Raw genomic sequence first — 288,358 nt, 5'->3', positions numbered from 1 at the left:
AATACTCTTAGAGGTTTTTTACCTGCTGTGTGCCTTAAAGAAACAGTTGTCTTAAATAATACAAATGGATAAACCTTAGAACTAAGTAGGATATAGGACAGTCATATGATTTCTTCCAAACTTTCTCCTAATCGTTTTTTAACAACTACCTTTAATATTGATATATTCATGTTCTTATTTTATCTCTCTTCTTCAGAGCTGCCCTAAAATCGACGATAGAATATAGGCACTTCAGTCCCAAATGACGTCAGAAGACAGATGAGCAAAAATAGATTAACCTTAGTAATTAGAGGCAAGGTAATTTAGTTACTAGAGTTTACGTATAATAAGTGTCCACATCCTATGGGAATTTAACAGATAGCCCTCCATGCAGACTCCACGGGACTGACCAACAGTGCTAAACAGAATCCGCTGTCAATGTTGAGAATGCTGTCTTTCGGGACAAGCTCTGCAACACTGCCAGCACTCAGCAATGCAGACCAAGGCTCAGCAAGCTAATATGTCCCACCTCTTCTGGCAAGCATGTATCACGTTATCAACTCTTGCTAAAAGAAAATGAGTCCCGTTTATTTTCTTAAATTTCTTAAATTTCTAAAAACATAGTCCAATTTCTACACACTACATTTTACTTTATTGAATATTAGACTAAAATAACTGAGAACTGAGGTTACTATTGTATTGCTACTGTATTCAGTGTTAGTATAGTCATATCATAGGTTAGCTGAAGAGAATATATTGACTGCTTTTATTTATTTATTTATTTATTTTAAATTCTTTATTTTTGTTGTGCAAGTAGGTAAACGACATTTCAAACGCCACAGCAGCGTACATATGTAGTCACATAGATTGAGCAGTGGCAAGAGTAAGTGCACTTTTTTTTTTTTTTTGAGAGACAAACAGTATAACAAACTTAACATTGATGAATATTGATGAACATTTACTGCCATGTAGTGAAGTATGTAGATGAGTCAAGTTTACTTAGCTGAACACTATTGCAGTGTAATGAATGCTGGCACATACAAGTCTGCATGGAAAACAAGGCAGGTAATTAAAGCGTAGGATATTGCAGACACGAGAATTTCTTGCTAACTGTGTTAGGTAGGCAGAGAAATACATGCTCATCGTTTTGATCGAGCTTATCTATGCAATGAATAGTGTGATCAGGGTAGATATGCATATTGTAATACAATTTTGGGTTGCAAGCTATTGCCGAGCTGTGAGCAAGTATAGTAAGTATTAAAGGCGGTAGGCCTCTCACTAGTGTCGGCTGTCGCCTAGTGTATGGATGTGGCCTCAGGCATTAGGCTGCTAGGTATAAAAGTGGTAGCACGTCTAAATAAACACAATATAACAAATTATAAACAATGTGAGTTTTTTCTTGGGACTGGAGTGTCCGCCAATGTTACCCTTACGGTAATACCTGTTCCAGTCCTGGATCAGCCAACCCCGCACATGGGCCATTTTGGGTAGACAGTCCCTAAAAGTGTGGTTAGTAGGGCAGTCAGTCTACGCTGCGTGTCCCATGCTTGCCTAAACGGTTAAGATTAATAGGTCATATAAAAACAATAAAGGGAGGTACGGAAAGAAATTGGCTGAAACCAAAAATGCAGTGCTCAACTTTGCGTAAATCGGCTTGTGTGGCCGATATGCTGAAAAGCTCTGAAAGCGTAGTCTACGCATTAGTCAGGTTACGTCTGGGAGAATCTCCCGTGAATATATCAAGAGCTATGCCTAGTAGTCGTTTCTGTTAGTCATCGTGTCGGTTAGGTCGAGTTTAATACAGAAAGTGACTAAGGTTTGAGCTTACATCCTAAGTTGCATTCGGTAGGCATTGTGAGAACATTATAAAATAACAGATAATAAAATAATAAACTACACTTGCACGATGGTAGAGCTAGGGGTTCAAGTGTCTATGTCACATTATATCCTATGTCTTCTTTCCCCTCTCTCTCCGTCTCCCCTGCACCTGTCGTATTATATCATTTCCTTTCCCTTAAGTTTTGCACTTCAGTTGTGCAGTGTATGGTGCATCCATGTCGTGAACCTTATCAGGACAGAGTTGGGCTGTGTGCATCATAGCAAGTTGGAAGGATGCTGCCGTTTGTGTCAGGGGGTGAGTGAGTTCGTCTAGCGCCAAAGGGAGGCGCAAGCCGGTCCCAGTGACAAGCTCAGTAGAAGTGCTCGGTTATGACGAGGTGACACCATCACCACCTAAAACTCTGGTGACATAAACATATCGGTGAGGTGCAAACAATTAGGTTAGTCGGCTGGGTAAAGCGGGGTAATGTGTGGCAGTCTTTTTAAATGCAGTCCTTTATGGTGGGGCAATGTCCCAGGAACTCACATAGTCCCGAATTGTCCTTCAGGTTGTGGCAGTGGCGGTGGTTCCGGCCTGTCTTCTGGGCACAAAGTCAACGGTGCTGGCAGTTTCCCAACTTGGGGGGTTCGGACGTCTTTCCCTGGGTGCTGGCTGGGTTGGTATGTTCGAAAGGGGGGCCGAGCAGCCCCAGGATCGCCGGTGCCTCCTGCAGGCTGTGTAGTTTGTGCGTATCATCGCCCTTAGTTACCATCAGGGTGTGAGCTGGGCCCCAGCGATATTTGATATGTTGCTCCCGTAGGAGTGATGTGAGCTGGTGCAGGGATCTCCTCCAGGCCAACGTTGCCCCCGGGAGGTCCGCATAAAATGTTAATGTCATGCCCTCGAAAGGGTAGGCCCTGGCCGCTGTCAGGACTGCGGATCTGTCTTTTTGAGCCTGAAACTGCAGGATTACATCCCGGGTGGCTGATTCTGGGGCCTTAGCAGGTTTTGGGATGCGGAACATTTCATCCAGCGCCACCGCTTTGGCTTGCTTTGGGTTGAGTAGTACCATGAGGAGCCGTCGTACAAAATGGGGCAGTTCAGAGTCCGTTATAGTGTCTGCTACGCCTCTGATCTTGAGGTGCTTCAGCCGACGCTTATCCTCCATCTCAGCATATCGTAGGTCATTCTGCGTAGACAGGTTCCGCAGCGCTCCAACCTCCTGCTGTAGTTCCGTGATTTGTGCGTCTTGGGTTTGCGTGGTGTGCTCCACAGCCCCGAGTAGTCCGCTGAGGCCCGTCAGAGTGTCTCGAATGGAGGCCACTTCTGCTGATATTTTTTTATGGTGGTCTGCCATTAAGTCTCTGATGGCCTCCATGCTCACCGGTGTAGGGGTAGCGGCAGGTGGAGGGGGCTGTTGTCGGGTCGGAGGCGATTTGAGGGCGGCCTGTGTGAGCTCCTCTTCTGCCTCATCTGAGGAATCACTGTAGAAGTCTGAGCATCCCCCATGGAGGGACGCCATGTTAGGGGTAGAGGCTTCTTGGGCCTTCCGCCACAGCTCACCAATATGTGTGCCCGGTTTGATTTTTTCAGGCTTCAATTTTTTCGTTTTCCGCCCCATCTCATTAGGTGAAGCAGCTGGGGCTGTCCGGGTCGTGTTTGGCTCGATTATAAGGGTTTTTAGTGGGTTTTTCTCTTTGTCAGGCCCGGAGCTCAGCAGACCTGCGATCCTCCACTTCTGTAGTTAGGCCACGCCCCTCTTATTGACTGCTTTTAAACGTAAAAGCATATTAGAAGTTGAAGAAAAATACATTTTTCTTCAGTTCAATGAATCACTAGTATCCTACTGTTAAATTACACAAAAATCAGGAGGCCCAAATCGGGGGCTCCGAGGGAGGCAAGGAGGAGGCCAGTGCAGCATTGTCTTATTGTTATGGGGTGTTAGGCCAGGTAATAGAAGAGTGATACATAACCGTTTGTGTTGACATTCTGTGATGTTGCCTGGTTTGGTACAAATATGGTATATCTAGAGGGTAAATTTGATAGGGGTAATTCAGCTCAGCTCATCTCCCTCTCCCCTCTTGTCTTTTATGCTTATCCATTTTTTTCTCCCTTTCCATTCCCTCTTTGGTTTGCTTGTTATGAGAGGTACACGATGCAGTGCATTCACAGAGGAGAGGAGAGCAACTTGGTACGACACTGAACAGTTCTACTTGTCTAAGCTGCAATATTCTACTGCACTGTATCTGACTAAGATGTTGAATAATGCCACTGTATGAACGACTACACTTTAGTGATGTATAACACACCAGAGCAAAGCAGTGGGAAAAAAAATTATAATAATAATGGATGCTAGTGTCAATACCTGTGGGCTCATGGGAAGGTATTGCAGTATCTTCATGTCACATGTTATGTTATTGTAACGGATCGCCTGGTACCCCGACTGGGTACCTCCGTTAATGGATGCTCCTAGCGCTTCCTGAGGACTCCAAGCACTCTGGCAGACACCACAATCACCGAATCAGAGAAGCATATAAATCCTCTCAAGCCTCTGAATGCTGTAGACCGTTGAATAGGAACCATACGAATAGGCTTACACTCCTAGCAGTCAACTGGAACAGCATGCAATAAATCCTTCCCCCAATAATGAGACGACACTTCACTTTGAGGGTAAAACAGGAACTCTGGACTGGCTCATCCAGCCTGGCTTTTATTTCCATCTCACACATACAGGCCACACCCAGGGGGAGGCATAAAATGACCAATAGTGTCACGGGTGCAACCCACACATCCCCTCCCCTTAGTGTGACACATAATCCCATTATGCATACAGTTTAAAATATACTTTTTACACAACTTTCATAAATCTAAAACCATACATAGCATTCACATAAAAATACATATCCACAATCAATCCATTCAGGGGAACAACATATTAAAAATTGGCATGGATCAGACCAGGGGTTCAAAAGTTAGTAAAGTATCTGTTAAAACCCCTAGCTTTCCAGCTCAGACCGTTTTTTACAGAGCCTTCTCTGTGCTGGAGAAGTAATCCAATTATCTCCAGCACAGAGACAGACTCCATTAACCACATAACCACATGGTTACAGAAAGACATAAAACACTTTAAAATACAGAAAGTTACTTTTTATCCATAACACACAGACATTTCACATATCCCCAGATAGCTGGGATCTGAGCGCACAAAACTACCGAATAGCGCGCAGATCCTATTCACACAGTACAATTGCCATGGAGCTAAAGTCTTTCCCATAGTCTTTCATTATATGAATAGGCTCCATGGTATAGCTATCTGGGTTAACACATTCACGTAAAGTCTGGTCCATAGTCCAAAGGCAAGAAGCGGGCAAGCAGCCCCCTCCAAGGACACGTGGCGAGGTCGGTTTCGCCACACTTCTCCCCTTTTCCAAATAGACTAACAGGGTATCTGACCTCCTGCCGGTCAGTGCCCTGATTAGTCCAGCAACCCACCAACAAAACAGAAACAGCAGTACAGCACACCCACAATAACTGGTTACTACACCTGGGTAGAGGAGAAATTGGTCCATGTCCAGGTGCCTCACCAAGGCTGTGTGGGGGACTGGTAGGCTGCCTTGGTGGGTTGCTGAGTGGGCAGAGACCAGCGGTACTCTGCCCGGATGCCAGCACTACCACGGGAGTAGTCGGTTTGAAGCCTGGTTGCTGGAGACCGACTGTCTCCCCTTTAGATACACCGCTCTGCTGCTGGAGACCGACTGTCTCCCCTTTGGCTAAACAGCCCTGTCGTGGGGGGGCAGGACCGACCGTCCCTACCCCCTGTGCTGGAAGTGCAGAGACCACGGTCCCATCTGCACAGGTGTGGGGCTTACAGTCTCCCCCTTGTACATTAAGCTGCTGCTGGGGAGAGGTGGTAACCAGCTCCTCTCCCATTAGAACACTCTGCCGCTGGGGAATGGAGACTGGGCTCTCTATTCCCTGTTCATTAATAATCTGCCGCTGGGGAGAGGTGGTAACAATCTCCTCTCCCATACATACTTCCAGTTTCTGCGGAGGGAGACCGACTGTCTCTCCTCCCAACACAGAGTCCTGCTGTTGGGGAAAGGAGGCTTGGCTCTCCATTCCCTGCTGGATACTCTGCCGCTGGGGAATGGAGACCGGGCTCCCAATTCCCAACAAATCACACTGCCGCTGGGGAGGGAGGACGGCTCCTTCAGCTCCCTGTAACTTGGGCGCAGAGACCACGGTCCCATCTGCGCTGGTGTGGGGCTTACTGTCTCCCCTTGGTGTGCTAAGCTGCCGCTGGGGAGAGGGGATAACAGGCTCCTCTCCCTGAACCGTAGACTGCCGCTGGGGAGCAAGGACGGCCCCTTCAGCTCCCTGTAGCTTGGCCGCAGAGACCACGGTCCCATCTGCGCTGGTGAGGGGCTTACTATCTCCCCTTGGTGTGCTAAGCTGCCGCTGGGGAGAGGGGTTAACAAACTCCTCTCCCTTACACACTTTCAGCCGCTGGGGAGAGGGGATAACTGGCTCCTCTCCCTGAACCGTAGACTGCCGCTGTGGAGGAAGGACGGCACCTTCAGCTGCCTTTTTGTCTGCTCGACCCTGCAGATATGCTGCCGCTGTTTTCCTTGTGCTCTGTATGTATTTCTCCTCCGGGGGTTCTGGTCCAAAGAAAGCCAGCAGCATTTTCATCATAGCGTCAAACTCCTGTTGACTGTAACTGGGCGCCATGCTTGCCCTGCCGACGTTGGTTCTTTTGTAGATAGGGGCGCTGTACGGGTACTAGCGTTGCCCTCCCTTTGTAATCCAAACTAACTGTGTCTCCGAGCTGCTTTACCTCACACTAGGACGCCATCCCACCGCTGCCACCAATGTAACGGATCGCCTGGCACCCCGACTGGGTACCTCCGTTAATGGATGCTCCTAGCGCTTCCTGAGGACTCCAAGCACTCTGGCAGACACCACAATCACCGAATCAGAGAAGCATATAAATCCTCTCAAGCCTCTGAATGCTGTAGACCGTTGAATAGGAACCATACGAATAGGCTTACACTCCTAGCAGTCAACTGGAACAGCATGCAATAAATCCTTCCCCCAATAATGAGACGACACTTCACTTTGAGGGTAAAACAGGAACTCTGGACTGGCTCATCCAGCCTGGCTTTTATTTCCATCTCACACATACAGGCCACACCCAGGGGGAGGCATAAAATGACCAATAGTGTCACGGGTGCAACCCACACATCCCCTCCCCTTAGTGTGACACATAATCCCATTATGCATACAGTTTAAAATATACTTTTTACACAACTTTCATAAATCTAAAACCATACATCACATTCACATAAAAATACATATCCACAATCAATCCATTCAGGGGAACAACATATTAAAAATTGGCATGGATCAGACCAGGGGTTCAAAAGTTAGTAAAGTATCTTTTAAAACCCCTAGCTTTCCAGCTCAGACCGTTTTTTACAGAGCCTTCTCTGTGCTGGAGAAGTAATCCAATTATCTCCAGCACAGAGACAGACTCCATTAACCACATAACCACATGGTTACAGAAAGACATAAAACACTTTAAAATACAGAAAGTTACTTTTTATCCATAACACACAGACATTTCACATATCCCCAGATAGCTGGGATCTGAGCGCACAAAACTACCGAATAGCGCGCAGATCCTATTCACACAGTACAATTGCCATGGAGCTTAAGTCTTTCCCATAGTCTTTCATTATATGAATAGGCTCCATGGTAAAGCTATCTGGGTTAACACATTCACATAAAGTCTGGTCCATAGTCCAAAGGCAAGAGGCGGGCAAGCAGCCCCCTCCAAGGACACGTGGCGAGGTCGGTTTCGCCACAGTTATGTTTTCCATGAAAATCTTCAATAAAAATGATACATGGGGAAGAAAAATTACACAAAAATCATAATATTTATCATTACTATTTTAATGTTGCATCTACATAACATGCATTATAGCATTACATTCTATAATTTTATTGTTATTGACATGTTAATGGTTGCCAATGAGCCTTTTTACAATGAGAGCTCAATCACAATCTCATCATACCAATGCTTTTTGTCTTCACCTTTACAATTATGTTTTTTGTTTTTTTTAATATGGCCCCATAACTTATGTTAAACAGTCAAACTTAAATGCTCACAACCCTTTGAAAGACAGTTATTTAATGCAACACCAAAAAGTCAATTTCTTAAGCAATTTTCAAAATGTTTGCGCATGCGTAGTGCTAACTCCATAAACACATCCCTGAGTTGAACCTTTAAAGTAACATCAACTAGATTATATACAAAATTCCATGTTAATCAATTAAAGCAAATAAAGGACAAAAATGCCCAGTAACCACACATTAACACAGCAAAATAAATAATACAACAAAGGCACATGTACACTACATGATAATAAGTCATCTTTGACAAATGTCCAAATAATAATGTGATGTAATGTGATATGATAAGATATCGATATAATCTGACGTGTTATACCAATAAACATTGGTGTTGTATCTGAGCTGACTCTCCAGGCCTGTAGGTATGGTGTGTTGATCGGAATTCCTGAAGTATGGACTACATCCGAAGTATATGCCCTGGGAAAGAAAATTGCCCTAACTGTTTTGGGGGCTCGTCCGGGATGCTTTGCGATATCTGGCACTTGTATTATGTGCACTGCAAAAAATATAATTAGGGCTGCGATAATTTATCTTTGGATGGGTTCCTGGAACCTTAGTGTTCTGTGAGCCCATACTAAAAATACAAACTCCTTATTAATATGGAAAGAAACAGTAGATGTCTGTGGCAAAGCCAACACGATTAGAAGATGCTAAAATAGTAGGTTAAACACCAACTAGCTGAGAGAAAAATAAGTAAGCAACAAATAATTTTAATATGTGGGTGACTGGAATACAAAACCTGTCTTCCTTGCATATCTGGTGTGACCTACCACCTGAAGACTATCCCCAGGGAAAGAAAATTGCTCTAACAGTAGGGTTTATTTATTTTAAAGAGGTTGGCGAGGGAGTGGGAGTGTCAGACAATGGCATAGGGAGGGTGGATAATGGTATGCCGACACCTCTAGTATATAATCATTGTGAGCATCCCATCCACTGCACATGTGTAGGGGTGTGCGGGGCGGGGGGGCACTTGTTCCCTCAAGTATATTATTATTATTATTTGAGCCCCCTCCCACCTCTAATGGGTTGGAGCTGGGGTGGGCACTTTATGTCCCTGTAATAATATTAAAATACCCTCCCTTTTATAAAGTAGCTCAAACTCATCAGCCACAGGTGGGGACATGGGGGTGGACAATTACTTATTTTAAGCTCCTTTTCCCAATGTGGTGGGCATTTGTCCTGTTTGACAGTTTTGCCCTGTTTGATAGGGCCTTTAAGACTTAAGTGGATAAACCTGAAAGTTTTGGCCGACTGGCAAGTAACCTATATACACCTGTGAACCAAATGTATTTATTTATTATATATATAACATTTCATGCTCTGGCTGCATTCTTCAAGTGAACCACTGTGATGGGGTATTCACTGTGCCCTGTTTTATCCTAATTTATTAGTGTAACATATGTCCATTATAAATTTGCTGTGCCAAACATACTCTGACAATATAAGATTATTGCAGACATCTCTTATGGATGATAGCTCACATTGCTGCTCAAATTCAGATGGAACAAACCTGATTTGGCTATAAATAACAGCACAGCAAAAATTATTATTATCAGCAAGCACCTGACTCCAGATTCCTTATTCCTTATTCATTGGCTAGTCTTTCAAAAAAATCCTAAAAAAAAACACACTTCTCACACTTCTTTAGAAAAGCCTACCAGCTTTCCCCTTAACTTTCCTCTGCTGTGTTCTATCCACTGTGCTCCCTCCTCCCAAATGCCCCTCACATCCTTTCAGGTATATCCAGGTCATTTTATTCCCTTGTCTCCCTCTGTGTATTTGTCCCTCATCCTTTTAGGTTATAAGCCTTTGTCACCTACTGTTCCGGTATATCAAATGTGTTTTGTTAGAATTCATTGCTTGCTTTGTTTTAGCTGTTGTACAGTACAGTAGCATATCTGGGGGATATATAAATAAGTGTAATTGTAATTTCCCAGGTTAGTATATTAGCAGAGTGTTAAATAGGGGTGTCTTCTGTGATGTAAACCTTTGTTGCATACCCCAGTTTAGCGGTTGCTATTCTAAATTTCACTAATGCTACCTTGGGTAATACAGATTAACTTTTATTGTTATGTACCAATCCCCAGCCCTCCCCTTAACATTGATCACCAAAATGATGTCTGAACAAAAGTGAGAATTGAGTCTGGTAACCGGCATATGAAGGGGAAACTACATTAATTCAATGAATAAAATACAATAGTGAAAATTCTCAAACACAAATAATAGTGCTACAATCACCAAGGTGGGCCACAATCACCACCCAAAAATACAGCAACAAACAAATAAACAAGTAAGGATGAGAGCACACAAGTAAATAAAATTAATACTACCCACAATTGGTATTCAAATTATTCCCTGAAACAAAACAAGGGAAAAAAACATAGGGTAATAAAGTTTAAAACTGTGTATCAAATATACATACTGGTCCCACTCACATATAGAGAGCCACTTAAAAAGCTGGCTCAGACTGCATGCCTTGAACAATTAGGAATTCCAATGGACCCTTCTCCGTAGCTTTTTAAGTATATGAATATTTCATACACAGTTTTAAACTTTATTACCCTATGTTTTTTTCCCTTGTTTTGTTTACAGGAATAATGACAGGAATCTAACCCTAACCCTAGATTGCCGAAGTCCCAAATTGCCGAATTCCCGATTTGCCGGAGTCCCGAATTTCGGAAGTGCCAAACCAATTTTTTTGCCCATGCACATCCCTTATTCTTTAAACAAACAAGAAAAAATAGCACACACTCAGAAATATACAGCTGTAGCAAACAGATGCACGGAACTGAGTATGACTGGAAAGATTAAAGTAGTCTCACATGAGATGAAAAATACTGAATAATGCTGGATATTATGATAAAAAATAGATAGAGAATATCTAGAGCCCCTATTTAAAAATAACAACCAAATCTATACATATAGTACAAAGACAGTCCAAACAAAGCTTTAATAAATCAGGCTAGATACTGTCATAGATATATACAGTAGGTATACCCAGTATAGAAAGGTAAAAGGGGCAAGTGACAGATATGTATATATACACAATCTAACTCTACCACAAAAACAAAAAAATATATATCAAAGAGTCAAACACATATATATCACCAGCAATATTCCTAGTGAATATATGGACAAATATAGTAATCTCAAAATGTCCATATAAACAAAAAATATTAAATAGAGGAATGTGGTGAAATATGTATAAAGAATACTCATATACAGAGGTAAAAAATATGAAAAACGAATAATAGATATCGTGGAGCTTAGAATGCCCACGGCATATCTATGAAGAGGATAGTATACAGAGCAGATAGAAGGAAACAATACATAAATGTGGGCACAGCTGTTAGAATAAATGCTGCCTAAAGATCACAATGTATCCAGTAAGTAAGTATATTCAGTATCATATCCAGTTACGTATATTAGCCTCTGAGTGGTAGAGAGAAGAAATCTATCTATTAGACATAAAACACATAGTAAGTGAAATAATTATAGTGACATAATGTGAGCAAAAAAGTGAGTCTAAGAGAGACAAATAAACGCCTGACGCGCGTTTCAGTGCTTCTTAGTGCACCTTCGTGGACAGGGTGACCGGCAAGAGGGGATGCGCTCCCCTCCTGCCAGTCACAGAATCTTCTGTTCTCACAGGTCTTCTGTTCCCCTACCCGGTCTGACAGGACAGGCAACGAGCAGGCAGGTTGGGGCATTGCTGTGTGTTACCATGGCAACCATGACCTGACCTGCCTGCTGTTCAGTCGGGAGGAACTGCACGTGCCAACACTGGCCAAAGGTAAAGGGTTGAAGGATAATATAAAGATTTCTTTTTTTTAAATATATAAATCCTATAAACCCCCAAAACACACTATACCCCCACTCCCCCCCACACACACAGGACCTCCACCACACATAGAAACCACCACACACAAACAGCACCCCCCTACACAGCACACACACTAAACAGCTACAAACACTGCACCCCCTCCACACACACACAGCACCCCACACACACAGAACCCCTACACACAATGCACTCCCCACACACTGAACCCCTCCACACACACACACTGAACCCCGCCCCAACTGCAGTCTGTGTGTGTATATTCAGCCGTCTGTGTGAGTGTTCAGCCGTCTGTGTGCGTGTTCAGCAGTCTCTGTGTATGTATTTAGCTGTCTGTGTGTGTATATTCAGCAGCCTGTGTGTATTCCGCAGGCTGTGTGTGTGTGTATTCAGCAGTCTGTGTGCGTGTATTCAACAGTCTGTCTGACTGTGTAAGTATTGTATTTGTTGGAGGTACCAATAAATATAAGCCTCATTTTATTGACAATTTATATTTTTATTCCTGTGAGTGGTTGCGTAGTCACGGCCCCAGTGCATTGGTTTGCCTGATGGGCTATTATGCTGTTACGATGGCCCTGGTATAGGGTATGTGTGTGCTCTGATCATGCTCCCACAAAATGTAAATGAAAAGGCACTCATTTGAGTACCAGAAAGGGGATGAGCTGTAACCTCCACTTCTGGCCAGGAATAGGTCAAAGACTTCTAGTGTGTATGTATTTCTCTGTTTTGTTTTGTTTTTTGTTTTTAGCGATTTTTGTTTCGCTAATGGGTGTCCCGTTTTTTTTTTTTTTCATAATCTGGTCACCTTGGACACATGGAGGGCTGGGAAGGGGGTATAAGGACATTGGGAGGGGGTATAGGGACACATGGAGGGCTGGGAGGGGGTATAATGACACATGGAGGGCTGGAAGGGGGGTATAGGGACACATGGTGGGCTGGAAGGGGGTTATAGGGACACATGGAGGGCTGGGGGGGTATAAGGACACATGGAGGGCTGGGAGGGAGCTACAGGGACACATGGGGGGCTGGGAGGAAGCTATAGGGACACATGGGGGGCTCATGCGACACATGTGGGTGCTACTGAGACACATAGGAGGGCTAATGAAACATACATAGCTGGTAGGGGGTATAGGAACACATGGAGGGCTGGGAGGGGGCTATAGGAACACAGAGGGCTGGGACGGAGGGCTAGTGGATCACATGGAGGGCTGGGGGGCTATAGGGACACATGGAGGACTGGGAGAGAGGGATAGTCTGGGGGGCTAATGGGACACATATGGGGGCTACTGAGACACATGAAGGGCTGTGGGGTAATGCGACACACAGAGGTGTGTGGGGAGAACGAGACAGAGAGGTTGGGAAAGGGGAACAGGGGACACACACAGAGGAGCTGAGGAAGATGAAGAAGTGACACACAGAGGGGCTATTGGGAAAGATACACATAGAGGGGCTGGGGCCTGGGAAAGAGACTCACAGAAGGGCTGGGGAAGGGGAGAAAGAGATAAAGGGGCTGGGGCTGAGAGACACATGAAAGGGTCTTGGGGGAAAAGACACAAACAAAATGCATCTTCACTTGTGTCTCCTGCTCTCCCTGTAACTCAGAGTCAACTGGTGAGAGAAAAATGTGATTTATTGTAGTGGTTCTGGTGTCTATAGCCTGTCCCTGTAGGCCAAGCACTGTAAAAGCTACCTTTTTAGAGAAAAGGCAGTGTTTACATTGCTGCCTAGGCACATCTCTAGTGACAGTCACTCAGATGGCCACTAGAGATGCTTCCTAGACCAGAGCTGCACAGTGTGCAGCACCTATGTTGAGCATCTCCACGCACTGCATGGAGGCGCTGAACGCTCCCCACAGAGATGCATTGATGCAATGCATCTCTATGAGGAGGTGCTGATTGGTGCGGTGAAGCGCAGCATTTTGCCAACATACACAATAGCCCCCCAATGCTTTCCTGTGGGAATTGAATTGGCGTTAACTGAAATCATCCAGTTGTCAGCCAAAGTGAAGAGTATACACTTAAAAAAACAAATATATATATATATATATATATATATAATTTTTTTTACTGCTGTGAAATAGCATACATTCACAATTTCAGTCCAAACGACCAAACTTTTCTTGATATATCAAGGTAGTTGGACTGAAACATTGATTATATGCAAATACACGTCTGCTTACAATAAATCCGCTCTTTTGTTTATTTTGAAGACCTATGAGTGCTTTCTTTCACGTTTGAGTGATAGTTTTCAGTTTTTTTTCCCGCTTCCATATCTGCATACTATGCTGGCGTGAGTCATTGTGGGGCTGGTATGGAATTTTTTTCCAGGGCTTCTTTTCATTCCCAGTCTGGCCCTGCTTATGGATCAGTCACTGATTGTGCATTTAACGTAATATACTATTAAAACCACAATTTTCATCTCACTAAAACATTTTATTAATATTCAAGAAAACCTGAAGTTTTTTTTACTATATGCACATTTTAAAATATAAAGACCTTGAAGACCTGTAAAATCACCAAACATAGAAACCAACATAGATGGAATCTCGAACACCTTATGAGCACAGCACTTCTTCTGTACTTACCCAGAAGATGACACAGCAGGACAAAGCGACACTGTCAGCTTTCCTCCATAGAGGATACAATGCAAAAATTCCCCTCCCTCGCCGAGTGAACCCACATGAGGGTTCATGTCATGGTCCCCGGAAGCTGCAAATCATAGAGCCACATGACAGCTGCAGACACTTCAACAATGGCGAGTAAATAAACTGCAGGACCAGCGATTTGGCAAGTTGTTGGCTCTTGTGCCAGCAGAGGCCACTGTATACCATCAGTGTGCCATTGCCATCCTAGACTTTGCACTTTCCAATTTATGCTCTCTATACTTCACAGGTAAAATTGTATACATTGCAAACTTAATTTTATTAATTCATCTCAAACTGCTGGCAACTGTTACTCAGGGATAGTATCCAAATTTCCATTACCATTTAACCATCAGGGTTTCCATGTAATTGTTACAGCCATAGGTTATCCATTTAAAAACTCAATCATTTATTTATTTATATATATATATATATCATAGAAAGAATCACTGTCCGACATAAAGGCTTAGTTTTGTATCTGGAAAGCCACTTGTTTACAGGAAGAAAACTCCAACTTAAAATGGCTGCCTCGCTTCTCTAGAATCAGTATAAACTACAAGCTATTGGGGATCAGGTGTACACAGAGACTTACATTTATAGTACCAACAGTGGTGATAAGTGATTATAAAAATATAGACTTTTAAATAAAAATAAATGAAAGCACATTAACTTGCAATCAAGCCAAGATAGCAGGCAGCAGGCTCTGACAATCAATATAAACAGGCTCTGGGAATAAAATGTTTTTTTTTTGCTAACACCTGCAAAAGTAACAACCTTTATAGAAATTAAGATTAATTAGACATAAACATTTTAAAGTAGAGGCAAAAAAAACAAAAAACAGTAAGGATTTAAGCTGGGAACAGCACATCAACTAAAAAGTGAAATATGTAAAAAACTAAATTATAACAACTATGCCAATCAACACAAAGTAACTAAACTTCTAAGAAACTAGTAACTAAAGAATAAATAGATGCATGTTTACAGTACAATAGTAAAAAAAAAAAAAGTCAGAAAACAAAATGAAAATGAAATAGTAACTGCAAAATATTAATACAAATAAATGCCAGTAGTTTAATATGACGTAAAATACGCTGTCTAGCACTGAGACCTACCCGTGAGAAGGAATGTTCCACATTTATGGTTTACATAGACTATGCTGTTCTCTGACTGGTTATGTAGGAGTTAAATCACTTTGTTTATTTAACCCTAGGCACGCCTCCCTACACGTGACTTACACAGCCTTCCTAAACACTTCCTGTAAATAGTCAAATAATATTTACTCTTTCATTATTGCAAATTCTGTTTAACTCCTTCCCGACCAATGACGCACCAGGTACATCCACCAGAATACCTGGTACGTAATTTACTAAATCGCCACTTACCTGATCGCTGGCTATCCCCACCGGCAATCGCGATCCGGCCCACCCGGGCCATGTGATCGCGGGGTCCTCGCGATCACATGGCCGGAATACCTGGCTTGTGCAGTGCCTGCAGTTACTCTTGTGGCGATATAAATCTAGCTCCTCCCTGCGTTGGGGGGAAACTGAACAAATAACATCCCTGTACAGGCTTAACGCTATCACAAAGTCGGGAATGGATAATTTCTTATTGAGCCTGGGGTCTCTGGCCTTGAGTACTACAGACACATCCCCATAGCAATAAGCCTTATTCTCCACCAAATCCTGGGATTCTATCAGAAGGGAGACTCGGTTTACATCTTTCACTTCTAGTATGTCTTTCTTATTGGACTGGGGTACTAAGTGGGCAGGCGATGATGTGTGAGGTCGTTGGTGTCGGGTTAGAATTAGTGCTGTTACCCGGGGTTGGGGTTGTCTGTGGAAGTGTGGCGGGAATGGCTGCCGGAGTAATAATGGCAACTTGGGTCTCTAGTTTCTCCAGTCTCTCAGTAATGAGGTTAACAGTTGACAGTAGTACTATGGTACTATGGTATGGATTCCTGACGTTTCCGTCATTTCCCTGTGTGCTAGTTCCCGGTCTGTCAGGGTTAGCATTCAACAGGCGGTATAATTCCGTCTTGCAAGCCGTGGCCCGGTATGGGACGCCTCTTCTCCTAAGTTCGGGTATGGTCCAACGTAGAGATCCTGGGCTTGAAATTCTCAGCTGGGGTCTGTAGTCTGGCTGGGCAGGAGTTTCTGGCCGGGGTGCTAGGTAGGGAGATATCCTCAGCTATGTCAGAAGCATGAGATATTCTGGAACGTGAATACGTGCATGGAGTTAGGAATTATGATTCTTTAAAGGAGAAGAGTGTCATCTGACGTGTATTTAGCTCATCCATAGAGGGAGTAACCACTAAGTTAAGTTAAGATGGGTGGAGGTGACTGTTTGGGTGTTGGTTGGTGACGTATGATTGTCTTGGGATTCGCACATGACGGAGGTGGGCGGAACGATATCCGCCTGTGAGGACAGGATAAGCGCAGTGGCTTTAAACGTGGTTTCGGTTTTGACTATGATACGAAGTGAGGAGGCCGTTGCCTCAGGGAGGTGTCCTGGATGGACCTATGCGAGGGGCAGCGTCGTGACAGTGACCTAGGTATTACATGGACCCACCGTGGTGGCCCTTATGCCTGTAGGTCTGTCAGGCACGTAATCTGATTGGGGGTGCGTACTAGAGGGAAATAATGAAGAATTACTTACTTTGTAGTTAGCAAGGTTGCGAGTGTTCTATGGTCTAAAGGTAGGTTATAACAGTCCTGGCCGGAATGGTACGGAAACAAAAGTACCAGGGATGGGGCTTTGAAGACCTAGAATTTGGTAAAGTAAATAGGTGCTAGTACAGGTACCTGTGAAAATTACGACATGGGAATGTATTATCTGTGTTTTAGATGACTAGTTGTATTGAAGCCAATGTTCATGGACTATGGAGTAAGACCAGAGGCCTAGATAGTGATATAGTGAGTATTGAAAAATGAAATTAATAATTAATTTTTTTTGGTCCCAAACGGTAAAAAAAGCGGTCTTGTCACTAAGGAGTTAATGTATAATTTATTAGCTTCTGCACTGTTAATAGCTTGCTGGAACCATGGGCGTAGGAACCCAAAAAAATCTGGGGGGGATAGCATTTTTACTCGCCGGGTATATTCTTATTCCGTAAACTAGGAGTTGTTTATCCCATTGTACAGCGCTACGGAATTTGCAGTCGCTATATAAATGATTAAATAATAACATTAAAGGGTCACTACAAGGAAGGGGTTTTACTTACCTGGATACAGCGCCGGGATCCTCCTGATTAGAACCACCCCTACCCTTCCCATGAATATTAGAACCACCCCTACCCCTTCCATGCACAAAAGAACCCCACCTATCCCTTCCGCGCATATTAACCCCCTACCCCTTCCATGCATATTAGTACCCCCTAACCACTTCCATGCATATTAGTACCCCCTTACCCCTTCCATGCATATTAGAACCCACCCTACCTCTTCCATTCATATTAGTACTCCCCTAACCCCTTCCAATAATTTTTCTACCTCCCCCCTCCTCCCATCCATATTAGTAGCCCCCCTAAACCCTTCCAATTATTTTTCTACCTACCCCTCTCCCCCTATCCTTATTAGTAGCCCCCCTAACCCTTTCCAATTATTTTTCTGCCATGTTAACTAACGCCAGTGCTGGAGTGCCGCCGTGTTTACATTAAAAGGCCTGCAGGGACAGGCTATAGACACCAGAACCACTACATTAAGCTGCAGTGCTTCTGGGGACTATATTGTTTCTTTAATGTGAGGTAAATTAGAGATTAGTGCCACAAATAATATGCTAGATTGCCTACTTACAACCAGATGAGGATGATGATGGACTCTAGCTGCAGTCTGGCTCCACTGGTCTGGTGTAGAACAGGCTCTCTGGAGGCTGTTTGTAACTGTGGTCCCAAAAATCAATGTTCTGTGAGAACGGGAAGCAGCTCCATTTTTTGGGGGCCCTTTACACAGCTCAAGGTCTGGGTCCCAGGGTCCACCTTCACGTTCCACCAATGAGTTTGTTCACAGGGGGTGGAGTGTGTAGGGGATGTCCTGATATGTGTGTAAGGAATGCATTGTGTGAATCTGTGTTTGTATGTGTAAGGGCTGCAAGATGTGATTCTGTGTATGTACGGGATGCAGTGTGTGCGTCTGTAAGGGGTGCATTGAGTGTGTGTACGGGGTGCATTGAGTGTGTGTAAGGAAGGCATTGTGTGTTTCTGTGTGTGTAAGGATTGCATGATTGTGTGATTGTGTGTGTGTGCACGGGGTGCATGATTGTGTGTGTGTGCACAGGGTGCATTGAGTGTGTGTAAGGATGAATTGTGTGTTTCTGTGTGTGTGAGGGTGGCATGATTGTGTGTGTGTGATGGATGTCAATCTCTCTCCCTCGTCACTCTCTTTCTCCCCCTCCCTCCCTTGTCACTCACTCTCCCCCTCCCTTGTCACTCTTTCCCCCCCTCCCCCCTCCCTGTTTCTTTCCCCCTCCCTCCCTGTTTCTTTCCCCCCTCCCTCCCTGTTTCTTTCTCCCTCCCCTCCCTGTTTCTTCCCCCCTCCCTGTTTCTTTATCCCCCCTCCCTCCCTGTTTCTTTATCCCCCCTCCCTCCCCGTTTCTTTATCCCCCCTCCCTCCCCGTTTCTTTATCCCCCTCCCTATCTGTTTCTTTATCCCCCCTCCCTCCCTGTTTCTTTATCCCATCCCCCTCCCTGTTTATTTATCCCCCCTCCCTCCCTGTTTCTTTATCCCCCCTCCCTGTTTCTTTATCCCCCCTCCCTCCCTGTTTCTTTATCACCCCCCTCCCTGTTTCTTTTGTCACCCCCCCTCCCTCCCTGTTTCTTTATCACCCCCCTCCCTCCCTGTTTCTTTATCACCCTCCCTCCCTGTTTCTTTATCACCCCCCCTGTTTCTTTATCCCCCCCCTGTTTCTTTCTGACCCCCTTCCTCCCTGTTTCTTTCTCCCCCCGTTTCTCCCCCCCTCCCTCTTTCTTTCTCCCCCCCACCCCCTCCCTCCCTCTCTGTTTCTTTCTTCCCCCCTCCCCTACCTGTGTTGTAGCGTGGCCGAGCTCTGTACTGTCCGCGGGTACAGGGAGCTTTTGTTTCCTGTACCCGGCGGACTAACAGGAAGTGCACACTCAGTGTTCACTTCCTTTTAGTCCGGCCGGGTACAGGAGACAGATGCTCCCTGTACCGGCGGACTATACAGGGCTCGGCCGCGCTACATAGAGGGAGTGACAGCCCCTCTCCTCTGGCTTCGCCCGGGCGCACCAGCCTCAGGCAGAGCTGCAGCCGCCTGAGGCTCTCGGGCGGCTGCAGCAAAAGGGGGGCCGGCGGAGCTGGGGGGGATTTCCCCATTACCTGTCCCCCCCGCATGATTTGCTGGGGGGGATGCGTCCCCTCCATCCCCCCAGGTTCCTACGCCCATGGCTGGAACATACAGGAGCATCCAGTATGTGATTAAAGGTCAATGTACAGAGCAGGAGATAAAAACTTTTAAAGTAAGTTACATCTGATTGAAAATGAAACCATTTTGTTTTTTCATGCAGGCTGTGTCAGTCACAGCCAGAGGAGGTGTGGCTACTGCTACATAAATAGTAACAAAAGTGATTTAACTCCTAAATGGCAGTGAATTGAGCAGTGAATCTTCAGAGGCATGATCTATACACAAAAACTGCTTAATTAAAATAAAGTTGTTTTGGTGACTATGGTGTCCCTTTAACCCCTTAAGTACACATGACATGTGTGACATTTCATGATTCCCTTTTATTCCAGAAGTTTGGTCCTTAAGGGGTTAAAGAAAGATTGTGCATAATAGCTTCCTTTCTGAAAAAAAATCTATTATAATGAATTGTCTTACTATCTCAGTTCTCTGTGTACACTAGGTTGCTATGTTTCTGTTACTCTGACTAATCCAAGCTGTTTGTGTAACAGTAGTAAATTAGAGATTAAAGTTTAATCTTATGTGTTCAATTTCAAGTATGCAAAGCTATTCCAGTAAGCATAATATAACAGGTTGTGAGCAGACTACATGTTGAAAGAAACCTATATCTACAATAAATTAACTGTTTGAGCTTTTTAAGTTCATTAAATTGTTTTGATGCCTATATTATCCCTTTAACCCCTTAAGGACACATGACATGTGTGACATGTCATGATTCCCTTTTATTCCAGAAGTTTGGTGCGTAAGAGGTTAAGGGGAAAAAAAGGGGGAGATTCTAGCAATACAAAATGTACAAGAGCCTTCACAGTCACCAAAGCAATAATGTTTAATGAGAGAGTTTTACAATTATTTACATAACTCCAACATATTCTACAGTACTGTACATTAGGTAAACAAGACAAGCCCTGTCATTTTTCAGTGTTTCATAAAGATATAATCTTTACGAAATACTAATCAAGATAGTGTTGGAATTTCTGTGAAATTCCAACACAACCCAAAGGACCCAATGTAAGGACATCTTTGCCATATTATAAATTTGAGGTTGACAAATTCCAGCAGCAGCCACATTTGACATCAATAAGACATCAACATTGAGGGTCTCATGGAATCTTCAGTGGAGTGTACAGTATTGACATGGCTCCTAGCAAATATAGTGCCAGGAGCCAAAAAGGACAGTAAGATGAAGATAGTGGCGGCCAAGAGCGACAGTTTGAGAAAAGTTAAACTCTCCTGCACTGGGAACCCACAGACCCACACCGGATCTGTCACTTTTGGGGATCTTTGTGAAATATGCAAAGACCCATGAAAGTGATAAATCCACTTTAATTCTAACAAAACATGATTAGAAGAGAACCTTGTGCAAAGAAGCTTACAATCTAAATGGATACGGGAGAAATACACAGAGAGAATCAAGTCATCTGTATGTACCTGAAGAATGGGGAGCTGTTTGGGAGAAGGAAGCATAGTAGATGGGAGATGGGAGATGGTAGAGGAAGGTTATACGTAATGGGGAGTTAAGGGGCAAGTTGGTAGGCTTTTCTAAAAAAAAGTGTGTTTTTAGGTATTTGTGGCAGACTGCAGAAACTGGGAGTTGAATGTGATGTCAGAGGACGTTCAATAAAGGGCATTCCAAAAAGTTGATCTCAAGACTTAGTGTATGGAGGCTTCCATGGATCCTCCATAGATATCAACGTTGTATTCTGGTACATGTGAGAATACAGCACTTACACAGCTCCTAGCAGATGAAAGGTCGGAAGCTGCAATCGAAAGATGGTGGTGCCTGCACGGGAAATCAAAGATGAAAGTTAGTGTTTAATACAATCTTCTAATGCGCCACCGCGTATTTTCCATTCAACAATATGAAGAAAGTGAACTAATTTATTGTTTTTCTCAATAGCCAAGGCAGCAGTTGGTCTAGTTTTGTCTCAGACTTTTACCAAGCTGAAAAAGTAGGGAAATTTGTGCAGCTCATCTGTTTTGATATACATTTTGCAATTCAGTTATCAACTCAGTACCATTTCCTGTTTAGTAAAAATACACCCAGGAGCTATATATATTCTAAAATTCTAATATGTCAGCTGTCTAGTTGGGATAAACATTTAGCAGATATTCCTTGACGGTGCCTAACTGATTACTGCCGCAAGTGCTGCTTTATTACTGCGAAAGTCATAATCATAACATGATATAATTATTATTTATAGTCTTCAAATAAGTGTTATTTCATTTCTGGAAAAGCCTGCCTATCATGCAGAGCTAAGAATGTTCTACAATGATGGCTTCTGCCATTGTGGCAGAGATTTAATATCCTGGTGATCTAATTAAAATTAATGTTATAGGCATTTCAAGGAAACTTAATGATTGAATTAATTGCATAGGTAGTTTTTTTAAAAATTTTAAATAACAAATGTCTGACTGTAAAACTCTGTAAATGTATTTTAAAGAGCAATTAAAGAACAATAATCAAATAATCAAGGGGAAGAGCCCTGTGGTGTGGCGAAACGTACGTTGGGACTTCAGACATTATGTGTATATAACGGTCTAAAGATATCATACAGGGTAAACATTGGACTGGAGTGGAGGCACTTTCAATAGATTTTTGTCCTTGAAAGAGATTTAACTTATTTAACCGTTATATACAGTGTTTGTATGCCTTAGGAAACAGGCAGTCTAGGGGACTATGGGATTAGGTGCCCTTGAAGGCACAGGTTAGGTGGAAGTGAGGGCCCACAGTATGATGTATGATAGAGAGTAGAGTCGAATAAAAAAGAATCACAGTATGATGTATGATAGAGAGTATGGTAGTATATAGATTCAAAGTAGGATGTATGATAGAGAGTATAGTAGGATATAGAATTACAGTAGGATGTATGATAGAGAGTATAGTAGGATATAGAATTAAAGTATGATGCATGATAGAGAGTATAGTAGTACATAGAATCACAGTATGATGTATGATAGAGAGTATGGCAGTATATAGATTCAAAGTATGATGTATGATAGAGAGTATAGCAGTATACAGAATAACAGTATGATGTATGATAGAGAGTATGGTAGTATATAGATTCAAAGTATGATGTATGATAGAGAGTATAGTAGTATATAGAATTACAGTATGATGTATGATAGAGAGTAGAGTAGTATATAGAATTACAGTATGATGTATGATGGAGAATATGGTAGTATACAACATAATAGTGTGCAGTATGTTGCAGAGTATAGTAGTATAGAGTATCGCTGCATGTTTCTGAGAACATTAGTATAGAGTAATGCAGTAATGCAGAGAGCCTCAGATGGAATTTTTTCCCCAAGTAAGTAAGTTATTCCCATAAGAGTAGACATTAGACTGTGAGAGTAGGACCTGCCAAAGATGGGGTACATTGACGTTGTGGCAGGCTTCCGCAATGTATGATCATATAATGTAACTAAATCCCCATTATTTTTTGCCTAGATCAAGTGTTTTTTAAAAAAAAACCTTTAGAAAAAACTTAAAAAAAATAAAAATCTGTCAACATTGAAGTTGCTGTTTAGTAGATAGGAGAGTGCGCTGGATCTTGTGTATTGTTTATTGTATAATATGGCCCCCAGCAGCACCCCATTTAAGCATGTTCAGGTGAGTGCAACCACCCCCCATGTTTCATAGATTTTTAGGCTTTGCCTGTAGTTGTGGGAGGGGCTTGATTTTCCCTTAAAAGGGGTGACAATCCACTCCCAACTTATCGTGGATTGTCTGGCGAGTCACTTCCGGTCCGACCGCCATCTTAGTTTTCTTACCTGTCTTCCCTCGTGGTCCTGGCTCCTCTTCTACCTGTGGGTCTTCACTTCCACGTCGATCCTGTGAAAGGTCCTTGTCGCAATTCCAGAGGTCCTGCTGCCAGGAGCTGGTGGGGTCCACGAGGTTGATCGGTACAGTGTGTTTCCCCGTCGGGTGCCTCTAAGTACGCCGTCGGGTCAGTAGCTCGGAGCCCCCCCTCCTTCTCACAAGGTTCTCCTGGAGCCGTGCATCAGTTAGCACAGTCCACTCGCACTTAAGCCCCCGCCCCCCCATACACGCCAGACTCACCATGTGTACGTTTGTTTACCTTGTGGGTGCGTTCAGCAAGCCTAGTCACTTGAATGCAGTTCGCATGATTCCCATTCGGCAATTCTGTTTGGCTCTACTAGAGCATTATTAATAGCTGCACCTTCATTCCCCTTAGTTCGGCTAAAATCCAGCCATTCGTTTTAAAATGTATCGGGTTGATTAAAGTCGCCACCTGGTGGCCTGATTATGTAATATCATGTAATAACTGTGATTATGTTTAGATTAGTATTGCTGTCTGTAGTAAGGTTCTTCAGTCAGTTAAATATAACCCAAGGGGTCTGTAATAGCTCCTACATCCTTATCAACAATTTATCAAAGGGGTCATGTATTTTTCACTTCTCTGTTGCTTCTGACTGATGTTCATCATTTTCCTGAACTGGTTAGCATGCTCACTCACTACATAACCTCACGAATGCAGCCATTGTCGGTTCACCAAACAGTACGTTCAATTGTTTCATGTTGGCTAAACATACGAATGATTAAGTGAAACAGTTATTCCATACAGGGGTTCCCTCTTCCTTGGGCAGAATATTGCTGGTTATGAGATTGTTCATCTTAGGGAACAGGCGAGCGATAATATAATTATAGCATTATTCTGTACACATGATTCCCCCCACCCCCCTTTTCAGCAGTTATTTGCTGGATTTTATGTTGGTTCACAAATACAGTCGATTGGCCTGGTCTAAGTCATATGCCCCCATTGGTTAGAATGGTTATTACAGCTTACATTTAAAGGGATTTATTTGTGGCTATTTGAATATACTGTATTCGGCTGTTTATTTAAATTAATTTTTAGCTGACATTTGTCATGATGTTCCCACAAGTTTTCATTGCAGGAATTAAGCTTATGCTTTTGTGACAACTTTTCTCATATACCGTATATACTCGAGTATAAGCCGACCCGAATATAAGCCGAGGCCCTAATTTTACCCCAAAAACTGGGAAAACTTATTGACTCGAGTATAAGACTAGGGTGGGAAATGCAGCAGCTACTGGTAAATTTCGAAATAAAATTAGATCCTAAAAAAATTATGTTAATTGAATATTTATTTACAGTGTGTGTATATAATGAATGCAGTGTGTGTGTATAAGTGCAGTGTCTATGTATGAGTGCAGTGTGTGTGTATGAGTGCAGTGTGTGTGTATGAATGCAGTGTGTGTATGAGTGCAGTGTGTGTGTGTGTATGAGTGCAGTGTGTGTGTATGAGTGCAGTGTGTGTGTGTGTATGAGTGCAGTGTGTGTGTATGAGTGCAGTGTGTGTGTGAATGCAGTGTGTGTGTATGAGTGCAGTGTGTGTGTGTGAATGCAGTGTGTGTGTATGAATGCAGTGTGTGTATGAGTGCAGTGTGTGTGTGTGATGCAGAGTGTGATGCAGAGCCTTGGTGGGGGGTGGGCATTTTTATTATTATTTTTTTAATTATTATAATTGTAATATTTTTTTGTTATATTATTTTTTTATTATTATTATTTTTTTTTTAAATATTATTATTTTATTATTATTTTTAATATTTTATTTTATTATTATTATTTTTTTTTCGGCCCCCCTCCCTGCTTGATACATGGCAGGGAGGGGGGCTCTCACTCCCTGGTGGTCCAGTGGCATTGGCAGTTCAGTGGGGGGGGGCTGGCAGAGAGCACTTACCTCTCTTGCAGCTCCTGTCAGCTCCCTTCTCCTCCGCGCCGGTCCAGTCAGCTCCTCTGTCAGCTCACAGTGTAAGTCTCGCGAGAGCCGCACTATGACCCCGCGGCTCTTGCGAGACTTACACTGGGAGCTGACAGAGGTGCTGAACGGACCGGCGTGGAGGAGAAGGGAGCTGACAGGAGCTGCAAGAGAGGTAAGCGCTCGCTGCCAGCCCCCACAGCCCCCCGTCTGTATTATGGCAATGTAAATTGCCATAATACAGACAATTGACTCGAGTATAAGCAGAGTTGGGGGTTTTCAGCACAAATGTGCTGAAAAACTCGGCTTATACTCGAGTATATACGGTACTTGGCCTTATTAGGTTGATTATGTGGTTTTGGGTTGTACTCATTGAAAGTTGTATTTTAATGGGCATTAACATCTCACATATCTTTAGGGCCTTGGTCATTCAGGACGGTGGCTTTACTAGCACTACAATTCCGTCATCTGCCTCTGTCATATTTTCATTGCTCATCTATAGGTTCTGGTAGGTTTCCTGTTATTGTTCGGGCCCACTAACAGGCCCACTCACATAACTCTATATGCACACATACTCATCACATCTTATCTATGGGTGACAGCACGTATCTACTACCACCCTCTCGTTACTATATTTCTGCATAGAATCTTGTCCTGACTCAAACCTTATCAGGTGCGATTTCACAGGCAATTGTGGTTTTAGTTCAGGTAGATTGTTACATGTTTGTTGTCATGGTTTCCGGGCTCATGCAAAAATTCATGTGCCCGAATAAAGTTTCCTAAAAATAACCACCTGCATCACGTCATGTTTGGCTACACTTTTACAACACCATCCCTTATAGCATAACGGTCTGGGTCCGATTTTGCCAAATGGGACACTAGAAGGCAATAATTTGCAAACCACTTTAACAGTCACAAAGTTAGTGTGTACACTTATAAGGACTGAAGTAGATCAAGGGTTTTGTGGGGATTTTTGGTTCCCCACCTTTCACACATTGGGAAACCTTCCCAAAGGGGTTGTCACCTGGAACACTTCACTTAAACCAGACTATTCATAGACTTATCTGCATCGCATTCCTCCACTATTCCCAGCCTTAATTCCCTCACACCCTCCGATGGATTTTCCTTACATATATCACTATCGACAATGCCATTTGGGCCTATTTGGTGACTGGTACAGGTGCATGGCTCAGTAGAACAGACATGGGCAAGGCTTTTAAGCTGCTTCCCATTCACCTTTCGCTGTGGCATCTGCATGACAGTTAAATGGCAGGGGCTTTATTATATTTTTCTCACAAATCACTTCTGGCTCCATAAGGCAGCCCAATACATTTTGACACGGTTTTCGGAACTTTGTGTTGGTTATTGCTTAATATGTGCAGATGTCCATCTGTTATTCAATACCTGGTAGATTTTATCACCATTGAAACCAATACCCTCCTCCCTAGTGGCCCTTACACACATACTGGCTCTTTTTAAGTCCCTGGCTATCCTGGTCTCCCCTCACAAAACCTTAGATCCTGACACCAGCATGAATTTTGGGACTCTATCCACATGCAAGCTAGCCTTCCCCAGGATAAGATTGAGCGCACCTTATCAAGCATTGAACATTACTTCCAACTGGGTTCTTCCAACTGGGTTCCTTATATGTGTTGTGGCTTTTGTATATAATTTAGACTGGTTTATATATATATATCAATAAATAGCTGACTATTGTCTTGATGTTGTTTCCACAGGTTTCATTACGGGAATTTAGCTTATGATTTTCAAATAACTTGATTTTGACAACTTTGTCAGAATATTTGCCTCCTTAGGATAATGATGTGGTTAAATTACTATGCTAGGTTTTACTACTATAACTTAGTATTTCGTGGGCATTGACATTTCACTTTCCTTAGGTGCACCTTGTCATACTGACGGTTGCTTTACAAACACAACCCGTCATCTGCCTCTGTCATATTCTCCCTGCTCACCAATAGTATCTGGTAGGTTCCTTTATTTAATTCGGGCCCATGATCTGGCCCACTACAATATACCCATACACACAGATACTCATGCACGTCCTATCCATGGGTCGCAGCACGTCATCTACTGCCACCCTCTCGTTCATATCTTTCCGCTTAGCATCAGCCTGACTCAAACTTTATTAGGTACGATGTCATAACCCTGTACATTTTCTAGGTTTTGAGTGGTACTGGCTTCCTGAGATTTAGGTTGTCCAACTAGGTTTCTGTTTCTGGTCCTTAAGTCTGGTTTCTTAATCCATAAGCTAGTGGTCCCACTAGGCCAACACCCATACTCATACTCGGAGGTATACGTCCCTCGAGCCAAATCATAGTTAGCAGCCTTGCATGGTTGCATAGAGAGGGCCTCCCATGTCACTCCCCTTCTATCTTATGCTTTAGTTATCATCGAGAGGCTGACACCCCGCCACAACGTTTCGGTGGCCTCATATTTCCCCTCGGGCCAATGCATAGGTAGCACCTCTCATGCTGCTCGGCAATTAGTAGGGACTCCTCTGTCACATTCTCAATAGCATAATTCTTTGCCGCTTGGCATCTAGCTAGCCTACCAGTACCCGGCCACTTTGTCTCAGAATAGTAATGTTTGCTGTGGTATCTATTTTGGAGTTCACTTCTTTTTGCCACCTTAACCTAAAATTACTCTGTTCCCTACTCAGAACAATTGTGTCCTGGGTAATATTTCATTACCTTCCCGTAACAACCAAACCAACCAACCATTATTAGAACTTCACGGCTCCATCCCTACAACATCTATATTCTTGATTTAAGTTCGCTTACTATTAACTAGGCTGTGCCTAAATGCAAACCTTTTTCCAGGACACTCCTTCCGTATAGGTGCAGCATCTGCAGCTTCCTCCAACCACATTCCAACTCATATCATCAAGGCTATAGGACGCTGGAAAACCTCCGCCTATACTCTTTACATTCCAAACCCAGTTAAAGAGTTAACACAAGCTTTTAGTGACTTGACCAAAAAAACAATGTTTTGTTATGTGAATACATTTTGTATGGTACTTTTTTTTTGCCCACTTTTATTACAGGCCTACTGCTTTCTCGGTTCAGGCACACCACAACCGACTGGTGTCCATTTGTATATGTTTATTGGTTATAATATGTTATGTTACCTTTTTCATTACGGCCAGATTGCCCCGACTACAAATTTTAAGGCTTTGCCTGTAGTTGTGGGAGGGGCTTGATTTCCCAACTTATCGTGGATTGTCTGGCGAGTCACCCCTCCCACAACCCCCCTTATTCATATCACCCTCTAAGGTGGGCCCACTTTTATTACAGGCCTACTGCTTTCTCGGTTTCCTGCACACCACAACCGACTGGTGTCTATTTGTATATGTTTATTGGTTAAAATATGGTATGTTACCTTTTTCATTATGGCCAGATTGCCGAGACTACAAATATATATATTTGGGAGTCTAGCCAACTGCTTGGTTTTGCACCCCTCCCTGTTACAGGTGTCTCATCTCAGGTCCCTATTTAGCCTTGTACTGCAGAGAGCCTCAGATGGAATTTTTTTCCCCAAGTAAGTGAGTTATTCACATAAGAGTAGACATTAGACTTTGAGAGTAGGACCTGGCAAAGATGGGGTACATTGAGGTTGTGGCAGGCTTATGCAATGTATGATCATATAATGTAACTAAATCCCCATTATTTTTTGCCTAGATTAGGTGTTTAAAAAAAAAAAAAACTTTAGAAAAAACTTTTAAAAAAACGAATAAAATCTGTCAACATTGCAGTTGCTGTTTAGTAGATAGGAGAGTGCGCTGGATCTTGTGTATTGTTTATAGAGTAATGCAGTAGGCAGTATTATGAGGAGCACAGTAGTAAAGAGTACCACAGTATGTTGTGGTATGTTGCAGCACAAGCAGTACAGAGTAACACAGAACGCAGTATGTAGCAGAGAATAGTAGTATAGAGTATCATAGTAAATTGTGTGTTTGCTGATTATAATAGTATAGAGTATTGCTGTACACAGTGTGACACGGAGTAAAGTAGTATAGAGTATCTTTGTATGCAGCATGTTGCAGAGCATAGTAGTTTAGGGTGTCGCAGCGTGTTGCAGAGTATAGTAGTATCGAGCATCGCAGTATGTTGCTGAGTATAGTAGTATAGAGTGTCGCAGCATATTGTGGAGTATAGTAGTATAGAGTTTGACAGTATGTTTCAGAGTATAGAAGGACAAAGAATTGCAGTGTGCAGTGTGTTACAGAGTAAAGTAGTACATATATACATACCAACTCACATATATACATGTATACAAATATACACATACACATTCAAATATATATATATATATATATATATATATTAGCACCTTCTACAAGTTCGTAATGAACTGACAGGCCTGTCAGTAATAAAACTAAGTGCTGCGTTCGAGCGGCCCAATATAAGCCGAAATGGGATGATGTGGACATGCATTACATGCCTTGCAGACTTGAAAACTCACAAATTACAGGCCCTGCAGACTTGAAAACTCACAGCCCAAAAGTTGCTGTTCAGAACTGGAGAAAGGCGAACCAGAGAGGCCAGTACCCATGGTAGTCAACAGGGGGAGGACGGTAGTGGAGCAGCTTAGCTGCCGGAGAGCCGGTGGCAAGAAGGCTCGGTCGGGCATAGTCTACCTGAGGGAGCCAGAGCTTGACGTCGGTGGAGCAGAAGCCAGCAGTTAACAGCAGCCTGGCGAACCAGCACGTCTGTTAGCCCTACAGGTAGCGTGGTCATCGTAAAGCCGGCCTCAAGCAAGAATGAGGGCCGTGGCATGACTGTGGTCCCCGGGGGGGATGCTCAAAACTGGGCAAGCAGTGGGGGCCTGAACAGCAAACAGGGAGCAGGGGGCCAGAGGTAGCCTAACTACGTAGAAATGTTTCTGGCCTCCCAGAGTCACATACCTGTCTCTTGCTCTCTCCTAAAGAGTCACACTCCACTCTCATCTCGAGTCCTGCTACTTTCCCACCTTGTTTGGTTGCTCTCCCTCTTGCTGCCTATTGAGTTTTTATACCCCACCTCCTCTAGACTGTAATCTCATTTGGGCAGGGTTCTCATCTATCTATTGTTTCTGGAAAAACAATGATAGAGGTATTTTAATTTTTTGGTCTATAATCTGTTTGTATTGTCCTAAAATAGTCTAAAATGTTTTGGCTTTTCTCTACCTAAATTCCATTTTTTTGTAGAAATATATTTTAGAAATTTCTGGCTATTTAGAATGACAGAAAAAAAAGGAATTCAACAGGAAATTTTTTAGATGGAAATTTTTAATGAAAGATTGCAACTAATGAATAAAACTAACAAATTAATATGATTGAATATGATTGAGTTAGTAAGCTATCAACGAACACCCACGATGATACTCCTCTTCGACAATACAGGGCGCTGGTTTGCCAGAATTTAATAAGGAGGAGAGGGTGTGCTTGGTATGTCAGAGATTTCCCATTGGCTAATTATCTCTAAGAGGAGGGCTAAACCTCCCTATATAACAGATCTCGGTCTGGACACACACTTGCTCTTGACAAAGGCGGGTTTTACCAACGAAACACGCGTCAAGCTACTTTTCAGTGCCGATGCACCTATTTTAAATTTATTTGTGTCAGGAGGGAGAATCTTGTCTGTTATTATTGGTATTAGGTTAGCTGCAGCTCTTGAAAGATTACATGTAGGGCTAGCAAGGCAGAATCTTTAGCTGCCTTGAAGCAGCAGATAGCGTGATGAGATTAGAGGAGCAGCGTTAGTCAGTTTTCTGGATTCCTATCCAATAGTGTAGGGTGATTAATACGGCTTACTGAAGAGTGGAGGTTTGCTGATTGCTGTAGTTCACTATTCCTGCTGAGGGGTGACGACTCCACCATACTTTGTGAATACTCACTCCCATTACCTATTTGAAGGGGTTTCTCTATTTTTCCACATAGACTCCTACCTACCTCTGTTACTTCTATTATCTCTTCACCTGCTATAGTCTATACTCTATGTGACTCTTGTTTAGTCCATTGTGTTAATTGATACCCTGGGTATATTGACTTTTTGCCCTTCCCAGGCTACGTTATACATATTCTTACATATATGCAGCTTACCTAGGGATCTTTGTAGGTATGCTCTAATACTCTCTTTACTATATTATATTAAAGAGACATTTTCTCCGCTCTTCTTCATGTTCACTTTTTCTTATTCCTTTATTTTAATCTCAGGTTCTTGTTTAAATAAAGTTTGGTACTATGATTTATACATAAAAAAAAAAAAAACTAACAAATTAAGCTAATTGCTACCAAACAAATTCAACAACGACAAGGAACACAAAAAAGGAGCAAAACTATCTGAGATTCTTTGAGAAATCTCCCCCATTGTTTTTGTACGCTGATTGCAGGTGCAAAGACCAGAGTTTATAACAGAGATTAACAGTAACACAAGATCACTCTTAGTTCCAGATACAGGTAAATACTAATACTTATTTTTACTTTTCACACTTCACACATGTTTGTACTGCATAGAGATATAAATATGATGTAAATATGAAATTGAAAATGTTGATAAATATTAATTTTATATTATGCCACCGATGTTGAATCTTGTATAACTAGAAAAGCTACAATTTCTGGGGAAATTGTGTGAAGTGTTCTTGCCTCCACCAGTAGTCTACAACTGGAGTGGGCGGAGTAACTGGGTGGAGTGGCTTGAGTAACTGTTGTGTGGTTGGAGTGGCTGGAGTAACTGTGGAAAGGTTGGAGTGTGGTTCACAGCAAGGGCAGAGAAGAGCTTTCAAATCTTTCAAATCCCTCGAACATTCCACCAACTGCCAACAGGAACTAATAGATTTCAAATAGGGCAGAGAAGAGCGGTTAAAATTGCTCCAAATTGCTCTTCAAACGGCTGTATTATAAAAACTATAAATCCTACAGCGAAGAGCTTTATATTGTGAGAATCACAAGACACAGACCTACATTTTGATGCATAGTATGTCTCTGAAAAATTTAAAATTAAGGCACAGTCGCAATTTAGATATGGCCCTGCTAATTTGAGGTGGCTAGAGTGGAGTTTCAATGAATGTCAATGGATGGCGTGAGTTGCAAACAAATGGTCGTATTGTGAAAACTATCAGGACTATGGCTTAGCCGTGGACATGTTTAGTGGCAGCAGGTATAGCTGAACATTTTGATATAAGATTTGTGTAGGTGGGCTTGAAAATGAGGGAGTGGTGGCAGTTTAGAAATCATGTCCTGATTTTTCAGCTTTTGCCAGCTCCCACTCTAGTTTTGAACATTTTGCCATTCATTCCTATGGGACCAATTTCACCACAAAAATGACGATATTTCATGAACCATTCGGCGAAACGTTCCACAAAGTAATAGCAATCCGATCGGGAACAATCCGCACGTTTCGGTATATTACTGTCTATGTAAAAACTGTGGGAGGAGTTAGGGTGGTAACTTTGGCTATAATAAGAATAAGAATAATATATATGTGAGATAATATTAAGTGGTCTTGCCATGCAAGAACACTTAATGATGCAGATATATGAGAAAGACATTGGATGTTAGTATTGTTATAGAATTATTGTGAAATGATTTCCAGTTTTGCTTTTCTGCATTTATACTAACATTTGGGTGAAAGCCTATTTTGCAAAGGTATATCACATTGTTCCATCTATTAATTATAATGTAAAAGTAAATACCATATGCAGGCCTGAAATAAATTAAACATACTTTTAGATTGGGAAACTCATGGAGCATAGCAGCAACCTTATTGGATTTGGTTTTAGCCGTATGCTTGTGAGACATAAATTGTGATTTGTAACTCAGAGACATAACTCATGATCCATTAAAAGCCATATATATGTGATATCAAGGTATGAATCTGATTGTAACAAAGCACAAGCCAAGGAAGATGCATATAACGTTTCTTTTTAGTTCTATGGGAGATGAAATTCGTTTGAAGCAACAGTGACATTCATAAATCATCTTTTAACCTGTTAATCAGAAATTATATCTATACTGCTTAATGAATGTGTAGATTAGCAGATTTAGTGAAAGTAGATATATTGGCCCCATTTCTATTTCCAACAATGGCTACATGGCAACTGCAAGGCAACGTGACGTGACCTCTTCCTCAATAAACATCTTCTGAAATTTAATTTGTGGCTGTCTGGACACTTTGGAACCTTATATTGTATAGGGAGAGGTATTAGCAGTAGAAAGAGAGAAGTGCTCATGCCATTGTACAGAACACTGGTGAGACCTCACTTGGAGTATTTTACGCAGTACTGGAGACCGTATCTTCAGAAGAATATTGATACCTTAGAGAGAGTTCAAAGAAGGGCTACTAAACTGGTTCATGGATTGCAGGATAAAACGTACCAGGAAAGGTTAAAGGATCTTAACATGTATAGCTTGGAGGAAAGACGAGACAGGGGGGATATGATAGAAACATTTAAATACATAAAGGGAATCATCACAGTAAAGGAGGAGACTATGTTTAAAAGAAGAAACACCACAACAAGAGGACATTGTCTTAAATTAGAGGGACAAAGGTTTAACAATAATACCAGGAAGTATTACTTTACTGAGAGGTTAGTGGATGCATGGAATAGCCTTCCAGCTGAAGTGGTAGAGGTTAACACAGTAAAGGAGTTTAAGCATGGGTGGGATAGGCATAAGGCTATCCTAATTATAAGATAAGGCCAGAGACTAATGAAAGTATTTAGAAAACTGGGCAGACTAGATGGGCCGAATGGTTCGTATCTGCCGTCACATTCTATGTTTCTATGAAGTAGTACTTGAACTTTTTTTTTATTGTAACACTGACATATGAGTATTTTTTTTTTCAGATTTTAGGACTTGTGAGTTCATACAGGGTTAGACAACCAATTAAGAGAAGTGTTACTCATTACACTGACAGGTAAGATCTCAGTGATTTGTTTTGTAATGTTTTTGCTGGAAGGATATTCCACCTATTCATAGTTCTGGATTTAGCAGAAGGCCACCAAGGCCATGGGCCTCAGGTTGCAAAATAATGATAAATCACATAAGGGCAACAAACTGTTTCAAAAATAAAATTATCTTACATCATTACAAGATAAAAACATTAGGAAATATTGATGTGTACAAAAGAAGCAAGTATATAGTCAAGTGACAAAAAAGACTGCAGCAATCACCGTTCATTAAGCAGTAGGTAATCTCTTGAAACGTTATTGCTAGACCTAGGGGTGAAGGTATAACAAAGCAGACAGAGTTAATAAAAAAAAGTTAGTTAATTGAATTAAATATTGTGAAAGAAAGTGAATTAAAAATCAGTTGTGAAAAAGTAAATAAACAATAACATAATTTCCCATTTTTACAAAACAAAATGTATTTTATAAAAAGTTAATAGCCAACAGGCAAAATATATACAAAACACAGAGCCAGGTAAAATGCAAAGATACCTATGCAATCACAAAGAAGTCATTGCTATACAGAGATACCAATACAATAGACAGAGCTGAGTATAATACAGAGTTACACATACAATGCACAAAAAAAGACACAAAGATACCCATTAAACATACAGAGCTGAGTACTACAGATATATCCATACAACAAAGAGAGCTGAGCAAGATACAGAGATAACACACAGAGCTGGTCACAATAAGGAGATAACACAAGTATCCCACACAGCCAGGGTCTCTGTGATGGATCACACAGAGCTGCAATACCGAGATTCTTACACAGTACTGTGTCTCTGTATAATGCTCCAGTGTTTCTTGTTTAACTCCCGCTCTCTAGCCTTCCCTTCTCCCATCTTTAGTAGTGCTCCTTACCTATAGGAGAGATTAGAAATATAGCACAATAGTTGCTGGTGGGGGGGGGGGGGGGGGGGGGGGGGGGGAGTAGTGCTTATTTGTTATATTTATATTTGCTTTTTAAAATGACACTGGTATATATATGTATATAAACATATTGATATTATAAAATATAACCCAGGACATACATATAGATTATGTTACAATTAGTACCATTATTTGCTTCTCTTCAGCTTTAGCAAAGTATCTGTCTTATTAAGGAAAGTAATCCTGTTAAAGCTATTGGAAATGTAAGGTATGTACAATATTTCCCTTTTTACAGAAAGTGTAAAGTGTAGTGGAGAAAATCTGATTAAAACTTCAGTGGAATATAATCCCCTTCATCATCTCCCTCTCTGTGTGCTGAATGTCACCGACTACCTATAGTGCCATTAATTCCTTTATATATTCCCTGGGCAGCCACATTTTCTGGTGAAGCTAAGCCATCTACTTATACATCATAATAAGATGAAGTGATGTAATATAGGCCAGACCAATAAATCACAAGATGATTGGACAATTCATAACTTCCTACTGCATCTTGATATATAGTGTCCATAAAAGGACTCTCTGTGAGGGAAATGAAATTCCTGGCTTCTAGCTAATACATGATTATGATCTTAATGCTTTGTCTAGTGCCTCTCCATCAAGCCTTTCTATTTCTGTACTATGTTGGCTGGAAATATTGATTAAATATTATAATCAATGAATGGAAGAGAGAATCCATTATAGAATGTTGATTATATCTGTGAATTATTTTCTAAACTATCGGAAAATGTACCATGTCATTCTAATATTTTTTTAAGTAATATTATGTATTTATTTTATATGATTCCCTCTCCCCCCCTCCCATTCCGCCCCCCCCTCCCCCCCTTTCATATGGCTAGGTTTACCCTCTCTGCTGCCCGAGGAGAGTTTCTTCTCTACTTTCTCAAGCACTTCCTGAACTGCCACAACTCCCCGTGTGACCCTGTTCGGTGGAGCAAAATGGTCTTGGTCAGCGCAATCAAACGAATAGCAATGGGATAAATACATGCAGTGTGAGCATTTGTGAATTACAGTTCCAACTATGCTAAGTCAGACCTTAGCAATGACCAAGGATCATGGGAATTGTAGTACACAAATATCCGCTGTGTCTAATATTGAGATGTGGTCAAAAACTATATGTACCTCAATACATAGGCATGGGTTTAAGACTGGCTGTGCATCAAGGGAATTGTAGTCCATGAAGCTGTACAAACATGATGAAAGCTAGTAAATTAGTCAGTAATTCACAGGGTGTAAATTGTACAATTTATGTGAATTGCATCTGCAGTGCTTGATGTATGCAGCTGGTTGACCTGTATATATATTTAATGGCAGGCTTGCAGTTTTGGGTACAGAGAGGAAGTCTCTGTATTCATCTTTAGAGGCTTGCATTGTCGCGACTCCCTATGCCACTGCGTTGTGAGCTCTTTGACTGTAGTTATGGAATAATATGCAATAAACAAATTTTGTATACATAAGTGCCAGTGTGAAGGGGTTATTGGAAACAAAAATTAACATTTTGGTAAGTTTTTTTTTTTTAAATCTTTTACCAAATACAGTTACTGATAAGAAAACAATGTCAAAAGTATGCATATAATATATATGTTGCTTCCAACATGCACACATATAAACACTAATACACAAATAAACACTAATCCCCCCCAGTGTCCCTTACTGGCCTCTCCTCCTAATCAGTGCATTGCTAACATGTATGCCATCACTTTGGGTAACCCCACATGGACTGGGGAAGTTACCTAAGATGTGATCATCACGTCGCTGCAGCTGGTTGTGTTGCTAAAGCGTCTGTGTAAGATTGGAAGCGTGTCTGACTTTTCTATGCATGTGGTAACGTTTTCCTTTCTTATCACCTTCATATTTATTCAGCATCTTTAGATGTTTTTGTATTACTGACTTGTAATGCATACTTTTAATGATTGGATATATCTATGGATAAATAAAATGATGTTTTCACAGGAATTTCTCTTATTGCTTTTTTCGATGGAGTGCTGCATTTTGAAACCATTCTCTACTAGCTGGTTGACTGCTTATGATCCAGTAATTGAAGACAAGTAATGACACTCCAGCACACAACATTCAATGGTGTAATGGTGATTTATTCAGTCATCCAAAAAAGTTGTCAACGTTTCGATACAAAACTGTGTCATATATAAGCCGCATAGAGGTATAAAGTGCAAATATATAGTAAGTTATAGGTGTATTCATAAAAAACAGACCAAACAATTAAGTACAAGCCGTCTAGTGAATCGACTAAGTCCCCAGGGTTAACCCTTTCATGTCCATCATGAAGAAAAAAAGAAAAGAAAAAGGTGTTTATTATTTAAAGAGACAGTATTATTTATGTATCAAAATAAAACGTGACTTTCAATATCTTTCAATATCATTTCTTAAAAAGACAGTATTTATTAAATGTGCCCTATATGAAAATCAAAATAGCTTGGCACTCCCCCAACAAAGTGAAAAAAATTGAAAAATAAGTGCCTAGGTGCTGTAACCCACGTTAAATATAAACACAATGTAAATCAAGGGTGCACTCACGGGACTTCCAGATTGTCAACAATGTTTTAGTGTTAATCAAAATTAAATATCAACTGTGCATGCAAATCAACTTTTTGGCACGTTTGGGCCCTTTTTATGTTCAAGATCATCTAAATGTAGATAGTGCACTGAAAACTATTCAGTGAAATAAGTCCATAAGATATCGCAATGGTATTATGCTCAATGTACAGACACAAAACAAAATGTGCCTAACTAGAGACCCTCTAAATTGTACTTATACAGGAAACGTCCCACGATTGCTGGGTTACTAGCAAGAGGGACACGCTGTTCTGCTCCCCTCCTGCCGCTGTGTGTAGCGTGACAGAGTGGACCGAGTCTGACAGTAAGTGCTCACTGAGAAAACACTTCCTGTCAGTCCTGATACCGTGGTCCGGGTGAACAGGTACAGAAGGGGAGGGAGTGGAAACACAAGGAGGGGCTAGGGAAAGGAGAATGAGACACTCTGAGGGGCTGGGGGAGGAGGACATGAGACATATGGAGGGACTTGGGGGGAGAGAATGAGACTCATGGAGGGGTTGGGGGAAAGGGAATAAGACACATAGAGGGGCTTGAGAGAAAGGAATTAGACACATGGAGGGACAGGGGGAGGGATTGAGGCCCATAGAGGGACTTGGGAGGAATGAGACACATGGTGGGCTGGGGGTTAGACTGAGACACATAGAGGGGTGGGGGGATGAGACACATGGAGGGGTGGTGGGATGAATGAGACAGTGACTGGAGTGAATGAGACACATGGAGTGGCGGGGGATAAAACACATGGAGGGGTGGAGGGAATGATACACATAAAGTAGCTGGGGGGAGGGAATGAGACGCATGGAGGGGCTGCAGGGGAGGGAAAGATGTATGAAAAGGCTGGGGAAGGGGGGGAACCAAAGGCAATTTTTACACCGGGGCCCAGTAATTTCTAGTAATTTCTAGTTACATGTCTGAAGACACATTTTTGTGTCGCCCACTTTTTTAGATGACTGAACAAATCACAATTGCACCATTGAATGCTGTGTGCTGGGGTATCATTATTTTTCTTCTATTGTTTTGGATTCTGTAGAACAAGGATCTGTATTCTTGGCACAGGCACCAAATATATTGGTTTCTTCAATTGCATTTATTACATTTTATGATCCAGTAATGTCTAGTTAAGGACATCTTCCATGTGCTCTGTGGGCTACGACTATTCTCATTTGTCATATAAATTAACAAAAGCACAGGAAAAAAAATGTAAAAAAACAAATAGATGAAAAACATAAAATGCCATGAAATTCATATTAATTTTGTGCAAATTAGTTTTAACTATTATCTAGTTAAGCAATATATAACACTTTAAACTGAATAACCTTATTAAACTGTTTACAATTAATATACATATTAATTCTTTATAATGGGTAAGATAGAGTAATAACAAAAAGATTAATACAATACAAACTTGCTGAAGTGAATATAATCACGATGAGATCATACACTGCAAATAACATTTTCTTATCTTAGTAGCAATTAATATTCTGTAATTAAACAGTGACAATAAAATGTATCTGTGTTAAACTAGGCTGATTAAACATATATCTAACAGAGTGTAACACATAAAGTACATCAGCATTGAAGCTACAACATCTGCCTGCTAAAATATTAATATATCATGTTTAACATTATATCCAGATACAATAAACTTTACTCTGCTCACCATTTGTTTTTGGATAGAAAATAGTTTATAAAAAGTAGAGAAGATTGTGATATTAATCCAATTATTCATTAAACCAGTTATTCTTTTTCAAGGTCCTAATCAAAATGTAATATGTATTTGGTGATCCAGAATGTTCTTACTATCAATCTGTATGTCATTGAGGTAACCTAACCATAACAACATGTCAAGAAAAACAGCATTCTCTAAATATAGCAATGCTGCAGGGCTATTGCAAAGACCAAATGTCGTCAATCAATATTTGCAATGTCTGTTGTCTGTGTTTAATGTGATCTTTCACTCCTCTATGCATTTTACTTAATTTATCCACCTCTGGATAGGGCAATGTGGGATATCTCTATCTGTAGAGGGGATGAACCATGAGATGGAAAAAAAAATCACACTAATGGCCAGTGACAGTCTTATGGTTTTTTTTTTCACATATTGTAGTTATAGTGTGTGGGTGTATATAAAATTCTTATTAGCCTTTAAGTGTCTTGTAGTATCTTTCCTTGTAACTGAATGCCTTATTTGTCTAAAATTGGAATGAAGCAATAGCATAGAGTGCAACCGATGACAGAAAGATCCCTCTCTTGCAACATGGCCTAGAACATCTGTTGTAGCACATTCCCGAACAGGAACGAGGTTCTTGGAGGAATTTTTGGAATCCATCAGACCTCCTTGAGCTCCTAAACTAGGTTATCCCATGGAAGAAGAGTGGGACATGAGGAGAAGTCCAACACTTTTCTCTTATATGTTTCCTGTGTCTAATGTTTTCTGTTCTATCAAGGTTTTACATTTAGATTACATACCTATGTCTATTCTATTTTATATCCTATGATTGACATGAAGTGTCTGTGCTTTATTTTTGCCTAACATATAGAAAATTAAACCTTTCAATGCTGCACTCAAGCAACTATTGATGTTGTAAACTGGGGCTCTTGTTTACCATTTCACATAGCTCATGAGATTATCCAGCATTGTACCCTCCCCCATTCCCTGGTTTTAAGGCAAACCATTTTGTAATGGTTTGCTCTCTTACAGTGGTGTACACACAATACATGGGGCCCCAGTGCGAAACTGATCCATGGGCCCCCCCGACACATACATACAGACACAGATATACATAGAGGCACACACACATACACACAGACACATACACACAGACAGACACACACATACATACACACAGGCAGATACATATATACAGACACACACACACACACACACTCGACAGACACACACAGACACATGCATCCACACACACACACACATGCACATACATAGACACACACACACACACATACAGACACACACACACACACATACAATCTGTATGTATGTGTCTGTATGCGTGTGTGTGTGTGTGTCTCTGTATGCATGTCTGTCTGAGTGTATGTCTGTATGTGTGTGTGTGTGTGTGTCTGTATGTATGTGTCTGTATGATACAGACACATACATACAGAGACACACACACAGACACATACATACAGAGGCACATACAGACACATACATACAGACACATACATACAGATACACACAGACAGACACACAGACACATACAAAATGTTTAAGTCACCCTCCTGTTTCCTACCTTTTGCAGGAGGGCGACTTTCAGGAGGGTGACTTTCCCTGGGGTCCAGTGTGGGCTCAGCCTAACGGGAGTCAAAGTTGCCACTCTGACTCACTCCTCCTTCCTCCCGCGCGGTCTTTGTGTTAGCTGGGAGGAGTGACCTCGTTTCCTCCCAGCTATGTCTGACATCATCACAGGGGGCCAGGTCGCGCTGTTAAAGCTGTGATCCCTGTGACCGCGGTATGTACGCCAGTGCTCTCTTACCTGGATCGCTAGCAGACGCAGAGGGTCCTTGCAGGTCTGGTGATGCACAGTCAAGCTTAATCTACTATCTTGTACCTATTCAATTGCCGAAAGCATCAACTTACCACTCTCAGCCAATGAGTGACATTCTGTGCAAGGAAATAGCCAAGTATTGACATTAGCCAGGTCATAACTCGTGTTCCAGGCTGCCTAATGATGCCCCAACGCCGCTGCCAGAGTTATACCTCCGGCAGCAAAGGGATTGAACTCAGTATGTGTACAGACAAAAAAAACACTAAAGTAGCTATGGTGCTTGAAGTAGCCCTTTAAACTTAGGTCCATCAAATGTTTAGACTTTGTATAGATGGATACATAAATCAGTTCCAAGCCCAGAAACAATTAAGTATGCTCTTAAGTGAAAATGTGTTTACCTTTACAAGTGAAACGGCAATGCTTGAAGAAAATACAAAATATACATCACCCTAGGCTTATCCAGAAACATGAGTCAAAAGATGAATAAAAAGGAATTCTTTTCAAGGTCATATTATGCTACAAATATCATCCTCCATTCTTTTCAAAATTAAGCATTTCATTCAATTACATTCCAACCATTTTAGATATGAGCCCCTCTTGAACTCCACTCCCATCAAATTAAAATTCTTGCCTTGCATACACAATTTATGCGGCTAGCCATATCTCAAGAGTTCAGAGCTAATTGGGTTAGATTGATTCACTACCAAAGATGATGACTGCACATGCTTCAAAGACAGGGGACAAAAAGCTTTTAAGAAATTAAAATATCAGATAGATGGCTGAGCAGGCTTTAACTAATAAAACATTATACATTTTCTCTAAACCACTTGTGTCACTTTGCCATAATTGTATTGCTTTTGCAATGCCCACATTTTAGTGTCAGTGTGCAGGTCAAGACAATGACGCCATACAGAATACATTCTGTTGCAGGTTACAAAAAGGCAGGATAATAAATTTTTTTACAGCTGTAGCAACAGGAAAGCAACAAGATCTATTTTAGGCAATGATGGGAAATTGAGGAATATAATTTATTTACCACTCCAGGGTTTTATTATATTTGTGTTCAGGGAATAGAAAGCCATAATGACAGTATATAACTTATAAAACATATACCATATAACAAAATAGAAAATATGAATAGTCGGTTGTGGTGTGCCAAAACCGACGATGCGGTAGGCCTGTAATAAAAGAGGGCCCACCCTGAGTAATATTGTTAGTAAAGGTAGCGGTGGGAAGGGTAAATCGCCAGACCAACAACGGTAATGAGGAGGGGTCTTGCGATCCTTAAGTAGGGAAATCATGCCCCTCCCACAACTACAGGCCCAGTCTTCCATTTGTGTTCAGGGCATAGAAAGTCGTAATAACAGTATATAGCTTATAAAACTAATACCATATAGCAAAATAGAAAATATGAAAAGTCGGTTGTGGTGTGCCGATACCGACGATGCGGTAGGCCTGTAATAAAAGAGGGCAAAAAGAGTATACCATACAAGATTTATTTCAGTCTACAATTTGACAATCATGTAGCATATATCACATGTTCATGTTACAAAAAGCTTCATGTATTTCCAGTATGGGTTGGGGTATGTAACTGGTATATGCCGATGAATTTCACCGTCCCAATGTCTTGATTACCAGTAGGGTAATAGGGGATCTTTACCAGTGAATTACTTGGTATGGTTTTAGTGTGGTTGAGCGATAGTATGTAATGTTCTTGTATTTTTACAATCTGGGATCTCTTAATGGCATCTTGAGATGTGATGTTTGTAGTAGTAAACTCTCCGGGTCTGAAGGGTAAGTAGATAGTGGTTTTAATGACATGATGAGTGTGTGATTCGAAAGGGGTTGTATCCATAAGGTCGGATATTGATTGGAAGAGTTGACTATTAATAGGTGAACTAGAAGGTGGTGGTGTGGGGTTTGAATTCTTAATGCCTTTTAGTATGGTTTTGATTTGATAATATGATAGGAAACTGTGGTTGTTTGGCCAATGTGTAAGTATATGGTGTTGTATTCCTGTCAGATATAATTTGATGGTGTTGTAAGATAATTTTAATTTAAGGTGGCAAAAAAAAGTGAAAGCTACAATAGTTTCCACTGAATATTTATTTACAACCTGAAAGTCAAACAAGAATCTGTTATAAACACTGAATGCCCTGTCGTATGATTTTCTAGTATTGTCAGACAAAGCCAATTGCAAAAGGAGTCTGCCATGAGTTAACAGATCTCCGAATCCAATGTCATGTCCTGCCATGACGGAGCCAGGGTAACCACCAAGGCTGCCGTCGGTAAAGCTTTGTGGAATTCCTGAAATTGAGGAATATGGACACATACCAAGAAGAAATTATAGTTAGCCGCCAGCCAAGTCAATTTCCTCATAAAGCTCATGATGATCAGAGATTTTGAACGACCTTTGTTAATTATATGGCAGGTGGCTAAGTTGTCCGAAAAACATCTCATCGCCTGACCTGACCCTGCTGCTCCCCATGTTACTGCAGCAGCTACAATAGGATAGAGCTCGAACAGGGCAGAAGTGGTAGAAAAACTTGGTACATTTTACACTTCAATAGGCCAAATCCCCCATAGCCAATTATCACCAAAAATAGCCACAAAGCCTGAGGTGGCAGCTGCGTCTGTAAAAATAGTAAGGGAGTCAGAGGTAAGTAAAGGGATAAACATACTTTTCCCATTCCATCTCATGAGAAATTGCCACATGCGTAAATCCGGGGTAGCCGGAACATCCAATGAAATGCGGGAAATATCGGACTGAAAGCGGGGAAACAGATTTAGCAGTCTAGATATAAAAGCCCTGCCCTGCGGGATAATTTTCATGGCAAAGTTGAGAGAGCCTAGTAGAGATTGTAATTCTGTACGATTACAAGATCCCTCAGAGAGATATAGAGCGATGCTCAATCTTATCTCTAGGCAAACTGGCTTGCATATTAACTGAATCTAGCGTGATACCCAGGAAATGAATCAACGTGATGGATGCTTCTGTGTTTTTAGGGGAGACGGGGTCCACTCGGTATTGGAAAAGCTGGATCCTGGCTCTTAGGCTACTGGGTGAAAATATGTCACTCTCAATAGTCAAGAAGTCATCTAAATAGTGAATAGCTGTGGGGCATCTACAGACATTGAGCAGTAGTCAGCATAAAGTCTCAGGGAAGGTATCGAAAATCCTGGGGCTACTTTTTGCACCAAAAGTGAGAGGAGTGACATAATAGTAAGAACCCTGCCACTTAACACCGTGTAGATGCCACAAAGAAGGATGGATTGGGAGTAGCTTGAAGGCGTTAATGATGTCAGTCTTACTGAGCCATGCCCCCTTCCCTGCAGTCAGAATTGCGTCAATGGCGTTATCAATGGTGGCATACTGAAGGGAGAATTCCTCTGAAGGAACGAGAGAGTTCAGACTAGGGGTCATGGAAGAGTGGGGAGCAGAGAGGTCAACAATCAACCTTTGCTTGGCTGAACTTTTACCAGAGACCACCCCTATAGGGTTAGTTCTCCATACTGAAAAAGGTGGGTAACTGAACGGCCCAAGTAGGAAACTTTGATCCAATTCAATCTGTAACAGAGTGTTAACCACTTTTGGCAAGGGCAGACAGCAGGTTCTTACATTCTACAATGCCGAATGTCATGTAAATGATTCCCGTGTGGAACCCTTCCGTGAATCCAGTCACCAAAAACTCCACCAAGTGAAGTGAGGGATGGTTATGTAATAAGTCGGTGGGAGAAGTCACATTGATTGAGGCCATGTAGGGTTTGGGAAACAATTTATTTGGACACATTGTCTTGGCATGTGCCCTAAAACAAAGAGAACACACATGCAATAACCGGGAAGCACTAAATCCACAGGAACCTGCAATAAGGTTATTGCAAATCTGGCATTTACCCAGAAAAACAATATTACGACCAAGATGGTCCTTAATCACCTTCTCAGGTTTAGCTGAGAAGGTCGGAAAAGGAAAGGTAGCCCCCAGCTCCGTGGTATGTGAGGATGAAGAGCAAATACCACAAGCTGGGGACCTGAAGCCCGTGAAGTGCCTGCAAAACAGCTCTGTGTCCAACTGGCTCCATTCCGTCTGAAAATTTAACTGAGCCAGAGCTGCAGATGCCTTCGCGGAGAATGATCTGTGGTAATCATAAAAAGAAGTACCTCCATACTTATGTCCCAGGTCCACCAGCTTGAATAAATACAGATCTAATTTCTCTCTGCACGTGGGATAAATCGAGCACACCACGTCCCTATTAGGCATGTGCATGGGGAAAAATGTTGGTTCGGCATTCCGAAATTCTGGATTTTCGCAATTCGGGACTTCGGCAATTCGGCACTTCAAGACTTCGGAACTTCGGCCACTTCGGAACTTCGGAATTTCGGAACTTCTGCACTATTGCAGCCGCTTAGTAGATAATTCCCACGGTATTAGGGAGCTATCTACCAAAAGGCTGAAAGACCTAAATTGGTCTTTCAGACAAATTTACTAATACTAAGTAAAGATGACTTAGTATTAGTACATTTTGCCTCAACTCGCTATACCGCGAGTAGGGGCATGTCTAGTAAACAGTGAGCAGCCTGTGGCTGCTCACTGTTTAAAAAAAAAAATACCCATTGCCCCCCCCAGCCCCCACCCTTGAGTGGCGGGTGGGGGCCCTAAAGTAAAATGATGGGGGGGACCTATTGTCCTCCCCCCAGCCCCCACCCGTGAGCAGCGGATGGGGGCCCTAAATTGGTATAAGGGGGGGACCTAATGTCCTCCCCCCTGGCCCCCACCCCTAAGCGGCGGGTGGGGGCCCTAAATACTAATAAGGGGGGTCTAATGTCCTCCCCCCTGGCCCCCACCCCTGAGCGTCGGGTGGGGGCCCTAAATTGGAATAAGAGGGGGGGACCTAATGTCCTCCCCCCTGGCCCCCACCCCTGAGTGGCGGGTGGGGGCCCTAAATACTAAAAAGGGGAGGGTAACCTAAGGTCCTCCCCCTGGCCCCCACCACCCGCTCAGGGGGGGACCTAATGTCCTCCCCACTGGTCCCCACCCCTGAGCGGCAGGTGGGGGCCCAAAATTGGAATAAGGGGGGGACCTAATGTCCTCCCCCTGGCACCCACCCCTGAGTGGTGGGTGACCTAAATACTAATAAGGGGGGGGACCTAATATCCTCCCCCCTGGCCCCAACCCCTGAGCGGTGGGTGGGGGCCCTTAAAAAAAATGTCCCCCCAGGAGACTAGGGGTCCCCAAACCCCTAGTCACCCCCTCCCCCCCACAAAAAAAATGTATCCCCCTACCCACCCCCCTCACCCTAAAAAATAATGAGGGGGGGACCTTTAACTAAGAACCTGTAAAGAATAAAAAAGAAAAAAACTTACCATTCGATGTTCTCTTTCTTCTAAACTCTTCTTTTTTCAGCCCCAAAAAAGGCCAAATAAAAAACCATACTAACCGCCGCAATTTAAAAAAAAAAACGAGCGCAAAAAAAATAAAATCCATCTTCACCCATGGAGGGCTCCGCGCAGATTGAGCTCTGCAGGGCGGGGGAAGGCTTATAAAGCCTTGCCCCGCCCTGCAATTAGGCTCAGAGCACTCTGATCGGTGGGTTTAAGCCATCCAATCAGAGTTCTCTGACAGGTAAATGAAGAGACTGACAGGTAAGTCTTTACATTTACCTGTCACAGCACTCTGATTGGTTGGATTGAAATCCACCAATCAGAGTGCTCTGTGTCATTTTACACAGTGTGGGAAAGTTCTTTGGAATTTTCCCACGCTGTGTAATTTTACTCATAAAACTCTTATTGGTTACTTAATCCACCAATCAGAGTGTTATGAGTCAAATTACACAGCGTGGGAAAATTCCAAAGAACTTTCCCACGCTGTGTAAAATGACACAGAGCACTCTGATTGGTGGATTTCAAAGTGTGTCGGTTATTATGGTTTTTTATTTGCCCTTTTTTGGGGCTGAAAAAAGAAGATTTTAGAAGAAAGAAAACATCGAATGGTAAGTTTTATTTTTTTTACAGGTACTTAGTTAAAGGTCCCCCCTCATTATTTTTAGGGTGAGGGGGGTAGGTAAGGGATTCATTTTTTTGGGGGGGAAGGGGGTGACTAGGGGTTTGGGGACCCCTAGTCACCTGGGAGGGGAAGTTAACATTTTTTTAGGGCCCCCACCCGCCGCTCAGGGGTGGGGGCGGGGGGGAGGACAATAGGTCCCCCCCTATTGGTATTAAGGGCCCCCACCCGCCGCTCAGGGGTGGGGGCCAGGGGAAGCACATTAAATTCCCCCCCTTTTTAGTATTTAGGGCCCCCACCCACCGCTCAGAGGTGGGGGCCAGGGGGGAGGACATTAGGTCCCCGCCTATTAGTATTTAGGGCCCCCACCCACCGCTCAGGGGTGGGGGCCAGGGGGGAGGACATTAGGTCCCCCCTATTAGTATTTAGGGCCCCCACCCACCGTTTAGGGGTGGGGGCCAGGGGGAGGACATTAGGTCCCCCCTTATTAGTATTTAGGGGCCCCACCCACCTCTCAGGGGTGGGGGCCAGGGGGAAGGACATTAGGTCCCCCCTTATTAGTATTTAGGGCCCCCACCCACCTCTCAGGGGTGGGGGCCAGGGGCATGGCATTAGGTCCCCCACCCTTATTATAATTTAGGGCCCCCACCCACCGTTCAGGGGTGGGGGCCAGGGGGGAGGACATTAGGTCCCCCCCTATTAGTATTTAGGGCCCCCACCCACCGCTCAGGGGTGGGGGCCAGGGGGAGGACATTAGGTCCCCCCTTATTAGTATTTAGGGCCCCCACCCACCTCTCAGGGGTGGGGGCCAGGGGGAAGGACATTAGGTCCCCCCTTATTAGTATTTAGGGCCCCCACCCACCTCTCAGGGGTGGGGGCCAGGGGCATGGCATTAGGTCCCCCACCCTTATTATAATTTAGGGCCCCCACCCACCGTTCAGGGGTGGGGGCCAGGGGGAGGACATTAGGTCCCCCCCTATTCTGATTTAGGGCCCCCACCCGCCGCTCAGGGGTGGCGGTCCGGGGGGAGGACAATAGGTCCCCCCCCATTATTTTACAATAGAGCCCCCCACCCTCAGGGGTGGGGGCCGGGGGGGGGCAATTGGTTCCCCCTTTAGTTTAAAAGCAGGGGTGGGGGCTCGGGAAGGGGGACCTTTTTATTTTATTTATTTATTTAACAGTGAGCAGCCACAGGCTTTTAGTAGATAGCTCCCTAATACCGTGGGAATTAGGGAGTTATCTACTTATTCATTCCTGTCATTACATGACTGGCCAAGTAACTTACATTTTATATAAATGTATGTTACTTGATTGTTGTAAGTGCTGCAAATGCTTACAGGTGAATCCTGGCTACGTTTGTATACTTTTTATTTAAAATTGTATACAATGTAACATTCTTCTTCTTTCACTGGGTAAGTATATTAGTACTTAGGCAATACTGTGCTTCGGCACTTCGGCACTTTGACACTTTGGAATTTCGGCAACTTCGGAACTTCGGAACTTCAGCACTTCGGAACTTCGGAAATTCGGTAATTTCGGAACTTCGGGACCTCGGCAAGTACCCGAATGTCCGAATTGCCCGAAGACATCGCCATAGGCATACGTCTTGTTCACCAGAATATCTTGGTAGGCAATCAGCTGCGAAACTTGATTGACATCTATCCCTTTCAAGATATCTTTCTTAATATTAGCGGGCACCATGTGAGCTGGGTTGATAATATTAGGATTCTGTAGTGGATCAATGAATTTACCAGTCAGGGTGCCTGAAAGACCAGTAGGTTCTGGAGTAACCAATCCAGATGGTGCCACTGACCTATCACTAGCATCCAAACAGTCCAACCTATCAGTAATACATCCCAACGAGGACAAGACTGATGACAGGACAGCCTGGAGGTTGGATGACTGGGCACCACTGGGGCCCTCGCCAGCCCCGGTGTTATCCGTGTTGGTGTTGAGCAGTCTCAAAAGTTCAGCCTTCCTGGCAGTGGCAGGGTAGAAAATATTACTATGCTTTAATTCGGCCATAATCCTAGGTATGGTCCAAGACCTTAGGGAAGACAGGCTGGCATTGTCCCCTCCGTGAGATAGAGAGATGGACCTTGCAGAAGTGCTGGGAAATGACAAATCCTCAAAAGCTTCTGGTAGTACAGACATGCAAGGATAGGACAAAAAATTAATGAGTAACCAAAGTGATAATATCGTACTGGCTAGCTTACCTAATGCCAATTGGCAAAGAAATTCTCTAGCATTGGAGAGGGGAGCCTTACTAATTTCCAAGTGGGATGAGAGGCTCTAGCTATGTGCTAGCCTGAGGGGATTTTGTAGCCACCGAAAATGTGGCGGGGTGTCGGCCTCTCGGTGACCAGTAAAGCAAAATATAGCATGGGAGTGACAGGGGGAGACCCTCTCTATACCACCATGCGAGGTGAATAACTATGAGGTGACCATTGGCGTGAGTACCTCCGAGTATGAGGATGGGTGTTGGCCTCGTGGGACCTCTAAGACAAGACAAGAAGGCCAGAAAACTAAATTAGCGGACTCTGAAACCTATCAGCCAGTAGACAGTCTTACCCTAGTTTCAGTTGCAGGATGGGTAGGGGGGAAGGTGTAACGACCTCTGGGTTCACATACCTGTCGTATCAGATAGATATAAAGTAGGACAGAGTAGATGAAACCCGAGCAATACCTATGAGAGTAATAGCAATGTTTTAGTACCCATATTGTGTCTGTTAACTAGCAGAAGAACAAAATAATATGGGATACCTACCAGCCAATAGACTAGACCTAAAATGAACCAGTAAAGCATAAGTGGTAGTATAGCCAGTAGGGCCTAGTACCTAGTAACATAAAAAAATAAAACATAAGATTATCTGGGTAGTGAGGGTCAGATCGTGGATCCCCAAGACAAATCTAAACCACTAACCGATGTGAATTGTAGAAATCGAAAGAGAGGAGATGATAGTGAAATGGCAGAGTGACTTCAATCTGTAATATATAATACCACCAATATCAGAACCTTCAAGAGAGATTAACTGACTACTAATTGACAAACAATAGAAAGTGAGTTGGACAATTGAAATTGAGCCAACCAGAACCTATGAAACTTGAAAAACCCTCAGAGGCACAGCCAAAAGGAAGGTTTAAGCCCGGCACCCTATAAAACATCTTGTTATAACATATCTAATAGACAGAACAAAATCTAGCAACAATGCACTGCTCAATTAAATTAACAGAAAAGTATTTGATCAGAAATGTAGGTGCAGTGCTCTCCTATTGCCTCTAGAGGCCAGCAGTCTATCAAGCCTATACATACAATTATGCGAATGTCTGCATGGACCCAAGGAAGTAAAATAATGGACAACAAGTAGTAAAATAATTAAACAAACTACCGAACCGTACGTTCGGATGGAAGTTAACGAAAGACTACACGAAAGGCATACGAAATGGAGGTAAGTATGAGAATAGAGTTTGCCCGTGATGACGCTGTGCGCCCGCGACAGGGTCGCGAAGGACAACCAACTCACTGTTACTGTAGCTTCGAGACAGTTAGCGGTAGCGACCGGAGGAGAGGAGAAATATCCCGGAGGCCTTGGATGGCTGAAAACTTGAACCAGGAACGGGCAGACACTCTAAGAGCAGGTAAGGTATCCACGAGGAAAGGTAAGCAAAGTGGCGACCTGCTGCAGCCGGAAGTCCAGGTATGCAAATCGCCAGACCAACAACGGTAATGAGGAGGGGTCTGGCGATCCTTAAGTAGGGAAATCATGCCCCTCCCACAACTACAGGCCCAGTCTTCCATATGTTGATTTAGATAACATGGGTCAACACTATTGTGTTTGGTATGGCTTAGGATGATAGAAGTCTGGTGCAAATGTAGTTTGATGTCTGACATAGTGCTTGACACATCCTATGTGTTACAGGATCCTCTGTCTCTGACCAGGCACAGTACACAGTATAGCCCAATATTTGTCAATCTATTGGGTAAAAGTTGTTTGTAGGCTGGTTGTGGAATTTAGTGTGTGTAGAGGGCCCTGTATGTTGAGTGGTGTGTAAACAGGTGTGTTTCTTCTGTGCAGTGTTTGTGGTGTGTGGCTAAGGGATTTGAGCATGTGTGTATAGTATGAGTAGAAATGTACTGTGTGTACAGGGGATGCAATGGGTGTGTGGTGTGTGCCTACAGTGGCTGTACTGTATTTTTGTGTGTGTCTTCCTCTCAGTGTGCTACAAAATATATAGATATTATTTATATTTTAAAAACCAAAGAAAACGATACCTACGCGCTCTCCTAAATCCCTATGAATATTTAAACAAATGGAGGTCATTTAGTTACTCCAATGGCCATTAGAGGGAATGCCTGCCTGCCAACGTCAAGGCAGACCCCCTTAGGTGGGTGCTACACTGACCTTTCACCTTGCTTCCTTGAGCTTCTGGCCTGCGCTCACTTCCATCACTCCGGGCGGCAGCAACGACCACAGTGCACATCATTCCCAATACATACAGTAAAAACCAAAGAAAAAGTTACCTGAGCTCTCTCCTAAATCCTTATGTATATTTAAACAAATGGATTTGTAATTGAAACAATAATTGATGTATTATGTTTTTCAATACTGGAACTTTTCCAGTTTCTGGCTATTAGAATTTTAAAAACTACAAAACAATGTATAATTAATTTTTTTTCCCATCTTTTTACAAAAAAGGCCATCTCAGATGTAATAAAGCCACCTCTGGCTTTATCTTTCTTTCTTTAGACATTTTGTATAAAATGTAAAGATTAGTGATATTGGCATTGCAAGGGTTAAACCATGTTTTTTTTTTTTTTAAAGCCCAGTTCTAATGCAGTAGTATGGTTAGTGGATAAATCAATGAAGTTATTCTACAGACGAGCAGAGATGATAGTTTGAGTCTCCCAATGCTTAGCTGAGTGACTGTTACTATGGGAACAGAACGCACAACAAGACAGAGGTGAGGGAATGCCAAGCTAAGAAAACCACAGAACTAAAGTGTGAAAGCAACTATCCCCAAAACACGAAGGGCTTGGAATCCAGGATCATTCAGGACCTGCAGGCATTCAAGCAGGTGAGAGAGAGCTGTAAGTCCCCTGTGCTCTAAATTATTGAATTCTGTGATACACAGAGCAGCGTTGGAGTCAATCTGTTTACATCTCAGAAGCTGAGAATATATGGCATTCACTGGGTACAAGTGGGAGAGGCTCAAGGCTAAACCATGTGTCGGGGCCACAGTTAACCCTTTATGACAGCATGTCTTATAGGTATATGCTGTGGTTGAGGGGTGAAGTAACGCACCTTTAAAACATATTTCAGGAGCTAAATAAAACAAGAGGTATCTTTTTCTCCTATTCTACATCTTTTTTCTTGAAAGAAATTAGAAATATTTGTATAACTATATTTATTGTAGGTGTTGGAAAAAACGTCAACAGTACCATTATGGGATTGGCCTGCAATAACATTATTGCAAGATCAGAAAATACATGTCAGGCTTTCACTGGCAGAGTTTGTGAATTCTGGATTGTGATAGCGTTGATAACTGTGGCATGACACTGACTGAAGGTCAAAAATTGTTATTGGTGGGTTGGCTTGGGTGGCTTGTAATGTAGGCCACAGAGTTCTCTGTAGAAAGTGTAATTCTCGGTCGGCTTACAAAAACTGGGTAATCACTAGGAAAAGCAGTGAAAACGTTCTGCGTACCACTTGCTGTTTTTAGTAGGACCTCATTATCTGGAACAGGAAACTCACACTTGGCGGGTGCTAGTCAGCTATCCACAATAAGTTCTTCATTTATGTTTGAATCAGCGACATTGAAAAGTTCCACATAATTTATTGTATAGTAGTGTTATTATACCATTACGTATGCAGGAGACAGTGAAATATCTGCATACCTTTGCTGTCAGTGAATACTCAGTAACCAAAATCTTAGCTCTGTGAACACTGGACTTCTTGTGGACTACAATTCACATCCATCTCAGCTAGATTTTATTGTATTCATTTTTTTTTCTCTCTCTCCACATGCAACATAGGTGGAGCACATTTTTAGCCCATTGATTTCCTAGATGCTTATTTTAAATATTTAGCATATATGCCGCAGGTGAGGCCAGCGGGAGGTATTAATGTAATAAGGGGGTCTTGTTGTCCCTTGTATGTTTTTTTTTTTGTTTTTTTTACTTTTGTAATGTGGCAGCTGACTACAAAGCTCTGGCCAGCCGCTACATAATTAACCCTTGCGCCACCACAAAAGCAAGTGAACAATAATTTGCAAATGTGCATCTTGCCAAATGCATTCAGTTTTGAAGACTGAATCCTATTAAAACTGGTGCTTTCTGAATTTTCTGAATGTTACACTTTGTATAGGCAGTGGTGTATTTTGGACAGACACATGCCCTCATTAATACATGCACTGATATACACTCACTGACAGATACACAGTCATTGGCATACACATATAGTCATTGGCACACACTGTTTAACCAACACACACTTTCACTGATAGACACACACTGTGTCACCCACTCACTGACAGGCACACACTCTCAGATACACATACAATTACATACACACACTGACACACACTCACAGGCCCACCGATTCTCACTGAAAGACACACACACTTTCACTCACTCACTCACAGACACACACTGACAGCTACACTCACTCACTGTAAGGTGGACAGCCCCAGAACACGAGGCAAACAAGGCATTTGCCTGGGAGCTTGGGTGGCGTTTTTTGGCGCCCCCCCTGAAAGTGCCGCCCTAGGCAAATGCCTTGTTTGCCTTGTGGTAAATACATCCCTGTGTATCGGGTACAGAAACACTGATTTTAATCTGGGTACCAAATGCATCTGGGTGATTCCTGCAGATTCACTCGGACTACCTAAATTCTGACCTTATTTGACTTTAGTAAATATGAAAATTACCACTAGGAATTCATTCATTTTCACCAGATTATCTCTATCCGTGTGTAATAAGTTACTCAGTGGGAGATCCTGAGGAAGGATCCACATTTTTCCCTTTGTTTCTCTATCCTCTAAACCCTCACTGGGGCAAGGCCCAGATAGGCCATCTGGCAAACCAGGCAAATGCCCGGTGGGCCGCGACTGGCAGAGAAGATCAGAGGATCTCCCCTGCCGGCCCATGCAGGGCTGGCGCAATCAAAGTGCCGCCCTGCTGTGTGCCATTACTGGCTGGGGGAGAGATCAAAGATCTTCCTCATTGGCCCAAAGGGAGGAAGGAGGGAGAGGATGACCTGGGAGCTCCAGCATACAGCTCCGCCGGGTTCATCTCGCGAGGTCGGAGCATTCCTGCGGTTACCATGGCAACTCTTCAATCGCGCGAGAGTGAACTCTAGCCCACACTAGCTACAAGCTAGAGTTCACTTACCACTAGTACCACCAGGGATTGCAGCAAGGTCCCCCCTCCCTGGGCAAAGTTAAGAACGGAGGGGGGGGCATAAAGTATATTTTTTTCAAATGAAAAAAAAACACATATATTGCTTTAATCTGCCCCCTCCCATACCCAATACCTCCCAACACAAACACTAAACCCTACATACACAGACTGCACCCCACATACAAACACTATACCCCTCACACATACACACACACTACACCCCAAATAGATACAATATATGCAGCCCTTACACACACACACACACACACAGCACCCTTCACACACACATACTGCACCCCTCACACACACATACTGCACCCATCACACACACATACACTAACTGAATCCCTCACACACATACTGCACCCCTCACACACACTGCACCCCTTACACACACACATACTATGCTCCTCTCACACATGCACACACACTGCACTCTTCACAGACACTCACTGCACCCCTCAGGCACACACACAATACACAACTCACACACACAATTCACCCCTTATACACACACACACTGCACCCCCCCCCCCCCCCCCCCCCACACACACACACACACTAGATCACCTACACAACTCTGGATCCTTCTCAGTGGGTCGCTGTGATGCAAAAATGCCCAGGTCAAAGGTTTTTTTCCCAGTCCGGCCCTGAATGGGACCATTACAGAATCATATTCTCCACTTATTTTACATTGGTTCTTTATTTTCTTCTGTATGTAATCTAAAAATTACAGACTTGGCATCTCTTGAAAGTTGGGCAATATCTGCTCTTTATAAATAGACCTCTGTGTGTTTTTAGGAAAATGAAATGAAAATGAAGTCAAGTATAAAATAAAGCCCAGATTGCATACAGTTATTGTAAAGGTGAAGAGGGAGTTTTAAATATTGCAAACAGAAATTAACAAATAATACAAAGAGGAAACACAGTTGGTTGGCTTGTTTGCCTATTTGTTTGTTTGTTTTTCACGATTAGATAGTTTAAACTGTAAATGCTACAATATATAAGGAGATTTACTGGTGAAATAAAACTAACCTTGGGATCTGTTTCTGCATGATAACGCTATTCACTGACATCACAATAGCTGTTGCAGATGTGACTGAACCTTGGAGATCCTAGGACCTCTAGACTGTAAGCTCATTTGAGCTTACAGTCTACATATTGTTCCTGCGTCATTGTGTAATTGTCTAATTTATTGTAAATTTCCCCCCCTTTCATAATATTATAAAGCGTTGCGGAGTTAGTTGGTGCTATATAAATACCAATAATAATAACTAGAAAAGCTACAATTTTCTTGTGTGAAGTGTTCTTGCCTCCACCAGTAGTCTACAACTGGAGTGGGCGGAGTAACTGGGTGGAGTGGCTTGAGTAACTGTTGTTTGGTTGGAGTGGCTGGAGTAACTGTGGAAAGGTTGGAGTGTGGAGAAGAATCTTTCAAATCTTTCAAATCCCTCGAACATTCCACCAACTGCCAACAGGAACTAATAGATTTCAGATAGAGCAGAGAAGAGCGGTTATAAATCCTGCAGTGAAGAGCTTTACATTGTGAGAATCACAAGACCCAGACCTACATTTTGATGCATAGTATGTCTCTGAAGTAATAAAATTGAAGGCACAGTCTCAGTTTAGATGTTGCCCTGCAAATTTTAGGTGGCTAGAGTGGAGTTTCAACATAGGCGTGCGCACGGGGTGTGCCGGGTGTGCCTGGGCACACCCTAATCCCCGCGGCACGCCTATGGATTGAGTCCTGCAGGAACGGAGTTCCTGCACTTTTTTTGTGCAGGAACACTGTTCCTGCAGGCACTCAGCCCTTCCTCCCCCCATGCCCCCCCTGTCATGGATGGGAGAGGGGGGGGCAAGAGGTTATGGACCCCCCCCCCCGGTCGGCTCTCTCCATATCAGCCGCGGCGAGGGAGCTGTGTGCTCTCTGCTCCCTCTCGCCGCGCGCTGCTTGCTGATGCTGGGAGCCGGAATATGACGTCATATTCCGGCTCCCAGCTACAGCAGACAGCCCGCGCGGCGAGAGGAAGCAGAGAGCACACAGCTCCCTCGCCGCGGCTGATATGGAGAGAGCCGACCGACCCACTGGACCCCAGGGACAAGTCCACGCCAGCACTCCAGGTAGGGAGGCTGGGTGGACATTTTTTTAATTAAAAAAATAATAATTTGGGTGTGGGAATGTGTGTGTGTGTCTGTGAATGTGTGTGTGTGTCTGTGAATGTGTGTGTGTGTCTGTGACTCTGTTTGTGTGTGTGTGTGTGTGTCTGTTTGTGTGTGTGTCTGTTTGTGTGTGTGTGTCTGTTTGTGTGTGAATATGTGTGTGTGTGTGTGTGTCTGTGAATGTGTGTGTGTGAGTGTATGTGTGTGTGTGTATGTGTATCTGTGAATGTGTGTCAGTGTATGTGTGTCAGTGTATGTGAATATGTGTGTCTGTGAATGTGTGTGTCTATGAATGTATGAGTGTGTGTGTGTCTGTGAGTGTATGTGTGTGTGTTTGAGTATGCGTGTCAGTGTGTGTATATATATATATATATATATATATATATATATATATACACACACACACACACACACATATACATACACACACTGGAGTGTATATTATTTTTTGGGGGGGGTGGGAATCTTGGTTCCCACACTTTATTCCCCAGGACTTTATTCTCCCCTGTCGGCTCACGCAGAACCGGCGCTGAGTGTCGGCTCTGCTCTAAGCCTCCATGGGCCGGCGGGGAGATCAATGATCTACCTCACCGGCCCACAGCAGCATGAAGGGAGGCAGGAGAGGACCCGGGGAGCTCTAGACAGCAGCTCCGCCAGGTTCCTCTGGCGAGATCTGAGCGTTGCCGCGGCAACGCTCAGATCTCACGAGAGTTAACTCTAGCCCCGCAGGCTAGAGTTCACTCTCCACTGGACCACCAGGGATGGCACATGGCAGCAAGGATCCCCCCTCCCTACATAAGGTAAGAAGGGAGGGGGGATATTTACTAATCTGCCCCCACCTCCACAATCTGTCCAAACATACAGCACACACACACACATATGGCACCCACACACAAAAAGCACCTACAGACATACAGCACTCTCACACAAACAGCACACACAGCACCCTCACACACACAGCACCCAAACAGCACCCACACACATACAGTACACATACAGCACCCTCACACACACAGTACACTAACCGCACCCTCACAAACACACACAGCACCTTTACAAACACCCTCACACACAGCACACTAACAACACCCTCGCAAACACACACACACAAACAGCACCCTCAGAAATACAAGACACCCACACACATCACACAAACAGCACCCTCACACACACAGCACCCTCACACAGCACACTAACAGGACCCTAACACACACACACAAACACCCTCACACACAAACAGCACCCACACACACACACACACAAACACCCTCACCCACATAGCACACTACCAGCACCCTCACACATACACACACACAGCAGCACCCTTACACACACCACCCTCACACAGCACACTAACAGCACACACACACACACACAGCAGTGTATGTATATATGTGTGTGTGTGTATATATATATATATATATATATATATATATATATATATATACATATACATGCGGCGTGTGTTTGTGCTTTAGGGTGCACACCCTAATGCAATAGGCTGCGCACGCCTATGAGTTTCAATGAATGTCAATGGACGGCGTGAGTTGCAAACAAATGGTCATATTGTGAAAAATCAGGACTACGGCTTAGCCGTGGACTGTTTAGTGGCAGCAGGGATAGCTGAACGTTTTGATATAAGATTTGCGTACGTGGGCTTGAAAATGAGGGAGTGGTGGCAGTTTAGAAATCACGTCCTGATTTTTCAGCTTTTGCCAGCTCCCACTCTAGTTTTGAACATTCGCCACTTAATGTAATATCTGCCACTAAAGATACCGATATTGCCAATATTGATAGAGTGAGAAATGCATTTCAACTTTTATTTATTTATATAGCACATTTAATTGCAACGTTGTTGCCCAAAGTGCTTCACAGTTACATTAAAACATACATTTATAAAAACATTAGCAGGTGGACAAAAGGCCCTGTCTATGACATAACTTGCTGCTCCAGCCTGGCACAGGTCAGAGTATTTTGGCGGTTGCCATCTTCAAACGGTCGTATTTTTTTAAAACTATACATCCTACAGCAAAGAGCTTTATATTGTGAGAATCACAAGACCCAGGCCTACATTTTGATGCCATTCATTCCTATGGGACCAATTTTGCCACAAGAACGATGATATTCCGTCAACCATTTGGCAAAACGTTCCACAAAGTAATCGCAGTCCAATCGGAAACAATCCGCACGTTTCGGTATATTACTGTCTATGTAGTGTAAAAACTGTGGGAGGAGTTAGGGTGGTAAATTTGGCTATAATAATAATAATAATAATATATATGTGAGATAACAGTAAGTGGTCTTGCTATGCAAGAACACTTAATAATATATATGTGAGATAACATTATGTGGTCTTGCTATGCAAGAACACTTAATTAGTTAGTCACCACTGACATAAGCTCCGGTAGCTAACAATGGTTTGCTTACATGCAATTTTTACAGTTCCTGACATAATCGTGTCTCACCTAACTGTATCTTGGAGGTTTGTTCCTTCTCTTCTGGTCTTCCAAATCTGGATTTGTCAAATCCAAATTTGATAACTTAGAACTTATGTGCTTTGCCTCAGAGGCTGTAGTTTTGGCAGTAGATTGCCAGGTCTCAAGGGCATAGTGCAAAGTAATTTGCCAAACCTGTAACCAGACATAGCTGAAACCCAGAGAAATACAACCCTATCCGGTTGCTGGAAGTTAAATGTGAGCTTGTCCACCACCGCTAACAATTGTATACCAATCTAGAATAAATAAGTGCTATATAAATAAAAAAACATATGAGAGTAAAATAATGGTAACGTAAGAGATCTTGCCCACCTCTTTGTTATGAGACCTTTTTATATAAAATGATCTCACTTTTTTCTTTTTATTTATGTTATTTATGTTACTTTTTTTTTATGTTATGTGTTCAAGAAAAATATATGTTTTAAAATTACCAAACTATATAATATACCAGTGATGGCGAACCTTTTTGAGCCCGAGTGCCCAAACCGCAATACATGCCAACTTTTTTTTCCTTAAAGTGCCAACACGGCAATTGCGTGTGTGTGGGGGGGGGGGGGGTGCGTGTGCGTGTGTGTGTGTGTACGGCTGGCTTCTGTACTCATGCCTGGAAGGTCCTGATGATGGGTGCCAGCTCCTAAAAAAGGTTCAGTTCTGGACTGCTGTCTGATGTCTTTGGACTCTGCGTCAGAAGCCGATTCCCCTGAACTAATATCGATTGTCTGTAAGGAAGGTCTAGAGATACGAGGTCTAAATCTGGGAGGAACATTCCTAATGTTTGTGTCCATACCACTCAGCCATCTATACACCTGATGGTGTGTATAGTCGTGGTTAACTTTATTGTGTGGGTGTGGGGGGGGGGGGGTGTGTGTGTGGGGGGGGTGTGTGTGTGTGTGTGGGTGGGGGGTGCGTGTGTGTGGGGTGGGGGGGTGCGTGTGTGTGTGTGTGGGGGGGTGCGTGTGTGTGGGTGTTGTATGTGTGTATGAGGGGTGCTGTGTGTGGGTACTGCTGTGGGGGGTAGGGATACTGTGTGTGGGGGTAGAGGTGCTGTGGGGGGGTAGGGGTACTGTGTGTGGGGGGGTAGGGGTGCTGTGTGTGGGGGGGTAGGGGTGCTGTGTGTGGGGGGGTAGGGGTGCTGTGTGTGGGGGGTAGGGGTACGGTGTGTGGGGGTGGTAGGGGTACTGCTGTGGGGGGGTAGGGGTACTGCTGGGGGGATAGGGGTACTGTGTGGGGGGTAGGGATACTGCTGGCGGGGTATGGGTACTGCTGTGGGGGGTAGGGATACTGGTGTGGGGTGTAGGGGTGCTGTGGGGGGGTAGGGGTACTGTGTGTGGGGGGGTAGGGGTGCTGTGTGTGGGGGGGTAGGGGAGCTGTGTGTGGGGGGTAGGGGTACTGCTGGGGGGTGGTAAGGGTACTGCTGGGGGGAGGTAAGGGTACTGCTGGGGGGGGTAAGGGTACTGCTGGGGGGGGGTAAGGGTACTGCTGGGGTGGTAGGGGTACTGCTGGGGGGGGTAGGGGTACTGCTGGGGGGGTAGGGTGCTGCTGGGGGGGTAGGGGTACTTCTGGGGGGGTAGGGTGCTGCTGGGGGGGGTAGGGTGGTGCTGTGGGGGTAGGGGTGAAGCTGGGGGGGGTGGGTAGGGGTGAAGCTGGGGAGATAGGGGTGGTGCGTGTCAGTATCCCTCCCCCCTCCCTCTTACCTTTAATGAAGTGGGGGGGGGGGGACACAGCCATCCCTGGTGGTCCGGTGGTGGTACCGTCATCCCTGGTGGTCCGGTGGTGGCATGCAGTGCTTCCGTGTCGGGAGGCAGGGGGAGGGATCTGTGAAGCAGCTCCCCTGTCCTCCCGCGCGATGCTGTGTGGAGCGTTGCCATGGTAACGCCCGGCAACGCTCCACACAGCATCGCGCGGGAGGACAGGGGATCAGCATCACAGATCCCTCCCCCTGCCTCCCGACACGGAAGCAGAGTAGGCGCCTGCCGTTTCGGGCAGGCAGGTGCCTACTCTGCAGTGATGGCGGACCTGTGGCCGCGTGCCCACAGAGAGGGCCCGGCGTGCCACCTGTGGCACGCGTGCCATAGGTTCGCCATCACTGTAATATACCATGAAAAATATGAAAGAACTTTTCATTAAAAGTGAAGGGCATTATTAGAGCTGACTTATGTATGAGCACGTTGTAATTTTCTTACGTCAATGCACTATTATTTGCATTCTTTCATTATATATTTATTTGGTTGCTCCATATGTCATATTTAATGCAAAAACCATCATTGTTTTTTCTTCCTGTTTTCCTTCCTCTATGCCCCCTGTATTTTAATAATGATACTCTCTCCCTTTACGCGTGCTTTTATTTATAGTTATTGTATTTTTTTTTAAACATAGAAACATAGAATGTGACGGCAGATAAGAACCATTCGGCCCATCTAGTCTGCCCAATTTTCTAAATACTTTTATTAGTCTCTGGCCTTATCTTATAGTAAGGATAGCCTTATGCCTATCCCACGCATGCTTAAACTCCTTTACTGTGTTAACCTCTACCACTTCAGCTGGAAGCCTATTACATGCATCCACTACCCTCTCAGTAAAGTAATACTTCATGAAATTATTTTTAAACCTTTGTCCCTCTAATTTAAGACTATGTCCTCTTGTTGTGGTAGTTTTTCTTCTTTTAAATATAGTCTCCTCTTTTACTGTGTTGATTCCCTTTATGTATTTAAATGTTTCTATCATATCCCCCCTTTCTCGTCTTTCCTCCAAGGTATACATGTTAAGATCCTTTAACCTTTCCTGGTAAGTTTTATCCTGCAATCCATGAACCAGTTTAGTAGCCCTTCTCTGAACTCTCTCTAAGGTATCCATATCCTTCTGAAGATAGGGTCTCCAGTACTGTGTACAGTACTCCAAGTGAGGTCTCACCAGTGTTCTGTACAATGGCATGAGCACTTCCCTCTTTCTACTGCTAATACCTCTCCCTATACAACCAAGCATTCTGCTAGCATTTCCTGCTGCTCTATTACATTGTCTGCCTACCTTTAAGTCATCAGAAATAATCACCCCTAAATCCCTTTCCTCAGATGTTGAGGTTAGGACTCTATCAAATATTCTGTACTCTGCCCTTGGGTTTTTACGTCCAAGATGCATTATCTTGCACTTATCCACATTAAATGTCAGTTGCCACAACTCTGACCATTTTTCAAGTTTACCTAAATCATTAGCCATTTGGCTTATCCCTCCTGGAACATCAACCCTGTTACATATCTTAGTATCATCAGCAAAAAGACATACCTTACCATCAAGACCTTCTGCAATATCACTAATAAAAATATTAAAGAGAATGGGTCCAAGTACAGATCCCTGAGGTACCCCACTGGTGACAAGCCCAAGCTTCGAATATACTCCATTAACTACAACCCTCTGTTGCCTGTCACTCAGCCACTGCCTCACCCATTCAGCAATATTGGAATCCAAACTTAAAGATTGCAATTTATTGATAAGCCTTCTAAGTGCAACAGTGTCAAAAGCCTTACTGAAATCTAGGTAAGCAATGTCTACTGCACCACCCTGATCTATAATTTTAGTTACTTAATCAAAAAAATCAATAAGATTAGTTTGGCACGATCTCCCTGAACTAAACCCATGTTGTCTCTGATCTTGAAATCCATGTGTTTTTAGATGTTCAACAATCCTATCCTTTAACATGGTTTCCATCACTTTCCCCACTACTGAAGTAAGGCTTACTGGCCTATAGTTGCCCGACTCCTCCCTATTACCTTTCTTGTGAATGGGCACAATATTCGCCAACTTCCAATCTTCTGGGACTACTCCTGTTATCAATGATTGGTTAAATAAATCTGTTAATGATTTTGCTAGTACACCACTAAGCTCTTTTAATAACTTTGGGTGTATTCCATCAGGTCCCATTGACTTATTTGTCTTTACTTTTGACAGTTGAAATAGAACATCTTCCTCTGTAAACTCACGTGTAATAAATAACTCATTTATCCTTTTTCTTAACTGAGGTCCCTCTCCTTCTTTTTCATCTGTAAATACCGAACAAAAATATTCATTGAGGCAGTCAGCTAGATCTTTCTCCTCTTCTACATACCTTCCTTCTTTTGTTTTTAATCTAACTAATCATTGTTTTACTTTTCTTTTCTCATTTATGTATCTAGAAAAAGTTTTGTACCCCTTTTTTATTGACTGTGCTATTTTCTCTTCTGTGTGTGATTTGGAAGCTCTTATAACCTGCTTAGCCTCTTTCTGCCTAATCTTATAGATCATTCTGTCTTCCTCACTCTGTTTTTTTTTATAAGTACTAAATGCTAACTTTTTGTTTTTTACTATTTTGGCCACATCTGCGGAGTACCACAGTGGTTTCTTGAATTTTTTGCTTTTACTGACAAGCCTAATGCAATTTTCTGTTGCCTTCAGTAGTGCAACTTTTAAATAATCCAATTTCTCTTGGACACCATTTAAATTGCTACAGTCTGATAATGACTCCTTTACACATATTCTAATTTTAGAAAAGTCTGTTTTTCTAAAGTCTAAAACTTTTGTTTTTGTGTGGTGTGACTCAGTCACTGTTCTTATAATAAACCACACTGATTGATGATCACTGGATCCTAAAACTTTCACCTACATTAACCCCTTAAGGACGGACGACGGTTCAGGACCGTCATCGGCATTTTTCCATTGCCGACCGATGACGGTCCTGAACCGTCCTAACTTTAAGATTTACTTACCCGATCGCCGTCGTTCCCCCGGCGGCGATCGGCGGTGCTCCCGTTGTGGGGAGACTGCCTGCAGCCCAAACAGTCTCCCCATGGCGAATTAGGACCCCTGTGGCCATGTGATCGCTCAAAAGGGCGACCACATGGTCACAATAGGTGTCCTAGTGTCTGCCTGCAGGGGGACTGTATGTGCTGACAGGCAGTCTCCCTGCATGTGTAAAATCATAAAAATAAAAGTTAAAGTTAATAAAAAAATTATTATTATATATGTGTATATATATATATATGATATATAGACATATATTATACCTATATAATATATGTCTACATATCATATATATAATGTCATGCTAAGTGTATTTTTATATTAATATGTACATATATTAATATAAAAATGCACTTATAATTAAATTACACACGTATATATATAATATATATAATAACTATATATATTGTGTATATATATTATTATAAAATACAAATAATAAGTAATTTAAATTAAATTAAACATGTAAAAATAATAATAAAAATGTAAAAAAAAATTATATATCTATACGAAATGTTATTCTAACTGTATTTTGATATTAATATATATATATTTATATCAAAATACACTTAGAATGAAATTGTATATATATCTATGTATATATAAATAAATAAAAAGTATACGAACTATTCATATGTCCATATACAAAATTACATAAATAATTATATAAATATACACGTAGACTTCAAATATATAAATATGCATATATATTTAAATTCTACGTGCGTATTTATGTAATATTTTTACATAATTAAGTTATTTTATTGATTGCAATTTAAGGGACCCGCCTGCCAACCCAGGCCGAAAGTCCAGAGAATTTAATTTGCTATCACTGTATTTTACCCTGTAACGTTCTACGACACCCTAAAACCTGTACATGGGGGGTACTGTTTTACTCGGGAGACTTCGCTGAACACAAATATTAGTGATTCAAAACAGTAAAACATATCACAGCGATGATATTGTCAGTGAAAGTTACTTTTTTTGCATTTTTCACACACAAACAGCACTTTTATTGATGATATAATTGTTGTGATACATTTTCCAGTTTTGAAACACTAATATTTGTGTTCAGCAAAGTCTCCTGAGTATAACAGTACCCCCCATGTACAGGTTTTATAGCGTTTTTGAAAGTTACAGGGTCAAATATATGGGTCAAATATTTTTACATTGAAAATGGCCAGGTTGGTTACGTTGCCTTTGAGAGCGTATGGTAGCCCAGGAATGAGAATTAACCCCATGATGGCATACCATTTGCAAAAGAAGACAACCCAAGGTATTGCAAATGGGGTATGTCCAGTCTTTTTTAGTAACCACTTAGTCACAAACACTGGCCAAAATTAGCGTTCAATTTAGTTTTTTACTTTTTTCACACACAAATATGAACGCTAACTTTGGCCAGTGTTTACTAAAAAAGTCTGGACATACCCCATATTGAATACCCTGGGTTGTCTACTTAAAAGAAAAATATGTACATGTGGGGTGTTATTCAGCGATTTATGACAGATAATAGTGTTACAATGTCACTATTGATACATTTTAAAAATGTATGTTTTGAAACCGCAATATCCTACTTGTACTTATAGCCCTATAACATGCAAAAAAATAGCAAAAAGCATGTAAACACTGGGTATTTTTAAACTCAGGACAAAATTTTGAATCTATTTAGCAGTTTTTTTCATTCGCTTTTGTAGATGAGTAAAATATTTTTCACATAAAAGTCAAAAAACATGTATTTTTTTCAATTTTTCATCATATTTTTTCATTTTTTAAAAATTACATTACATGAGATTATATAAATAATGGTATGTAAAATAAGCCCCTTTTGTCCTGAAAAAAACAATATATAATTTGTATGGGAACAGTAAATGAGAGAACGGAAAATTACAGCTAAACACAAACACCACAAAAGTGTAAAAAGATGCCTGGTCGCAAATGTACAACATCGCAAAAACAGTCCGGTCCTTAAGGGGTTAATATCGGATACCAAATCTCCATTTGTTAACACTAAATCTAGTATGGCCTCTTTACGAGTTGGCTCCTCAACGACTTGTTTTAGAGACAATCCCAGTAGGGAGTTTAGAATATGTGTGCTCCTGGCACAAGCAGCTATTTTTGTTTTCCAATTCACATCAGGAAGATAAAAGTCACCCATGATGATAACTTCCCCCTTCATTGTCATTTTAGCTATTTCCTCAACTAGTAGATTATCTAACTCTTCAATTTGTCCTGGGGGCCTATAAATCACACCTACACAAATTACTGTGTGATTATCAAATTCTAACGTAACCCAAACGGACTCTATGTTCACCTCACTAACTTTTACTAGGTTAGATTTTATGCTATCTCTCCACAACACCACTACCCTTAGTGCCTGTCTCCATAACACCATTACACTCTAAAAGTGCAGAAAATGAATTATATAGAGCAACAGAGTGTGCAATATGCCTTTTATCCTCAACTCTAAGTCGACCAGATCCTACAGTGATCCATCTGCCATTCCTATTATGTCTCTGCGGCAGTGGCTTTGCAGCAGTTACTGCCTGAGTTTGTTTACCAGATAATTTACAAATCTCAGACTTCAAAAATACAATCTCCTGCCGCAAGATAGAGAACTGTCTACAGATTAGACAACAACCAAACCTCCAAAAAGTGGAACGTGGAACAAATGCATGGCAACTATTACACTGAACTAAATCTGCCATTCCAATGAGGTGAATAATTTAAATCAAACAAATTTGTACTTTTTATTTATCCTCCTGAATAACTCAGATTACCTCCAGTTTATCTCCAGAATATCTCCAACCACACACACTTAGAAGCAACACTCTCCAGAATATCTCCAACCACACACACTTAGAAGCAACACTCTCCAGAATATCTCCAACCACACACACTTAGAAGCAACACTTAGATGAAGCAACCAAGCTATATTAGCCAAGCTAATGACAACAGCCCTTATTTACTCCTAAAATCACCACCCACTAGGAATGTTTAACACCTGGGTAGGCCTCTGCTTATTTGCAAACAATAGCTAATTTAAACAGCAATCAATAGCAAGTAGCTAACTAATCAAATCAAATGCCTTATAATTACCAACAGGAAATCAAACCTTGTGCAATCAGTAACCTTTTCCTACAGTTGAATCTTACCTGTAACCGTAAAAAAGAAAACTCTTAGCGCAAATCTTAGACAGTTGAAGCTTCTGTAAAACTCTCCAGAATATCTCCAACCACAGACACTTAGAAGCAACACTTAGATGAAGCAACCAAGCTATATTGTCTTTTCGTCCTTGAGCCAGATCTCAATACCTAGGCACCCCCATTCTGTTCTCCTCCGTCTATGATACCTGCAGCTTTTCCTTCTGTGGGATTCTTTTAGCAAATAAAAACAAGGGGAAATACAAAGGTAAATGGAAAAACAAAACCGGAAAAGTGACAGTGCCGCTTTAAAGGAAAAAATATGTAATTTTAACTTTGGAAAATAAATATCTGAATATTGTTAACTGTGCTCAGGTTTCTATTGAAGAAATATCATCCGAGGCTAATTCTGCCTTTAGTAAATAGACCATTGAGTGTACTTAAGAGGATAGAATGTTTGTTCTGTAGAATTTTGTTATTTTTCTGATTAATACCAAGCAAATCACATACTGCAAACATTTATTGTGAAGGTGAAGTGGGATTTGTAAATATTGCAACTACGAAGATGTAATAATAGGAAGATACAAGAAAATATATATTTTATGGTTGCAAAGTAAGCATCATGGTAAATGTTAAATCACATTTTGTACATGATGAGTTTCCAGGTGTAATGAAACTGTATGGGAATGGTTGTCTGAAATAGTAACAGCTTTGTCCATATACACCTGCAAAACAACAGGGACTACGAAAATAGCACAAATGGGACCTTAACTCCTACAAGTCCCAGGGACTCCGTATCCTTTATGATTTCAACACACTCTGATATCTAATTAGGCTTAGGTGTAGGTCGAGCGTACAAATGTTTCCATACACCAGTACAACCACCCATTTTTTAAATCCCTTAACATACTCTTAATCATATTTTCTTATTATTTGCTGTGTTAGGTGATTAATGATGTAATCTCCAAAAATATTTAGCCTGTGTATTGAGCACACCAGAAATAGTATATTCTAGCACAACTGCTGAGAATGATCATGATAGAACTATTCTAAACCACCCAACCAGCAATGACTTGCACAGCATGTGACATGTATGTTGCATATGTTTTATGAATATCAACATGTATGAGGAAGAGAGAGGAACTTACTTGTGACCTCTCTCCTCTATAACTCTAAGACATTCAGGCTTTGTACTAACTATACAATACCTGTATCGAGTGGAAGCTGATGGCTGACTGGCAGATTTCTACACTATTTAAATGCCAGTTAAAAAGTACATCCCCTGGTTTAACCCTACATCCTACAGACACAAATATCAGCTGTACAGCCACTGATACAATAACCTGTTCCCTGCAGACAACATTGAGTGCAGTGAGGAGTATGTGACACACATCAAAGTGTTCAATTTATATTTTGCTATGTAATTATATATATATATATATATATATATATATATATATATTTATTTATTTATTTATTTATATATTGCCCCACTCTTCTTTTACAACATTGTTTCAGTTCACTGAGGTTTGCTAGCAATTGTTTATGCATTCTTAAGGTTCCGCCATATCATTTCAATAGGGTTGAGGTCAGGACTTGACTGGGCCATTGCAACACCATGATCCTGCACTTTTTCAGTCATTCTGTTTTAGATTTGCTAGTGTGCTTATGATTCCTATTACACCGTGTTATGATTTCTTTAACAAAAATAAAGCCAAAATGGAGAAGTAATGTGTTAAAAACTAAGTACACCCTTACTGCTTCCATAGCAAAGTAACAGACAGGTGCTGTGTGTGTGTATATATATATATATATATATATACCCCTCATGGGAAGAAAAGTACCTCTTTGAAATTATACTCAGTGATTATATAATTAAAGATGTACCCTGCTATATAAATCATGGTGTTCACTATTTCAATTCCAATGTATCCATTATGTTGGTGGGCCTGTCCATATGGAACCAGCCGTAATATACTTCACTTTCTTTTTACTTTTTTTTCATGTTCCACTCATTCTCTAAAAATTCTCAAACCTAGCTCATAAACTCTCCAACGGAGCTATTTTTCCATACGCTGATGTTTTGGGCTAAATTTTACAGTTAGCAGTTAAAACCTCCAGTCCTTAAAACACTCTTGTAAAAAAATAACGATCTTTTGTAGACTTTAACAAGGAAACTAAACAACTCTTGTCATAAAAAGGCCTTCTTGCAGTGGCGCTTCATTCAACTAAGAAAATCATAAAGTGTGTCCCCCAAGTATGCAAGGAATACAAATAGGTGTTACAACCATGAATCAAACCAAGGGGACAAAGAAAACGAACAAAAGGAAAGCATGTTATTGAGACAAACAGATTTAGAGCCCTGCAAATATAAATTGACCTTTTCAAAGAGTGTGGGTTAACTCTATGTGTGCCTATGCCCTATGACTATGGCTTCTGCATTGTGCTGCTTAGTAATTTGGTCTTCAAGGTGTTAATGGTTACATAACATAGCAAGCTGAAGATTATTGTTATTTTTACCTTTCATGGGAGATGCCCTAAGTCTAACCCGCACTTTGATAAATTAAGGTACTTCTGCTGAGTCTAACAAACATGTCAAATGTGATTGCCATGGTGAGTTGGTCGATGCAAAGAGGAAGTCATCCATGGAGAAAATACTAAGCTAGCTGTACAGAAATCCAGTGTGATTCAGTGTGCATTTAGGGGATTTTTCATATTTTTTATTCACCATACCATGGATTTTATTTCACATGTAACTGTTCTTATCCATACAGTATTTAAATGAGACGCCTCCTACTGTTCCTAAACCCCATTTGAACTACATTACAATGTCTTTAGGGGATCTGCTACATATTCTGTATACTTTCAATTAAAACGAATGCCTAGGAACTATCTGCATTTGGCATTTTTTCATCAATCAGTTTAATTTATAGCATTTGAAACTAAAATAAAAGGTCTCTTGAGAACATCTTCAATTATATTCCCCACCACAAGCTCTTAATTCATTCTAATGTATAGGGCAACAATGATATACTGTGCATACCACTTTATTAATATTCAAACACACATTAAATGTATTTATGAGCAGTGGATATTCATCTACTGTCTCACACACAGATAATCTGTCTGTATGAGACCATCTTGCTATTTATACATACATTTTATGTTTCCTTTTCTTTCAAGGAAAGAAAACAAAGACCTCACGGGGTAGTGACATAGAAAAGTAATTATTATTATTTATTGAGATTTATTGAATATAAAGAACTGTGGAGTATTTTTCAGGAAAAGCTAGAAAAAAAAAAATCACACCATTGAGTAAAAGTGATTAACATTACTATACAGACGTTTATTGGTATATTTCAGGTAATTGAGGAATTATGTAAGGATATTTATATTATAACTGGTTTGTTCGGCCAGTAGTGCATACTAGTTATCACGTGGTCTTATATATTTTTATTTCTTTACATATTTTCAAAGTTTTGGATTTGAGACCAGCTATATGGGATATATTTGGGATATAGGACCAGAGTCCCGCTGTGTTACATTCTCTATTTTATGTGCTGTTTCTCTAGGATAACTGAGAAAACACTGCAAAATGGCCATGTGCTATTGAGAATATATTATGTGCTTTTTACTGCCACATTACCACATCCAGTATTGGGACTTCCAGTTAGTGGGAGTTATAGTATGTTCAAGGTGAGTGTAGATGCTGATTTGTATGTCTATTTCCACCCTCAAGCTTTTTCCGAATGTTTATATGATGAATTTCTCAGCCTCTCCTGTCATCAATAATGAGTGAAGGAAAACGCTAAACTAACACAACATTATTTTTATTAACACACACACCCCGTCTGCCATTTTGGACCAGCCTCCACTGCTGTTTGGTACCAGATTTGGATTCCAACCCATTTATATGAGATAACGCTTTTAATTTGTTTTCTGTAACTGTTGTTGAATGATTTGTGTCAAATTTGGGTATAATTGCTACAACACATATCCATAGTTATGGACATGTATTAGTCACTTGTTGTGACATAATATGACCATAGAGATACTGTTGCCTGACATGCAATCCGCAATATGTGATCAGTTAAAAACGGATGCATTGTGTCTCGGATTATTGCAAATCACTATAAGTACAAATAGTAGAATAATTGCTATTATTATTAGAATTATTATTATTTTTGCATCTACGTTAGTTCTACAGTTAAATGACCCTGGAAGAAAAATAATTAAAAAAAAATGTAAAGGAATTATTGTCTCGGATGATTCTCTCAAAGAGTAAATAAATAAAACAGGCGAGATTTATCAAGGCAAAACTGGGGCTATTTTGGGTGCAAAGTGGTAAATAGTGAGAGAACTCCTGGTTTCCATGGTGATTGTACTATGTTTTTGCCTTGATAAATTCCCCCGTATATGAGGAGAAATCAAGCCATTATGGATTTCCTCACAGTCTGAGTATGTGCAATACGTGTTCCTGAAGAAGATATTTCAGAGGATGCTTCTAATCTATCACCCTGTGAGTTAAGAGCTCAAGAAAGCTTGCCTTTAATTAGCGAACAAAACCCACGTAGCTTTCCTATGAGAAGAATGAATAGGTCATTCCTTTCAATTTGTAATATTTCCACCTTGATAAACAACCAACCTTAACTGAGATATTTTGTGTCAGCAAAATGTAAGTGGAAACAGGCTGAATGGTGATATTAGCCACAGCAAGTTATAGGCTTTGTTTGAAGCAACCTGTCTCACGGAAGACAGATGTAATCAAGTAAAAAACAAAAATGCTTTCTTTCACATTGCAGTGATATGTTGTAGCTGTATATAAACCAGTAAAGTGGATTAAATAAAGGAACATAAACAGTTTAATAAAAAAAAAAAAAAACGTTTTAAAGAGTCCAAAAAACAAGCCACAAATAAATCTGAGAATGAGTAGAAAAAGTGTAATCCTATATTTTTCTTACTCAATGCTTTCCTATGGACGTTCTGCGTACTCAATGCGATTTTTTTGACACTAGGGACACTAGCTGGGAGACATGGAGACACTGTGTCCCTAGTGTCTCCGTGTCCCAATGTGTCTCAGTGTCCCCCCCATCTCCCAGTGTCCCCACGTCTCCCAGTGTCGCCTTGTGTCTCAGTGTCCCCATGTCTCCCTGCTGCCTTTCCCCCCATCCTTCACATACCTGAGCTGTAGTCTGTCTCTGCAGGCTGGGAGCTGCTGTCTGGACTCTCTGTGCTGTGTAGCTGCTCCCCCGCGGGTCAGTGAGTAGAGAGAGGCAGGGAGATTCTGTAACTTGCTATCCCTGCCTCTCTCCATACACAGTGACCCCTACTGGCCGGTGCTGGTATTGCAGAGTAATCTCAGTTTATACGGAGACAAATATTTGCATTTGTATTGCCGGTATTACTGCAATACCGTCACGGCCAGTAAGCCTCCAATACCAGCTGTGCCTTAAAATACCAGTCAGGTGTCAAACCTAATAGCAGTCTGTAAAAAAAAAATAAAAAAATATTTTTTACAATGTGCCTATTCCATGGGCCTGGGCCTAAAGCTGCAGCTCCATCAGCCCCTATTTTAATCCGGCCCTGTGTGTGTATATAATGCAGTGTGTGTGTATATAATGCAGTGTGTTTGTATGAATGCAGTGTGTGTATAAATACAATGTGTGTGTGTGTATGAATGCAGTGTGTGTGTGTATGAGTGCAGTGTGTGTGTGAGTGCAGTGTGTGTGTGTATGAATACACTGTGTGTGTATAAATACAGTGTGTGTGTGTGTATGAATGCAGTGTGTGTGTGTGTGTGTGTGTGTATGAATGCAGTGTGTTTATGTGATGCAGATCCTTGGTGGGGGGTGGGCATTTTTATAATTTTTTTAATTATTATTATTTTTTTAATTTTTTTATATTATTAATATTTTTATTTTATTTTGATATTATTTAAATTTTTATTTTTTTATTTTCGTCACCCCTCCCTGCTTGTTAGCTGGCCAGGGAGGGGGGCTCTCATTCCCTGGTGGTCCAGTGGATGGGCTGTGTAGGAGGGGGGCTGGCAGCAAGCTGTAACTTACCTTTCCTGCAGATCCTGTCAGATCCCTTCTCTCTCCTGCGTTCCGGTCAGCTCCCTTCTCCTCCACTGTAAGTCTCGCGGTGTGACCCGTGGCAACGCTCTGACCCCGCGGCTCTCGCAAGACTTACAGTTGCGGAGAAGGGAGCTGACCAGAACGGAGGAGAGAGAAGGGAGCTGACAGGAGCTGCAGGAAAGGTAAGTTACAGCTCGCTGCCAGCCCCCAACAGGACTTATACTCGAGTCAATGTCTGTATTTTGGCAATGTAAGTTGCCATAATACAGACATTGACTTGAGTATAAGTCGAGTGGGCGTTTTTCAGCACAAAAAATGTGCTAAAAAAACTCGACTTATACTCGAGTATATACGGTATGTTCTTTTAAAGGAACACTCCAAACCTCTAAAACACTGCAGTTGCATTATAGAAAAATAACTTTGTTTGTGTGGTGAAAGTAACTTCACCACTGGTTCTTGGAGGGGCCTTTTTGCAAGCCTCCTGCCTTCGGACTATGGGCCCTGCAAAAAGGCCCATAAAAGACTTTGTTCCTGCCTTTTTGCTATGCTGTTCGGAAACCGAACAGACACTTGAACCAGGGACCACCCGGGAGCTTGTTAACACCTATTAGGAAAGGGATTTAGGGGTGATTATTTCTGATGACTTAAAGGTAGGCAGACAATGTAATAGAGCAGCAGGAAATGCTAGCAGAATGCTTGGTTGTATAGGGAGAGGTATTAGCAGTAGAAAGAGGGAAGTGCTCATGCCATTGTACAGAACACTGGTGAGACCTCACTTGGAGTACTGTACACAGTACTGGAGACCATATCTTAAACATAGAAACATAGAAACATAGAATGTGACGGCAGATAAGAACCATTCGGCCCATCTAGTCTGCCCAGTTTTCTAAATACTTTCATTAGTCCCTGGCATTATCTTATAGTTAGGATAGCCTTATGCCTATCCCACGCATGCTTAAATTCCTTTACTGTGTTAACCTCTACCACTTCAGCTGGAAGGCTATTCCATGCATCCACTACCCTCTCAGTAAAGTAATACTTCCTGATATTATTTTTAAACCTTTGTCCTTCTAATTTTAGACTATGTCCTCTGGTTGTGGTAGTTTTTCTTCTTTTAAATATAGTCTCCTCCTTCACTGTGTTGATTCCCTTTATGTATTTAAATGTTTCTATCATATCCCCCCTGTCTCGTCTTTCCACCAAGCTATACATGTTAAGATCCTTTAACCTTTCCTGGTAAGTTTTATCCTGCAATCCATGAACCAGTTTAGTAGCCCTTCTTTGAACTCTCTCTAAGGTATCAATATCCTTCTGAAGATATGGTTTCCAGTACTGTGTACAGTACTCCAAGTGAGGTCTCACCAGTGTTCTGTACAATGGCATGAGCACTTCCCTCTTTCTACTGCTAATACCTCTCCCTATACAACCAAGCATTCTGCTAGCATTTCCTGCTGCTCTATTACATTGTCTGCCTACCTTTAAGTCATCAGAAATAATCACCCCTATCTTCAGAAGGATATTGATACCTTAGAGAGAGTTCAAAGAAGGGCTACTAAACTGGTTCATGGATCGCAGGATAAAACTTACCAGGAAAGGTTAAAGGATCTTAACATGTATAGCTTGGAGGAAAGACGAGACAGGGGGGATATGATAGAAACATTTAAATACATAAAGGGAATCAACACAGTAAAGGAGGAGACTATATTTAAAAGAAGAAAAACTACCACAACAAGAGGACATAGTCTTAAATTAAAGGGACAAAGGTTTAAAAATAATATCAGGAAGTATTACTTTACTGAGAGGGTAGTGGATGCATGGAATAGCCTTCCAGCTGAAGTGGTAGAGGTTAACACAGTAAAGGAGTTTAAGCATGCGTGGGATAGGCATAAGGCTATCCTAATTAAAGAGATAAGGCCAGAGACTAATGAAAGTATTTAGAAAACTGGGCAGACTAGATGGGCCGAATGGTTCTTATCTGCCGTCATTCTATGTTTCCATGTTTCTATTAACACCTTGGAACAGTTCTCCCCACAGTGTTCTAATTTTTTGTCTGGGTGGCCGCAATTGTTATGGACATCCACGAGGTGGCGCCCATCTTGTTCGCATGAACGCAGGCAGCAGTGTTTGGGCATGAATATCATAGAACTAAAATCGGACACAGAAACTCCCGAACACTGCTGGACTTCCATTATCGCCTGCGTTCGGTTCTATACAATTTAGAAGGGCACTGTTCGGTGAAATTGTTCGTCTGGATGAGGGGAACAAGCTCCAGGGTAAGAACATTGACTATGTTCGGTAGTTTGTTCGTTTTCCAAACTACCGAACTAGACCGAACTATTTTGGGCATAGGACCATGCGTGCGGTCGGTCATAAATAAGACTTCTAGGAAATTCCTGAACCCCTGAACTTATCTGGGAGTTTTTTTGGATATGTTGGTCACCCATATCACGGGATGTAACGTTTGTGGGGTTTTTGTATGTTTTAAAGGTATTTTGGGGGTTTTATAAAAATGTGTGGTTTTTGTGTCTGGAGATAATTGAGTTTAGTTCAGTTCATGACTCAATTATCTCCCAGGTACAGAGGAGGGATTAAGCTAATATGTGTGGGAGTGTCCTGGATCTGAGAGCCAATGTAATTTTGTATTTGTTTCTACAGTGGTTAACTCTCAGGTCCAGGGGGGAGTGCCCATTGCATGGGGACTTGCATATAAGGCCAGTTGTGGCTACCAATAAACAAGTTCCTGCCCTCAGCATAGAGTCTAATCCCCTGGGATTATAATCACATGCTCTTGTAAGAGCGGCCTGCTTTGCTCTCTGGACTAGGAGAGGTTGGCCCACTGGAAGCTGGATCCTAGTCTTGGTTCCAGGGTGGGTGGAGGACAGCGAGACCCTAACCAAGCTGGAAGCAGGGACTACAGTGCTGATGGTGTCTGGTGGAGTACTCGGTGAGCACTAGGAGCATCGATTGCCAGGCGGTCCGCCACAATTTGTTTGTTTTTTTTAAATAGTGGGTGGCCCTCAATGTAAACTAACAAAGGAACAGTTCAATGCCAGAAATAAATGTAATAATTTCTAATGTGTAAGTTTTCCATTAATTAAAGCAGAAAAAAAATCATTGTTTTAGTAATTTGGGGAGGTAGTGAAATTGTGACATTATCAACTACAAAAGTGATTTTACTTTGAAATATTTGTTGCAACTGGAGATAAAGGAAGATCATTAACAGCTCTGTTTTTAAGATATCAAAACTTTAAGAAGTAGCATGTCATTCGGGAAGAGATGTAAAAAGGTGTCATCTGATTCTCTATGATATTGGATTACAAAGGAATCAAATCATTGGCCCCAAATAAAATTTAGAATGGGCTAAAATCCAAATCTTAGTCTTTCCCAGTAGAGTATAGAGCATCTACAGCATCTACCTGAGACACAAGTGCTGAGAGAGCAATCTGAGAGATACAATTTGAACCTGAGAAGCCAAATGCCACTGATGCCCAGGATCATTTGTCACTTTGTTTAGCATCATTTCAGTTGAAAGCTGAAAGGGCAAGTAGGGAGTTAGGCAAGACAACATGAAATAGGGATCTGTACATTATGGTATTTCTGAACTAGTTTAATACTTGAATATGAATATCCATCTATTTCATTGTACCAGAATGCTAGAGTTTCAAGCTGCCTACGTCAATGGAACCACAAAAGACTGATATATACAAAGAATAAGAACATTGTCAGAATTCTGGGGGGAATCATGCCGAACCACACATTCAGTCGTAAAGATCCAGCTCAAGACAACCCCAATCATGAGACATCACAACTAACCGTGGAAAATGTGACAAAGTTAGAACACGCATATGAATCTGTTGAAGGGGTATTTCATGAAACTCGGATGGTGGAAGAATACATCAGGAGGACACAACAGTCTTCAGTGAATATAGGTCAAAATAACACAGACAGTTTGGTGGAAAATTCTACATGTCCTGCAGCACCATCGGACGAAGAGAATGGTAGGTTTTTATTAATAACTTTCTCTTTTTCTATTAGGCATCTGCACTGTAGCAATGACACGAGCCTGACTTGTAGCCCATGCTCAATACAATCCTTATCATCCTAACAAGGCAATGGCTTGTTTTTTTTCCGTTGCATAACATTGTTATCCACCAGTTCTGGTGTCATATTTTACCAAAAATTTTAAAATGAGATGAATTTGACACTAGATATAAATCATATTATACCTTTATGTCTGTTTTTATTTCTAGATATATCTTTCACTTATGTGGGTGTCCTGGGTTTTCATTAGAAGTTTTCAAGATCTATATTTTCTTGATGTCCATTTTCAGTACTATTGTCTTGTTAGGTCACTTTGCACCTTATTCATAAAATAACAGTCTGAGTAATAGCTATTGATTATTATAAAGCTATGTTTAGTAATAGTTTAGTTTGTGCAAATTATGGGTTTGTGTCCTTGGGTTCTAGCAGCATGAGGGACTTTCCTCAGTTCAGATCTCCTTTTAAAGAGCTGCAATTCTCTTCTGTCCTGGTGCTGCAAAGAAGATCTAAACCAAGATACTCTCCCCACCATTATTCAAGTCTGAGTTGAGTTCCACTTTTGTGTCATCTGTTCCACTTATGCTTATTACTCCAATTGCTGTCTATTTCTTCTGGGAGTTGTTTGGCAAACTTGAGAACGGAAGCAATGTTTTTGAATAGGAAAGAGAAGTGGTTTCCTCCTTTCAATGTTGACATCTATTGTTCAGTGTTTTCTTTATGATATACTCGGGAATCCCCTCAAATGGCTGAGATGCAGCAAGAAGTCTTAACGTTTAAATAGTGCCAACATATGCTGCAATGCTTTACAATTTTATAATGGGGATATTTGACAAGTAATTGACTTTCAGGATTACAATACTCAACTACACAGAACTGAGGTCAGAATAGAGAAAGGTAGGGCAGAGTATATTACCAGTCTACAGAATTGATCAGACTAAATACTAATAGAGAGATAAATTGTAAATGGAAGAACAAGCCAGGGTCAGGATAATAAAAGTACATGAATTCATGTAAACTAGCAGAGGTCAGGATTACAGCAGTACAGAGAGTCGAAAAACAAGCCAACGTCAAATGCCAGAGGCTTACAGTAGTGTAATAACACCCTAATCAGAGACCAAACGGAAACCACAACAGGGTAAAGTTCAGGTCAAGAGGAGGGTCAATATAGATCAAGACATCATCCTATTGGTCTGTGTAAGTTCTGTGATGCCAAAACGTGTTACATCTTCATTGCAGAAATGAAGCAGGAAGGATTGCGTAATAATTTTTATGCATCTACATCGACACAAGGAGATGTAAAATGATGCGCCAAGACAGAGGCCTGTAGCGGAAAATAACATAGAGTCAGTATCAAAGTAGCTGGTATCATCACATCCACATACAAAATATTAACAGAGATATTGATACGGGAGAAACTGACGGAAGCCAAGCACAGAGAGATGGACACAGGTTTCTTCAGGAAGGAAGAGATTCTTTATTGGATCACCGATCGGGACTCAGAGGGACTAGCGTCACCAAAATACAGCAAAGTCTGAGTACTGAATACATAGAGTACATTCCTTATATAGCACTGTAGCTCCTCCCACAATTAACTACACCCACACATACCCTTAACCTATTTAATGAATAGAGTCTAAACTCATCCATCCGGTCTAACCACGTGGCTCATCTGATACAAAGGAGAGGGACGCGTAATTCCAGTTCTTACATTCCTGCACCTGGTCAGTACAGTGATGACAGTATCTTAGCTACGTGTTATTAACTAACTGATACTACAAACACATATACATACATATGCCTTGTGGCAATCTTAGCCTGCTAAACTTGTATTTTACTGGAATTACATCACATTCCCCCCTTTGATGCCTCTGATATTTCACAATTACTTGAGGCATCACTTAACCTTGGTTTGCATATACCTCAGGTTACCATGAACCAGACCAGACTTATCTTATGATGTGAATCTTTTAACACTCATCTTCCTGCATTGGTTCTCCTTGATCTAGAGCCTTATACTTATATATCGCCATTATCTGTGCAGCAGCCTTCCTCTCTGCTATACTTCCTATCAGGCTTTGCACAGACCTAACTACTAAGGGTATAAGACACGGTAGGAGTAGACACAACAGTAAAATCAGTAGGACTCCACCTACCACTGCCTTAAGCCCTCCAAACCACTCATACCAGCTACCAAACCAACTACTTGGATTGTACCCTTTCCATACCTGAGTAGGCACATGCACTAGTTTAACCATATGGCTAGTAAGCTCAGCTATTGCTTGCCCTTCGTCATCTATTTGAAGACAGCAATTGCTCAGGTTAAACTTCCCACATACACCTCCCTCTACTGCCAAAAGGTAATCCAAGGCTAATCTATTTTGGTACACTGCTGTCCTCATCCTGGTATTATGCTTCGCTAGAAGATTGAGTGCTTGTGAGGTCTCATTAGTAATAATCTCAACCACCGCCTGTAATCTTATAATACGGTTGAGCATATAAATTGGGGTTCTATAACCAAAGGTACCATCTTCTGCCCACGTGGCTGGCCCATAATAATCTATGATACGCTGGGGAGGCCATTCATTATCTTCCCAGGTGCCTATCTCTAAGGGTCCCCTTTTCTTCCTATGATTCACATCATACACTTTAACACCTAAAGTCTCACCTGTTTCAATCGGTAACAAGAAGAAGGATGGTTTGAGCATACCCAACACACATGCCCCTTCCCAGTCCTGTGGCAACTCCGAATAGGCTTTCTTACCACAGATCCAGTACAAATTTGCTGGGGCTCTCCAGGTAGATGTGATGGATAAATCAAACCACACATCCTTTAAACTGGCATATCTAGCAAACGGGTTAGATGGTTCTGAGACATTTGAAGCCGACCACCAAGTTGTATTTTTAGTATCATCATCATAAGCTTTTTGCCCTAGACAAGTTAATTCTCCTACAGAAGTATTATACATTATTCCTTTCCTTGCTATGCAAACATAACCTATGATGGAGGTCTTTAATCTCCACTCAGATTTACCTCTAACACTCAAATGATAATCGGCTTGTGTAGATATTAGTTGGTCAACTGCCTCAGAACCGGACATTACCTCCTTTGCTTCCCAAGGCCATTGGTCTCCCATGTTAGTACCTCCACACACATAGCAGTTGGTAACATTAAGACTACCGGCAATACTTTCAGCTAGGTCAATGAACAGGTTTTTAGCGTTATGGGGGATCTTATTATCTATACTCATCTCTTCATAAAAGGAATGGTATACTTGATGAGTCTGGGAGGATACCGTATCAGTCTCTATTCCTATAAACAATAATGTCCCAGGATCTAAACCCGTCCCGTATATCTGAAACCCAAATAAATTTCCATACTTATCTAGGAACTTGTCGGGGTTATTAATAAGTATATGGACTGGGTTGCATTCCATAGACTTACAATAAGGGCTAGTCGGCAACTTAGTCACTATCATGTCTTTATCTACTGTCTGTCCCCAAGTCGCCCACCCCACACAAGACCAATATGGACAAAAGTTATAGTCTTTATTTGGGCATCTAGGACTCACATATTTATTTTTACTACTGGGACAAATATATTTATCATTAGACCCATACGTCCTCTCCCATCTAAGATCCCCACATACATTCCACGGTTTTCTACCACTTGATATCGCCTTACATGCATCAAATAGCAGAACACCCGAAGAATGTACGGATTCTAACACCGTTTTATTAATTAGGGTCCCCTGAGGATCTCCATTCCTGAGAGTCAACCAGATTGTACGAGGTTGATACTCTGGACTGAAGCACTTAGGTTCTCCTACTCCTAAATGGCACACACTATAGTCTATATTTAGGTATCTACATCTTGATACCTCTCCTTTACATTCGTATTGTGAATGCCAAATTAGGGTTTGGGAAATATGGTTACCTGTTCTCGTAGTCTTAATGCATACCTCACAGCTAGGAGTGTCGGTACCTCTACCTTCCTGAATATAAAAACACATATAAATAAACACAATCAAAAGCACATCTTTCGCCGTCATCCTCAGTCTTCGTCCGTGCGATGGAACCTCAGCTTCCAGGATGTGAGGGCTGCAGGGAATGGAGTTCTGCTCGTCTTCACAGGTGTCCCTTCGAGACTTTCCTGGCTTATACACTATGTGTTGGTAAGCGGACAGGCTTTATTATGGCCTTCTCACTCACACCTGTAACAATAAAATTTGTAATCCACAATAATTCCTCGTTACTCCGACTGAGTAGTGCGTTTCAACCGGATCTTGCAGGGATTCTCTGGATCTGCTGTAATTTGCCAAGAATCGACTGCTGCTGGTTTAACCCTGGAGTGATGTATCCACGGAGTTACTTCGGCTACTTTTATCGCTGTAGGGGTAGACAAAAGAACAACATAAGGACCTCTCCACTTGGGCCCTAACGGTACATTATTCCACTCTTTAATCCACACTTGGTCTCCTGGATGATAACTATGAACAGGGGGATAAATATTCACAGGTAATCTATCTTGTACCCATTTCTGTACCTCCTCCATAGTCTTACCCAACTCTACAACCTGCTGCCGGGTAATTCCTTCTCCCAACTGACTCAAGTCCCCCCTTAAGTTACCAAGTACGGGAGGTGGTCGCCCATACATGATTTCAAAAGGAGAGAGGCCCATCCTTCTGGTAGGGGTACTGCGGATTCGCAATAAAGCTATGGGTAAGAGAACGTTCCACTTAAGTTGGGTTTCCTGACACATTTTAGCCAACTGGTTCTTTATAGTTCTATTCATTCTCTCTACCTTACCAGAACTCTGGGGTCTATATGCAGTATGAAGCCTCCACTTTATACCAAGCATATGAGTCAGTTGTTGTAGGCACTGATGAACAAAAGCTGGACCATTGTCCGATCCTATAGAACAGGGTAGTCCATATCGGGGTATTATTTCTCGTAGCAGGAATCTTACAACTTCTCCTGCTTTCTCTGTACGAGTAGGACATGCTTCTACCCAGCCTGAATAGGTGCACACAATTACCAACAGGTAACGATGTCCACCCGATTTAGGCATTACTGTAAAGTCTATTTGTAGATCGGACATGGGGAGTCCCCCCATAAACTGGACTCCTGGTGGCTTTACTGGTCCTTGTCTTGCATTATTCTTAGCACACGTTACACATCTGCGTACAATGGCCTGAGTCAAGTTGGACAATCTTGGTATGTAGAAATGTTTCCTGAGAGATTCTTCAGTACTGTCTCTCCCAGAATGTGTCCCGTTGTGATAATTTTGGACAATTTCTACCGCTAGTGATGCTGGTATGACTATTCTTCCATCTTCTAGCTGATACCACTTGTTCTCCAAATACTTTCCCGGTTCAGTCTTTAACCACTCCTCTTCTTGAGCTGTATAAACTGGAGTCCATTGGGACAGTGGAGTTGGTATAAGAGCAGCTATATGCCCCACATACTCCTGTCTTCCTGATTCAGCAGCACGCTTAGCTGCACTATCTGCCATCCGATTTCCCTTGGTTACATCACCATCTCCTCTCAGATGCGCTCGACAATGTATGATACCGACTTCTTTCGGCTCCCACACTGCTTCCAATAGTTGTAGGATTTCAGCTGCGTACTTGATTTCTTTGCCCTCTGAATTCAGTAGTCCTCTTTCTTTATACAAAGCTCCGTGGGCATGAGTGATTAAAAACGCATACTTAGAGTCCGTATAGATATTTACTCTTAAACCTTCAGCCAATTGTAACGCTCGTGTTAGTGCTATTAATTCTGCCTTTTGTGCTGATGTTCCTTTCGCCAGTGGCCGAGCTTCTATCACCTTGTCTATTGTTGTCACTGCATATCCTGCATAGCGGATCCCTTCTTTCACATAACTACTGCCGTCGGTGTAATATTGAACATCGGGGTTCTGGATGGGAAAATCACGAAGATCTGGTCTACTTGAAAATACTTCATCCATTACTTCCAAACAATCATGTTGACTTTCAGTAGGTTGCGGCAAAAGGGTAGCTGGATTTAAGGTGTTTACAGTCTCTAAATGCACTCTTGGGTTTTCACACAACATTGCTTGATACTTGGTCATACGGCTATTACTAAACCAATGATTTCCTTTGTAATCCAACAACGTCTGTACTGCATGTGGGACTCGTACATAAAGTTCTTGACCCAGAGTGAGTTTATCGGCTTCAGCTACTAGCAGGGCGGCTGCAGCTACGGCTCTTAGACAAGGTGGAAGTCCGCTGGCCACTGCATCCAGTTGCTTAGACATGTAGGCAACAGGTCTTTGCCATGATCCCAAGTACTGTGTCAATACTCCCACAGCCATTCTTCTTTGCTCGTGTACATATAAGTAGAATGGTCGTGTGTGATCAGGTAGACCTAATGCTGGGGCACTCATCAAAGCCTTCTTCCTGGACACCTTGTATCCTGCCTTCCAGAGAATATGTAGTAGATCGTGCGTTGCTTGCTGACATTTTTCTTTTGTAACTGCTGCTATCAACAAGTCATCTACATATTGTAACAATACACATTCTCCTGGGATAGACTCGAAATCCAGTAGATCTTGACTTAGAGCTGAACCAAATAGGGTAGGTGAATTTTTAAACCCTTGGGGCAGTCTTGTCCAAGTCATTTGGCGTTTTGAGCCCGTTACAGCGTTCTCCCATTGGAAAGCGAAAATACATTGGCTTTCTGCGGCAATTCGGAGGCAAAAGAAGGCATCTTTGAGATCTAAGACTGTGAAGTAAGTAGCCCCGCCCGGAATTAAAGCAAGCAGGTTATATGGATTGGGTACAACTGGATGTATGCTAACAACCGCATCATTGACTGCTCTTAAGTCCTGTACAGGTCGATACTCATCTGTACCGGGCTTTTGAACAGGCAGCAATGGGGTGTTCCAGGGGGAAGTACAGAATTTTAGGATACCATACCGTATGAACTTATCCAGATAGGATTGGATGTTCTTCTTAGCCTTCTGCGGAATGTGATATTGTCTTAGGCTCACTGGATAAACCCCATGTTTCAGTTCAATTTTTATTGGTGGAATATTGCGGGCCAGTCCTGGTGGGTTGTTCTCTGCCCAAACTCCTGGTATGTTAAACAATGTCTCATCACTCCTAGGGTTTTGGCTAGTCAACACTGTATAAAGTCGCCACTCTTCTTCCTTTGGTACGGATAAAGTCATAATACCTGAAGGTCCATTAAACTTTAAAGATGTTGTTCCATCTGGTAGGAACGTAATCTGCGCTTGTAATTTGGATAGCATATCACGTCCCAGCAATTGGACTGGACATTCAGGCATATAAAGGAATTGGTGTTTTACTACGTGGCCTCCCAATGTACAGAGTCGACTTTTAAGAACCGGTCTTTCAGCACTTCTTCCAGTTGCTCCTATCACAGTAATAGTCCTTCCAGATGGAGGAGCAACTAGATTAGTCACCACTGAATGTTCAGCACCAGTGTCGATCATGAACGCACTCCTTTTCCCCCCTATTGATACATCGACCATAGGCTCCGCTCGACCAAGGGGGATGGAGCCCGGTCGGTATCAATAGTCCTCCATGACAGTGTCAGCCAATCCTACAAAGTCCCTACCTTCTCTATCGCGGGACCTTTGCGCTGCTGGAATATACCTGTCTTCCCTAACACTTCCTCTGTTCCCATTACTCCCTCTATAACCATTACTCCCTCCGGGGCCTCCTCTACCTCTCGCTCTGCCTCTAAAGTTTCCGTAGCCTGCCCTGGGTAGGACCCTCTCGTACTGCTCTCTTTGCGGACATTCGTTCCTCCAATGCCCTTCTTCCTTGCAATACGCACACTGATCCCTACTCAAAGGCTCCCTACTCCATCTATTATTGCCTCTATCTGGGCCCCGTTTATCTACGCCTGCGATCGCTACCGCTAGCATATCAGCCTTTTTACGCATCTTGCGCTCTTCCTCTTTCTTACTTTCTGTATCCCTGTTCATATAGACCTTATTTGCTACCTCCATTAGTTGGGTGATGGACATACCTGCAAACCCTTCTAACTTTTGTAGCTTGCGCTTAATATCTCCGTATGCTTGGCTGACAAAGGCGGAGTTAACCATTCGGGAATTGTCTGCGTCTTCCGGATTAAAGGGGGTATACAAGCGGTATGCCTCCAATAATCGGTCATAAAAGACACTGGGCGCTTCATCGCTTTTCTGGATCACCTCAACTGTCTTCGACATGTTAATGGCTTTCTTTCCTCCGGCTTTCATGCCAGCAATTATAGCGTCTCTATAGGCTCTGAGTTGAACCATATCAGCACCATTTACGTTCCAATCGGGATCGGTGTTGGGATAGTGTGTCGCGGCCCATGCTGCTGGATTGGCTTGGTTCAAAGCACGGGCTCTATCCTCTAATGCTTTAATGGCTGCTTGATTTATTCTTGTCCTTTCCTCATTGTTAAATAAAGTCATTAGTAACTGCTGGCAATCAGCCCATGTCGGATTATGCGTCTGTACTATTGAGGTGAACAGATCAGTCATAGCTTGTGGTTTCTCAGTATACGAGGAATTATGGGTCTTCCAGTTTAAAAGATCGGTTGTGGTAAATGGGACATATACGAAGACTGGGTCAGCGTGTGCCATTTGACCTGCGGCATCGATATAAGCTGACCCGGGATTCAGACGAAGAGGCATCTGATAGTGCTTTAATTGTTGGGCACCAGTCAACTGTCGGGTTTGGATGGGGCTACGTAGAGAGGCGTCAGTCATGGGTTCCGGTCGGGGAGAGATAGGGTATGGGGATGTGGGAGGTCGGTTTTGGGAAAAGGTCGTAAATAAAACACTTCGAGCCGAGCTAGATGAAGCTTGACCGGAAGTCTAAAGTGGCGCCAAATCAGGATATTCGTTTCTAATGGGGGTGGATTCTGGTTCCGGAAGGGGAGATTTAGTACGAGGGGGGGTGGATCCTGTACTGGAGGAGGAAGCGGAAGTGGATGAGGGTAATGAGGGGAGGGGTGCAGGACTTCCTGCGTTTGCGTCACTTCTTCTTAACGGAAAGTAAGGGGGCGGCAAAGGGATCTCGGACTCAGGGGGCGTGTCCAAAATGGGCCTAACACCAGTCCTAGTGGACGAGCAAGTCCTAGCTACCATGAGGCGACACTGCTCCTCGTGGCATGTCTGGAGCCATTTTGGCGAGTCATTTACGGCCTGTCTCCAACAGTCAATATAAGGAAACTGGCCGTAAAGTTCAGGCCTACCCGATACAGCCACGTGTAAGCGCTGTACCAGAGTTGGATCCAAACTGCCACGTGGCGGCCATGCCGCAACCAAAGTAGGCCACTCCCTAGTACACAAAGTGACCAAACGTACAGGAGACATCTTTACCCCAAAATCACAAACTTTGAATCCCTTTTTAAAATTCTTAACCATACATCCTAAGGGATCCGGAATCGTTGACTGCGACGCACCCATACTTAACAATGGAACGTCGTCGACAACGAATACTATACACGCGTACTATTCAACAGTCACACCCGTTTCCTCTGGCAACAGCACCACGTGGTACGGTTACCAAGTGAAACGTACACAATAACAATAAACACTCAGGGAATTCCCGTACACACACAGCTGTTACACCAGTCACTATATAATCAATATTATGCCCTTTGGCGTAACTATACAGTCACCCACGCTATAATTCTCTATATACGAATTACCCGTCTATAACACACCCCAGTAACATCGTCTTTTACAAATAGCGGTTACAGTACGGTTAGCATAGGTCAAAGCACAAGTTAAGGTCACAATACAATTATTAGTGGTTATGGTGTTAAACATGCAATGGACGACAATGATTAGTACTTATTATATAATGTCAGTAAATATACAGGGTTATGGTACCGTGCACTATAATACAGCAACACACTATTAACACTCTCGCTAGACGGCTGAGCTCGCGCTATCTAACAAGATATACACTTTACTAAAACAATCGTTAACACATTTACAATTCCCAACTAAACTATTGGCCAGTACCTTGAATGGACTACCTAAAACTATATACACCCGTTTTGGTTAGCCACACTGCCCAATCACCACATATATAGCGAGCTAGAGAACCGAATTTACACAGGCGCCTCTTAGTCGCACTATCAAAAGTCTAGTGGGTTCCAAATTTACACGCCTTCCCACTTAGCCCAGATAGGATGAGAACTAGCGAACCGAATTTACACAGGCGCCGCTTAGTCTCCCGGTCCCTCCGACCTAGCGAACGTAATATACACCCTAGAACGCTAGTCTAGACAAGACACCGGTGTCCGGCTAGGGCTATCTTACACCAGGACCCCGCCTGACTAACCAAATCAAACGGTCTGACTAAAGAGCGTTCGATCGAGCGGTGCGCCTTCGCTCCTTCCCTCCGACAGAGGGGGCAGATACAGATTCAAAAACCCCTTTGGGCCTACCGCACAATCGGTATACCCCTAGCGGGTCCTGCCGTCTAAAACAGCAGTTATCTTACCTCCTCGTTCCTGAACCTGAGTTCACACTCATCGACGGGGACACCCCAGCACTTCTCACGTAGAGGCCGATGATCTCCTGGACAACAGACCAGTGGCGCCGAGACGAAGGGAGGTCCACGCAGAAGTTCAGGGGTGCAGCCGTAGAGAACGTGGGCAAAGATAGACCGTCTCACGCCTCTGCCTCTCAGCTACCGTTGAACGATGAGCTTCCCGGCCAATGCACCAAATGATACCGGAGAAACTGACGGAAGCCAAGTACAGAGAGATGGACACAGGTTTCTTCAGGAAGGAAGAGATTCTTTATTGGATCACCGATCGGGACTCAGAGGGACTAGCGTCACCAAAATACAGCAAAGTCTGAGTACTGAATACATAGAGTACATTCCTTATATAGCACTGTAGCTCCTCCCACAATTAACTACACCCACACATACCCTTAACCTATTTAATGAATAGAGTCTAAACTCATCCATCCGGTCTAACCACGTGGCTCATCTGATACAAAGGAGAGGGACGCGTAATTCCAGTTCTTACATTCCTGCACCTGGTCAGTACAGTGATGACAGTATCTTAGCTACGTGTTATTAACTAACTGATACTACAAACACATATACATACATATGCCTTGTGGCAATCTTAGCCTGCTAAACTTGTATTTTACTGGAATTACATCACAATATGAGCTGAAGAAGGTCTTTCTCAAACGATCTTACAATCTATAAGACTGTTCAAGATCTTATGTGCTGGTCACACTTTTGGTGACACCATTGAAAAATTACAAAAAAATTAGCAGCAAAATCATGTTTTTAAATGGGAGGAATTTGCCGGGTATTTCTGCTCATGCAATGTGATTCTGTAGCAGTCTTTGCAAATGGAGCCCCTCCTACACTCGCTGAAAGGGCTAATCCTTATGTGCATATGACAAACACACATTTTTTGGCTTTGCCTAGGTGACATGAAATGCATCAGAGGTACTGTGCCCCTCTCCCCACTTCCTTACCTATGGTTGGTTGGTATACATTAGCCAGTACGAGACCTGCTATTGATGCTTCAAACTATTGCTATAACCCTACTGCTCCTGGTTACCCATTTGAGCACTGCAATCATTACTCTTGGTTTGAGTTTAGATACTGGTGACAGTTTTGGTGAATATGTTTACCAACAGACATGTCTTTGGCAATCATTTTATAAAACTTTACAACTACACGAATATCAACAGTTTTTTATTTGAGTCGCATAGAAGCATCTTTAGATCAGAGCATAACAGACACAGGTACCAAGGTGTGTATTAGTTTTATAGGGATGGGGCTCTTACACTCACACCTGATTCCCATCTCACTTAGCATCATTTTATTACCTCCCCCTTCATATATCTCAATATCCTAGAGACTCTCTAATATTTCTAGCAGGTAATCATTATGTTCTGTGAAAACATGAAAATATACAATTTTACTTTGCAGACTTTTTATAACCATATTTTATTGATCCATTATTAAGACTTAGATGAAGGTCAACTTATATTCAGGTTCACATAATACAGTAACACTGATATTGGAACTCTAAAGTGTTTATAGACTTTCTCTCATCAGAAATGTTTATCTCTGAGTGTGTTAAGCACAAATCATTACTTAAAAAAAAAAACATTGCACTCCCTCTTGCAAATTTTAGTGTTTTAGTTGCATAAAATGTTGCTCCAGACAGATAGTTTACATTTTCATTACTTCGATCGATTTACAAATTCTTTCAGCTTTCTGTTTTAGTGTCAACTGTCTGTAGAATGTGCCATAATGCTAAGTTTAAAAACTACACTATTCTTAAATGTTTTACTGGAAGTACATTTTTAATAAACTGCTAATACAACATAAATAAAGGCAACTGAAATTATTTTAATCTTGTCTTACAGAATGTATAATTCACATGTATCTTTCTCCCCAACAGGAATTAAAGAAGATGTATTAACAGACTCCTTAACCAAATCAACTGATACTAGAACCAGATTCAGGTATACTCCTATTTAGATAAATTCTGATTGTAATAGAGATTCAGGTATATTCCTATTTAGATAAATTCTTATTGTAATACAGATTCAGGTATATTCATATTTAGATAAATTCTGATTGTAATAGAGATTCAGGTATACTCCTATTTAGATAAATTCTGATTGTAATACAGATTCAGGTATATTCCTATTTAGATACATTGTTATTGCAATACAGATTCAGGTATATTCCTATTTAGATAAAAATTTTATTGTAATACAACATTTACTATACTAATCAGGAAGCCAACTCACCAAGTAACTTTATTTTTTTGAAAGGTGCTGAACTTTAGCTGCTTTATTGCTTTTTACCTTAAATAACACAAATGCACTCTACTATCGATAGGGTAGACATAACCCTGTTAACGGGACGCTGTAGGCACCCAGACCACTTCAGCTCATTAAAGTGGCCTGGGTGCCAACTCCCATCACCCTTAACCCTGCAAGTGTAATTATTGCAGTTTTTATAAACTGCAATATTTACCTTGCAGGGTTAAGTCCTCCTCTAGTGCCTGTCTACCTGACAGTGACTAGAAGGACTTCAGTCTTCTTAGACGACTTTTGAACGCTGAACGTCCTTATGCTATGCACGAGCACCTCCAGCGTCGCCGGAATCCCCATAGGAAAGCATTGAATAATTCTTTCCTTTAGACCTATGTGAAGGAAAGCATTATTCAGTGGTAGTGATGTCCTGGACGGTTCGCCGGTGAATAGTTCCCGGCCAACATAGCGTGTTCGTGTTCGCCACGGATGGCGAACATATGCGATGTTTGGTACGCCCCCTATTCGTCATCATTGAGTAAACTTTGACCCTGTACCTCACAGTCAGCAGACACATTGCAACCAATCAGCAGCAGACCCTCCCTCCCAGACCCTCCCACCTCCTAGACAGCATACAATTTAGATTAATTCTGAAGCTGCATTCATTTTTTTTTTGTATTATTTTTTTGTTTATTATACATAATCCCCCATAGCCAGTAACCTGTGTTTATTATACATTATCCCCCCATAGCCAGTAACCTGTGTTTATTATTCCTTATCCCCCCCATAGCCCTAAATACTAAAAAGGGGGGGGACCTAAGGTCCTCCCCCCTGGCCCCCACCCCTGAGCGGCGGGTTAGGGCCCTATATACCAATGGGGGGGATCTATTGTCCTCCCCCCGGCCCCCAACCCTGAGCGGCGGGTGGGGGCCCTAATTACCAATAGGGGGGGACCTATTGTCCTCCCCCTGGCCCCCTCCCCTGAGCGGCGGGTGGGGGCCCTAAAAAAAATGTGTGTCCCCAGGTGACTAGAGGTCCCCAAACCCCTAGTCACCCCCTCCCCCCCAAAAAAAAGTATCCCCCTACCTACCCCCCTCACCCTAAAAATAATAAGGGGGGAACCTTTAACTAAGAACCTGTAAAGAAAAAGAAAAAAACTTGCCATTGGATGTTTGCTTTCTTCTAAAATCTTCTTTTTTCAGCCCCAAAAAAGGCCAAATAAAAAACCATAATAACCGACGCAATAAAAAAAAAAAAAAAACGAGCGCAAAAAAAAATAATCCATCTTCACCCATGGAGGGCTCCGCGCAGACTGAGCTCTGCAGGGCGGGGGAAGGCTTATAAAGCCTTGCCCCGCCCTGCAATTAGGCTCAGAGCACTCTGATTGGTGGGTTTAAGCCATTTACCTGTCACCGCACTCTGATTGGTTGGTTTGAAATACACCAATCAGAGTGCTCTGTGTCATTTTACACAGCGTGGGAAAGTTCTTTGGAATTTTCCCACGCTGTGTAATTTGACTCATACCACTCTGATTGGTGGATTAAGTAACCAATCAGACTGTTATGAGTCAAATTACACAGCATCCCTGTATTACACTCATTTGTTCATATCTGGTGGTCTTGTAGACTAGTTAATAATACATGGTCTAAGCTATTTAAAATAATCTTAGATATCTTAAAGCTGAAATGTAAGGTATCGCCAGAAAAGGCCATTTTACATCTAAACTTAGATAACATTAATAAAAATTGAACATTTTTGATTATTAATTTCTTCATGGCTTATGTCAAGAATGTGGAAGAAAAAACGAGAAATCCCTCTGATCCCAAATTATAAATCAAATTATTTTCATTGTCTGATGGAAAAATTTTATTTTTTGGCTTTTTTTAAAATTATTATTCTTTATTTTTGTATGCAGGGGTTAACATTTGTGTAATAATGCCACGAAGGCGTATGCAGTCAAGAAATAAACACAATTTTAGTACATATATGGCATGGAAAGAGCTGCACATTTTTATGTTATATATACAAGCTTAGGTATACGCTTGTATCTGTAGCTCTCAGGGACGTGAAATTGCTTGGAACACACACTGCAGGTGTCTCATATGCTCATCTATGCTTGTCAAATATGCCTAGCTGTATGTAGACTACAATATGCTAAAAACTACACTTCAAAGGGTACTATACTGGTAGTATGCAAGTTGCGTTCTGCTTCACTAAATAACAATATATTTTAAGCTGCACATTTTTATATTTAAGATTAGACATGACAAGCAGATACAGATTTAGCTCTGCAACCAAACGGGTTATTTTAAGTAAACTGTAGACTATGCTTATACATGAAACCATATCACAAGGCTGGAGGCAAAAATATACAGTGCGAAAACAAGCCAAAACAAATGGCATATAATTAGTGGACGAGCATAACACTGCTTTGTCCTTTAAATGAAATTATAGCAGGAGTAACATAAAAGAAAGAGACATTTATGTGAGAAACATTAAGGGTGGTCGACAGATATATTTGTGCTGGTGTCTGTTTGGGGTCGGCTGTTAGGCAGGGTCAGGGTCTCGGCCAATGCCTCTGGTAGGCCACGCCGAGCAGTCCTTTTCCAGTCCAGCTTTAAGGCATACATGATGGGAGGGATCTCCGTGAGCTCCATATCCCTTCATCGCTCTCCCTCTCCAACCCAGACCGGCTTTTCTTGCAGCATGAAGGCTGGTACCTGGTGGTGTCAGGAAGCTCTGTTTGGTGTTGGAGCCTGGGCTATACGTCTCCCAGTGGGGCTGTTGGATTCCTCTTTTGAAAGGGGGTCTCTGCGGGGGAGCTCTGTGAGCTGATTTACCCCCTGGAGTCGACCGCCCGGCTCTCACTCTCTTCTGACACCTGAGTATAAGACCGTTCTGCCGCTGTGGAGTCGGCTTGGTCCGCTGGGCTGCAGGAGGTGAGCGGCGCTGTGAGTTTGCAGATTGTTGCCTCTCCTCTAGCTTCCACCAGAATGCCTCCAATATCTTGTCCAGCTTTGTTACGGTAGATTCAGTCGGTATGGTGAGAGGCCTGGCGTCCGCCATCTTAGGTTGCCTGAGACGGTAAGATTCAGGCTGCAGCGTGTGCTTGTTCGGGGCTACAGGTACTCCAGTGACTGGAGTGCTAAGGCCGGGATGACCCCCACGGGCAGAGGGGGGGGGAACGGGTGCCCGTACTGCGTCTGCTTGTTCCCGCAGGAGTTCAGGTGGGGAGAGCGTCCGCCTACCCCGCACTCTCACTCCCGGGTAGGCCGCAATAACGTTTTGAGCTGAAATTGCTTGGGATGCGCCTGTAAAGCTCTGAAATAGATCAGGGCTGATTGTAGGCTATTTCTAGCTCTCGGGTTGCAATGGTTGTGTTTGAGAAGGTCAGTATTAAGACGATTTCTTAGAGTTTCGGTCGGAGCTGACTCTGCATGCGTCCATTCCATTTGGCAGCCAGGCCCCGCCCCCATTTTTTTTGGCTTTTTAAAGATTTGGTTCATATAAAAAAATATGGCATCCTTGGCTGAGTTCTAATACTGACAGGATTAATGTTTAATTCTTTATCTTTTACTTAGTCGCGCAGGTTTTGTCTTTGTTTTTGTCTTTTGTAAGAATATTGCTTCATATGTAAGACATAATATAAGATTATATCTTGATAAAAAAAAAATAGTTTTTAGTCCTTACTGATGAACCATGTATTTGTGTTGTGTGGTTGGATGACTTTGATATACAACTTTGTATGTGAAAATTTAATAAAGAACAATTTTAAAAAAAGAATAATGCTTTCCTATGGGGAGGTCTAATGGGCGCGCCCAGCTATTTCCGCGCATACGCATTATGTCTCCCCCATCGGCGGACATCGCCGGGGAAAAAAAACGTGGACGGAGTCTGACCCAGAGTTGAGGGACATTGGCGCTGGATTCAGGTAAGTTTTAACCCCTTCAGCGACATGGGATGGGGGGCGGGAGGGAGGGGGACACTCCAGGATTCTCTAGTGCTGGGAAAATGGGTTTGTTTTCCTGGCACTAGAGAATCCCTTTAACAGGGATCATGCTAACGGCAGGGATCTCAAGATGTTGTGGACTACATCCCCCATAATGCTCTTACACACATAATGCTGGCAAAGCATCATGGGAGGTGTAGTCCAAAACATCTGCAGAGCCGAAGGTTGCCTATCCCACATGATACAATCAACCAAGCATTAGGAAGAACAGTGTCAACCTCAATGGCATGCACAAGGGGGGACTAGTCTGTTGAGACACTGACCCCACATCCAATTAGCCAAACTCTCTCATATCCTCTTACATGCTCCTAAACACGCACCTTTTCACTAAAGCTTTCCAATATACTCCTTAACACTGCCCTCCCAATATCATTGTAACCATCATCTTGATTACTACCTTCCATAACTGTAACTTACTCAGTTTTGATGAGTGTTTATACAGTCAAGGGAATATAAATTGTTTGGAAAAGGCCTTATAACCTTTCCCAGATTGAGGGGCAACAACAATTACTTCTCTAGGATTGCTGCTGTTGTCTTTCATCCTTGGAATTGTGTTAACACACACCTGAATGCTCCAGACCAGCAAACTGCTAAAACTTTGACTTTATAGAGGTAGTCACTGTGGCAAAACCAACCTCGCCACTGTGAACTGGAGAAGCCTGGTTGCTCGCCTGCTCCCTTTGGACTATGGCCCTGCAGGTTAAACCGTTTATTTTCCCTGCAGAAAGGCTTATTCGTGCCTTTCTGCCGGGGTGTTCGGTAGATTACAACAATCGAACGGGGGACCACAGGGGAGCTGGAGTGTGCCGCCAATTGACCGCCCAGAAGCTGCGGTTAACCGCAACTTAATTGATGAACACTGGGTGGCCTTTGTTCGTTTGCCAAACACGTGGCAGCGGCCATTTTAAGTCCCGAAAGGCCAGCGGTGTTCAGCACTAACACAGTGGAACTGAAAACGGACACTTACTTGTGCGAACACAGCTGAGCCGTCCGCCCCCTGGTTCCTATTCGTGCCCTTGGTGTCGAACACCAGTTCAGTCGGTACTTTGGGATATGTGGATATGTTTTAACCCAGATAGCTATGCCTATCCGTGTAATTAAAGACTTTGGCTCCATGGCAATTAAACTGTATTTGTGTGATCTGAGTGCCATTCACGTAATAATGTGCGCTCAGTTCTAAGCTATCTGGGGATATGTAGAAATGTGTGTTTTATGTGTTAAATGTATCAGTATGTAATTTTATGTATTTTACTGTCTTTTTGTCTGCCATGTGGGTAATGGAGTTTTGCCTCTGTCCTTGGAGATAATTAGATTCCTTCCCCAATTATCTCCAGGCCAGAGGGGAGGGATTGTGAGGCATTGTGGGAGGTAACTCATGTGTGATTGGTGTATTGTGTAATTGTTGTAAATCCCTCCCTTGCATGGGAGAATCCTTTATAAGACAGTTGTGTGAATAAATCAGGGAGTTCCTGCTTAACCCTCAAAGTGAAGTGTCGTCTCATTCTTGGGGGGAATTTGACTGTATGCCGATTGCCAGGAGTGTAAGCTGTTCGTAGGACTTTTCCTGTTCGGCTGCTTCCAGGGTTCGTGTGTTTCCTGTTCGGGAGTTGGGGGATTCGTGCAGTTTGGAGTTCGGGAGGTTGGTGATTGCAGTAGCTGCTGGTCTATCTGAAAGGGGATTATCGCCTAAACGTTTTTTTATCCTCTTGTGAGCGAAACGGTCCGCAACAGTCACACTTGCTGATGATCAATTAATCAAGGGCATTTGATTAGCAGCATCTGTCTGCTACTTAACATCTTAATTCCTATGGAACCAGCAAATGTGTACTTAGTTTTTCACACATGGCTTCTCCATTTTGGCTTTATTTTTGTCAAATAACACGGTATAATATGCCATGTGTTGTGTTGTTGTTAATCTGAGGTTGTATTTACCTAATTTAAAGACCTGCTAAGGAACAGATAATTGTTATTATGTCCTGATATGTAAAACCATAGAATTTAAAAAGGGTGTATGTTTAAAAAAAAATAATCATTTGTACAAGGCTGTTTATATTATTGTCATTGAATGTAACGTTGATGTTCTGTCATTTGTTATATGCAACCGTTGTGAGTATCTGTATGCTTACTGTGACTCTTTAATGTATAATTTGTTTAATAATCTCAATATCCTATAGCTAAATAGCGCAGTATATTCTACCCATAACTCTTTGGTTATCAATCTTGCAATGATGTAACGTTAATGTAACATGCTCTGTCAAAGTGCATTATACAATAAATGGTAAACATATAAAGAAAAATGTTTCTAGGAGAAATAGTCCTGGAAACAGTGCTACAAAGGTTAGACTTCAAGTCTTATGACTTTTAATGTAAAATGACAGAGATATATTATATCAGTGACTTTTTTCCCATTGGATATTATTGTTGTAATGTTTTTGTTGTTATTTGAACCTTGGTCATTTCGATTCTTCTCACATGTCCGAGAAAGTTATTCAAGCAATAAACACATCTGGTGAGTCTTGTAACCAAAGGGAAAAATCATATATTTGTTGAAGGGCATTGACATTGGACTTGGGTATTGTTAAATAAACAGCAAAAAATAGAAAACTTTGTTTGCCAGTGACTTGTTAATACCTGCCTTTAATTAAAAAAAAAATTAAATAAACATAGTTACATGGTTTTCTAATTACTTTTTTCAGATCATCTGCTGTGCTGAAAGGCAGGGAACGTAAAACCGAAAACGCCCAGACGCAGACAGAATGGAGCTGGCATGACTTATCATCAGCAAATGTAATCGCTAATGGTAATTACAATGTTAAATATCTTTACAGAAGACGCAAGCATTTGTTAACCAAAACCAGTAAGCAAGTTGCTGTATTGAATTTGTGTTTTTTGTGTGCCTTATGGTATTTAGAGTTAGTTGGGTTTTTTTCTGCGATGAGTACTCATTTCTCATAGAATTGTGCCCAGTAAGTGTGGTAAGGCGTACAAATCATAACTAAATATTATTTTTTACTGTCCTGCCGGGCAAGCCAATCTGCCAAGCAAGTGTGCCATAGCATAAAATTAACAGCCACATGATAATTCTCACTGCCTTTCGGTGTTTGACTTTCCTTTTGGGGCCTACATAACCCACCATTTTCATCCATTAGCCCATTGTGCCAGCAAGTGTGCCTAGCAACCTCGTCTCATAACGCATAGTAACAGTGCTACTTTGAGGCAATGAGCACAATTTATGCAGTTTTGACGTAATTGTTTCAGACAAACACCTCAGTGGATTTTGTATGGAAATGTTGCGATTTTCTATCAGGAATGCATGGCTTGAGAACATAACCCCTAGATCACATGTAAAGTCTATATGGACTTATCTAACAACTCTAGATTGCATGTGAAAGCTGCGCAACATCTGCATCGAATTAAAAAAGCAGAGAATGCACAAATACTTTGTAGTGCAGACTCTTAACTAGGTTGTACATGCTTTCTACTAATACTCATATCACAATAGAAAACAAAGCTTTGCATGTAGGGACGAAAGGGGGTCAGGGACTGGTCCACCCCATGCGACAGGGAGTGTACAGCACCCCACACCTCTTCAGACAGAGCAGACACCTCTCTTTCAGCATGTCGCTTGTGGGGGTGTGGCATGTCAGGTGCATGCTCCGTGGCTGTGTTGTGGGTACTTGCGGTGCTGAGATCACTCTGCACTGATCTCCCAGTGGCTTTGTGCACAGCGTATTGTTGCTGGAGCTGGAATATGAAGTTATCCCAGAGCAACAGTACAGAGCAGCAGTGAGCTGGACTATCAGTGGAGAATGATACCAGCACCGTACTGGACCTCAGGGATGAGGTTCCACTCCAGTTCTTTCTGTCAAGGGGAAACAGCTCTTTTATTATTTATTAAAATAAAAGTTAAATGTTGGTATGTATGTATGGATGTAATTATGAGTGTGTGTATAATTGGCTGAATGTCTGTGTCTGTATATGAGTCTGTGTGTGTGTTAAACATGTGCAATTCGTTTCGGTCCGAATATGAATTCGGACGAATATCGGACAATTCGGACATTCGGGTACTTCCGAATGTCCGAATTACCGATGTGCCGAATTGCCGAGGTCCCAAAGTTCCGAAATTACCGAATTTCCGAAGTGGCGAAGTGCTGAAGTGCTGAAGTTCCGAAGTTGCCGAAGTTCCGAAGTGTCAAAGTTCCGAAGTGTCAAAGTTCCGATGTGTCAAAGTTCCGAAGTGTCAAAGTTCCGAAGTGTCAAAGTTCCGAAGTGTCAAAGTTCCGAAGTGTCAAAGTGCCGAAGTGCCGAAGTTCCAAAGCACAGTATTGCCTAAGTACTAATATACTTACCCAGTGAAAGAAGAAGAATGTTACATTGTAAACAATTTTAAATACAAAGTATACAAACATAGCCAGGATTCAGCTGTAAGCATTTGCAACACTTACAACAATCAAGTAACATACATTCATATAAAATGTAAGTTACTTGGCCAGTCAATGTAATGACAGGAATGAATAAGTATACAAACACTGAGATAAAGCACCGCGCTTACAGCAGCAGTAGCTTAGTATCCAACAGCTTAAAATACATAGTAAAAAAAAAGAACGTTACCTGCACTCTGGCCTAAATCCCCATGTGCATTTAAACAAAATGGAGGCTCTTTAGTTTTTTAGATGAGTTCCTACACTAGCCATTAGATATGCTGATATCAGCGAAGAATCTCCAGTAAGACAGGAAGGGGTATTTTATAAACCCTTTAACATGTAACCCTTTATAGGGCTTCTACACACACAACTTATTAAGACTTTATAAGTATATAGGGGTAGCACCCCTTCCTGTCTCATCAGAGAAATTTGCCTTTTAGCTGATACCAGCAAGGTGATTTGTATGTGTTATAGCCCTATTCAGGGTAAAGTATGTAGGGGTTTATAAAACACCCCTTCATGTCTCATTAGAGACGTTTAAACTTTGTCTGATCCCAGCAAAGTTTATTGAATGTGTAGAAGCCCTATAAAGGGTTAAATGTGAAAGGGTTTATAAAATACCCCTTTCTGTCTTACTGGAGATTCTTGGCTGATATCAGCATATCTAATGGCTAGTGTAGGAACTCACCTATTGAGGCTTGCCTTGACTTGGCTGGTGAGCTTATATATTCAAATGGCCATTAGAATAAAACTAAAGAGCCTCCATTTTGTTTAACCCCTTAAGGACACATGACATGTGTGACATGTCATGATTCCCTTTTATTCCAGAAGTTTGGTCCTTAAGGGGTTAAATGCACATGGGGATTTAGGCCAGAGCGCAGGTAACGTTCTTTGTTTTTACTAGGAATGAATAAGTAGATAACTCCCTAATTCCCACGGTATTAGGGAGCTATCTACTAAAAGGCTGAAAGACCTGAATTGGTCTTTCAGACAAATTTACTAATACTAAGTAAAGATTACTTAGTATTAGTAAATTATGCCCCTACTCGCTATACCGTGAGTAGGGGAATGTCTATTAAACAGTGAGCAGCCTGTGGCTGCTCACTGTAAAAAAAAAAAAAAAAAAAAAAATATTGCTCCCGGCTCCCACCCCTGAGCGGCAGGTGGGGGCCCTAATGTAAAATAATGGGGGGGAACCTATTGTCCTCCCCCCCGGGCCTCCACCCCTGAGCGGCGGGTGGGGGCCCTAAATCAGAGTAGGGGGGGGGACCTAATGTCCTCCCCCTGGCCCCCACCCCTGAGCGGTGGGTGGGGGCCCTAAATACTAATAAGGGGGAAAACAAACTCCCACGCTGTGTAATTTGACTCATAACTCTCTGGTGGATTAAGTAACCAATCAGAGAGTTATGAGTCAAATTACACAGCGTGGGAAAATTCCAAATAATTTTCTCACGCTGTGTAAAATGACACAGAGCACTCTGATTGGTGGATTTCAAACCAACCAATCAGAGTGCTGTGACAGGTAAATGTAGAGACTTACCTGTCAGTCTCTTCATTTACCTGTCAGAGCACTCTGATTGGATGGCTTAAACCCACAAATCAGAGTGCTCTGAGCCTAATTGCAGAGCGGGGCAAGGCTTTATACGCCTTCCCCCGCCCTGCAGAGCACAGTCCCATGGGTGAAGATGGATTTTTTTTTGCGCTCGTTTTTTTTTTTTTTTTTTAATAATTGCGTCAGTTATTATGGTTTTTTATTTGCCCTTTTTGGGGGCTGAAAAAACAAGATTTTAGAAGAAAGAAAAAACATTTAATGGTATTTATTTATTTTTTACAGGTACTTAGTTAAAGGCCCCCCCACATTAGTTTTTAGGGTGAGGGGGGTAGGTAGGGGGGATAATTTTTATTGGGGGGGAGGGGGTGACTAGGGGTTTGGGGACCCCTAGTCACCTGGGGGGGCATTTTTTTTAGGGCCCCCACCCGCTGCTCAGGTGTGGGGGCCAGGGGGGAGGACACTAGGTCCCCCCCTTATTCCAATTTAGGGCCCCCACCCGCCGCTCAGGAGTGGGGGCCAGGGGGGAGGACATTAGGTCCCCCCCTTATTCCAATTTAGGGCACCCACACGCCACTCAGGGGTGGGGGCCAGGGGGGAGGATATTAGGTCCCCCCCTTATTAGTATTTAGGGCCCCCACCCGCCGCTCAGGGGTGGGGGCCAGGGGGAGGACCTTAGGTTCCCCCCCTTATCAGTATTTAGGGCCCCCACCCCCTGCTGAGGGGTGGGGGCCAGGGGGGCGGACACTAGGTCCCCCCCTTTTCCTTGTTTAGGGCCCCCACCCACCGCTCAGGGGTGGGGGCCAGGGGGGAGGACATTAGGTCCCCCCCTTATTCTTGTTTAGGGCCCCCATCCACCGCTCAGTGGTGGGGGTCCGGGTGGAGGACATTAGGTCCCCCCCTTATTAGTATTTAGGGCCCCCACCCGCCTCTCAGGGGTGGGGGCCAGGGGGTAAGACAATAGGTCCCCCCCATCATTTTACTTTAGGGCCCCCACCCGCTGCTCAGGGTTGGGGGCCGGGGAGGGGCACCATTTTTTTTAAACAGTGAGCAGTCACAGGCTGCTCACTGTTTACTAGACATGCCCCTACTCGCGGTATAGCGAGTAGGTGCAAAATTTACTAATACTAAGTAATTTTTACTTAGTATTAGGAAATATGGCTGAAAGACCAATTTAGGTCTTTCAGCCTTTTGGTAGATAACTCCCTAACACCGTGGGAATTAGGGAGTTATCTACCAAGCGGCTGCAAGAGAAGTCCCGAGGTGCCGAAGTCCCGAAATTCCGAAATGCCGAAGTTCCGAAATTCCGAAGTTCCAAAATTCCGAAGTTGCCGAAGTTGCTGAATTTGCGAAGTGTCGAAGTTCTGAAGTGTCGAAGTGCTGAAGTGCCGAAGTGCCGAAGTGCCGAAGTGCCGAAGTGCCGAAGTGCTGAAGTGCCGAAGTTCCGAAGTGCCCAAGTTCCGAAGTGTCGAAGTGCCGAAGTGTCGAAGTGCCGACGTGTCGAAGTGTCGAAGTGCCGAAGTGTTGAAGTGCCGAAGTTGCTGATGTGCAGAAGTTCCGAAGTTGCCGAAGTTCCGAAGTCTTGAAGTGCCGAATTGCCGAAGTCCCGAATTGCGAAAATCCCAAATTTCGGAATGCCGAACCGAACCGAGAATTTTCCCCATGCACATGCCTAGTGTGTGTGTGTGTGTGTGTGTGTGTGTGTATATATAAATGTGTTTTTACAAGTGTGTGTGTGTATGAGTCTGTAGGTATGCATATGAACGTGTTTGTCTCTGTATATGTGTCTGTGTGTAAATGGATGTATCTGTGTACAGTATGTGTGAATTTGAATGTGTATGTGTATATGTATATGAATATCAGTATGTGTACGCTCCCTACAAAAAGGGGGTTAGGGGTGGTGCAAAGGGAGACGCAAACCTTTTTTTATTTTACAGTTCTGGGTGGGGGTTGCCAAAATACATTTCTGACTTGGGTGCCATGTATCCTAGGTGCACCTCTTCATGTAGGCATCTATATTTAATATTTGCATCTAAGCCCCCAAGTGCACAAGAGACAAAAGATTAGGAGCATTCTTGTGATGTCTAAAATAACAAAACAAAAAAATACAATTTTCAAAAACTGAGTTCAGCAAGAGTTTGTTTTCCAAATCTATTTAATTAACACATCTGTGAATTTCAATTCCATAAAAGCTGAAATTAACGATTCTGCAAGATATACACAGTAAAATGAACTTACTAGTACGTTTGGTATATGTGTATGCCTGAAGCCTTTTGGAAAAAATGATCTTCCTCTGTAGTTCATACTCAGTGCAGTAATCGCTGTAACAATATTTAATTTCTTTTATTCCTTCTTCTAAATATTCATAAATTATATCAAAGGAAGTATGCTGAAGTCTCGGGCTAATTGCAACCTATTGTGAATAATACATTTTTGTAAAGAAATTAGAAGAATAAAAGATTTTCCTTTCTGTTATAATTTATATGTTTTGAATTTCCAAGTATAAATTAAGAGCTTCAGTAGATGTAGGTCATGCAGTTCTCTAGTTGGAGAGCAAGGGAGATCACTTTAGAGAACTATATTACTAAATTTTCTATTAATACATGCTTCTGTGAATTGTCTTTTCATGCTTTTGGGCATGTTATGCTCCTCAAAAGAATTAGATAAAATTCTGGATGTTCTTCTTTAATACTTAGACATAATCATCAAAGTAGCACTAATTTCCCAACTTTTGTGCTCAAAAACCTATATATTTTATTAATATACAGGTTCATTTAAAGGGACACTAAAGTCACCAAAATAACTTTAACTTAATGAAGCCATTTTGATGTATAGGTCATATCCCTGCAATTTCGCTGCTCATTTCTCTGATATTTAGAAGTTAAATCACTTTGTGTATGCAGCCCTAGTCACAACTACCTCCATGTGACATGAACTGCCTTCCTATACACTTCCTGTAATGTGAGATCTAACCTTGCATGAGACTCCTGTGCGTGATTATAGTTCGATTTACAGAGCAGGCAATGAAAAACATATAAAGTAAGTTAACATTTGATTGAAAGTGAAACCATATTTTTTTTGCCAGGAGAGGTGTGGCTAGGGCTGTATAAACATAAACAAAAGTGAGTTAACTCCTAAATGGCAGAGAAATGAACAGGGGCATGATCTACACACGAAAACTGCTTCATTAAGTTAAAGTTCTTTTGGTGACTAGTGTCCCTTTAAACATGATTATGAACATTAAACACTAATAATTCCAAGGCAAAATACAAACTTTGAAAATATTGATTTCAATGTTTGTCCCATAGATGAATTTCAGGGCCAATGTTTACTTTTATAAATGCTTACCTTGATTATTATTATTATTATTATGTTATTATTTAATTCGCGCCATCAAATTCCGCAGCGCTTTACGATGGGTGGACGAACAGACATGTAGTTGTAGCCAGACAAGTTGGACACACAGGAACAGAGGGGTTGAGGGCCCTGCTCAATGAGCTTACATGCTAGAGGGAGTGGGGTAAAATGACACAAAAAGGTAAGGGTAGTATTAGACTAATGACAGTTGCAAGAGAGGAACTATTAACAGTTGAATTGATACAGTCAGGAGCTATTAACAGTTTAATTGATACGCTTTTATGAAGAAGTGGGTTTTTAATGATTTTTTTGAAGGAGTGGAGACTGGGTGAGCATCTAACGGAGGAAGGAAGCGAGTTCCACAGGAACGGTGCAGCCCTCGAGAAGTCTTGAAGGTGAGCATCAGAGGTGGGAGTATGGACAAGAGATAGACGTAAGTCTTCAGCAGATCGTAAGGGCCTACTTGTGTATTAGGGAGGATAGATAGGTGGGAGCAGTAGGGACTGACAGAAGGGTGAGGCGTGGGCGGTGCGGGCGGACAGGAAGAGAAGCCTGACTAAAAGTTTGATACGTATGCTCAAACTTAAAGTGCACTGGTCTTTTAAAAAAAAATTATAATATTTGATCTTTCTTTACTTTTGCCCCCTCTATTTAAATGATTATACTCTCCTACTTGACACTTCAGTTTATTATATTAATTGTCTTTTCTTCCTTGTGGCGGATCTTAGTACCTGAGTGCGGCCATTTTGTTCTCCTCTGTTCATGATGTCTGCTGTTTGCTTTCTGTGGAAATGACTTTACTGATGGATTGTGGGTAAACCTGATTGGCTACTGAAACAGAACTGTCCTTGAAGGTCCGCCCATTGTCAAGTTTCGTCAACCTGAATGATACACATGAAGAAAAATAGCCCTTACTTTTATTTATGTATTTAATGAAAACTAGAGCTCTCCAGAAACAATAAAGGAGATTCGGACATAGGAAGCTATATAAAAAGAGATTAGATTAAAGGACCACTATAGGCAGACAGACCACTTCAGCTCAATGAAGTGGTCTGGGTGCCAGGTCCCTCTAGTTTTAACCCTGCAGCTGAAAACATAGCAGTTTCACAGAAACTGCTATGTTTACACTGAGGGCTAATCCAGCCTCTAGTGGCTGTCTCACTGACAGAAAGGTAAGTGGCTGAAGGGGGTTTTATCCCCTTCAGCCCAGCAGGAGGGGGGTCCTGAGGGTGGGGGGGACCTAATAACCCTATAGTGCCAGGAAAACGAGTTTGTTTTCCTGGCACTTTAGTGGTCCTTTAACCCCTTAAGGACACATGACATGTCTGACATGTCATGATTCCCTTTTATACCAGAAGTTTGATCCTTAAGGGGTTAAGTAGATTTTTGGTGGCAGAACCACTTTAATCACTTCAGAGCCAACTAAATGTCTGTTAGAGGGACCCAAGGCCTTTCTTTGAAATGTGCAACCTGATAACCTGATAAGTCCAGAAATTCCATTGGAGAAGGATGACTTATTTCTGGCTACAAAAGGTGCTACAGAAAAATAAGAGAAATAAAAATTATGGTATATTTCAAACAAAAGAAAAACAGATGGGAGCATTCTAGACAATTTCAGACAGGTGAAAATAATTTTGGTACAGGGGATTTGAGCACAGAAACTTTGTAGACATTGCCCGCCTCACAATACTTATCCATAAGTGATAAGTACCTCAAACAATCAGCAATATAAAGCGCTCATTACATACACCATAACAAGGATGGTTTTTAATCTTTAAACATACATGTTAGAAAGCATATTTGATAATGCTGAAAATAACAGTTTAATTTAGTATAGTACACAAAGCTATAACTTTTTTCAAAAAGATGACAATATAAAATTAGATTACCTTCTATATACCAGCATAGAAGTCGTAAAGTGAAACTATATATAGTGCCATAAAGCACTTTAGTTTGCTGAAGTGCTTTATGTGTGAAGAGTGTGTCTGTAGCAGACTTGGTCCTCTTCCGGTTCGGTTGCCCGTATATCCCTTGTTCGTTGCTTGTACATAAGTCTCATTACCCCTTTTATAACTACCGAACACCGACCACCACCTGGCTCATTAACTTCAAAGAAGCTAATTACCTCAAGTGCTCTCGCTGGGTGGCCGCCATTCATACAACGGAACACACATGCTCTATTAAGTGGCATCCATTTTGTCTCCCGAACGCAGGCAGCGGTCATTGAACGCATGGAACTGTTTTCAAATACCACACCTACTGGTTCTCAGGAAAACTGTACTGTTGCCTGCTCCTCTCAAAGACAAGCCAGAAGAGTGCTCTTCGGGGAAAAGACACTATCAACTGGGGGAGCAGTTGCTCCCTCAGAGCCAGTGGGAGCATTCATTTATGTTCGCATAGGAACTCCTGAAAGTTGACCGGGCCGTTACCTCTTTCCTCCAACCACGTGGGAGGCCGGTCAGAACTTTAACCCGATGGCAATTCCCCTACACTGAATGGATCTGAGAACTATTTAGACAACTTGGGCGCTCAGATCCGGACTATTTGGGGATACAAGACATGTGGGGTTCCTGTACAATTTGAATGTCATTTTCGGGTACTTTGAATATTTTATGTATGGTTCTCTGTAACTGAGAGATAATTGAGTTAACGATCTTTGACTAAATTATCTCACAGCCACAATATAGTACAAACGCCTGGGAGGGGTTTGTACTATATTGAATGGAGACACCATGCTGCATAAAAGGCAGAATTTGGCACAATAAAAATCAGTTGTACTCCAAGAACTGTATGTCACCCAGTTACTGGAAAGGCTAGAGCTATTCATTTTGCAATGCCTTGTTCCAGAGTTCCAGTACCTAAGGATTCAGTGGAGAAAAGTCCTTGTCAGGACTCCGCTACAGTGTCCCCTTTCATTAATTTAACAAAAAGTGCAGATTTTGCTAGAAATGTACACATTTAAAAATTAATTAACTCTGTTACACCCCCCTGGCTGTTAAGCAAACAACAGGTCCTGGTAATTTCTGATTTGTTTTGCTCAGTGAAGCTAAACATGCCCAGAGCACCTGCCTTGCAAAGCCTTCTCATTGAGCTGCATTGGGAAGTCTGTGATTGGATAGCCACAGAAAGTCTGGGCTGGGTTAGAAGGGGAGGGGCTTGCAGATCTGCAGCTTAATGAGCCTCATTCAACCAATATGAAGTCTGGAACCACTATATCAATAAGTAATAATAATAAAAAAGCACTAAATATGCCCACCTAATACATCTATCACTGCCAAATTATTTCTCCACACTACTTAATTATATATCATGTTCCCTCCTCAGTATATTCTCCTACCAGCAAAATCACTTGCTATCCATCAGTATTCTGCCATATCTCCTGTCCTCATCCCTTCTATTATAGCCATATCTTGTGTCCTCTTCCATTCTATTACAGCCATATATCCTGTCCTCTTCCATTCTATTATAGCCATATCTCCTGTCCCCTTCTATTCTTTTACAGCCATATATCCTGTCCTCTTCCATTCTATTACTGCCATATCTCGTGTCCTCTTCCATTCTATTACAGTCATATATCCTGTCCTCTTCCATTCTATTATAGCCATATATCCTGTCCTCTTCCATTCTATTATAGCCATATCTCCTGTCCCCTTCTATTCTTTTACAGCCATATATCATGTCCTCTTCTTTCCTGTTGCAGATCTATCTCCTGTCCCCTTCCCTCCTGTTATGAATATATCACTTTTTCCAACCCTTCTTTTACCGCCATATCTACTGTCCTCATCCCTTTTATTACACCATTTCTCCTGCCCTCATCACATTTATTACAGCCTTATCTCCTGTCATTGTCCTTTCTATTGCAGCCTATCTCCTGTCTCCATCTTTTCTATGACAGCCATATATCCTGTCCCCTTCCCACCTGTTACGACTATATCTCCTGTTCCATCGCTCTTATTAAAAACAGTTTTCCTCTATCAAAATTTTTTAAAAAGAAAAATCCTCTCTCCCTTCTATACACCTTTTTCTTTATTTGGTTTTCATTAAATTCCTCAGGTGCCTCCCTGAATGAGTGCGATCCCAGATGGATTACAATCTAATGGGGCCTATGGCAGGCTACCAATTTGGGCCTTCCGTTGTGACCAAGCAAAATGCATAGTTCTAGGAACCCTGCCAAACCCCCATGTATTTCGAGTCACCTTATAGTTAACCCTACTCTTTGTACAATATTCCTGCTGCATGTTCCACAATAAAAATAAAATTTTATTATTTATGTAATATATACAAGGTAATAAATTACTCATGTAAATGGTGAGGTAAGTATCCACTTGTACTCAATGAGGTCGTATGTCCACGTGTACTCAGTGAGCTAATATGTCCACCTGTACCTGGTTAGGTAATTATCCAGCTGTACCCAGTGAGCTAATATGTCCACTTGTACCTGATGCGGTAATAATCCACATGTACTCAGTAAGCTAATGTGTCCACCTATACCTGGTGAGGTAATTATCCATCTCTATTTAACAAGGTAATTTTCCACCTGTAACCGGTGATGTAATATATCCACCTGTACTCGCTGAGGTAATTATTCACCTGTAATTGGTGGGGTAATATACCCACATTTAACTAATGAGGTAATTATCCACCTGTAACCAGGGGGGTAATATATCCACATGTAACTAGTGAGGTAATATATCCACATGTAACTAGTGAGGTAATTATCCACCTGTAATTGGTGGGGTAATATACCCACATTTAACTAATGAGGTAATTATCCACCTGTAACCAGGGGGGTAATATATCCACATGTAACTAGTGAGGTAATATATCCACATGTACCTAGTGAGGTAACATAGCCACATGTAACTAGTGAGGTAATTATCCACCTGTAACCAGTGAGGTAATATGTCCACATGTACCTAGTGAGGTAACATAGCCACATGTAACTAGTGAGGTAATATAGCCACATGTACCTAGTGAGGTAACATAGCCACATGTAACTAGTGAGTTTATTATCCACCTGTAATCAGTGAGGTAATATTTCCACGTGTAAATGGTGAGGTAGTTATCCATCGGTAGCCGGTAAGGTAATATATCCATATTTAACTAGTGAAGTATTTATCCACCGGTAATCAGTGAGGTAATATATCCACATGTAACTAGTGAGGTAATATATATCCATCTATTACTGGTGATGTGAGCTTTTTTTTTATACCTCTCTCAAAATATTGCACATAAACAAGTATGCATACGAAAAGACATTGCCACCAGTTTAATCTACAGGGAGTGCAGAATTATTAGGCAAATTAGTATTTTGACCACATCATCCTCTTTATGCATGTTGTCTTACTCCAAGCTGTATAGGCTCGAAATCATCGAAGCGTGAACATCGAACAATCAAGCGTCTCATTCAAAATAGTCAACAGGGTCGCAAGAAGCGTGTGGAGAAACCAAGGCGCAAAATAACTGCCCATGAACTGAGAAAAGTCAAGCGTGCAGCTGCCAAGATGCCACTTGCCACCAGTTTGGCCATATTTCAGAGCTGCAACATCACTGGAGTGCCCAAAAGCACAAGGTGTGCAATACTCAGAGACATGGCCAAGGTAAGAAAGGCTGAAAGACGACCACCACTGAACAAGACACACAAGCTGAAACGTCAATACTGGGCCAAGAAATATCTCAAGACTGATTTTTCTAAGGTTTTATGGACTGATGAAATGAGAGTGAGTCTTGATGGCTGGATTGGTAAAGGGTAGAGAGCTCCAGTCCGACTCAGACGCCAGCAAGGTGGAGGTGGAGTACTGGTTTGGGCTGGTATCATCAAAGATGAGCTTGTGGGGCCTTTTCGGGTTGCGGATGGAGTCAAGCTCAACTCCCAGTCCTACTGCCAGTTTCTGGAAGACACCTTCTTCAAGCAGTGGTACAGGAAGAAGTCTGCATCCTTCAAGAAAAACATGATTTTCATGCAGGACAATGCTCCATCACACGCGTCCAAGTACTCCACAGCGTGGCTGTCAAGAAAGGGTATAAAAGAAGAAAATCTAATGACATGGCCTCCTTGTTCACCTGATCTGAACCCCATTGAGAACCTGTGGTCCATCATCAAATGTGAGATTTACAAGGAGGGAAAACAGTACACCTCTCTGAACAGTGTCTGGGAGGCTGTGGTTGCTGCTGCATGCAATGTTGATGGTGAACAGATCAAAACACTGACAGAATCCATGGATGGCAGGCTTTTGAGTGTCCTTGCAAAGAAAGGTGGCTATATTGGTCACTGATTTGTTTTTGTTATGTTTTTGAATGTCAGAAATGTATATTTGTGAATGTTGAGATGTTATATTGGTTTCACTGGTAAAAATAAATAATTGAAATGGGTATATATTTGTTTTTTGTTAAGTTGCCTAATAATTATGCACAGTAATAGTCACCTGCACACACAGATATCCCCCTAAAATAGCTATAACTAAAAACAAACTAAAAACTACTTCCAAAAATATTCAGCTTTGATATTAATGAGTTTTTTGGGTTCATTGAGAACATGGTTGTTGTTCAATAATAAAATTAATCCTCAAAAATACAACTTGCCTAATAATTCTGCACTCCCTGGAGATAAGAAAATACATTGAGTCCATTGTGACACTTTATTAAAGAACAGAAAGCATTGCACATTATGTAAAAAGACTAAAACGCTAGAATGATGTTTATTCAACCTCGATGCTGTATTGTTTCTGCATTCAAATCCCACTCAGTTCAAAAAGCTAAGGCAATAATGAAAGTGAAACACAATCTGCTTATGATCCTGTATAGTGTTTGCTTACAGTTTTTCTGCATCAACATTTCCTTTCTGTGTTCCCAGACTTGGGAGTTTTACAGAACATCTCAATCATGCCTCTGATACTGTCTCATCACCTTTGTATAATTGTTAACATGAGCAAAGTTCCCTGAGCAAGCATGCCCTGTCTCATGTTGCTTAAAAGACTATTTCACACCCATAAACCATTTTACTTTCTACAAGAAATTAGCAGTTTTGTGATTAATTATTGAAGCAGCCTCCCCCAGCTGTCAATCAAACAGCCAGGTAAGTTTTTCCTGCTTCCGTTAGCTCAGGGGCGCTATGGTGCAGGCACAATCTACTTGAGTATACCTGCCTCACCCTGCATACCTCCTTCTCAGACCTCAGATCAGAATGCTTTACAGTGTGGGTGCAAACATGAGCTGCATGTGCATGCATGGTGGGAGTCTGGGAGATCTTCAGAGGCTTCTCATTGAGAATCCTCTGATAGGCTATTTCCCAGTGAAGAGAACTAGCTTTTAAAAATATACCGCCCATCGTATACATGCATGAAAAATAGCAAAATCTGTGAAAAGACATTGTAAATTGCTGAAGGACTGAAACGTTTTTACTCAGAGCCCCCTGTAGTGGTTATGGTGCCAGGAGTGCCCTCCCAGAGTAAGCTAATCATACCATTTAAGAATTATTTGACAAGTTACCTGAGGTCCATTGGAGTCTACTGTCTCTTCTGCTGATTGCTGTACTTGCAAGCAGTATGTATGTGAGTAATTTGGCATCTGCGCATTACTTTTTGGCTTTTATACATAACATTTTTTAATGTTAACTATTTCCAGTATATTTTAAGTCTAATATTTTAAAGCTATGCATTGTTGTCAGTCAAGGAACAATGGAACCATCAATGAAAATAATGTGGTTGGGATCCATGACAAGTCTGCACCATCTCCATCCCCATCACCAAATATATATATACACGGCTAAAAAAAATAAAGGGGGCACTTAAACAACGCAATGTAACTCCAAGTCACACTTCTGTGAAATCAAACTGTCCACTTAGGAAACAACACTGAGTGACAATCAATTTCACATGCTGTTGTGCAAATGGGATAGACAACAGGTGGAAATTATAGGCAATTAGCAAGACACCCCCAATAAAGGAGTGGTTCTGCAGGTGGTGACCACAGACCACTTCTCGGTTCCTATGCTTCCTGGCTGATGTTTTGGTCACTTTTGAATGCTGGCGGTGCTTTCACTCTAGTGGTAACATGATACAGAGTCTACAACCCACACAAGTGGCTCAGGTAGTGCAGCTCATCCAGGATGGCACATCAATGTGAGCTGTGGCAAGAAGGTTTGCTGTGTCTGTCAGCGTAGTGTCCAGAGCATGGAGGCGCTACCAGGAGACAGGCCAGTACATCAGGAGACGTGGAGGAAGCCGTAGGAGGGCAACAACCCAGCAGCAGGACCGCTACCTCCGCCTTTGTGCAAGGAGGAACAGGAGGAGCACTGCCATAGCCCTGCAAAATGACCCCCAGCAGGCCACAAATGTGCATGTGTCTGCTCAAACGGTCAGAAACAGACTCCATGAGAGTGGTATGTGGGCCCGATGTCCACAGGTGGGGGTTTTGCTTACAGCCCAACACCGTGCAGGAAGTTTGGCATTTGCCAGAGAACACCAAGATTGGCAAATTCGCCACTGGCGCCCTGTGCTCTTCACAGATGAAAGCAGGTTCACACTGAGCACATGTGACAGACATGACAGAGTCTGGAGATGACGTGGAGAACGTTCTGCTGCCTGCAACATCCTCCAGCATGACCAGTTTGGCAGTGGGTCAGTAATGGTGTGGGGTGGCATTTCTTTGGGGAGCCGCACAGCCCTCCATGTGCTCGCCAGAGGTAGCCCGACTGCCATTAGGTATCGAGATGAGATCCTCAGACCTCTTGTGAGACCATATGCTGGTGCGGTTGGCACTGGGTTCCTCCCAATGCAAGACAATGCTAGACTTCATGTGGCTGGAGTGTGTCAGCAGTTCCTGCAAGACGAAGGCATTGATGCTATGGACTGGCCCGCCCGTTCTCCAGACTTGAATCAAATTGAGCACATCTGGGACATCATGTCTTGCTCCATCCACCAACGTCACGTTGCACCACAGACTGTCCAGGAGTTGGCAGATGCTTTAGTCCAGGTCTGGGAGGAGATCCCTCAGGAGACCATCCGCCACCTCATCAGGAGCATGCACAGGCGTTGTAGGGAGGTCATACAGGCACGTGGAGGCCACACACTACTGAGCCTCATTTTTACTTGTTTTAAGGACATTACATCAAAGTTGGATCAGCCTGTAGTGTGTTTTTCCACTTGAATTTTGAGTGTGACTCCAAATCCAGACCTCTATGGGTTGAAAAATTTGATTTCCATTTTTTTTATTTTTGTGTGATTTTGTTGTCAGCACATTCAACTATGTAAATGAACAACGTATTTCAGAAGAATATTTAATTCATTCAGATCTAGTATATGTTATTTTTGTGTTCCCTTTATTTTTTTAAGCAGTGTATATTTGAGAGTGTGTTATTATGGCAAGTGTTGTGTGTGTGGAGGAGGCTGGGACCTATATGTTGGAGGAGAGTGTTGTTTGTGAGGTGGGGCTAAGTGTGGCTGAGTGTTGTGTGTGGGGGTAATATTTTAAGTTGTTCCTTTCCTGCTTATTTTTTGCTCACCTTCTCTGGTAGTCCAGTGGAGGTCATCTAAGGGGAATCCTAGCGGTCCAGTGGATGCATGCTGGGCAGGCAGATCACAGGTAGTCTGGTGGGAAAAGTACTGCACTAATCATGAGTGCAAATCACTTTAAGAACTCATAAGCTGGGACTGAGTTACATTGTTACACAATGTCAAATATCTCAAGAGAAAGAAAAAAGGAGACAAAGAATAATAGTGCAATATGTACTAAAATAAATTAAATTAAGTGCTGTGACAAAAAACACACTCACAATTTCTAAAGCTTCAAAGAACTCTGCTGTATTAAGCGTGGATGGTATAATCTCAGTCTTGGGATATGTTTTCAGCAGTGGTGATGGTAGATGTTCCAGTACGTCTGGAATGCAAAGACAAGTGAAGATATCCAATAGTGCAGTTGGGAAATGCTTCCTCCTAGGACTCTCTACAGATCAAGGTTAAATAGGGCCCTTGATTGAGGCACCTATAACAGGGATGGGTGCAAAACACAGCCTGTCACAGCCAGTGCTCTGAATTATTGACTCAGAGCACTGGCTGTGGCACTTTGAGTCATTGTGAAGTGCTCGGGACCGGATGGGAGGGGTTAAAGTTACCTGTACCCCATCAAAGTGCAGACCACAAAGCTCTCTAAAGCAGTTGAGGGAGCACAAGGCCATGCTGGGAGATCTATCTGCATTCTCAAGTATTACCCCTCTCAGCCAGAGCCCGGGGTCCTGCCAGAACCTGGGCCCTAGCTGGCTGCCTATGCCGCCTTATGGAATTTGACTCTGAATAAGTGAAAATCACAATAATAGTTACAGATTGGTCTTTAAATCCGATGCAGTTTGTATTAATCATATTTTCTATAGAAATGCATCAAAATGATCTATCTAGCTAAAGAAGCATATCATTGTCAAATTGTCCATTTTATGAGGAGGTGTAAACAGAATGAGTCTGCACAGACAAAAATGTTATTAAGTGTTACAGTGCAAGTAAAACTGTTACCAATGATTTCACTTTGATAACAGCAATCTACGTGAGCCACATCTGATTAAAACCATACTCAAAACAACCTTGGAGAAAATCTTAAAAATCATAAACATGTTAAAATTCTAAATAAAATTACATGATCATAGAAAATAAAAAAAATTGTGGGGTGGGAAAAAAATAAGGGGATGCATATCACATTAATAAAGTCACTTTCTCACGGCTTTTCTTGGGGTAGCAGCAGGTGCTTTGTGTGTTTCGTGTTGTCATAAAGAAATTGCTGTCACCTGCAAATGCTACATGATGTAAAAAGACATATTTACAGTTGCCCTGTCACTTTCAGTATCACTGAAGGTGTCATCCCTACTCAGTGTCCCAGGAATGAGGCTGATGGTAGGTATAGTTGCCTGAGGATTTCCACTGCAGATGCCACCATCCCATTAGACCGCAGAACCCTCCTTAAATTAATTCTTGTGATATGTGAGAAGATGCTCATCATGAATTGACGGATGTTGATGTTGGAAGCTGTGCCTTTTGTCTAATTTACTTTACTTTTTTCTTATTATTCCAACACAACACACAGATACCATAAGTCACTATGAGTTTTTCCTAAAGATTCCCTATTTATGAAATACTGAAAAATGACAGATCTGCATCTTGAAAGTTTGCCACCTGGGTATTATGGAATTCACTCATAAAATTTAGATATATTTACATTTAGAAAATAAATGTATAACACTTAAAGTTGCATTGTCATCCCCCTTGCCCCTGCAAAATTAGTATTCTATAAAGATACAATCTTTAGATAAAATCTTAACTTACAGTGTTCGAATTTCATGGAAATTACAACCCAGTCAAAAGATACACTGAGACAAAGTAGTTTGTCTCTGTATATTTCCTACTCCTGACAATTCTAGATACTGGGTGGAGTTAGACCGTTGTCTAGAAGTGTCAATCTCTCAACTGCCACCAGTGATGGCTGCAGAGATATTAGCTGTATCTATGGAGAATCCTGTCTACCCATGGTAGTCTCCATAGACCTGGATGCTGTTCTCTCGTGCATGCACCACCGAAGCACCAGGAGCAGAAGAGTACAGGTCAGAAGAAGATGGCGGCGCCTGCAAGGGACTGTTTTTAATAAGTAAAGTTCACCTTTCCCTGCCCTCTCGGCCTCTGGACCACCAATGCCGAAGTTACCATTGAGGATCTTTGTAGAATTATGCAAAGTCACCAGACGGTGACAGTGCCCCTTAAACCAAAGTAGCATGCATAACCATTGTTCTCTGCGATGTCCTCTTCTCCCAGCAACTCCTGGCAGTCTTGCCTGCCAGTTGATACACACTGCCATGCTACCTCTGTATTCTATCACTTTTAAAGAATACAAAATGACATTTATTTGTGATCACACTAGGTGGCTAATGGCTGATATCATCCTCATCCTCTTCCTGGTCATTTATTTACCTTAGCTGTGAATGACTGCTGAGAAAAATGAAAGGCTTACAAGGCTTGTTGAGCATTTTACCAGTCCTGCAAATTCTGTTTTCTATTCTATATCTTACATTTAACTTCAAATCAGAAATCTGAAAAAAAAAGTAATTGCTGCTTTTCAAAATGGAACTCTGTTTGATTAAAATTCCTTTGCTTTATAGTTTATTAAAATATCTCAAACGATCAGACAAGGCAGCTGTTTTTGTTTTTACTTTAAATTATGCAAGTTTAATACTGTGGCTTTTTTAGCAAAGGCAATATGGGCTAAGAAAACATGATCTGTTAAATATGTATCTAAAACATGATATTTGCATCTGGCAAGCCTTTATTAATAGCAGACACATTTCTAATTTGTTTGCAGGATTTCCAGAAAGTGATAATACAAACCTGTTGGTTTCAAAAACAGCAGATGAACGTAAGTGAACATGTAATACTGAATTATCCCCCTTCTAATTATTAAAGTAGTAATAATAACTTACATCAGTAATGTAATCCGCTGACATCTGTTCAGTTTTTGAGAGCAAGTTCGTTGCTAACAATGCAATCTGCCGCTTTTGTTGCATAATGAAATACTGGCTATTTTGCTGGTAAGTCTCACAGCATCCAGATGAATATAAAATAGTAACACATAAAAAGCAAACAATAGTGCTTACTGTGTAAAACCAAAAACAGGTAAAAATATAAATGGTAATTGACATTTAGTAGAGTTGTAACACCTCTCAAGAGATAGCGCTTGGGTGGTATGAACCCCACCAAGGATATAATGTTGAGTAGATTCTCCTGAGGGCAATCCTTGCTAGGTATTGGACGTAAAGTAGAATAGATACTTCAGGAGTTTTTAAATGTGCCAGGAACAATAAAAAATAATAAAAAGTATAATAAATGGTCTTGCACTATAAAATAAGTGTAAGTCAAACAAACTTTAATGCTTAAAACAATTAAAAACAATATTAAAACACACAACGCGTTTTGCCAAACAAGGGGCTTCTTCCAGTGCTATCTCTTGAGCGGTGTTACTGCTCTACTAAATGTGAGTAAATTACAAATTATATTTTTACCTGTTTTTGGTTTTACACAGTAAGCACTATTGTTTGCTTTTTATGTGTTACTATTTTAAATTTATCCAGATGCTGTGCGACTTACCTCTAAGCATCTACATATCCGTCAGTGAAGATTATACTGATGTACGCTGTTTTACTCAAAGCTAGTCTATAGCTCTAGCAAATGTGAGCGTGATCCCACATATCCTTGTTATGTGTCCTACACTAAATATCTGGCTATCTGCACTTTTACTGGTTATTTTCTGTTTTATTACATATATCACCAACTGAAGCCTGGACTAGAATCTTCAAAAGAATTGGACTTAATACATACATTTTTTTCAACCTGGTTTTTGTTTTGTGTTGTTTTGCTTCTTTTCATTAAGGTGTTAGGGGTATTCCTTACTTTCAGTGTCTACAGCCTAATTTACTGTTGATATTAATTGATTCCTTACGCTTATCCTACCTTTCATACTTACTGTAGCTTAAATTGCTGCCTGAATGTTTAACGCCCACTTATCTTGGGCACGCCAAAACACTTATACACTAAAACTTGAGGTCATATATAAGTGGAGTATGTATTGTCGGAAAGTAATGACATCTCTGACTCTGGAGACTTTTATAAACCACTAAATCTTCAGTCTAATTTTTTATTACCATGTCCCCAAAACTGTAGACTTATGCATGATAAAAAAAATGTGATATGTACAAACTGATTTGTCCGAAAAAAAATAAAAATAAATTGGTATGGACAAACTGAGTTTCCTCCATAGCATTTAACACATTTTGACCATGCAGTTATTTGGGAAAAAAAGATTCAGACAAATAAAATGGCACAAAAATGCACCTACTGGTGTATTGCAATGGAAAAATGGCTAAAATATTGCCTAACCTGATGACTATGCAGTATCAGTTAATTTTACAATTTGTAAAGCACAACCAGTGGCACTAAAGCACACTTCTAATCAAATAATTTATCTCTTACAAAATAATAATAAAGAAAAATCACAAATAAGTATAAAATAATTCTAAATCATTAAATCGAACTGCAGATTACAAACAAACTGACTGCAAACTAGATATCAAGATGGTGAAGCAGAGATTGACAGTTCTATAGACCAAGTTGCTTTTTAACTGAGTTTTTAGAGGAACCAGTGAAGAGCAAATACATTTGGTTGTTAAGAGTCTAAATAACTGACAGATGGATAGCCGGACAAGTAGATAATTCTAGATGGTCCTAAAAAAACAATAAATAATGCAATAATTCACTTAAAGGGTTAACCCATGCACCATGACCACTTCATTGATCTGAAGTGGTTATAATGATTGTAGTCTGTTTTGGGCAGCATTTATAGTTTATCCCCTTTCTTGTCAGGCTGATTAAGGTCAGTTTATGAACTGTTTATGAACCCTAGTCCCACCTCCCTGCATGTGACTTGCACAGCTTTCCATAAACACTTCCTGTAAAGAGAGCCCTATTTAGGCTTTCTTTATTGCAAGTTCTGTTTAATTAAGATTTTCTTATCCCCTGCTATGTTAATAGCTTGCTAGACCCTGCAAGAGCCTCCTGTATGTGATTAAAGTTCAATTTAGAGATTGAGATACAATTATTTAAGGTAAATTACATCTGTTTGAAAGTGAAACCAGTTTTTTTTTTCATGCAGGCTCTGTCAATCATAGCCAGGGGAGGTGTGGCTAGGGCTGCATAAACAGAAACAAAGTGATTTATTTATAAAATATTTTACCAGGAAAGATACATTGAGATTTGTCTTGTTTTCAAGTATGTTTAGGTGACTATAGTGTTCCTTTAACTCCTAAATGACAGTGAATTGAGCAGTGAAATTGCAGGGGAATGATCTATACACTAAAACTGCTTTATTTAGCTAAAGTAGTTTAGGTGACTATAGTGTTCCTTTAATCCTCAATTTTACTGGCTTTCAATACTGTTATGTATTACACTGATCAGCCACTACATTAAAACCATTTGCCTAATAATATTTAGGCCCCTCTAGTACTGCTAAAGCAGCTCTGATTTGTCAAGGCATGGACTCCACAAGACCTCTGAACAAATCGAATCCACAGATTGGCACCAAGACATTAACAGCAGATCCTTTAAGTCATGCAAGTTGCGATTTGAGGCTCCACGCTCAATCGGATTGAGATCTGGGGAATTTGGAGGCTAAGCTTACACCTTGAACCCTTTGTCATGTTTCTCAAACCATTTCTGAACATTATTTGATGCACGGTAGGGTGTATTATCCTGGTGAAAGAGGCCGCTACCATCAGGGAAGACCATTGGCATAAAGGGGTGTACATGGTCTGCAACAGTTTCTAGGTAGGTGGTACGTATCAAAGTTGCATTTACATGAATGCCACGACCCAGGGGTTCCCAGCAGAACATTGCTGGTGCATAACACTGCCTCCACTTGTCTACCTTATGTAATGGTATGTGTAATGGAGCCCAAACACACAAACCCTAATTTACAACAAAGAATATAAATCACCAAATAACTGTACCTTAGGATAGTCGTGCTTAACATAAGGAATAGTCGAAGGGTGGGCCGGATTAACATAGGGGCTGATGGAGCTGCAGCTCCAGGCCCATGTCTGTGGAAGAGGCCCATTGTTTACTACTCTTCACGTGCTCTTGCTTATTTATGGAAACTTAAGAGGGATGTTGTAGGGGAAGAGGGGAACAAAACTTGTGTGGACTGGCTGATAATGAAGTTAATTAAGGTAAAGCTGACTGCGCATTATGCAAATGCTTTTTCTGCTTCAGTCTCTCTAACACTGTCGCATATTCCCTTTCTTCTACACTCTCTACATACATTTTTTCTTTGTCCCAGACTGTATAACAGGTCTGCAGCTACACGACCCCCCATGCGCAGCAAACTGTGTTCTGCCACCTTTTTATTATAGCCAGCACTATGTTTTTCTTCTGTGTGATCGGGAGCCTTCGCTCCCCACGTGCATCAATGAGCCTCGGGCGCCCATGAACATGAAGCCAGTTCACCGGTTGTCCTTTCTTGCACCACTTTTGGCAGGTACTAACCACTGCATACTGAGAGCAGCTCACAAGTCTTGCTCTTTGGGAGATGCTCTGACCCAGTCATCTAGCATTCACTATTTGGCCCTTGTCAAATATTTTTACTTGACCATTTTTCCAGCTTCCAGCACATGAAACTTTCTGCCTAATATATCCCACTCATTGGCGGTTGCTATTTTTACAATACAATAAATGCTATTCACGTCACCTGTCAGTGGTTTTAATGTTGTAGCTAATCAGTATATATATATATTAATGTTTCTAATAAAAGTTGCTATATTATACTCCGAGCATCTTCTTTTACACTGTTATACGAATTCTAAAATAGGAAAATGTATATCCTTTAAATAAAAGCTAGCATTTGCTTCAGTCCAGATATTGTCAGTGTTTACTCTTTAGTATCATATGAAAGCATCCAATCCTGATACATTTCGCAGGGCATATGATGTATCCTTCCAGAAGAGTATTTTCATGTTTAGATTCATTTTTTATAACATCTCAAAAATTAGGCATAGTATCTTAAAGGATAATTTGTATCTAAAGTCACAGCAAACTTTCTTTTTTTCCCTTCCAGTTGATGCTAAAATTAATGACTCAGTTAAAGACAATTCTTTATACACCGAACATGTCGAGGGATGTGGGGAATCAGAGGTATGGTTGCAACATATTAGATATACTGTTGTACTACGGTTAAATGTGTAATAACTGTAATTAACCATGGCCCAGATAAAACAGGATATGTGTGTACACAAACCAAAAGTGCAATTAGTGCAAATTAAATGTTAGCAGACAGAAACTTCCCTGTATAAGGTGAAGCTTCCAAAGGTATCCCGAAGACTTCCTCCTGTCTTCCATGAAACATATATACAAAAAATAGGGGATAATCTGACTTCCACTGAAGTATTAATGCCTTTAACATAAATCCCCTCCAAGGATTCAGTCTTCACAGTATATTCAGATCACCATGGGTTGGCTGGAGTACATATACTCAAAAGATAGAATAAAGTTGAAGTGCGCAATAGAGTATGTAATAAAAAAAAAAAAATTATTTCACTTACATAGAAGTTAAAAACAATAGGTGTAGTTGCTCAGAATCACCACCAGGCATCCTACGCATTTCGTTTGTGTATAGGACTTTAGCAGTGTTCATTAACAATCCTGAATGAATAATAATTCTCCCTCCCCTCCCCAGTCCTTTTATACCTCCCCAAACATCCATAAAAGTCCAATAATCTATTGTTGTGACATTATCGCGAATGCCGTCCGATGCCGTCATGCGTTCCAATATGTGTTCCAACACCGAAACCTGGAAGTAGCTGGAGTTTGCTGTTTGTTTTAGTATTCTTTATGTGACATGCTCACAGTCAATGTGGGGGATATAAAAGAGGGGAATAAAAGATAAAGGGGCATGGGGGATTAGGTATCTCTGATTGGCACTGGTAAAATGTAAAGCAAAGTAATGTGAAAGACTAATGATAATGATAATAATCCAAAAATAACAAATGAAAATTTTTTGAATCAAAATACTGAAATAAAGAAGAAATGATAATGATGAAAATGATAATAAAAGAAAATTATAATAATAAAAAATGGTAAAATAAATGATAATGCAATAAATAAGAAAAAATAAATATAAATATAAAAGAAGAATATGAAAAAATATATTAAAATAAAATTTAAAAAAAGACTGAACCCTTGCAGGGGATTTATGTTAAAGGCATTAATACATTAACCATGGCCTGACTGCATTTCTGCATGTGAATTCCTTTACCCATTATATTTCTATTGGTGCGGCAGGTCAGCAGTGGTTTATGGGAAGTGTAGTTCAGCACTATTTAGTAGTTCCATTCATAAAAACACATAGATACAACTTAAAGCTTAAAGACTTTCATGTGCAAACCTTTCTCTAAAAAGTCTACATTTGCAAGTTTGGAAATCTATAGCAGCTAAAATCACAGATTTTGCATGATCTAGAATCCTGCCCTTATCCACTAAGCTTTTTTTAACAGTCTTCTTCATCAAGACATTTTTCTTGTGATATTAATTAGAGCTTTGCTGCAACGAGAGGTGCATAGTAAGATAAAAAATCTCTGTTATAGTAAGAGGTTGCCACGTGGTTAACCCTGCACTTAAGAAGGTTATTTAAAGGGACACTGTGGGCAGTGCACCTGCTTCATCTGCTCCAAACTTGTTAAAGTGTCTGGAGCCCCCTGGTGCTGTAATTTTATTAAACACTGAATATATTTGAATGTTTTACATTTTAATGCTGTGCCTCTTGGGCTAATGAGGAAGTATTAGCCTAAGCAGCAATGGACAGCTGTCATTGGCTGAGAGTGTTAGCTGACTGTTCTTAGTCTATCAGAACTCCCATTCTTGGTACAAATTGGTATTAATACAAGGAAATGTGTAATTTCTGATTTAAGCATATCTGGGTGGCCAGAGACCCTTATTTAGTGTTAAACTGTTTGAACATTATTTAACATGGAATAGGAGGAAGGAACCAGGGTACTCTAGTCACTATAATCAGTTCAAAGAGATGAAATGGTTATAGTGACTGCCATGTCCTTTTAACTATTTTCCAGCTGGCTGTTAGTTCTGCCAGCGGGCAAAGAGTAATTGCAATTTTTTAAGAATGAGAGTTCTGATAGACTAAGAACAGTCAGCTAACATTCTCAGCCAATGACAGCTGTCCATTGCTGCTTAGGCTAATACTTCCTCATTAGCCCAAGGGGCACAGTGTGGTTGGGCTGTCAGGGACTCTTGTTTAGCATTAAAATGTCTGTCCTAACTACAAGATAAGGCCAGGGACTAATAAAAGTATTTAGAAAATTGGTCAGACTAGCTGGGCCGAATAGTTCTTATCTGCCGTCACATTCTATGAATTGCCAATGAGGTTGGAATTTAGCCATTTTCATGTCTATCCAGTTTAGTGAATAACCCTGTTTGACTTAGAATTACCTCCAATTCTGAGCGATAAGAGTGTTGGGCCATATTTGAATTCTAACTAGACATATTTCTCACTTTAAAGGAACAATACAATAAAATGAACTCTTTAGATTACTGCATCTCACCTAGAATCAGGTGGACTCACCTTTATTCCACCACTAAGGGAATCTGCTCACTACATCTCTGTTTCCTGTTAAGTCATTATTACTGATGACTTGTGTAAAATCAGATGCTTCTCAAAGAGAAGCATTGCAACACACCACTTGCTTCTCTATAAGGAACTACAATTCAAAGCAAGCAAGACATAAGAAGTCAAACAATTCTAAAACCGTTTGATTCCTTACAATAGAGAAGTATGAGGGCTGCTAGGGCACTTATGGCACCATAACCACTGCAGCAAACTATAGTTTTTAAATCTTGTAAAACAGCATTTCTGCAATTTGATAAAATCATTGTCGTTTTCCTTGACTTGTATGTATGAGCCGTGTCTTGTGGTCTCTCCTGCATCCATCTTGCCTGTCTGTGTAGGAAGAAAATGGAAGGGCTCATGAAAGGCCTAGTACACCAGAGACAGATTCTAGTGTATCCAGTGATATTTCACTGAATGACTCCGGTGATGATCCACAACACCCATTGGCTGTCGAACAGGTACGTAGCAATGTATTTCTTGAACACTATATGTGATACCAAGGATGATTTATCCTTGGTGATATCTGTACTAAAAATATTTTATTGGGGGGGCGGAGCTAGCAGCGCAACGAAGAAGCCGCCATTTCGAGCAGCTCCGGGCATACAGGGCCTTTCAGAGCGGCCCACGCACAACCGATAGCCCATCAGCTGAAAAGACCGACCGGTACTTACCCCCGACACCCGACGGAACCGGCAGATGCCTTTCGTACAAAAATCGGGCACAAAACGCCGCGTCAAGGGCCCTGGGGCCTACCGCACACGCGACCTGACTCTCCCAAGGGACATAACATCGTGGCTCGGGACGGACCCCTGCTACATAGAAGAGGACTTCTACACCCCAGAAGAAATGGGACGGAGATCCCTCAAACAAGCCTCGGGCACCTCCATACCGCACAAAGACATTGGCAGCATGCTACAGTCCCCTCCACCGCCGCGGACCCGCAACACAAAGCCAGCCTCACCCGGGCGGTCGGAGGATGGCGACTCCATGCATAACGGAGCCACAGCAGACACCGACAGCTCGCATACACAGACTGCCGAGGACTCAAACCCAGCCTCCAAGAAGGACATCCAGCTAATGCTGATCAGCCTGCAAACAAACTTACAATCCATGTGGCAAGCGGATTTGAAAGGGCTAGCAGCGGAGGTACAGGCACTATCAGCTCGCACACAGACGGCGGAACAAGAGGTGAGAGACCTACGCCATGATCTCACCGCCCTTAAAGACACAGTCGCCCAAATCCAAACAGCACAAGCCAACGTTAACCGACAAATCAATGTCCTAGACGACAGAGGCAGGAGGAAAAATATAAAAATCCGGGGAGTGTCTGAAGCGGTACCTTTGGAGGAATTACCTCATTTTGTAAGGCGACTGGTGGCTTCTCTTCTTCACACTAAGCAGGCGAAACAGTTTACCTTCGACGGCGTATACCGCATCGCCAAACCTCGACAAGCACCACAGACAGCCCCACGCGACATTATACTGAGATGTCAGTCGCTAACAGACAAAATAGCCCTAATGGCAGCTATTAAGGGGAAACCATCATACGCCTTTGAAACACACCAAATCAACTTTTTCCAAGACCTGAGCAGGGACACTCTACTATGGCGCAAGAGCATGCAAACAATTACGTCCGCACTGCAAACAGCAGGCCTCCCGTATAGATGGGCGACCCCCAGAGCGCTATGGGTGACTAAGGGCGAAGACCACTTCAAGCTCACTAATCCAGGAGAAGGCCCTGCTCTGATGACAACACTGGGACTGGCATCATCATCGTCCAAAGACCAACCTGGACCTATAACTTAAATCTAATGGGACTATATGCTGCAAACCATACCAACATTTAATTCATATTATGTTTATCGTTATACTGTTTTACTAAGTTATCCTTAAACCTCCCGACTCACACACAATCACATCGCCTAGACACGGCTAGAAGAGACACACGATAGAGTTAAAAAGGAGGCCCCGCACCCGAAAGGCGAACACCCTCCCCCCCCCCCTTAATGCCCAGGGGCTAGAGGGCATAATACAAGCACGGAACACCCACTCAAACCGACAACTCACTCAAGGGGCACTACACTGCCCACGTATGCACCTAATCTAGGCTCCAAGAGACGGGCTCCGCACCTACAATAGCCTAACATAGACCACTAATAAGACCCCACTACCCACACCATCACTGCACCAAACTTCATTCATATCAAGCAAGGGATGGGGATATAGCAAGCCAAACCCCATGCCTATGCCGATTCAAATCTAAACACCCCAAGGGGTGGACAAAACCCTGCAACCACCCTCACCATAGACATGAAAACACCACCGTTATGACCACTAACCCTCTATAACAAAATGTGCAAACTATGCTTTAGCCTAACCTAAGAATTTACAATACTTAAGAGAATATCATTCATGTTGTTGTGGCTCTTATACGACTGCTTGTATCTATTTCAATGCACCAAAAATAAAGAATTATAAAAAAAAAAAAAAAAAAAAATTTTATTCGCTGTATTTTTTCACGCTGCTCGTGTTATCATGTATACAGAAATGAACAGCCTTAAAGTGACCCTCCAAGCACTATAACTTCTACTACTTTGATATCTAATGGTGTAATGAGAGTCGCTGTCCTACTCTCCATGTACAGAACTTCCTATAATTGCAGTAGTTTGACAACTGAGGCTCATTGGATAAGATCAGACTCCATAACAAGAGGCTACTGATTGGTGGTGCCACTTCCTGATCTGTGAACAGCTAAGTGTATATACTGCTGCCTGTGTAAGTGCAGCAGAAACAACAAATCTAAAGGGGGTATCTTTTTTTTTATTTTAATATTTTCAATTAGTTTTTTTAAAATATATTTTAATGCATTATCTATATAATCCAAGCACGGAGTGTTCAATTAAATCAAGAGATATAAAAATGGTGACTACAGACAGGGAAACCGGGACTTGATTCCAAACCCCAAAGAGATACATCTTTTGTAAGAGAAGAAGCGTTTTCCCCACAAACATTGCTATTAAAACTGTGAGAATTGAAACAAAGAAATCATGGCAGATGTTCTTGTCAACTTAAGACCTCACTTCGAGAAAACAGGCCGTACTTCGTCTTATGATATCTTTTAATTCTTCATTCCAATCCCAGTCAATATGAGTATTTACTAAAGATTATAACATTTAAATACTCAGAACAGACAGAGCTACTTTAATAGCACAGTTATTGCTTTCAGATGAAATTGGTGCTAATTTGACAAAATAAATATATAATAAAGCAAACAGCAAATTTGTGGGGAATCCAAATAGATAGATAGATAGATAGATAGATAGATTAGACAGACAGACAGATAGATACTGTAGATAGATAGATAGATAGATACTGTAGATAGATAGATAGATTAGACAGACAGATAGATACTGTAGATATATAGATAGATAGATACGGTAGATAGATAGATAGATAGATAGATTAGACAGACAGACAGATATATACTGTAGATAGATAGATAGATAGATAGATAGATACTGTAGATAGATCGATAGATAGATAGATTAGACAGACAGACAGATACTGTATATATATATATAGATAGATAGATGATAGATAGATAGATAGATAGATAGATACTGTAGATAGATAGATAGATAGATGATAGATAGATACTGTAGATAGATAGATAGATAGATAGATAGATAGATAGATAGATAGATACTGTAGATAGATAGATAGATAGATAGATAGATAGATACTGTAGATAGATAGATAGATGATAGATAGATAGATAGATACTGTAGATAGATCGATAGATAGATAGATTAGACAGACAGATAGATACTGTAGATATATAGATAGATAGATAGATAGATAGATGATAGATAGATGATAGATAGATACTGTAGATAGATAGATAGATAGATACTGTAGATAGATAGATAGATAGATAGATAGATAGATAGATAGATACTTTAGATAGATAGATAGATAGATACTGTAGATAGATAGATAGATACTGTAGATAGATATATAGATAGATACTGTAGATAGATAGATAGATACTGTAGATAGATAGATAGATCGATAGATAGATAGATTAGACAGACAGATAGATACGGTAGATAGATAGATAGATACTGTAGATAGATAGACAGGCAGACAGATAGATAGAATGATTGTATAATATATATATATATATATATTATATAATGATATATGATTTCCCATAAATTTGCAGTTTGTGGCAGAATGCAGCAAATTGCCATGCATTGGATTCACCAGCCAACCCCCAACAGCTTGTTATTGGGGATACTTTTCATGAACCCAGCTAATGGTATCTAACTGCATGCTTGCAAATCCACACAACCAAGTATTGAATCAAAAATACAAGGCTCACTGCGCAGCTCAGGGGCAGAGGTAAATGGATATTATTGATGTTTCTTCTTGGCATTTCACCCCGGTAAACACTTTGATGTTATTTACTGGAATGAAAGGAAAAAATGCGGGAACATGATACCAACTTTATGTCTCAATTTATACAACACATTTCATGTGTAATAATATCACATAATGAGATAAGACATGGAAAAAGATGTTAGTGATTCTAATTGTCAGTTTTACAGATCAAAATGCCTAATGGGTAAAAAACAGAATTTCTTCCTAAGTTCTTGCTTGATCATTTAGAAACATTGCTTTTAAACCTTGGGCTGTTTACTGTTTTTATTGATTTTTAAAAAGGATATATATATATATGAGCAATCAGCCAAATGAGTAACATACAAACCAAGCTTTTACAAAGAAAGGAATGAAGGTCAAAGCCACATGCTCTTGACATATGCACCGTCGTTATTCGGCAGGTGCTATTTTAGTTTACCTTAAATAAAACACTGACACCAAATTTATCTGTTGGATTATAACGTCCACAGCTTTATTAATTACAAAATATTTAAATAAATAAATTAACAATTTAGGGTCATTGTCCAGCTAACATTATATTACTATCCCCCCGCACAATACCCCTGACAATGACCCTATCTTTTGAACAATAATTAACATTCACTTAACATATAACCAGTAACACACGGCCTACCAGAGAGGCCCCAAAACCATCTGTTAACTGTAGGGGTGTACCCAGACACCCCTACCCCCTAGGTTCGTAGCCACCGAAGAGCTTGAACCTACCAACACTCTAATCCATCTGGCCTACTCCAGCCTAGGCCTTGGCCTGTCCATTCCCAATTCCAGCTAACTCCTGGCTTTAACACGCCCTGTTCCCGCCGCTGTGACCAAACGGGATCAAAACTCAACTATAGGGAGGGAGGGAGGGACAAGTGACAGGTCAGTGCAATTCAGATTAACTGGCTCCTCACTTAAGATGGTCGCCTATTTACACTACCTGACTCCTCCCCTACTTAGCCCCGCCCTAAACATCCCATAACTTTCCACCTGCCTACTTCCTGGCCTTGTCAAGGCCCACTCCCCTGTTTCACTGTTCCATGGGCTTCATGACATATGCACCGTCGTTATTCGGCAGGTGCTATTTTAGTTTACCTTAAATAAAACACTGACACCAAATTTATCTGTTGGATTATAACGTCCACAGCTTTATTAATTATTAAATATATAAATAAATAAATTAACAATTTAGGGTCATTGTCCAGCTAACATTATATTACTATCCCCCCGCACAATACCCCTGACAATGACCCTATCTTTTGAACAATAATTAACATTCACTTAACATATAACCAGTAACACACGGCCTACCAGAGAGGCCCCAAAACCATCTGTTAACTGTAGGGGTGTACCCAGACACCCCTACCCCCTAGGTTCGTAGCCACCGAAGAGCTTGAACCTACCAACACTCTAATCCATCTGGCCTACTCCAGCCTAGGCCTTGGCCTGTCCATTCCCAATTCCAGCTAACTCCTGGCTTTAACACGCCCTGTTCCGCCATAGCACATGACTTGATCCCTTAAGGACATGTGCGCCCCCCACCACCCTGAAACAGGGCCAAGCTAATCCCTTCCTGAAAGCCTAGATTGAGCAAGTCACAACCCACGTCTGACAAGTGTACTCCGTCTCTCCTAAAATAGCCCGGCAGCATGTCCTCCAATTCCCTATGCCGAACTACAATGCCCCCCACTCGCCGCACAAAGCTCGCCATTGCCCTGTTAACCTTGCCCCTGCATCGAGCCACTGCAGCTGGATCCCTGGCGTGCCGCCACGTGAAACGGGGGACCATTTCCGACCACACCACCACCACGCCAGGGACCAGGTCCAACAGCCGATCAACGTCTCTCTTCATCCGTCTAACCAACTCCCTTTGCGGAATCAGACCCAAATCATTCCCACCCCCGTGTAATAAAACTATGTCTGGTGCAGACCCTCCGGCCAACCTGCTAAACAACGTACTACTGAGGCTTTGCCAGCTAAACCCCCTAAAGCCGAACCAAGAAATCGACACTTCTCCTTGAGGAAAACCCAGCTGTGCTCCACTTCTCCGAACAGCAGCCCTCTTCTGAGCCCAATAGACATACGAGTGGCCCCAGATCCACACTCTCCATCCTGCAAAGAAAAACACGTTAATACCAAACAGATGGATTCCGCTTCCATCACAGCATAACACTGCCCCTCTCACACCAGCCTATCTGGTCTAACGTATGATCTAAAACGCAAGGATTCCCACCTCCCTCGTCCCCCAGTCCCAGCCGTGCGGCCTCGGTTGCCGCCCCAATTCTAAAGGAGTGAGTCCCAAATTGCCCCGGCTCCAGGCCCAGCTTACTTACCCCCATCTGAAACACCCTCGCGAACTGGAAGCGCGACAGGGCCGAGCCGTCCTGGTGCACCAAGAAGCAACCATCACCCCCCGGGCGCAATGCCCTGTACTCCGACCCCTTTTCAACTGGGCACACCCCTGACCCAGGCAACCCGAACAGCACAACTGTGCAACCTTTACCAAAAATGTCCGTCTTCGAACGGCGTAACTGAATTTGCACCCTGTCCTCGCGAACCTCCACATCTGTGAGCTGAAGACCCCCAAGGCCCATCTTGTTTGCGCTTACCAACTCCCCGATCCGAAAAGCCCCGAAAAAGGCCCACACAAATGCCACCGTGAGCAACGACACCTCGAATGTGGAGCTGCAAATGCCCGGTAGAACCCCCACCAGCTCCCGCAACAATTCAAAGGACACTGGTCTACGCGTGTCTACCGTTTTCTTCCCCCTCTTGAATCCCTTCACTGCCTGACGGACCAGGAAGTGTTTGGTATCATCAACCCAGCCAGTGAACTTAAACAGGAAAGCCAAGGCAGAGAGATGCCTATCCACCATGGCAGGCGACGCCTGAGCCGCGAACAATCGACAGAGCAACCACAAAAGTGCATCCAAGCGTTGCCCCTCCGTAGGGGCGCTACTCACCTGAGCCACCGTCTCGTCCCACAGTTTCCAAACCTTTACGTAAGACGCCCACGTGCTCGGCGCCAGTGACCTCCTCACACAGTCTCCAAGCAGGCCGTCCCGAGTTGCCACATCACACCCGGGCACTCCTGTCCCTGGGCCAGCGCGTCCGGCGCAGCCTCCCGAAAGCGTTCCCACTGAAAACGAGACAGTGAGTCAGCCACCACATTCTGGAGCCCCGGGATGTGCCTAGCCCTGAACACTATGTTGAATGACATACAACTAAGCACTAATTGTCGAAGCAGGCGTACTACCGGGGGCGACGAGGCGGTCAAGCTATTGATCGCTTGCACTACCGCCATGTTATCGGAGTAGAATACCACCTTTTTGTCAGCCAACTCCGTACCCCAGAGTACCACTGCTACAACGATGGGAAACAACTCCAAGAACGCCAAGTTCTTAATCAGAGGACTCACCTTCCACGGTTCCGGCCACGCCTCCGCGCACCACTTACCTGCCAAGTAGGCCCCGAAACCAATACTGCCGGAAGCGTCTGTAAACAACTTCATCGCGGCCGACGACACCGTCGGTTCCCGAAAGAACACTGTCCCGTTAAAGTTGCCCAAAAACTGTTCCCAAACCCCCAAATCGTCCTTCATCTCGGCCGACACCCGAATGTAGTGCGACGGCCGCCGCACCCCACTTGTTGCTTGCGCCAACCTCCGACAAAATATCCTCCCCATGGGGATCACCCTGCACGCAAAATTAAGGCTCCCTACGAGGGACTGGAGCCCCCGCAAGGTCACCTTCCTCGCCCCCTTGACCACGTCCACTAGCTGTCGCAGATGCCGCAGTCTATCCCTAGGCAGCCTGCATTCCCCGAGCTCCGAATCAATTTCGAGACCCAAGAAGCTAAGGCACGTGGTGGGGCCCACCGTCTTGTCCCCAGCCAACGGCACCCCAAAGGTATGCGCCACCCGCTGAAAAATCCTCAGTACCTGAGCACACCGCTCAGAGTCCCGCGGGCCGACACACAGAAAATCATCCAAGTAGTGCACTACAGCACCCCCCGCCGATTCCGTGCGCACCACCCATTCCAAGAAGGTACTAAACCTCTCGAAGTAAGCACAAGAGATGGAACAACCCATAGGCAGACACAAGTCCACGAAGATTTCACCCTCAAAGTGGCACCCCAACAGGTGGTGACAGTCCGGGTGTATGGGCAGCAGCCGAAAAGCCGCCTCCACGTCCACCTTGGCCATCAGCGCCCCACGCCCCGCTCTCCTAACCAGCTCGACGGCTTTGTCGAATGACGTGTAGGAGACCGAGCATAGGTCGGCGTCGATGTCATCATTCACCGAAGACCCTTTCGGGTGCGATAAATGATGAATCAGACGGAACTTTCCCTCTTCCTTCTTGGGGACCACCCCCAATGGTGACAACCTCAGATTCGCCAAGGGCGGGGCCGGAAATGGCCCCGCCATCCTCCCTGCTTGGACCTCCTTGGCTAATTTCTCCCGCACCACCCCCGGGTGTTCCCTGACCGACCTGAGGTTCTCACAAGGTGCCCCCGGCCCCGTGGCTTTGAAGGGAATTTTGAAACCCCCGGCAAAGCCCGCCCGAAGGAATTCTGCCACGGCTTGATCAGCGTATTGCCTTAGCCAAGGCAACATCGCGCCTACCTTCACTGGTGACACCCCCAGCGGGAGCTGTGGGAGCGGCCGCTCCCGTTGCTCCGCCCCCTGCGGCCGACTTACCTTTCTTGAAGCACCGGTTGACCCCGTGGTTCCCGCCGCACCCTGAGCATTCATGCCGGAATCTACAAGCGGATCCCCACTTACACTGTCCTTCATTGAAGGCCCAGCAGGTACCTTTCTTTTGACCTGCCGCCACCGCCCCCCCGGGAGCGGTGCCGGCAGTCCCTGGAAAGGGCGCATTCTTTTGCGCCATCATTAACCGCATCCAAAGCGGCAGGTCCATTTGGTCCCAGCGCATGGAAGGGTTGGCCGCCAGTCGCTGACGGAACTGCTCATCATACCTCCACCATGCCAACCCCCCATAGGTGCGGTATGCGTCCCCGATTCCGTCCAAGTAACAAAACAACTGAGAGCAGCACTCCGGCCGCTTCTCCCCAATAACACTGGCCAAAATGCAAAAAGCTCGCAGCCAGTTGCCGAAGGTCTTCGGTATCTTGCGATACCTCCGCCTTTTCTCCTCCTCTTCCTTCTTGGCGTCCTTCTTGTCCTCCTCTTTTAAATCTAAGAATTCCTCCAGGGGAAGAAGGGAAAATATTTCCACGAATTCCCCTTTCGCAATCTTCTCCTTCACCTCCCCTTTCAAATGGCAACCTAACGGCCCCGCGAAGGACACATGTACATTCTGACGCGCTGCTTCCGCAATGTCCCCACCCGTCACGTCGAGTACCCCGTCCCCCACCGATGATCCGTCAGGCTTATCAGTGGGCCGCGTTTCCTCCCTATTACCACCTGTCACTCCTGCGGATACCCCCACCAACCCCGACCCTCTGCCTTCACCCTATCCTCTGACCATGAATCTATGAATGACTTCAAACAGTGTATGAATGTCCCCGGGTGTGGTGTAGAGGAAGACTCACTGCTGATGCCCCTGGCCGCCGCAGGCCGCGGGGTTGCTGTCCCTCCATCCGCCATTTCTGACACTGGAGCTCCCAATAGTCGCCGACTCCTGCCCGCCTGGTCCCGCCTCGGAACCGCTGGTGAGTTACTCCACGACCTGTAAGGAGAAGACATCCTGGGTAGTCTGCCCGAGTAGCTCCCTACCCGCCCTTCCTCCCTACGCTCATCTCCGACTGCCCTGGATCCTCTCCACTGCTCCTTCCGACCTCCCTTGCTGGGCGCTCCCCGCCGCTGCTCCCTGAAGCTCCTCTCTGAAGATCTCGATGCACTGTGCCTTCTGCTCCGCCTCCCTTCCTCTGACCTGGACCTCCTTCTCCTCTCCCTGACGCTGAACCTGGACTCGCTGCGGCCTAGCCGTGAATGGCTCCTGTCCCTGCTCTCCCGTCCACCTGACCAGCTCCTGTCACTGCTGCACCTGGCGCTGCTGCTGCGCCGCTGGCCGCCCTGGCCCTTCACTGCCGCATCCCTGTCACTAGGCCGTACCTGAGGGCAGCCGGATGGGCCCCCCCGCTCTATACTGCCACCCCTTGCTCCCCGGTATCGTGCTGAAACCACAGGCTCTCCCACAGCCGCTGCGCCTGGCCCCCCACCGGCCGCCCCGTCTGACTCCGCCATAACCCCTAAGGATAAGCCGCCTGTCGCCTTCCTAGCTCCAGAAACCCTCTGAGCCGCCCGACCCGCTCCGCTGTCCTCTCCTTCTATGCCACTGAGCTCAGTCCTGGCCCTCCCTCCGGCCGCCCCTTCGGATCCCTTGCTGGCCTGGTCTCCCCGCAATGCTTGGCGGACCGCTGGTGCTGTGGTAACCCGACTAGCATTCCCCCTTTGCCCCTCAGTGATACCGCTGGAGGTTGACTCACCGGGACGCTCAGTCCGTTGCCCACTGGCCGCGTGGGTGAAGCCATCCGCAGCCGCATGGTCCGCTGGTGCTGCAGCATTCCCGCTTTCTGCTGTCCCGCCGGCCGCCATTACGCGGGGCGCCTTTTGACCTCGTGGCCTCCGTTTTGCGCCCGCTGTCGCCTGCCCGGCGGGTCCGCCCGAAGGCGCCTGCCGCATTCCCTCCTCCGCTGCTGTACTCGGTCCGGCCTCCGACCCGCCGACCGCTGAAGGGCTCCTCCTCCGCCGGGCCGCAGGGGCCTCCCCCGGGCTCAACCTCTGTGGCGGCCTGGTCCTCCGCGCCGACCTCCTCTCCGGTCCCTCCGCGTGGGTGGCAGCCGCCCCGATCTGTTCATGCAGCCACGCCAGCCCTCTATCACGAACCGCCGCCCGAACTCCGTCCAGAATCTCCTCTAGGGACGCCATTACCTGCAGAGGGAGAAAAAGAAAAAGAACTCCGCCGACCAGCCACAAGTGACAGGTCAGTGCAATTCAGATTAACTGGCTCCTCACTTAAGATGGCCGCCTATTTACACTACCTGACTCCTCCCCTACTTAGCCCCGCCCTAAACATCCCATAACTTTCCACCTGCCTACTTCCTGGCCTTGTCAAGGCCCACTCCCCTGTTTCACTGTTCCATGGGCTTCATACAGTAGAGCAATTGTAACAAATTCATTTTATGTGAAAACAAAAACCAGGAGTATAAAATAAACGTTGGAATTCTAGAAGAGAGGATATTAGCAAAAGAGAAAAGAAGCAAGTGTAAAGAGAAGACTGGTATAGGAGAGATCAAAGTACTAGAGCAGGCACAGGCAACCTTCGGCACGCCAGATGTTTTGGACTACACCTCGCATGATGCTTTACCAGCATTATGGGTGTAAGAGCATTATGGGGAATGTAGTCCACAACATCCGGAGTGCCGAAAGTTGCCTATCCCTGTACTAGAGAAATAATAGATTGATCTTATCTGTTAGACGAGGAAGGATTCTAGTGCATTATGTAAGTCTGTACTCAGTTAAAGCTTACAATGGAAATTCATATCTGAGTATTTATTTTATTAAGAGCATTAACTGAAGACTATTCCTCCTTCTTTAGCTTGATTTGACTGTTGATGATGACCAGCTTGCCATGACAGAAGACCAAATATTTTGTGAATATTGTCTAAAGGCTACAGAACCTTTTCCAACAGCCGAACAGTTAGCATCACACCCCGTGCATAAAGTAAGTGAACAACAAATATAACGTGTTATCGGCATCTTCACATTGGCTTACCATTTTATCAACTGCATATTTATCAATTGTTCATGGTGTTTCAAATTAGCAAAGCAAATTTACTTCAATAGATTCGCTTTAGAATAATCAAGCAGCCATCAGCCTATATACTAAGTAGAATTCACTATAATAATGAGATAATGCAACACTCTTGGTTCACGTTGTCAAACGAGGTGTTGGGATATGGGTTTAATACGTGCAATAATAAGCCATAAACTACCCATGTTACTTTTCACTTTGGCATTTCCTCATTAACAGCCAGTGTTTTGATTCCCTCTCCTCAGCCTAATGAAATAAATAATCTGTGACATAACGGCGGGCGGGGCCGGGCGGCCATGCCGACAGGCTGCAGGTCACTGGAGCTCCTGCTGAACCCAGCCAAATTCAGGGAAAATACCCACCTTGCGCTGCATGAGAGCTCAGGAGGCTCGGGGGAAGGAGTCCTGGATTGTCCCGGTGTAGCTGGAGTGCCTGTTACCGGGTGACTCTAGGTCCTGGAGAGACATTTTGGGGCTTGAGACCAGAGGCCTACCCAGGAGGAGAGCGGGGCGGACGGACGCTGCCTCACATTCCAACCTGGTAACTCAGATCTGGCTGGCGTCCTCCCGGTCTCGTTTACACCCCCCCGCTGGGCCGGCGGGGGTTATCCCGGTCCCCGCTGGCGCACTCACGGGCTCACACTCACAAGTCCTGACAGGGCGCATGGAGCGACTATACCGCCACATGAGACCCAAGATGGCCGCCGGAGGAACAAGCACCACCAGGCCTCCGTAACAACCAGCGCCAAGCAACCCATACCCTGAAGCGGCACCCAGGACCGTAGAGGTGACAATCACCTCAGGACCCGGCGCATTTCCCCACAGAACATGCCTGTTGTCACACAGGCGGGCCCCGCTGGGAAACGCAAATAAGAGATTACAACGCTCCAAACACCCAAGATGGCGACAAACCTCACCACGCTACCTCACATCAACAAGCAGCCCCGTCGATGCATGGACTGATCCAGGGTTTAAACCCTCCAGAACAGCGTGGAAAGCTTGCAAGAGGACTGTACAGCTGCATCCCGCCGAGGTGTTGGGGTGATCACAGGTCCAAGCGACTGCTATCAGGACTGTTATACTAAGCTCTCAGTGTCAGCAACAGTAAAAGAAAACATGCATGCATAAGCTAAGTTAACACTTGAGTTAGCTAATCAGCCCTGGCATACTCTTGCTTATATAATCTTGGGGAACAGACCCTGAATAATGTTAGTTCTTTGGTAAAACTTGGTTTCCTTTTTTCAAATGATAGGAACATGTCACTGCATCTTAAGCTTAAACACCAGACCAATGCTCCCGTGCCTCTAATACTTTACTCTGAGTGCTAACGCTACAGCACTGTTTAAATAGAGTACTTATACAAATTAACCACTGAAGTTTCATAGCTAGTCAACTACATGTAATAGCACACTTATCGTAACGTACTGAAGCCGCATAGCTTTTTAGACATATTTCTCTGCATGTCTATTACTCACTGCGTAGGTTTTATAGCCTGTCATTCTCTAACCTTATATATACAAAATGCGCTGTCTACTATTCTAAAGATTAATCGCTGAAGTTTCATAGCCTGGCAACTACATGTAATAACATAATTATTGTAATCTACTGAAGTCTCATAGCTCTTTAGACTTATTTCTCTGCGAGTCTATTACTCACTGCGTATGTTTTATAGCTTGTCATTCTCTAACCTTATATATAATCTGTGACATAACATAAAACATAATGTAAAAAAAAGAGCGAAAGAGAAAAGCAACCTATTTGAAAGACTATAGTAAAACCTGCGGGGTTATTTACTAAGCAACACCTGATTATGTCTAGATGGACTGAATCTTGTGAAAATGACAAATTCCGACTACAGTGCAATATCTCTTATTTTTCCAGCCTGAACAAATATATATATAATATTTCACATTACCGCCATTAAATAAGTGGAAAGAATCCATGTAACAATTCCAGCTTAGCATCAACAGATCTATTGTATCTAGTGAAAACTAAATGCTAGATACATAAAACTAAGTATTTACACTGTTTCCTTTGTAACTAAAACTATTCCCCATAAATGCCATCATCCATTCATCTTATGCTAAATAGGGCGTTTCTCCTTTTTTGTTTCTTTATTTATACTTATGCACAGTTTTAGAACTAGTAATAGGGGGGGCGGAGCCAGCAAGGCAACGGAGCGGTCGCAACTTTCGGAGCTCCAGCTCTAACTTACCTTAACATAGCTTTTATGGTGGAACCCAAAGCCCAAAGACCCCTCAAAACTTGCCTACAACCGGCTGACAAGTTATGGGCCGCAATACGAAGAAAGCTAAAGCGGACAGAACCTCCCAAGGGAGAGACATTGGAGATATGCTGCGGAACTCGCAGCAGGCCGCGTGGTCCAAAATGGCGCCGGCCGACGACCTCACCTCTTACTCCTCGGAGGACTTCACATCGGACCTCCTGGAGGGACCACCTTACGGGGCCATGTCAGACCGCAAAACGGCTCCACAGAGGACCGGGGACCCGGTCACCGCAGACCAAATTAAAAAAAATTTGGCGGATCTCCGCAAGGACCTAGCAACTGATATGGCTGGATATAAAGAGGCCATAGCAGGAGCCACATCTAAAATCTCCCAGCTGGAGGCCCACTCTACCACCCAAGACACCAGGATATCAGAGGTGGAAAAGCAAGTGGCAGACTTGGCACGGCAGCAACTAGCTACATCAGACTGGCTAGACGCTATGGAGGATCAGAGGCGGCGGTATAATCTGAAAGTCAGGGGGATACCAGACTCGGTCGACACCGCCGACTTACCCCACTTTATGCCGCGCTTCATTGGAGGCCTGCTCCCACCAAAGCAAGCTAAGTCCCTGAAGCTGGATGGTATGTTCCGGTTACCTAAACCGGCCAGAGCGCCGGTAACAGCGACGGCCGACCTCATCCTCAGACTCCAAACATTATCAGACAAGGCTGCACTACTAACGGCTCTGCGGGGCAAAACTCCCTTTCAATTCGAGGGCACCGCCATTACAGTTTTCCCAGACCTCACCAAGAGCACACTTACCTGGAGGAAATCGCTGCAGCCTCTACTGCAACACCTGCGAGCCAAAGATATCCCCTATAGATGGGGCACACCACGAGTTGTGATGTTTACACCAAACGGGACTACCCATAGAGCACAGGGATATAAGGAGCTGGAAGCACACCTACAATCAACGGGCATTTTGCAGGCCCCACCGGCGAGCGGAACGGGACTGTCCCAGTTGAACCCGGCCACCATTCGGGAATTTACCCCGAGAGGGCAACGAGGTGCCTCATCAAATGGCTCACTCACCTGAGAGACTCATGGGGACTTGTGTGTTCCACCACTTCTAAAAAAACAAAACATGCTTACCACAGTTAGAGAATGTTTTCGTTTTATCTGTATTACTGTTCTCCTTTATTTACGTTTTGTTTTGTTTTTTCCCTTATTTTACTTTTCATTTCCTTTACTTATGTGCAACTGGTACTACAAATGCAAAGCCTAATAGCCTTCTAGGTGATCGACCAAACGGTACCATAAGTGAGAAATTAACACAGATATAGAGAGGACGCACTGATACTTGTTAACTGACGGCCTGCTTACCGCACGGCCGAGTAACCACCGCCGCTCACAAAACACTATTAACCCCCCCTCCTTCTGGGGAACCAACATTACACTGCCAAACACGTAGTCAAGTAGAAGGAGGTATAACTCCATCATAGGTAACATTACGCTGACTCCCCATTCTTACCATACCCATAAGGGGCTTCACATTTGAGATCACCTAACTTTGGATAGTATAATGTCCTAAAAATATAAAATGTGCTGTTTTTCTTTGAATGCCAATTATTGTTTAATATTGTTGACTGCTGCGTTAGCAATTGCTGTTGAGGCATTGCTCACCTACTTGTACTCTAAACGCACAATTAAATAAAGAATTAAAAAAAAACAAAAAAAAAACTAGTAATAATAGTTAGCTAGTTCGATTTAGCTTATCTATTCCCCATCAATTTGGCTAGAATTATAGTTCTCCATTGGTTTTATTTTCTCTAGTGCTCAGTGTTATATGGTATAGTAGGTCCCAGGCTGTATTGCTTTGGTGATTGAGGTTCTGTTGTCTTCTTTTCCCCCTCCTCTTTGCCTATTCCCCATTTAAATTAACCTTTTGCGATAGAAGAGGAAGATTTGAATAGAGACTTTTCCTTATTTAGCCTTGTTCATTAGCTTTGATATCTCTAAAGAGACAGTCAGGGTACCATACTATTAGTATTATATACCTCCTTTTTGTATATATATTTTTTCTTTTATTTTTTCTTTTATTATTTTGTGGAAATGTTCCGTTTCTCAAGTTCGACTAAGTGATTAGATTAACCTCTTGCTTCACAAGAGTAATTTGTAGGTGGCAGAGCCTAGCTGCAGAGCTGTACAGACGTGTGCTGCTTGAGCTCCTGCGGCTGGCACACTAAACTCAACAAATATGCCAAGCCAAATACCTACCGGGCTGCAAAGTCATACCAAGCTTGTTCCTGACACGCTGGTGGTCCCGGAGATGTCTCTCACAGGACTCTCCTCCACGGGCAAATACGACTCGAGGTTTTGCGGCCTACCAGTGACCGGACCGAGGAGAGACGGCCGCTCTCCCACAGCTTTAACTGGAGGTACAAATCGACTGATGTTCTCCCCCCCCCTATGGACCGGCGGGGGTTAACCCGGTCCTGCATGGCATGCTCGACACAATCTGGCGGCAGACACCAACCACACGGAGCAAACGGCTGTTGCATCCCACAAGCAGTCACAATACCCATGGGCGCCCAAGATGGCGGATGCACACAGTCCACACACTACAATGCTCCCCATAGAGTGGACACTCCAACGACTGGACGAGCTGTTTGCCCGATTCTGGACCAAGCTAGAAAAGCGGGTGACAAACACGCAGAGACCAACACACGGAGGCACCCGGAGGGGCACAGGTCCGAGAAAGAAGGGCCTACAAAGGGCCGCGGAACATACCCGACACGCTACCAAAACCAAGCGCAACCCGCATGGATCAGGGGACTTGGGGGTATTCACCCCGCAGCTACCCTCATGCAGACAGAGAATCATCCGCCACAGATGCCATTCGAGCACCAGGACCCTCCACTGCCCATGCAGCGAGTGGGACTTTGACTCACCGAGCCCCCAAACCCATGGCTCAAAGATACCGGCCCTTAAACTGGCCCAAGACCGAAAGGGCGAAGTACGTTGCCCCCTTCACTCAGAAACCCTGGAGAAGCCATCGGCCCTCAGCAAGCACTTATCAACCATGGGAGTCGGCTGACACCGGACTGACTAACTGCAGCGAGCGGCCGCTGGCGGCACCAACCACCGAGAGCCGTGCAATATATACAGGACTAAGAGTTATTTCCCTTGAGGGACTCTACTGTTTTATGCAACACACTAGCAACCTTTATTGTTGTTTTTTATATGCCTCACACGCTTAGCCAGCCACTATGTCACACTAGGCTTTCCCTCTTGAGCCTGCACTCTTTTAGACCTCCTGCCTAGACCCACAGCTCAAACTGTTTTAATGTGCCAGTACAAAGAGTACTTTCCTAACACACCTCTGACAGACAAGGCAATGTACATGGACAGTGCTGGGGAATAAGGGGCCTCACAGTAAGGCTGACCAATCTAATAAGCCATCCAACAAACTACCACCATCATACACATAACTCACTCGACCAGCCAGATGTGCGGTTCACCTGCTTGTTAGTCTGCCTCTCACGTACACCATGCATCACATTCACCCAGTAAATATGCATATATAGTCAGCCGGTATAGCTTGTTCCCGCATCAAATATTTTGTTGTCACACCACTGACTATTTTTCTGTTTTTTCTTGACGATCTTAAAAAAAAAATGTGCAACTATATCCTGTGCCACAACTTAAATCTTGTTTTAATTTGGTACATGCTACTGCTGTTGTGGCAAGGCATGAAAGCTTGTAATATTAACTCTTGCATGAATAATAAAGAATTTGTATGCTCAGGGGGATAATGGACAAGATGGGCACGTTTTGTAAACAATTTCGGAATCCTATATTTGTTAATTAGGAAGTTTATTGTGCTAAATTGTAAAACTATATTAATGGATCCATTGCATTTTTTTATAGCCTAGAGATGAATTAATTGACCCTAAAATATTTAGGATATTTGGTTAAAATGATCTTCCAGGGGCACAACAAATTAATAAAGCCGTTAAGTGGAGAGACACACCTTTATTCCAAGTTTATATCATAAGATGAATGGGTGATGACATTCCTGGGGAATAGTTTTAGTTACAAGGGAAACCATGTTAATACTTTGTTTCATTTATGTATCCAACATCTAACTTTCATTAGATACTCTGGCAGTGTTGATACTAATCTGCAATTAATACTTTAAAGGGACACTATAGTCACCAAAACAACTTTAGCTTAATGAAGCGGTTTTGGTGTATAGATTATGCCTCTGCAGTCTTACTGCTCAATACTCTGCCATTTAGGAGTTAAATTACATGTTTATGCACCCAGTGGCGGCTCTAGACTTTGTGAGGCCTTAGGCGAAACTCAAACATGAGGCCCCCACTAACACCTCAAGTTAAAAATAGGGGTTGCATTGTGTGTATACGGTGCTGTTGTTTTATTTAAGGACAAGCTTGCAGCGCTGGATACAGAGAGCTAGTCTCTGTATTCATTGTTCAGAGGCTTGCTGTGTTGCGGCTCCCTGTGCCGCTGCATTATGATCTCTCTTTGTGACTGTAGTTATGGCATAATATGCAAACTAACTTAATTTGCAATAAACTAATTTAATTAGCAATTATGCCAATCGTTTATACATGACTGAAGGGTATGGTTACATAGCCTTGCAGTCGTGTATACATAAGTGCCGGTGTAGTCAGTCAGTCAGAGCGTTGCCGTGGTAACCCGCGGCAACGCTCTGATTGGGTGAGATCGCAAGACCCACTCAGTCTGCAGCTCTGCACTCGGCGGAGCTGCAGACAGGCTGGCTCTCTCCCGGGCAGGCACAGGAGGGGCCTTGCACCCGGCGGCATTAAGGGCAAGCCGCCGGGCCCCCTCCTGTGTCAGGTCCTCGGTCTCTGACCGAGGACCCGATCTGTCACACTGCCCTAAGGCGATTTAGGCGGCCGCGAGGCCCCCATCAGCGCGAGGCCTTAGGCGGCCGCCTAAATCGCCTAATTAGAGAGCCGCCTCTGTATGCACCCCTAGTCACTCAGTCTCCCTAAAAACTTCCTGTAAGGAGTTACCTAATGCTTAACCTTCTTTTATTGCAAATTCTGTTTAATTTAGGATTTCTTATCTCCTGCTCTGTTCCTGTCTCGCTAGATCTTGCAGGAGCCTCCTGTGTGTGATTAAAGTTCAATTGTGGTCAGTTGACTACTGAATTGTAAATATAAGCCAAAACAAGTAATATGATTATTTACTAAACTGTGAATTCAAAGTAAATTTAAGAGTAGCCAAACTAAATGCATAGTTGACTTAGAGATAATTTTTTAAGGTTGCATTTTGTCTTTAAATTTGAAATTCACTTTTGATTCTTACGTTAGTGAATAACCATGCAAGTTACTATTCTGGCCTACATTTTGAAATTTGACTGACAATGAATTCCAGTGCATCGTTTAGTCAGTAAATCCCGAGTAGTACATCTAAACCTTTCCCTACAGCAATGTCCTTAGGGGCCACTGACATGTCTGCAGGATCACCTGGCTGACAGCTGCTGTCTCTATAGAAAACACAACCCAGTCACTGTTGGACGCTTCTGTGTGTGAGATAACCACATGTGTTCTTCTCAGTGAACTGTGAATCAGTCTTGCTCTTCCATGAATCAAGAATTGCAATACTATCCTGTGCAGACTACGTTACCCCTTTGAATATTTCCAAATTTCTACTGACATCTTTCTGAATGTGTCTAATACAATGTGTCTAATGCACCTGCGATATATATAAGATTATATAAATAAAGATATATATAAGATTATATGTTTTAAAAGAAATTCAAAACTCAGAGAGAAAGATTATGTAATATATATGTGTGTTTTTACATGTGTATAAAATCAAGTACCTAGCCATGCAGTTTGCATTTACAAACATTTGTGGGTGAAAAAAAATGGTTCATTCTTAAGAGCACAGTGAATTCAAGCGTGGTACTGTGATAGGACACCACCTTTGCAATAAGTCAGTTTATGAAATTTCATCTCTGCTAGATTTTCCCTGGTCAACTGTAAGTGGTATTAACAGCAGCAACTCGAATAGGTAGATCATGTTAAGTCACAGAGTGGGGTCACCAAGTGCAGTCTAATGGTTGAGTCTGGGTTTGGCTGATGCCAGGAGAACATTGCTTATACGACTGCCTTGTGCCAGCTGTAAAGTTTGGTGAAGGTAGGATAATTGTATGGGGTTGTTTTTGAGGGGTTGGGTTAGGCCCCTTAATTCCAGTGAAGGGAAATCTTGATGCTTCAGCATACCAAGACATTTTGGATAATGCTATACTCTCAATTTTGGGGGAACAGTTTAGAAAAGGCCATTTTCTATTCCAGCATGAATGTGCCCGAGTGCACATAGCAAGGTCTATAAAGACATGGATGGATGAGTTTGGTATGGAAGAACTTGACTGGCCCGAGTCCTGAACCTCAACCCCATCGAACACCTTTGGAATGAACTTTATATATAAAAACATGCATAATACCCTAATACTCAAACACAGCATGTGATATGATGATAACTATGAATACTAGGGTCAACAGTTGTTGCTAGTCCAATGGCTATAACATAATGTATCCATACAGAAAATGTAACAAACCAAGGGTAGAGTAGCACATGGGGACACTTACTGTGCAGTCTTTACAAATCAATAACTATAAGCAAACTGCTTACTATACTGACAGTTATTTCAATATAATATGCAAAGATGTGTGGAATAGGGCTGCTGAAGTGAAGGGAAATAAACAGCATGCAAAAGTGAAAGCAACCTAGACACTCCGGCTATGAGCATGTTGGGCAATTCAAGTAAGCCAGAAATTCTGTGCTGCGGCTGCCAAATCATTGCGCCCCTCTCTCCCCCTTCAATAAAGACTGTGTAAAAATTCTGCCATGCAGCGATGACAGTCGTGATGGATAAGTTAAAACATTATTCTAATTTTGGAAACAGAAAAATATTCATGTGAGCAAAAAATGCTCAGGCAAGTGAAATAACACTTCACCAAAGCAGATATGTAGCAGTAAATACATGATGACTTTATTATCCCAGATGCCCATTTTGTTCATGCAAGAAAGGGGTTAATTAAGTGTATTATCATGTCACCAAGGTTCTAGTCCCTCGTTAGAGGACTGCCAGTGGAAACAACTAATTAGGGTCTTTGCAAAGTACATTTGTATGAAAACCGTAGACTGTTGCTCACGATCTGCATTACTAATATGCTAATGAGTAATTGCTGCTATGCCGAAGGACTTTTGAAAACATCTTGGCTTATTTTCTGTGAATTATTTTTTATCCTGTCAATATCTTCTTGTTTCCTTAAAGCAGATCTGTCATTTCTGAGTTTTTCATAAAGATGGAAAAATATTGCACAGGAATTTTCAAAAACATTCCAGGAGAATCAAACGGTATACATGAGGCACATTACAATATGCCTTCAAAGATAGCACAACAAGGCAGAACTGGACTATTCATTCTTTTCCAGCTGCCTTGCATCGCCATCCCCAATGAAATGAGGTTTGTAATACAGGCAGACTCATTAGTTTTCTTTCTAATTACAAGAATAGAGATTACACACTCTACCAAAGCCAATTTTTAACATTTAGTTAAGTAGCTAAAAAGCTGAACAATTTGTGTACAAGTGCTGATCTTGGCCGAGTCACAATTTGACTCATCGCTCAAAAGAGCTTTGTCACAAAGACAAAATATAATGTTAGAGCTCTAAAACACAGTTTCATGATTGGTAATGTTTTAAACACTGGGTACAGCTGGCATAAATGTACTGTACCAGTGGTATGCTGTCAGGATCGGGACAGGGATCCAACACGCAGAGTACAAACAGTAGCCAGATACGTATACCGGACCTTAGAATGGCCGGACTAACGTAAGTAGCACAGTATAGAATGGTCAAAGACAAGCCGAGGTCGAGGGTAACAGAAGACAGGTAAGCGAGAGACAAGCCGAATCAAGGGTAACAGAGATAAGCAGAGTAAGGTAAACAAGCCCGGTCAAAACCAAAAGGGATAATAGAATACACAAGCACTGAGTGACTAGAACAAGCTAGAACCACGACAGGGCAATGAGCTAATGAAAGAAGCTCTGTTAAATACCCTGTTCAGAGCAGTAACCACGCCTCCGAGGCGTCCTGATTGGTCCTGCAGCAATTGAGTGACATGTCGTTCCGGAGGAGTGTCCTGATGACAACTTCCTGCCTAGATGCTGTAAAAGGCAGTCACTCCCTCGCGGCCGGCCTTGCATGACCGGATAGACCGTGGGAAAGGGAGCCATCAGGCCGTCTGGATGGAGGAACAGCTAAGTCTCTACCTCTTTCGGAGGTAGAGACCGCAGGTACCCTGACAGTACCCCCCTCTCAGATACGCCCACCGGGCGGAATACACCATGGCGAGAAGGGAATCGAGAGTGAAACGCCCTGCGGAGACGGGGAGCATGCACCTCCTCCTGAGGTACCCAACTTCTCTCCTCAGGACCATAACCCTTCCAATCGACCAGATATTGCAGTTTCCCCCGGGAGATTCGAGAATCAACGATGGAATTTACCTCATACTCCTCCTGACCCTCCACCTGAACTGAGCGGGGAGGGGCGATCGTGGAGGAGAACCTGTTACATATTAATGGTTTTAGCAAGGAAACATGAAATGAATTAGGAATGCATAAGGCATTAGGCAACGCTAAACGATACGCAACTGGGTTAATTTGAGACAGTACCCTGTAAGGTCCAATATATCGAGGAGCAAACTTCATGGACGGCACTTTTAACCGAATGTTTCTAGTACTTAACCATACTCTATCGCCTGGAACAAACACCGGTGCTGCCCTTCTACATTTGTCAGCGTGTTTTTTAACCAGCCTAGAATTGTGCAAAAGAATTTGTCGAGTTTGATCCCACAACTCTCTTAAATTGGCAACATGAACATCCACCGACGGTATCCCTTGAGAAGAAGACTCCGAAGGAAGGATGGAAGGATGAAAGCCATAATTCAAGAAAAAAGGGCTAGAATGCGTAGAATCACAAATGAGATTGTTATGTGCAAACTCCGCCCAAGGAATCAAACCCACCCAATCGTCCTGGTGTTCTGAAACGAAACAACGTAAATATTGTTCAACTTTTTGGTTAGTGCGTTCAGCAGCTCCATTGGACTGAGGATGATAGGCAGAGGAGAAATTCAATTTGATGCCTAGTTGGGAGCAGAATGATCTCCAAAAACGGGAAACAAATTGGGAGCCTCTGTCAGAGACAATTTGGGAAGGTATCCCATGCAAACGGAAAATCTCCCTGGCGAATATCTCCGCTAATTCGGGCGAAGATGGGAGTTTAGGTAAGGGAATGAAGTGAGCCATTTTAGTAAATCTATCTACCACAGTGAGGATGACAGTCTGCTTTTTAGAGATAGGCAAATCAACAATGAAGTCCATTGCCAGGCAGGACCAAGGCTTTTCAGGAACCTCTAAAGGGTGCAGAAATCCGCATGGAAGCGAATGGGGTAGCTTGGTCTTGGTACAAACTTCACATGCCCCGATAAATTCTTTAATATCCTTGCGTAAGTCAGGCCACCAAAAATCTTTAGAGACCAGCGCATAAGTCTTGCGGATGCCAGGATGCCCAGCCACCTTGCTGTTATGGAGACAGCGTAGCACCTCCAGTTGGAGAGCGGCAGGAACGAAGTGTCGATCCCCAGGAGTCTGTTTGGGTGCCAAATGCTGAAACTTCATGATCTCAGACAGCAATGGAGAGTGAATCCTGAGATTCGTGTTCGCGATGATATTCCCCTTAGGAACTATGGAGGACAGAAGTGGTTCAGTTATAGTGGATGGTTCATATTGACGAGACAAAGCATCCGCTTTAGAGTTCTTAGAACCAGGTCTATACGTAAGTACATAATTAAAGTGAGTGAGGAACAAAGCCCAGCGAGCCTGCCTGGCGGACAAGCGCTTAGCCTCCCCAATATAAGACAAGTTCTTATGATCCGTTAGGATAGTAACAGGGTGTAGTGTCCCTTCCAGTAAATGTCTCCACTCCTTTAAAGCCTTAATGACCGCTAACAGTTCCCTCTCCCCGATGTCATATCTGCTCTCAGGCCCAGAAATTTTTTTAGAGAAGAAACCACAAGGGTGTAACGGTTTATCCACCCCTAACCTTTGAGACAGAACAGCCCCAACTCCTGTCTCAGAAGCATCGACCTCGAGCAAGAAAGGCAGAGTCGTATCAGGATGAACTAGAATGGGAGCTGAGGCAAAAAGTTCCTTGAGAGTCTTAAAAGCACCAAGAGCTTCCTCAGACCAGAACTTAGTATCAGCCCCTTGTTTGGTCATATTGGTAATAGGCGCAATGATAGAGGAGTAACCCTTAATGAAGCGCCTATAGTAGTTGGAAAAACCAATAAACCTTTGGATAGCCTTGAGTCCTTTGGGCAAAGGCCAGTCTAAAATAGATTTGAGTTTACCAGGATCCATTTTAAAACCTTCCCCAGAAATCACGTACCCAAGAAAGTCTACCTGAGACTGATCAAAACTGCACTTTTCCAATTTGCAGTATAGACCATGTTGCAGAAGTTTGTGTAACACCTTTCTGACCTGTCTATGGTGAGTCTCAATCTCCTTAGAGTGTATTAGTATGTCGTCCAGGTAAACAATAACACAATCATGCTGAAACTCCCTAAGTACCTCATTAATCAACTCTTGAAATACTGCAGGAGCATTGCATAGTCCAAATGGCATAACAGTGTATTCGTAATGGCCATACCGAGTATTGAATGCCGTCATCCACTCGTGACCTTGCTGGATTCTCACCAAATTGTAAGCCCCTCTGAGATCTAACTTGGTGAAGATTTTGGAGCCCTTAAGACGATCAAATAACTCGGTAATCAGTGGGATAGGATAGGCATTTCTGACAGTTATTTTATTCAAGCCTCGGTAATCGATACAAGGTCTCAACGTGCCATCCTTCTTCTTAATGAAAAAGAACCCCGCCCCGGCCGGAGAAGAAGACCTCCTGATGAATCCCTTTTCTAAATTCTCCTGAATATACTCCTCTAGAACCGAGTTTTCCTGAACAGACAAAGGATATACATGGCCCCTCGGAGGCATAGTCCCGGGTAGAAGCTTAATTTTACAGTCAAATGACCTGTGTGGCGGCAAAGAATCGGCATTCTTCTTGTCAAACACTGCCCTTAAGTCTAGGTAAAGGTCTGGTATTTGTCTTTCTGTGGACTGAGTAGGATTCTCCTGTATGTTAATATTAGCTAATGGAGAAACCTTGCACAAACACCGATCCTGGCAGCCCTGGCCCCACGAGAGTATCTCCCCTAACTCCCAATCAATAATAGGGTTATGTTCTTTCAACCATGGGTACCCCAGAACTATGGGAACGGAAGGAGACGAAATGAGCAGAAGAGATAAATTCTCCACGTGTAGGATACCAACATTTAACTCAATGGGTATGGTCTCACGAAAGATAACAGGGTCTAGTAGTGGTCTACCATCTATGGCCTCAACGGCCAAGGGTGTCTCCCTTAGCTGGGATGGGAAATTGTTTTTACTAGCAAAGGCTTGGTCGATAAAATTCTCAGCAGCACCGGAATCTATCAAAGCCATAGCCCTTACTACTTCCCTCCCGCAAGTTAAGGAAACTGGTAGCAGAAGCCTGTGATCTTTATAATTAGGAGTAGAGGACAAAATAGAAACACCCAAGGCCTGTCCTCTAGAGAGACTTAGGTGCGAGCGTTTCCCGGGCGGTTAGAACAGTTCGAGAGTAAATGACCCTTAGCTCCACAATACATACACAAACCCTCTCTTCTCCTGTACTGTCTTTCCTCCTCAGAGAGGCGGGTATACCCTATCTGCATAGGTTCAGGAAGCAAAGATACCGTGGAGTCAGGACTTGGAAAAGCGGGGGCTAACCTAAAAGAAGGTCTCCGGTTCCTCTCTCGAGTGTTCTGTCTCTCTCTTAAACGTTCATCTATACGAGAGATGAACGAAATTAAATCCTCTAAATTCTCAGGGAGTTCTCTGGTAGCAACCTCATCAAGGATTACTTCAGATAAGCCATTCAAAAATACATCCATATACGCCTGCTCATTCCACTTGACCTCTGACGCCAGAGACCTGAACTCTAGTGCATAATCCACCAGTGTTCGGTTCTCCTGTCTCAGACGCAACAGTAATCTGGCTGCATTAACCTTTCTACCTGGAGGGTCAAATGTTCTTCTAAAAGCAGCTACAAAGGCGTTATAGTTATAAACTAATGGGTTATCGTTCTCCCATAATGGGTTGGCCCATCTCAGAGCTTTCTCAATAAGTAGGGTGATAATAAATCCTACCTTTGCCCTATCTGTAGGATAAGAGCGAGGTTGCAATTCAAAATGGATACTAATTTGGTTTAAGAAACCACGACACTTCTCAGGAGCCCCACCATAGCGTACTGGGGGGGTAATGCGAGAAGAAGCACCCACTGTGGCTACCTCTAGACCTGAACCGACAGGAGAAACAGGGGTATTACGTATCTCCTCTGGTGGGTTATTGGCACGAGATAATAGAGCCTGTAGCGCAAGCGCCATCTGATCCATTCTGTGATCCATGGCTTCAAACCTAGGATCAGGAGAGGCAAGCTTACTGTTTGTACTCGCAGGATCCATTGGCCCTGTCGTAATGTCAGGATCGGGACAGGGATCCAACACGCAGAGTACAAACAGTAGCCAGATACGTATACCGGACCTTAGAATGGCCGGACTAACGTAAGTAGCACAGTATAGAATGGTCAAAGACAATCCGAGGTCGAGGGTAACAGAAGACAGGTAAGCGAGAGACAAGCCGAATCAAGGGTAACAGAGATAAGCAGAGTAAGGTAAACAAGCCGGGTCAAAACCAAAAGGGATAATAGAATACACAAGCACTGAGTGACTAGAACAAGCTAGAACCACGACAGGGCAATGAGCTAATGAAAGAAGCTCTGTTAAATACCCTGTTCAGAGCAGTAACCACGCCTCCGAGGCGTCCTGATTGGTCCTGCAGCAATTGAGTGACAGGTCGTTCCGGAGGAGTGTCCTGATGACAACTTCCTGCCTAGATGCTGTAAAAGGCAGTCACTCCCTCGCGGCCGGCCTTGCATGACCGGATAGACCGTGGGAAAGGGAGCCATCAGACCGTCTGGATGGAGGAACAGCTAAGTCTCTACCTCTTTCGGAGGTAGAGACCGCAGGTACCCTGACATATACTCCTGTACTTTTTGATACGTTGGTAGACACAGTATTATATGATATACTGTATGTTGTTATTGGAGATATGATGGCTCTAGTTGTTATTGGATGTAATGTTTTTTATGTAATAGATTTGTGTAATGTAATTTAACATGAGCATTGATTTGAATTAGAGTTGGGAGTAGGATTAACCAGGCTAAAGGCTTTTGTTTGTTTTGAAGCTGGAACTGATGATGTTAGTCCCTTCCTGTCCCAGGAAACCTTACCTCAGACTAGTCCACTAATGATAGAAGCAGGGCATCATCATTGAGTTGCAGCAGGAGAGAGAAACTGAAACTGATCAGTCTCCCTCTCTTCTCCTCCTGTCAGGATGTTGCAAGGTGAGATATTCCAACTGCACATGTGTAAATCATGTCCAATGCTCTTCCTAGGGATAGGACACCGATTGGTTAGTTCAGTGTCCCCCCTGGAGTGGGCGTGGAAACAGGTTAATATGAAAAAAAAAATCGTATTTGCCTGTTTTTCAGCCTGCAGAGTGAAACAGCTCTCTCATTCAAAGCAAAAGCTTTTGTAAAAGACAGTTTTCTGAAAGTGATGCATGTTTGCTCTCCACTGCAAGCCTGGAGGGTTATATAGTTAATAGCAAATGTTAATGTTAGGTGTATTTCTTGAAGAAAAGATTAATATTGTGACTGCTTTGTTGTTTACATCTTTACAATTGCCATTTGGATAGACAATGGACGAGAAATTATGCTTAGTGTTCAACTAAAGACAACAAAAATATCTTATATTCTCAATAGCTTTCATCACTTAAGGTAACAAAGAACCAAAGGAAAGATGTTTTTTCCGCAGCTATGGCAACAAATGCATTAAATGTGAACTATAAGGAATGCACTCAGGGAGTAACATATGAAATAGCATTTCAGGAACTGATTTGCAATTTGCATTAGTGTACCAGTAAATTAATGTATATAAATGAATGCCAATGCACTTCAAATTCAATAGACTCAAAATAAAATGCATTCCAAGAAATTCAAAGAACATTAAAACACTTGAAAACATTTTTCCAAACTTTTACAAACAGAAAAAAGAAGAGTGTAAAATCTAGTTAAACTACAAGCCAAAAATATACATACCAAAAACTAATTTTTAAAAATAAATAAATAAAACAGACCCTAGGAGCTCTATTATTTTGAAAGCAATACAACCTCCAATATGCGGCATAAAACATTATTATTGCTTCTGAAGAGGCCTTGATTTCACATCCAGGCCTCCTCCAGTTGTGACATGTGATAAGTCTAATAGCACATGATATGGGGAGATTATGTTTGTAAAAACTCGCAACAAGTAATAGGTATCCCCATCTACAGGGGTCAAGTCCTGGGGAAAAAAGTATGGGAACTCACCCCCACCCCCCCAAAAAAAATAATAATAAGTATACGCTCGTATGCATACAGTGCAACATTTTATTGTAAAGTGACAGTTTACAAGGACATCTCCAAAATTCACATGCAATAAACAAATAAATATAGAACAGTTGTAACAACGAAATAAGTTAACTTGTTTGTCATACTAACAGAATAATCGCCACAATGTGTGATGATCTTCCCCTCGCAGGGAATTTCTAAAACAAATAGTGTATAAAAAACAAACAAACCTAAAAACACAGCCCATTAGAAAATAGCCCACAAACTGGAATAACGTTGCCCTTGCCATGCAAGATTATCAACTTTTTCGAGATTTAGTATCATCTGCGCTGCAATGTGTGGTCAGCCATTTTGTGACGTATGGTAAAGGATCCCATAAATGCACAGGAGGGCCAATGAGACTAATAAACAAAAAACAGGCGTTCAATACCAAGCCCACTCCTAATGGGTGACATGATCAGTGCATTTATTTGATGATTTTAATGGTATTTATGTACTGCGCGCATCCGCCCCTACTTAACGTCAGATGCGACTATTGTGCTGGTCCATTCTACTATCCTTTCTCGCCTTGACTACTGTAATCCGCTTCTCAGTGGTCTTACGTGCTCCCAACTTGCGCCGTTATAGTCCATAATGAATGCGTCGGCGAGGCTCATCTTCCTGTCCGCCCACACCCCCCACGCCTCACCCTTCTGTCAGCCCCTACATTGGCTTCCTGTAAGATAAAGGGCTCAATTTAAAATTTTGGTTCTTGCTTTCAATTCTCTACATAATGCTGCTCCCACCTATCTATCCTCCCTAATACACAAGTATGTCCCGTCTAGGCCCTTACGTTCTGTTGCAGACTTACGTCTATCTTCTGTCCGTACTCTGTCCACCTCTGATGCTCCCCTTCAAGACTTCTCGAGGGCTGCACCGTTCCTGTGGAACTCACTTTCCTCCTTCGTTAGATGCTCACCCAGTCTCCACTCCTTCAAAAAATCATTAAAAACCCACTTCTTCATAAAAGCGCATCAATTAAACTGTTAATAGCTCCCAACTGATTCCTGTCTTGCCACTGTCATTAGTCTAATACTATCCTTACCTTTTGTGTCACTTTACCCCACTCGCTCTAGCATGTAAGCTCATTGACCAGGGCCCTCAACCCCTCTGTTCCTGTGTGTCCAACTTGTCTGGTTACAACTACATGTTTGTTCGTCCACCTACTGTAAAGCGCTGTGGAATTTGATGGTGCTATATAAATAATAGTCAAAAAGGAAGGGTAATAGGCGCTCACTATAGTAACCAGGCAGCAGTATACAGAACAAGGATTCCCCAACCTTGTGAGTGAATAGCAGAAAAAGAGAAGGCGTATACCGCGCTTATTGTTTTAAATGTAAAATATACAAAAAATACATACATATGTTCTTGGATATTCCAATTAATCGTGACCTCAAAGAGAAATAGGAATAAAAAGATAATAGCGCAATACAGCAAATGTTGTTTAAAAAATAGATGATAAGTAACTAAGTACAGTCCACTCACATGAAATAGAGCTATAACAGAGCTCTACTGTAAAGCGCTTGGACGGTACAATCCCCGTCTTTGGATTAGTGGTGGTTGCCGCAGATGTTTTCAAGGTGCCATGTGTGTAGTTGGTATAAAAAGAAAAGATAGCAGCAATATGGTGAAGTAAGTCCAAATGGTAAAATAGATAATAAATAGTAATGTACTTACACTTTCCAGAGCATGTAACCTGCTCTAGTGTAAACAGCTTAGGTGGTATGATCCCCACCAAGGATATACAGGATACCAGGAAATGAAGATTATAAGTCTAGAAAGTAACTTAAAAGTATACTTTAATATAAACAAACTAAACAATGAAATCTAAAATATAGATATAAAATATAGTCCCACTTAACGCGTTTCGCCTAATAGGCTTCTTCAGAAGTGTGGTGTGAAGTTCAAACAGTCCGTTTATATATCTTCATTGATGAATAGATGATTTCCTGGTGAGATGACTTCCGGGTTTCGGCTTTTTGCTGACACGCATGCGTCGGACCGGAAGTGGCGCGACATCCGTGTCGCACCGGAAGTGATGCGATGTTCCAATTCAGGCCGGGAATGGCCGCGGCGTATCCATAAGGGGAGGGGGGAGCGTGATATCGTGACGCTTTTGGGACGCACGCATTACCAGGAAGTGGTGTGCGTAGCGTTCCAGACGTCACTCACCCCAAAGTCCAGTCTAAAAAAGAGTATGGGCTGTAGTAATGGGAATATGGCGTGGCGGCCATATTTGATAAGGGCAATAGTCCGTGGATATAAAAAAAACACATAATAACACAATGTTAGATGATAAAAGTGATACAAGCAATGTATATAGGGAAGGTAAACACTATAATAATATATAATAACATTAATAAAAGCAAGGATCATATAGTCAGAATATACACAGGGATAAAGGGGCAGCCTCACTAAATGGTGAATATCTCTGAGATGGATTTGGTGACAATAGCTTATACAGATAAGACTGATTATCATACACAATTCTCTGGATATAAATATTGAGAATAAGTGCACCCAATTTATAGATATTAGGGCATATTCTGAGAAAGGATGGACAAAAAATAGTGGAGTGAGAAAAAGTATATAAATAAAAACTTATAGCTTAAAACTATAGTATAAAAAATAATATATATTAAAACTTTATATATTTAAAAATATCAAAATATCTGATAAGGAAAAATAAAAATAAAAATATATAGAATAAAAAATATTATTAAAAATGTATTTAAAAAACTTTAATTAAGAATATAATAATAAGAAATTATAAAAAATTAAACAGATCGAAGTCCACATTCAGCCCCTTGGGGTGTAGGGTATCTAGTTGGTATACCCATTGCATTTCAGTTTGTCCAATCTTTCTTATAATATCTCCCCCTCTCCAGTGGTTTTTCACTATTTTAATTCCAATAAAAGTAAGGTGTTTAGGGTCATTGTTGTGCATGCAGCAGTGTGCTGGTATTGAGTGGTTTTGTACACCTTTTTCTATATTTCTGCAATGTTCTGCAATTCTGTTTTTTAATGGTCTAATCGTTCTGCCCACATATTGAAGGCCGCACGAACATTCTAGTAGATAGATAACATTTTTGCTATTGCATGAAATAACCTCTTTTATATTATATATTTGATTTGTATTATTTGATTTAAACTCAGTAATAGTTATTTTAGTAATTTGTGTTTTCTTACATGCCATACAACAGTTACATTTGTAAAAACCTTTTTTGTCCATAAAATTATTTATCTTATTGGGACTATTTTTTTTAAAAAAAATTTTGTTAAGTGCATTCTAAGGTTAGGAGCTCCTCTGAATATTATTCTTGGTTTGTCAGGGATTAGTTTACCTAAAATTTTGTCTTCCTTTAATAAGTGCCAGTGCTTTATTAAAATTTTCTTTAATTGTCTGTTTTTATTGTTATAATCTAATACGATTGGTAGAGTAAAATCTCGATTGTTCTGATTCGCTGGCGTTTTAACCTTATGTATGAGTTGGTTCCTATTGGTTGTGGCAATTTAGTTAATAGTTGAATCAATGTGATTACCATTATAGCCTTTTTGTATAAAACTTTTCTTCAATGTATTTGCTTGCTCTAAAAACACAGATTTATCTGAACAATTTCTTTTTAGACGCATCATTTGGCTTTTGGGTATATTGTCCAGCCATATTTTATTGTGACAACTTTCAGTGCTTATATAGTTATTCACATTTACCTCTTTGAAGTGTGTTTTTGTTTGTATTTGATTGGCTACAAAGTAAACAAGGAGGTCATCAGTTTAGACATAAAAGGCTACAAAGTAAAGAATTTCACGAAAAGAAACACTTTCACAATAATCGTCAAAAATCACCGGATCGATCTCCAAGGTATAACACAAGAAATGAGAGACACAACAAAGGATATGACAAATTTAATACCAGATATCAACAAAATACTCACTATCCAAACACTCGCTTTCACAACAAACCCTCTAACTCACACTATTTAGAAAAAACTGAAGATCACAACAAACACAAATATCACACACATCACTGTGCCCAAGAATCACCCCTTGTCGTAAGACCCAAAACTCACAGATACACATTTATGCCAGACTCCCCCAAACACAAACAAAGAAATAGAAAGTACTCTTGGGAAATCCCAAAAAAACCTACAAGAGACTAGATGAAAATAAACCACCATCACCACAAGATCTAACCAAGAACAACAAATACCATGTCTTATCTTTTTGTGACCAATTTGATGAGACATCTTTTTTAGAGATCCCCTCCAACAGAGAGAGACAAACTCACCAACTCAACATTTCACCTATAAAAAGCCGCAAGAGATGCTTAGAGGGAGGAGATCAGGTAGAAGATACCAAAAAAGGAAGGCTAGAGAGCTTTTAGATCAAAAAACACAGGAGACACCTACTGGTATATTCAACCTATCTGATAAAATTCTGAGTACAACAGAAACAAATATTTTAAAACGAGGCTTAAAATTTGCCCCTACAAAGTCATACAATTCTTTCTTAGCCTACATAGACGTTAATAAATTTGTTAGAAATCCGACCTTAAAAGTTTTTTTGTTGATAAAGGTAAAACTAACCAACCAGCTAATTGTCATGCCTTAACTATGGTATCCTCTTACTTCCTGGTTCCACGGAGCTTAGCCACACCCCTTTATGACACGGTCTCCTTATTTAATCCGACCACACCAGCTGAGCGACGCTGGATTATTGAACTACGTTCCGTACTCACGAACCGGTTACAACATCGTTGTGAAAACCCTCTGTTACCGGACCGGACTGGAAGACTTCAAGTTCCCTTCACCTCTCCTCATCCACGACTAAAGCTGAACTCTCTCCTTCCAGGATAACCGCCTCTGAGGAGATCTCGGGAACCAGTGTTCTATGTGCCGGAAGCTAAGTAAAACCTCTGTGATAAGCGTTGCATCTCAAAGCTGTTATTTCCAGTCTCCAAAGTCCTTCGATAAAACAAACCCGTTACAGCTAACTTCAACTCATACTTTATCTCAGTTAGCTGCATCTGTCTTGCTTCAGTTAAAGTCTATGGAACAGCTATTGTAACTTCTTATCACCTAATTCATTAATACTACTAAGAGACTCTTTCTGATTCAGTGTTTGCTAATTACTACCGTTTACTACTTAAAGCTACAGTGCCTGTAATTGTGGACTTCAGTTATCGTTTACTACTTAAAGCTACAGTGCCTATAATTGTGGACTTCAGTTATCGTTTACTACTTAAAGCTACAGTGCCTATAATTGTGGACTTCAGTTATCGTTTACTACTTAAAGCTACAGTGCATGTAATTGTGGACTTCAGTTATCGTTTACTACTTAAAGCTACAGTGCCTGTAATTGTGGACTTCAGTTATCGTTTACTACTTAAAGCTACAGTGCCTGTAATTGTGGACTTCAGTTATCGTTTACTACTTAAAGCTACAGTGCCTGTAATTGTGGACTTCAGTTATCGTTTATTAATTAAAGCTACAGTACCTGTAATTGGACTTAAAGTCAATACCTTTTACTTTTGATAATAAATATTCAAACTATAAGAAATCTGCAGTTGTGTTCCTTCATAACAAATGTTTAGACGTGACAGAATAATCCAGCCATTGTAATGGATCCAGCAGATTTCGATTCCACGATAACTACGCTGAATCAAAGAGTTAATACACTAGCCCAAGGTGTGCAAGACCTGCAAGTTACTAACGAAAGAATTCTTACTTATGTCAGAGATCTACAGACTCATCCTCCTCATACTGTTCTGCACTCACTTAGCGATCCTGCTGTATGTAACCCTGAAAAATTCTATGGTGATCGTTCCAAATATAAGGAGTTTTTTTATTCCTGCAAATTATTGATTGCTTTAAAACCTAGATCTTATCCCACAGAAAGATCTAAGGTTTTCTCAGTTATTTCCTTTCTAAGAGGTGAACCTATGTTCTGGGCCCATACCTTTTTGGACAATGATGACCCCATCTTAGGTTCACTGGATGACTTTCTTGAAGCCATGTCTCTTCTCTATGAAGATCCTAACAAACAAGCAACAGCTGATTTAACAATCAGAACACTACAGCAAAGACATAGACCCGTTGAAGATTATATTGCTGAGTTTAAAAGATGGGCAGTAGAAACGCAATGGAATGACATCACATTGCGCAACCAATTTCGAATTGGGTTATCTGAAGCTGTAAAAGACGAACTATCTAGAACAGAACTCCCTACTACTTTGAATGCTCTGATTCACTTATCAATCAGTATTGACAGAAGATTAAGAGAAAGAAAGGCCGAAAAAGCCCTTTTACATTCTAAAGACCGCAAACCTTTCACTCCCTCAAAAGCTCCAGAAAAGACTTCCTTATCAAGTGAACCTATGGAAATAGGGGTAATAAGAAGTCCTCTCACTCCCGAAGAGAAGAACCGAAGACGTCAATTAAACCTATGCATGTATTGTGCCTCTCAAGATCATTTGGTTTCTGATTGTCCCTTATTAAAACGGACAAAGACCGGTAGGCAAGCCTATACCCCTGCGATCTTCAGTGCGCTCCCTTCTACACCAACCACTCCGTTCACTCCTATATCTCTTATACTACAGTGGGACAAGGTGAGAATTGTGACTGAAGCTATCATCGATTCTGGTGCACATGGAGTATTCATCGATTCAACCTTTGTAACAAAGAATAAAATTCCTTGTGTTCAAAAAGCCATTTCTGTTCCTATTAAAGTGATTGACGGCTCCCTTATATCCTCGGGACCGATTCTTCATGAAACCATCCCTCTAAAGGTAACCACCAATCATATTCATACTGAATTTCTAGTATTTGATGTTATTCCATCACCTCTCTATCCCGTTATAATAGGGATCAATTGGTTAAGGAACCACAACCCTCAAATTTCATGGTCTCCTTTCTCTATCACCTTTAACTCACATTATTGTAAAGAAACATGTTTACAGCAAATTCCTATTCTTCAGATCTCCAAAGAACCAACTATACCTTCTTGTTATTCAGACTTTTCAGACGTATTCAGTAAAAAAGAAGCTGAAACGCTCCCACATCATCGTTCCTACGATTGTCCTATAGACCTCATACCTGGTGTCCCTATGGATAATTCAAAAGTCGATTGTATCATCAACTGGCCTGTTCCCTCTACAGTAAAAGAATTACAGCGATTTCTAGGGTTCGCCGACTTCTACAGAAAATTTATTAAAAACTACTCTGAGATAGCTCACCCACTCAATCAACTTAACAGTAAAAAACATCCCTTCAATTGGAACGAGAAGGCTCAAAATGCCTTCAATGAATTAAAGAGAAAGTTTACAACAGCTCCTGTTCTTCAACTTCCAAATCCTTCATATCTTTATGTCCTTGAAACGGATGCTTCGGAATTTGCAATTGGAGCTGTCCTTTCTCAACACAAAACTCCTCAAGAACCTCTTCATCCTGTCGCCTTCTTCTCACGATCATTATCTCCTGCCGAAAAGAATTATCCTACAGGGGAAAAAGAATTATTAAGTATTAAAGTGGCTTTAGAAACCTGGAGACACCTTCTTGAAGGTGCTCAGAACTCTTTAATCATATATACTGACCATAAAAATCTCGAATATCTTCACTCCAATAAAACACTGTCTGCTCGACAAGTAAGATGGAATCTCTTTTTCTCCTGGTTCAACTTCCAAATAGTCTTTAGACCTGGGTCTAGAAACAAAAAGGCTGATGCCCTTTCCAGGATCCATAAAGACACTAAAATTGAACCTCCTCCGTCTACAGTCATTGGAATCTTATCTTCTCTTATTGACGACATTAAAGGTCTCAGTGAAGATGCTCTTGAACTTCCTAAATCAATTAAATTATCTAAGAAAAACGGTCTCTACTATTTTAAAGACCGGATTTACGTACCTCCCTCTTTCAGAACTAAAGTACTCAAATTTATTCATGATTCTCCTCTGGCAGGTCATCCAGGTATAAAAAAGACCCTTGAATTGTCTAAAAGATACTATTGGTGGCCTCGTCAAGACCAAACTATTGACTCTTATGTCAAATCTTGTTCTGTATGCCAAAGATCCAATCATATGTCCTCTTTATTCAAGAAATTACATGAAAATCTGGAATTGGCCTCCTCCAATCAAAAGAAGTTTTTTGATACAAAAAGACAACCTTCACCCTCTTATAAAATCGGTGATCTTGTCTGGCTTTCCTCAAAGAACATCTCTACAAACCGTCCATCAAAGAAGTTAAGTTCCCTTTTTCTTGGTCCTTTTCCAATACTATTGGTTATCAACCGTAATGTTGTTAAATTGAAACTTCCACCTACTCTAAAGTTACATCCTGTTTTCCATGTGTCCTTACTAAAGCCTCATCATCCTGACCCTTTCCAAAGAAATGTCACTACTTCTCCTGATCCCATATTGGTCCAGGGCGAAGATGAATACGAAATTCAAAGTATACTGGATTCAAGGATCCATCGTGGCTCTTTACAATACCTCATCAGATGGAAAGGATATGGAATTGATGAAGATACATGGGAAAACTCCTCTGTCGTTCATGCTGACAAATTGATTTCCAAATTTCACAAGCGTTACCCTTCTAAACCAAGTCAATAGCACCCAGAGGTTGCTCATTAAGGAGGGGGTACTGTCATGCCTTAACTATGGTATCCTCTTACTTCCTGGTTCCACGGAGCTTAGCCACACCCCTTTATGACACGGTCTCCTTATTTAATCCGACCGCACCAGCTGAGCGACGCTGGATTATTGAACTACGTTCCGTACTCACGAACCGGTTACAACATCGTTGTGAAAACCCTCTGTTACCGGACCGGACTGGAAGACTTCAAGTTCCCTTCACCTCTCCTCATCCACGACTAAAGCTGAACTCTCTCCTTCCAGGATAACCGCCTCTGAGGAGATCTCGGGAACCAGTGTTCTATGTGCCGGAAGCTAAGTAAAACCTCTGTGATAAGCGTTGCATCTCAAAGCTGTTATTTCCAGTCTCCAAAGTCCTTCGATAAAACAAACCCGTTACAGCTAACTTCAACTCATACTTTATCTCAGTTAGCTGCATCTGTCTTGCTTCAGTTAAAGTCTATGGAACAGCTATTGTAACTTCTTATCACCTAATTCATTAATACTACTAAGAGACTCTTTCTGATTCAGTGTTTGCTAATTACTACCGTTTACTACTTAAAGCTACAGTGCCTGTAATTGTGGACTTCAGTTATCGTTTACTACTTAAAGCTACAGTGCCTATAATTGTGGACTTCAGTTATCGTTTACTACTTAAAGCTACAGTGCCTATAATTGTGGACTTCAGTTATCGTTTACTACTTAAAGCTACAGTGCCTGTAATTGTGGACTTCAGTTATCGTTTACTACTTAAAGCTACAGTGCCTGTAATTGTGGACTTCAGTTATCGTTTACTACTTAAAGCTACAGTGCCTGTAATTGTGGACTTCAGTTATCGTTTATTAATTAAAGCTACAGTACCTGTAATTGGACTTAAAGTCAATACCTTTTACTTTTGATAATAAATATTCAAACTATAAGAAATCTGCAGTTGTGTTCCTTCATAACAAATGTTTAGACGTGACACTAATACAGCGAACACGAATACAAAAGTTTATAAAAATAGTGAATTAAAAAACAAATCCACTTTCTACCCTGCACATTTTAAATCAAGTGCTTTAGATATATTCGAAAAGAAAGTGTGCAAGGATTTAAAAATCCTAGACACTAAAAAAATAAAAGACAGACCAAATATGAACAGAAAAGAAATAAAAATATTAAAAGAATTATATGACGACACCTCAATAGTAATCAAACCAGCCGATAAAGGCGGAGGTCTCGTCATTTTATCTAAAGACAAATACGAAACAGAAGCTTATAGACAGCTCAATGATCACAACACTTACATTAAATTGGACAGTGACCCAATAGGAGATATAAAATCTAAATGTTATGACTATTTAAATAGAGGAAAAGAAACTGGAATTTTGAATGAGAAAACTATATAAAAATACAATTCCCTAAAACCCCAGTGATATACTTTTTACCAAAAATTCATAAAAGTTTAAATAACCCACCGGGACGCCCTATTGTGTTGGGAATAGGATCCCTTCTCTCCAACCTATCTGAGTATATCGACATAATGCTGCAACCATACGTTAAACAAACAAAATCTTACTTAAAAGACACAATAGATCTTTTGAAAAAATTGGAAACTATAGCCTGGAAAAATGATTATATACTTATTACTTGTGATGTGCAGTCATTATACACGATTATTCAGCACAATAAGGGATGCCAAGCAATAAGATCTGTTTTAGAACGAGATGACTCTATGCCTCAAGAACACACTGATTTTATTATTGAAGGCATAGATCTAATTTTAAAATATAATTATTTCTGGTTCAAAGATAGCTTCTTCCTACAGAAAACTGGAACAGCTATGGGTACCAGGTTTGCACCCAGTTATGCCAACCTCTATATGGCGGAGTGGGAGGATCGGGCCGTTTGGAGGGGGCATGACTGGGTGGAAAACCTGGTATCCTATTCCCGATATATAGATGACCTCTTATTCATCTGGAAGGGCTCTATTAGTTCGGCCAAGGATTTTATTTCTTTTTTAACCCCTTAAGGACCAAACTTCTGGAATAAAAGGGAATCATGACGTGTCACACACGTCATGTGTCCTTAAGGGGTTAAACGAAAATGAAGAAGGAATAGTTTTAACAGCGGATTTTAGCAGTACTGCAGTGACCTATTTAGATCTAAATATATATATTAAAGACAATCAAATACAAACAAAAACACACTTCAAAGAGGTAAATGTGAATAACTATATAAGCACTGAAAGTTGTCACAATAAAATATGGCTGGACAATATACCCAAAAGCCAAATGATGTGTCTAAAAAGAAATTGTTCAGATAAATCTGTGTTTTTAGAGCAAGCAAATACATTGAAGAAAAGTTTTATACAAAAAGGCTATAATGGTAATCACATTGATTCAACTATTAACCAAATTGCCACAACCAATAGGAACCAACTCATACATAAGGTTAAAACTCCAGCGAATCAGAACAATCGAGATTTTACTCTACCAATCGTATTAGATTATAACAATAAAAACAGACAATTAAAGAAAATTTTAATAAAGCACTGGCACTTATTAAAGGAAGACGAAATTTTAGGTAAACTAATCCCTGACAAACCAAGAATAATATTCAGAGGAGCTCCTAACCTTAGAATGCACTTAACAAATTTTTTTTTAAAAAATAGTCCCAATAAGATAAATAATTTTATGGACAAAAAAGGTTTTTACAAATGTAACTGTTGTATGGCATGTAAGAAAACAAAAAATACTAAAATAACTATTACTGAGTTTAAATCAAATAATACAAATCAAATATATAATATAAAAGAGGTTATTTCATGCAATAGCAAAAATGTTATCTATCTACTAGAATGTTCGTGCGGCCTTTAATATGTGGGCAGAACGATTAGACCATTAAAAAACAGAATTGCAGAACATTGCAGAAATATAGAAAAAGGTGTACAAAACCACTCAATACCAGCACACTTCTGCATGCACAACAATGACCCTAAACACCTTACTTTTATTGGAATTAAAATAGTGAAAAACCACTGGAGAGGGGGAGATATTATAAGAAAGATTGGACAAACTGAATTGCAATGGGTATACCAACTAGGGGCTGAATGTGGACTTCGATCTGTTTATTTTTTTATAATTTCTTATTATTATATTCTTAATTAAAGTTTTTTAAATAAATTTTTAATAATATTTTTTATTCTATATATTTTTATTTTTATTTTTCCTTATCAGATATTTTGATATTTTTTAAATATATAAAGTTTTAATATATATTATTTTTTATACTATAGTTTTAAGCTATAAGTTTTTATTTATATACTTTTTCTCACTCCACTATTTTTTGTCCATCCTTTCTCAGAATATGCCCTAATATCTATAAATTGGGTGCACTTATTCTCAATATTTATATCCAGAGAATTGTGTATGATAATCAGTCTTATCTGTATAAGCTATTGTCACCAAATCCATCTCAGAGATATTCACCATTTAGTGAGGCTGCCCCTTTATCCCTGTGTATATTCTGACTATATGATCCTTGCTTTTATTAATGTTATTATATATTATTATAGTGTTTACCTTCCCTATATACATTGCTTGTATCACTTTTATCATCTAACATTGTGTTATTATGTGTTTTTTTTATATCCACGGACTATTGCCCTTATCAAATATGGCCGCCACGCCATATTCCCATTACTACAGCCCATACTCTTTTTTAGACTGGACTTTGGGGTGAGTGACGTCTGGAACGCTACGCACACCACTTCCTGGTAATGCGTGCGTCCCAAAAGCGTCACGATATCACGCTCCCCCCTCCCCTTATGGATACGCCGCGGCCATTCCCGGCCTGAATTGGAACATCGCATCACTTCCGGTGCGACACGGATGTCGCGCCACTTCCGGTCCGACGCATGCGTGTCAGCAAAAAGCCGAAACCCGGAAGTCATCTCACCAGGAAATCATCTATTCATCAATGAAGATATATAAACGGACTGTTTGAACTTCACACCACACTTCTGAAGAAGCCTATTAGGCGAAACGCATTAAGTGGGACTATATTTTATATCTATATTTTAGATTTCATTGTTTAGTTTGTTTATATTAAAGTATACTTTTAAGTTACTTTCTAGACTTATAATCTTCATTTCCTGGTATCCTGTATATCCTTGGTGGGGATCATACCACCTAAGCTGTTTACACTAGAGCAGGTTACATGCTCTGGAAAGTGTAAGTACATTACTATTTATTATCTATTTTACCATTTGGACTTACTTCACCATATTGCTGCTATCTTTTCTTTTTATACCAACTACACACATGGCACCTTGAAAACATCTGCGGCAACCACCACTAATCCAAAGACGGGGATTGTACCGTCCAAGCGCTTTACAGTAGAGCTCTGTTATAGCTCTATTTCATGTGAGTGGACTGTACTTAGTTACTTATCATCTATTTTTTAAACAACATTTGCTGTATTGCGCTATTATCTTTTTATTTCTATTTCTCTTTGAGGTCACGATTAATTGGAATATCCAAGAACATATGTATGTATTTTTTGTATATTTTACATTTAAAACAATAAGCGCGGTATACGCCTTCTCTTTTTCTGCTATATAAATAATAACATCATAATAATAACAATAATTAAAACATTTTTAACAAAACAACATAAAAATTATTTTGATTATAAACGGTGCAGAAAAGCATCCTGTTTAAGACACCTACAGACAAATTAGTTTTGAAGACTGACAGATATCGGTATCACAATACCACCATGGTTGATGGAAAACTATCTCTGGTTTTTAAGCCAAGGATATGTTCCTAAACCTAAGCCCAGCATCGTGTCTGCCAGTTAGTGAATTGTGTGTGGATTCAAAGCCGACAGACAACCACAGTTGCATTAGCCATAGAGCTCCCAGTTTCTCAATACATTTGCTCTATTTCATCAATGTTTTACATGCATGCACTTGGCTGGAGATTAATACGATTGTTCAAATGAGGCTGGATGGAAAACTATAAGAAAAAATGTATAAAAACAGCCTGCAGACATCTTGAAGATATACCTCTCATCGGTGAGGGCTTTGAAGAAAAAGCAATGCCTAAGGGATTGTGGGGAAAAATAAGCTCTTAATTAGGTACCAAGCACAAACTGACCAATATTAACTAGGATTTGTTCAACAATTTTTTTGCTTGCTGATACAGTGTGCAGGCTGGTAAAGGATACTCTTGGAGTAGTTGAAGCTTTGGCAGTCACATAACTCTGTACAGTTCATTCATTCTATATGGAACATTACCACTATAATGTCTTAAAGCATAGAACTTAGTAGGGCTAACCATACAGATATCTTAGCCATAATTTTATATAGTTAGTAAGAGATTATCTATTTAACATATGTAAATAATTGAGAATACAATATAAAATAAGGATTGTCTTGGAAGCAATAGTTTTTGTCTTTTAGATATTTATTATATAAAAATATAAATATAGACATATAAAATCCATTATAGCAGAGTTTATAAGATGAAATGAAATGCTTGCAAATATCATTAATAGGTTAACATACCCTTTCTGAACATGTCAACTCAGTGAAGACTGCATTTACCATCCTGCAGAAACACCCATCACTCTCAGGCCTCACTTCACAATCAACTCAGTGAAGACTGCATTTACCATCCTGCAGAAACACCCATCACTCTCAGGCCTCACTTCACAATCAACTCAGTGAAGACTGCATTTACCATCCTGCAGAAACACCCATCACTCTCAGGCCTCACTTCACAATCAACTCAGTGAAGACTGCATTTACCATCCTGCAGAAACACCCATCACTCTCAGGCCTCACTTCACAATCAACTCAGTGAAGACTGCATTTACCATCCTGCAGAAACACCCATCACTCTCAGGCCTCACTTCACAATCAACTCAGTGAAGACTGCATTTACCATCCTGCAGAAACACCCATCACTCTCAGGCCTCACTTCACAATCAACTCAGTGAAGACTGCATTTACCATCCTGCAGAAACACCCATCACTCTCAGGCCTCACTTCACAATCAACTCAGTGAAGACTGCATTTACCATCCTGCAGAAACACCCATCACTCTCAGGCCTCACTTCACAATCAACTCAGTGAAGACTGCATTTACCATCCTGCAGAAACACCCATCACTCTCAGGCCTCACTTCACAATCAACTCAGTGAAGACTGCATTTACCATCCTGCAGAAACACCCATCACTCTCAGGCCTCACTTCACAATCAACTCAGTGAAGACTGCATTTACCATCCTGCAGAAACACCCATCACTCTCAGGCCTCACTTCACAATCAACTCAGTGAAGACTGCATTTACCATCCTGCAGAAACACCCATCACTCTCAGGCCTCACTTCACAATCAACTCAGTGAAGACTGCATTTACCATCCTGCAGAAACACCCATCACTCTCAGGCCTCACTAGTGAAGACTGCATTAACCATCCTGCAGAAACACCCATCACTCTCAGGCCTCACTTCACAATCAACTCAGTGAAGACTGCATTTACCATCCTGCAGAAACACCCATCACTCTCAGGCCTCACTTCACAATCAACTCAGTGAAGACTGCATTTACCATCCTGCAGAAACACCCATCACTCTCAGGCCTCACTTCACAATCAACTCAGTGAAGACTGCATTTACCATCCTGCAGAAACACCCATCACTCTCAGGCCTCACTTCACAATCAACTCAGTGAAGACTGCATTTACCATCCTGCAGAAACACCCATCACTCTCGGGCCTCACTTCACAAAGCAAGTGCACACGTCATGGGAAACTCCCGGACCTGGGGAACTTCCACCAACTTGGGACAAGATGGCTTCCCAAAGTCTGAATAGCTTATCTGTTGTTCATACTAAGACGTAAGTGCACAGTCGTGGGAGATTCCCGGATTTGGGGAAGTTCCATTAACTTGGGGTTACCACAGTATATTGTGTACTGAAAGAGTCATAGTATAGCCTTGAAGCTTGTTTATGCATTATTGTTTTTGTAATTCGTCTGGGACAAAATGGCGTAAACATATTTTGCACTGTGGTTATTGCTTAAAGAAACATCTATGAAACACCGTGTCAATTTGCAATATCTCTTAAAGACAAAGTACACAGTTTAAGAAATTCAACATTTAATTCTAAAACTTGTAATATTTGCATTTGCCTTTAAAATCATGACTAAAATAGGCAATTAAACATACAAAGTAAATAGCAGAATCACAATACGAACTAAAAGGTAATATTTATCAAGGCAGGTACAGGTGCGTTTGTGGGACCAAGTAAAAACTAATGATCAGTGGTCATGGAAATAGTTAAATGTCTCTCATCGAAAAGCGCATTACCTTAATCCATCATGATCATTAAAAGCTGCATGATTTTTTATTTTGGGGGGGGAACGTTCTGATCCTCCGCTGCCTTGGAATGCTGGATGCTATGTTCATTGGTAAGCGATGTCGAGGGAACGGACAGGTTACAATGACTCATTAAGCTTTCTAGCAGCTCGATGTTATGTTAAATTGTAAACACAGTAGCCACATAGATTCAAAGTATGAAGGTCGATAGAAAGTGTGAGGATTTGCGTGAGCATATTCAATTCACAACTTCACTGTATGTTAACCAGCCTGGAGACTGAACACTCACACTCACTGATTGCTGTTGTTGGATTACAATTCTGAGCATGCTCAGCCATCCCAGATTTTTTGTTTGTTTGGGGCAGTTTTTTTTTGGGGGGGGAGGAGGGGGAAGGTGTTTAGAACTCAGAGTGCTGTGTAATAACCAAAGGGCAGGTCTAACACCGTTCCCACGCGTTCCTGCAGGACTCGAGCCCTGCCAGTCTACATGTGTCTTCTGATTATTTCAGTGTCTCAGTGTTAACAATATTTAGGGGCACAGATAGCGGGAGGTCAAAAGCAGGTCAAATTTTGTATTATAAATAAAGTAAAATCTTACATGTATGCTTAAAACCATCAAAATAAGCACAAACAAAACACAGTTTGACCTAACGCATCCACTGCAACACTGGTCTATTCTTCTACCTACTTCTTTGTAGGATGCAATTAATTTAGTTTGACATGACTTATGTTTTATAGAACCATGCTGATTTTCTCTGATAACAATGCTCTTCACAAAGGATTCCTAAAAATCATCCATTATCTGAAATCATGTATATTGTGATGTATTGCTCTGCTATTTTCTCACCAGTTTATGTCAAAGTTTGTGATTATTTTTCCCTTTTGGGTTTTCATACATACACATTTTAATTTTGCTGGACATCTTTGAAGTCTGATATCAGGGAGATCAAAAATCACTTCCTATAGGCCAATTAGGAAGCCACCTAGGGCGATTTTTAAGGGGGGCGCCCATAAGAAGTGCCCCTCTATGTGGGACACATTCTATATTGTGTGCCGCAGGTCATGGCACTGGGCGCTAGGGAGCACTTACATAGCGGCAGACTAGCGCCCGGTGCCTTTAACCTCCGCACACAAACATCAGAGTGCCGCATCCCCTACACACCTCTCATATGCCTGCAGTGCACGGGCACATTGTACAATCGCTCCTATCCCTTGCCCTGTACTTGGGGTCAAGTGGGTGTAAGGATAGCGGGAGCAGAGCTAACAGAGAGTCAAGGCAGGCAGGCCTGGACTGGGACCCACGGAGAGACCATTGAAATGAAGGCAAGTGAGGGATGTGTGTCTGTTTGGGTCAGTGTGTGTGTGTGTTTGCTTGGGTCAATGTTGCTTGTGTGTCTAGATCAGTATTTTATGTGTGTGTGTCTGCTCGGGTCAGAGTGTGTGTGTGTGCTTGGGTCAGTGTTTGTGTGTGTCTGGATCAGTGTGTGTATGTCTGCTTGGGTCAGTGTTGCTTGTGTGTTTGGATCAGTATTTTATACGAGTATGTCTGCTTGGGTCAGTGTTGCGTGTGTGTTTGGATCAGTATTTTATGCGTGTGTGTCTGCTTGGGTCAGTGTGTGTGGGTCTGGATCAGTGTTTGTGTGTGTGCTTCGGTCAGTCTGTGTGTCTGGATCAGTGTGTGATTGTGTGGACCATTGAGTGTGAGTGAGTGTATGTGTGTGTGTCTGTATATGTATGTAGTATCAGTGATTGTATTTGAGCAAAAAGGACCATTTTAATAAAATAAAACAATCCTTACACCGGCTCTGTCTGATATGTGCCACTATGATCAACCCCCCCCACCCCCCCCACCACTCCCCCCAAAATGCTCTCTTACCTGAAGGGGTTAAACATTCTAAAATGGTATAACCCCAACAGGTTGCCTCTAGCGCTAGATCTCTAGTTCCCCCAGCGACATCCAGTTTATGAAATTGGACGTTTCTGAAATTGAATTATTTTGACAGTAGTCAGCTGTCAAAATAATTGTTTTAAAGGTTTGTTTGCCATTTTAAAGGGAAACTATAGTCACCAGAACAACTACAGCCTAATGTAGTTGTTCTGGTGAGTATAATGGCTCCCTTCAGGCATTTTCATGTAAACACTGCCTTTTCAGAGAGAAGGCAGTGTTTACATTGCCCCTAGGGACACCTCCAAGTGGCCACTCCTTAGATGGCCACTGGAGGGGCTTCCTGGCTCAGGGCACTGGAAATAAGGTGAGTTTAAACTTTTATGGGGGGCCTAAGGGGGTCGAGCCACCGAAATGGTGGGTTTAGCAGTATAGGGTCAGCAATACATGTTTGTGTTTCTGGCCCTATAGGGATCCTTTAATTGTGTAGTGTGTTCCCATTTAGTATAACATTTATGGAAGCAAAAGTATTTATTATTCAGCTGAAACATTGAATGCCGAATACAAAGAAAACTGTTGTTTTGTTTCCCCTGCTGAACATTTCATGTTTCTCCTCTTTGTATTATAGTTATTTTGCTGTAAGAAACGCCAACTATTATTTCAGCATTTTATCATGGATGGAGATGAGTCCAATAGTTATGAGCAAGAAGAAACAATTAGGCAACTTGCTCAATTTGATGAAGACCGAGACAACTTGGAGAAACTGAAGGAAGAGTAAGTATTTTGAGTCCATACAAATCGTTGTATTTATTCATAAAGCATTGTTTAAAAATTGTTTTTTCCATGTTTGCATTTTCAGATTTTAATAACCAGGGGCCATTAGAGACATAATGAACTAAATCGTATTCATTGGTCTCATTAAAAATACATTATGATTTAATAAAAACACATGTATATCATAAGTATAAAAACATTTGGGGGAATACTTTATGAAGGCTTTTCCCACATTCAAAGCTCAGTCTGCATGGAGATCTTGCAGGGCTTACTTTGCTTTTACTAGTAGCATTATCATGGATGGATTTTTATTTAGACTTTTCAGGGGATGTAGAAAAGAAGGCCTAAACAGAAAGAAGGTTTCTGAAGGTAAATATGGAGTTTGTTTACACTCAGGTATTAAATTTATTGAACCATCCCTCACTATTATCAGACCGAGGTAGTAGGTAGTGTTTTATTATTGGTGGGAATCCTAGCCATGGGTAGAGGAGAGAGATGAGGTTGGCCTAACTTAGAGGGGACGGGGGAAGGCAATGCCATGACCTCCCCCCTTCTGAAATAGTTTTTTTTTTAACCTGAGATTTATTGTTTTTTTTTTTGTTTTTTTTTTAAGACAATGAGCATCAAGCAATACATAAATGGATGCACACACAGCATATCTACATTAATACACAAGGTGTAACTTAGAAACTCATGGTAACTTTTTGTCAGATTGTTTTTTACAGTACAGTCTACATAGCAGGTATGTAGCATCCATAGTTACTGCATCAATCATATTAATACAAATAAAAGTAAAGGTAACATAGCATAGACAAAAACATAAGGTTCGCATGAAGAAACCCACGAATTGTCCTCAGCGGAACTTAGGCATGATCGTTATGGAACTAAATTTGGCATGAGGACTTTGTGGGTTCCCGGTCACCTCAGCGCGAATAACACACGAATGTTATTGAACTGTTTTCGGCATGAGGTGACCCGCAGCTTACGGACAATTTGGTCCGGGATTTTGAACAACTCTGCATCCTGCCAGGAGAGCACTTTTTGGACGTAAGGTACATGAGCCTAAGGGGCACAAATGCTACATAAGAGCCAGGCAGAGCACCCCGTATTGCGGCTGCATGTTTTGGGGTACTTTTATGTTTTTATATTTTATGTTTGCCTCTCTGTTCCTGGGATATGATTAGCTTACTGGTCTTTAACGCAATTATCTCCCAGTCACAGAGATATATGGGAGAGGATTGTCTTGCATTGAATGGAGACCCAATGCTGGGGCTGTGTATGCAAGCAGGCAACTTGACCATAATAAACCAGTTCCTTTACACCCTTCACACAACTCATTTCGACTAGTGTTTGGGTGTACAGGCTAAACAGCTATACTCTTTGCAGGAGAGCTTTAATCACTAGACTCTGGGACCCTGTCGCAGGGTGGGAAGAAATGGCGAGACCCCAGCCAAGCTGCTGTGGCTAGGAGCTGAAGTGCTGATGGTGTCCCGGCAACAGCTAGGGAGCGTGCTTGGTGGAGGTACCTAGTGGGGGTACCAGGCGGTCTGCCACAAATAGTTTTTGTGTTGGTTCCATATGGGAGGCACACAATAATAGCCTTCCAAGTTTCAGGGGATACATCATTTCCCATATATTTATTCCATGCCTGCTGGAATCCCCAATTTGACTCTTGAGTCCCTGAGGTCAATTTTCCTTCTAATTTTTCTTGTTGGTGCGCCCAGAAATTTTCTCTTGTGCAAAATGTATTCCCGATCTACCATTTTGTGCGCACTGAATGTTTGTGCGAATGTAAACCTGAAGTTGTTTCTCAATAATTTTGGTACAGCGCAGCCTCCCTCTCATGGTTTATAGCAGTACATTACAGTATTACTACGTGATAATGTATTGATAGTTACTGTTAATAGTATTACTGTAATGTCAGCCATTCAGACAGACAAGTCTCTCTGAAAATGCCCATTATAGGTCTGTCAGGCAGTCCACAGAAAACAATATGTGGCATCTGCACAGACATGGGTACACACAATTAAAATTCAGCAAGAAACATTTTCCAGCTTGTTGCCTATATACTTCACCACAAATAGTAAATAGCAATGTAATCCATAAAACAATATAGTCACTCGTACCTGTATAAGTTTAGTTGTTGTTAATGGAGTTGCCAATGGAGCAAAGCCTATGGAGGGGTTTGTGCCTTTCTTGAAATGCGTCTATTGCAGGCAAATTATGTCTGCTTTGGCTCTTTAAAGATTTTTTAAAAGGAGTGTTGAGACCCTCACATTATAAAAGTAGATCTTCATAAAATGTAACTGTGTATAAAAGTGTGTTTTGAATCATGCTGTGGGAAATTATGAGGGACATTTGATCCTGGGGCTGTGCTGTACCCCAACTAGTAACAAGATTTGCTGCTTGAGTGTAAGCTGAATATATGCTTTTAAACCTGTGCGAACCCATGGAATAAGTTGCTAAAAAGTGATTGAGGGTTTGGGAGTGTTTAGCGGACATCCACCGAGAAACAACAATTTCACATTAAAAGTCCAGTAACCCAAAAGCATAAATAAAAATAACAATACAAACATCATATTTATATAGTTCCATTTATGAGTAACACCAGTGGTATAATAGTTCTTGGGGTTGTAGAGACCGCAGATAGTGGCTCGAAGTGTCTGCCTGGGAGGCTCTGTCTTTTTTAAAAGATAAATCAGCCTTTTGTGTTTCTACCTTTGGTGACAAAAAACATTGTGGGTTGAAACACACTATACCTGTGGTGACCACCCACTAACCCCTCATCAAAAGTGACTTATCTGCCCTCTGGGCTATAATCTAGACACCTAAAAATGATATGTTTTTAAGCATTGTAACTTTTTTTGTAGCAGACACTTTGTAATGGCATCTATCGTGTTCTATTACTTGTGTACAAGCATCTCTACCATCATCTTGCGTTGGACTGTTGCTACATTTAACTAGCTTGCCCTCCAACTCAAATTTGTAATTGTGGACCCAGCCTATATAGTGCTGGATTGTTTTTTTTTTTTTTTTTTATTCTAAGGAGTTAGGAGTCGAGTTACATCCAGTGGATTGTATGGGTAGATGACCCTGAGGCCTACTAGGTATGAAAGGTTGTAAAATATTGTCATTGTATTGTGGTATGTAAGGGGTATACTCCGTAATACCTCTATTCATTATATTTCAAAATTACACGGATTGAATGTTTCAGAGGGCATACTAAACAAAATCTAAGCCAATCCATTTAAACTGACAATAAGAAACATTTAAACAAGCTCTAATGAGCAAACTGTCTGACTCAGCCTTCGAGGAGGCCTTCTTTAGCTTAGAAGTCTTTCACTCTAGAAGCAGTGCAAGACTTTCCGTGGGTTTTTCTGTTGGGACTCCGGTCAGCAGCCCGACTGATGGACCAACTTGCCATCCTTCAATATCAAGAGCTTATCTGGGAAGTCCCACCAGCAGGGCATCTGGTGATTCTGAAGTAATTCTGTGAGTTCCCAGAATGCTCATTGTCTCTGTAGACATCGGTGTAAATTTGAATATCCTTGTATTTATCAGATTTGTTCTTTTGGGCACTGTTGGAGAAAAGAATCAGTTTTCTAATATGAAAATAGTGCAGCTTTGCTAGAATGTCTCTGGAGCCTGTGGGTGGTAAGTACTTCACATACTGAAGGTTGTGGGTGGTAAATACGTAAGGAGTTCTACAAAGGAAGGACCAGATGCATTGAGAAAGTGTGCTACTCAAATCATTTGCTGTATTATACTTGGTCCTTCAATAAAACCATTGTAGCACTGTTTGTGCACATAAATTTCTGTTGTGCTGCCCTCATTTTTTTAATTTCTTCTGTTTACATTTTGTATGTATAATCTTTGCTTTAGAATTCATTACTTCAACAAACATCAATTCTATGTATTTATAGCTGTTAAGTGAGGATCCATTTTAGGGATTATAGCATTAAATATTATAACATTAAATAGTGGATCATTAAGACACCCATTGTATTTGTACAATGCACAGGTGCACAGGTCACTGTCTAACAACCCTTTTCCCTCCCTCCCCCATTCGTGGCCAGCGGTTGAGGACTTTAAGAAGCAAACAAAAAAAAAACTAGGTGGGGACTTGCTACCATGGACAGTGGGGTAGAGGCTCATAAAAGAATAATGGAGGGACATCCTTCCCCATTCAAGAATGAAAACTATTTGATAATTGCCTATCTCTGAGGGATATGAGGACATTTCTCTGCATTGTGTGAATCGCTAGCATCATTTCTCCTGAGTTACTGAAAATGCAACATCAGCATAAGATTCGGATACTTATCTCCAGTGACAATCAATAACCTACTAGATCAGCACTTGACTACAGGGAGTGCAGAATTATTAGGCAAATGAGTATTTTGACCACATCATCCTCTTTATGCATGTTGTCTTACTCCAAGCTGTATAGGCTCGAAAGCCTACTACCAATTAAGCATATTAGGTGATGTGCATCTCTGTAATGAGAAGGGGTGTGGTCTAATGACATCAACACCCTATATCAGGTGTGCATAATTATTAGGCAACCTCCTTTCCTTTGGCAAAATGGGTCAAAAGAAGGACTTGACAGGCTCAGAAAAGTCAAAAATAGTGAGATATCTTGCAGAGGGATGCAGCACTCTTAAAATTGCAAAGCTTCTCAAGCGTGATCATCGAACAATCAAGCGCTTCATTCAAAATAGTCAACAGGGTCGCAAGAAGCGTGTGGAAAAACCAAGGCGCAAAATAACTGCCCATGAACTGAGAAAAGTCAAGCGTGCAGCTGCCAAGATGCCACTTGCCACCAGTTTGGCCATATTTCAGAGCTGCAACATCACTGGAGTGCCCAAAAGCACAAGGTGTGCAATACTCAGAGACATGGCCAAGGTAAGAAAGGCTGAAAGACGACCACCACTGAACAAGACACACAAGCTGAAACGTCAAGACTGGGCCAAGAAATATCTCCAGACTGATTTTTCTAAGGTTTTATGGACTGATGAAATGAGAGTGAGTCTTGATGGGCCAGATGGATGGATTGGTAAAGGGCAGAGAGCTCCAGTCCGACTCAGACGCCAGAAAGGTGGAGGTGGAGTACTGGTTTGGGCTGGTATCATCAAAGATGAGCTTGTGGGGCTTTTCAGGTTGAGGATGGAGTCAAGCTCAACTCCCAGTCCTACTGCCAGTTTCTGGAAGACACCTTCTTCAAGCAGTGGTACAGGAAGAAGTCTGCATCATGATTTTCATGCAGGACAATGCTCCATCACACGCGTCCAAGTACTCCACAGCGTGGCTGGCAAGAAAGGGTATAAAAGAAGAAAATCTAATGACATGGCCTCCTTGTTCACCTGATCTGAACCCCATTGAGAACCTGTGGTCCATCATCAAATGTGAGATTTACAAGGAGGGAAAACAGTACACCTCTCTGAACAGTGTCTGGGAGGCTGTGGTTGCTGCTGCATGCAATGTTGATGGTGAACAGATCAAAACACTGACAGAATCCACGGATGGCAGGCTTTTGAGTGTCCTTGCAAAGAAAGGTGGCTATATTGGTCACTGATTTGTTTTTGTCATGTTTTTGAATGTCAGAAATGTATATTTGTGAATGTTGAGATGTTATATTGGTTTCACTGGTAAAAATAAATAATTGAAATGGGTATATATTTGTTTTTTGTTAAGTTGCCTAATAATTATGCACAGTAATAGTCACCTACACACACAGATATCCCCCTAAAATAGCTATAACTAAAAACAAACTAAAAACTACTTCCAAAAATATTCAGCTTTGATATTAATGAGTTTTTTTGGGTTCATTGAGAACATGGTTGTTGTTCAATAATAAAATTAATCCTCAAAAATACAACTTGCCTAATAATTCTGCACTCCCTGTATTATCCCTCTATCAATATACAGTGTTTTTCAGTTCCTTGCACAGAAAACCCTTGCCATCACTGGTTTTATTGTAATCATCAGAAAATATATAGATTATAAAAATATGTTTGCGTGAAGATCCCTCTCCTTAGTTTGGTGAAAAAAATCAAGGTTAATGGGGTGACTATCAGGACATCCTGAAGAAGATGTCCATTGTGTGAGTTTAAAAGAAATAATAAGAAAAATAAGTCTTTATAATATCGAAAGCTTACCTTACAGCACCTGACCGTGCTAGTCTGATACAAGTATTTAAACTGTTTAAAATATCATATTTTGAAAATATTTTAGATGCTTAAGCTAATACTTACAAAAGAAAAAAATTTATTAGCGGGGACATTCTGTGACTTTCTTCTTTTTATTTTTATTTTCAAGGTTTTACAATACACACTCACAGGACTATCTCATTTCACTGACAAACTATTTCAGCATGTTTGGATGTAAGTATTATTTTACTTCCAGTTTAACTACATATATATATATATAGTGTGTGTATTTAATTGCATGATTTTGCTATTACATGACGAAAAGTCATGATTTTATTAAAGACACGGAGGCGAGTATTGCATATCCCTTTCTTTACTGTTGACAAATAGCAGCAAAGGAAACAAACAGAATGAAAAAAGAATGAACATGTGATAACATAGGCCCCTCCCCCTCAGGTCCCAGTATAACAGGCAGCACTTCCCTTCCATTTCCCTCTTTCTGCAGATGCGACCAAAGAACAAAGTCCATAACTAGAGTAGTGCGAGAATAAAGTCCCAATGTAATAACAGAAAAAAACGAAGAGGTATAACATCAAAAACTGGGAAGTGTGACCGTAGAATCCATAGGACCGATGGAGGACAGCGGGAGGAGACCAATAAACCGGACCCTTGTTAGACGTCTTGCCAGATTAAGCTGTGGAGATATAAAGGACAGGAGCCAACAGGTTAAGGTCGATACTTGCAACTAGTTACAAGGTTACACCAGTGAGAACAAGGACCCTTGTATGTACAGTCCCACAAAACAATCAATGTTAACATATCCAGCAATATTGAAAACAACAAGTCTAAGGACGGCCCCACTCACCGTCCCAAACCATACTATGTGGTGTATCGTGGTATGAGTAATTGGGTGGGGAGATACATACTTACCAGCGTATAAAAATAACAAAAAAGGGTGGGGCAATACTCGCCTCCGTGTCTTTAATAAAATCATGACTTTTCGTCATGTAATAGCAAAATCATGCAATTTTATAACAAGACACGGAGGCTCATATTGCAAGTTTAAAGCTGATCCATTATTACAGTGAATGTGTGTGGGGCCGGTCGAAAGTAGAATTCACGGAAGGTAGATTCCCTAGACCAATCAGCCGTTCTCATAATGTCTTCTAAGCGGGCGCCCGCTGACATCATAGAAGAGGCTGATGCCCCTCGTACTGAATGGGCGCCAAACACTGTAGTGTCAATGCCCGCTTGGGTTAGCAGCCATTTCACCCAGCGTGACAAGGTAGTGCTGGAAACTGGGTGAAAAGGAGGACGGAAAGATAAGAACAACTGATGAGAGGCAGTAGAGCGGTGTGGTTCGGTGCGAGATTCATATTCACGAAGGCAGGTCACTGGGCATAGCGAAGGAGAGGCAGGGAAACTAGGGTAGGATACCGCTTTGATGGAAGTCTTAGTGCGCCTGCTGATGTTAAAAGTTACCCCGTCCGGGGTGTATGACTTGGCATCGACGTCCAGTGCACTAACATCCGAGACTCTCTTGCATGAGATGAGACAGAGCAGGCACACCAATTTGGCGGACAGCTGTTTGAGGGAGAGTCCAGCGTTAGCGGGCCAGGATGAGAGGAAAGTCAATACAACGGAAACATCCCAGGTCGTGGAGTAGCGGGGCCTGGGCGGCCTTGAAAATCTAGAACCCTTGACGAGTCGGCACACAAGAGGGTGTTGTCCTGCGGGGCGGCCCTCGAAACCTTGGTGAATAGCCGAGATAGCGGAACGGTAAAGGTTAATAGTCCTGTAAGCCTTACCGGCCTCGAAGAGGGACGTCAGGAACTGCAGGATCGTTGTTACAGGGGCCGAAACGGGATCCTCGTTCCGACCCATGCACCAGCTAGCCCAAGCTCGCCAAGCTGACCCATATGCCCGTCTAGTGCCGGGAGCCCATGCTGCTGCCAATAAGTGTCTAGTTGCGTCCGAAACTCCTGGGATTTCCCAGGGTCCCCGGAGATTCGCCAAGCTAGAAGTGGGAGAGAGCCCTCTAGCCGGAGGGGATGATAGCGCCCCGTCGGGTCTTGCAGCAGGTCGTGGTGCCCCGGCAGGAGTCGAGGGTAGTCCAACGTCATCTCGAGTATTTGGGGAAACCAGGACTGCGTTTCCCAGAATGGGGTGACCATGACTAGCTCCGCCCGGTGTTTGCGGGCTTGCAGGAGCGAGCGAGGGATCATGGAAAACGGGGGAAAGGCATAGAGGAGGCCTCCCTGCCAATCTTGCAGGAAGGCATCCACTGCCTCCGCCATTGGATCCGGCCTCCAGCTGAAGAAGCGTGGGAGTTGGGCATTGAGCCGGGAGGCGAAAAGGTCTATGGTAAATGGTCCCCAGAGAGATGAAATATTGGAGAACACCGTCCTGGCTAATCTCCAGTCGCTGGTGTCTGAAAGATAACGTGAACCCCAGTCCGCCTGGACGTTGTGCAGACCAGGTAAGTACTCCGCGTAGACCATCAGGTTCCGTTCCAGGCAGAATTCCCAAAAATCTTTCGCCAACCTGGCCAAGACCGCCGACTGTGTACCACCCAGGTGGTTGACATATCTCACCGCCGAAACATTGTCCATGCGGAGCCGTATGCATGATAGGGCACGGTCCTTGGCGAAGCTGCGGATGGCGAAGGAGCCTGCCAGAAGCTCCAGGGCATTGATATGTAGTCGGGCTTCGGACTCCGACCACCGGCCCCCAGTTGAGATTCCCTCGCAGTGGGCTCCCCAACCGTGTAGACTCGCATCCGAGTCGATCGTGAATTCCGGCATTGAGCCGAAGATGGCTTTGCCATTCCATGCAGACAGGTTGAGAATCCACCATCGCAACTCGTCTTTCGTCTCGTTGTCCAGAGAGACCAGGTCTGCGTAGGATGCCCCGGTTCTTAGGTGAGCGATCTTTAGGCGCTGTAGCGCTCGGTAGTGGAGTGGGCCTGGGAACACGGCCTGGATTGAAGAAGCCAGCAGGCCTATGAGGCGTGCCAATTGGCGTAAGGTGAGTTGGGGTCGGATAAGGGCCCTGCGCAATTCTTTGCGGATGGATCGAATCTTGGATGTCGGGAGACTCAGTGTTGCAGCCCCCGAATCCACTTGGAATCCTAGGAATTCCAAGCGGGTGGCGGGGGTCAGGCATGACTTTTCCCAGTTGATTATGAAACCTAAGCGTGACAGGAGGTTTATGGCTAGTCGGAGATGTGTGAGAAGGGTGGAACGCTCCTGAGCCATGAGGAGAATGTCGTCCAGGTAGACGATTAGTCGAACTCCTCGACTGCTTAGCCAGGCCATAACGGGCCGTAGAAGCTTTGTGAAGCACCACGGGGCTGAGGATAGGCCAAAGGGCAGACAGGTGAACCGCCATGTTTCGTGTCGCCAGTAAAAGCGTAGGAGGTCCCGAGAGGTCTCCGCTATTGGCACTGTCATGTACGCGTCTTTTAGGTCTAGTTTTGCTAGCCAGTCTCCGTGAAGGAGGAGATCCCTTAGCAGGTGAATACCCTCCATCTTGAAATGGCGGTACCTGACTATGGCATTGAGGGGGCGCAAATTTATGACTGGCCTCAATTGGCCGCCTTTCTTTTCCACTAGGAATATATTGCTTATTACACCCGCAGGGTTGGGGGGTGCTAGTTCGATAGCCCCTTTGGACCGGAGGGTTGAAAGTTCTTCGTCGATCCGACCGCGATCCTGGAGGGAAAGGCGGATCGGTCGAGGAGGGGGAATGTGTGTAGGGCGGCAGGTGAGTTCTATATTGAAGCCCCGAATAGTGGCCAGTACCCAGGGATCTGAAGTGATTTGTGACCAGGCTGGGAAAAAATGTTGGAGTCTGCCCCCTATGTAACCCGGAGAAGAAATGTGTGGTATAAGGCAACTCACCGTATGGTCGTCTTGAGTTTGGGTTACCCCGAAGGCCTCTGGATCGCCATTGACGTCCGCGGGATGGAAAAAACATGGGGCGGGAGGTCTCCTGGTACTGGTTATAGTGCTGAAAGGAGCCTCTTCCCGTGCCACGGGATTGGGGATAGTTGCAGCCGGACAGACGGCTCCTGATTCTGCCGGCCCTGGTAGAGACCCGCCCCTGGAATACTCGCCTCATGGAGGCCTGGGCCTTGTCTAGAGCCGTGAATGCTCCCACAAAACGCCCTAAATCTTTAATGAAGGAACTGAGTCATTTTAGGATCAACCTCTGGGGTGTCACACACCTTGTTGGGCACCAGAGGCCTAGGACACTCCGCCCTCAATTTGTTGCGGGCCGCCTTGCTTAAGGGTTTTCTGACCCAATTTTCTAGGTATGTGGCAACGTGGTCGGCCGGGAGCCACTCCGCCGACCTCGGATGATGAAGGTCATCCGGGTCGAAGAGTGGGACCCCCGAAGGATCCACGAGGGATGGCCCCGCAGCCGCGGGGTTCCTGGTCCCTGTCTCGCCTCCGGGCATCTCTGCCTGAGCAGAGGAAAGGAGGTCAAGAGCGCCATCGGCGGAATCCGCATCAGAGTCGGTATCTGACTCGTTCATAGCCTCCTCATTTGACCCGATTTCTGAGTCGGTGTCGCTCTCAATCTGTGCTCTAGCACATTTCCATAGCCGCGCCCGTTCTGCCTGGCGCGGAAAGGCTCTTTTGCGTGGATGGGACACGCTTTCTGGGGCGACCGAAGGTACGCCAGTCATGGTGTTTCTGGAGGCAGAGGAGTGTTTGGACTTACGGGCAGCCTTTTTGAAGTCCCCTTTAGACACCTCTCCCTGGGGTGTCAAGGTGCCCGAGAGTTGCTCGTCTGAAGGACGGGGCAAGAGGGCTTGTGAAATGGTATGGGAGAGGGTGGAGGACATAGACCCCATAGCAGCCATAATGGCGTCTGTTACTGAGCGCTGTAGCGCTAGAAACTGTGGTCCACCGGGTTGGGTATTCCCATCCGCCATAGAAGGCGAAATATCTGAGGTGACAGGGGCCTCAGTTCTGATTACTGGGGAATCCGACTCCCCAGAGTGAGCGGACCCAGTAGATAGTCTGGGTTTAGGCATGATGGTGATAGGAAATAAAGGACGTATGGGTTAGTCACCCAAACAAACTAAGCAAGGAAAAACGCTCTCACCAGGGCCCAGACCAGCGACACACTAAGAGGTAGGGGACAGGATGTCAGAAAATGGCCGCCGGGAATCTCGCGGGATTCGCGGCACCCGCGAGATACGCGGTAAAACTATGAAACAAGAAGAAGTGCGCAGAAAGGCGCTCGAGCAGAGAAACAGACAAGATTACATAAGCAGGGGAGGTCTGGGCCCTGAGGCTAGTGTATAAAGAGAAAATACTAACCTTAGAAATAAAAGATTAAATCAATACAAGTTAAATAAGAGAAAATTATCAATGAACAAAACAGTATATAAGAGAAATATGAGGAGAAAATATGGCATGTACTTATCTTTGTGTCAAAGCAGCAAAGAAAGAGGGAAATGGAAGGGAAGTGCTGCCTGTTATACTGGGACCTGAGGGGGAGGGGCCTATGTTATCACATGTTCATTCTTTTTTCATTCTGTTTGTTTCCTTTGCTGCTATTTGTCAACAGTAAAGAAAGGGATATGCAATATGAGCCTCCGTGTCTTGTTATAAAATTGCTGAGATAGATAGATAGATAGATAGATAGATTTCGCAATTCCCAGCTTAACATGCAATTGAGCAAAGTTAGGTGTCTTGTTCCAGTCTTTATCCATCATATCACCAGGGACCTTTAATAATGGAGCACTGTTTTAAAAACATGTTTTTTAAACTAAAGAATGGGATGTGATTAAAAAAGACGAATGCCCAGAAATCAGCAATGTAAGTGCTCATTTGCATTTAAAGCTGAGACGCTGAGTTTTCAGAATTTCTGTGCTCAATGTCCCACTTTAAATATGTAGATGATGCAGTAAATTGTCATTATATATACATATATACTAGAGCATTAATTTTCGTCTAAATTACTATTTGTCTGAATTTAGGCCGATCGGCAGGTAGCCTGAATTCCATAACTTTGAAGCACCATGTGGACACATAACCGAACAAACAACTTGCACAAACAACAAGCTTGTTTGTTTGATTTGTGATTTGGATTTCCTTCAGTGACACCGAAAAAAAAAAGAAAAGAGATGATTGATGGGGAAAAAAAGATGATTGATGTCTAGCGGACAGCCTCTTAATGTTGAATTTGTTCACAGAGCAATTGAGAAGTGACCAATACAGGGAAAATAGGGAAAATAGGAGCAACCATAATGCACATCTATATTTATCTATTTATATGTTATATATTTAATAAATATTATATAAATATAAATTTGTTTTTTTCCTGCTTCTTCTCTTTTTCCCTAGATTGGTTAGTTTTTCTAACTTGATCTGTGGCATTTCTTTCAGTAGGTGTGTTCTCTTTATTTAGGTCTACCTGTTTGCCAGTTTCAGAACACCGTAACTACCTTGCATTCTTCAGGCACTGTTTAAAAGGTTTTTTTAAAAACACTTTTGTCCCTGATTACAAATATATATACATTTTTTTCAAATTATTGTTAATGTGTGTATTCGCAAATATATATATATATGACGGTGTTTTGTTGCTGCCATGCCAAAAGTGTCACGGACAGATAGGAACCAACTAGAAAAGATAGGGAAAGCAAATACTAAAAGAACAGAAAGCGTATTACCGGACCTTAGAATGGCCGGATTAAATGGTAATAGAATAGTACAACACAAGCTGAGTTCAGTGATACAGAAATCAGAATAAAAGTTAGGAATAGCCAAAGGTCAAGGACAATCAGAAAGGAGAATAGTCAAGGATAAGCCAAGGTCGAAAATTCCAGAAATACAAGAAATATAAATGCGCTCTCGGATAAACCAAACAAATGGAAACTACGACAGGGCATCAAACAGATGGAGAGTTTAAGGGCTCTAATTGGTTACCTAGACCTGATGATGCCAAACCGTGCGTGCATGAGGTGATTATTCACTCACGTCCGCATCACTAGCGTTAAAACTGGAGGCTGTGCCTTTAAATTGTGGCCTTTGGAAGCGTCAGGCGTTTGTGGGAATACCAGCGAGATTCTTGGCCATGTAGCTTGGAGAGTGGATGGAGATCCGGCAAGAGGTAAGTGTATCTTTATTGTGTCCACGCTGATCGGGCGCTGGTACGTAGTCGTGTCTTCCAGGTGCGGGCACACGGTCTCCCCGGATCACCCTTGTGACAAAAAAAAATAATAATGGCAAACATGGAATTGATTTTGATTTTAATTGTTAACCATGGCAGCAGTACCGTGTTTACACATAATGTAGAATTGTAATTTATGATTTACACCATGCCTCATTTTACGGATGATACAATTTACAGGTGTTTCAAGTTCAGTAATTAAGGTTGAGAATTGATTTGTTTTGTTTGACTAATTCTAAAGCGGCGTGGCAGTTTATAGTCAACACAGCCGCTATATTTTTCAAATGTTTAATTTCATTTTCAACCAAACTGATTGGAAAATAGTTGCATACACAAATTTTGAGACAGTATCTGAATAGTCAAATTGTGTTTAGAAAATAGACAAATTAAAGTTTTCATTTTCTAATTCAGATTTTAAACTAACATTAAGCAGTCTGAATTCAGGCATTATCACATTGCATATTCTTTAAGCATACAATACAAACAATTATACTTTTTTTTTTTAATTTTATCTCATTATATTTGCAGTTTTATTTAGTTATATGTTTGCCCAAATTAAAGTCACGTCAATGTTGTTTTTTGTTATATCGATGCAGCATTTTTTGCCAAGGATACAATTTCATTTACACTGTCTGCAGTAGACCGACAAGATCAAGATGAATCAAATTGGATTTCAGATCCTAAGTATAGTTTGGATGATTTGTTCATTTCCATGCCATCAATATATAATCAGCAGCTAAAGGTAAAGAAGTGTTTATATTCTACTCTAAGAAATTCTTGACTATTTGACTATTATTATTATTATTATTATTATTATTATTAATATTATTATTAGACTGATAAAAAGAAAACCCTAAATTCAAGAATTATTTCCAAGTGTAAAGTACAAATTTTGAAAAACAAGCTTGAAGTCAAATTGTGAGATAATATATGAAATGTAAAATGGACACAGTAAGCACTATAGTGTCTTCATATCATTGAAGTAGTTATAGTATCTGGGGTGACCTGGTACCGTCCTTCCATTCAGGTTTTGGTTTGGGTTCTTTTCAATAAAATTTTATTGATGAATAGTAGAGGATTACATTGTATCATACATAGCAGTATTACACAGCTATACATTGAAATAGTTAGTAGTGTAAAAAAGTACATGGTGACCCAGTTTTCCAGCCTTTTGTCTCTCCCAATTCTTTTTTTATTTTTTATCAAAACCACCTATCATAAAAACTGCTGAAGCAAAGAAGAAATGAGGTAAACAATCAAAAACGAAAAATGTATAATTCCTAATAATCAAAACTACACAAATATTAGGACAAAGACATGAATGATAAGACATATGAGAACAGGAAAGAAAAAAAATATTAAATAAGTAAATAATTATATAGATTAATTAAAAAAAAAGTGGAATGATGGCTACAGAATTATTCTCTTTGTTTAAAAAAATAAATAATTAAAATCATTGCTTTCCTTATTCATCACATTTAAAAACCTCGTTCCCGTTCTGCCACAAGAAAGAATTTAAAAGGAACTATATTAAGAGCTCAAATATCGCTTCTAAGGGATCTATACACTGTTGTGGGAGTGGGTAGTCTGCCCATAAAGCTTTTGGACATCTCATCCATCTATCTATTAACAAAGGTAGTTTTTTTCACTAACACCCCAAATGGAGGTACATTATCCTTCGACCGACAGGCAATGAAAATCATTGCAGCTTTGCAAATGTCACAGCATAGCTACCATGATGGTTATTGAAGTTGAAGGCACAATGAAACACTGTTCAGTAGTGCCAACTTAGTTTCAGGTTTCAAAGTCATAAGCAAGAAGACTAATTTCTACCTTAGTCATACCTCAAGTGGGACTTTGTCTATGGGCATCCAGGGACTCTTATTTAGTGTTAAATTAAAGGAACACCAAATGGAAGAACCATGCCAGATGACTCCAGGCACTACAAACAATTCAATAGATGTTGATATATATTGGTTACAATGCCTACAGTGTCCTTTTGATGTTAAAGGGACAATCCATGCACTATAACCAATACAGCTAATTGCAGTGAATATAGTGCATGGTGGTTTTGGGTGCAGTCTTTGTTAAAACACTTTGGAGAAAATTCACACACAAAAAAACAGGGTTTTGCTGGAACCCAAAGTCTTGTCTCTCTGCTGCCACTTATTTAACCCCTCGAGGACCAAACTTCTGGAATAAAAGGGAATCATGACATGTCACACATGTCATGTGTCCTTAAGGGGTTAATGCATAAGCTTCATTTGTTTATCCAGTGCTTGAACATCAATGATAAGCTAAGAGTGCTGGTCTAAAGAGCATCTTTTGTCCTCAAGCACTTGAAGTTTATACGTTCTTGCATTTTATCATTGCAGACAATCCAACATAATGTCTAGCTACAGAGATCATTCATCTAGTAATCAATATTGTATAAAAATCTCTAAACATTTAGTCTGTCTTAAAATCCTTACATTTTGTTAAGCATAGCATTTTGGTCTAAAATGCATACCATCAAAAGGATTACTCTCAAGTGCAGCTGCAAAACACTAGATTGCTGTGCTCCTGCAAACAATATCTCAGTGAAATGAATGCCATAAAGTGTGTTTGTAAGATGAATGTAAGGTTATTCTGTGTCATGCAGTGCACATTGATTTGAAGGATGTACTCATTGTTTTGGCGCATGGCTTCCTTTGAGACTTGCTGGCTTCTTTGGTAGCTCACATGGCCCCAAGTGCCAGTATCACTGTGAAGTTAGATAATAAAAAAGATTTCTATACTTGGGGTAGAAGTATATTTTAACAAAGTAGATGAAGTATGAATCCTTCTGCTTGTTCACAACCTTCATGCTTATTGTAAATCAAACAGATTGGGTCACATCGACGCGCTTTATACGTCCCCAAGGTAGCGCGGCAGTAAATAACATACGTTTTTCAACGTATTCTGTATGAAAAAAGTTTTTCATTTTTAATGTGTACAACAAACAGAAAATGAAATACACTTGAAAAAAACACCATGAGTATTTTATTATTTCATCAAACTTAAACATGTGATGTATTAGCTTTATTGATCAAATTGTATACACTTTTTCTTTAGTGATTAATAGAAGATTTAACAATAGAATGGATAGGAAATGAACTGCTTGTCTGCTATCAAATCCAATAGTGATATATATATATATATATATATATATATATGCCTGAATATATATGACTTAATAAAATAAATAATAACTTAATAAAATAAAAAATAAAAAACCCAATCTCACTATTGGATTTGACAAAAGTGACAAAGCTTTGACAGCGTACAAACTGGTCCATACAATGTACTTGAATATATATATATATATATATATATATATATATTCAAGTACCGTATATACTCGAGTATAAGCCGAGTTTTTCAGCACATTTTTTGTGCTGAAAAACCGGAACTCGGTTTATACTCGAGTCAATAGTCTGTATTATGGCAATTTACATTGCCATAATACAGACTGAGGGAGAGGGGGCTGGCAGAGATCTTACTTACCCGTCCTGCAGCTCCTGTCAGCTCCCTCCTCCTCCGCGCCGTCCGTTCAGCACCTCGGTCAGCTCCCAGTGTAAATCTCGCGAGAGCCGCGGCTTACAGTGTGAGCTGACAGAAGAGCTGACCGGACGGCGCGGAGGAGGAGGGAGCTGACAGGAGCTGCAGGACGGGTAAGTAAGATCTCTGCCAGCCCCCTCTCCCCCCCCCCCCACTGAACTGCCAATGCTGGACCACCAGGGAAGGAGCCCTGCCATGTATCAAGCAGGGAGGGGGGACGAAAATAAAAATAATAATTAAAGAAAAAATAATAAGAAAAAAATATATTAAAATAATAAAAAAATAATAATAAATAAAATAATAAAATTGCCCACCCCCCCACCACTGCAACACACACACACACACTGCACACATACACACACATCACTCATATACACACACACTGCACTCATACACACACACACACACTGCACTCATATACACACACACTGCACTCATATACACACACACACACACACACACACTGCACTCATATACACACACACACACACACTGCACTCATATACACACACACACTGCACTCATATACACACACACACTGCACTCATATACACACACACACTGCACTCATACACACACACACACACACTGCACTCATATACACACACACACACACACACACACACACTGCACTCATACACACACACACACTGCACTCACACACACACACTGCACTCATACACACACGCTGCACTCATACACACACGCTGCACTCATACACACGCTGCACTCATACACACGCTGCACTCATACACACACACTGCATTCATACACACACACACTGCATTCATTATACACACACTGCATTCATTATACACACACTGTAAATAAATATTCAATTAATATATTTTTTTTAGGATCTAATTTTATTTAGAAATTTACCAGTAGCTGCTGCATTTCCCACCCTAGTCTTATACTCGAGTCAATAAGTTTTCCCATTTTTGGGGGGTAAAATTAGGGGCCTCGGCTTATATTCGGGTCGGCTTATACTCGAGTATATACGGTACATTGTATGGACCAGTTTGTACGCTGTCAAAGCTTTGTCACTTGAACCAACTGTCTGTTTCGATTAGAACCTTCTGATATCTGATATATCTTTATTTTCACTGTGCAAAATTTAAATAAAGAGTGTCATAAAAAAAAAAAGAATCCTGGGAAGTGTTGTCTTCCCTTTAATGACTAATCATTGCACAGCCATCATGGCATACATTAGGAACATGTAAAAAAAAACTTGAATACTATGCCTAAGCACTAGACTAGATCATAAGGCCATATTGTATAATGATAATGAAAGTAGCAAAATATAGTCTATATAACAGGCACACTTGGGAGTTTATTTATTCAACAGTGAACTGTGGTTACATTAAAACCAGATAGAGATTTCATGGGTAATAATTATTAACATTATGCTATCTGTAGATTTTTCTATTAGGCAGGGAAATTGCTTGCAAATTATTGAAGCAGCAATTATCACACAAAGCAGAAATCAAGACTTCAGATTAACTAAAAGAGTTGAGGTCTAAAGATATTGATTTCACAAAAAGGAGAAAACAAGTCAGAGAACAATGGATACCAGAACATAGAATAATTGAGAATAATGTCATCTATTTTAGGCTAAGCTTTTTTAGATGATTTAATATTTTTAGATACACTTTTGAAATGATTAAATATTTTGAAAATTATGGACATTATATGATTATTTTTGATACATTGATTTTTTTTATATATGTGATATACATTTTTAATTTTAATATGTTTAAAAATATTTATTTTAAAAACATATCCAAAAATGTAAAGTTTGAGGCCTACGCTAGGTCAGTAATATATGTATGCAAAGACAGAAATAGAAAACCACAACATGGCAATCATATATAGCACATTTATATAGGTATAAGTGAAGCTTCGTTGTTTGGCGTGATAATGGTCATGCCAAAACAAATCTGTGAGGAATCATTCAAGCTTCCAGTGTCTGAAATGATTCCAAAATGGCACTTGGCCTTTCAGTAACAAGGTTGTAGGATGCCAAACAGGCAAGGGCAACTACCCTTACACAACCTAGCTGTCTCTCATTAATGAGAAAATGCCAATAAAAAACAAACTATTTAACAGTTGTCAATGCTATGGATTCCAGGTTAGCTAACACAGCATGGGGTAAATACAGCTCTGAATTCAAAGAGTTAGTGTCACAATGTGATTTAGAGAGCATGATAAGGTTTAAGAAGCAAGGTGAATGGTTATAGTTAGGACCCACCTAAGAGGTCTGCCTTGACGTGGCAGGTGGACATATCCTCTCATGGCCATTGGAGGTAACTAAAAACCTCCATTTGTTTAAAAATACATAGGAATGTGGAAAGAGCACAGGTAACCTTTTTTTCTTAAGGTTGGACTTAAAGCATGGTATTTATTTATAAAATATTTCACCAGGATGGATACATTGAGATTCCTCTCGTTTTCATGTATGTCCTGGGTCCACAAAACATTGCATTGATACAATAGGGTACAATATTACAAAAATACAATATACAAACTCTACAAATATATATATATATATATATACAGCTGCGTACATACCGCTGCCCTGCGTACTGGACTGGACAGTTGCGGGGACTGGGTACCAGCTGCCACATTTTGCGGCCCCTGCCCATGTGACAAACCGCCGGGGCCGCATGTTAAGGGGTCCATCGGGTGGCCATGCTGTCAGGGCCACCTGATGGATATGGATTGTGAGGGGGCCTGGTCTGCGCTGGGCGCTTTAACAGCGTGACCGGGTCCCCTACATCATCGCTGCTGGGAGGAAGTGACTCCCCGGTCACTCCTCCCAGCATACAGAGAGCCCGCGCGGGAGGAAGCAGGAAGGAGGAGGGAGTGTGTATGTGTTTGTGTCTATGTATGTGTCGAGGGCCCACGGATCGGGTGAGGGAAGGGGAGAGAGGCAAGGGGGGGGGCCCACGGAGCAGTTTCGCACCCCATGGATTGTGTGTACGCCACTGTATATATATTACAATTACACATATATAAATTTAATAAATAACAGGTAATAAATATATTCAACCATGACAGGTGCATTCTGTGCTGAGGTATATTGCCATAGATCTCTTAAAAGATTTTAGATTGAATGAAGATTTGACTGTGTCCCTGAGGTTATTCCATAATTGCGGTGCTCTGTAGGAAAAGGAGGATTGAGCCACTTTATTTTTGTGTTACGGTATGCTAAATATCGTACTAGTACTGGATCGGAGGTTATGGGAGGTGGGAACAGCCTAGGGCTGGTTTTACAAGGAATTGCCATTTACTTGTGCAAATGCTTCCTTATTCATATTTATTTCATGAGTATGAGTGAGCTAGCAGGTCAATATGCACTTTGAGCTTCTCTAGCATCTTTAATCATAAACTATGAGAAACATGTACCTTACGTTCCAAAAAACTCTGCAAACCTATACACTAGAACGTAGAGGGAAGGTCAATGTCATTGGGTCTACTTAATAGAATTTCAATAGCCCATATTTGACATTTAAGCTCCTCAATTCTACAATTTTAATCAAGTTTAATTGGTTTCTGGATTGATCTGAACTCTTCAAATGAAAGATACAGTTGAAGTACAACATTATTATTAATAATACAATAAGTGTTACTGTTCTCTTTATAGTTTTGACCTTTCCATTAATCTGTTCAATATAGAATTATCTACTTAACCAAAGTGTATTAGCAGGGGCGGACTGAGAACCCTCAGGGCCCCCGGGCAAAATAAATCAAGGGCCCCCTTACAGGCCCCACCCATACTCCGCAGCAAGCGCCACCCATGTCCCGCCTCCATGCACCGCCTCCAGCCACACCCTACACAATCTTTAGACACAAGGAACAAAAGTGCAATAATCCCTTCGAGGCCCCAGTAGAGACTACAATTGAGGGCTAATGGGCCATGGAGGGGGGTCTTTCTAGCAGAGGCTATCTCAGTGTCCTTTAGAGAGTGTGTTAGAAAGAATCCCCTCCAGGCCCCATTAGAGACTACAATGGAGTCTAATAGGCTTGGAAGGGGGTCTTTCTAACAGAGGCCATCTCAGTGTCCCTGCTGGAAACAGTCGCCTCCAGGCCCCAGTAGAGACTACAATTGAGGGCTAATGGGCCATGGAGGGGGGGAGCATTCTAGCAGAGGCTATCTCAGTGTCCTTTAGAGAGTGTGTTAGAAAGAATTTCCTCCAGGTCCCATTAGAGACTACAATGGACATAGCTCACTGATACCTAGGCCAAGTTAGCTCCTCTTACCTTAATTACTGTTGCTGGCTGGCAGTCTGTGGGCTTGCTGGAAGGCTGTGGGCTTACTGGCTGCGGCTGGCAGGCTGTGGGCTTGCTGGCTACTGCCGGCAGGCTGTGGGCTTGCTGGCTGCGGCTGGCAGGCTGTTGGCTTGCTGGCTGCGGCTGGCAGGCTGTTGGCTTGCTGGCTGTGGCTTGCTGGCTGCGGTTGGCAGGCTGTGGGCTTGCTGGCTGTAAGCCTAACTGGTGGCCTGTGGGCTGGCTGGCTGGCCGGCCTGTGGGCTGGCTGGCTTGCTGGCTACTGGGGCACTTGTAGATTATTTAAAGAAATAATCCATGCACAATAACCACTACTGCTCTGTGTAGTCGTTATGGTGCCAGGAGGGCCGGACCCCCCTTTCAGAGTAAGTAGTCAAACCCTTTAAGAACAGTTTGACAACTTACCTGGGGTCTGCTGGGATATGAGGCTGTAGTAGGGTATAGGAGCAGTGGTGCAATGTGTAAGGGGTGCCGTGTGTGTGAAAGGTTCAGTGTGTGTGAGGGGGTGTAGTGTGTGAATGTGAAGGGTGTGTGGGGCAATGTTAGTATGGGGGGCTGTGTGTGTATGGGTGGGCAGTGTATGTGTGTGTGAGGCAATGTGTGTAAATGTGTATGGTGTGTGTGGGTGTATGGGGGGGCAGTGTGTGAATGTGTATGGTGTGGGGGGGCAGTGTGTTTATGGGGCTAGAGTTCACTCTCACCACTGCGACCACCAGGAATCCCTGGTGGTCACAGTGTTGAGAGTGAACTCTAGCCTGTAGCTCCAGGGCTAGTTTACTCTCGCAAGAGCCGTAACGTTGCCGTGGTAACCGCGGCAACGATCTGTGCTCGCGCAAGGACCCAGAGGAGCTGCAGGCTGAGCTCCCGGGTCCTCTCTTCCTCCCTCCCCTGCCGGCTGCCCGCACAGTGCCTGCGGACAGGGGAGGGAGCAATTGCCCTCCTCTTACTCCCCCCCTCCCCCTACCCCCCTCCCCCTCTTCTTACCCCCCTCCCTTTCTCTTCTTACCCCCTCCCTTTCTCTTCTCCCCCCCTCCCTGTCTCTTCTTACCCCCCCTCCCTTTCTCTTCTTACCCCCTCCCTCTCTCTTCTTACCCCCTCCCTTTCTCTTCTTACCCCCCTCCCTTTCTCTTCTTATCCCCCCTCCCTCTTTCTTCTTACCCCTCCTCCCTCTCTGTTCATTCCCCCCCTCTGTTCATTCCCCCTCTCTCTGTTCATTCCCCCCTCTCTCTGTTCATTCCCCCCTCTCTCTGTTAATCCCCCCTCTCTGTTAATCCCCCCCTCTCTGTTCATTCCCCCCTCTCTGTTCATTCCCCCCTCTCTGTTCGTTCATCCCCCCCTTCCTCTGTTCATTCCCCCCCCTCTGTTCATTCTGATCCCCAACCCCCCCCCCTCCCTCTGTTCATTCCCCCCTCCCTCTGTTCATTCTGATCCCCAACCCCCCCTCCCTCTGTTCATTCCCCCCTCCCTCTGTTCATTCCCCCCCTCCCTCTGTTCATTCCCCCCCCTCCCTCTGTTCATTCCCCCCCCCTCCCTCTGTTCATTCCCCCCCTCCCTCTGTTCATTCCCCCCCCCTCCCTCTGTTCATTCCCCCCCCTCCCTCTGTTCATTCCCCCCCCTCCCTCTGTTCATTCCCCCCTCCCTCTGTTCATTCCCCCCCTCCCTCTGTTCATTCCCCCCCTCCCTCTGTTCATTCCCCCCCCTCCCTCTGTTCATTCCCCCCCTCCCTCTGTTCATTCCCCCCCCTCCCTCTGTTCATTCCCCCCCCTCCCTCTGTTCATTCCCCCCCCTCCCTCTGTTCATTCCCCCCCCCTCCCTCTGTTCATTCCCCCCCCCTCCCTCTGTTCATTCCCCCCCCCTCCCTCTGTTCATTCTGATCCCCAACCCTCTCTCTTTGTTCATCCCCCTCCCCCCCCCCCCCCGTTCTTACCCACCCCCTCCCCTGTAGCGTGGCCGAGCTGCTGTGTGGTCCGCGTGCCCGGCCGGAGTGATAGGAAGGTGCACCTTCCTGTCAGTCCGGCCGGGTACAGGAAACAGAAACTTCTGTTCCGCGCGGAACAGAAGTTTCTGTTTCCTGTACCCGACCGGACTGACAGGAAGGTGCACACTGAGCACCTTCCTATCACTCCGGCCGGCACCGCGGACCACGCAGAAGCTACAGGGGAGGGGAGGTGAGAAGCTGCAGCCGCCTGAGGCTCTGAAGAGAGCGCTCAGGCGGCTGCAGGATTTAAAGGGGCGGCCGGGCCCCCTGATGGCGGGCCCCCCTCCCGGCCGGGCCCTCGGACCATGTCCGAAGTGCCCGACCGGTCAGTCCGCCCCTGTGTATTAGAAGAAGTAGACTTATGCTTGGGTTTTTTTGAATAAAGAAAATGTATTAGCAATGAGAGTTATATGTTGTTAATATTAATAGATGTACTGCTCACATCTCAAAGCACTGTCAGACATAATTAATACATTCATTTAATTTTAATCACTTAATTATAACGAGGTATAATTTGTTTTTATCTAATACTGAAAGATTCAAAGCTGAGATGACCTTGTAGAAATTTTGACCTGACCAAGTTTTACTATACCATGGGATTTATTCTGTGAGTCTTTGACAATGATACACTGTGCCATGTTTATAGAATGGTTGGAACAAACACAATATATTATTGAGATTTAAGAGATTGAAATGGTAGCATCATGATTTTTTTTTTTTTTTTTAAAAACACGATTTTCAACATGTTTTGCTGAGTAGAACAAGGATACATACTAGACTATGTATCATTACAAATTTGTTGGAACTTGGGGTACCATGAGCTAGACAACATGGCCTTTTTGGTGTGTTGACCATACTCTTATAACTTTTATTGGTAGTTGTGAGTACTGTTATCTTCATCACAGATTTTATACTAGGTAAAATTAGAAGACCCTATCATGATAGGCTCTCCATCCAACAAGATTAGATCCCTGTCATCCCCAGGTTTTTTTTCTGTTTTATTTTATTTTTTATGAGGCTGAATGCATTATTCATTGAACATCGACTGAAATGTATGGAGTTTAAATGTCATTCTTGAATAGAGACAGGCTTTATTTTCTAGAGATACTCACCACTTTTAAAGTTACAATAAACTCTATAGTTCATCCCATTATACAAGAGTTCCTGTTCACTCACGTCTGGGTGCAGAGTTTTAATCGAAACTTTCATCAAATTTATCAAAATTAGGGAACCTGTGACATATTGGGTAAGCTTGGAGCCTTCAACATACAAATTGTCAATCTAATGCCTGGCGTTTTCCCTTATTATGATATATCAGTAGCAAACTCAGAAGTTTGCTTAGAAGTGAAGAATAAATGGCTATGGTGCTAATCTGGTATGGTGCAAAAACTATCTTTTTTTTGTAAATCTGTTTTTATTGAAGAGTTGTTCAGACAGTCGATACATACGTTAAGAAGATTTGCATTTTGGGACATGCAGGTCTCCTACATTTCATCAGTTTGAGAATACTATCCGCATCGTTTTAAGGTTATTGACTAGTTCGAGGATCAAAGTTGTAATTTGATCCCCTGGTTCTTTTGGCTTGGTAACCGAATCTTTGTGCAAAAACTATCTTATGTAAAACAGCCTACTTATAGAGTCTCCTTCTGATCTTATCCTTTGTATCCTCCTTATAATGTAAAGTGAAATTTAAAGCTTTATAACCCCAAAGTTGTTCCATGCATAGGTTTTGCTGCAAGCAGAAGTCTTTCCCTGTTTATATGCCAGAGGCTTGCTAGGAGAGTCTGACAAGCACTACAGCCCCAAATGGAGTGCTGGTAAGCCACAGGTCTAATTTTGGCTCTATTTCATTGTAAGCCCCAAGTCCTCTGTAATATTGAGAGTGGAATAATAACTTCAATTATATCGTTTGTGACAATGCCAGTTTAATACATAGTATTTTAAGTTAATCATACAGCACAGTGTGATATTGCTATGGATTCCGGGTTAGCTAACACAGCATGGGGTTAATACAGCTCTGAATTCAAAGATTTAGTGTCACAATGTGATTTATAGAACATGATAGGTTGGACTTAAAGCATGGTATATGGCTGCTTTTACATGGAATTTCTAGCAAAAAAATGTGGCCATAACATTTATCCTTGGGCTGAAACCACCTAGCAATGCCCCTTCTCCATGTATTTTGTTGCTCATAGCAACAGCAATTGGGAGTAAGCTTTATTTTTATCTGCTTTATGAACATGTTTGCCATTCTCAAAGGTTTAAAAACATGCTTTATTCTGTAAGATATCAGACTGCTATTGGGAAGGCTAGGATTATCTGAGAATCCCTACTCTCTTCTGGTTCCCATAGAGGTTGCAGATGTACACCAATCCATATAAATTGAAAGAGAATAATGTATTTCTTTGTGCATATTTCTCTGCATTTGCAATCCATTGCCTCCATAATACATTAAAAGGGCGAGAAGCTCCTTTCTCAACTGTCTCTTTAGCAGTCAAATTAAGATGGTTTGCGATGTTGAGACATGCTGCCAAGTTAATAGCTTGAAGTCCAAGTACTATCATCTGGGCTGATGATAAGGAAGATCACATATGGTAATATATACAATCAAATCTAACAGCTGTCAATTCAGGAGTAAACATGTAGATGTTTGGCACCACTTGGGGTTTGGTGATATTACGATCATACCATATGTTCATGTTCTTTCCAAGATGGTATCAGTCAAGCATGACACATGGTTATTTGCTAGCCTGCCATTTCATGCTTCACTAGGCACAATCATGGCACAACTGTTTAATTTTGCAGTGATGGCATAGTTATCATTACAGATCTCACATTTGAGTAAGTTACAGCCGACAGATTTATTGTACAAAAACTCACATCACCATCCTAGCAGGTTTAACTTTTATCACCTTGATAACCTGACTCTTGATTATTATTATTATTGGCATTTATATAAACAATTACAAAAAACTTACAGGAACGATAGGTTGAAGAGGACCCTGCTCAAACAAGCTTACAGTCTACAGAAGGTGGGTTATAAAACACAATAGGAGAGGAGATAGCAATCAAACAAGGTGGAAGAGAGCAAGGCAATGCTGGTAGATCGCGGACGGCTTTTTTACCAGCGGGAGGTGGGAGCACAGAAAACACCTCTCCCGCTGGTCACTCATTGTAGCGGAATCCCAAATGAGTGAATAACTCACTCGGTACCCGGCCATTGTACTCAGGTGCCGGACGTTTTGAGTAAATAGTGTCCAGCCTCAGAGGGGATGGGAGCTGCGAGGCTAGGACGTGGCATTGCTTTAAGGTCTGAAGGCCACTGGGATACATAATGTAATATCTCTGCGGTGGAGTGCTGTGGGAGAGCGAAGAGCAGCAACACCTCGTGGGACTTGTGTGGAGCAATTATGAGAAATCGTAAGTATGTGTATGAGAGCCAGTGTGTGTGTAAGAGCCAGTGTGTGAGTGTGTGTGTATAAGAGTCAGTGTGTTTGTAAAAGCCAGTGCGTATTTGTGTAAGAGCCAGTGTGTGTGTGTGTGTGTATAAGAGCCAGTGTTTGTGTTTGTGTAAGAACCAGTTTGAGAGAGTGTGTGTGTGTGTGTGTGTATAAGAGCCAGTGTGTGTGTGTATGTAAAAGCCAGTGTGTGAGTGTGTATAAGAGCCAGTGTGTGTGTGTGTGTAAGATACAGTTTGATTGTGTGTGTAAGAGCCAGTGTGTGTGTGAGTGTGTAAGAGCCAGTGTGTGCGTGTGTTTGTGTAAGAGCCAGTGTGTGAGTGTGTGTGTATAAGAGTCAGTGTGTGTATAAGAGTCAGTGTGTTTGTAAAAGCTAGTGCGTATGTGTGTAAGAGCCTGTGTGTGTGTGTGTGTGTGTGTGTGTATAAGAGCCAGTGTGTGTGTTTGTGTAAGAACCCGTTTGAGTGTGTGCGTGTGTGTTTGTGTGTTTAAGAGCCAGTGTGAGTGTGTATAGAGCCAGTGTGTGTGTGTGTGTAAGAGCCAGTGTGTGTGTAAGAGCCAGCAAGTGTGTGTGTGTTTGTATAAGAGTGTGTTTGTAAAAGCCAGTGCGTCTGTGTGTGTGTGTATAAGAGCCAGTGTTTGTGTTTGTGTAAGAACCAGTTTGAGTGTGTGTGTGTGTGTGTGTGTATAAGAGCCAGTGTGTGTGTATGTAAAAGTCAGTGTGTGAGTGTGTACAAGAGCCAGTGTGTGTGTGTGTGTGTGTGTGTGTGTGTGTAAGATACAGTTTGATTGTGTGTGTGTGTGTGTGTGTGTGTGTGTGAGTGTGTAAGAGCCAGTGTGTGAGTATGTGTGTGTGTGTGCGTGCCAGCAAGTGGGTTAGTGTGTTCCATTCTTATGTATTAATTTTTGCACATACATACACACATACAAACACACACACACACACTACAGAGAGGAGTGAGAAAATCAGAGGGGGAGAGCTACACGATGGGGGGGGGTAAGAGACCGAAGGTGGCAAAAGAGATAAGATACATTAAAGGTGTAAAGAAGGGGAATAAAAGACATAATGGGGTTAAAAGGCCACAAAAGGTAGGATAAATACTCAAAATCAACAAAAGAATGACAGACTGGGGGTAAAATATTCAAAAAGTAAAACAAAATGTGCACCTTCCTTCACTGTTTCCAGGCAACAGAATGATCCGCTCTGACACTGGATGCGGCGGTGAGGTCGGAGCCCGTCGGCAGCAGGGCGCAGCAAGCAGACATACATCCATTGTGAGTGGAGTGTCTGCTTGCTTACATTTTATTTTAAATGGATACTGCTGTAAGGGGCTGGGCAAGGGTTTGTAGAAGGGGTGACAGGAGTTTTGTAGAAGGGAGACAGGTGTTTTGTAGAAGGGAGACAGGTGTTTTGTAGAAGGGAGACAGGTGTTTTGTAGAAGGGAGATAGGAGTTTTGTAGAAGGATGACAGGTGGTTTGGAGAAGGGGGTGACAGGGGTTTTGCAGATGGGGTTAACATGGGTTTTGCAGATGGGGTTAACATGGGTTTTGTAGAAGGGGTAACAGAGGTTTGTAGTAGGGGTAACAGGGGTTTTGTAGAAGGGGTGACGTGTTTTGTAGAAGGATGACAGGTGGTTTGGAGAAGGGGATGACAGGGGTTTTGCAGATGGGGTTGACAGAGGTTTTGTAGTAGCCTTCCATTTGTTCAGTGCCCTGTTGTGGTATCTTCGCGATCCTAATAGTGTGTTCCTTATTCTCAGAATTCCTGGTTTCCTGATTTGTCTTGTCTAACAACTCTCCTTTTTGTACTGACCTTGCTTTGTTCCTTGACCTTGCTATTTCTATTAAGCACAGCACTCTACAAATGGAGAAATAAAGGATAGCCGTGTATTACGGGACTTTAAAGTATAGTTTTAAACACTGCGTGTAGGTTTGTTATACTTACACACAGGTACACGGATACACACACTGACACATGCAAGTGAAGATATACACATTTTAGCCACCCTCCTGTTTTACACAGATACACATACAGGTGCACAGATACACATACACTGACACATGCAGGTCAAAAGATACATATGTTAGCCACCATCCTGTTTCCTACATTTTGGATATTCAATTAATTATTAACTATTTGTATTGTAGATTTGCTAAACTATAAACAAGCTTATTTTTAACATTTACGTGTGCTACATTGGCATCTCAAATACTTGGTTCCCCTAATTTAACAGTGCAGATGTTCCTTCGAATTTGATAGGAATTTTAGTATGGAGGAGAACAATGCATTCCAGCTAAGATATCCCTCCAGAGAGCAAAATGCTGGCTATTTGATCAGTATGAATGAACTGAGTAATGACTTGAAATGCTGGTTTGACACTGTAATAAAGAGATGTCAAGTTATTTCTGTGTCAGTGAGGCAGGAATGGTGTTATCAGAGGCCACAACTCACCAGACCAGGATTTACTGAATCCTGTAGAAGTCAAAAGAATAAGCCTTCAGGCTTAACATGATCTGGATTGTATTTAATTTTTTATTTATGAACTTGCAGGGTTTGCTTAACAGAAAGAAACATTTAAACATGGATTCTATTTTCAAATAGATCATTGACATCAAGGGCAAAATGCATCTAAAATTATTCACTATGAAATAATAATGATAATATAATACTATTAGGGAGTGTGTATATATGTGTGTCTCTCTCTCGCTCTCTCTTGATATCCTAGTATTCACGTCAGGGCTCATGGATTGATTTATATTCTGCCTAGGCATAAATATTTCAAGCACTGTATGACCCAAAAACATAGATATAAAGACACATAAAAGTGTACCGACACACAAATACTTCAATTTTGTGGCATAGATATTGAATTGCTGTAGACATAAAATGTACAATTCCTTTGTCCCCATTGATATCTTAAATTATTTGGTGTTCCTAATTTAATATCAGAGGCTTTGCATGCAATAGCAGTGTTAATAAGGACGAGAACTATGAATAATTATTATTTTATTATTTATATAGCGCCAACAAATTCCGTAGCGCTGTACAATGGGTGGACTAACAGACACATAATTGAGATAAGACCACTGGACGTACAGGAACAGAGGGGGTTGAGGGCCCTGCTCAATGAGCTTACATGCTAGAGGGAGTCGGGTATACTGACACAAAGGGTTAAAGTAGGGGAATTAAATAGTTTGTTAGAGAAGGGTTTATTGAGTGCTTGGTAGGTCATTTTTGACAGTTGCAGGAAAGGGGTCATGGGGTGGGGGATGAGAAGCCTGTTGACAGTTTAATTGATACGCTTTAATGAAGAAGTGAGTTTTCAAAGATTTTTTTGAAGGAGAGAAGGCTGGGTGAAAGTCTGATTGAGGAGGGAAGGGAGTTCCACAGAATAGGTGCAGCCCTAGAGAAGTCTTGAAGGCGAGCGTCAGAGGTGGGGTTACGGGCAGAGGATAGGCATAGATCTTGGGCTGAGCGCAGGGGTCTCGATGGGACATACTTGTGTATGAGGGAGGATAGGTATGTTGGAGCAGCATTATGTAGGGATTTATAAGCAAGCGCCAGAATTTTGAATTGGGCCCTATATCTAACTGGAAGCCAATGCAGGGACTGACAGAGCGTGGAGGCGTAGGAGGTGCGACCGGACAGGAAAATAAGACTCGCAGCCGTATTCATTATAGATTGCAGCGGTGCAAGCTGGGAACATGTAAGACCGGTGAGAAGGGGATTGCAGTAGTCGAGGCGTGAGAGAACAAGTATCTTAGCCGCGTCAGATATGGGCGGATGCGCGCTATGTTCTTGAGTTGGTAGCGACAGGATTTGACTATCGATTGGACATGGGGAGTAAAAGAGAGGTCAGAATCGAAAAGAACCCCTAGGCAGCGAGCCTGTGAGGTAGAGGTGATAGTAGCGCCGTTGACTTGGATGGAGACTGACACAGGAGTAGCAGCACTTGAGGGAGGAAAAACTAGAAGTTCTGTTTTGGACAGATTGAGTTTAAGGAAGTGAGCAGCCATCCAGTTGGAAATAGCAGAGAGGCAGTCAGAAACACAAGTCAAGGTGGGCAGAGAGAGATCAGGGGAGGACAGGTAGATTTGCGTGTCATCTGCATATAAATGATATTGGAAGCCAAAGGAGCTGATGAGTTTACCAAGGGAGGCAGTATAGATAGAGAACAATAGGGGGCAGAGGACAGAACCTTGGGGGACGCCGACAGAGAGGGGTTGGGGAGAAGAGGCAGAATCAGAGAAAGAAACACTGAAAGAGCACTGGGAGAGGTAGGAGGAGCACCAGGAGAGAGCAGTATCCCGTAGACCAAAGTTATGAAGAATGTGAAGAAGCTGTTGATGATGATCAACAGTGTCAAAGGCGGCAAAAAGCTCAAGGAGGATTAGGATAGAGTATTGGCCGTGAGATTTAGCAGCAATTAAATCGTTGGATACTTTGGTCATAGCAGTTGGTCACAGCAGTTAATAAAAAAAAACATACACTTATAAATACAGTGATACCTCGGTTCACGAACTTAATTCGTGAACTGACTCTGGTCGCGAACCGAATTGGTCGTGAACCGAGGCACATTTTCCCATAGGGTTCAATGTAAATCCGGTTAATCCGTGCTGACTTTTTTTGGGGGGTTTTTGAAGCCCAAAAATATGAAACAAATGACAATACACATTAGTAAAGTACAGTATACTGTAGTTATTTATTAAGAGAGGACAGTAAGGTGGGAGGCAGTTATTGTTTGGGGGGAGAGTCCCCCTCCATAAGGACATCAGGGAGATCTTCTTCAGGGGTTTCCTCTCTCCTTTGTCTCCTAGCTGCAGGCTCAGTTTGTCTGAAAAATCTGTCCAATGTCACTTGTCTCTTTCTGCGCTGCATAACCCTCCGGAAATGAGAGACCACATTATCATTCATGAGATTTAACACTCTGTTTGTGACAGTAATGTTGGGGTGGTGCTTTTCAAAGAAATCATGGCACTCATTCCATTTTTGCATAATGGATTTTATGGCATCACTGCTAACCTCCTCCCTTTCTTCTTCCTCCTCATTGGAATGCTCCTCAAGAAGTGCCTTCTGCTGCTCACTGTGGAGTTCATAAAGTTCTTCCGTGGTCAGCTCCTCCCTATGTTCCTCAACAAGCTCTTCCACATCAGCACCATCAACGTCCAGACCCATATTCTTGCCCATGGACACAATTTCCTCCACTACCTCTGCATCAGACCCTTCTAAGTCATGTTCACGTTCAGCGACACATTCTGGCCACAGTTTCCTCCAGGCTGAACTTAGGGTTCGGGAAGTGACCTCTTCCCAGGCTTTGTCAATGAGGTTAATGCAGTGGACAACATTGAAATGTTTCTTCCAGAATTCTTTCAAAGTCAAGGATGTCTCTGAAGTGACATTAAAACACCTAGTGAAGAGCGCCTTTGTGTACAGCTTCTTAAAGTTGCAGATGACTTGCTGGTCCATGGGCTGCAGAAGTGGTGTTGTGTTGGGGGGGAGGAACTTTACCTTGATGAAGTCATACTCAGCATCCATATCATCCACCAAGGCTGGAGGGTGTGCTGGGGCATTGTCCATCAGAAGAAGGCACCTTTCAGGCAGCTGGTTATCAGAAAGATATTTTCTGACGGTGGGTGCAAACACCTCGTGCAGCCATTCCATAAATTGCCTTGTGACCCAAGCTTTGGCATTGGCTCTCCACATGACGGGCAGTCTGGCCTTGTTCACATTTTGTTCCCTAAATGCACGAGGGGTCTGAGAATGGTACACCAGTAGTGGTTTAATTTTCAGATCGGCGCTTGCGTTGGCACACAGCAAAAGGGTCAATCTGTCCTTCATGGGCTTGTGCCCTGGTAGGGCCTTTTCCTCCTGTGTGATATAGGTTCTGTTCGGCATTTTTTTCCAGAAGAGCCCTGTTTCATCACAGTTGAACACTTGTTGAGGGACGTATCCTTCTGTCTTCATGAATTCTGCAAATTCTAACTTGTAAGCTTCTGCTGCGGCCTTGTCAGAACTGGAAGCCTCACCATGTCTAATCACACTGTGGATGCCAGTTCTCCTGCGGAATTTTTCAAACCACCCTCTACTGGCTTTAAATTCGTCACTTGCTGCACTTGTAGAGGGGCTTCTTTGCTGTAAATCACTGTGCAATTTCCTGGCTTTCTCACAGATCATAGCTTCACTTACACTATCACCTGCCAGCTGTTTCTCATTCAACCACACCAACAAAAGTTTTTCCACCTCTTCCAGCACTTGTGTCCTCTGCTTGGTTAACATTGTTACTCCTTTTGCAACATCAGCTCCTTTGATGGCGGCTTTGTTTTTCAGAATAGTCGAAATTGTTGACTTTGCCATCTTGTACTCCGAAGCCAGATCAGTCACACGAATACCACGGTCATGCTTTTCTATAATTTCCTTCTTCAGCTCAATGGTTATTTTCTTCACAACCTTGCTGTCACCTTTACTACTGCTGTGCACTTTCTTTTTGCCACCATGCTTGCGCTGCACATTCTTGTCACTTGCATTTCCACTTTGCACATTGTCACCTGCATTTCCACTTCGCACATTGTCACTTGCATTTCCACTTTGCACATTGTCACCTGCATTTCCACTTCGCACATTGTCACTTGCATTTCCACTTTGCACATTGTCACTTGCATTTCCACTTTGCACATTGTCACTTGCATTTCCACTTTGCACATTGTCACTTGCATTTCCACTTTGCACATTGTCAACTGCATTTCCACTTTGCACATTGTCAACTGCATTTCCACTTTGCACATTGTCACTTGCATTTCCACTTTGCACATTGTCACTTGCATTTCCACTTTGCACATTGTCACCTGTATTCAGGGGTGTATCCTGGTTTTGTGCTGCCCTAGGCAGGACAAAACTCAGGCGCCCCCCTCACCCCCAACCCCCCCCCCCCCCCCCCCCCCGCCACCCCCACCCAACCCTTCCCCCGCCTTCTAAATACACACACACTGACAGATACGCATCCATTAGCTAACTGTTAGCTAATGGATGCGTATCTGTCAGTGTGTGTGTGTGAGTGTATGAGTGTGTCTGTTAGTGAGTGTGTCTGTTAGTGAGTGTGTCTGTTAGTGAGTGTGTCTGTTAGTGAGTGTGTCTGTTAGTGAGTGTGTCTGTTAGTGTGTGTCTGTTAGTGTGTGTATGTCAGTGTGTGTGAGTGTCTGTTAGTGAGTGTGTCTGTTAGCTGCTAACAGACACACTCACACACTCACTAACAGACACACTCACACACACTGACATACACACACTAACAGACACACACAGTCAGACACACACACACACACTCTAACAGACACACTCACTAACAGACACACTCACTAACAGACACACTCACTAACAGACACACTCACTAACAGACACACTCACACTCACTAACAGACACACTCACATACAGACACACTCTCACACACACACACACTCTAACAGACAAACAGACACACTCACACTCACCAACAGACACACATTAACAGACACACTCACACACACTGACACACTCACACACACTAACAGACACACAGTCAGACACACTCACACACACTCTCACACTCACTAACAGACACACACACACACTAACAGACACACTCACACACACTAACAGACACACACACTAACAGACACACTCACACACACTGACAGACACACACACACTAACAGACACACTCACTCACATTAACTCATTTTTTTTTTTTTTAATTTACCCCCCCAGCCTCCTTACCTTTGGGAATGCTGGGGGGGTTCTCCCTCTCCCTGGGGTCTAGTGGGGCTGCCGGTCGGGCTGCTGGGCGGGCGGCTGGCGAGGGAGCACTTCCTCTGAGCTGTCTGCTCAGCTCCCTCGCGCGCCGCACAGTGAGGCTGGGAGGCGGAGCCGGAATATGACGTCATATTCCGGCTCCCAGCCTCACTCTGCGGCGCGCGAGGGAGCTGAGCAGACAGCTCAGAGGAAGTGCTCCCTCGCCAGCCGCCCGCCCAGCAACCAGCCCAGGATGTCTGTTAGCCGCAAGGCTAACAAGGCATTTGCCCTGGGCGTTTGGGGGCGGCTTTTTTTGCCGCCCCCTGGAAAATGCCGCCCAAGGCAAATGCCTTGTTTGCCTCGCGGCAAATACACCCCTGCCTGTATTGCTGTTCTTGTCACCTTTATTGCTGCTCCGCACTTTCTTCTTTCCACTATGCTTCTTGGGAGCCATATTGGGTGTCCAGTGAACTGTACAGTATGTACTGTATGGGATAAAATACAGTATAATCACTTATAATGCTTGCAGAGTACAGTACTTCTTTCTGTGTACTGTATGTACTGTATGTGATAAAATACAGTATAATCACTTACTGTACTGTATAATGCTTGCAGAGTACTTCTTTCTGTGTACAGTATGTACTGTATGTGATAAAATACAGTATAATCACTTATAATGCTTGCAGAGTACTTCTTTCTGTGTCTCTTATTCTTGCTTCTTCTCTCCACGGTCTTCCTACAGGAAGTCCCGACCATGTGACAGCCTGAAATTAGCATTAAAATGGCCGCGGCTTGCGTTCGTGAACCGAGGTGGAGTTCGTGAACCGGAGCATATTTTTACGAACTTTTCTGTTCGTGAACCGAGTTGTTCGTGAACAGAAGCGTTCGTGAACCGAGGTATCACTGTACTACAAAATAATAATAATACCATGAATTGCTGGGTGGCTAAAGAAATGGCCCAAACAACCAAACTCTAAGCCTACATTTCTAACATGAAAAAAATATAATACATCATCTATCTCCCAAAATCACCATTCTTATATGATGGCGGCAGTTGGGGGAAAAAGCTTGATGCTCCTTGTATAAAATCGATAGGCTTAAATTAAATTTCAAGACACAATGACTATATGTATATTTTAATGTTAGACTGGATTTATTGATTTGTATTTACATAGTTACATAGCTGAAAAGAGACTTGCATCCATCAAGTTCAGCCTTCCTCACATTTGTTTTTTGCTGTTGATCCAAAAGAAGGCAAAGAACCCAGTTTGAAGCACAATTTTGCAACAAGCTAGGAAAAAAAATCCTTCTCGACCCCAGAATGGCAGTCAGATTTATCCGTGGATCAAGCAGTTATTATCTTACATTGAAAGATTATATCCTTGAATATTCTGTTTTTGCAAGTATGCATCTAGTAGCTGTTTGAACATCTGTATGGACTCTGATAAAACCACTTCTTCAGGCAGAGAATTCCACATCCTTATTGTTCTTACAGTAAAAAAAACCTTTCCTTTGCCTTCGACAAAATCTTCTTTCTTCCAGTCTAAACGCATGACCTCGTGTCCTATGTAAAGTCCGGTTTGTGAATAGATTGCCACACAATGGTTTGCATTTGAGGAATACACTTTTCCAGTTCAGTTCAACCTGCTTTTATATATGTAAACACTACTTTTGTAATTGCAGTTGGCAGTTGGTCAGCCGTAGATTGTATGAAATTGCCACAGTTGACTGTAATTTTTTAAGTACTTGAAAATAGAAGCATGGCCGGTAGCTGCAATAAGAATATAGTCACTAGAAGGTGGAAGCATGGCCACTGAATGCATTTAAGTTATAGTTAGTAGCAGGGGCGGGCTGGGCCGGGGGGCAGGGAGGCAATTGCCCCCCAGGCCGCCCGAAATTCTTTTAGGACCGGCCGCGGCGGGCCGGCCCTTTAAATGCTGCAGTCGCCGAGCGCTCTGTAAAGAGCGCTCAGACGGCTGCAGCTGCTTCTCCCCTGTAGGTGGCCGAGCTGCACTCCAGTCCGCGGTCCCGGCCGGAGTGATGGGAAGGTGCACACTGAGTGTGCACTTCCTGTCAGTCCGGCCGGGTACAGGAAACAGAAACTCCTGTTCCGCGCGGAACAGGAGTTTCTGTTTCCTGTACCCGGCCGGACTGACAGGAAGGTGCACACTGAGCACCTTCCTATCACTGCATCCGGGACCGCGGACTGGAGTGCAGCTCGGCCACCTACAGGGGAAGGGGTAAGAAGAGTAAAAAGAGGGTAGGGGGGGGGGAAGAGTAAAAAGAGGGGAGGGGGGAGAGTAAAAAGAGGGGAGGGGGGGAGAGTAAAAAGAGGGGAGGGGGGGAGAGTAAAAAGAGGGGAGGGGGGAGAGTAAAAAGAGGGGAGGGGGGAGAGTAAAAAGAGGGGAGGGGGGGAAGAGTAAAAAGAGGGGAGGGGGGAGAGTAAAAAGAGGGGAGGGGGGAAGAGTAAAAAGAGGGGAGGGGGGAGAGTAAAAAGAGGGGAGGGGGGAGAGTAAAAAGAGGGGAGGGGGGAGAGTAAAAAGAGGGGAGGGGGGGAGAGTAAGAAGAGGGGAGGGGGGAGAGTAAGAAGAGGGGAGGGGGGAGAGTAAGAAGACGGGAGGGGGGAGAGTAAGAAGACGGGAGGGGGGAGAGTAAGAAGATGGGAGGGGGCGAGAGTAAGAAGAGGGGAGGGGGGAGAGTAAGAAGAGGGGAGGGGGGGAGTAAGAAGAGGGAAGAGAGGGAGTAAGAAGAGGGAAGAGAGGGAGTAAGAAGAGGGGAGGGGGGATAATAAGAGGGGGAAGTAAGAAGGAGGGGAGATAAGAAAAAGAGGGGGGTAAGAAGAAGAAGGGGGGAGTAAGAACAAGAGTGGGGAGTAATTAGAAGAAGGGGGTAAGAAGAAGAGGGGGGGTAAGAAGAAGAAGGGGATAAGAAGAAGAAGGAAGGGGTAAGAAGAAGTAGGAGGGTTAAGAAGAAGAATGGGGGTAAGAAGAAGAAGGGGGAAGTAATAAGAAGAAGGGGTAAGAAGAACAAGGGGGGGAGTAAGAAGAACACAGGGAGGAGGGGGGGTAAGAAGAACACCACAGGGGGGGTGAGAACATACAGAGGGAGGAGTGAGAAGAACACAGGGAGGGTGGAGGGGGGATGAGAAGAGCCCAGGGAGGGTGGGTGAGTGTGAGAAGAGACCGCTAGGGGAGGGTGGGGGAGAGGAGAGACCACTAAGGGGCAGGGGAGAGCTCTAAGGGACAGCTCTATAGGACAGGGGGCAAGACAGGGAGCTCTTTAACACTACGCGCACACACACACACAATGCATCCCTATACATACACAGAAACAGAACATGCTTCCCTTACACACAGAGAAACACAAAATGCAACCCTTACACACAAAGACAATGCATCATTTGCACACATACACAGAAACATACAATGCAAACCTTTACACACACATGCAAACACACACACTGTTTTTCTTACATACACACAGAAACACAATGCATCTCTTACACTCAATGCACACACATACAGACACACACCTTGCATCCCTTATGCATACAAACACAGATTCACACAATGCATCCCTCACACACAATCAAAAACGCATAATACATCCCTCATACACAAATACACACTGCTTCCACTACACACAAACACACTGCATCACCTGCACAAACTGGTATCCCTATACACTACATACCATAAGCACACATATTAGATAACACATAACACATCCCCTACATACTCCACTCCCTGTGAGCGAGCTCATGAGTGGGTGGAACATATAAGTGGACTTATGAGTGGGCCTTATGGGCATACTCACCGTCAGGCACTGGGGCCCAGACCTTGAGCTGTGTAAGAGGCCCCCAAAAAATGGAGCTGCTTCCAATTCTCCCAGAACGTTGAATTTTGTGACCACAGTTGCAAACAGCCTCCAGAGGTCCTGTTCTACACCAGACCAGTGGAGCCAAACTGCAGCCCATCATCATCCTCATCTAATTGTAAGTAGGCAATCTAGTATATTATTAGTGACACTAATCTATAATTTGCCTCACATTAAAGGGACACTATAGCTTAATGAAGTGGTTGTGGTGTCTATAGCTGGTCCCTGCAGGCTTTTTAATGTAAACACACACTGTGTGCAGCACTGGTGTTAGTTCATATGGCAGATCATATGGGTGGGGCATTGTGATGTCACATGGGGGGGGAGGGCGGCAAATTTATATTTTGTCTAGGGCGGCAAAAATCCTTGCACCGGCTCTGATCCTGGGCAGGTGCACCAGTCTACTGGTGACCCACAGGAGGGGAGTGCACTGATTGCACTGCACTCTCCTCCTGCCCAGACCCGTCTTGACCGCAGTGCAAGTGCCCTCTGCCCCTAATTTACAGTGGCTCACACTCACAACAAGCAGTGCCTGGAGCCCTTTGCAGAGACGGAAACAAAGAGGTTCTGCGGCAGCTGGCCGTCCTGCAAGCATTACATTAAACAGTTGTTCCCCATGCAGCCACAGGTGGCGTTGTGCTGGGAGACTGTGATTACTCTTCACTTCCTCCCAGCCTACAGAGCAGCGCATGGGCGAGAGAGGAGGAGGCATGATTTAATCTTGAATAAATCCTCTAAGCAAACCTTTATAAATTTGGGGGGATCAGCTCTGTTTCCACAGTTTATTGGTGTTTACTCTCATCTCTGTATTAATATTGAGGGATGTCTAAGTAGTAACATCAGTGTGTGTCAGCAGGGCCAGCCGTTGGGGTGGGCAAGCTGTGCGGTCACGCAGGGTGCCATGACAACAGAGGCGCCCGGCGGCCAACACAGCTCACAAGTTGGGTACACCAGCATATTTAATTTAAACGATTCGCTGGTGGTCCACTGGTGCGCACCAGCAGTAGGTGCAGTCAGATCATATCCTCTCCCTCGTGGTTCCAGCGCTCAGTTAGTGAGTCAGAGCACAGGCTCAGAGATTCTCAGCCTGTGCTCTGACAACATTGAAAGTCAGAGCCGTGAAGGAGCGGGTATGGCAAAGAGCTACTGATTAGCATAACATCAATATCCGTTATAAAACCAGAAAAAGGTGGGCATGGATGGTGAACTGATTTGGTGGCGCAATGGGCCACTTGACTGGTTTTGCCCCCCAGGCCTAAGGCTGCCAGCCCTCCCCTGGTTAGTAGAAGGTAAAATCATGACCATTTGGTGCAGGTACAATATAGTGACTAGTAGACTAAAGTTTGGTTCAGCCCCCCAAAAAGATTTTTTTTTTTACAAGACAAATCAAAAGGGTACAGAAATGGTACAATCAGTATATAAATAATATGTATATTTTTGCAGTACACTGAGAGGATAATTTTCATGCCATTTGGTTCACAGATCAAGTGAGAAAAATTAGCCAATAGAGGAAAAACAGAGGCCCAGTAAAAATCTATATTTCTATATGAACGTATTATATATTTATTACATATTTTTTAATGCTCTTCCTTTTTTCCCTCTTTTGGTTACTTCTCAGGGATTTCAACCGATTACCCAAATACGGACAAATTGCAGTTAGTAACGATGGGTCAATTGGTTGTCACTGTACTCATATGAATTATATTTAACCTATATGTGTCTTGTAGTATTATGTATCTGTATGGATTTATCATGATGAATGAGCATGTGACGAGAATGCACAATCTTTATTAACTTTCAGGTTTGGAATTTGTGGATGAGTGAAAGAGTGATAATTTATGTGCAGTGTTGCCCTAATCTCTAAATGCCTAAAACTGACTTAGTTATTTTTCCAATACCATGAAATGTCTTTGAGCTGTGCTGTTAATTTAATTTAATACATTTTCAATTATTTTAATTATTGAGTACACTCTAAATCTAAATCTCTGAAGGAACATTATAGCCATAAACACAACTAATATTCATTGGATTGATTTTGGCCTCTTACAAATGCTGTATTTTCCATTGTTCGGTTCTATTTAGTTTTGATATAAAAAATAAAAAATAAAAAAATGTTTTGCAGCTTTCAGTGGAATAAGCTGGCCAGTCCTGTCTTTTTATCCATGGCCCCTTTTTTTAGGAAATGTGTTACTGGATTGACATCTGCCTCTCAGTACATATTGATAGGGCAAATTTGCCCATCATATGTATGAAGTTAGGTATATGTGATTAGATGGATGAATATAACTAGTTTGGGCTATGAGATTGGAAGGTTGCATACAAGTAGTTTGTGGTGACTAAATGTTGAACATGACTAAGTTAATGGTTGGATGGCAATATGTGCAGGGTGAATGGGGGTAGGTGATGTGCTAAATGGTCAAGTGTACGAACATGACAAGGTTATTGGGTATTACTGGGAGGTGAGGTGTGGCTGTCTGAGTGGGTATTCAGAGTATGTGGCTGAATGGCAACGTGTGGCAATCACTGTTGTGACAAGCGCTCCTTCCCACATACATTTGCCACAGACTCCTGGAGGAATGTGGAAGCTGGCCTCCTGCCCACCAACTATGGAGTTTAAGAGATGCAGCACAGCTCTCCCCTTCTGTCGGTAACCCGGCAACCTCGGGTCCCGGGGCAGTGCAGCTGTGCATTGGCCTGAGGCTATGCCGGTGGCTCATGGTCACAGGGGTCACTGCTGCAGCCGGGCCCTCTGGAGTGACTGGCCCAGTAGCAGTGATGACCCCTGCAACCGTGGTAGGTACGCCACTAGCCCTTATACTGATGCCAGAATAATGCAGGTTAAGGAGAGATGAACTGCGTCAATATGCTGACCCAGAATGACGCAGGTATGAGGAAGGGACTCTAAAAGCAGCAGGTAACCTTTCATTATCATAGAGAATCATTGCTTTGTTCTGATACGATCAGAAAATGATATGATTTGGGGGTTTTTTTTCACTACTTGCCCTAAATTTAAGAAATGCAGTTTTGTACTTCAATGCAATTGCTTTTTAGTGAATATTCAATTTAAATTGTTATCAGTACGATCTAGAATTGTGCTTTTCCGATAAAATCGTTTTAATGCTGACCGCTTTTGGACTAAATTACACAATTCTACATAATTCCCACTACAAATGAATCCAAATAACTGTATAACATTCTCTCCTTAAAGTGATAAAAACTTTCCTTCCTGCATACTAAATAATCAAGTCAATCTCCCAATCCACTCTCATCTCACACAGTTTTAAAATGTAAAAGAACTTACAAAGTGTTTTATTACTTGTCTAACAAATAGGCATTGCCTAACACACGACCAGCACTGTCAATGGGCAGGCATTTAATTGAATTTTAAGATTTTCATGTGTAAATAGGAGCTGTCAAAATGTCATTTGCTAGAGTAAGAACATCTCAATTGCTCTCCTTCCTTGGTAAATGCCCTTTGCAACCAATTAGTCATTTAATTGCCTTTCCCTTTAATACGCAGAATATAGTAATGATATGAATGTATTTATTTGCTCATTGTTTTTAAAATTCATGAGAACACAAAATGTCAAATCGCTGCCAATATACACAGCTCACAAATGTACCAGGATAAATAAACCAGTATCTGAAATGGATACATTGCAAAACATCTCTCTTTTGGGAGTCATTAGGATGTTTACAGAAGATAATGTGTATATTCTCTGCTCTGCCATATAATGGATTTTTTTTTATTGTAGTTTATTTTTTATCTCCTGGAATGATTACCAGTTGCCATCTCATCATAGTCAAATTTTACTGTTATTACTAGATTATAAAAGATTTATATGAACTGTCATATAATGTGTAGTATTCATATATAATATGTTAAACAAAGGTGACCAAAAAGTTGCTTTACTGGACACAAGAATCATAGCAGCTTTAGTTCTTAAAAACCTTATTCCCTGATGTAGGCAGTACTCACAAGTCTGTATTAATGTATATAGGTACAAGAATTTGACGTGCTGAACAAATAATGGGTAGATGCTGGGATTTATTCACTAAACTGTAAAATGTGAAGAACGGATGAAAATTTAAGGCCAAAATAGTTAAGAAACTTTTGGAGATATTTCCTATTCAATAATTTTGCCTTAAATTTACAATTCTCTTGGCAATTCTCAACAAATCAGAGTTTAGTGCTGTTTATTAAACATATCTGATGTGTCTCTCTTTCATAACACCTCTCGCTAAATTTTTCCCACAGAGACCCAATGAACTCTCCATAGAATGTTACCAAGCAAGGAACAACTTCAGCATTCTCTTTCCAGATGGAACAGGACAGTTTTTGTATCCAAAAATGTGCAATGCCTTATATGAGCTATCTATATTATGTTTCTTTATAAATGATCAAGCCATTAGTGGAACGTAGACCATTCTATGGCACACGCATATTCGTTTACTGTACATCTAAGACACTACATCCTATATGGCTTTGTTAAATCCTTGTTGGCAAGAGTTTATCATGTACAAAAACAAAATGTAACACAAATTCTAATATATCAATGAATAATTGGTTAATTGCTTGCTAGTCAACAATGTCTAAAATGCAGTATTAAAATTATGACATCAGAAATAAAAACCGAAATATATAGTATACATTGTGGTAAATAAAAGCACTAAAGTGCTTACAAAATATAGAGCAAAAGCTGGTTGCTCAATCCACAATGCTTGGGTGGCATATCCCCCGCCACAGGGCAATATTCCTCAAATTAGGGGGGGAATATATGCTATCTTTAATATATAGTAGAGACGTACTGGTAACCCAGGTGCTCTGAAACCAGGGCTGGCCAGGCCTCCCTTACAAGATATGCAAAGTAAATAATGGTTCAGGCACTCCGGGATAACTTGACAAGCTTGATAAAGACCCAGAAGGGTCGAAACTTACTGCTTTTGCCCCAATAAAGCTGCTATTTGTTGTTATCCCGGATTGCCTGAAACGTTATTTATTTTGCACCGGTATATATAAGAACAAAAAGCCTTGTGAATTGAGAAAAACATTTTTGTTCTATATTTTGTAAATACTTATTGCATGCATTATATATTTGTTAGTACAAATATATAATGGAGAGGACACCTTCCACTCAAATACCCCAGAGAGCAGATATTACAACTCTACGCTGATCATAAGGAACCATTCTGAGGCTCTGTAAAATGTGAGTGTATATCCATTTATATACTTTATCTAAAGATTATTCCCTGAATATACTATATTGGACCTCTTTGTTTTTCTTTACATATATTACATCAGGTCTGGAGTATCAGTTCTGGATCAAGGGGTACACTTCTTATCCATAAGCGGAATTGTACCGCTCACGAGCAAATGTTGGAGCTAAATCATAGCTCTGAAAGTGTAAGTGCTCCTCGTTGTCCTATTCTTCCTGTGAACATAGATCTATTACAGTTAGTTTCTACCTTTGTGCCTATTTTTGTCAATCCATACCACTTCACACAAGGGTGTCTGGGGTGCAATTCCCACCTCCCCTCAAGAAGTCTTCTATCTACCAGAGAAGAGAAACCTACCTCTATCTTACCAGTATTCCCTCAATGCTTGACTATCTGTTTTGCATCTTGAAAAAGAAACTGGCTTTTTTCATAGGTGGCAAGGAGGGCACCAGACAATTTTGCACAGAATTCATAATAGACTACCTGGAATTATTTTTCCATACTGGCTAATTACTGTCAATGATGCTGGAGTTACACCTCCAGCAGCAGAGTGGTTAATAACTGCATGTGTAACGTTTCAAAGTGTCTGCACGTACTAACTCCAGGCACTTTAACCACTTCAAATCCCTGAAGTGCTCATGGTGCTTGGAGTATCCCTTTAAAGTTTATATTGTTTAGCCTTGACAACTTTACAAGTCACCAAATAACTTTCAAAACTCTTAAAAACATTTCCTAAATTGGTTCGTTCTACTGCTGAAGTACAGTTGTAAATGTAAATATTTTGTGTCTTAAAATATATAGGGATTTTATTTGTATAAAATCTTAAAATAATATGTGCAATTTTTTTGTTGAAAGTTTAATTGGCTCTTTAAGAGAACGTGCAATCTTTTTTGAAAGGCAGAACAGTTAGGTACAGATTCTTGACAGAGTTAAAAAAAAATATATGACTTTTTCTTTATGGTATAAACTGTAGCTTTAAATCTTAAATCTCCTTGGTTACAAAAAGTATTTTTCTTCCTTGACCGCCAAGCAGCTATCCATCAGGAAATATAGGTATCTTGATCATCTGCTCTGACCCAGTTCAATACACGTTTATCATTTTGGAGGATGTTGAGCAAAGACCACATATTCAAGCTGTTTTCATGAGTAATGGCCATGCAGCCTGTTACCATCTGAACGGGACACTTTGGTAAGTTGAATAGTATATTAAAAATCAATTTAAACCAAGGCTGTGGAAAAAAAGATGATAGTCTTATATCAAGAAGCACTGGCTGGCGTATCTCTATCTTATCATTCTTCACAATGCCCTTTAGATTACCGCAATGTATCAGCAATCACAGTGCCTTATAGCGGAGAATCTGAAATATTGTGTGCTGATGACTTCTCTTATGCTGAGTGAACAACAAGGTTTTTGAGAGGTCACATCAAAATCAGAGTGAACAGCAGACATTATGAGACCTTCCCTTGTTTAATAACATCATATTGGTGAAGCAGTATTTTTATTCTACAGTTTTGAGACAGAAAGCTGTGTGAGATATATATATATATTTATTTTTTGTATGTTCAGAGTGGAGTTTGTTCTAAACCATGTTTTAGCAAGTTTGCACACATTCAAAGGCAAATTAAGCACATCCTGCTGCCTGGGTCCAAACGTTAAATTTAGCACCCCTGCACACCAAAATCTACATCCTGGACCCACAGCAACCCCAGCATTATAAAAGGAAACTTTTCTTTGTCCCCAATTTTATATTTCACTTACTCTTCTGCCCCTAGGTTTGTTATACCTCTTCTACTACCTCCCCATTTCATTCTACGCTCCCCTGCTTCCATGTAACTGATCTAATCCATTCCACTGCCCTGCAATTGACATTTACAGTAACGGATCCCCTATACTCGGACTGAGTATATCCGCTGTAGTTCTCCCAAATCCCAAGTAAAGCAGTGATTAAAGCCCTGAGCTACCCAAACATCAGCCTAGACTAGATGAAGGGTACAAGAAGACTGGTTTTATTATGGCCAGATGGCCCACTTATATACACAGGAAGGAAACAGTAAAACACGACCAAAACACACCCACAACATGCCCATTAATATCTGAGTCAGAATGACTAAGTATAAAACATAAAAATGCCATACATAAAACATTATAAAAATATATAAAAAAAAACCCACAAAAATCACATCCTAGTGCTCAGATCAATGCAGTGTAGGGGAAACGCCACCGTGTCAAAGTTCTGACCGGCCGCACACGTGGTCCTATTCCCAAAACAGTTCCGGGGTGTTTGGTGCTTTGGCTGGTCAACTTTCGGGAGCACCTGTGGCCACAATACTGGGTGCTCCGCCTGGGTCTCGGGTAGCGTTTGCTCCCCTTAGTCTCAGGTACCTTCCCTCCAAAAAACACTCTCCTAGCAGATTTCAAAGTCGTTCAAAACCCCGGACCAAGTTGTCCAGGAGCCGCACGGTCACCTCATGCTGAAAACAGTTCTATAACATTCGCGGCTAAGTCCCGCTGAGGAACTCACGAAGTCCTCATGCCAAATTTTGTTCCATAACTATCGCGGCTAAGTACCGTGGTTTTCTTCATGCGAACAGCCGCCAAGGAGCTAGTGTTCGGTTCCATTCGAATGAAGGGAAAGTGCCGAACCAGGGGCACCCAGGGAAAGTTGCTAATGGCGGCTGGGGAGATTTAACTCTCGAACAGGGTCTTTGTATGTGGCCCATTGTCCTTGGGCAGGAGGCTAGCTAGCAGGCTCCTCCAGTAGTTTGTGACAAATGTCCAGGGTAAGGAGCGTTTGTCACATATGCAATGTAATCCCTCCTGTTCTCTCAGTTCATTACCCTGTTGACATATTCCCCCAGTGCATCAGCTGAATGCAGTTTACTCTGATTTAACAACTTTAACCAATATTCAAAGTTTTTTGCCTCCAACTATATTCATGCCATTGCATTGTTCTCAGACAATATTGCCCCAAATAATTGCCCTCTTGCCATATCCTTCAGTATCATCTCCAACAATTTGCATAACAGTGTCATTTGTCCCCTTGATATTTTCCCTGATTCTGCACCCCCCTCTCTCCCCCTTCCCATGTAATTTCATACAATTCCAAATTCCATGCTAATTCCTTAAATTTACACTCCACACTATTTCCACAAATTCCAACAGTAAAGCTTCATCCCTCCATAATGCTATTTTCCACCAATAACCACCACTCAATCTTTCTTCTTGATTCCCATTTCAACACTCATATCATGACTCATGTACAAGTTCTTGAAAACTACTTCAGACTCAGAGGTTGCTGAATAGTTTGAGCAATGCATGTTATTGTTGGTTAATCATGCTCTGCGTGTGCCGTAATGGCGAAAATTTTCTACTGTATTCCAATTTCTGGAGTGACCACAAGATAAGAGAACACCAGGGCAGTAAATGTTAGCACATAATAGGGCAAATATGTTAAATTAGGCAATCAGAGCCATAAATGGATAAAAAAAAAAAAGTAAAGGGTTCTTGTTTTCAAGAGTCTGTTTGATTCCTATTATCAGATTGGAAAATGCATGTTTATTTCAGATGTTTTGCACTGAAATGTCTTTAGCATATGTTTCATATATTATATATTATATAAGTATATATATCTTATAAAATACACAACGATCAGGGATCCAGCTTGTACCACTAAAATGGAAACATGAAATACAACATAGTGTAATAAAGTTACAACTTTGAACACTCGCTTCACATTTCAAGGTTACACTCAAAGATGATGAATTAAGTCAGGCCCTCAAGGTGCCTCCCCTTATATAGGGGGGGTTTTCTTTGCTGGTTACCACGCCAAATCCAGTTATAAGGAAGTCCACACACTCCCAATAGTCGGGTACAAAAAAGATTTATTGGCTTTTAAACAATAAATAACGGTCCTACGCGTTTCGTTCCCCTTAGGGAACTTCCTCAGGGACCAAAATTCAAAATAACAATAAAATATGTAATTACATACACTGCCAACAAAGTGACAAATGCACAAATGAGCCTAATAACCCCCTCCCTCTCCTTCCCTTAAATATGGTGGAGCTGGAAGTCCATTGGTGGTGTGGTGGGTTTACCTTGGACATGACCCAGGTCCATAAGCTACGAACATCAGATGGCATGACCACGCAATTCCCAGATAAAATAGCGTCCGAGTTTCGCTCGTTCTACACCTCGCTATATAAACATCCCTGGACTGACACTCCCGGAGGAGATGGCAATCAAACGGGACAGAATAAGGAGCTACATTGAATCACACGTGGGGACACGACTGCAGCAAGGAGAGTCAGAGATGGATACACCGATCACGGAAGCAGAAGTAGCGGGAGCGATCAAGTCCGCCAAAACGGGCCGTGCACCGGGCCCTGACGGCTTTACCTTGGACTACTATAAGAAATTCCGAACCATATTGCTTCCAAACCTCACCAACGCGTTCAACGCTCTGGTAAACGGCGCCCAGTTCCAACACGAGTCCCTGGCGGCAACTATAATGGTCCTCCCGAAACCGGGGAAGGATCCCGAACTATGCAGCAGCTACAGACCAATCTCACTACTGAATGTGGATGTGAAGCTTTTTACCAAAATCCTATCCACCAGAATTGGGTGAATACTCCCAAAACTGGTCCACCCATACCAGACCGGGTTCATCCCCGAAAGGGAGGCAAGGGACAGCACCCTTAGAGTACAGTCCATCCATCACCTGGCGAAGAGGTCAAATGACAAGCTCCTACTATTGTCAACGGATGCGGAAAAAGCATTCGACCGGGTTGACTGGACGTTCCTTATAGCCACACTTCAAGAAATGGGCTTCGGGGAGAACATGATGAAATGGATTGATGCGCTATACTGATGCCCCAATCCGAAGGTGAGAGTGAACGGAGCGCTTACCGATTCCTTCCCGATTCACAATGGGACGAGACAGGGATGCCCACTCTCCCCCATGCTCTTTGCTCTGGCCCTTGAACCGTTCCTAGAGGCAGTGCGCAACTCAGATGACATCCCGGGCTTCAAAAGCGGTAATACAGCACACAAGGTAGCTGCATACGTGGATGATCTTCTATTTTTTATCACGGACCCGGAAGCGACGATGCCCCACCTGGTCACCATGATCACAAACTACGGAGAGATCTCAGGATTCAAACTGAACATGAATAAATGCGAAGTACTCAACATCAACGTTCCGACAGCCCAAGCAAACGCATTGAAAAACTAGTTCCCATTCCGATGGTGCGCAAACCAAATGCGATACCTAGGTATAGCAATAACCAGAGACCTGGGTGACATGTACCGAACGAACTTCTTACCGCTGCTGCAACGAATACAACAGGATCTGAAAACATGGGCATACCCCCACATATCGTGGTACGGCCGGATTGCAATTCTCAAGATGAATATACTACCACTGCTATTATATCTATATCAGACGATCCCGCAAGCCCTACCGACGGCATATTTCACATCACTTCGATCCGCAATGGTGAAGTTCGTCTGGAATAGGAAACAGGCAAGGCTCCGACAGGAAGTCCTATGCTTACCTCGAGCATGGGGGGGACTGGCGCTCCCTGACCTACGCAAATACCATCATGCGACAGTACTGCAACGTGTACTGGAGTGGCATACCCAACCGGCACACAAACAATGGATCGACCTAGACAAAAACCATATAGGCCCTCCTTCCTGACATCAGTATGGAACTCGAAGAGGTTGCCACGGGTGATTCAGGAACCGACCTCTACTGTAGCGCAGTCACTGAAAGCGTGCGATACCATCAGGAGAGCTCCTCACATGTCTCAAACACCAAGCCCGATGATTCAGATACAACATAATCCTCAGATAGGGGAGGGCTGCCGCCGACGGCATGGACCTTCCTAGGACAGGGAGAATCATTCCCCATACATAGGGTACTAAACAACACGGGCATGACCCCCCTGAGGGAACTACTGGAGGGCAACCAACCCACCAGCTTACAAACCTTCCATTATATGCAACTCAGATCATACTATCAGACACTCCCGGGCAAGGAAACGCTACATCGGGACTTAACATGGTTCGAAACACTCTGCGATAACAAAACTACCCTAGATAAGGCGATATCCCTTCTGTATCAACACATGCTAGTGGGACACCTCACCAACAACGACCAATTCCGCAGACGCTGGGAACGCATGCTGGATACATCCTTCACCGCGGCCCAATGGGATAAGATCCTCATCTTGCACCATAAATGCTCGTCGAGTTCCCAATATCAAGAAACAAACTACAAACTTCTCTCATTCTGGTACAGAACACCTGATAGCCTACACAGGATCTTCCTGAATATACCTGACACATGCTGGAGATGTGGGGATGAGCAAGGTACACCACTGCCCCCTCATTAAGCCATTCTGGGAAGAATTACAGCAGAAAATAGGGGAAATTTTAGGGACGGAAGGAAATCTCAACGCAGAGGCGGCCCTCCTACACTCCACACCAGACCCCATAGGGGCATATAGGAAAAACATTCATAGACACCTGCTGAACGCAGCCAAAGCACTGATTCCACTATACTGGAAACGGATGACTATCCCTACAATAAAGCAATGGATGGAACGTGTAGAAGATATGGGTCTCAAGGACAAAAATGTGGAGAGATGGCGCCCATGGTTACTTTACATAGCAGACCAAAGCACAGACAGGAATGACTGTCTGCAACCCCGAGGAACCCCGCGCCCCCCCCCCCCCCCGGATGGAGACTGAAATCTGTTACGATACACGCGATCCCATAGGCACGGGCAATGCAGTGCTATGATGGCTTTTACAATGAATTGTTTATTGGTTATCTAACATTAGCTTGGATGTCTTCTATATGATGCCCCGATAATGAAAGCTTTCATTTATTGTATGTTAATCTCATTTCAGAGATTTTTAAGATTTCAGGGAGGGTTCATATTATATAAAACAGTGACTTCCACAAGTCCACAATTAAGTCTCAAGTGAAACAGTGCAATTAAAGCAGAGAAAGTACTCCAAAGTTATCCTCAGATCTTCAAGATATGTATTTACAATAAATAGGAAAAATGCATACTGCACAACATAGTATTACTATATTCTCAAATGTAGGCCAATTAGCCAATCACAATTCTGAGCCAAAAAAGAGCCTTCAGAAAATTGCTTTGGTATCTTCCCAGATCTTGAGCTTTATTTTGAATCTCAATATATTTATATGAGGTAAGAGAAAAAGTGCAACCATATAAAATAAAAGCAAAATAAAGCACACTATGCAAATTTATCACTTACACGGAAGTAAATAGTAGCAGTCATAGCATGTCATCATCAGTGCACAAGTCCTACGCGTTTCATCCCAGTTAGAGACTACCTCGGGATAGTTCTGTTGTAAGTGCAGAGTTCAAAGTGCAGATATTGGCTCAAAGATGTCAGTGGCTTATTGTCATACATTTCATAATATAGATTTTCTATGGAGTTGTGCCATATGGCAATATTGTGTTAAAGAGAGGTCCGTGAGGACGTCCAGCATCAGATAACAGACCAAAAGTCAGTTTGGATTCCGGAAGCACCCCCAGTGGCTGTCTGGTAGAGAGCCACGGGGGCAGACCTAGAGCTGCAATGTAAACATTAGCTGAATTAGCTGAAGTGGTCTGGGTACCTAAAGTGTCCTTTTAAGCCCACCACTACAACACGGTACCCCAATATCAGTAGGTCCTACACTAATCCCAACATGGGAGACAAATCAAATAGTGCTAGTGCTAAATAAACTGAAGTGTATGAATACCCCATCACTTTCGGCTCCTTTTTGTTCTCTGGATTCGTTTATTTTGTTTGGTTCTCAAACTGAGACCACCTCAGAGACCCATTAGAACGTGGAACGTTAAGTATCTTGTATGAAAACCACAATGGAACAAACTAATTGAATGCTTCACTGGGTGACCGCCATTTCATGTATGCGAACGCACGTGTTCAGTACAATGGATGGCGGCCATTTTATCTCCCAAACGCAGGCAGCGGGATTTGGTCATCAAGTGCCTGGAACTCATTTTGGCCAGGCACTCCTGCGAACCACGGTCATCATGGACCTGCTGCCCGTTACCCTACACGAATGACGTTAGGGAGATATATACTATCGAACACAGTGAGCATTCTCTACTGATCTGCTTTCGTCTAACTTGTGTGGTTTTCATACAAAACTCCAGGAACAGAGACCGGCTCTTGCCACAACTTCCCTGGAACTATTTTGGGCTTCAACCTTGTGGCAGACTGGTCAAAACTGCTTATATATATAATTGTTATACTTTTCTGTCCCTGGAGATAATTGAGTTTTGAGTTGAGTTTTTACAGTTGAGTTTTTACAGTTCCTGACTCAATTATCTCTCAGGCACAGAGGAGGAGTTTACTGGCGGTCTAAATTTGAAGCCTGTACATTGAACAGTCTTCTCCCAGCATTAAGCCTCAGCTCATGTGTGGGGGGTTATGCTACACCAGCTATATTTTACCTCTGGGATTATTTGCTTGTCTAAATGGGAAAAAGGATATCGGTGGCAGTGATACCTTGGCAGACCACCACACTGTTTATAAGAGCATTGTGAATATATATAATGCAAAATTAATCTGATAAACTGCATTTTTTAAAATTACGTTCATCATATGTTGGAAGCTGTGTATAAGGAGTGTGACGATTCCTAATGTATACACTGGTATATCGACACTATCCTCACTCATGACAATCATGTAATATATTTATAAATATTTTTTGAGACCTGATACTACTAACGATTAGAGAAGCCTCATGAATTGATTGAATGCCTGGTCGATTCTTTTATTTTCAATGTAGAAATTGGATGATTTTTTTGCAAAGACTGTTTAATTCTCTCTGGGGTGCATTATCAATGCAGGTTCTGCCATAAACGTAACCTTTTTTTTTTTGCTTATGATGCATGACTTGCAGATACATGTGAATTCTTCTCTGAATAATACCCAATAAGCAAAATAAGATAAAGAAAAAGTATGAATCACTAACTTAGAGAAGAAAGCTATTTCCAAAGTAAAACTATAAGGCTGCTCAATGACTTCAGATGCATCCCACAGGCACAAAGTGCCAATTGCACTTAATCGAATTCCATGCGGTGCTAGTAGAATAAATTTAACCTGACATATAGTATTCCTGAGTGCTCTTTCACTATGGAGAGAGAATACAAATTGGAGATTTAGATCTCAATGAGTACAGAATTGGCACAAAAAAGAAAAAAAAATGAAAGAAAAAAACAAAAGAAAGAAAAAAAAGGCAAATGTGTAAAATAAAGGTATTATAAGTATGCCTTTCATAGAAAAGGCAAGAAACAAGTTTTTTCTTTAACTGTGAATTTTTTTGTTAGTTTGGTACTGTGGCAAAAAAGCAATCAAGAAACAATAATGTGAAACTACTTATCCATGTGATGCTCCCATTAATATCTTACTCTGTCAGATTGCATTTTAATGTTACATTTTAAAATGATACCAGTTAATAAGGGGATATGGAGATGGTTTTATGGAAAAGGTCTCAGAGGATGTAAGGAAACATTTAGAAAATAAAGTTCATTGGTTTATTGTATTTGAGATGAATGCAGTCTAAGAAAATTTTATTTGTACTTTGAATAAAATGTATAACGAGTTCTTTTTGTGTAGGATATTTAGTGTAGGCTTTATGGTAAGATGCATGGAGCTCTTTTAGATTAACTTCTTAGTCTACTATCTTCTTACTCCTTTCTCAGATGATTCTCATTTATCTAACTGACTAATATTCACCACGCCACTGCCCAAATAAAATAAATATCATTGTTTGCATGCTGTGACGGACTGCCTGGCATCCCAATTGGGTAACTCCGTCAATTGCTGCTTCCTAGTAATCCTTGAGAACCATAAGCACCGCATCGGACACCATAATCACCGTGAACCCCACAAACCGCCGCTGCAGGCTGCTCTTACAAGAGCAAGTGTTGTGATCCAAGGGAATATAGTGGTTATAGCAATCCCCAGAGTGTGAATATAGCTCTCCAATCCCCCAAACATGAGCCTAGACTTCATGAAGGGTAAAACGAATCTGTTTAATGGCAGCCACAACTGGACCTATATGCATGTCCCCATGCAAGGGGCACTCCCTCCTGGACCTGAGAGTAGACTACAGTAAAAACACACACACAAATACATTGGCCCTAAGGTCCAGGACACTCCAATACAAAATAAGATAATCCCTCCCCTGTGCCTGGGAGATAATTGAGTCAAGCACTGTATTAAACTCAATTATCTCCAGGCACAAAAAACACACAAATCTGAAACACCCCAAAGGTACCTTAAAATACATAAAAACGCCCCAAATGCTACATCCCCTGATAGCCCCGATCTGGGTGACCAACATATCCAAAAATCACCCAGACTGGTTCAGGGGTTCAGGATTTTCCTGGTAGTAAAATCTTGACCCTCCGCACGCATGGCCCCATGCCGAAAATAGTTCCATAGAATCGCGGCTAAGGGCCACTGAAGACCGACCGGGAACCGCAAAGTCTTCATGCCCAAAATAGTTCAATTGCATTCGTGGCTAAGTCCCCCTAAAGTCTATTCGTGGTTTTGGTCCATGCGAATGGGCGCCAGGAAGCTAGCGTTCGGTTCTATGCACATGAATGGAAAGTGCCGAACCAGGGGAAATAACATATGGGTCTTTACAGTCGCTGACTTGGCCCATAGTCAGTGGGCAAGAGGCTGGCCAGCAGGCCCCTCCAAGAACACGTTACGAGGCTCATTTCGTCACACATGCATTTACTTTTATTTTAAATCTATTTTTATTATATATTTATTTATATATATATATATATATATATATATATATAAATATATTAGAATAGTTAATACAGTGTTCAACAGAAATCTGCATACCAGTCAAGCCACCTAAAAGGTCTTCCTTGACGTGGCAGGTGGGCATACCCTCTCATGGCTATTGGAGTAACTAAAAACCTCCATTTGTTTAAATATACATAGGGATATGGGAAAGAGCGCAGGTAACTTTTTTATTTGTTTTTTACTGTATGTATTTGGGCTGATGTTTACTATGGTCGTTGCTGCCGCCCAGGAATGATGGGAGTGAGCGCAGGACTTGTTTTTTTGTATTGGGACATCTCCCAATCAGAGATGTCACCCACAGTGGTCTTTGTAAAAATTGAAAAGATTCACAAAAGTGATAGATCCACTTTAAAAGAGAAATCTAAGAATTATTTCTTTCTGTTTTAGATATTCAGGCACATCTTTACAAGTCGTACAAATAAAGTTTAATTCACTTTTTTCCTCTCTTGTCTGAGATCATCATTACTTATGATCCAATGCTTCTCCATAGATCATGCCCTTGCAGTTTAACTGCTCAATTCTCTGCCACAGAAACAAAAGGGATTTAACTCCTAAATTACAGAGAACTGAAAATTAAGACTGCAGGGACTTGATCTGTACGTTAAAACTACTTCATTAAGCTACATTTGTGATTGTGCTTAGAGTATTCCTTCAAGCTGCAGTGGTTCTGAAGTTAAGAATGTTCCTTTATTGGAAGGATTATTTACTATAAAAAGCTCTTCTTCCTTGAGAGCAAACATAAAGCACTAGACACAGTAAGAAAAAAAAAAAGAATTGTTCACTAAGTACCAATTCTAACTATTGGATTTACATCAATATTGTGCATAATTCTTGCTCTGGGCACCACGAACTGCATTTCCGATATATTTTTTAGCGAGTTCACAACTTTTGTTTGATAAAGAGGTGGACGACAAGAAAATTTTTGCATAATCTAGTTGACCAATAACGTGACAACACATACACAACTAACCCAAATTTTCTTATATTTGAATTCATCTAAATCAGGTACAGAGTGATACTATTTTTAAGACATTATTATTCTTTTTTTTTTTTTAATTCTTTATTTTTGTTGTGCATCGATACAGCATGGATATCACAGTTACAAGATTTGAAGCCACATAAGTTAATATCCAGCTTGGAATACGATAGACTGCACTTTTTTTTTTTTGTAAAGAGAACAAAAGTACAAACAGGGTAAGCTAGTAAGCATATCATCAAAGAGACATGCAAACAGAAAATCACAGGCATAGGCTACGTGACTTATTCTAATACTGAGTTGCTGGGCAGGTACCTGTCACTTAGACTAGAGGATATGCAAAAATCGTTAGTTGATAATGAAATCTAATAAGAAAAAAAAACATGTTAAATGTTAGTAGTGATGAATCAGGGTAACAAAAAATACAGAAACCACTGGAGCTCCAGAAAGCTTAGAGCCTTAATCCTGCTTAGTATAGTCAGTTTGAGCAGAAAGACTGCAGTGTATGTGCAGAGTAATAGCATGACCAATTGATCGTGATAATAGCTTCTCAGGAGATTCTCTCTTCCCACTCCGATCTGCAGTGCTTTTGATGTGTATGTTTGTAAAGTCCCAGCTTAGAGATATGTCCAGCTCAGACTGCTCCACTGTCAGGATCGGGACAGGGATCCAACACGCAGAGTACAAACAGTAGCCGGATACGTATACCGGACCTTAGAATGGCCGGACTAACGTAAGTAGTACAGTATAGAATGGTCAAAGACAAGCCGAGGTCGAGGGTAACAGAAGACAGGTAAACGAGAGACAAGCCGAATCAAGGGTAACAGAGATAAGCAGAGTAAGGTAAACAAGCCGGGTCAAAACCAAAAGGGATAATAGAATACACAAGCACTGAGTGACTAGAACAAGCTAGAACCACGACAGGGCAATGAGCTAATGAAAGAAGCTCTGTTAAATACCCTGTTCAGAGCAGTAACCACGCCTCCAAGGCGTCCTGATTGGTCCTGCAGCCATTGACTGACAGGTTGTTCCGGGGGAGTGTCCTGATGACTACTTCCTGCCTAGATGCTGTAAAAGGCAGTCACTCCCTCGCGGCCGGTCTAGCATGACCGGATAGACCGCGGGGAAGGGAGCCATCAGACCGTCTGGATGGAGGAACAGCTAAGTCTTTACCTCTTTCGGAGGTAGAGACCACAGGTACCCTGACAGTACCCCCCCTCTCAGATACGCCCACCGGGCGGAATGAACCGGGACGAGATGGGAAGCGAGAGTGATACGCCCTGCGGAGACGGGGAGCATGAACATCCTCCTGAGGTACCCAACTCCTCTCCTCAGGACCATATCCCTTCCAATCAACCAGATATTGTACTCTCCCCCGGGAGATTCGAGAATCAATAATAGAGTTAACCTCATACTCCTCCTGACCCTCCACCTGAACGCGGCGAGGAGGGGCTATTGTGGAGGAAAATCTGTTACATATGAGTGGTTTCAGCAATGAAACGTGAAACGAGTTCGGGATGCGTAAGGTATTAGGAAGAGCTAAACGATACGCAACTGGATTGATACGGGTCAGCACCCTGTAGGGTCCAATATAACGAGGAGCGAACTTCATGGAGGGCACTTTTAAACGGATGTTCCTCGTGCTCAGCCACACCCTATCACCTGGAACAAAGACCGGAGCCGCCCTTCTACGTTTATCAGCGTGTTTCTTGACCAACATAGAGTTGTGCACAAGGATTTGTCGAGTTTGATCCCACAACTTCCTAAAATTGGCAACATGAACATCAACCGACGGCACCCCCTGGGAAGGGGAATCCGAAGGAAGAATAGACGGATGAAAACCATAATTCATGAAGAAGGGGCTTGAATGAGTAGAATCGCAAACGAGATTGTTGTGTGCAAACTCCGCCCAAGGAATCAAACCGACCCAATCATCCTGGTGTTCAGAAACAAAGCATCGTAAATATTGTTCAATTTTCTGGTTGGTACGTTCAGCAGCTCCGTTAGACTGAGGATGATAGGCAGAAGAAAAGTTTAGTTTAATACCAAGTTGAGAGCAGAAGGACCTCCAAAAGCGGGAAACAAATTGGGAGCCTCTGTCCGATACAATTTGAGAGGGTATCCCATGTAGGCGAAAAATCTCCTTAGCGAATATCTCTGCCAATTCGGGAGAAGACGGGAGTTTAGGCAGGGGAATGAAGTGTGCCATCTTAGTAAACCTGTCAACCACGGTGAGGATAACAGTCTGTCTTTTAGAGATAGGTAGATCGACAATAAAGTCCATGGCCAAACAGGACCATGGTTTTTCTGGAACCTCCAAGGGTTGCAGGAATCCACATGGAAGCGTATGGGGTTGTTTGGTTTTAGTACAAACTTCACATGCAGCGATGAACTCCTCAATATCCCTCCGTAAAGCAGGCCACCAGAAGTCCTTAGAGATCAACGCGTAAGTTTTGCGAATACCAGGATGTCCCGCCATCTTGCTATTATGTAAACACTGTAAAAGTTCCAGTTGAAGAGCAGGAGGAACGAAATGACGGCCCGCAGGAGTCTGTTTAGGTGCTAGATGTTGCAACTTAATGATCTCGGCCAGTAGTGGAGAATGAATCCTGAGATTCGTATTAGCAATGATATTGCATTTCGGAACTATAGAAGAAAGAACTGGTTCAGGTACAGTAGAAGGTTCATATTGGCGAGATAATGCATCGGCTTTAGAGTTTTTAGAACCAGGTCTGTAAGTCAGTACATAATTGAAGTGAGTCAGGAATAAGGACCAACGAGCTTGTCTAGAGGATAAGCGCTTAGCCTCCCCAATATAGGACAAGTTTTTGTGGTCCGTCAAAATCGTAATAGGGTGTAGGGTCCCCTCCAACAAATGTCTCCACTCCTTTAGGGCTTTAATGACTGCTAACAGTTCTCTTTCCCCGATGTCATATCTGCTCTCAGGCCCAGAAAATTTCTTAGAGAAGAAACCACAAGGGTGTAACGGTTTATCCACCCCTAACCTTTGAGACAGAACAGCCCCAACTGCTGTCTCAGAGGCATCGACCTCGAGCAAGAAAGGCAGAGTCGTATCAGGATGGACTAGAATGGGAGCCGAGGCAAAAAGTTCCTTGAGAGTCTTGAAAGCACCCAGAGCTTCCTTAGACCAGAACTTAGTATCAGCCCCTTGTTTGGTCATATTGGTAATAGGCGCGATGATAGAGGAGTATCCTTTAATGAAGCGCCTATAGTAGTTGGAAAAACCAATAAACCTTTGGATAGCCTTGAGTCCTTTGGGCAAGGGCCAGTCTAAAATAGATTGAAGTTTTACAGGATCCATTTTAAAACCCTCCCCAGAAATCACGTATCCAAGAAAGTCTACCTGAGACTGATCAAAACTGCACTTCTCCAATTTGCAATATAGACCATGTTGCAGCAGCTTGTGTAATACCTTTCTGACCTGTCTATGGTGAGTCTCAATCTCCTTAGAGTGTATTAGTATGTCGTCCAGGTAAACAATAACACAATCATGCTGAAACTCCCTAAGTACCTCATTAATCAAATCTTGAAATACTGCAGGAGCATTGCATAGTCCAAATGGCATAACAGTGTATTCGTAATGGCCATACTGGGTATTGAATGCCGTCATCCACTCGTGACCTTGCTGGATTCTCACCAAATTGTAAGCCCCTCTGAGATCTAACTTGGTGAAGATTTTGGAGCCCTTAAGACGATCAAATAACTCGGTAATCAGTGGGATAGGATAGGCATTTCTGACAGTTATTTTATTCAAGCCTCGGTAATCGATACAAGGTCTCAGCGTGCCATCCTTCTTCTTAATGAAAAAGAACCCAGCCCCGGCCGGAGAAGAAGACCTCCTGATGAATCCCTTTTCTAAATTCTCCCGAATATACTCCTCTAGAACCGAGTTTTCCTGAACAGACAAAGGATATACATGGCCCCTCGGAGGCATAGTGCCGGGTAGAAGCTTAATCTTACAGTCAAATGACCTGTGTGGAGGCAAAGAATCGGCATTCTTCTTGTCAAACACTGCCCTTAAGTCTAGGTAAAGGTCTGGTATTTGTCTTTCTGTGGACTGAGTAGGATTCTCTGGTATGTTAATATTAGCTAATGGAGAAACCTTGCACAAACACCGATCCTGGCAGCCCTGGCCCCACAAGAGTATCTCTCCTAACTCCCAATCGATAATAGGGTTATGTTTTTTCAACCATGGGTACCCCAGAACTATGGGAACGGAAGGAGACGAAATGAGCAGAAGAGATAAATTCTCCACGTGTAGGATACCCACATTTAAATTAATGGGTATGGTCTCACGAAAGATAACAGGGTCTAGTAGTGGTCTACCATCTATGGCCTCAACGGCCAAAGGTGTCTCCCTTAGCTGGGATGGGAAATTGTTCTTACTAGCAAAGGCTTGGTCGATAAAATTCTCAGCAGCACCGGAATCTATCAATGCCATAGCCCTTACTACTTCCTTCCCCCAAGTTAAGGAAACTGGTAGCAGAAGCCTGTGATCTTTATAATCAGGAGTAGAGGACAAAATAGAAACACCCAAGGCCTGTCCTCTAGAGAGACTTAGGTGCGAGCGTTTCCCGGGCGGTTAGAACAGTTCGAGAGTAAATGACCCTTGGCTCCACAATACATACACAAACCCTCTCTTCTCCTGTGCTGTCTTTCCTCCTCAGAGAGGCGGGTATACCCTATCTGCATAGGTTCAGTAAGCAAAGATATCGTGGAGTCAGGACTTGGAACAGCGGGAGCTAACCTAAAAGAAGGTCTCTGGTTCCTCTCTCGAGTGTTCTGTCTCTCTCTTAGACGTTCATCTATACGAGAGATGAACGAAATTAAATCCTCTAAATTCTCAGGGAGTTCTCTGGTAGCAACCTCATCAAGGATTACATCAGATAGGCCATTCAAAAATACATCCATATACGCCTGCTCATTCCACTTGATTTCTGCCGCCAGAGACCTGAACTCTAGTGCATAATCCACCAGTGTTTGGTTCTCCTGTCTCAGGCGCAACAGTAATCTGGCTGCATTAATCTTTCTACCTGGAGGGTCAAATGTTCTTCTAAAAGCAGCTACAAATGCGTTATAGTTATAAACTAATGGATTATCGTTCTCCCATAATGGGTTGGCCCATCTCAGAGCTTTCTCAATGAGTAGGGTGATAATAAATCCTACTTTTGCCCTATCTGTAGGATAAGAGCGAGGTTGCAATTCAAAGTGGAAACTAATTTGGTTTAAAAAACCACGACACTTCTCAGGAGCCCCACCATAGCGTACTGGGGGGGAAATGTGAGAAGAAGCACCCACTGTGGCTACCTCTAGACCTGAACCGACAGGAGAAACAGGGGTATTACGTATCTCCTCTGGTGGGTTATTGGCACAAGCTAATAGAGCCTGTAGCGCAAGCGCCATCTGATCCATTCTGTGATCCATGGCTTCAAACCTAGGATCAGGAGCAGCCAGCTGACTGTTTGTACTTGCAGGATCCATTGGCCCTGTCGTAATGTCAGGATCGGGACAGGGATCCAACACGCAGAGTACAAACAGTAGCCAGATACGTATACCGGACCTTAGAATGGCCGGACTAACGTAAGTAGTACAGTATAGAATGGTCAAAGACAAGCCGAGGTCGAGGGTAACAGAAGACAGGTAAACGAGAGACAAGCCGAATCAAGGGTAACAGAGATAAGCAGAGTAAGGTAAACAAGCCGGGTCAAAACCAAAAGGGATAATAGAATACACAAGCACTGAGTGACTAGAACAAGCTAGAACCACGACAGGGCAATGAGCTAATGAAAGAAGCTCTGTTAAATACCCTGTTCAGAGCAGTAACCACGCCTCCAAGGCGTCCTGATTGGTCCTGCAGCCATTGACTGACAGGTTGTTCCGGGGGAGTGTCCTGATGACTACTTCCTGCCTAGATGCTGTAAAAGGCAGTCACTCCCTCGCGGCCGGTCTAGCATGACCGGATAGACCGCGGGGAAGGGAGCCATCAGACCGTCTGGATGGAGGAACAGCTAAGTCTCTACCTCTTTCGGAGGTAGAGACCACAGGTACCCTGACATCCACCAGCCCCAGAGCTCTATTCAAGCCAGCATCCAATGCCCTCAGATCCGTTCCTCTAGGAAGTCGAGATCGGTATTCCCGAAGAAGCTCACCTCTCGCCGGTGAACCACTCTCCTGGGAGCAGGTCTGTGATGGGGAGTTCCACATCACAAGGCTGGCGTCCAGGTAAGTGGATGCAGGACCTGGACACAGAACTTGGTTGTTCAGCTTGGGACAGCCTGGGTCAGAGTAGGTAGCAGGTTCTGCAATTAGCCCTCTTCACGGTGCTCTTCCGTATGCTAATGGTGAGGCAGATGCTGTAGGGGCTGCGGCGTCGGCCATCTTAGAAGACAAGCTTTGGCAAGCTCCTTACAGGCCCTTTTGAGGACAGCTTTGGAGTCTTCCAGCGGGGACCGGGATAACCCCCACCGGCCCATAGGGGAACGGGACCAGAGAGATGGTATTCAGGGAGCCCCTGCTCTGAATTCAGGCACGAGAACGAAGCGGCGGCCGTCCACTGCGCTCCCGGCCCAAGTAGGCGGCAAAATCTGCATTTCTTCCTAGGACCTCCAAAACACCAAGTTTAGGGGAAATCTGTAGCCCCGGTAGTTGCTTACATAGCCATCCGTTAATTTCATGGTTTTGGGCAAGTGTTTGCAAAGGTTATGTTTGCCTAATCCCAATAAATTGCAGGAGCTGTGCTGACATGCGGCCAGCTCGCATGGCGGTCCGGCCCCTCCCCAAGACATTATTATTCATTTATAGGTGCTCATAAACATCAAAAGATAAAAATTATGTTTTAACAGGTTCTTGTTTGTAAAAAAAAATTTTTTTTAAATAAGTATAGTCTCTGTCCGAATCCCATGCATCAAAAATTACATCTTAATGAATTACTGCGAGATTCAATTAGCGTTGATGTCCTAGACTCTGTGTTCTTTTGGAAAGGATCAGTCTATGTAATGAATTTGATTAGAAAAAGTATGGTGCATTGCTCCATAAAACTGTCTAGGAAATTAGTAATGTATCGATGTCTTAACAATAACGTTGATTGACATTCAATGTGCAGATTAAAGATGTTCTAAAATGAGCAATGCTATGTGCAATAATGACCCAATAGGGGTTTGCAGATAAAAGGACTAACTCAAAGCACAAGTGATTACTTGGCACTTTTCTTCCCAGTGAGCATCATTGATTATTCTGGATATGTCTGATCATTAAAAAGATTCTGTTGCAGAAAGACCTGATCAATCTACCTTAATCCATAATTAGTTTTAAGATGATTTTCTCTCTGTGAACCTTCTCACACAGGCAAATAGCCAACCGTGATGATAACAATAGGGACGATGTACAGGATTGCTCCTGCTGGCGCAGTAGAACAGATCATGTAAAATTAGAATCTTCACAAACAGAATTTATAAAAAAAATATCACCGAAAAAAAGCACAGATGTAACAGCTTCTCTAAAAAAGGGTGAATTACAATGTATTTGGTATGTTTATAGCGCTGCTTTCATTCACACACAACTAGCCGAAGATCCTTTATGCACACAGTATAATATATACTTGGTTTGACATTGTAATGGTCATACTGTTTTCAGATCCACTTACCAGTGTTTGGAATAATTCCAGGGTTCGAATATGTGGATCCCCAAATGCAGAATGTAGGAGGGACGATCCCAGGGTTAATGAAAAGACAGGAAATGAAAGAGTATTGCAAAGTCTATTACTGAAACTTAAAATGACCCACAATTAAACAGAAACCGAAATGGAGACAAATGGCATAGAGAAGTCAGGTATATTGCAAACAAGCCTCAACAAGGAACTAGTCAAAGTTAGAAAACTAATGGTAACTAGTCTATAGTTGGTACAGTTAGCAAACAACAGAGTAGTAAGGGAACCCAATGTAAATATAACAAAGATTAGGGACCTATCCCAAACAGAATGCACAGCATATCCAAAGTAGCACAGACTAGGTATGGCACAGAGCAGTGCTAGATATGAAGTATTTGGGTCCAAGAGAGCTAAACTGTATTATGTAAGGAAGTGACATCTGTGTGCATAAGTGCATTCATAGAATTGATGATACCATTTGAAGAATGATCCCATTGTGGAAGCTTTCAAATGGTGCAGCTGACGAGTATTGGCATGGCATGTGATGTGAGGATGATTTAGGACACACAGTAACTCTTGAAGGCATAACCCCACACTTTATAGGTAAAATCGTCAAAATATAGTAGGAAATAATAGGAGATTCATCTTTTATCCAGTTTAAAAAAATTTTTTTCAATATTTGATTAAGTATTGTAAAAAAATATCCATCCACATAGGTATGTGACAATACAATGTAAATAATAACAGCAATTTTGCAGAGCTTTTTCTACGCGATCTTACCTAATTGGCAAAACAAGAATTAAAAAAAAGCTAGCAAACACTGTGTAAAATTCTAAATATACTGTAGAATATGCTAATAGTAGCCTCTTAGACTTTTAAACACATTAGTCAGCTTATTGAAAACATAGTACTGCTAAGAGATATCCCGAGATACAATACCGTAAATTAACTAAACATCCTTTTATTAAAAGTAAATGCACAGTGGTCACACTTTTTGCTGATATAATGTCTGAATGATAGATAGCAGCAGAGATAACAGTGAAATGTTCTCTCTTCAATTTGGTTAGTTGAGCAGTTGGTTGATGCTGAAGTCTTTTTTTCTGAATCTCTCAAATTAAATTATTAAATGAAAGCTATTGCTAATGGTCTTTTTAAAAAAAATACAAAAGACTTCCAATTATACTCAGTGCTTTGAAAAATGCTCATTCTTACTAAAGCGAATGGCAAGCATTAAATGTGACATATTCAGCATAGAGTGACAGTCTGGTACCAGTCATGAGTATAGGTCAAAGCAGAGCCACCTAAAGTTAGAAAAATATATATCTGCACTAAACCAAAGTAAAAAAAAAAAAAAGAGGTACAATAGTGCATATTTTTTCTTAGAAAATGTTCTCCCACTGTCTGAGTGGATCTACTGTTACAGGTAAGCATTCACGGTCTTCCTTTCTGTTTAAATTGTGAATGCGTCTTTTTTTTATTTTAGGAGTTGTATTCATTCGTCTTACCTAATGAATGTAATCTATGTTAAAATCATTAGTGAAAAAGAGTATTATTTGGTGTAATACAAGAATACAGAAAAAGCTGGAATCCCAGAAACAAAAAAATTATTCGTATAGTGGCAATGTGACTTTTTTCTTTCAGTACAGATGTATTTTGTAAATTAAAATTTGTCTCATATTTAAACAAAATCTCAGATATAAACCATTGTTAGATCATTCATGCTCTATGATAAACACTTTTCCTCCCCCATTGCTCCTGATGTTATCCCTACCGCTTGTGGAATTAATCCTAATAATCACGCAGACTGCAAAGAGTAAGAACAAAGAATATTTAAATGTAGAAACAGCATCTTTATATATCCAGCTTCCCCTTCATTTACCTAGCTCTAGGTGTTCTTGGATTTTGGAGTGGTCATGCGCTCCTGAGACTTTTATTGTGTTTGATTATTAAAAATGGTTTTGTTTCTGGAATAGTTCAAAATGTGCTTTGTCCAAGATGTACCATAAGATTTATTTACTTAACATTGACTGAACAATTCAATTGCAAAATGTTGGCACCAATAATTGATTCCTAAAAAAAAAAAAAAAAAATCTGCAAATATGCTAGGATGGAGTTTTTTTTTTATCAGTTTTGTTCTTCTGACCTTAACTTTGCAGGGTTGCTGCCAATTCACCACCTGGGAGGTAATAATTCATATTTTGATAGATTTTTACGAGAGCAAATCGTTGACTGTTTGTTTTTATCGGGCTTTACTAGAATAAAATAGATCAGATTAGAAAAGTCTGGGAGATTTTTTTTCTGTTCTATATATTTCTGTGGTTGGAAATCTAATGGTAAGTAGTTGTTTTTATATAGTGGTAACGTATTTCTGTATATAATGAAGAATGTGTGGATAAGTTCATAATTATCTGAAATTTTCAGGTAGTCTTTTTTTTTTTTTTTTGAGTGCTAGCTTTCTATCTCTTCTCTTTCCTTGTATTTTTCGTTAACAGAAAGTACTTCTATTTTTCTTAAAGGGATACTATAATCACCAGAACCACTACAGCTTAATGTAGCATGTGATATAGATCCAATATCGATCTTTGTTATATTCAGAGGAACCCAAATTGTTATTTCAAGTACACTTGGAGAAGCATGAAGCGTGTTTTGTCATCCCCAATGACAAGCATGCCCCATCTCAAAGTGAGCATGCTCTTCCAGGGCATGAGAAAAAGGCACTGTATTTGTTCTGCACAGCGCAAGCAAATTTAATAACATGCTTGCGTTGTGTTAGCTTGAAACTTGTCTCAGGGGTTTCTATAATTTGGATACTCACTGTATCCCATTTATGTCATGAAATGTAGTGTGTATGTAGGTGGTACAGTGTCTGTGTGTAGGGGATCTAGTGTGTGTTGTAAGGACCCAGAGTGTGTATAGGAGATCTAGTGTGTGTGTGTGTGTGTGTGTGTGTGTGAGGGGTGTGCAGTGTGTGTGAGGGTGATGTGTGTGTGTTAGGGTGCTGTGTGAGAGTGATGTGTGTGTGAGGGTGCTATGTGTTAGGGTGCTGTGCGAGGATGATGTATGTGTGTGTTAGGGTGCTGTGTGAGGGTTCTGTGTGTGTGTGTGAGTGAGGGTGATGTGTGTGTGTTAGGGTGCTGTCTGATGGTGATGTGTGTGTGTGTGTTAGGGTGCTGTGTGAGGGTGATGTGTGTGTGTGTGTTAGGGTGCTGTGTGAGGGTGGTGTGTGTGTTAGGGTGCTGTGTGAGAGTTATGTGCGTGTTTGGAAGATTGTGTTTTGGGGGTGGCAGGTAACTTCCAAGATTTATGTATTATTATTTATATATATGTATATATATAATAAAAAAAAAAAAAAAAAGGCATCATACCCCCCTCCCTTCGTACCTGTAGCCTGGGAGGGGGGATCATGCTGCTGCTGCCATCCCTGGTGGTCCTAGTGGTGAGTAAACTCTAGCCTGTGAGGGTTGAATACTCGCCCTGGCAACGGTCCGGATCTCGCGAGAGAAACCCGGTGGAGCTGCAAGATAGAGCTCCTCCGGGTTCGTCTCCTGGATGTCTCCCTCCCTCTCTCCCCCGCCGGCGGGCGCGTTTCAATTCATGTGGGCTGGTGAGGGAGATCTTTGATCTCCCTACCAGCCCGTCGTGTAACACAGCGGGGCCGGTGCTCGGATAGCGCCGGCTCTACATCGCGGCTGTAACAAACCACCTCTTTTACAGGTAGGGCTGTCACAGATCTTGCAGTAACCACCGCCTTCTAGCGTATATAAAGTCCAGGACACAGTCAGCTCGATTTTCCTTTTTTCTTTATTCAGTAAGAAAACAGGTGCTTTAAATAAAAACAAACAAAATCCCTTGCTCTTACTTGAGCTCTTACTAGACAGGAAATTGCTATCTGCAATTGGGTGGCTTTCCCACTTACCAATTTCCAAACAAAAGAAATGTCTTTGCAATGAACACAGTTGTCATTCACTCTCCTAGCTGTCTTTTTCTCCCTCCCCTGCAGCAGGCTGCCCTCTTCATTTTAAAGGCCTGTCTACTAATTGACTAGCTACAGGTGAGTGTCAATTAGTTAACTCTTAAGTCAAATCTAAATTGTGGTTTGTTACACAGCAACTAGTGCTGTTGGAGCATTGGCCCATCCTACTCTCCAAATACTCTGCCCCAGGGATCCATACCATGTTTTGCAGAACCTCAGCAATGTAGATTGCAAACACTAACATCTTTCCTGGGGCATTTAACTGAAAATTCTCAGGTCGCAGTTTAGCAAATCAGGCCTGATGTATCTTCCATCAACCACAATGCCACTTTTACGCTCACACGGCCCACTGGGCATTTGACCGGTTTGCCCGATGGCCAGTCCGGGCCTGCCTCTAGTGATTAGTACTCCAACAATCACTAGAGGGACTTTTGTATTCGGTCATGCAAAGATTGCAGGACTGACGTTCAGCATCTCCACACTTGGCGAACATCTAAATACTCAGTAGAACACTGTAACATTAGGAATACATGTTTGTATTAACAAGTCTCTCGTACTTAAGTAAGTGCACGCATAAAATTTGACTTATTAGCGCCAGTTAAATGACAGTTCTATGAACCACTGATCCAGATGAATATTGGTTTCTTTGGGAAAAGAAGGGATCTGTATAATTAAATTAACAGATCTTTCCCTAGAGTAGTTATTGTATCCAAATCAATAAAGTAATAAATGAAATGGTTAATGAAACTGGTTTCACCCTGTGGCCATTTATCTTTTATGGAGTTGGTCTTCAATATAACATATATCATCAACAAATATGCCTATTAACACAAATTGACAAACTTATTGTATCACCCGAACAACCGAGTCAGTGTCAGAATGGAAAATGTTGTAATGTGGTTTGTTAAGGAAGTGTACGCATTTAGCAAGCATTTAAACAGGTGTCGCAATGGGTGAGTCACTGATTATCCTAAAGACAAAACAAAAAAAGACCTGTAACCTCTCTGGATTTGACAGTTCCTTCTTCCCTCGGCCAAGTAAACACCATGGAAGCAGAGCTAAGTAAATTCTTTGATGCTCCATATTGAACATCTGCAGAGAAATGCATGTATGGAAGTTAAACGTATGTACATGGAAAGCGCTAGCTGTGCCAAGACAGTCAAACAGAAAATGAATATTTTACAAAAAATAGATGAGAATAAAAAAAAAAGCAGAATCCCTAGATAATTTATAAGTTGCTATCAGGTAGTGCAAAAATCACAAACATGACAGCTCCAAATTAGAGAGCCCTGCATTAACACAGACAATATCTAAGGTTACCTAAGGTTACCTGGTGGATTTTAACTTTTTGGATGGAAAACCAAATTATATGCATGGCACCAGCTCGGTGACATATAATTTATGTTATGAATATAAAAATACCTTTTCCAAAACATCTTAGAATCTTTACAGTTTTAAAGGTAACTCCATTGGTGAAGCCAGTTCTGCCACAGTAAGCAGCATACCGTATTTATTCTAATGTAATGCGCATCTTTATTGGCAAAATAAAGTCTCCAAAATGTTACATAGTTAGATAGCTGAAAAGAGACTTGCGTCCATCAAGTTCAGCCTTCCTCACATTTGCTGTTGATTTTTTGCTGTTGATCCAAAAGAAGGCAAAAAAAAAAAAAAAACCCCAGTTTGAAGCACAATTTTGCAACAAGCTAGGACAAAAAAATTCCTTCTTGACCCCAGAATGGCAGTCAGATTTATCCTTGGATCAAGCAGTTATTACCCTACATTCATTGAAGGATTATATCCTTGAATATTCTGTCTTTGCAAGTATGCATCTAGTAGCTGTTTGAACATCTGTATGGACTCTGATAAAACCACTTCTTCAGGCAGAGAATTCCACATCCTGATTGTTCTTACAGTAAAAAAAACCTTTCCTTTGCCTTAGACGAAATCTTTTTTCTTCCAGTCTAAACGCATGGCCTCGTGTCCTATGTAAAGTCCGGTTTGTGAATAGATTTCCACACAATGGTTTGTATTGGCCCCGAATATATTTGTATAATGTTATCATATCCCCTCTCAGACGACGTTTTTCTAAACTAAATAGGTTTAAATTTGTTAACCTTTCTTCATAGCTGATATGTTCCATTCCTTTTATTAATTTTGTAGCCCGCCTCTGCACTTTTTCTAGTGCCATGATATCCTTCTTTAGAACAGGTGCCCAAAATTGCACAGCATATTCAATATGTGGTCTTACCAGTGATTTATAGAGAGGCAAAATGATATTCTCATCCCGAGAATGAATGCCCTTTTTCATGCATGACAATACCTTACTGGCCTTGGCCACTGCTGATTGACATTGCACATTGTTGCATAGTTTGTTGTCTATAACAATTCCCAAGTCCTTTTCGTGTGTTGTTATCCCTAATTCACTTCCATTAAGGGTATACGTTGCTTGTGTATTCTTTACGCCGAAGTGCATAACTTTGCATTTTTCAACATTAAATTTCATCTGCCATTTGAGTGCCCAGTCCTCCAGTCTATCTAAATCATTCTGCAGCAAAGTAATATCTTGCTCACATTGTATTATTTTACAAAGTTTTGTGTCATCTGCAAACACTGAAACATGACTTTCAATGCTGTCTTCAAGATCATTTATAAAAATGTTAAATAGAAGGGGTCCCAGAACAGACCCCTGAGGGACACCACTTGCCACCTCTGTCCAGCTTGAAAATTTACCATTAACGACAACTCTTTGTATTCTGTTTTTAAGCCAATGTTCTACCCAAGAACATGCATTTTCATCGAGAACGATTTCCTTGAGTTTGAACACTAATCTTGTGTGGAACTGTATCAAATGCCTTGGCAAAATCCAAATAGATCACATCCACTGCAACACCCTGATCTATACTTCTACTTACTTCTTCGTAGAACGCAATCAAGTTAGTTTGACATGACCTGTGCGTCATAAAACCGTGCTGATTTTTGCTGATAACCATATTCTTCTCAAGGAATTCTTGAATATTATCCCTTAATAACCTTTCAAATATTTCACCAGCCACAGAAGTTAAGCTCACAGGTCTATAATTTCCAGGCAAGGATTTTGAACCCTTTTTGAATATAGGAACCACATCTGCCTTCCTCCAATCCTCCGGAACACTTCCTGAAAGAAAAGAATCTTGAAAGATTAGAAACAGAGGTTCACTTATTTCTACACTTAGTTCCTTAAGTACACGTGGATGGATACCGTCAGGCCCTGGAGCTTTGTTTATATTAAACTTTCTTTAGTTGCTGCAGCACATTGTCTTGAGTTAACCAATTACAATTATTCTGCAAGTTTTTAGTAGCAATCATTTGCACATCTATTGCCATGGGTTCTTCTTTAATATATACGGAGGAGAAATAGTTATTTAGAATTCCTGCCTTTTCTTGGTCTTCATTAACTAACACCCCCGTTTCAGTTTTAAGTGTACCTATAATGTGTAATAGTTTAGGCATAATGAATATGATCTGCCTAACTTTTTCAATAGTGGCTCCCTAAAATGATATATATACCCACGTATTAAATACTGTAAGATACAAAAGCAGAAATAAAATACACATAACATAAGAATGATTATAGAAAGCAGGAAAATTATTGAGAAACACTGGATTTCTTTAAAAAAAGACAAATTGGCAAAGTCTCAGGCCAATATCCACTAAACCTATTTTGCGGACAATGATTATATTCAGCACTTTCATAAATAATAAAGTGATTGAATTGTTCAATGTACCATTTTAATTGTGATAATCAAAGGAAACATCTAATTAAAGTGCTTTAATATGTCCAGACTTTAAGCTAATTTACAACTTGTTTTTGTATGCTTAAATTGTTATTTAAATTTGTCAGATTAGCACAAGACCATGAATTTAAATTCCATGATTATAAAACAGAGCAAAACTAAGCAGGTAACTACTTAGCTGCACCAAAATAGTTAAGTAATCTCTGTTTATAGTCACTTTGCTGGACTGTGGCTCTTGTGTGGACTTTGTGGGCATGTACAAATATTCCCTCTTCTTTGAAATTTTGTCATGAACAGTTAAAGGAGCACTCTAAACACCATAACCACTATAGCATGCTTTAATGGTTTGGGTGCCAGGAGTTCCTTTGCACCCAGTCAGTGTAAATAGTCAAACCATTTAGGAACAGTTAGACTTATTACCTGAGGTCAGCCAAGCAGCACTCCTGGCTCCCACTACAGACAGAGTGATGGAAGCTCTCTGTCTGAGCTAAGCACAGTGGTGGTCAGGCACTCGGTCAAGCAGCAAGGTCTGGTGGCATGCCCAGTGTACAGTCAGGTGCAGGTTCCAGACCCCGACTCTCCATCAGGTAAATCGGGAAATTGTCCAGGGACCTGTGATGGCCATAGGCCAAGGCTGACAAGGGAATTCAAAGGAGCACCAGTGTCAGGATACACTAATATGCCCAAGATGCAGAACTTAAGTAAAAATGAAGAAACCCCTAAGACGTATTACTGGGCCTTAGAACGGCCGAATTTAACGTATAAAAGGAAAAACACAAGACAGGCAGATGTCAAGAATACATATATGGTATGCAAGCCAATGGTCAAGGAATATAGAAGTCAGAATAGTCAGGAGCCAAGCCAATGGTCAAGGGATACAGAGATCGGAATAGTCAGTAGGAAAGCCAAGGTCAAAATACACAAGAAACAATACCAGAAACGCGCTCTCGGATAACCAGAATGGAAATCACGACAGGGCACAGAGAAATGAAGGAAAAAGGTTTAAATAGCCTAAGGTGCTCATTGATTGGCTACAGGGGAGCATGTGACAGTGAATGTGTGTGTGACGTCACACACACATGTTTCCTAAGTTAGGCACTCAAAGGGTTAAGTAAGAACCTTAAAAGGTTCTTACTTGCAGCGGCCGGCGTCTCGAATGATTTCAGACCCGGCCACTGTGTGAGGGGAGAAGTGCCTGTCAGAGGACAGCAGGCATCACAGGAGGAGGTAAGTGATAGGTGGGAATGCCGCCACAACAAGATGTCCCAGCGTCCCAGTCCATTCCTGGGCAGGAGTGGACCCGGTGGGTGCCTGGAGAGGGGGTGAGTATTTGGCGGCTTTCCCTTTGCGATGTGGGAATGTCGCCACAATGATGCGCACCCGCTGGGACCCATACTGCTCTCTGGCAGGAGCAGACCCATCGGGCGGCATGACAACAAGCGAGAGAAGGAGTTACACAGCCTGTAGGGAGATACACATCAGGAATTGTCCAGGATCAGCATTCCCCCCACCCTCACCATAGAAAAGCAAAATTGAAGGGTGAATAACTTTACATTTTTAATTAAATTATTTGTTGTAATATATGCCTCCACACACTATAGCTTCTCACATACCACAGCCCTTGTTCCCCCACACACTACAGCCCTGCAGACTCCAGGAAAAAAGTCAGACTCCAGGGAAAAAGTCAAACAATATTATACATTTTCAATTTATATCTCTTTTCTTTCTTGTATTGGATCTGGGATATCTCGGTACCTCCATTTTGTTCTCCATGAAGTTTTCCCTACCATGCGATTATGGGATTCTTTTGACGGATGGATTCCGAGTAAATTGTCTTTGTGACTGAAATAGAACGTTAAACTTTGCCCACTGTTAACATCATGCACGACATGAGAAAGAATAGTACTTACTCTTTCTTATGTATAAAAAGTGAATTTATATAAATTAATACAAAATAAATAAAAACAAGGGGAAATAGAGGGACAAAAAATAATTTATTTTGAAAAACTAGAAAAACTAGAAAGGGACAATGCTGCTCTGGTGCAAGTGAGAGTTATTGAAAGTTTAGTTTTTCCATTAATCTTCATTAATTCTTCACCTACTATCATATCTAGTATCCAATATAGACATTTTCAAAATTAGGCGAACCCAGATAGTGTTTTTAAAGACAGACACTAGCACTGAAATAGTTAACATTTTGTGAATAGTCAGCTATGAAATTAAAAGACAAAATTGTGTTCAGTGGCATCTTTTGTGCGTAAACTGTAGCATCACGTTGCTATATATCTAAATACCTGTGGGAGTTGAACCAACACACATTGTGAAGTCAGAATATCAGCTGGACATGCTCACTGGATGAAATGATTAATCCTTATACAGAGGGCACAGAGCAGTGCCAGACATTAAATAGAAGGCTTTTTGGCTTTCCCTTTTCCAGTTTGGGATGAAAGACATATGAGAGATTTAGCATCCACATTAATTCTCAACATTTTTGGCCAGCAAATGTTTTATTATTATTTTCATTATTCCCATCATGTATTCTGTACAATTTTATATTGGGGATATAAAACAAGTATTGACATACAAAGTAATGTTGAGAGATACAAGAGGACCCTACTCAAGAGGTGGTTATATACCGTAGTTACAGTAAGAGTCTGGTTATATACCGGTACAGTAAGTACAGTAAGAGACTTGGAATAAACCATTACAATTATTACAGTAAGAGTCTGGTTATAAACGTGGACAATAATTACAATAAGAGGGCAGTTGAATGCCAGTACAGTACTTATTGTAAGAGGTCAGTTATATACCAGTAGAGTGATTCACAGTAACTTATTTCTTTCTATGGGGTTTAAGTCAGGTGACTGCGATGGCCACTGTAGAATTTTCAAGGACTTCTTCTGCAACCAAGCCTTGGTGGAATTTGAGGTATGCTTGGGATCATCATCAGGATTTCCTGATAATTCAATTAATCCATCTTGCCTTCCACACGCTGCAGGTTTTCAGTGCCAAATACAATACAAAGCAGCCCCAGAGCATCACCGACGCAGAGTGCTCTTTTCAGCATATGCTTCGTTCTTCTTCCTCCAGACATACCACTGATCCATTGGGACAAAAAAATTCCAGTTTTGTTTCATCGCTCCACAGAACGAAATCTAAAAACTTCTGTGGCTTATTTATATGATTTTGAGTATATTGGAGCCAACTTTTCTTGTGCTTTTGCTCCAGTAGTTCTGACATGGAATCCTTCTGCATTTAGTACGCGCCTTACTGTGCTCACTAGCACCTCAGTGCCTGTTGCCACCAAGTCTTTTTGCATGTCTTTTGCGGTCACTCAAGGGTTTTGGTTTCAAGAGGCCTTCTTAGAAATCTGGTTGCAGCCATAGATAGCTTCCTTTTTCTGCCCTGTCCAGTTAGTGTAACCACTGTTCCTTTAACTTTGAACTTGCTAACTATGCTTCCAACGCTGTCTCTAGGAACATTCAGTGCCTTCATTGTCTTTTTGTATCCTGCTACTTGTTTGTGAAGGGTGATGGTCTCCTCTCTTAACTTTCTGGACCTTTATTTTGACTTCGTCATATTTCTAATATGCAGTTAAATGTGACACTCAACAAATCCCTAGTCAGTTCTGGTATTTCAAGTGTTCCAGCTCAACAACACCTGGTGCAACTAATGAAGCCATTGATTAGTTGCATCAGACAACACCTGTTTGCAGATGTGTGCTGTTGTGAGGGATTCTCTTCAGGGGGTTGAATAATTTTGAGGCTGGAGAAGTCATTATTTTCAGTTGAAATTGTGGAAATCACTTGAAGCATTCGTTGAGTTGAGCAATTTCAATTGTTTTTGTTTGATTTGTTAATTGAACGTCTGTACACCTTGACAATAAACCTGAATTTCAATGCAGGTTGAATATTTTTGATTACAACTGTAGGTACCAAAATATTTTCTATTTTGGGGGAAAATGGTTCAGCCAAACAGAAGTTTGTTTTTGCTGTACATAATCTGTTTGACATCATTGGTAATGAAAAGCTAGCAAAGCTTCTGTCCTGCATAGCAGCTAAATTATTTTGGACTGATCCAAAAGAGGGGCAAAATGACTAAATTCAGAATGAATCAGACTAAATATAGAGATCCCTGAACCCTATTCGGTGGTATAAACCTAAACTATTTGTGCACAAGAATAAAAATCATAAGTGAAAACTAATTTAAAAAAAGGTGACCCCCACCAAAAAAAATGACAATAATTACACCACAGTACCCAACACACATTTCACTTAAAGGGACTCTCCATACCCCTAAGACTTTTCATTGAGCTGCATTAGAAAGTTTGAAACTCTGGGCGGGAATAGAAGGGGAGGGTTTGCAAAGGCAGAACTATAAAATTTACAAGCTGTTTTTAGATATAACCTCAATGAAAAAATGCATAATTAGATGCATGCCTGCTTTCATAGGGGGTTTATCTACTAAACAGTAATTTTTATTTATTTAGTATTTGGGCAATGGAGTGTCCCTTTAATAATCATCAGGGGTGCACAGTTTCTGAAATGTCTCATTTACATACATTATTTATCAAAAAGCAATCTTTAGTATCAACTAGTTTCTGCTGTAGTGTATCTTTTGGATAAATCTTATATATAGTATTTCATTGGATACATCCTCATATATAGTACGCCAATGGATACAGCCAGGGCCGGACTGGGAAAAAAATTCAACCCGGGCATTTTTCAATCACAGCGGCCCCCTGAGAAGTGGGCGCAGCCAGAGAGGGTGTGTTTTGTCATCACTAATGACAAGCACGCCCCCTCTCAAAGTGAGCATGTTAGTTCCATGCGCAGAGCCCCGCTGAAGAGCTCTAGCATTAGAAAAAGGCCCTGTATTTGTTCTGCGCAGCACAAGTAAATGTAAAATCATGCTTGCACTGTGTTTGCTTTTAACTTGTCTCTGGTGTCTCCATAAGTGGGATACCAGAGGACAAAAGGGCCAGAAAAGCATATGGTGCATGTGTTTGGAGCCTGCTTGTAGGATTGCGTGTATGTGGAGTGAGCTGATTGTGGTGTGGTATTGTGTAAATAGGTTGATTTTATTTGTGTTTGTGGTGTAATATGTGTGGCTAGGGGCTGTAGAGAGTGTGTGTATAGAGGGCATAGTGTGTATAGGGGATGTAGCGAGTGTGTGCATACGGGCTGTAGTGTGTGTCTGTGTATATAGGTGACGTAGTGTGTGTAGGGGTTTTTAGAGAGTGTGTGTTTAGAGAATGTTGTGTGTGTTTGCGTACAAGGAATGTAGTGTGTGCATAAGGGATCCAGAGTTTGTATGTCAGGAATGTAGTGTGTGTAGGTGGTGCAGTGTGTGTGTAGGGGACCTTGTGTGTAAAGGACCCAGAGTGTGTATAGGAGATTGTGTGCGTGTGTGTTTAGAGAATTCAGAGTGTATATAGGGTAAGGGATCTAGTGTGTATCTGGAGCGTAATGTGTGTAGTGGTGCAGTGTGAGGGGTGCTGTAGTATATATATATATATATATATATATATATATATACACATATATATACATATATGTATATATATATGTTTGGACGTATTGTATGTGTGAAGGGCACAGTGTGTTGGGTGTGCTGTGTGTATGTGTGAAGGGTGTTCTTATCTACTGTCACATTCTTTGTTTCTAATTTTCTTTGAGAGTGTGCTGTGTTTGAGAAAGTGTTGTGTGTGTCTGAGGGTGCTGTGTGAGTGAGGGTGCTGTGTGTGTCTGAACGTGCTGTGTGAATGAGGGTGCTGTGTGTGTCTAAACGTGCTCTACATTTACCTGTCACAGCACTCTGATTGGTTGGCTTGAAATCCAACCAATCAGATTGCTCTGTGTCATTTTACACAGCGTAGGAAAGTTCTTTGGAATTTTCCCATGCCGTGTAATTTGACTCATAAGTCTCTGATTGGTTGCTTTCAATCAAGCAATCAGAGTGTTATGAGTCAAATTACGCAGGGCCCCCACCCGCCGCTCAGGGGTGGGGGTCGGTGGGGGGCAATAGGTCCCCCCTTCAGTTTAAAAGTCCCAACTCGCCTGGCACAAGTTGGGGGGGGGGTTAATAGTGACATGCCCCTACTGGCGGTATAGCGAGTAGGGGCAGAATTTACTAATACTAAGTAATTTTTACTTAGTATTAGTAAATTTGGCTGAAAGACCAATTTAGGTCATTCAGCCTTTTAGTAGATAGCTCCCTAATAACGTGGTCATTAGGGAGTTATCTACTTACTTACTCATTCCCATCCATTGACTGGCTAAGTAACTTAAATTTTATATGAACATGTTACTTGATTGTTGTAAGTGTTGCAACAACAACTCTGCAGCGCAGTGAGAACCTGATCCCCGAGCACGCCGAGCCGGCGCCGCCCTCCTCTCGCTACTAACTAGGTCATCACGAGCAGGCAGGGCACCAGATGGGGCCTGGGGGTCAGATCCTGGGGTCCTTCGGTAAAAGTGTAGAAAGCCAAAGAGTCTGGCCACTGCATTTGCACAGGGGAAAGCAGTAATTCCTGGACCAAAGCCTTAAGGTCATCCACGCCCTTGACCAGGAACAGGCCTGTCGCAGTAAAAACGTGTAGTCCCGTTGGAAAGCATCAGCGGTACCTCAATTTTTTGGATTGTAGGATCCTCATGAGTGGGCATATCGCTCGGCGGTAGGCCAGAGTGGCCGGTGAGAGATCCGGGTATAGCTGGAGCTCAGCTCCGTTCATTAGGACTTTGACCATTTCCTGCATCTTCCGCAGCACTTTAACCTGGAAATTGGCTAGGCAACAGACTATATCCCAAGGAGGGCTTTCTGGTGGGGTCCCTTGGGACGCAGGGCCCTGTTTGCTTGCACAAACTCAATTGTGGTAGATGCTGGTCTGCCTAGGAGCCTGTTAAACAGTTCGGTGAGGGTCACCTGTATCGGTGTAGAGTCATTCAAAGCTTCATTGGCTCTCCTCAGTCTTATGTTTTGCCTCCTATCCCTGTTATCCAGGTCCTCCATGTGGTAAGACATCTGTCTAAGTTGGTCTGTATGAGTTTGAATGGCGTCTGTGTTCACAGACTGTGCCGCAGACACGTGGTCGCAGTCTGCCTCTAATTGAGAGACCCTGTGGTGCAGGCCTTGGATGTCTACCCTTGGGGCGTGCAGCTCTATCGTGATTTTCTGAGATCAGCACTCGCTTCCCTGAGATATGATTTGGTCGGCAGGTTGCTGAGTAAGGCCACCCAGTCTGGCTGAGAGACTGATGGAGCGCCAGTATGGGAGTCTCCACTGCTTTTTCCCCTCACCTGGGAGGGTAATGGCAGGTGACTCGTGGCCTCAGAGTCTTGTGAGGCCTGGGTGGCAAGATCCACCGGGGGTTATCAGGAACTGTCGCAGGGACGAGGCCGGGGAACCCCTCGGAGCATCGCCGGTCTTGAGGGCCTGAGAAGCCCTATGTGTCTTGCCCATGTCGGAACCTGACACGCTGTTTTTTGATGAACTGTGCAAAGCCGGCAGGGAGCTCACTCACTATGCGGCCATCTTGCTCGGCTTCCAAGCCATACCCCCCTACCAACCCCCCACCCCTGGATCTCTTTTATTTCACTCTTCTATGGGTTCTGAATTGACATTAGGATTCCTCCCCTATCTGGATTGCTTGATTTCTTGACTTTGGACTCATTTTACATTACCTTGCATGAAATGTTCCTATACTGACTTGGGTTTTGCCTGAGCCCTCTTACTCACTTTCCTGGACAGCTTTTTTTTTATCTTGGCTCTGTACTTCACCTGCACGATGTCTGCAGACCAGTTCCCAGGGGTGTGTAGTTGTCCCATACAGACCATATGTACTCAAAACTCTGTATACTGAACAACTACCGTCTAAGAACTTCAACTAACCCCTTTTCTGATGTTTACTCCAGATTAGCCTAAACCCTAAAACATGCTCTTCTGTCCTCGTTGCCTCTAAACCTGCTCTGTGTATTTTTCCTGTGCCCAGTAAGGGTAGTGAAAAGGTAAAATGCGAAAAGATCAAAATAATAATGTAGAAGAAGTTACTTTATAGATGGGAGAATCTTTTGATAAAACTCAAAGTTTACATAGATCTGACTTGTGTTTCACCAGTCCAATTGGAATTGATACTGGCAACACATCTCGAGTATGAATACTATTCAATTGGGTAATAGTAACATTCCCTAGATGTTGGGCAAAAGTGACGTACTTGGAACCCAGAGTAACCTGAATGTACCTTTTCCCTGGTTAAATACCTTGTTATTATTATGTAAGAGATGTGAGAACTATCAATTTCTGCTCCACAATGCAGCATTGTCATGTATTAATCTTCCTAAATACTGCCTCAAATGTATTCTATGCTCCTGGCACTATTTAGCAGTATGAAAGTGGCCACCACAGACCATGCAATAACCAAGAGACCTGCTAGCTAGCTACCTTAAGTGTTTAATGGAGGCCTGGGATAATGGCCAGATACATTGATATTCTGAGTGTCAAGGGGACTGAAGGTGCATTACTCTTATTAAGAATTGACTAAAAGTGATGTATTCATACTAATTTATCTTTGCTTTTAAAACACTGGACCAATATATTGTTGCCAGAATGCCTGTCTAATACAAGCCACATGGGAAAAATGAAACCTAAGGCTGCATTTAAAGTAATGAAGCTTTAGTTTCTGCTTACCAGAAGAGTTTGATAAGTGTTTAGCCCAGAGTGGACCTATAGATTGTAAAATAGAAATCTGTTTAATGCCTACAAAATACAACTTTAAAGGGAGTACCGTTATAAAATGTGCTTCTCTGAAAGGCAGTGCTGATAGTATTAACTTATCTCAATCAAAATATCTGTAGCCGACGGGGGCGTGGCCTGAAGCTCAACCGCAGCGGTCGCATGTCGGAGTAGCTCCGTGCTACCCGGGCCTACAACTAAGCGTAACGAGCTCCAAAAGCGCAACAATCAGGACACGAACCTCACGGCAAGATGTCCCAACAGAAAAGCAGACGCCAGCAAGAAAAAGGCGAGAAAAACAGCTTCTTCAATGTCAGAAACCCTCAAACGAAAAATGTGGAAGGGAATCAAGATGGCGCCCACGGAGAGGTCAGTGAGACGCAGGCAGGGACACCAGAGGATGCTCCTGTGACACAACATGTAATGCAACAAATGCTGGACGCAATGCACCACAAAATCCAGCATACCATCCAGACCACTCTGAAAGAAATTAAATCTGACCTCATGGAACTGGGCACACAAACCACCACGCTCGAGGACAAGATGGCGGATCAGGAGGAGGCGTACAACGACATGAGGGTGGAAATGGAGGAAATACAGCACACTCTGACAGCTCTAGACACCAAAATGGCAGACATTGAGGACCGGTCACGAAGAAACAACCTCCGATTGAGAGGAATACCGGAATCAATTGGAGTGACGGACCTACATGCTCACCTACAGGGACTATTTAAAACGCTAATCCCTGACATCCCTCAAGACATGCTGCTACTGGACAGGTACCACAAAGTACCAAAACCGCGGTTCCTACTGACAGTGGCACCGCGTGACGTTCCAGTGCGACTACACTACTTCCATACTAAAGAAGACATAATGAGAGCTAGCAGACAGCGCCCCAACCTGCCAAACCCTTATCAAGGGACAGCTATATACGCCGACATATCAGCGGCCACCTTGAAAAGGAGAAAATCCTACGTGGGCATTACCGAACAGCTGCGCCTCCACAAGAAACAATATAGGTGGGGGTTCCCGGTCAAGCTGCTTGTTACCCATGAAGGAAAGACCACAGCCATTACATCCCCAGAAGCTGGGCTGAAGGCCCTCAAAGAGTGGGGACTACCTCCACCAACGACGGCAAAACCCGCAACGGACCGAGGCAGGCCCACACCCTTTTGGAAGAGGGTTACAAAGAACTGAGATGAAGAATCAAAGCAGGCTGCAAGAAAGGGCAAGTAACCCCCCCCCCCCCCCCAAAAAAAAGCAATTTTGTAATAACTAAAGATTAAGACATTGGGACTGAACCCACATTTGGGGTACCGTACACCGGGAGTGGGGAGAAAGAGGCCAGAGGTAGCTCAACCCGCCAGACAGCACCGAGGCGCCCATGAACCCCACGGTACCCCCAAAAGAACTGTCACCCACAGACATTATGATTGATTGCTGGCTCCATAACAGCATTTTTAAGGAGCATGATGCATTATGTCATTATACAGGTTAGGCCATTTGACCGGTATGCCCAGGCATGGTAGCACGAAGCTTCCTACCCCACAACGCCTTTAAAAGGCGCACAATACTGGGGGGCGGAGCCTGGCAAGCAAGCGAGCAAGACGTGCTCTGCTCGAGCTCCAGCCGATTGGGAGGTTTACTGCCTAATATCTGGGGGTGAACCGCAGAAAGAACCACGTACAGTGTCTAGAAAGCTTGGGGAAACCAGCACACACATGCGGATACCCGACTTGCCACACAGCATGCCTGGGAACCGAAACGGCGGAGTGAGGCCTACAAGGTCGGACGGGCGGGGAAGGCGGCCGCTTCCTGCTCACCATACCGGGCCACAAGCAAGCACCAAGCATCCCCCCCCCCCCTATGGACCGGGGGGGATATCCCGGTCCCCGCCACATGGAGCTGGCTCGGCTACACACCTGCACTCGGGACCGACAGCCGAAACAAGCAGACCGGAGGTGAGGGCCTCCAAAATGGCGGACGCAAGCGACGGCAAAACTCATGGTACGCAGCAGCAGCCTACTACACCCACATGCATCTCTAAAGCAGGCAAGAGGGAGGTGAAGCAAAGTGGGGCAACAAGTCCACACAGCCTGTCCACAAGGGCCACCCAGCCAGTGCCCGAAATGCGTAGCATCAGCCTCAGGACACACAAGTCCTCACTAGAAACCTTTGATTGGCTCTGCGCAGGCCTCAGGGAGGCTTTATACAGCCGGGGAGTAACTCACCGCCAAGCTGAATTAAAGGTGGCATCATGGATACGTCCTGCAGCGAGACGCAGCTACTTTATACAGATGCCCCGAGCCTCCAAGATGGCCGTCCGCCACAACAGATATCGCCGGGCTCTGAGGCGAGATGGGGTACCAAACCCCCAGCACACACGAACCCAACAGCACAGTCGGCACAGCGGACCCAGAGATGTAGGGCAGAAATCTTCACCATGGACGAAAAGCCGAACCTCTGCAGCAGCTCAGGGATCAGATCCGAACCATCCGCACCGATATACCGGGACCCAGCGGTGGCACATACGGCCAGACTGCGCAAGGAACACCCGGCGCGTTAAACGACTGACAACACCTGCCAACTGCCGTGCGAGCGGAGATGGCCACACATGCCCAAGGGAGCGAGGTATGCCAGCGCTTGTCCCGCTCCTGAAATGCCCCAGCCAGCCCCACTGGCCCCAGTTCGGACCACGACACCCGAGAACTTTGCACTCCTGGGTTACCCACTCATGGGCATTGGCTAAAAGGACCGATGGCAGAACCCCACAGTTGCCGCCTGCCTCTACCTAACTAAATCTAGCCAGAAAAGCTCCTAACCCTTTGTTTATCATTTTCCGACGAGAGCAGGCGTGAGCTGATCGGGACTCTAAACACAGGCCAGCACTCCTAATTCAAAGTATTCGCTGACACCCAGCCTCATATGCCTCAAATGGACCCACAAGACCATCTATTACAGCGTTTGGTTCATCTTTTATGTTTATTTTTTCTGTTTGTAATATTGCCAGAGGCCTGACTATCACTATAGCGCAGCCATGTGTCACCCTGTCGACATATCCCCTAGCACTCACCCAGCTACTGCTGTTTTGTACTAAGCTATGGCTTAACCACAATTACTTTACCTACCGTATAGCACCACGGCTACATAGTTAACCTACCTTGTTTATGTTACAAGCTCAGTACTAATGCTATTAGTTTTAATGCAACAGCTCATTCTTAACCTTCAAAACGTATACTAAGCATAGAACAACATTGTATGTTCCTATATAAATAACATTTAGCAGAGTCTTAGCCATGAAGAATGATTCGCAGTTAGATATATATACCTAGCTTGTTTACCATTGTATGAATATAAAAAGCAATGCTCCTTAAGTGAATTAACCTATAATAAAAAAATTGTGCAAGTACTAACCTAAACCCTAATGTTATATCTGTTGAACAGCATGAGGACTGCCGTTGGGGTACCGCATGCCAGCTTGTTATATCTCAATGCACTGAAAAAATAAAGAATTAAAAAAAAAAAAAAAAGGCGCACAATAGTGCACAAGGCACATAGGTTAATTATTTGTTTAATATGTTTTGGTTTATTTAGAATGTTTAGTTTAACTGTTTCACATTATACACAAGCAAGTCACACAAGGTACCTAAATACTGCCAGATATGGCAGTCTGCCCTGCTCAGGGAGAACAGACGCGAGGCCGGAAATAACTAGGGACCTGCCGCCCCATTCGATCATGCTGGGAAGGGCGACACCCCTACCTGACTATAGACCAGCGCAACTTACACCCAGACATATCACGCACTACCCCCCATGAAAATATATACACGCAACGTGAAAGGACTTAATCACCCCTCTAAAAGGAGCCTCCTCCGCACATACCTAAGCAAACATAAACCGGACGTAGTATGCCTCCAAGAGACACATTTCAAAACAAACGCACATGCCCCGTTACTCATAAAAGACTACCCACACCAATTCCATGCCACGCACTCCAACAAATTTAAGCGCGCATCCATCCTCATACACAAGGATGTAGCGTTTACCCTCACACGACAAGAAATAGACCCAGAGGTCTATGTCATGATAACGGGAACCATCAATGACGTCACGTACACCTTCACTTGCATTTATGCCCCCAACAAAGAACAAAGAAACTTTCTCCATGAATTTTTTAAAAAAATTAACACACATACAAACAGGAATAGGAATAATATGCGGAGACCTAAATCACGTCATGGACCCAGAAGTGGACACCACAACCAGGCACACCGCCACTAGACTGAAACCACTCAAAAGGCAGAGCAAGGCAATAATTAAACTACTACAAGATCACCACTACTACGATATATGGAGGGCAACACACGTAGGGGAAAGGGGTTACACCTTCTTCTCACCAGTACACAACTCGTACTCGAGGATAGACAACATACTGATAACCGGTCAACACCTTGAACAGATACGAAACTGCTCCATAGAACAGATTACAAGGTCAGACCATGCCCCAGTGCACGCAACACTGACGGACTTATACGAATCCACCCACAGGAGCCCATGGTGATTGAATGACTCCCTCCTCACAGACACCAACTTTACAAACGAGATAACAACTGAACTAACACACTACTTCACAGACAACAAGGCAGACCAGACATCACACAACACAGTATGGGCCTGGTGCTGACAATTATGATGGGCCTAATTACAAAATCTTATTGACCAAAAACACTAAAACAGTCCTACCTCCTAAGCGTCATGTATCTGATGGAGATGGTGCTGGAGGGAAACGCAGCTATGAGAAAACACATACTCTATGCTAATCTCATGCTTTCATTTTTCAAGTAAACTCATACCCCCTAACAGCAGTGTCTAGTAAAGCAGGAAGTCTATGGATGGGGTAAAAGGGTGGGCGTCTGACACAAATCACACAACCAGAACTACTGAAAGGGACGAACATACACAAAAAGGGGGCATGTCTGTGTCGCCATGTCTTCCAGTCCCTTAGTGTCTGTGACACCATGTCCTCCAGTGTCCCCATGACACTAGGGGACATTGAGAGACATTGGGACACTGGGAGACATGGGGACACTGAGATACTATGAAACAGTGGGATACCTGGGGAGACTGAGACTCTTGGGGACACTGGGAGACATGGGGACACTGGGTGACTTGGAGACACGAGGGAACATTGGGAGACATGGGGCACTGAGACACTGTGATACATAGGGGACACTGTGATATTTATGGGACACTGGAGACTTGATAGAGACCTGGGTACAGGTCAAAACGTTGTGGTATCCAATAAACCTGCTTAAATCTATCACAGTGAGTGCCTGAGATTTTTTTTTTTTACTGGGGGACAGTGAGACACTTGGGGGCACTGTGAGACATGTGGACACTGGGAGACTAGGGGACTTTGGGAGACTAGGAAACACTGAGACACTAAGGACACCGAGAGACACCAGGGACACTGGGAGACATGGGGCACTGAGACACTGTGATACATTGGGGACACTGGAGACTTAATAAAGACCTGGGTACAGGTCAAAACGTTGCAGTGTCCAATAAACCTGCTTAAATCTATCACAGTGAGTGCCTGAGATTTTTTCTTTTATACTAGGGGACACTAGGAGACTTGGGGACACTCGGAGACATTGGGACACTGAGACGCTGGGAGACTAGGGGACTTTATATATTAAAGGGGTTGGTCCTATATAAAGTGACAGCACAGGGGGTAACCCTAAGTAGATAAATACGAAAGGAGAGAGAAGAGGCTGTCTCTAAATCGTGTATGGAAAATCGTTAAAAAAATCATTAGAAAAAATATGTTGTTTAATAAGATACTAAAGACACACACAATGACTGACGAAGTTGCTAGTCACTCCTGACTCAGTAGTGGATACCTGAGGCAGACACGGTGGCTGCAGCTAGACAAACTACGTGAAGATGGGTACAGACGGGAAGACAATAGACAGAACATAAATGGACAAGAGACAGGGCAAGAACCACACTACACTAGTAAGTTAGTCCCCACCGTAGGAGTAGTACAATGCATACGATATGATTGCCTTGTTACGATTGACTGGCAGGATCGTAATGTGTGAATGCAGAGTAACTAAAGTCTCGAACAGAAATGCCAGTATGGCTGCAATATGCCAGAAATACCCCTACCTCTGAGAGGATAGGGGAAATCTGTAGTCAATACCGGGTATAGGGTGGGAACTTAGTTATAGGTGGGTGCGCTGTGCAACATATAAAGGTTAAAAAACTTATATCCTCTAAGGGAAAGTAACGTTTGTGATCAACTCTGGCGTTCCTATATTAATAGAGGGTATAGTGGTAGGTCAGCATCCCGGTATGCAACTGGTAAACTGTATGTGACAGTGTCTGTATAGGGATATATCCTGATATGCAGCTTGTGAAATACATATAGCAGTGTCTGTATATAAATATACAATTAAGGTGCTCGTGGTTACAGTGTCGTCTTATACCAGTATCCTGAACTTTGCCTCAAAGGGCACGAGGCTTCTCGTAAGGTTATGGTAGTGCTCGATGTACTGGGCACACATAAGCGCCTTGTAGACTTTGCCAATGAGAAGCATTCGAGTGGTTGGTGAATTAACCAAAGATATCCTGTGCCTACGTGGGCACCTAAATGGTTGGCCGAAATAATATTTGTTGTAACGGGCTATTCACGGCTATGCCTTGGTGGGCACCTAGCTCTTGCCGTGCCGATTACCAAACCATATAGTTAACGAAAGATATCACCTGTGCCTTCGTGGGCACCTAAACGATAAACAATATTCTGCTAACAGTTTCGCCAGACATATAGGTTGACAAAAGATATCACCTGTGCCTTCGTGGGCACCTAAATGGTTAACAATATTCTGCTACCAATATTAGCAGACACATAAGTTGACGAAGGGTATCACCTGTGCCTACAGGGGCACAACAAACCATATAGTAAACGGTAGATATCACCTGTGCCTTCGTGGGCACCTAAATGGTTAACAGAATTCTACTGCCTATATTGACAGACAAATAAGTTCACGGAGTGCATCACCTGTGCCTCCGTGGGCACCGAACTGGTTAACAGAAAGCTGTATATTAACAGACCCTCCAGATAGCAAAAGAGAACGAAAACTCCTGTGTCTAAGTCGGTACCTAAACGGTTAACAAAATTGCTGCTTCCTATTGATGGCTATACTCAGCTGTGCCTTTGTGGGCACCTAGCTCTGACCGTTCAATTTGACAGACCATCTAGTAAACAGGGGATATCCTGTGCCTTCGTGGGCACCTAAATGTATGATAAGATACTACTTGCTATTAGCAGCTATTCTAAGCTGTGCCTTCGTGGGCACCTAGCTCAAGCTGTACAAATTAACAAACTAGGATGCTGACTGGAACCTATGATCAGAGTCCAATGATCCTCGGTGTAACTGAGCGTAAATAGCTCAAATTGCTCAGATATTATGAGATTTATCGTGTAAGGTCACACGAGCAGTAAATAAAATAAAAGTTGATAACACCGGGTCAGATATCGAGCCCCGACGCGCGTTTCACCAAACACAGGCTCTTCAGGGGGAACCGGCTTCCCGATTGAGGCGAGTTTAAATAAGCCGCCTATTTTCCTCATTGGACCACAAAGTGTGACGTCATTGTCAGGAGGTACGGTGGCTGGACGAAGTCAATTTTAGTCAGACTGCGCTGACTAAGTGATGCCCCGTAGTGATCGGCTGGTATTTTCAGAGGGTAACAACCAGAATCATGCTGATTTAAAAAGGGGAACTCATAAAAGTGGGAATAGTACATCCTGCATGATAACATGATAGTCTATAGTATATAATGGTTCCCCTCAATTAGGGACACAAATCCTAAAAAGAAGGAGAGGTCCCTTTGCCAATTTGGTTAAGTTATATGGCAAGGTAAATAAGCTGTCCGGGTGAAGAGTATAGTAGTTATTGAAAATACATAGTGTATAGGTCACAAGCGTTTTGTGGTTGGTCATAGAGGAAGAATATATCATTAGGTGTATGTCTTAGTGAGTAGTTTAACTAAGAGGTATCTCAATAGTGTAAATGTAGTATAAGTGTTAATGCATTATAAGTGAGGTCTAGAGTGCTCTTCATCGGTGAATGAATGCGGTGTAATTAAATTCTTCATTCAATCCCGACGGGGCCAACGTTTTAAAGAGATAGATCCACTTGGATTCTTTTTGTAGTAGTGTTTTATTAAAATTGCCTTTTCTTGGATTTGGCAATAGTTTTTCTATTGCCTGGAACTTGAGATTTTCAGGTTTGCCATCATGGAAATTCCTGATATGTCTGGCCACCGGTGTAGGATTAATGGTATTGTCGACAGAATTGATGTGTTGCAAGATCCTTCTGCGGAACTGTTGGAAGGTCTTGCCGATATATTGTGTTCCACAGCTGCAGGTAATCAAATATACCACCCGGGTGGTACTGCAATTAACCAAGGCGTTGGTGGTTATGGTCATATTAGATTGTGTCGAATGGACCGTCTTGGAGGGTGTGATGTATTGGCAAGCCTTGCAGTGGCCGCATCTGTACGTCCCTTTGGTGCTGGATAACCAGTTACCGGGTGAGGGTGATGGTGGCAGGTGGCTATGGACCAGACGATCTTGTAAGTTGGTAGGTCTCCGTGCTGTAAGGGGAGGGTAGTTTGGCAGAATGTTTTTGAGGAGTGGGTTATGAAGCAGAATGGGCCAATTGGTGTGAAGTATATTTGACATTGTCTCCCATCCTTGGTCAAAGGTCGCGACACATCTTGGGATTTTGGAATCCACTTTTGGTTTGGTCGTGGTGAGGCTCTGTTGTCTATTGATTCCACTTGCTCTTTGGAATGCCTGTTTAAGGATACGGTTCGGATATCCTAGCTCTTTGAATCTGGATCTTAACAGTTTGCATTCTCTATCATATGCCAAATCTTCAGAGCAATTCCTTCTTGCCCGTAGATATTGGCCGAAAGGAATGGATGCTTTTAATTTAAAGGGGTGGTGGCTTTTCCAGTGGAGAAGACTGTTAGTCGAGGTGGATTTGCGAAATAGTTCAGTTTGGATGGTACCTGCTTCTGTAAGTATAATTTTTAGGTCTAAAAATACCAATTCGTGATCGTCGATCACGTGAGTGAGTTTTAAATTGATCTCATTGTCATTCAGGGTCTGTACGAACTCCTCAAAAATGTGGATGGGACCTGTCCAGAGGAGCAACAGATCGTCAATGTATCTGTGCCAGCTCAAGATATAGTCGTGATACTGGCCAAATTTGTCTGACATGACGATCTGTTGCTCCCACCATCCCAGGAACAAGTTGGCGTATGTAGGTGCACAAGTAGTGCCCATAGCAGTCCCGGATGTTTGTAGGTAGTACTGTCCATTAAAAGTGAAGTAGTTATGGGTCAGTATAAAGTTAAGTGCATTGATAAAAAACTTCTTTTGGGAATCATTGTAAGAAGTTTTTTCCAGAAAGTGTTCACACGCTCTCAAGCCCATATGGTGCGGTATGTTGGTATATAGGGCGACCACATCCAAACTGGCCAACATGGTATAAGGGGGGACCGTCATATTTTGTAGAAGTTGCAACGTGGTTTTGGTGTCTTGTAAGTACGAGGGTAGCGTAAGTACAATGGGGTGTAAGATTTTTTCCATGTACTGGCTAAGGTGTTCAGTGAGACAGTTGTTGCCCGATATTATCGGTCTCCCTGGTGGTGGACGGGTGCCTTTGTGCACTTTAGGTAAGCAGTAGAAAGTGGCGATTGTTGGGTGTTTATGAGGTATCAGAAATTTAAATTCATCCGATGTAATAACCTGCAGTGTCCTAGCTTCCGTTAGTATAGTGTCCAGCTCGGTTAGAAATTTGGTAGTAGGGTCAGAGGGGAGGGTCCTGTAGGATAGGGTGTCATTTAGGTGTGTCATGCACATATTGATATAATCTTGTCTGTTTTGTAAAACAATGTTGCCCCCCTTGTCTGCTGGTTTAATGACAATATTTTCAAGTGATGTGAGTTCTTTTAATGCCAGGCGTTCTTGCGAGCTTAGGTTGTTAGGCATGGGGGCATGGTGGGGTGTCATTTCAAACTGATTGAGGGACATCTCAACAAAAAGATCCACATGAGGAGTATCTTTGAAGTTTGGTGTGAAGCAACTGGGTGGTTTCAAATTGGTTAGAGGTCTAAGAGGATCCTGTTCCTCCTGGAGGCTGGTCAGAATTTTAGAGAGCTCGTAGTCTTTTAGGGAGAGACCTAGGTCATTTGCTTGTTGTAAGTCCTGTTTGGCGTGCATGATGTTTAGGGCGAGTTTTCTACCGAATAGATTAATGTCTTTCGACCAGTTGAAGTTACTGCACAGTGGGGTTGGCACAAAGGAAAGTCCCTTACTGAGAAGGGTAATATGACGTGTTAACAGTGTATAGTCTGATAAGTTTATGATTCTATTGTTAGTTATGTCCTTTGTGTTCGGCCCTGGGTTTTGTACGCCCACCGATCCCTGTCCCTGAGTCTCCCCCGTTGTTGTCGTGGGGGGTCCTGCTCTAAAAAAGTAGCTGACTGTGCAGTGGACTGGGTTGTTGGATTGTTGGTTTCCAAGGGAATCGGAATATCCAAGAAGGAAACAGATTTATCTGGGTTCCTAAGAATGCTTTTATTCTGATAGAATTGGGTGTTGTGATCCTTATTGCGTTCAGTGCTTCTATTTGCTGGTGATTTGTATCTAGTTCTAGAGGATTGATCTTGGTCAGACCAGTCCGTCTCCCCGGAGGATGATCCCCTATAGTTACTGGGTCTTCTGTTGTATTTTCTTTTTTGTCTGAAAATATCACCGTTTTTGAAATCCTTGAAGTCTCGTTGAAATTTCTGGTGTTTCTTAATTTTTAAATGCTGTCTAAAGCTGGTGATGTTAGTCTGGAGTTTGTTTTCCATAGGTATATAGAGATTGTCAGATTTGAAGTTTTTTATTTTTATAATTTCATTTTGTAATTTAACATTTGTATCGTCAAAGATAGTAGTTTCTAATTTAATCAGGAATTCCATTAACCGAAAAGAACAGCTCAGTAGAATTGTATTCCACTCTTCGAGCTGTTCTTCAGTTTTAATTTTATCCGGTAGCAGAATGTCAGGGCGTAGGCCTCTAGGTACTAGTTTTTGTTGTGAGTATTGCTTTAGGCTCGTAAGTTCCCAGAAACTTTTAATTTGTTCCTGGTATAGTTTTTGGATGGCAAAAAATGAGAGATTAATGTCAGTATTTACAGTGTCGTTATTGGCAAGTGGATTAGTCGAAAAAACATTGGTAATGTCGTCATGTTCTAAATTGGGATCACCCAATTTCTCCAATAGGTCAGTCATAAGAACAGGCACTCTTTTTAAAGTTTTGGAGAATTTTAACAATTTATGTTAGAAAAGCCAGTAAAAGTCTGTATGTATAGGCTGATAGATCTCCAAAGTGGACCAGAGTTGGTATTGAAACCTGAGAGGAAATAATATATATTAAAGGGGTTGGTCCTATATAAAGTGACAGCACAGGGGGTAACCCTAAGTAGATAAATACGAAAGGAGAGAGAAGAGGCTGTCTCTAAATCGTGTATGGAAAATCGTTAAAAAAATCATTAGAAAAAATATGTTGTTTAATAAGATACTAAAGACACACACAATGACTGACGAAGTTGCTAGTCACTCCTGACTCAGTAGTGGATACCTGAGGCAGACACGGTGGCTGCAGCTAGACAAACTACGTGAAGATGGGTACAGACGGGAAGACAATAGACAGAACATAAATGGACAAGAGACAGGGCAAGAACCACACTACACTAGTAAGTTAGTCCCCACCGTAGGAGTAGTACAATGCATACGATATGATTGCCTTGTTACGATTGACTGGCAGGATCGTAATGTGTGAATGCAGAGTAACTAAAGTCTCGAACAGAAATGCCAGTATGGCTGCAATATGCCAGAAATACCCCTACCTCTGAGAGGATAGGGGAAATCTGTAGTCAATACCGGGTATAGGGTGGGAACTTAGTTATAGGTGGGTGCGCTGTGCAACATATAAAGGTTAAAAAACTTATATCCTCTAAGGGAAAGTAACGTTTGTGATCAACTCTGGCGTTCCTATATTAATAGAGGGTATAGTGGTAGGTCAGCATCCCGGTATGCAACTGGTAAACTGTATGTGACAGTGTCTGTATAGGGATATATCCTGATATGCAGCTTGTGAAATACATATAGCAGTGTCTGTATATAAATATACAATTAAGGTGCTCGTGGTTACAGTGTCGTCTTATACCAGTATCCTGAACTTTGCCTCAAAGGGCACGAGGCTTCTCGTAAGGTTATGGTAGTGCTCGATGTACTGGGCACACATAAGCGCCTTGTAGACTTTGCCAATGAGAAGCATTCGAGTGGTTGGTGAATTAACCAAAGATATCCTGTGCCTACGTGGGCACCTAAATGGTTGGCCGAAATAATATTTGTTGTAACGGGCTATTCACGGCTATGCCTTGGTGGGCACCTAGCTCTTGCCGTGCCGATTACCAAACCATATAGTTAACGAAAGATATCACCTGTGCCTTCGTGGGCACCTAAACGATAAACAATATTCTGCTAACAGTTTCGCCAGACATATAGGTTGACAAAAGATATCACCTGTGCCTTCGTGGGCACCTAAATGGTTAACAATATTCTGCTACCAATATTAGCAGACACATAAGTTGACGAAGGGTATCACCTGTGCCTACAGGGGCACAACAAACCATATAGTAAACGGTAGATATCACCTGTGCCTTCGTGGGCACCTAAATGGTTAACAGAATTCTACTGCCTATATTGACAGACAAATAAGTTCACGGAGTGCATCACCTGTGCCTCCGTGGGCACCGAACTGGTTAACAGAAAGCTGTATATTAACAGACCCTCCAGATAGCAAAAGAGAACGAAAACTCCTGTGTCTAAGTCGGTACCTAAACGGTTAACAAAATTGCTGCTTCCTATTGATGGCTATACTCAGCTGTGCCTTTGTGGGCACCTAGCTCTGACCGTTCAATTTGACAGACCATCTAGTAAACAGGGGATATCCTGTGCCTTCGTGGGCACCTAAATGTATGATAAGATACTACTTGCTATTAGCAGCTATTCTAAGCTGTGCCTTCGTGGGCACCTAGCTCAAGCTGTACAAATTAACAAACTAGGATGCTGACTGGAACCTATGATCAGAGTCCAATGATCCTCGGTGTAACTGAGCGTAAATAGCTCAAATTGCTCAGATATTATGAGATTTATCGTGTAAGGTCACACGAGCAGTAAATAAAATAAAAGTTGATAACACCGGGTCAGATATCGAGCCCCGACGCGCGTTTCACCAAACACAGGCTCTTCAGGGGGAACCGGCTTCCCGATTGAGGCGAGTTTAAATAAGCCGCCTATTTTCCTCATTGGACCACAAAGTGTGACGTCATTGTCAGGAGGTACGGTGGCTGGACGAAGTCAATTTTAGTCAGACTGCGCTGACTAAGTGATGCCCCGTAGTGATCGGCTGGTATTTTCAGAGGGTAACAACCAGAATCATGCTGATTTAAAAAGGGGAACTCATAAAAGTGGGAATAGTACATCCTGCATGATAACATGATAGTCTATAGTATATAATGGTTCCCCTCAATTAGGGACACAAATCCTAAAAAGAAGGAGAGGTCCCTTTGCCAATTTGGTTAAGTTATATGGCAAGGTAAATAAGCTGTCCGGGTGAAGAGTATAGTAGTTATTGAAAATACATAGTGTATAGGTCACAAGCGTTTTGTGGTTGGTCATAGAGGAAGAATATATCATTAGGTGTATGTCTTAGTGAGTAGTTTAACTAAGAGGTATCTCAATAGTGTAAATGTAGTATAAGTGTTAATGCATTATAAGTGAGGTCTAGAGTGCTCTTCATCGGTGAATGAATGCGGTGTAATTAAATTCTTCATTCAATCCCGACGGGGCCAACGTTTTAAAGAGATAGATCCACTTGGATTCTTTTTGTAGTAGTGTTTTATTAAAATTGCCTTTTCTTGGATTTGGCAATAGTTTTTCTATTGCCTGGAACTTGAGATTTTCAGGTTTGCCATCATGGAAATTCCTGATATGTCTGGCCACCGGTGTAGGATTAATGGTATTGTCGACAGAATTGATGTGTTGCAAGATCCTTCTGCGGAACTGTTGGAAGGTCTTGCCGATATATTGTGTTCCACAGCTGCAGGTAATCAAATATACCACCCGGGTGGTACTGCAATTAACCAAGGCGTTGGTGGTTATGGTCATATTAGATTGTGTCGAATGGACCGTCTTGGAGGGTGTGATGTATTGGCAAGCCTTGCAGTGGCCGCATCTGTACGTCCCTTTGGTGCTGGATAACCAGTTACCGGGTGAGGGTGATGGTGGCAGGTGGCTATGGACCAGACGATCTTGTAAGTTGGTAGGTCTCCGTGCTGTAAGGGGAGGGTAGTTTGGCAGAATGTTTTTGAGGAGTGGGTTATGAAGCAGAATGGGCCAATTGGTGTGAAGTATATTTGACATTGTCTCCCATCCTTGGTCAAAGGTCGCGACACATCTTGGGATTTTGGAATCCACTTTTGGTTTGGTCGTGGTGAGGCTCTGTTGTCTATTGATTCCACTTGCTCTTTGGAATGCCTGTTTAAGGATACGGTTCGGATATCCTAGCTCTTTGAATCTGGATCTTAACAGTTTGCATTCTCTATCATATGCCAAATCTTCAGAGCAATTCCTTCTTGCCCGTAGATATTGGCCGAAAGGAATGGATGCTTTTAATTTAAAGGGGTGGTGGCTTTTCCAGTGGAGAAGACTGTTAGTCGAGGTGGATTTGCGAAATAGTTCAGTTTGGATGGTACCTGCTTCTGTAAGTATAATTTTTAGGTCTAAAAATACCAATTCGTGATCGTCGATCACGTGAGTGAGTTTTAAATTGATCTCATTGTCATTCAGGGTCTGTACGAACTCCTCAAAAATGTGGATGGGACCTGTCCAGAGGAGCAACAGATCGTCAATGTATCTGTGCCAGCTCAAGATATAGTCGTGATACTGGCCAAATTTGTCTGACATGACGATCTGTTGCTCCCACCATCCCAGGAACAAGTTGGCGTATGTAGGTGCACAAGTAGTGCCCATAGCAGTCCCGGATGTTTGTAGGTAGTACTGTCCATTAAAAGTGAAGTAGTTATGGGTCAGTATAAAGTTAAGTGCATTGATAAAAAACTTCTTTTGGGAATCATTGTAAGAAGTTTTTTCCAGAAAGTGTTCACACGCTCTCAAGCCCATATGGTGCGGTATGTTGGTATATAGGGCGACCACATCCAAACTGGCCAACATGGTATAAGGGGGGACCGTCATATTTTGTAGAAGTTGCAACGTGGTTTTGGTGTCTTGTAAGTACGAGGGTAGCGTAAGTACAATGGGGTGTAAGATTTTTTCCATGTACTGGCTAAGGTGTTCAGTGAGACAGTTGTTGCCCGATATTATCGGTCTCCCTGGTGGTGGACGGGTGCCTTTGTGCACTTTAGGTAAGCAGTAGAAAGTGGCGATTGTTGGGTGTTTATGAGGTATCAGAAATTTAAATTCATCCGATGTAATAACCTGCAGTGTCCTAGCTTCCGTTAGTATAGTGTCCAGCTCGGTTAGAAATTTGGTAGTAGGGTCAGAGGGGAGGGTCCTGTAGGATAGGGTGTCATTTAGGTGTGTCATGCACATATTGATATAATCTTGTCTGTTTTGTAAGACAATGTTGCCCCCCTTGTCTGCTGGTTTAATGACAATATTTTCAAGTGATGTGAGTTCTTTTAATGCCAGGCGTTCTTGCGAGCTTAGGTTGTTAGGCATGGGGGCATGGTGGGGTGTCATTTCAAACTGATTGAGGGACATCTCAACAAAAAGATCCACATGAGGAGTATCTTTGAAGTTTGGTGTGAAGCAACTGGGTGGTTTCAAATTGGTTAGAGGTCTAAGAGGATCCTGTTCCTCCTGGAGGCTGGTCAGAATTTTAGAGAGCTCGTAGTCTTTTAGGGAGAGACCTAGGTCATTTGCTTGTTGTAAGTCCTGTTTGGCGTGCATGATGTTTAGGGCGAGTTTTCTACCAAATAGATTAATGTCTTTCGACCAGTTGAAGTTACTGCACAGTGGGGTTGGCACAAAGGAAAGTCCCTTACTGAGAAGGGTAATATGACGTGTTAACAGTGTATAGTCTGATAAGTTTATGATTCTATTGTTAGTTATGTCCTTTGTGTTCGGCCCTGGGTTTTGTACGCCCACCGATCCCTGTCCCTGAGTCTCCCCCGTTGTTGTCGTGGGGGGTCCTGCTCTAAAAAAGTAGCTGACTGTGCAGTGGACTGGGTTGTTGGATTGTTGGTTTCCAAGGGAATCGGAATATCCAAGAAGGAAACAGATTTATCTGGGTTCCTAAGAATGCTTTTATTCTGATAGAATTGGGTGTTGTGATCCTTATTGCGTTCAGTGCTTCTATTTGCTGGTGATTTGTATCTAGTTCTAGAGGATTGATCTTGGTCAGACCAGTCCGTCTCCCCGGAGGATGATCCCCTATAGTTACTGGGTCTTCTGTTGTATTTTCTTTTTTGTCTGAAAATATCACCGTTTTTGAAATCCTTGAAGTCTCGTTGAAATTTCTGGTGTTTCTTAATTTTTAAATGCTGTCTAAAGCTGGTGATGTTAGTCTGGAGTTTGTTTTCCATAGGTATATAGAGATTGTCAGATTTGAAGTTTTTTATTTTTATAATTTCATTTTGTAATTTAACATTTGTATCGTCAAAGATAGTAGTTTCTAATTTAATCAGGAATTCCATTAACCTATAATAAAAAAATTGTGCAAGTACTAACCTAAACCCTAATGTTATATCTGTTGAACAGCATGAGGACTGCCGTTGGGGTACCGCATGCCAGCTTGTTATATCTCAATGCACTGAAAAAATAAAGAATTAAAAAAAAAAAAAAAAGGCGCACAATAGTGCACAAGGCACATAGGTTAATTATTTGTTTAATATGTTTTGGTTTATTTAGAATGTTTAGTTTAACTGTTTCACATTATACACAAGCAAGTCACACAAGGTACCTAAATACTGCCAGATATGGCAGTCTGCCCTGCTCAGGGAGAACAGACGCGAGGCCGGAAATAACTAGGGACCTGCCGCCCCATTCGATCATGCTGGGAAGGGCGACACCCCTACCTGACTATAGACCAGCGCAACTTACACCCAGACATATCACGCACTACCCCCCATGAAAATATATACACGCAACGTGAAAGGACTTAATCACCCCTCTAAAAGGAGCCTCCTCCGCACATACCTAAGCAAACATAAACCGGACGTAGTATGCCTCCAAGAAACACATTTCAAAACAAACGCACATGCCCCGTTACTCATAAAAGACTACCCACACCAATTCCATGCCACGCACTCCAACAAATTTAAGCGCGCATCCATCCTCATACACAAGGATGTAGCGTTTACCCTCACACGACAAGAAATAGACCCAGAGGTCTATGTCATGATAACGGGAACCATCAATGACGTCACGTACACCTTCACTTGCATTTATGCCCCCAACAAAGAACAAAGAAACTTTCTCCATGAATTTTTTAAAAAAATTAACACACATACAAACAGGAATAGGAATAATATGCGGAGACCTAAATCACGTCATGGACCCAGAAGTGGACACCACAACCAGGCACACCGCCACTAGACTGAAACCACTCAAAAGGCAGAGCAAGGCAATAATTAAACTACTACAAGATCACCACTACTACGATATATGGAGGGCAACACACGTAGGGGAAAGGGGTTACACCTTCTTCTCACCAGTACACAACTCGTACTCGAGGATAGACAACATACTGATAACCGGTCAACACCTTGAACAGATACGAGACTGCTCCATAGAACAGATTACAAGGTCAGACCATGCCCCAGTGCACGCAACACTGACGGACTTATACGAATCCACCCACAGGAGCCCATGGTGATTGAATGACTCCCTCCTCACAGACACCAACTTTACAAACGAGATAACAACTGAACTAACACACTACTTCACAGACAACAAGGCAGACCAGACATCACACAACACAGTATGGGCCTGGTGCTGACAATTATGATGGGCCTAATTACAAAATCTTATTGACCAAAAACACTAAAACAGTCCTACCTCCTAAGCGTCATGTATCTGATGGAGATGGTGCTGGAGGGAAACGCAGCTATGAGAAAACACATACTCTATGCTAATCTCATGCTTTCATTTTTCAAGTAAACTCATACCCCCTAACAGCAGTGTCTAGTAAAGCAGGAAGTCTATGGATGGGGTAAAAGGGTGGGCGTCTGACACAAATCACACAACCAGAACTACTGAAAGGGACGAACATACACAAAAAGGGGGCATGTCTGTGTCGCCATGTCTTCCAGTCCCTTAGTGTCTGTGACACCATGTCCTCCAGTGTCCCCATGACACTAGGGGACATTGAGAGACATTGGGACACTGGGAGACATGGGGACACTGAGATACTATGAAACAGTGGGATACCTGGGGAGACTGAGACTCTTGGGGACACTGGGAGACATGGGGACACTGGGTGACTTGGAGACACGAGGGAACATTGGGAGACATGGGGCACTGAGACACTGTGATACATAGGGGACACTGTGATATTTATGGGACACTGGAGACTTGATAGAGACCTGGGTACAGGTCAAAACGTTGTGGTATCCAATAAACCTGCTTAAATCTATCACAGTGAGTGCCTGAGATTTTTTTTTTTACTGGGGGACAGTGAGACACTTGGGGGCACTGTGAGACATGTGGACACTGGGAGACTAGGGGACTTTGGGAGACTAGGAAACACTGAGACACTAAGGACACCGAGAGACACCAGGGACACTGGGAGACATGGGGCACTGAGACACTGTGATACATTGGGGACACTGGAGACTTAATAAAGACCTGGGTACAGGTCAAAACGTTGCAGTGTCCAATAAACCTGCTTAAATCTATCACAGTGAGTGCCTGAGATTTTTTCTTTTATACTAGGGGACACTAGGAGACTTGGGGACACTCGGAGACATTGGGACACTGAGACGCTGGGAGACTAGGGGACTTTAGGAGACTAGGAAACACTGACACACTACAGACATTGAGAGACACCAGGGACACTGGGAGACATGGGGATACTGAGATACTAGGGACACTGGCTGGGAGACATGGAGACACTAGGGTGCACCATGTCTCCCTGCGTTCACCAGTGTACCCATGTCTCTCAGTGTCCCCTAGTGTTACCATGTCCCCATGTCGCCCAGTGTCCCCTAATGTTTGTATCCCCATGTCTCCCAGTGTCCCTTAGAGTCTTTGTCCCCATGTCTCCCAGTGTCCCGATGTCACTAGGACACTAGGGGACACTTAGAGACATTGGGACACTGTGAGACATGGGGACACTGAGACACTGGGAGAGACATGGGGACACTGAGATACATAGGGACACTGAGAGACTAGGGGACTCTGGGAGACCAGGGACACAGACACTAGGGACACTGAGAGACACCAGGGACACTGGGAGACATGGGGACACTGAGAGACACCAGGGACACTGGGAGACATGGGGACACTGAGGCACTAGGGACACTGGCTGGGGGACATGGGGACACTGAGATACATAGGGACACTGAGAGACTAGGGGACACAGACACTAGGGACACTGATAGACACCAGGGACACTGGGAGACATGGGGACACTGAGAGACACCAGGGACACTGGGATACATGGGGACACTGAGGCACTAGGGTCACTGGCTGGGGGACATTGGGACACTGAGCAACTAGGGGCCACTGGGAGACATGGGGCCACTGTGTCCCAAGTATCTCAGGGTTCCCATGTTCTCCAGTGTCGCTATGTCTCCCAGTGTTCCAATGTCTCAACGCCCCCAAGTCTCTCACCATCCCCATGTCTCGAAAGGCTCGGAGCTGCTGTCTGGACTCTCTGTGCAGAGCTGCTCCCCCGCGGATCAGTGAGTAGAGAGAGGCTGGGAGGGAGATGCTGTAACTTCTTATCCCTGCAAACAGCGACCCCTACTGGCCGGCGCTGGTATTGCAGAAAAATCTCTGTTTATACTGAGACAGACATTTGTATTGCCGGTATTACTGCAATACCGTCACCGGCTAGGCAGCCTCAAATACCTGAGAAATACTTCTGAGAAATACCTCGCAACCATAAGAAATACATGAGAAATACTTGGCAACCCTAAGAGTAGTGTGTGTGTAAAAAAAATACCTTTTTTTTTTTTTTTTAAATCAATGGGCCTATTCCATGGGCCTGGGCCTGGGCCTGGAGCTGCAGCTCCATCAGCCCCTATGTTAATCCGGCCCTGAGCGGAGACCAACAAAGTTCTGCTCCGTGCTGCAAACGTGAAATACATATTCATCTAAATAACATTACAAACATGGCCGAGGGTTCCATATGACTCACATATAACCAGAAGGAACCCACTAGAAGGCTTCTCAATGTTTAACATTTGTGTGCTTTTTCTCTCCTTCACATAGTGCTATGAAATACATTTTTAGCTTTATCAAGAAATAGCAATTCATAAACTTATTTTCCAGTTAAGTCTTAGAGTTACTACTACATCTATCCCTTTAGATTGTGCCCATTTATTATATTCTACATAACTATAGGAAGAAAAATAAGCCTTAAATCATGCCCATGTGAATTATTCTTCACAGTACCCGTTTCCAAATGATTACTGTCATGCGAAGCAGATTGAACGTAATAGTTCCATATCCACGCTGCATTATCAGGAACACACATACATGGGGATCAATATCTACAACTCCTGTCTTCCAGGTTAATTAGAGATAAGACATTAAGGTCTCCAGGGAGATTGAACCTCACCCGTGCGTTGAGAATCTTGTATCTACACAATTTTTCCATTGGACAAGGCAAGGAAAAGCACATATTCTGTAAAGGAAGAAAAATACATTTAATGCTGGTTGGCTCTCTGCATCCCAATGTCAAATTTATTTCCCGGGGCTAAGATTTTGTTTCACGCTAGCACACATAATTTTTCTTCAGCTAATGGACCTTTTAAAAATGAGCAGACATTATCGGTGCACTAACTTTTAAATAGGTTTTCTATTTTATTTAATTGCAAAACGAACAGGGTTATTTACTAAAGTGAGAATTTAAAGTGAAATTCAAATTTAAGATCAAAATAGCCAAATTGAAAACATTGTCTTATTCAGCTATGCTGTCAGTGCAACTGTTTTAACCTTAAATTACACTTTGCATTCACTTTGAATTCTCAGCTATGTAAATAGCCCATGCTAGTCTCAAATTCAGCTTCAGGCATAACTTGGCTATTTTGCCATTTCGGTTCAGGACAATTTACTGTTTGCCCTTTAATTTACCCTTTAATGATGAGACAGCTTTGGAGGAGTATTAAAGGATCACTATAGTGTCCTGGTCCCCCTCCCGTGGCGCTTAAGGGGTTAAAACCCCTTCAGCAGCTTATCTTTTTCCAGCACCGGGCTCCCTCAGCGCTGGTGACCTCTCCCCCCCCTCCCACGTCAGCTCCCTCTGCCGACGTCAGCAGAGCCGAATGCGCATGCACGGCAAGTGCCGCGCGCCCATTCAAGCTGTCAATAGGAAAGCATTTTTCAATGCTTTCCTATGGACGCACTGCACGATGGAGGCGTCGCAGATGCGCCTCTAGTGGCTGTCCGGAAGACAGCCACTAGAGGCTGGCTTAACCCTGCAATGTAAACTGAAACTGCTGTGTTTGCATCTGCAGGGTTAAAACCTGAGGGACCTGGCACCCAGACCACTTCATTGAGCTGAAGTGGTCTGGGTGACTATATTGTCCCTTTAAGTCAGCTATAAAATATTCTTCTAGGATTTTCCAAGTCCAGGTGGCTTCTTTCTCTTATAAATAGATTTACCACATTTACTGGTAAAAATAGGATTCTCCACTCAGCTCACTAATATTACCATTTTCTGAACACCGAAAAAGGCTCAATTTGTGTTCTAATTAAAGGTCACCTGCACATGAAAACGAATAATTTGAACCAAGAAAAAACAAGAAAAAGTCTCAAAAACACATCACTGTTATTACGTTACCAGAACATTTTGGGTTGTTCCCAGACTGCACATACAGAGTCTTTACTATCAAACAACTTTTATTATAACATTATTACATTTATTATAATTTTACTAGAAAGAAATGTTCAAAGATCACCATTTAAGTGCTGATCACTTGTTGGTATTTCAGTGATGACAGAGAGGATTGACCTAGCCACTACAGGCATCAGAGGAGGAGAAAACGATGAAAAAAATCCTTAAAGGAACACTCTAGCAAATGTCTGTTTCTAACACTATAGTTTCCTAACTGCCTAGGTATCTGCCTCTCCCCATATCTTAGGTATAGAAGCATTTTAATAACATAGCCCTTGCTGTACTGCCCTCCTCGCTGCCGGTTCTGTCTAATTGGCTGAGATCATCCGTTTTGATGACCTTAGCCAATCCAATGTTTTTCTATGATTATGTCAGTCAAGGAGGCAGATCGAGGGCAGGGCCAAACGCGAGGAGCCCTACATGGCACTGTAAAAAGATGAGTAAATCACCTTTCTAACCCAAGGTAAGGGGGGCTGACCAAATAAACAGTGGTTTTAGAACTACAGTGTCAGGAATACATATTTGTTTTCCTGACACTGTAGTACCCCTTTAAGTGTTCATTTAATGCTAAAATAATTTAGGTGTATTTAAGCACAAAGGCTAAACATCAGTAGTTTCTCTGATATGCAATGGTATAGATTCCCTTTCAAGCTATTAAGTATTCATGTGTCTATTCCCTCCACTTATGGAGCAAGTGTTGTCTACAGTACCAGTTAAGCATGATTAGCCCACCCACGTCTTAGGTGGTGTCAATCACAAGTTTAGATGAGTATTCAAGTAACTAGTAGTTTAATAAGAACTGAAAGGAATTTTCAGAGATGAATAGAAACCAAATGCTTCTCTATGGCATGGACAACTGCTCCAGAGCCTCGAGTTGGCCTAAGACTCCATTCAGGTTGGAAGGATGGCTGGAATATCTATTTAGTTACTCTATCATTCTCACAATATAATCACATCAGTAACCAAATATTTAACAGATAGTGCAAGGATATATTATGCAAGCCTCGGAAATTGAAAGGGTAATTTAAATGTAATTGAATCTTTTAAGGGAAGCCAATTACAGTGTTAAATTGGATGCCTGTATTTATTTATTTGGAAAGAAGGTGTGTAGAATTTGCCATTTACACATTCCATTCTCATAGATTTCCCATTAGAGATCGCTGCATAACGTCAGGAAATAATGGATGCCACCGAAAGTCGTTTATCGCAATTTGACTCCATCGGGAGAAATGAAGTCAGTGTAGCTACCGTAACAACAGAAATGTTCATTGTTCAGTTATTAAAGGGTCAGTAATGCGTCAGTATAAATGTTTTTCATATGAAATTGCACACTGTAAAAAATCCACATATTAATTTCAAAAGTTATTGGGCTTACACATTATGCATGTATTCCTACAAGAAGCTCTGTGGCTTTAGAGGGAGCCAATAACTAGTAACAAGAAGAAGAGGCTTATCTATTAATTTGATGTCAAAGCTGTGTTTTGATTGGCAGCTTGATGTACCCAGACAGTCCAAAAAGTGCTAGGATTCTAATCCTGGTCAACTTCCAGATAAAACCTAAATGAGAACAGACTAATGGCATCCTCTCTCTCTTATAAAATGAAAATGTTTTTCTTCAATACAAGTAAAAGTATACATTTACATCTATGTCTTTCACATGTATGTTTCAACATCTCTGTAATGATATCTTATATAGCCAACACTAAAATGTTATATTTATGTTATTTCAATAATTAAAAAAAAAATAAAAAATTGAGTGTGTTTTTTTATTGATATTGCTAGTTATAAAACCAAAATATATGATTGTAAGTTTTTATGCTGAGATAAAGTTCACATTCCAACTGCACATGGCCTGTTATAATTCAAAATGTATATCAAACTATATCTGAATACCATGACTACAAACAGCGAAAAGCTATTTTCAAATAAATGTATATTATATGTTATACTGGGTTCTACCTTGTCCATCTCCAAAACAAGAAAATGAGTGAAGCTACAGGAAAAGAACAGACCAGTCTCTCTTTAATAGGCATTGTTTCCCAATTTGGAATGAAAATTGATAGGCAAAGCTACATGCCACTATCTGATCTACCACCACATCCACCTGCACAGAGAGAAAATCTGGGGGCTCCAGGCGAAATCTATGAGATTCACATTACTTTAAAAGAGACTTTCATGGTAGTATGCATTTCATTATTTAGGTAAGATAATGAATAAGAGAAAATGTTATAGACTTTATTCTAAGATGACAATCTGTTCCTCATTGCAATTTTTAATGTTTTATATGTCAAATCTATAACAGGATGGTTCTAGATCCCTTGGGTGGCTCCTACTTTGATGAACATGGAAGACAAAAGAAGAAATGGAAATGGTGGGATTTCAGCCAGCATGTGCATGCTCCTCCCTTTCAGTCCATTCATCTGAAACTCAATTCAAACATTGACGTGCACCTTCTAGCACAAGATCAAATCTATGTTACGTTCTCCAAGGAGAAGAAATTTACATTTAATGTTGGATCTAAACTACTGGTAAGGCACTAGTTTATGTTCTTTCCTGTTCAATTTTAGCATAACGTTCTTCACAAAGCAGTGCCCCGCAGTTACTCAGAGCATCATAACCATTAAAGCATGCTGTAGTGGTTATGGTGCCAGGAGTACCCTGGGGCCTTTCCCCAGTAAGGGGCAAACCTCTTTGCAACACTTTGCCTGTACCTGGGTACTAGCAGGCATTGCAGAACATTAAGTAGTTGTTTTGGTAGTTATAGTGTCCATTTAAATGCCAATGAAACAGCATCTGACTTCTGCAAACCTACCAAGTCAGGTGTCGATAGAGCCCGTCATTTATTGGCAATGGCTAAGACCTTTAGATGAGTGCTCTCAGCCATTGAATGAACGGATGTGAAAGGAATATGCACAGAATTAACACTAGCCAGCCAGCAGGTCTCACTCGCACTAATATAGCACCAACATAGACCATATCATTTTACAACTATAGAATGGGGATATTTAACAACTATTAATTGACATACAAAATAATATTGACAAAGACATTCTCTGAAGGGGTGCCAAACAGGTAGATGCAGGTTATAAGTAGCTGCTTATGTTTTCTCAGGCTTATCCACCCTCCTCGGCTAAGATATATTTGCTAGAAGATAATAATGGATGGAGGGAAGTTATATTAGAAATGTCAATGTGGGGTAGAAGATGATAATACTAATGGATGTATGCAAGGTTTGTGTTCTGTTACTAAATAGACAAGCACTCGGCTGCATATATAAGACTTGCATAGTATTCTAATTTCCGGCAGTTCCATGATATGAAGTTACTTGAACAGCGCACAGGTTCTACATGATACAATAAATCTTCTTAGCTGCCTGACTAGATTTTAGTTTACACATATTTATAGCAATGTGGAACTCTTACTGCAGTCTGTGTTTAATCCTTTAGTTGAAAGATCCCAGCAATGACAAACTGCTTATGGGCCCGGAGGTTGACGAGGAAGAATACTACCTTAGATTCAAGCATTTTCAAATTTACAGCCTTTTTGCTAACCTTCAAAAATCGATAAGGATTCCAAGTGGCCTACAAGACAGAATAAATAGTATTGAAGACTTTGTTTTACAGCTAAACAAATCAATAAAATATCTAAGAAAACTTACAAGAAAACGGAATCAGGTGAACTTCACAAAAAAGTTACCCAGTGAAGCAATGGAAGCAAAAGACAAAGAACTTGTGATAAAATATCGAGAGAGAAATAGCAAAGAGGTCGATGGACTTTCCAATGATGGGACATTGCTACTTAGGGATAAATCACATAAAGACATAGGCAAGGACATCAACATTCAGTCCATGAAGGACCCTGGAAGGCAAACACTTATCAAAACGTCGAAAAAAAGTATCAAAAAGCCTAAACACAAAACCAACAAATAAGCACAGCATCCAACTTACAATGATGGTTTGTTCATGATTGGTTACTGTATCTGTGGCGTGAAATAAGTAAAAATTAAAAACAACTAATGCAAAGTGTTTTAACAATGTTACATATTTTATATCAAAGAGCATCACTTCACAGCTATTTCACGTAACCTACTGTATCAAACATTAGAATAGACGTTACCACTAGTTGCACATTATGCTTCTGCATTATTCAACAAGCTCTCTTAAATAAACTTTTTGCTTTCTAGTTAACAATGTCACTCTCGGCATTGTATAGCCATACATGTACATGACTAAACCATTCATAGCAAGGTTATTTCACTTTTATTTACATAAACTAATACCTAATTTTATTTAATGTATTTTAAGACACATTATTGTTTGTTGCATTTTTGGGTTGTTCTGTTTTGCATGCACAATTAAAATTCTGGGCTTGAGGCATGTTGGGATTGGCTTCCCAGAGAGACAACTGTGAGATATGGATCTATCTTATAGGAAAATTATACCCCCAGTAGTCTGGAACAAACGATGATACCTTCCCATTCCAAAGTTCTCCCTCACCAGAAGGCATGTTGGGAAGGCATTTGTGCAGTCTGGTTGTGAATATAGAAATATCTCCACAAACCAAATGCATTTAATAGCCACATAAGAGTGGACCACTTACCAGAGTTCTATTTTCTCACACAGCTACGTTGGGAGAATGTGCTGTCATATTTTCTCCCGGTACACCCAGCATATCACATTGGAAGAGAAGCGAATGTCACTAAGCACAGGGATGCTACTCTATAGCACCCAAAGTGTATGTTAGCAGAGGAAGTTATTCATATATTTTTCTTTGCATCTGGTGTGTGTACCTGTGTGTGTCAGTTAAAATGTTTGTGTAGGTGTGGCAATGTATATCTGTATGTATCATTCAGTGTCTCTGTGTGTCAGTGTGTATGTGTGTCTGACAGTGTGCAGTTGTGTGTGTGTTTGCCTGTGAATGCTTATTTTGTGTTTCTGTGTTTAGCAATATCAAATTGGGAATGCGTTTCTTGTGTTTCTGGAAGTATGTATATCATTTAGACTGTGTCTGTGTATGTTTCTAGGAGTATGTGTCTGTGTAAATGTCAGCGTGTGTCTAAGTCGCACATAGTGTTTTTTGTTTTTTTTAAGGGTCATATAATCTCTGGTGGCAGCCCTGATTTCAGAGTAGGAATACGTTCCATTGTCTGGTTAAAATGTGATGCCTGGCTAATTTGGGACCTGTTTCCATAATTGTTGCAATGATTTATTGACAAATCAGCAATCTCTAAAATACCTGCTACTAATGCTAGCTATCACTGACAGTTTGCATACTACAAAGCTTACAGTTTAGCAACAAGTAATTAGTGGCTGCCAAACATTTCCCACTAAAATCAATAAAAGTAGCTAAATGCTAAACAGTGCCAGTTTACATGGTAGATATTGCATATAACCATCGTGCTGGATGTTGTCACTAGTTTCTAGGTTTAATATCTAATTCACCAATGCGTAAAATGGAAAAGAGTGATCGCAAAGTGGCACTATGTCTCAGCTAAGAAAAAGACATGCAATGCCTATTTAAAGCAGCACTTTTTCTTTCAATTTTCCTTTCCTCACGCTCTTTATAAGTTTATTATAAATTTTTGTTTTAGATTTAATTTTCTTCCATGTTTTGGATCTCAATATTTGGACACCTCTATTTTGTTCTCCTCTGTCTGTGATGTCTGAGGTTTGTTCTTCTGTGAAGTTCTTTGAACTCATGAATTGTGGATAAATTACACTGGTAGCAAAAATGACGACGAATTTTGGGGAAAAAAAGTGGAATTATGTAGAATCTATACAGTGCATTCAGAACCATTCTTGTTTTCACCTTTTACGACGAATTTAGAATAAAAAACAAGTGGAATTATGTAGAATATATACAGTGCATTCAGAAAGTATTCAGACCCATTCTTGTTTTCACATTTTATTTACCTTATTTTAAAACCCCTGCAAATATATTAAACAGAAATATCCCATTGACATAAGTATTCAGAACCTTTATCTCAGTACTTACTTGAAGCACCTTTGGCAGCGATTACTGTCTCAAGTCTTTTTTGGGTATGATGTGACAACCTTTGCACACCTGGATAGCTGTAGTTTTTGCCAGGTATCACTGCAGATCCTCTCAAGCTCTGTCTGGTTGGGTAGGGGCTAGACATGTGCAATTCAGTTCGGTCCAAATGGAAATTAGGACGAATTTCGGACGTTCGGATGCTTCCGAATTGCTGAATGTCCAAAAAGTCAAAGTGCCGAATTTCGGAAGTGCACAACCGAACCGAATTGGCGAAGTGCTGAATTTCGGAAGTGCCGAAGTGCTTTGGACTTCTGAAAAGTGGCAAAACGGGTAGGGGTAGGATTGGGGTTAAGGTTGGGTTAGGGGTAGGTTTAGGGGTAGGGTTGAGTGTGGAGTAGGTTTAGGGGTAGGGTTGAGTTAGGAGTAGGGTTTGGGTTAGAGGTACGGTTAGGGTTATGGTAGGGTTAGGGTACCTTTACCCCTAACATACCCCTAACCCTACTCCTAACCCTACCCTTACCCAGAGTCCCAAAGTGCCGAAGCGAAGTGTCGAATTGCCAAAGTCCCGAATTTTGGAAGTGCCAATCCGAACAGAATTGCCAAAGTGCCGAATTTCCAAAGTCCTGAATTTCGGAATGCCGAACCAAACCACATTTTTTGCCCATGCACATCCCTAATAGGGGCTGTATGTGGACAGCCATTTTCAGTTCACTCCATAGATGTTCAAGTAACTCTTGGCTGTGTGTTTAGGGTCATTGCCCTCTTGGAAGGTGAACATGAGGTCCTGAACACTCTGGACCAGGTTTTCATTATTTTCATTTTCTTATTTTGCTAAAATCAGCTTTACCTCAACCCTCACCAGTCTCCCAGGTGCATAATTTCACCATGTTTCACCGCTGGGAACATTTTGCATAGGTGTTGCAGTGATGGCTGTCCTTCCATCCCCGCACATGAGTTTCTTCCATCCCTGCACATGAGCTCTGAAGCTCATCTAGAGTGACTAATTATGATTATTTTAATATTATTTATATAGCGCCAGCAAATTCTGTAGCGCTGTACAATGGGTGGACTAACAGACAAGTGGGCGCACAGGAACAGAGGGGTTGAGGGCCCTGCTCAATGAGCTTACATGCTAGAGGGAATGGGGTATAGTGACACAAAGGGTATAAGTAGGGGTAATGAAATGGGTTGCTAGAAAAGTATTCACTTAGGGCATAGTAAGTTATTTTTGACAGTTGCAGGAGAGGAGTCATGGGACGGGGCGGGGGGGGTTGAAAACCTGCTAACAGTTTAATTGATATGCTTTCCTGAAGAAGTGTGTTTTCAAAGATTTTTTGAAGGAGTGGAGACTGGGTGAAAGTCTTACGGAGAAGGGAAAGGAGTTCCACAGAAAAGGTGCAGCCCTAGAGAAATCTTGAAGGCGAGCATCAGATGCAGGAGTACGGACAGAGGATAGACGTAGGTCTTTGGCAGAGCGCAGGGGCCTCAAAGGGACATACTTGTGTATTAGGGTGGATAGGTAGGTTGGAGCAGCATTATGTAGCTGGAAGCCAATGTAGGGACTGACATTGGAAAATGAGCTTTGTCGACGAATTCATTATAGAATGGAGCGGTGCAAGCTGGGAACACGTAAGACCACTGAGAAGGGGACTGCAGTAGTCAAGGAGAGAGAGAACAACGGCATGAACCAGCACCTTAGCCACATTCGGCGTTAAAAAGGGGCGGATGCAATTAATTATTGTGACGAGTCAGGAGACCAATCTCGTCACTGTGCATTGGAGGAGCCTGGTTGCCCGCCTGCTGCCTTTAGACTATGGCCCCATGTTGAAACGCTTGATTTTCCCCTGCAAAGACACGAAAGCCGGGTCATTCGGTACTTGCCCTATTTGAACAGTGATACCCCAGATAGCTATGCCATGGAGCCCATTCGTATAACAAAAGACTATGTGAAAGACTTTGGCTCCATGGCAATTGAACTGTATGTATGTGATCTGAATAATGTGCACTCAGATCTAAGCTATCTGTTTTATGCAATAGCTGCACAGTTATATATTTCTATGTATTTTATTGTCTTTTGCTACCATGTGTCCAATGGAGTTTTGCCTCTGTCATTGGAGATAATTGGATTACTTCCCAATTATCTCCAGGATAGAAGACTCTGTGGAACTGGTTTTTGGCAGAAAAGCCATGCTTCATTTGGTCACAAAGGACTTCGATCTATCTTTTGAACCACTGGACCAATTTGGATGATTTTGACATATATTTGTATTTGGAGTATGCTGATTCTGAAAATGTGAATGTGATGTATACTTTTAGTTATGAATAATGTGGAAAAACTGTATTACTCTGATGTGTAGCTGATATCCCTCTATGTACAGTTAGCACGGAGACCACGTCTGGATTATCCTTTAACCCCTTAAGGACCAAACTTCTGGAATAAAAGGGAATCATGACATGTCACACATGTCATGTGTCCTTAAGGGGTTAACTGGGGGTGAGCCAAGTTAATGCATTAAAGCAAAAAAGAAAGAATGATTACTCTATACGGACAAAAGCTTAGAGTAAACTTAATAGCTTAGAGTAAGACAAAAGCTTAGAGTAAACTTAATAGCTTACCCTTCGGTACATCCTCTTAATTGCTTTAATGCATTAACTTGGCTCACCCCAAGTTAAAAGGTAATCCAGACGTGGACCCCGTGCTCACTATGCCCAGAGGGTTATCAGCTACACCTCCCTGATGAGGCCCAAAAGAAGGCCGAAAAGATCGTCTGGGGTTGCTGAATCTCTCGTGCAGATGGAACTTACTGGCATTTTGGATCTGGACTGCCTCTAAGATTTTGTTCGTTCTCGGAGTTCTCATTCTTTCTTTTTTCTTTGTCTGAGAGACTGGCAGTAATGGCAGTAATGTAAAAGGCAGTGTTTACATTCGTGTCTAGTAACACCTCTGGTGCCAGTCACTCAGACAGCTACTAGAGGTGCTTCCTGGGTCTTTATGCAGCACTGGTCTTCAGCATGGAGGCGCAGAATGTTCCCCATACAGGTGCATTGATTCAATGCATCTCTATGAAGAGATGCTGATTGGTGTAGTGGTTTGCTGTGCAGTTGCAATAGGCTCTTAATGCTTTCTTATCGTCAAAATTGACAATATCAGCCAAGGAGGCAGAGAGTGGATGGAACTAGCTGTGGGAGACCCGGGCGGGGCTGGAATAAAGGTAAGTTTATTACCTGTTTAAAGAGTGCAAAGGGGGACCTGCCACCTAAACTGTGTTTTAACATGTATGTATTCCTGTCACTATAGTGTTCCTTTAACAATTTTAATCAAACATCAAAATTGGGGTTAGGGAAGGGCATCCATCCTGAATAATAAGTTGCAACTCTGTCTGTCAGTGTGTGCATGTGTCAGCGAGTGTGTGTCTGTCAGTGAGTGTGTGTGTAGCTGTCCGCGTGTGTCTATGAGTGAGTGAATGTGTCTGTCAGTGTGTCAAATCTGTTAGGATGTTTGTGTCAGTGTGTTTCTGTGAGTGAGTGTGTTTGTCTGTATCTGTCAGTGAGTGTGTGTGTGTGTAGCTGTCAGTGTTTGTGAGTGAGTGAATGTGTGTGTGTGTGTCAGATCTGTGAGGATGTTTGTGTCAGTGTGTGTCTGTCAGTGAGTGGGTGTGTCAGTGGGAGTCTGTCAGTGAAAGTGTAGGTTGTTTAAACAGTGTGCACCAATGACTGTTTATCTATCAGTGAATGTATGTCAGTGCGTTTGTAAACGCAAAAAAGTGATATGATATGAAGCCTTGATATGAAGTGGTGGGGCAAATTTAGACTAGTGTCTGAATTTAGTCGTGCCTAAATCCAAAATACACCACTGGGTACAATATGCTGCATGAAAATGACAATGTTTTCTTTATAGTACAAATTAGAAAATTGTCTAGTAGCTAACGCATAAAATTTGTATTCCAAAACAGAATTTAATACTTCATTAATGGAGGGGATCACCGGGGATCTCCAGTGTCTTGGGATGACCATGGTAGCAGCGATTAGGATGTGACCAATTATAATCTTACCAATTTTTTCATTATCATCTGGGAATTTTTTGACTAATGCAGATTCTGAAGACAATATAGGGATATTAAAGTTAACTTTTTAATCAGTATATATCTTTCCAATATTGTGTTAATTTTGGGTAAAACCAAAAAAATATGGGATAATGAAACCACCAATACTCAATTCCTTCAACATTTATCAGAGTATTTGGAATTAATTTCATTCACGCTATAGGGGGCTAAATAGCATCTGTGATTTGAACACTTTCTGAATGCACTGTATCTATTTTTAATAAATATCTGCATTGTGTAAAGTCAGGTGTATGCAAGGGCCACATCACTGCCTTTAGGCTTATAACACACAACAAATAAATTATCAGTACAAGAATATGTACTGTATTTTTTCGCTCCATAAGACGCACCACACCATAAGACGCACCTAGTTTTTAGAGGAGGAAACCCAGAAAAAAAAATATTCTTAACAAACGTTCCCATAGTGTTTCTTACTATGGGAAAGTTTGTTCAGAATATTATTTTTTTTTCTCCCCTGTCCCATAGTGTTCTTTACCACCCACTCCCCTCTCCTGTTCCATAATGATCTTTAACCACCCTCCCCTGTCCCATAGTGATCTTTAAACCCCCCTCCCCTGTCCCATAGTAATCTTTAAACCCCCCTCCCCTGTCCCATAGTGCTTTTTAACCCCCCCTTCCTCTGTCCCAAAGTGATTTCAACCCCTCCTCCCCTGTCCCATAGTGATTTTAACCACCCCTTCCTCTTTCCCATAGTGATTTCAACCCCCCCTCCCCTTGTCCAATAGTGTTCTCATCCCAGTGTTCTTCCCCCTTTCCCATAGTGTTCTCCCCCCTCCCCTTGTCCCATAGTGCACTTTCCCTTCCATAGTGTCCCCTCCCCTCCCCTCGTCCCATAGTGTCCCCCTCCCCTCGTCCCATAGTTCCCCCTCCCCTCATAGTGTCCCCCTCCCCTCGTCCCATAGTGTCCCCCAATTACTTACTTGTCTTGAAGCGTGGGCCGGCTTCACAGTGCGCACCGCGGTACTGGAACTTTAATTTCAGGTTCCGGCGGGACTGAAAGGAAGTGTGCACACTGAGTGCGCACTTCCTTTCAGTCCCGCCAGAAACCGGAACCTGAAATTGAAGTTCCAGCACCGCGGTGCGCGCTGTGAAGCCGGCCCACGTTACAAGACAAGTAAGTAAAGCTTCATATTCGCTCCATAAGACGCACAGACATTTCCCCTCACTTTTGAGGGGGAAAAAAGTGCGTCTTATGGAGTGAAAAATACGGTAAATAAAATCATTTCATTCCTAAATCAATAAATATAACATTTATATAAATGCGTTATGTGTCTAAAAATTATTTAATCAACTTACTAATAAAGTCAATAACTGGTGAAGCGCAAGAACAAACCGCAACTAACTCAAGAGTGTGAGATGTCCTGACTTACATCCGACAACAACTAGTTAGGAAAATAACACCAGAGAACCAGGCAGGAAGATTTCAGACGATGTTCAAGTTTCTCTTCCAAGTGTTTTCGAATATCTTGAGAAAAAAGTGTGTAGATTACAAAAACAGCAGGTAATCAATGAGTCATCATGCACTACATATTCTTATCTTAAAGCAGAACCGTCAACATCTGGGGTCTTTGCAGAATTTGCAAAGAACCCCGACTATGACATTTCTGCTGGTGGTCCAGAGTCGGGGGGAGGGCATGGAAAGGTAAGTTTATCTTACCTGCTGCAGCTATCCCTCACAGGCGCCTCCATAACCTACCAGCTGGTCTTCTTCTACAGCGCCAGGAGCTGACGTCACTGCTGTACGCTCACACATTCACGAAAACACCGCATTAAGGTCTATGTAGACAGCAGGATCTTCCACAGACAGAGCCAATTCCCTGCAGCTGAATTTACATTTCCTGACGGCCATAAGTCCGCCCAGTGTTAACAAGTGCCAAGCGTAACAAATATACGGAGACAAAGTAGTCCCTACTTTGTCTCAGTATATCTTTTGACTGAGTTAGAATTTCAGCGAAATTCCAAAACAGTCAATATAAGAATGTTTTTTTAAAGATTTTATGTATGCAAGGTGTGGGGGTGACAGTGCCAGTTCAATTGCTTATAAAATAGATGTGCAATATGCCAAATATATATAGCAAAATCCAGAAATCCAGCAATTCTATCTAGAACAATATAGATGGTCTTTATGGTTCTATAGCAGTGTAAGTGGTTATCTGTTTAAAGAAAGAAAACCAAAAAGCAAGAAATGTGTGTATAATGTTAATTAGATTCTAGGGGATTGTGTAGCACATTTTTCCTTTGATAATGTTTTTGGAAGTTGTGAATGAGAAGATGTACTGCGGAAGCTCTAATGTCTTGTGGCTTATTCTCCAGACAGCACCACTTGGAATCCCCTTCACACTGCATGAGCGCAAGGTTTTAATCAGCCTGTCTATGCCCATTACTGAACTACTTAATATAAATGTAAATGTGGCTCTCAGGCATCTGGACAGCAAGAAAACTAAATGCAATTATAACCCTTCAAATAAGAAAATGTGCAGGAGGTAAAGTCCTCACAGCTGGATATGTGGCAGATTGCAAACTTCTTTAAATGGAAACCAAGTGTCTGCATTGTTTATCACCATAAAGTGTTCGACAAAATGATCCGTCCAACTGACTGCAATAAGAACTGACATTCATTGATCTAATTAAGGCCATGTCTGGATACTGACCTCATTTAAACATGTCCATACAATAAAGGACCCTCTATAACTAGAATTCATACAGCATACAAGATCATTCCAGGATCCTATTTAGCCTTGACCTGCAGAGAGTCCCAGGAGGAAGCATTTCCCAAGTAAGTGGATTAATCTCATAAGAGCAGGCATTAGGCATCTAGAGTAGGACCTGCCAAGAATGGGGTACAGTGACATTGTAGCAGGCTTATGCAATGTATGATGACACACTGTAACTTTGTCCCCATTATGTTTTGCCTAGGTGAGGTGTTTAACCCCTTAACGACCGATGACTATTCAGGATAGTCATCAGAAACATCCCCTTGAGAACTGATGATGGTCCTGAACCATCATAATTACTTACCCGATCGCCGCCGTTCCCCTGCTGGCGATCAGCGTTGCTCCAGGTCTGGGGGGAGTGCCCGACAGCCCTGACAGTCCCCCCTGGGCAAATTAGGCCCCTGCGGCCATGTGATCGCTCTAACAGAGCGGTCACATGGCCACAATAGGTGCCTGTCTATCTGCCTGCAGTCGGACTGCCTGTGCTAACAGGCAACAGTCTCCCTGTTGCTGGAAAATAAAAAATATAAATAAAAATGTTTAGTAAATAAAAAAAACAATATATATATATATATATATATATATATATCTATATATAATATGTATATATATCTTGTATATATAATGTCGTACTAAGTGAATTTTTATATTTATATACACATATAACTATAAAAATACACTATTAAATTACACACGTATACATAAAATATATATATCACTATATATATTATAAAATATAAAAAGGAAAAACAAATACATTTTTAAAATCATTTTAAATTAAATTTTCTTTTAATATATATATATATATAATTTTATTCTAACTGTATTTTGATATTAATATATTTATATATAATGTATATATAAATAAAAATAATACAAAAGATATATATATATACATAATTACATAAATAATTTCATAAATATAAATATGTATATATATTTAAATTCTATGTGCGTATTTATGTAATATTTTCACATAACTAAGTAATTTCATTGATTGCAATTTGAGGGACCTGCTTGACAACCCAGGCCGAAAGTCCAGAGAATTTAATTTGATAGGGTATTTAACCCTGTAACTTTACATGACATCCTAAAACCTGTATATTGGGGGATACCATATGCTCTTGAAGGCAACATAACCAATCTGGCAAATTTCAATGTGAAAAAAACAGAAAAAACAAGCCTTATGTTTAACCCTGTAACTTTCAAAATCAATATAAAACCTGTACATGGGGGGTACCGTTTTACTCAGGAGACTTCGCTGAACACAAATATTAGTGTTTCAAAACAGTAAAACATATCACAGCGATGATATCAGTGAAAGTGACTTTTTTGCATTTTTCACACACAAACGGCACTTTCACTGATGATATCATTGTTGTGATACGGTTTACTCTTTTGAAACAATAATATTTGTGTTCAGCGAAGTCTCCCGAGTATAACAGTACCTCCCATGTACAGGTTTTATATTGATTTTGAAAGTTACAGGGTTAAACATAAGGCTTGTTTTTTTCTGTTTTCACATTGAAATTTGCCAGATTGGTTATGTTACCTTCGAGAGCATATGGTAGCCCAGGAGTGAGAATTACCCCCATGATGGCATACCATTTGCAAAAGAAGACAACCCATGGTATTGCAAATGTGGTATATGTTCAGGGTTTTTTTTCCGCCACTTAGCACAAATACTGGACAAAGTTAGCTTTCATAATTGCTTTTTGTATTTTTAACACACAAACAAATATGAACGCTAACTTTGGCCAGTGTTTGTGACTAAGTGGCTACTAAAAAATACTGGACGTACCCCATATTAAATACCCTGGGTTGTCTACTTTAAAAAAAAAAATATGTACATTAGCTTTTGTAAATGAGTAAAAGATTTTTCAAGTAAAAGTCAAAAAACATGTTTTTGTTTTCAATTTTACACCATATTTTTTTTTCTTTTCAAAAGTAAATTATATGACATGATACCAACAATGGTAGGTAAAGAAAGTCCTTCTTGTCCTGAAAAAAGCAATATATAACTTGTATGGGAACAGTAAATGAAAATTACAGCTGAATACAAACACCACAAAAGTGTAAAAATAGCCCTGGTCCTTAACGTACAACATGGCCAAAACAGTCCGGTCCTGAAGGGATTTAAATAAAACTATTACAATCTACGAGACTTGAAATTGCTGTTTAGTGAATGAACGGGTGCGCTGGATCTTGTGTTTTATACATACATACATACAGATCACGTTTGCTACCAAAACATACAATCCTTCTTCTCACCTTTAAGTTGATGTCTGATGATTTCTGTAAAGAGTGTGCCTCACACTTTGCTAAAGGAATATAGCAAGTCACTGGCAGACTTCAATCCAATGACGCCAGCACATCAGCAACCATGAGGAGAAATTCCCAGCTTGAGAAAGTGGTCCCAAACAAGTCAATCCACTGGGAGGTGGTGGGATGGCGGAAGTGGGGACTCATGTTACATTATTTTAATACCCACAGACCATGGAAAGAGGGAGCATGTAGTTGGTTAATTACTCAGAAAGCATAGACATTTTTTATTGATCACTGTGATAAATTATATAGCCATTGATTGGGGAAGCATTAACAGTTACAGTATGCCTGTCATGATTTACTTAAAAATGGTATACTTATCAAGAGCTTAAGTACATACCACTGGAAAAAAATGTGCAAATGATTAAGAAAAAAATACTACTACCCACCACATTTACATGTTTTTTCCTTGTAGAAGGATGAAGGATGGATAACTAGGCCTTGCTAGAAACTGTACCTGTGACCCCGAGGATGGAACATGTACTACAATGCCAACATAAAGCTGATATGCACAACAGTACGACTATGGTATTTCACTCATCCAGTATTTTCTATTAAAAAAAAAAGTGAAAAAAAAAAAAAGGAAAACCAAAAGTACTCACCACTTATTGTAGGTTAAGCATCAATGTTATTTTTTTATTTTACTTTGGCAAGTCCCACCCACCCACTCTTAGCAATAGTTTCCTTCTAATATT

The 288,358-nt window shown here is 42.3% G+C and overlaps 1 protein-coding gene across 1 annotated transcript; it reads left to right on the top strand.

Moving 5' to 3' along the window:
- The first annotated feature begins 52,602 nt into the window (after window positions 1-52,602).
- ERICH6B (glutamate rich 6B) lies at window positions 52,603-277,080 on the top strand. Its single transcript, XM_063444714.1, has 15 exons — window positions 52,603-52,666; window positions 77,281-77,629; window positions 90,108-90,171; window positions 97,174-97,277; window positions 116,141-116,194; window positions 120,440-120,516; window positions 123,340-123,459; window positions 135,010-135,135; window positions 170,646-170,791; window positions 177,107-177,171; window positions 184,722-184,867; window positions 213,329-213,411; window positions 215,321-215,476; window positions 274,809-275,034; window positions 275,953-277,080. The coding sequence occupies exons 2-15, from the start codon at window positions 77,374-77,376 to the stop codon at window positions 276,433-276,435; spliced, it is 2,106 nt and encodes a 701-aa protein (XP_063300784.1). The 5' UTR covers window positions 52,603-52,666; window positions 77,281-77,373; the 3' UTR covers window positions 276,436-277,080.
- The last annotated feature ends 11,278 nt before the right edge of the window (window positions 277,081-288,358 follow it).

Source organism: Pelobates fuscus, chromosome 1, assembly GCF_036172605.1.
Source record: "Pelobates fuscus isolate aPelFus1 chromosome 1, aPelFus1.pri, whole genome shotgun sequence".
Classification (NCBI taxonomy): Eukaryota; Metazoa; Chordata; class Amphibia; order Anura; family Pelobatidae; genus Pelobates; species Pelobates fuscus.
This window is presented reverse-complemented; position numbering and strand designations above follow the sequence as displayed.

Bases quoted from the DNA above. Each gene is read 5' to 3' on its own strand.
- ERICH6B (XM_063444714.1), top strand. From the start codon at position 77,374: ATGCCGAACCACACATTCAGTCGTAAAGATCCAGCTCAAGACAACCCC. The intron at 90,172-97,173 runs GTATACTCCTAT...TACTTTTTTCAG, and splicing joins GATACTAGAACCAGATTCAG to ATCATCTGCTGTGCTGAAAG. The intron at 213,412-215,320 runs GTATCCAAAAAT...ACCGCCAAGCAG, and splicing joins GATGGAACAGGACAGTTTTT to CTATCCATCAGGAAATATAG.